Source organism: Pungitius pungitius, chromosome 13 (genome assembly GCF_949316345.1).
Source record: "Pungitius pungitius chromosome 13, fPunPun2.1, whole genome shotgun sequence".
NCBI classification, from domain to species: domain Eukaryota; kingdom Metazoa; phylum Chordata; class Actinopteri; order Perciformes; family Gasterosteidae; genus Pungitius; species Pungitius pungitius.
The window spans coordinates 14,535,841-14,785,789 of NC_084912.1; the positions used below are offsets into that span (position 1 = coordinate 14,535,841).

Sequence of the window (249,949 nt, forward strand, 5' to 3'; positions counted from 1 at the left end):
TGTTTACGCATAAACCCATAGTGATATGCTTTAGTTATAAAAGGAACTGGATCTATTCATTCCAGTAATCATTAATCAATGTCATTCTTTATAATTACTTGCTTGTGTCATTATCTATTGATACCATTTACACCCTTTTCAGTACGAGGAGCTGGTGGAGAGGATATTGATTATTTTTCTACATCTGGTGTAATCCCACAGTAGATCCCCTTAACACAGACTCTCCTTCCATAGATATGTGGGTGAATGATAAAAGACAGACAAAGAAGTTTGTCTTTTTTGAAGTGGGTCACAAGAGGCTCATCCCCTTTTGGCTTTGAGTGTCCACAAATAAAAGCAATCGTACTAAGGCCAGGAGAGGCAATAATGAGACTATAATTATTCATATTTCATCCAAGCATTTTCTTATCTTTTCACAAACTATTTTAGGTAACTTTAAACATTTTTAGTCACTTCGAAAAGCAACTTCAAATGCATGGTGCAAAATCACAGCACGTCCCTCGAGTAATGATACTGCAAGTTGTGAGGTAATGAGTTATTCATCTAAAATGTGATGGTCTAACCTCGTTGATGCTTTGTTCCCATCTGCAACTGTTCTTACAGTATCTTACACATAAATGGGAAAAAAATAAGTGGAACTAATATGAAACACTTGTGTTTGTGTGTGGGTATATTTATATTGTATATATACGTATTTATATATATATATATGTATGCGTGTTTTTATTTTCCTCTGACGCGTGATACGTTTGCATTGACAGCATGCTGACAGAGCCAGTATGACGGATTCTCCCTCGTGGTGCCACTTATGCAAAACGGTGTCCTAATTACAGCTCATAAAAAATGTGGAGCAGACAGTGCCCCAACTCAGGCGAAGCAGACTGCGAAAAGACGTGTTAATAATTCTGGTGTAGCTGCAACAGTCATCCATCATCATCATCATCATCATCATCATCATCAATAATCTGTCAGTCGAAGAAAAACTACACATCCAAAATGCACAGACTGCGTTAACCCCTCCCCAATAGTAATGCATTATTTAATGTTACATGACATGACATGGCATGTTTGTAATTTCTTGATTGGATTGTTTTCTGTTAAGTTTTAAAACTTGGTCATCTTTGCCTTTATTATAATTATTAGACAGACAATTACCCGTTTTCATGAGAATTTTCCTAAGTCACCTAAAGCATAGCAACAAGACTGTTCAATATTCATTCTGTCGCACAGGGAACAAGAATGAGAGAAATTGTAGGTGGCAGCTGCATTGCAAGACCCACCTGACTCCTAATTTATGGGGTGAATCTAAAGTCTTATTCCTAAGTGAGGAGAGGGAGAGTGATACCTGCAGCCAGGCTTCTGGATAGCATTGGGTTGAATAATGCATTCAGTTGTTGAACAGAAGAAAAAAAACACTTTTTCACACTGGTGCGAGGCAATCCATTTCACTCCATGATTTTGGTTGAGAATGATGTTGCTGTAACAGATTATGAAGTTGTTAGCTTGTCAATTTGTTCTATTAGACTGCATCAGACTGCATTGTGCAGTTAAATGCACACATACATAACATAAACATGTACACCGTGTAGTTATTTGCTGACGCAGGTTCTTGTTTTTCTGACCTTAGAGGACCTTTTCCATATCTCTGTCTAGTCATTGTGTGATACGTTACCAGTGTGTGTAAGGCATCTCTCCGAGGACCCTGATTATTCAGCAGCTGCAATCTCATGGAAAACTGAAGCAAACTATGTGCCATATACCCAACAAAAAGTCTTGGCTCTCCCAGGATGTTATTAACGCACAAAACTTTACTCAACTTTCAGTGAAAAAATAACAAATTTTTGTAGGAGTCGTTTGTACCTGTGGATTCAATTCTGCACCAGTCACCCAGAGAGTTATTTACAATTAGGCCCCCGAACAGCCCATGTATCATGTCTAATTCTTGTTGTGTGAGTTGAAATTTTTTCTTTTTCTGCAGTTTTACAGAGACAGTGGCTTGGGTTAAATAAATGTTGTTGCTGGTGGCAGCTTATTATTTGCTGGTAGGGCCTTTGCTTTAAGTTGGACAGAGTGTTTTAGAAATTGGAACCCCCTCTAAATAATGTACGTATCTGCCAGCTCGTGATCGCACTCTTCTGACATTAAACTGCTTTTTTATTGCATTCAATCAAAAAGATAATGAGAGCAAGCAAGATTATTTGAGAGGGAGGAAAGATAATTGACATTAGAGACAGTCTGTGAGGAAGTAAATAAACACCAACCCAAACAGTTCCACTCTGTCCCACAAATGCTGCTGAGCTGGAGGAATTTCCTCAAATGCAAAACGCCATCCTTATCCACAGTCGGTGTATAACCTGCAGTGGATGGTGGTCGGCTCAGTTTTGAAAGGCAGAAACAGACACACAAACTGCTGTGAGAGGGGCGGGAGCAAAACCCATTTTCAACAACTTAAAGAAGTCAATACTTATTTATGGATAGGCCACATTTTGTCACTCTCTTTGTCACTTGTGGCTATGAAAAGAGGAGAGACAATGGCTTCAGTTCCTGTCGGAGGGGGGGTCTTGTCTCACAAGAACTTCAACAGTACAATTGAACTAATCAATTATTATTTAGATGGGCCTTTCATTTAGGTGTCAGAAATAAGTTTTGCTGCTGGCCACAGCCGTACATAGCAGCGCTCCCATGCTGGTACTGGGAATGCGATATTATGGATACTGTAATTACATCATAGTACCCCACAAAGGAAACAATCCCAATTGTTCCTTTAGAGCTGTAAAAAGTTGTTTCAAAGCCTCCTTGAATGCTGTTCATTTATATCGCTGCAGACATCGACACGCAGCATATTCACGATGTTACCATGGAAACTACACATACTCTGCATGATCCAACAGTAAATTGTACATTCCCCTCCATACAATTCGGTGCCTATTTGGTGTATTTGTCAAGCAAAACCAGCACACTAGGAGTGCACTTGCCAATATTGTTATATTAGCTTATATCTACACTATAATAGCTTGGTATAATCATTCTTTTATTTTTATATTTAATGATTCATTTTATATCTGGGATGGATATTTTCTCATGGACGTCTAGACAGAATCCAATCCTAGATATTCAATTATTTTTTTTCAAGATGATCTTTTTACACACCTATCCATTTCCCCCTCCATCTGGCTGAAGCAAACACTGGGGTGTTTGCCAATGTGCTGTTCTTCAAATACACCTGTGCTTCAGTTTGCTATGTAACTATTTGGATTCCAATCATATCCAATATCCCTATGGTTTCTACAAATAACTCTCCTGCCTGCGTGTTAAGCATGCATTTATTCACAGCTATGTTGAATGTCCGATTAATGGAGCAGAAATACTTTTTTCATCTCTTACTTAAGCAATAAAGTACGTATTTGTTTCAGATGTCTTGATACCTTTTGAAAGCATAATGTGCAGGATGATTTAAAATGAGCATATCAGTAATATGAAAGGAAAAATGTGGTTTTCTTGCGGATGACACCACCCTCATTGGTCTGATCTCTGGTGTCCAGGAGGGAGTCTGGCCACCTGGTGACGTGGTGCAGTCAGAACAACCTGGAGCTCATTGCTCTGAAGACAGTGGAGATGGTCGTGGACTTCAGGAAGTACGCACCCCCACCTTCCCCCCTCACCTTGTGTGACTCCCCCGTCACCACTGTGGACTCCTTCCGTTTCCTGGGCTCCATCATCACTCAGGACCTTAAGTGGGAGCTGAACATCAGCGCCATCACCAAGAAGTCCCAGCAGAGGTTGTTCTTCCTGAGGCAGCTGAAGAAATTCAACCTGCCAAAGACGATGATGGTGCACTTCTACACGGCCATCATGGAGTCCATCCTCTGCTCCTCCATCACCGTGTGGTACGCTGCAGCCACAGCCAAGGACAAGGGCAGGCTGCAGCGTGTCATCCACTCTGCAGAGAGGGTGATTGGCTGCAATCTGCCGTCTCTCCAGGACTTGTTCACTTCCAGGAATATGAAGCGGGCCAGTAGGATTGTAGCCGACCCCTCTCACCCCGGACATAAACTGTTTGTGCCCCTTCCATCCGGCAGTAGGCTGAGGTCCATCAGGACTAAGACCTCCCGCCACACTAACAGTTTCTTCCCGTCGGCAGTCGGGCTCATCAACAGAGCCCACGTCCCCCCCCCTGACTGACTCTTCACTCTCTTCATGTACATACACTTTGTCACTTTCACTCGTCACTTTCTGTCAACTGGTGTACTTTATCTTTATTTTTATTTTCAATTTTATTTTTATCTTTATTTCTTAACTTACTAACCCATAGCTTTAGCTTACTAACCCATAGCATATATTATTATATTTTTTTTTTATCTTATTCCTGCACTACGTTGTCTGTTGTCCATTATTGTACTGTCTGCCGTCATGCACCAACCGGCAAGTGAAATTCCATGTATGTCTGACATATGATGGCAATAAACGATTCCTGATTCCTCATTCATGATGATTCATTAATCACCAATTCTTTCCATATTCTCCTTTACCTTATTTTTAACACGTTTTTATTCACTAGCCTTTTTTGGACCATTCATTTTTCAATCTGTTGTCTTGTATATATTTCATGCTTTGTCCCATTTTGGTTATTGTTGACAAATATATTTGTATGTGTTGTACTTTTTAATGCTGTCATTTACGGTAGTCTAATGTGCTTGCGCATATACTGTGGGTTGTACGGTAGTTGATGATCCATTAAACCAGAGCGGCTAACTAAGAAGCCTCTAAGGCATTCATTTACAAATGCCATTTTAAATTAATCTCATAGCATTTGTGGCAGATGTGGTGTATACATTTAATTAACTTGTAGTATAATGATGGAAATAATGAATAAGCTTCAAGTGAACATGGGGGTGTGTATCGGAGTGTGTCTTGAGTGTGTGCGTCTGTGAGTGTAGTATGGAGAACTAGTTTTGGCGTAAAAACAAATCCTGTTAAATTTTCTGATTTGTATTTTTCTTTATTTTTTATACATTATTATTATGTTCATGGAGCCGCCTGTACTTTCTGAAGTATTTTTGCAACGTGAATTTGGATTTGTAAATTAAAGCTCTAAATGCAAATTTTTTGACCGATTAATCAATTATCAAAATAATCTTTAGTTGCAACCTAAACTGCATTATGTCATGGACAGATTAATAAATTGATTGAGTTTGTATCTGTTGCAATTTTGGTGTGATATTAAAATCTGTCAATCCAATTAACAAGCTGACAGACTGACAGGTGATGCAATCAGCAGGTTATCTCGACAGGAAATCGGAAATGGGAGGAAAATTATAGATTTTTCCTTGACCGACATAAATGTGTCTTTAAAACCCAAAAGCTCCATGTTCCCTTCTGGGTATAGTATAAGTATAAATAAATGGCATGCAACAGTATTAAGCCGGAAAGTCATTTTCGTTTATTTTCGCTCCGTAATTATGGCTGATGGTTCCAGTGTTGAGGAACACTTGACACAAAAACAATTTTCACTTATAGACACAGCAAAACAGAATGAAAGGCTGGAAACCCCAGGTGGAATGACAAGCCGGTCTGGCTTCCACTGACAGCTGTTTGTGTGAAAGTAGACGAGAAGAACACCACTAACAGTTTACCCCAGACACCTCGGTCCCCTTTGGTGCCGACATCTGTCTAACGAGGGTGCACAGGGAGTTCCCCTGAAGCCTGACATAACAGCGCTTTGATATCATGAGGTTTTCAACTTTTCAAGAAGACATTGTGCGCAATGAAGATGAAAAGAGGCTGAAGCGTCTGGCACGTCAAATTTCTTTTTTGATTCTGACCACCTCTATCCAGATGTTTCATCTCTTGTTTATTTGGTACAAATGTAAGTGAGGCTTTGCATGGACAAACTTGACCTGGCATGTTTTTAGTTAATATTTATTTGTTCATCTTTTTACAGTAGTTAGCACCAGCCAATGACTTAATCTGGTGTGATTGCAACACCTTTTCAGGGCTCCTTGGACATGTTTTTTTGGATGACGTAAGGCAGGTTTAGCATCTTCAGAACACAAGGATGAAATTTAAAGCCCTGGATCTTGGCAATGTATGCAACTAATTGCTTTACTGTATTAAAAAGTAGATAGCTAGTAACGTAATATCATTAACTCTATTGTACTCAAATTGTCTGAAGCCATGGCAAATTGTGAAACAGTGCATCCCTGCAGATGTGCACACAACATCCAGGCTGTAAGAGACGTCGACTAAAGGTGATTGCTGTAGTCATTTCTAGGTCATTATCTTTCTCTGTGTGTTTCTCTTGTCTCTCCGTGTCGCCATTTGATTCCAACAAGAAGCATCTACAGTACCAAGATTTTCTGTATTAAATCATCAGAATTTTACTTTCTCTATTTTTAATTATATGTGCCCTTTTCAAAGGAGCGTTTCCCGTGTCACATGGTGGCTCAGTAAATTGCGAGCTGGGAATATTACCCAACATTACCAGTTAATCTCAAGTTACTTCTGCCTTATTTTTGATCTCAAGATGTCCTTTAGAGAAGGACATGCATCACTTTGAAGAGCAAAAAGACAGAAAGCATTTCTCTGTGCCATCTGTGCACTCAAGCCATCAGGGCTAAGCTAAAACGGCTCAAACTCCCCACTGCTCTCAAAGAGAAATGGTTGCTGTCCATGGTTCTGAATTAATTGCTAATTTCAAGGTCAAGATACATTTAATAGATAATAATGTTTCAACAGTACACAAATTGTTGCCATATTGATCCCCCTTTGCAAGTTAAGGGCAGCAGATCCCATGGTTAATGGCATGGAACCCACGCTGCAAAGCCCACACTTTTCTGCTCGAGAAATAAATTGTGGATGAGTGATCTCTGAGGGCCTCAAATTGAAATTCTTCACGCACATAGGTCAAGGTAAGGTTACTGTGCAACTAAAAAACCTGAAATGGAAAATGCTTTTGTTGAATAGATAAAAAGTTAAAACCTCAGGTTTGTGGTAATGGCATTATGCACGACCATGTTAATATCCTTAACAAGCTCTACTGGCTCCGTGGTCAAATGTTAAACGGTTGGACAAGACGGAGACACTCAGTGGCAACCAAAATGCTCTAAAGACACAATTCACTGCGCACTTGAAATGATTGTCTTCTACATATGGAGTAGCTTATAACTCCCTGAATATGAATAAAGAATCATGTCTTTGACTCCTTGAGAGCTCAAGAGATCACTGGTAAAATGCATTAATGCTTTGGTTTCAGGCTACACTCTTCATTGCGTTTCCTCAGGTGACCCAGGTCTGAGTGATGGAACTCGGAGAACACATCTCGACATGAATCATGCATAAAACATGCACATGGCCATGTAACCCCGGGTGAAATGCAACAGCAGATGGATGAGAGCTCAAGTCGACGCAGCATATACCGGGATTAAAATGAGAAAGGAAAAGATATAAAGAAGAGATTCATCACCTGTCATTGGACAAAAAGGTTGAGAGCAGAATGGCCTTCAAGGTGGTGGTCTCATCTTTGTCACCTGTCGATTCATCTTTGCATAAAGAAGGACAGAGGCATGGGTCTCCTGGTGGATCTTCAAGGATTTTCAGAAGATATTATGCCTGGAACACATGATGGGGACAGCGGGACATGGACGGTCATCATCTTTGGATGTGAATTTCTATCTCTTTGTGGATTGACAGGATGGATGGATGATTGATTGGATGATTTTAAAAAGCAGTATCAAGATCTCATGGTCAAACGTCCATACTTTACCCTTCCATTTTACACCTGGAGAGAAGTCATCATATTGAAATAGTCTGTAGAAGCCTGAGGAGTTGGAATTGCTGTGTTATTTCCAAGAAAAATAATTCAAACATTGGTACTAGATTCAGAAAGATATGGCATTGTAACCAAAATGTATTATTTATGCTTTTCTCAATTTAATACTTAATCTGTGACCTCTTTGATTATCTTGTGACCCTATTTTTGATGTAGCCCACAATAAAAAAAGCTTTGTTTATCCCTGATTTAACTTAATAAATAGAATTCCTCTTTGGAATGCATTCTGCAGCTCCATGTTCATACCTCAATGATCCCCATCAGGAACTTGTGTTGGTTCTCTTCCACAAGAAGTTCAGGGGTTTGTTAGAGAGCGGTCATGGACGGGGAAGCATACATACATACCTGGAGGGCTCTCTTTGTACTTGTTTCAGCTGAATGACCTGAGCCCCTCACTATGCATCTAAATGGGTACTGAGTGGCAACATTTATGTCACACATGTGAGCTAAGATCGGATCAGCTCCTGCCTGACTGACTGCCCATCTCGCCCCATGGGGGTTTAAATGAGAGTGTTCCCAGCGAGGCCACGTACACCTAAAGAGCTAAGGCCCGGGGAGGGTTGTCAAGCTCCATCTATCAGAGGATTGCACCTTGCCACAAAGGTCCTCCTTTCTGATTCCTAACCCTGAAGCTTACTTTTCGAGCGACCCTTGTTTGGCTCTCTTTGATTAGAAAGTATAATAGCTTCAAGTGGTGCTGTGGTTATAATGTTGTTTTTCCTAAGTGTACCCAAATAGACAATGATAATAAACCTAGTGTGCCAATATGGTTTATATTACTACATATTACTTTAAATGTGTAAGATGTTAAGTGTATTGAATAAATGGGCGCTTGTGTTGTGCGGGCAGCTTCTTAAAAGCTCCTCGGTGGTGACTTGTGGCATAACACCCTCTTACTGTAATGGAAGAGCAGTTGCTCCCGGACAGATATGTCACAGATATGTCATCATCACGACAGACATGTTGGACAGTTTTCTCGGGGAGCTTCGGAGACTCCAAATAAGCTGCGGTCCACAGCGTGCGTCATTGCGCAGCGGCGCGTCCAGCCCACAGTGGTTAACGAGAATCCGCTGACAGAGCACAACCAGTTATTCGCGCGGGCACGTGCATGCGCGTATCAGCAGGTCTCCGACTGGAACTGGATGGAAAGTCTTGGCTGCGACCACATCGATCCGGCGGGAAATTGTCTTACGGTGTTATTCTCAGGATGCACTGACTTCTAGGACATGCTCACGGCGGTAATCAGATCACGGCGATAATCAGTTCCAGGTAAAGTTCGCGTTCTAACTTTGTAAACCCGGCTCTCTTGCTGTTTTTCTTGGTTTGAAACGGTGCGTGGCAACTGCTCGTGGTTCGGGTTGAATTTTTGGAGACGTTTGTTTCGCTCTCGTGCGCCTTTTCTCAGCAACGCGACCGGTCAAAAAGAGTCTGAAGATTGAAACTTTGTAATATGGGATTGTACTTTTTGTATAAAATCTGGAAATATTTTTAAATCAGTAAGAAAAAAACGGTCGTTCGCAGTCATGAGTCGGTGTTACCTCACATGCTAAAATGTTTTGCTGGTAAGTGTGTGTGTGTGTGTGTGTCCTCTCCTAAATTCTGCTTGATTGAATTTTTGAATGAATCGTATGTGTGCGAGCTGCTGTTGGTGCAGCAGCGCATATCGATTCCCTCTCCTGATGTGGACGAGGGTTAGAAGGTTAACAAGTCTTCGCTTAATTGTATTCGGTAATTGAAATTTGCCCTCTCGGTTACTTATTTATACATCTATTTATTGGAGATGGGGAGGGGGCTTTTTGCGAATGATAGTTATTAGAAGCGGCAGCTTCATCGCATTTATCATCTTTAGTTCGATATTCAACCTGTATTGCAACACAAAAAAAGTTAGAAATAAAACTTTGACAATATCATTTGTGTCACCACATATTAGGCATTTTGCTCCTCTGTCCTTCTGAGTGGCAAACCTCTCAATGACCTCACGGAAGTCATTGTCACTGACAAGAGACCCCGCAAGTTGCGGACATGTTTCATATTTTACAAATATTTCAACATAAATATTGTCATTTTTTATAATTTGATATCATCGTTTATTCGTTTTTTTAGCTCAAGGAGTGGCTCTGGAGGTGGGGCGACGCCCTCTATTGGCCAGCCGCCACTGGTTATTAGGTGAAGGTCAGGATGAATTTAATGGAGTCCGTGGTTGATGAAGAGTTATGCGCGAATCAATCCGGGGTTTAAACTACAGCCTGCAGGCATCCACAAGCCAGTCTAACATTTTGAGGTAGTTCTTGTCTATGGTGATCTACTCTGGCCAATCTCCAGCCGAATGCTCTCCATCAGATAAAGCCAGTCACACCAATGCTCCTGGCCGTGTCTCCGTTCAACGGTGATAACAAACTAATCAAAATCACGAGCCGATGCTCTGTGAAGCCTCGAGACGAACCCATCCCCCTCACATCCACCACTATCTTCTCAAACTGCATTTACCTCAGTGACGCGCCTTTAATCAGTGTAATGGGCACAGATTGTAAAAGCACGCTTAATTGGTGCAGAGCTTTTTGTTCACTCGCTGGATATAAACTGGCAGCTGCCCGCGCGGATTTGAGCTCTCGCAGTGCAACGGCCGACTGACGCTGGAGAAGGAAGGGAGAAGAGAGAGGTTTACATGTACAAAGGGAAACGGCTCTCTGTCGATCATCAAAACTCCAGAACTCCAGAATATTCTCTCCTCCTCAGATGGAATTAGTGGCAAGGTGTCATGGGTCTTCTGTAATATGATCTGATGGCCCGTGACCTTTTGGTACTGTCCAGTCTCGAGCTGTCACAGTATCCAGATGTATCTTCAGATCAACTGTTTTCCCCTCAGGCTTTTCTTTATGCATTAATTTTTTCCAGGGATTGCTGCTAATTACGTCTGAAATGTGGCCAAAGCCCATAGGTGGGGAGCAGATGCTCTCCAGCAGTTTTGCATATGATGCAGTGGATTGTGAATGAGATATCTTCGTATGTCATTATTTCTTAGAGGAATAGTCTTGGCGAAGCAGAATCTTTCAAATGAATATTTCCAATGAAAAAACAGGGTTTTCCTGGATTACATCACCGTAATTATTTTTTGGCCGCTTTTGCTATGAAGAAAAAAGTCCAGATTTACAATGTAAATTGAAACAAAAGAAAAGAAAAACACTACACAACTATGTAATACTATGTAGTTAGCTTCAGTAATTTCAACAGTTTGATGTTTGTTGCGTTAAGTCATTTACAGCAGAAAACTAAACTAAGTTGACAAGTGGCTGCCCCCCGGGTTGAAAGTCCTGTGTTTGTTTCACTGTTGTTGGACGTGTCAAAAATTGATTCCGAATCAATTGTATCATTTGTATTGCTATCGTTAATTTAAATGGTCCCTTGCGGTTGATGGCAGGCAGAATTTCTAAGCTAATGGAACCGATTTTTATACCCAAATGCACTGTGGGAGTTAGTTAATCTCTCTCCAAGAGAGTAATGTTGCACGGTGTACCGGTACTAGAAAGGTACCGCAGTACACTTACGTTGAAAGCGATTTGGAATATTTTTAGTACCGGTACTTCATTAAAAAAGCACGCAACCAGAGCGCACTCAGTGTTCGGCTCCCTGTCACTCCCTGGCGTACTTTGGCGTAGCGGTCACCCCCCCCCCCCCCGTCGGCCGTAGCTTTCAAAGAAGCTGACGCGTCAATCTCCAAGCGTGTTACAACAAGCTTGCTAACATCGCTAACAAGATGTCTTGCTAGCGGCTAAATCCGCTTACTTTTCTTGTGACAAACTAGCAAGTCAACGTGCACCGAATAGCGTCACAGATGCGCCATTTGCCGTCGGCGAGGTCAGAGATGAACCAGCGCGGATTGTTTTTTTTAGCGTGGGACATTGGATGTGTGGCGTGAGTCACATGGGGAAACCGTGAGAGATGGCAGCCTGTAGCTGTGTTGGCTTGACAACAACTTTCCTAACAGTCAAACATCAAGCAAGTGCAACACGAGACAAAGCCAGACAGCAAATAAGTTACTGAATAGTCCAGCAGAAATATCTACATGCAAAATGACCTACAAATTCACTCATGTGGGTCTGTATGATCCTGAGGTCAGAATGCACACAAAATTGTACCAAATAATACATACTCAATGCAATTTTAATTGTCGTTTTTCAATAAAGGGGAGAAATTGCCCTTTAATTATGTGTCCATCTTTAATGTACCCAACCCACATAGCTTTAAACCTCACACCTCAAACACACATCTGTAAAATTATGTTATTCATACTTATGGAAATAACTACATAGTCATATAGTCAGATACGCTGTGTATAATCAATTCTATGACTTTACCATGTCGTTTTCATTAATATCTTGCTGTGGACTAATACTAATACAAATTCCATTTTGTATTTGTGTTCAAAAAGCTGTGCAGGAACAAGCTGGTAAAAAGGGAACCTTACAGAGGTTTTATCTATTACTATCATAAATATTCCAGTAATTTATTTGTGGTATCGTATTGAAAGTATCGGGTATCGTAATATTTTGGCAGGTATAGTATCAAAGTCATAATTTTGGTATCGTAACAACCATACAAGAGAGTACACAAGATTGTTTCTGATGGTTAAACCAGGAGGATTTCCTTGTCCATTCAAGCAATGGAAGACTTTCACTTCCTGAAATAAGAGTGCTCAAAATAAAGTTAACAACTCTTTAAGTAAACTATTCATTTAAAGAGAATCCCTACTTTATCATTATAATTTCCATTTTTATTACGATTCCATCCTATTCCTCTTCTCCATTGTCCTCATCACTGCTGTAATTGTAGATCTCCTCCCCATACAGTATAATGGAGCGGAAACACTGCTGGCTCGTCCCATTAATGATGCAGAGTTCTGGACACGAGAGAGATGTCTGAGAAGATGAGAAGAGAAAGTCACTCAGAGCTTGCATCGAGACTTCTATATCCACAAATGAAACAGGGGAGGAGAGGCCTTCGCCTAGATGAAGTCCATAGGGCCCCCATTGTTTCTCTGAGACATTGCCTTGGTGGGTTAGAAAGGGAGAGGAAGGAAGAAAGAGACCTGGAGAGGGTGCCCTATCGGGAGGGCTGAGGAGTACACAGAGTCACCTTTACATAATAAGTGTAGTGTTGGATAGACGTGTGGCCTTAAATAACCTTAAACCTCTCTCTGATGACTGAGACAACGAAAAGGTGAAATATCACTCTCCCATTAGAATGCTTTGATAGCATGTGTATGAAGCATATTGGCTTTAATGTTATCACAATCGTCAATTTATAGGTTCTTCTTTGAGTTGTTAGGGCAAAGATGCAGCTGTCCTGATGCTGGTAGCGGGGACCAGACAGAAATGTCCTCAAAATATATCCAAATCAATCACTTGCTAAGTCAGAGGTGGCTCCTGTACGGGAACATTCTTATCAGATTGATACTCCGTATTATCTCATTTCCTCAGTCCAGCTGTCACAGACAGCATTGTAATCTAATTTTCATATTTCATGCTTTTCAATTATGTATTTCTCTATTGCACCATATTCATAACCACGCACGCCTAACCAAGACAAATTCCTTCTATGTGCTCTTGTTAATGAACAAGTTTCCAGTTCTAATTCAGTTGGATTTGTGGCTCCAAAGGGATTTCTGGAACCCTGGACTGAGGGTAACAAACAAAATGTGTTGCCAGGAACACCATTTCTCAATTAATACGCTACTTGTAGATGATTCAAGATATTTATTTGAATTCTAATTAGCACCTGGGTTTTGCTTAGAAAAATGAAACCAAAGAGTACACTATCTTTAATAAATCTGTTATGATGCATCTCTCACGGCAAAATGTTTGATTTGTCACAGCAAGAATCTAGTACCTATTAACATTAGTGGTGACCCTGTAAAGCGATGGGGGCAGCGTCCGTTCAGAAAGGCCAAACAGGACTGGAATGTGTATGGAAATCGTCTGCGTTGTGCCTTGTGAGACACGCCCCTCTCGGAGGTCCGACGTCAAAACAAAGCCGAGTAGATGGTTCAATTAAAATAAAATCAATGTTTATTCAATGACACAACCTAAAAAAAACCCCAGTATGAATCACATGTATAATATAAATCAAATAGAGATCTAAAGTTCACCACCCATCAAACGGAAACCAGTTAGCAATGTGAATTCCACTAGAATCTACCGGCAACACTGTTTATGAAGTCCTCCTTCTTTTCACATGTCCTACGTCATCCATTCATACATCCATATGTCCTATGTCGTCCATCCATGCATCCATATGTCCTACATCGTCCATCCATGCATCCATATGTCCTATGTCGTCCATCCATGCATCCATTTGTCCTATGTCGTCCATCCATGCATCCATTTGTCCTGCGTCGTCCATCCATGCATCCATTTGTCCTATGTCGTCCATCCATGCATCCATTTGTCCTGCGTCGTCCATCCATAGATCCATATGTCCTATGTCGTCCATCCATGCATCCATATGTCCTATGTCGTCCATCCATGCATCCATTTGTCCTATGTCGTCCATCCATGCATCCATTTGTCCTGCGTCGTCCATCCATAGATCCATATGTCCTATGTCGTCAATACATTCCTTCATATGTCCTTCGTCGTCTAGCAGTCAGCTTCCTGTCTTCTCAACCATTGCCCAACACATGCAATAAAAGGAGTCTGGAATGCTTTTACGATTCCGTTTTTTTCACAAATACATGAATCATTTTTTCAACTCATTACACCTGAACCGCCAAAACATGTCAATATGTCTGTTGTGAAAAAGACCTGGTACACTACTGGTACTCATCCAGAGGAAACTACGTGGTGTATTTTATGCAGGTATTATACAAATCTGTTTGTATATATATATATATTTTTTTAATTAAATAATGGTAAATTAACGTTAGCGGGAATATTTCAGTTAGTTTAATGTGGTTGGCTAACCTTACTAGCTTTTATCTTTACAAAATATTTTTGCATATAGCATACAAGGGTGCCTAGCAAACAATTGTTTTGTAACAGAAAGATTGTAGTGGCTTGAAGGTCGACATGCTGTGGACCTGACTCATCCACCGCACCAAGAAAAAGTACCTTGAAGAGCGACTAAAGGAGAGAAAAGCCAGATAATTAGATTAAGTGACTCAGTTCTTTCTGACACATCTCATATTCCCCTATTGCCCTTTTCAAGTCCGCTTTAAATCAAACGATCAGCGGTCGGAGTCACAGCTGAAAGACGGGCTCCGATTTGGACGGGCGTCACCCGTCCTCTAACGATGGGTCCGTCCTCCTCATGGTCACAGCAGATCAGGGGAAAAACATGAAAGAGTAAAGATATTTGTGTAATATTTACAGCACCACATAACCTTGGGGAGCTAATAATTCAGCGCCTCATCTCCTAAAATAACATGTCGACAAATATTTGGTACTTTGAAGATTAGGGTGAAAACAGCCGTGGTCCAATGTTAACTTTTTTGTGCATATGCTTTCATATATATGTGTTAACAAAAGCTGTTGGTCCAAGGTTGTATTTTTAAAATGTGAACTAAGCCCTGATTTAATGACTTTCTTTACTTCATCATACAATGACGGATGAATTCAATTACGCAAGGTGGTGGCAAAAGCAAAATTGAATTATCATCTTGTTTTTTCTGATTTATGTTCCACTAGATCCTCTCACTGAGTACCTGGGGCACATACATACAACAACAATAACAATGGCAGTCACTAACTCTGCGGCATGAGGGGTTTTGATGGGAAATGTTGTCGTTATTTTTGTCTTCTAATTGAGTTGTACATAGAGTCCACGTCTGTAGCTGGTTACAACTCAATGGATGCTGTTGATCTGAGTATGTTCTCCCTTGCAGTTTTTTCATATTATGCCCTGGAGTTAAAGCCAATTTAGATCAATTTTCAATGGGAACATTATGCCATCTTTGCACTGGAGCATGCAAAATGGTGTTTTACAGTTTGCTTTCCACTGCGAAAAGCAAGCCTCTAGGAGCAGATCAAAATAATCCGCATTGAGTACTGTTCACATTTATCAGCCGGTTTGCATTTTGAATCTTATACCACTGTATTGCACTAGAAATCTTGAACAACGATACATAAGAACTGTCCTCTTTCTTTCTTACAATATAAAATTATACAAGGCAGTCAAAGACTTGCATTGAATTGTTTTGTTTCAAATTACAATGTTCAACACACTATTTATTTAAAACTCTGACCAGTATGCAAGAGAAAATCGTAATTGGGAGTGTAGTTTACTCGTATGGGATCGTCATTTTGCAGAAGTGAGGGTTGCCAGGTTGTGCGCTGTAAGGCCTCTACGCGAGTGGGCGTCATTGAATCCCTTCAATGCTTTACCAGGCTGCATGCATAATCATTATAATGGCCGTCTGAATTTCGGAAGATGAATGCATATAATGAAATATTAACATAGAAATAAGCACCTTTATTGAATATTTGCTGGAGCAGGAACACATATGAATGTATTTTGTTGTTAGGTTGTTGCTGAAAATACTTCCCTATTAATTCTCCTTGTTTGAGTTTATAATGTCTCCAGTGGATTGGTCCAAAAGTGACATATTTATATTGGGGTTTTGACATCCTTCAGTGGGCTTAAATCACTCAGATGTGGAGCATACTCAGTCATTTGCTCAGTGTTTGCTCACACACACACACACACACACACACACACAGTTAATGAATGTTAGATTGCATGCTTTGTATCATGACGTTAGTTGCTAATATTATATTATATATTATATGAAGTGTTATATAATGCACTGCTTACATATAACATTTGAAAACATCCCGCACCTCTTCAGGGACACCCATGTTATTGAGTGCTCAGTACAAGTCTTAATTGTAGCTGTGTGCAAAGCCGTAGCTTTGACAATTAATGTGAGGAAATGCAGTTCTGCTGCAATGCTGAAAAGAACAAAACAACATATTATGTTTTGCTGCTGTGGTTTGCATCTGTCCAAAGCAGCTTAGACTATACCATGATGATTACATAACGTTCTACAGGCATGGGGCATAAGTCCATTGTCAGTGATAAGACCATGTCTTAGAACCACACACTGTGTATTATGTAACTAAAGAGCCACCGTGACCACCAACAGGTCTTACTGTAATCCAGACCTAGACCACTTTAAAGTCACTTTTAACATCACAGCCCCAGAAGTTCGCCTTCAACTGCACATTAAATATTTTTGCAGCCCAGCCTACCGTGCACATTAGTCAGGTCTCATTCTGGTCTCTGAAGGTTTCTTTCCACTTTCATCTGTAAATGGAAAGAGATGGGAGGAGAGAGAGCAGGGAGATATTGGACACACAATGACTCTTTGAAGGAAATGCCAAATGCTTTATTCATTTTGGAGCTCGCAGTGCCAGGCAGGAGAAGTCATTGTGGTGTAGAGGGAAAGGCCCTCGGGCTCGTCAGTCCTCTAGCTCGGACAATCAAACAAGGAGCAGCGATGAAACCGTCACCCGGGTGACAACAGCAACATTTGTGGAACTGTAGAGAAGGAGAAAAAAAAGAAAGAGGGCCACAGGCCATCTGCGATATGTGCCAGCTGATTCAGGTTGAAAAGGGGACGATGTAGGTCGCTGATGCTGAGATGCACCACACCATCTCGTTTTCAGCCAACGGCCCCAAAGTCCCCATTTCCTGTCTTTAAAAATGGTATGTCGTTGTGTGCTTTTTTTCCTTTCATGGCAGATAAACTCCACCGAGCGTCTCCACTCACTCCGTCGGCAGCCATGGCTCTCTCTGTGTCTGGAGGGACCCTGTTCACCGTCCTCCTCATTAGCAGGTGAGAAACACAACGGCTGGGTGCGGCAGACTCACAGCTGTCGCAGCAGACCGTCCGCATAATCAAGTCACGTCACATTCCAATTTGCAGGTGGAGATGGAGAGGCGCTCTCTATTTTCTCCTCCACCATCACTACTCGGTAACAACTCCCCACGCATTCGACCAGCCAACATTGAAATCCCAGGGAGCTGCCGAAATGAGCGGGTTCCTGCACAAATGTCTGTCGCCCTGAAAGAGAACGTCTCTCCCTTTTCTCACAGTTTGCTTTTCAATGCAACAAGCACACTGTGCACATTTGGGATACGGCAAACCCTTGGGGTCTCGCTGGATCCCGCCATAAAATATTCCGTGTGCGGTGCGCTTCTTCTCTGTGGGATTCATCTGCTGGGGCGGGTTGCATGCCACACTGGTAGGTTGCCAAATGCGTGTTTTTAGTGTAGAAAGCCGTACTTTGAACATTCCAGCATGAGGTGAACTTCATGAATCGGTGGCTGTTGAAAGATTCCATGCGGATCACTTTTGTAGCGATCGTTGGTGTGTTTGGGTGAATTGTCTGTTGTATGTAACCTCGTACCCCTGGACATCACAAATACATTCAAGGTTCCATTTAGGCTAAGCAGGTGGACTTTTTTTTCCTTAAAAGCATGTATCAAAACAGAAAAGGGAGACATGAAGTCATTGCGTACAAATTGATTGACTTTGTCATGAGATTTTGGAATCGTGGGGTAAAGAACGTAAAATGAAATGGTTCCTGCGGGTTGGCGAGATGACGGTGAAATATAATCAACCTTTTGTTGAATTCATCTGCATGTCAAATGCCCTTGCCCGGAAAAGACCCTCCCATTCTGCCGCTGATTGAGTAAAACTGGTTCCTTTCTTCTAGGAATTTGTCAAATGCATTGTCATTGACAGGTGGAAAGTTGCAGTTGTAGATTCATAATGTTGGCAGGCGTCTTGTATCAAGCCTTTTTAAAAATGTTGCTATGCGCTTTGTGTATACGGATTGCAGGGTCATAGATCTGTTACACATTTAGTCTCAATGTAGTGGGATTAACAGACCTAATGTCAACATTAGAGCAGAACAACCTCATAACGAGACCCTTGGTATGGAAAAAATCCTGTAATCCACTTTTTCTATTCCAGATCAATACAATATTACCATATATTGTTCTTATCACTGTTGTTGTTTTTTTAATCTGGTCCATTTTATTTAGTCAGTTAATCTTGTTTAATGTAATAATGAAAATTCTAATGATTGCAGATGGTGAGAAAGAACACCGTAGGTAATTGATATGAGTAGTGTGATAGGAAGAACCTGGGAAAGTAGATTCATCTCGGCCTGGAGGCAATCAGCACAAGGTGTTCAGCCCCGGAGCCTTGATAGCTTCTGTGATTTAGTGATTAGGAAGTGCTGCCCTCCCTCTGCCAGTGGAATACAAATGTGCTACAACCATTTGCACTAACATACAGTACATGGCAACCTTATTGACTCGGATGCTTCATGAAGACGGCCCAGGACCCTCATATTGCAGCAGGCGAAAGCGTATAAAAGGTCAAGAAAGTCGCACATTCATTAAGCAGAGAAGGAGTGGCGGGGGCCAGAATGCTCTGCTTGGATTAGATGGAAGGATTGATCGCTTCATGTTGAGGATACAATACAACAATTTAGTAGAATTCAATAATGACACAACGGCAAGTGCTTGAGTGTGAATCCAGCCTCGGGGGGAACCTCCTCTTCCTGTGATCTTGTGTCTTGCAGTCAAAAAAAAAGGGGAACAGTCAAGACGAAGGCAAAGAAAGAAACCCAGAAATACAACTTCAAATGCCACCCGCATTATAGTGCTTAATGCTTGCCATTGTTAAGGTGGCTAAAGTATGATTAACAGTCATGCAATTAACAGGGAGGGGTTAACACAACATGACTGCTGGGTTCTGCCCGTGTTCTGCAAGTCATTTATAAACCCGGGCAGCAGATTGTGATTGTTACATCCTTAAAAAATTGAATACGTTGTGTTTTTAGTTTCCCTTATAATGATGTTTATTTCATGTCTTGGAGGAGTTGTTGAGTAAAGGGAAACCTGGGTTCGGGGGAAGCGTATTATTTTCAGCGATGAAACAGAATGAGAGAGCATCTCTCCACGCAGTTTGAAGCTGTGTCGAACCTCCTGGAGACTGTACAAAAAAGAATGAAATGAGTGGACTCCAGCATGTGCGTTGGCACATCGATTTGGAAGAGTGATGGTGAATTTGACTTCTTCTGACAAGTTAATCCTTGAGGCTGCTTACGCTGATGTCACTTGTCAAGGGTCACCAAACTATGAAACCACTGACACTTTGGAGGCGATGCCAAAGCCCATTTAATGCTTGACTGAAAGCCAAATACACATCAAATCTCATACTAAAGTAGGTTAAAACCGCAGCCATGATTGTTACCGTTATTGCAGCTGTTGCCATAGAAACGCTAGATAACTGAAGTTGCTATACCCGTAAGTTTCTCAGTGATTTAAGTAGTAGCTTCTGGGTTTAAGCTTTATTAGAGGGGCACAGAGTCTGACAGTTAAAGAACTTCCTTGACATGTCAAAGAAAAAACTCTTTAATGAAGAATATTTAAGCTTTTTTACTCATTAGACATTCCTCAGAGTTAAATAAGGAGGTGATGATATTCTTTTTAGTTTCACAAGATTCTCTTCTGTCTTTCCTACAGCGACCTTTCCTCGCCTTTCTTGAAATCCATCATTTATCATTTTGTGCAGCAGAGCGAACTGAAAACCAGCTTTTCATGTTCATTAACTTTAATTGTTGCTCCCCTATTTGGAGCTACATCTCGTCTCTGTTGGGTGTCTCAGCCATTTATATTTTCACAGCGGATTTTCACCATACCATTGTCACTTTAATTTTTTTCCCTCTGCGAGACGTTTTCTCATTAGAGACCTTATTATTCTACACTTTCTGAGCTTCAGGGCAATGCCTGTTCATTAGCCTCTCTATTTCTATGTGAGCATATCATAACAGATTACTAGGAAACAATACAAACACTTAACCACCGCTCAGATTTGGGAAAAAAAAATGAATAATGCATTTTGTCGTTTTTTGGGGTTAAGCATGTTCCTCTTAGCTGAGTCTTCTTTAACAAATTATATAATATGAAATTTGCGTGAGTAGTTGGTTTCACTCCTGTAGATGACAAATGTGACGGATGGTTTTCGGGCAGATTTGATTTGATGTTTAACCTTTTAACCATGAAGCCATTCACATTTTCTGAATGTAATCAGACTGTATAATTTTTCTTTCTGACATTTTTCTGGCCTCTGGTTCCTCAGTACCCCCACAAATCATGTTCTTATTGAACATCTCAAGATGACATGCCCAGGGCCAATAACAGTAGTAGTAATAGTGTGCACATTATGTAGTTGGTTTGACAGTCAGGGCTGGTGTTGGGGGGAGTTTCTAATTTTATTTTTGGAGGCCAGAATTTGCAGCAATATTTGTTTGCATATTTCCAACCTTCCCCTCTCGGTCAAGTGTTCCTCAAGATTTCCTGGAAGTGATTTTGTCAAAACCATGACCTTTCTGTAACCATAACCAGGCTATTGCCCTGTGCAGATACTTTGGGAAGAAGGAACTTAGCCATCATTGGCCTTGAAGATTAAAAAAACATAATCAAATTGGAATCATGCAAAAACATTTCCGTATTGTCAGCCTAAAACTCTAGTAGTCTGTCTTACATTGTTTATTTTTCTCGCTGTGAGGACGCTCACTCGTGTGTGCCGCCAGATTACACCTGTATGCTACCCTGCAACCAACGGCTAGTTGGAGCCAAAAAGTTACTCTCAAGTGTGCTGGGATATTAACACGACGCCAGAGAGAGTGCACACGCCGGCTCCGCCCCCAGCACGTGCACGCTTACACGTCAACTACCCACCCTCCCCCAGAGCAGTGTTGCTAAAGCACCTGGTAAAATGACAAAAAATTAATAGTAGAGCTGCCACGACCACAGCAGCACTGAAACGTTTGATTCTACAAAACGTCTGTTGCACATAAACCCAGGACTTTTCACCCAGGAGACCAGTGTCAGAGTTGAGTTATTTGGAAGTTAAGGTGCTGATACTAAGGTTGTCTTGATGTCAAGGCCTACCACAAAAACCAACTTATTGGTTTAAGAATCACAATATACTGTATACTCTAATATGTTGTATCCTGACTAACGATTATTTTGATAATCGATTAATCGGTCGTTTATTTATTCAATTACTTGATGAATCGGATAAAAAAAGCTTTAATTTCCAACCTTTTATTCTAAAACAGAACAGCAAATTCACATCAGAAAGTACAGATTGCTCCATGAACATAATAATAATTCATGAAAAACACAAATTTGAAAAGAATTTGTTTAGACGTCAGAACTTGTTCTCTATACTACACTCACAGACGCACACACTCAGATCCACTCCGAAACACACCCCCATGTTCACATGAAGCTTATTCAATAAATTATTTCCATCATTGTATGCAAGCTGCTTTACATCTGTTATTAGCGAGCTACCGCTAGCTTTATCAGATGGATGAGGAGTAAACAGGAGGCTCCTTGCGTACAACGTGGTGCTCTCGTGCCATGTTACGTTGACTTTGCACACTTTGCCATTGACACACTTTTTTTATTCAATGTGAAATTGTTGGACGACTTAACTCGAAAAGACGTGTTCGCCTGCGTCATGTGACTCACTCACTCCAAGAAATCATTGAACATGACAACCAAAACCAATAACCCGGCTTTATTAATGTCATGGGATTGTTGTTTTTGTTTTTTTGATATTCTGTTACCGAGTAAGTATTTACTGTCCAAAACAGTTGAGTATGAGATTTTGTGAAAAGATTTGTTTTTTTCCAGTATTTCAAAACATGCCATTGTCCCCACAGTCCGCGTGCTCGCCCAGTAGTTTGTACCCCGCTGTACAGAACCGTTGAACCTTTTACCCTGATGGCATCACAATGTGAGTCTTCCCTCTAGTTTCTAGTGTCTGCAGGTTCATATTTTCCATCGGTACGTCTCCGTGTGCGATTTGACTACTTAGTCTAGACTAGAATTGGGCCTCCATGAATAAAATTCTTATTGTTTAGGTGTTGGTGTGTTGGTAAAGGTTTTGATGTATGTAGTTGCCCTTTATCAAGACAAGAACATCAAGAAAGTCACATCTGATATAAGTGGTACTAATGCTCGTCATTTTCCAGCTCGTTTACCAAAATAAATTGTTGCAGGTGCTTTTAGTGCTGTCAGAGTGAGGAATCACTCTGGCAACATATTTCCCCAGAGGGGATCATCCCTGTGTTCCCAGGGCACAGGTGACTCTAACGTGATAAGTGTTGGCGGCCACCTTGGAGATGGAGGTTTCAAATTAAGTTTAAATGGTGAAAATCCATGGAGCCGTGGAGATATACATATAGACAGCTATGGTGATTGACATTGTGGAAGATAATGGTACCTCTTCCACAATAAGGAATCCATCAAAACCTAAAAACATATTTATATATAGATATATATATTAAACAAAATGATACAGTTCTAAGCCATGCCGAAAACGGATCTAAAAAATGAGGTTGCAGGTTGGTGACTTTTGGAGAATATAATTAGACTCATATTATACTCGCCCTGCAGACATCTTCATTCTCCACACCGTAAAGTTTCAGCTTGGCAAAATACAACTCTATTAACTGCTGCTTAATTAACTGTAATACCCTCTGGACCTGATTTAATATGCTTTGTTAAGGATGTGACGAAACTGCTGCCAACTCTCCTCCACTGTTGTGTTCTTTGATGGACTCACTGTTGACAGGCTTTAATTATAGAGCAGGGGGTAATTGTGGAGGGCTTGTGACATGAAAATAATAACACTTTCTTATCTTAAAAAACTCAAATGTACTAAGGATTTTTTGGGAGGGAAAACCATAATAATCCAACTCCCAGGATGAACAAAACTTCCGTTTCTGGTTGATCTTAAAATGTTCTGCCTCAAAAATTGGCAATTTAGCCGTATAAAATTAAAAAATGCACAGCTGATGACCTGATGAATAACCTTTTGTTCTTTCACAGTTAAGTGAAAGAACAAAAGGTTATTCATCAGGTCATCAGCTGTCAGCGCAGTAATATTGTTGTTCTAAATTCAGCCCACCAGTCCGGGGGAAGCAGCCATTAGCTTGCTTGTTACTCTCTTTCATCTGCCGTCAAGACGAAAACACTGTTAATTGTCCCCGTTGATGGGATTTTTCTGGACGGTTCCATTTTTCCTTAGAACTATTTTTTTCCTCATTAATGACTTAACTCTGCAAGTAATGGGCAGGAGGAAGAGTGAACTTATAGATTACCCAAGGAGGCATTAAATGTGACTCCGCCTTAATGGAGAGCCAACTTGTTGATGGCGGCCTTGGGAGGATGACGTAGCAAAGGACATAACTTCAGCTAATCTCACGCCAAAAGGCCCTGGGTTCAGGACCAGCGATGCGCCTTTCTGTGCTGTACTCTGGCTTCCTTCAAAAGTCCACAGACATGCGCTGAGCGTTCCTAAAGGTAGGAGAGAAGTAACCAATTAACCAGCTCCAGATACTTGCTTAACGCTAATGGATGGAAACACACATTCAATTACATTCAATTTAATTAGGGAAATCTCATTTTGTCTTCTCTAACACACACTCATGATTCCACACACCCATATTTTGTACTGTGGAAGACTGAAATACTTTGTGTCAGTTAAACGCTTTCCAGTTTGAGGAAAACTGCATTGTCTTCCCTTTTGCATAGAGGGGAAGCAGCAAGTGACCCGCTTGTCTGCACGACACCAAGCCACCCCGCCAAAGTCTATCCACTCGGGAGACTGTGCAGCCATGCAGTCAATTGCTCATAGCTGCCTTGCTGTTACTGCACAAAGAGAGGGGGAGCAGGAGGTTGGATCTAGAAACATCAGGCTGAGAGCGGGCCAGCTGCGTTCATCTCGCAGCAGGATCACCAAAGCTGCGTTTAATCACTCGCTGAAGAACATTTTGTCGGCCCACGCGCCGCTTGTTGCTGAGACAGCCATATGTCCCTTTTGACTCAATTTGTGTTCCGTGTTTTTTTGTCGAGATGCAGTTTAAGCAGTACGACGGCGTGTTGCAACCGCTCACACAAACAATACAACTTTATAGCTCCTTGAGCTGCAAACCGCCTCCAGAGAGCACAGACTCTCACATTAAGATGCTGCAGAGCGCACACTGACTTTTGAAGGAGGCGCGAATGTGCTGTTATTGATTTGAATGCCGCGCTGGACACAAGAGGCCATGACAAGTTGATAGTGCGAAGAGAGCACTTCTTCTGCTTAATTGTCTTGGGGTGATGGAGCAGAGCGCTTTATTGACAAATATCGCTCTCAGTAATCAGCAGAGCAGTCCTGCATGTAATATTAATAAAATAATTAGGTCAGAATAACTTAATGGAATGAGCCAAAACACTTCATCCATATCTGTAAAGATTAAGAAATGGTACTTTGACATAAAATAAAACCTATTAAGATTGTAAAACATACGAGGCCTTGTAATCAAAGCTAAATGGAAAATGGTAATGATCCTCTTTTCTTTTTTTTATTACTAACTAAAGATTATTTTGCTGCAGGCGCCTTCTTTTTAACCCTCTGAGCCCCAAAGCTCGCAGTCATGATTGAAAAACATGATCAGCTTTTCCTGAGGCTGTAGAAAAAATATTTTCAGTCACATTTTGGGTCAGAAACGCTTACAATGGTGCCATCTCATTAAATATGTATTTGTTTAAAATCTTCCCCCCGAATAAACCTTCTGCTGCACATCCTGTGAATAACATTCAATTCTGCACTCCTCAACTAAACTAAGGAGCCAGAACTGACTTACCTTAGACCGACACTCGCATTTGTGACAACAATTGCACAAAAGGGCGACTAAACTGCCGGGTGCTGAGCACGGGAGGAGAGGACAGGAGAGGGTGTAGTAGAGGTGAATAGTTCAGTATAGATATCACCTCAAGCCTCTATTTTTTTCCAACAACAGTATCACTTTTTTATTTGCTAAATAAAATATGAAACACATTGAACTTCTCTGTTCTTTTAGTCATTGATGGGCTGTTTCCATAGAGGTGCAGGATTTACATGTGTAAAAACGTGTACAATCAACACTTTGCTTGAAATACATTCTGTACATTTCTGCCGCAGCTCCCATTTCTTTCTTAGATTCCAGCTTCAGTGGGCTTATGGAGACAGTAAATGTTCTGTATTCGGTGGGGGGGGGTTCTTCAATCCTCCTGTGTGTAGGGGCTTAGGGAGGTGCAGAGAGTCGCATGAAAGGAGGAAACAGCTGCTTCTATCCACAAAAGCCCGCAACATGAACCCAGGAGGAGTTTGTGTTTCCTTTGGTTAACTCCACGTGTTGCCTGGTCGCCTGCCGCTGCATCTCCGAGCCCGCAGCGCCAGCCGATGGGTCTGAGGATGTCTCGGAAGTCCCAGATGAGCAAAAGGATAATCAGCGGCAACTCTCCTCAAATCCCATTTCAACAGTGGCAAAACAATTTAAAGTGATATTCTCTAAAAAGGAGTGACAGCCTGTCACTATCGATGGATGCCTCCTTATGGCCTACTGTACCTAGCAACACTAGAAACTTGGAACACAAATGTCATTAGCCGTAACATTGAAAGGATTGAATCTGTATCTTATTCCAGACATGACCTTTATCCTTTAAAACCTAATGATACAACTCACATAAACACCAACACAACTTTACCATTTACTGATATAAGGAAAGAAACACAACTAATATGACCAACAGTTTGTATAACTGATTTGTTTACATGCTGCACTCTGGGGGCACCACGAAAAAAACCCAAATCCCGCCATGCTCAGCTGATTTGCACAATGCTCTTTAATGGGGGAATATTCAATCAAATTGCCCCCTATGCGCATACAGAACACACACACACGTTGTGCTACTGTTGTGGCATGCGAATGACTGCGGGGATTCCAGGTTCCTTCAGCACAAGGAGTGGGGAGTTCATTTGAGGGAGTTTGGGGAACAGGAAACAACATGAATGAGTGAATGTGGAGACAGTGAGGAGCCGGTTGGACTTGAACGTACGGCAGAGGTGGGAATAGTTCCGGGTAAAGGAGCAGGAGAAGGGGCTCCACCAGCTGGCACCCTGGCACGCTGACCCGTTTGAGTCGGGAGCCGCAGTGCTGATCCGCCCATGCGCGTTGCATCATCTAGAAGCTCGCTGTCCAACGTTGGTGGCTCCTGTGTTTTTAGCACGGCCCTTAGTAAGTCATGTGAAAGACTGAAGCCTCCGTCCATCCATTAGACGGATGCCGGCTGCTCATTTCAGAGGTGGAGCACAGGCTGGAGCCCATGTCAGCACGTGATGGCCCAGGTGCTGCTTGGACAAGATGTCCCACTCTCAGGCGCCTGAAGTGTCACCTGCATGTGTTTATTTTGTGGGTCAAAAACCAGCTGATGACATGGTTGCATAATCTCTGTTAACCCTGCTGTTAAGTGTAAATTCAAATGTGCATAATATCCTGTAGAATAAATGGCAGCTAACCCAGAGCTCCTCCCGCGGATTGAAACACAGACACACGCATATATTTATAGTTTTAGTTTTTTCTCTAGCCTGTGACTTAGTATTGTGGGGGCCATCCTCTGCTCAGTTCAGGGCATTCAACGTGTCATCTTGTTATTTGATAGGCAGCCTGGTGGGCAGGTGTGTCAGTTGCTGTCAACGTGCATCTTGGGAAACTGCACTCTCATCTGGGTCGGGAGAGGGAGCCTACCCTACATAAATATGAGAGCTGGTTGTTTGTGCGCGTGCTCGTGTTAGCGCTGTGTGCGTCGTGTGGTTCCCACTGCGTCCTACAGCCTGGATGTCCTCTTGTCTTCACAATCATCTTCACAAGCCGACTCGCACAGACATAGCAAGGAGATGTTGATCATATCAGTGGGATTCTGGGAGGATTTAATACTTTTCCGATGTAAAGGCTCGGTGGATAGCGAATGCTTTGGCAGGTTGGAGAAGCTCAGGTCTCATCCTCCGGCTCCAGGTGAAGGTTTAGACAGCCAAAAGTCTGGGGATTTGATATCGAGATGGATAGCGTGAGAAGAGGCGCAAGGTTTGAGCCCACATTCTGGTGGGAGACGCTGCATTTCATTGTCAGACCGTAAAACCCTGACGAACATCAGATATCGGTAGCACTGCGGCTAACAACACGTGCTACATCAATGCTGTTTTCTGTATTTGCTTCCCTCCGTCATGTTTTGTTTACAACAAAATGTGTACACATTTAGAAAAGATGTAAAACCACGATTTGAATGCAACGAGGGTCACACAGGACGACCTAGATTGATAATGCAGCATGCAGCATGCCGCAGGCGAAGCGCTGCCACCAACGTGGCTCTCTACGATCCGCTGAAACAACAGGTGATTGAGACTTTATGTGGCAATGCAGCGCTGCGCCGGGAGCAGGTCACCCAACAGTCTAACCTGATTTGACAAACTCAGGTGAGACAAGTTCTGAGTTGTGCAAAGGGAACTTAATTTTGCCTTGTTTTCTTTTCTCAATTTGGTAAGCCTGTGCAGAGGTTCGGCCGTTTGACAGATTAACGGCCCGACCTCTCCTGTGGAAGACATGAGAAGGACATGTGATTCATATTCTGGGCTCTCGCTGTGAGGTGATTTAAGTAGGAGTTTCCAATGTATTCTTTAAGTTGTCATAAATCAGAAAAATAGATCATGGGGCCATGATCACATTTTTAGCCATAGGGCTCTAGGTATGTCAGTGTTGTCAGTTTGGTCCAGATTGAAGATGCATACTAATGCGTGCCAACCGCACTCCAGCGTTACTCCAGTAGCAGGTTGATGTTCCTAGTCCATTGTAAAATCGTTAGCATTGAACTCACCTCACAGAGCTTCTAGTGGTAAGTGCAACGTCTGTGTGCCCTGCAGAACATGCATGGAGCATCTTACCATTAATAAGTCATTGCGTTCATCCGGAGACGTTTCAATAATTAACATATACAAACAGGGTCAGCGTTACCATGAGGCAACGGCATGCAACAGTTCAAATAGCAGTTAAGCTGCTGGATTGCAAAAAGAGGTCGCTCCATAACACAAACCAGAAGGCTTAACAACAAGCAACAGGGTCTACATAATTGGCACGAGATTGAAACAACTAATAGTCTGGACTCAAATCCATCGACTCTTTCATGGCAATTTAAGTGTCAAAACTCATTTTCAGGAGCCCCCTGGTGATTTGAAACACATATTGCCTCCACCTTCAGGCAATGAATGACTTTTGGCATTTGATGAGTCTTAAATGAAAAGCATCACCACTCTGTATTCCTGCACTCCTGTCGCACTCATTTGACTACGACAGCACACCTATGGCAAGGGGAGAGGAGGAGAGGGAGGGGGGGCTTTGGGGGACCTCTTAAGTGCCTTCAGCATTCGGAGATGAATGTTTTCTGCCTCTGCACATGGCCCAACCCGTCTTGCCTCTGCTCCTTTTTACATCATGTGACGTGCCCCGGGGCTTTCTCCACAGAGCAGGCATTTCCGTGTTTAGAGCCCAATTTACACAGCAACACACATACACACACCCACCACTGGGGAAGGTGCAGCGAGTGGTTTTTTCCCCGCTGCAATTGCCAGCAATGTAATCATCTTCCCACGTTGCAATGTGCTTTTTAAGGATAGCATTGAGGGACAGGCTAGAAAGAAATATCATGTGAAAGCGAATCATTTTTAAGGCGTAAGTGAATTACAAAACGGACGGGGAGAAGTGTTTTTGTTCGCGAAGAGCTGTCCGACTCGTAAATGCACGAGGGGATGAGTGATGAAACATCATTTTTGTCTCTTTGTTTTTTCCTTCACCTCCTCTCTGTCTCTCTGCGTCTGTCTTTGATCTCAGGTTGTTGGAAAATTCGATGCTCAACGCCGAAGTGAAAGAGGGAGATATTCTGCCTCCCACCATCCATAAGCTGATGAAAGGATACAACAAGTACCTCAGGCCTTTCTTCGACAGTAAGGAAACTGCACACACACGTAGCCACAGAAACAAAGCACCCCAGTCACACAAAGTTTGCTTGGCAGGGAACAAAGTTAATCTATAATATATATATAATATATATCCCATGATTCCTTTGGAAGTAATACAATGGTAATGAGGAAATACATGCAGAGGAAAACAAGCAAACTCTGGTACGACACAGTTAAAAGAGAGCTTCATACTTAAAATATTATTATCCAAATAAATGAGAAAATATAAGTGTATGTGAGCAGCTCCACCGGGATAAGGACCCGCTAATATGCATTGTGAATCGTGTTCCAGTTTTCAGCAGAAGACTTTTCTCTCGATAGAGAAGCAGAGTCTATCGCAGTGCTCCCTGAGGAACAATGTTTTGGCAGTTCATCGTAAAATCCCTCACCGCGTTATTGTTCTGGGCCCCGAGGAATCCTCCACAATGTGATTATGATTTCTTTACTTGCAGTTTGAGCGCGAATAACACCTCAGCCTTTACCAAACCGAAAGCCTTTTCAGCATGACCTAGCGTCCCTTTACCTTGGAACATGAACTGGGGGCAGAAAGATAGGAGCAAACGCACACATTCACACACCCACGCACACGTACTTGCATCGGACTATGAGAACTTCTGTTCTGATTCCATTCGTTCCCTTGAGAGAGAAAAGAAATGCTCCACTGGACGTGGGACATCTGTAACGCTGTCATCACCCGCCTGCTTTTGTGTTTTCACGACATTTTGAGCCATACACACACACAGTGCGAGCTCGAGTATTTTCAACATTTTGGTACACAGGGCAGGTTTCACTGCTCATCACTGTCCTCCTCTGGCCAGACAGCCTCGGGCGCAGCCAGCAGGTCTGCTCAGTGCAGACAGTTCCGCCCCCTTACTCAAAACTCAATCATTATTTCTCATGCTGAAGAAGAAACCTTCACGGAATAGACCGCTAATAAAACGCAGTCAGTGGGCTAAAGCCACGCTTTAGTTCCTCAAAAAATAGTCCTAGAATAAAATTGACCAGGAACCTTTGGGCAGCAACATCTCATTCTGAAAAGTAAAGCCAATGTGGAAGTGCCTGAAGCTTGCATTCTCTCCAATAGCCAGCAAGTCTGATTGTATGTGATTTATTACCTAAACATTGTAAAGATGAGTTTATGGTCTCAGTTGGTAGTTTTTTCAACACAGTATCATTTCCATTTAGTCAAAATGATGGTCCATTGTAGAGTTAAATGCAGCTGATTATGTTTTAGGGCGGGGCTACCTTGTGATTGAAAGGTATCTACATTGTCAGGTTTAAGAATTGTCTGTGTTTTCGTCTTTACTTTAAGAGTTTCACAGGATTTCACTGCATGACTGGTATTTAACGTAAATGGATGCTAACCAAGGCTTCTTATTTTCAGCAGATACTTTTATGTCATCAGAAATTCTAAAATATATTTTCATGTTATTTCATTGATATAATTTTTTTTAATTGTTTGACATAAGGCATAAACTTTCAGTGGTTCCATAAGCGACAGTGCTAATACAGCTGCAGAATTGAAGGACAGCCCTCTCTGATGGCAAATCATTGAGGACTAATTCTTCACTCCACTGAGTGTGTTTAGCATTTTAAATGTGCTGGTCCTAAAAAACTGTATTTCCCTGTTCCTTAACACACTCTCATAAGTTATATAACCCACTCAGTCACAGTTCAGTAGCTATCTGTGTGTATGCATGAACGCTCACAGCCGCATTAACTTAATGGTGAAGATAACGTATCGTAGACAAAGAATAGATGACACAAGCAGCAGTTTATTATCGGTTTGTTCTTTATTTGTAGATGGACCTGTCACGGTGGGTATGAGCCTGGACATTGCCAGTATTGACACCATCTCAGAGATCAACATGGTAAGCTCTTATTTTAGGCTTTTTTTTAAGACACAGACAGTCAATTCATCTTACATTCTGAAATGAATTAATCGCGATCATCTTGGAGGCAGAATTCCAGGGGGGGGAACTAGAGGCTCTTCCTGCTGTCCTTTTTGCTCTCATTGAGGTGTTTGAAGACAACAATCTCCCCACATATAACTAGGACGTTTTCCAAACCACTGTCTTCAAAGATAGCATAGCCACTGAGAAAATGTCATTTTTCAATATTTTACAACACAAGCTGTTCAAGGAGATTTTCTATCTATTATCCTATTTGCACATCCAGTATAGCTTTCATCTGCTTAATGAAACCGAACGTTATATTATTATATTATATCAACGTGTGTTGTTTGCAGAGAGATGCCTCAGCCACTTCCTTAAACAGTGTCCGGATGATGACATTGCTCATGGAATGGATGACACAAAAATATGTTGATAGTCCTGAAAACCATAACAGATTTGCTGATGTGAAGCAAATCTGTGGATTACTGTTGCTTCAGCCTGAGAAGGAGCTTAGAGACCTGACACCGTTAATACCCAACAATGCAAGAAGAAGAAAAGTAAAGCTGACTCAATAAAATGCGTGTTCACAGCAAAGAGATATTTTTTGGCCAAAGGAACATCACTTTTATATCAGCGTATTTTCGACACCCTTGTCAAAGCAGTCCATTAGCTCTGTTGTAACCTCTGATCCCACAGGACTACACTGCCACCATATTCCTCCGCCAGCGCTGGACGGACGAGCGCTTGGTGTTCGAGGGCAACAAGAGCCTGAGCCTGGACGGGCGGCTGGTGGAGCTGCTCTGGGTGCCCGACACCTTCATCGTCGACTCCAAGAAGTCCTTCCTCCACGACATCACCGTGGAGAACAGGCTGATTCGCATCTTCCCCAACGGGACCGTCCTCTACGCGCTGAGGTGGGAGCTTCGATCCCTGCCGCGGATTCTAGAAATTGAGGAGCGTGCGATCCGTACAGAAAAGAGCGGTGGGCCATCGACTCCCGTTAGCGCCTCCCCACAGTTGATTGTTGAGTGCGAGGGCTTAGCGCGGGACTGGGCCTATGGACTATGAAAGCACGGCGGGTTCACCATCTGAATAGATAGATGATCCAACAAAAGAATTTATTTAGCTCTTGTCAGCCTGTGATGGTGGAGCGTACACATCCGGCTGCTCCCATATCACACGCTTTAAGCTCAGCCTGTCTAGGAAGGTTTGAGAGCTGTCCGTGGTGCTGATTTGACCTCCCACCTCCTCCCCAACACTCTGTGGTTGTGCCTGGACCTTAGTGGTACTGAACTGCATTCTAGCCATGTTGTCGTTACACAATGAAAGAGACAAAATGAGCACATGGAAGACATTCCCACTAGTTCTGATGGCATCTCTGTAACCGTCGTGGGAGATGGAAATGCACGTGGGTGGCCTGTTAGTAGATTGGGTTGAGCCTGACAGTTAATCATGTCTCCAGACTCTGTTCACATCCACCGGGCCCCGCATCGCCCTCACGACCTTTGATTCGTGCTTTCATTTCTAACGAGCGGGTGACATTGTTATGTGCAGTTTGAAATGTGTTGATTTATATGGTGTGTGTGTGTGTGGGGGGGCTTTTTAACGCAGAGTCAAGCCCAGTCTAGAGATACCCAATATCAAAGAGATGCTCAGTGAGGGGAATGTACGGGCTGTGAAGGGAGGGACAGAGGCAATGAGAAATGCTGTTGAGGACAAAACATCTGTGCTAAATGTTTTAGTGCTGTGACAAGGAAGGGGGGGGGGCACGAGAAAGCACTGAGGCGACTGGAGCTGAAGGTTGAGCTTTTAGAATTATTTAGAATAATTATTGTTTTTTGGTTTATTAGGGTCCATGACGAAACATATTATAAAGCCAGAAATCCTAAAGGGGACCTCCATTTCTGTCCTTTTATAAATCAATGTGCTGTACTTGAAAGTTTACACAATTATTAATGAGTTATACCTGACATTTATAAGAAATATTTTTAAATTTGTGTTATTCATCCTAAGGGTGGAGTGAGGTTAGACCCAAACTACCCTCCGTAATCTCTGAATCAGAAACCCTCAGAGACGATGTGTCATGGCTGCATCACGTCAACCACCAGAGCTGCTTAACACTGCAAATCAAACACTTCCATGACTCAATACAATGATGCTTACAGCAACAAATCTAATAGAATATACTTTGTTTTTCAACACAGTTCTGTTTGCATTATACAAATATATGCAATATAATGGTGCTATGCAGAAAAGCAATAGAATAGAATGTGGATACAATCCAGGTGTATTGCAGAACTCAACACTAATAAACAACACTAAGCAATTGTGTGTCACAATTGTGACACACTTGAGATCAAAAGGATTTTGTGTGAAGCTTTGTCATACGTGTTGGCCCAGATTTACAGCATGACAGCAAAGTGAAGCCTTACAAATGATATCTGCAGTCACGAGCCAGAGAAGTCTCATTTCATAGATATTTAAAGGGCCGGCTCTCTACAAAAGAACTTCAACCAGCCAGAGCAGGAAAATAATTCACAAACGTGCTGTGTGGTTTCTTTGAACAAAAGGTACACATTGCAACTAATGCTCTAGAGCTAATTTGGAAAAAATAGAATGAAATATATACTTGTATAACTACTTTCTATTTGTTTCTACTAGGATCACCACCACCGTGGCTTGCAACATGGATCTGACCAAGTATCCCATGGACAAGCAGACGTGCACGCTGCAACTGGAAAGCTGTAAGGACACTTCACACTTGATTCAGAGCATCCCAACTGTGCAGCTCCAGGCTGGGGCAGTGACTTGGTGGGCGGGCGCAATGTTCAAATGAATCGGATCAAACCCGAGGATCAAACGGATCACTTTCACTCATCTTCCAAACCGCTGGTGTGTGTGTGTGTGAGAGAGAGAGGGAGAGAGCGCATGCTTTCTGTGGATGAAACAGCAGCGGGCCATTCCGGTCACAACGAAGTAGTGTGAGTTGTGTGCTGTGTGGGTTCATCTGCCTTCTGCAGCCTTCTTACTTTCTTCCCTCCCCCCGTCCATCTTCATCCTTCTTCAGCCTCTGTCCCTCATCTGCCATATTTTCATAGCAGCTTGCTTTTGCTCAGTGCTTAAATGACAGCCAGCCAGGCTAAGCTGGGTCTGATACCCGCCAGAAGCCCACCAGGACCTCAGTGCCAAACATTTACCGGCGGATCCACTCCCACTGAGCAGACAAAAAGACATCTGGAGGTTAAAGTTAGGTAACTGAGAGAATGATGATGGGTCCTTCCTCCTCTGCATCTTTCTCTCTCATCTCTGCTATTGGTCTCTCTCTCTCTCTCTTTCTACATCTACCTCTCTCTTTGCTTTGTCCCTTCATGAAGATGCATTTGAAGGGTTTATTTTCCTTTTGATGCCGTGCCAGAAGTGGATCCTGCGCACAGGGGGGAGTTCGTGGGAAGGGGTGCGGCGCGTTTAGATCGGGATTGTGGTGAAATATTTAGTGCCTTCTGAGTATAGGCGCAGTCCTTTATGATCTTCTCTTCACTAGAATCTTTTTTTCTTTTAGATATCTGACATGTTCTTTTGGTTTCATGGGGCGGAGGGAACATTTGAACTTACCCCCCTCTCTCTGTATCTCATTCACATCTGTAATGTCAGGGCTTCAGGTTAGGAGAATAATAACTGCTTCTAGTAAGTGCTATGAGAATCTGTGGGGCTAATAAGTCACCAGTGCCCTTCATTAGGGCTCTTTGCTCACAGCACCTCGGCTTCCCAAACATGACTCCATGTATCCAGTAGTGTCTGTAGAACACATTGGAGAGGTGAGTTAGGTGAGAGGTTGACTTTTCTTATTCTCTTGCTCCCTCTGCAGATAAATGAGAAAAATACACCTTAGACGTTGTGAATCATACCTTCTCGCCTCTGTCCTCAGAAAATAGAAACCAATGTCAGCATGGAGAAACACTGCAGCATCGAAGCGCTGCGACACTCCGAACGTATCCATTTTGCATGCCGTCTCATTCCAAGATTTATTTGGGTTATCAGGGCTCTCGAGGGCCCAGTGCAATATGCATGATTAGTCTGTTCAAGTGAACATGAACACTGCAAATGCATTTCCATTAGCAAATTCCTGTTTTCAATCTCTGCGTGTCAAGCTGTGTTAAAGCGGAGAGCGGTCTGTTTCCACGGTGACTGTAGCTTCGCGCGAGAAAGATTAACGGTGTGGTCTTTAAAGTGTTGTGTTGCAGTTGTTTTAACGACTAACATGCGGTTCTCTAGCGTGTGTGGAGACCTTAGTCTTCTCAAGGATTACCTGGCACCTTAACAGGGGCGCTACAGGTGAGCAGAGCCAGATGTGGATCATCTAGTGATCTTCCCTCCGCTGGTCTGAAAGACGATATGAAAGGAAAATGCCCCGAAATCTCAATATTGATCAAAGCATAAAAAACAAAGCTTTGCCTGTAGTGTCTCCTGCACTTCACATTCTGCAGTTTCCACATTTTGCCAAATGATTATCTCGTGCTGATAAGAATCACTTGAGGGAATTTACCCCCCAGTATGAGTTACAATCCCAAACAATTTAGCTGTGAGACGACCAGACTTCAGCATAGCTGGAGTTAACATTCACAGCTGTTCCTTCCATTGGTGCTTTGCGGTTTAGCAAAAACTGTTAATGCTGTTTCTACATCATCATCACTATAATTTGTAGCAGCTTTCTAAGCTATTGTGGCCGTCATGTTTCCACCCGCACAAACACTCAAACTGCTGCAGGAGAAGTAGATGTATTTGTTCGACCGAATGTTGGGTGTCTGCACACAGTTTTTATAGTGGATGTGTCAGCGATCAGCTTTCATGGAGCAACATTAGCAATCACTCAGATATTCACTGTCCTTTTAGCCCGCCTGGGGGACTCTGTCTCTTTTGCCCTTTAAATAAAACATTTATTTTTAAATAACCCACTGAATGGGTATGTAAGGGAGGGGAAGTTTCATAGGAGCACAGGTAGAAGATATTCTTGATTTTGAATAGTTAACCCTAACCCTTTCATGTGATCAAGGTATATTTGGGTAAAGAATATATATAAAGAATATATTGATTAACATGGGTACTGGTCCTACTCCTTTTCAGATATTCCCTAATGCAGTTGTTGAGGGGTTGTTGTACAGCGTGGATCTCCTGGATGTTTTCCTTTCTTTTTGTTCTTTCATTTTCTTAAATGTTCAAGATGAAAATCGTAATGACAAAAGTGTAAAAGTGTAAAGTTGCAGGCCATGAAACCAAAACCACTGAATTGAAAGCAAGTTGTCTTTCTGTCACAGAATTAAAGTATTTGGTGATGATGCCTTGTGCGTTCCTTAATACAATCATAATGATACACACTTATTTTACCCACTTTTAATGAAAATAAATATATGTTAATGGATGCGGCTTTTTCTGTTGTGAAAATGTAACTCCCATCTCTTCTCTCTCCCACAGGGGGTTACAACATCAATGACGTCATGTTCTACTGGACCCGAGGGAACGAGTCGGTCAGCGGCTTAGACACTCTACAGCTGGCCCAGTACACGGTGGAGGACCACTACACCTCCGTCTCCGAGGCCGTGTATGAAACTGGTAACAAGCTGCTCTCAGCCTCTAGAAGTGTTTTAACAGCAGTTGTTTTGTTGTGTTATTAAGGACTTCTGCCCCTCTCATCAAAAGGCAATTACCCGAAGCTGGTCTTCCACTTTGAGCTGAGGAGGAGCATTCTGTACTTCATCCTAGAGACCTACGTCCCCTCCAGCCTGTTAGTGGTCCTCTCCTGGGTTTCCTTCTGGATTTCCCTGTCCTCCGTTCCAGCTCGTATCTGTATAGGTACGATCGAACGCAATTTTTGAATTTTGTATCCGGGGAAATGTCATCCATTCTTACAACGCACCAAACCGCATGCAGATGTTGTGTGTCACTGTTGGGGCTGTGTACTGCGAACATTGTAGTATCCAAATTTCTCCTCTTGAGGCAATGGTATGATCGCAAACACACAGATAGTCCTGCCCTCCTTTAGTGAGCACAGATATGGCTTTGGATTTGTTTTTTGAAAGATGCTGCATTGAATTAAATCCACCATTATACTGCAGAAGGGCTTCAGGGGCCACGAAGTTCTAGAAACAAAGAGAACTGCAGTCCATCCTACTTCATGGCACATTGGATATAAAAGGCTTGATCAGTCGAGGCAGACTTATGTATCTCTTGTGTTTTTGCTATTTAATGGTGTTCCTCAGTAAATTTTGAACTTGGCATTACCTCCTTTTTTTTTTAAAGAATCTCATATAAAACATTCCCAACGTTGTGTTTTTTCTTTCATTTAGGGGTGACCACAGTACTGACCATGACCACTCTGATGATGGGAGCCCGGACGTCTCTGCCCAATGCCAACTGCTTCATTAAAGCCATTGACGTTTACTTGGGCATCTGCTTCAGCTTCATCTTCGGAGCGCTCATTGAGTACGCCGTGGCCCACTTCTGCAGCCTCTCTCACCTCGACGCGCACATGCTGATGGTGAGACCCTCCCGGACGTGCCGTGTTATTGTTAAGTGTTGTGGTCACATTGGCTTCGAAAACTCTGCCGGTTGTCCTCCTCATCGTCATGTCATCACGTGCTCCTTGGGATGAATAGCCTTGTTGTCTTGTTCTCTTGCAGTACGGCCACCACATGCACGACCTGGACGACGAAATGAACGGCATCATCACCACCATCTCCAATCACAACAGGGCCAAGAGGCGCAAGGAGGCGGCAGCGACCGCCGCCGCCGTGACCCCGGCGCCCGCCTCCTTGGAGCTCACCGTAAGCCCGTCCAGCCCCTCGGGCAGCGAGCCTAAGCCGGAAGCGTCACCCCCGAAGCGCACCCACTGGTGCCTCACCGCTCTGGGCACCGTCCGCAAAGTGCTGAGCGCCTTATACTGCTGTCGGGTGGAGAACCCCCACCACATAGACAACTACTCCAGAGTCACCTTCCCCCTCTCGTTTGTCATGGTCAACCTGCTGTACTGGACGTATTATCTGTACTTTTAGCGTTTGTGTCTCCGAGAGAGAGGGGGAGATGGAGCGGGTGTGTAGACAAGAAGTGTATTTCACTGTATTTATGTACAGTAAGCGTTATTTTGGTGAGTTTTGAGAAGAGAGTGTAAATTTCCCCATTTGGATTCATGAGAAAAGCATTCCAAATGGGGAAAGTGATGCCTTTAGATTACAGCTCCTTTTTTTAAATGTATTGTGTATTTGAACTCATTGCTCAACGTTTCATACAGCTGGTAAATGGTAGCCCCATTCGACACGGACTGGGTGAAACTGCATCAACGCTGAACATCGCTTAAAGAAACCAATCGTCCAGTTTTGTTGCATCGCCGCTGTAGTGATATCTTTTCCGTGCCAGACGGTACTGTCAGACACGCCGAGGATGGAGCTGTAATTTGAGGCGTGACGAGGGAGGGAGAGCCGACTCCCCCTTTGATTCTTTGTTGTGATGGAAGGATGATTGACACCTGACGCAGATTTGAGAGAAACGTTCCCCACACGGTGAGCAGATGAAAGGTTTGTCTGCTGTGTGAAGTATCATGTGTCTCTTCAGGCCTCCACTTGTATGACTTCATCCTCCATTTCTGCCTGCAGGAACATTTGAGAGATATAGCAAACATTATGGATGGGAGAAGAAGGGTGTAAGAGAGAGACGAGTGAGCTGAAAATGAACTCCATAGGGAGAGTGTGTTAAAAAACTATAAAGCAGGGACGTTCTGCTCCAAGCTGAAATCTCGGATATTTCTGATTCACTGAGCAGTGCTCACATTTATATTTCCATACTCTATTAATGCTGTGGCCTTTGATCCCTTCAGTCGTATTCTGGAAATCTGGCCACCCTGAACAGTATCATGGAGCTTGGTCAGTGGGAAGCAAGTCACAACATAAATAAATTAATTACATGGCATGTGATTCAATTTAGTTAAATATACAGATCACATGGTGTGAACTAATTTCCCAATTCTTATTATAACAATTTGTTATTTCATTAAGTTTGTGTTGTTTTATTTCAGAATGTGAATTTCTGGGAAAAGGGTATTTTCCCCATTTAGACATTATATTTGGGACTTTCTAAACACTAATTACCTCTTAACATGGCTTAATTACAGATATCATTTCCAAGATTTGAGCAGCTAGCTCTAGGTAGCTTGAGAAGCAACTGTTATTTGAAATTGACCAACAATCTACTGCTGCTGAAAACCGTGCAAAAATACAGACGCTAACCTTGTTTTCTATAGTGTTTAACAAGGCTATTATTCTACCCAGTTAACTAGCTAGTGAGAGTAGCTGGTATGCCTTGATTATTTAATCAATTTAACATGTTAGCTAGTGGGCTAAATCAGATTTACCTCGCCAGTGTTATTGTTCTAATAATGTTTCCTTATGGAAAGGGGAAATGTCCGTATTTATTTTGATTTCTTAGTAAGCTAATTGCTGCATAATTCTAATATTTATTTATGTTTTATTTATTCACCTTTATGGATTGCATTATGCTGTATGTATGTATTCAATGTTGAACACTTTGTGTCTCAATAGTGGGCAGGTGAAATACCGCATTGTTGATAGGTTAACAGGTAGCACGTATTAGGAATATACGTATGGAAAGTAAAACGTAAAGCAGCAGTCAGACCGAGATGTGTTGGGCATTGTAGAGTGATTTGAATATGAATGAAATTGCCAGCATATTTCAATAGGATGTCATCATCTGTGCATTACCCAACATGAAAAAAGGCCGTGGATATGATTAGGCTGTCACTTGTCTCCTCAGCCTTTTCTGAACAGTGTGTTTTTTCCCTTAAGATGTCAGCCAAAGAGTCAAAGATCACAATTTCCTCTTTGTTTTCCTTCAGATTTCAATTTTTTAAACGTTAATATATAATTTTTGATGGGATCATTTTGAAACAGCATGCAGTGAAAGGACCAATCAGAATGGCTTCATTGGCGAGGTACGCGAAAGGCCTACCTGGAATTCGACCATTAAGCTGATTCTGAACTGAATATGACACTTTACATTTGAGACAGAAAACAGGATTCAGTTTCAACAACAGAGATGCATGTTTATTTATTGCTGTATTTAATATTACTATGACATACAGGTACATGCATACACTGCATTTCATTTTCAGTAAAACCCATTCCATACAAATTCAACGTAAGCTAAATTGGTAAAATCCATTTATATTCCATTGCCTTTTAAACATCTAACATTTTTTGAAAAATGTCATTGAGTTACAAATAGTTTAGATTGCTCACCTTGCTCAAAAAAAATAGAATAGTAGGATTTACTTTGGTTTCTGTTCTTTCTGCATGGTTATCAAGTGCAACTTTTGTTTACTCTGCTTTGCTCGATTATGTTTAAGATTAATGTGATAAAGGAGAGTAAAATACCAAATTGGCCAGCTTAGGCCATTGAAAGGATTTGCTCTGTAATTGCTAAGGATGCAACTATGAGTTGGGGGTCTCCAGTGATGCAGGATGGTCAAACGTCTGTCCTGTTATTTGAGTTTTAAGGAAAACAACACGCTATCGGTGACCACTACTGTTCACCTTTCAGCTGCACCATGTTTGGTAGAAGTCAGAGGGCACTGACCCTTTGAAAAGTCCATGTGTTAAAACAAAAGACTGTTTGGTTTTACACAACATAGCACCACGCTGTAATGTTGATGGTCTTCCCAGGGGAGCGACTAGTGCCAATATGAAGCCAAAGAACTATGAGTTCAACCACAAAGAACGCCTCGTACCCGGTCGCAACTACAATGCCGTTTTGGATGTGATAATGCATCACAGAACAGAACATTATGTGCAACGTGGCCAGGACATAATGTGGAGAAACTGTGGGCAACAGAAAAGATGGCCTCCGTATAAACTGCCCTTTCTTTCCCATTGTAGTAACTGTCTAATAATGCTTCAAGTTGACCCACCTCACAGATCCTGGAACATGTGAAATGTGAAATGTATTTATATACCATCCTAATATATGCATCGGTTTTGCTTGACCTGTTGTAAATAAATACTAACACTGCATGTTTATTAGGTGTACAAATATGAATGATAGCAATAAAAGAGGTGTAAAGTGTCTACTTATTTCTGCCTTTGTGACATTAGTTTGTATCATATTTTGACAAAGCTGTTACAAAAATATCTGCTGTCCCAACATGTCCTAACATTTGAAGGAGAAGTGCATTGGGTTGTGACGTAGCCACATCCCGGTGACATGCTCAATGTGTTTGTATGGGTTCAATATGATGTCCCAGTGGGGGGGTGAAGAAGATCTGAGATCATCATACCTGCACATAATTCAAAAGAAGCAACGGTTTTGCACGATCTTTAGGTAAGTGATTTAATGAACTAGCTGCATTTGTACTTATTTAAAGCACCTCTGGTTGCATGTAAGCCATGTTGACGTCTCTTTTCATTTCTTTATCGTGCTACAAAGGCAAACAAAGCAATAAGAATACGCCCCTTATTTAATCATGCACCAGAGTGACCCTCGTACACGCACTGCACACAATTATTATACTATTATACTCCCACACTACTCCACTCCTCCGTTCTCTTCATTGGTTACCAGTGGCTGCATCCAGTTCAAAACATTGGTACTGACGTACCATGCTGTGAATGGATCAGGTCCAGTCTACATCCAGGACATGGTGAAACCCTACATCCAAACTTGCATGCTCCGCTCTGCATCTGCCAGGCTGCTTGTTCCTCCCTCACTGAGAGAAAAGCACTCGGGAACGAGCTCTCTGATGACATCAGGACCACAGAGAGCCTCTACATCTTCCATCGAAAACTCAAGACACGCCTCTTTAGACTCTACCTTGACTAAAACACTAGCAAACCGTAGCACTAACAAATCGTAGCACTTAAATTGTGTATTTAACATGTTTTGAAACTGCTTATTTGACGAAATTGTACTTTCTTGTTACTTGTTCTTCTGAGTTTGTATCTCTATGTGGAAATGCACTTATTGTAAGTCGCTTTGGATAAAAGCGTCAGCTAAATGACATGTAATGTAAAGTTATTATAAGCTAAAAATAGGTCAACATCACAATGTCAGAGTCCCACCCCCCTGGACCCAGGTAAAGGCTGGTTTAGGTCTCCCTCTGGTGGGTCTGGGAGAGGTTGGCCTCGCACGCACCTGTCTCAGCTCTGCAATCACGCACCTGCACCGGAGCCACAATCACCAGGGCATAAGAGGGAGAGCCTGACAACCTGCCGACGTGGGATCGGTACTTACGTCACGTATGTCGACCTCAGTCCTCGCCGAGTCTCAGTGACCAGTACCTAGCCAAGCCGAGAGCACGTTGTCTTTCTCTTTTCGTTCCGTGTATATCCCGTTACTTACCTCTTGTCTCACCTCCTCGGTTACAGTGACACCTGTCTGTTCCTGCACGTGGGAGGAGATCATCACCCGGGACCCCCTCCTTCACCCGCACTCCTCACGCCCGCCCCTGCCCCCCCTCCACCGTCGTGTCGATTAATAAACAGACTTTATTCACTCACCTCCTGACGCCTGTGTCAGTCTGTTCTGCGTTTGGGTCCAGCCATGTCCCAGCCTGACACACAAGCAACATAGTTTTCTTTAGATTAACCATAATTGGGAGGACCAGAAAGCTTAACACTGTAACCTTGAGTCATTTTTTTTGTTGGTATAATTGAAAAGAGGAGTAAAAATACTGGTGCTCCACCTGCCTTGAGTCTTCATTATCCTCATGCTGTTAATCCAGATAATCACCAGATTCCATCTTATTCACAAACCCCTTTAAGAAGACATCATCAGTGGGACGCAGCACATATTAAAGGTGTTAGTTTGTCAATCAAGTAGTCTCCACTATAAAAATGTCATGCTCAGCTTAGATCATAAATGGACCATATACCCTTTTGCTGTGTGAAGGATTGTATCCCTGAAGTTGTCTCATTAGATAGCTGAAAAAAGTGTAACCCCTTAAGTAGTATCCACTGCATATGAAAAATACGTACAGTCTCCTGGAATGTTTCTGAACAAAACAGACAAGCGAGTACCAAGTGCATGGGATACTCAGCCAATATATTTCATTAAAGCAGTAACCATCTTTTGACAATGCGTGACAGGCACTATTTCCTCAGCAAACTGATATTTGACTCAAAAAAGCTGAAGCATAAGCGTATCATAATGATTTAGTGAACTTCACAGACCAGAGACGGAGATTAGTGCATTACATTACATTACACGTCATTTAGCTGACGCTTTTATCCAAAGCGACTTACTAACGCCGTCTCTCTAAATGAGTATTTGGAACTTCTTTATTTACTACTATTTTAGGAAATTTGAAAGTAGCCCGGCGAAAAAACCACTGGCTTTGCTGCAGTGCGGGTGGTCTTTGCTCCCCCATCTGCCAGTTGCCTGCACCTCTATCTGCACAGTGAGCTGATTTGTGATGTCATATGCAAAGAGGCGTTTAGCATTGTGTACTAATACCGTTCCGAGGACTGGCCATTTATTTGGTATTTTGCAAATGGATGGTAACAACATTCTTTTGCATTCAAATGGTACAGTTTGGAAACTTGGTTGGAACAAGTTATAAAATACTGTAATATTGATACATGGTCAAACTATTAGGAATAGGACAGCTGGTCTAACTGTGATTTAAAGAGAACACCTGCCTAGAAAGAAAAGTTGCCAAGAATGTGAAAATTTGCAGTTGTTATTTTCTCACAGCCTGTAGAATGTCAATACAGGTCCAATTACAGAGACAGCAGCAGAATGTAAAGGCTAACTGCTCTATTTATGATTAGATGGAGGTCTAAAGTCACTGGGATTATTGACACAGAATTGATGAGACCCTTTGAAAGCATGCAAGGATTTGATCGCACGAGTGGGTTTGTTTGTGGATGGTGGATTCTGATGGAATATTTCTGCACAGCCATCTGGAACCATACCTGTGTGAAATGATGGCGTGATTATAACTAGGTCCAGATTCACAATAAAAAAAATAATATATATAATAATGAACACTAATAAAAAAACAGATGGATTACTAATTATTAATCAGTGCAAATAAAAATACATGTATAATTCTGATATTCGCCTACCGGCAAATTTTCTTTCTGGTATTGTTACTAGAATTCAAATATCTGAATATCGTTGTGTCTCGGTTGTTTTGTTACTTCCTCCGGTTTGTTATTAAGCTCCACGTGGCTGCTTTTAGTTCCAGAGATTCAAAGGTTTGATGTCTAATTTTGTACATTTTTCCACTGCCCACTCAAATCAATGAACCGTTTAAGCCTTCAAATAGCACAACACGCAGAGCCCCCGGCGCTGCCACGCGCCACCACAAGATGACAGTGTGGAATCACAATAAACACCATCACTGCAGTGCCAAGCCGCTGCACCATGCAGCACAGCAGGAGAGGGATATGCTCACATGATGCACCGAGGACATATCAGTTGTCATCAGAATTTACCATCCCCCTTTAAAACGTTAAGTTATTGACGTGTGTGTGTGTGTGTGTGTTTTGAGCTTATTCTCAGTGTCTCAGGGTTGGTTAAGTAAGACTGATAATAAAGCTGCACGGTCAGTAACTGAAGTAATTAAATGAGACAGGACTGGAAAATTGATCAACTGAGTGATGATTGATATTGCTGATTAATGCAAAAATAAAAAATGATCAAATAGTTCCACATATGACTTTAAAGAAGGTCTAGGTATAATTGATTGTACTTTTGAGCAATATCTTCTTCACTGTGTGTAAATCTGATTATATTCTAAACAGTTATTGGGGTCATAGCACTAATTCTTTTGTACATCTCTTTCTTACCAATAACTTCATCATTTTATTATATATACTTAGTATACAGATTTATTCAATATTACGTTTTCTCTGTTGTATTTTACAAGAAATTCCTGAACATAATGTATTAAAGATATTAAAATCACACCTCATCATATGTAATACATTTTCCCAAATATGTGAAATTCCTTTAAACTTTCTTTTGCTGACATCACACAGATCCCTGTTTGACCATAATGACCATAATGTCTCATTTATATTTATTTCCAAAGAAATAAAATATAACAACAATGAACTATTAAAATATAGTTTGCACTTCATTTTCCACATATAGTGCAAATTATTTACTGTGGTTGTTTGCTGCTGTGTCCAATCACCTGCATCTTAAATGTTTGAAAAAAATGTTTGTGACTTACATTAGCATTTAGACATTAGCAAAAGGCGGGATACAATCAGGTTAAAGATTTTACCATAGAAAACGTATCTGTCAGTTGGTGGATTCCAACTGAATGATATTCAAAAAAGATATTCTAAAATAAATTCTAAAAATAGGTAGCTTATTGGCCATAATCAACTCTCCTTGTGTGCACGTAGGGCTACAACAACCGTGAACCTAAGATGACGATTAACTGTCACATAAATAGTTTCAATTCATTGTCTATTTTCATTCACTTCATGCCTCATGTTTGATGTTGTTGTGTTAGCGTTCGGACCTACATTTAAAACCCTGTTGTTGACCCTGCTGCAATTAATCTTCAAAACGTATGCTGAAACATATGTTTCACACCCCGCTGTGCTGCACAGATGTATTTTAAAAGATCTTGCTCAAAACTGTTGAGTAGGCCAACCTAACATAACATTCCAGACGGTTAATGGATATAGAAGGTGGATATCTGCTGAGTTATCATCATCCCTTTCTAAAATTCACCACAATCAACCACCACTGTCTTATCAGATGTGGCTCTACAGCTAATAATCGTATCTAATGCGTGTTCCCCGCTGGTTGGCATGTGCAGCCTTGGATTATTGAGCGATACGAGCGTCTATTGAGAGACCCCCTGGCGTTGGTGGTGCTGTAGTGATCCCCGTGGCCTGAGATCTGCCTTTCTGCACCCAGAGCTCCCCCCCGCGAGGCAGCGGCGCGGCGGGAGTTTGTCACATGGCGTCCATAATGAATTCTTGGCCAGCAGCAACGTTTTTTTGTGGACAGGTAGCTGATTCTGCCAGCTCTAATTCCCCTGTCTCTCCTCCTACTCTCTCGTCTTACTCCTCTTAGTGGCATATTGTGTCCGAGGTGCTTTTAGCTTGGCGGCTACGACCTCAGCATTTCAAGCTCTCACGCCCTCGCTAAGCCCATTCGGCCCGGCGTGCCTCTCACCGCCGCTCCGTCGGGCTCTGTGTTCCTTTGTGTCGGACCTCGGAGATCTCGCTGAGCGCCCCGTGATGAGTCATAGCTCAGTCTGGAGCCTCTGCATCACAGCGGGGAGCTGGGAATACAGAGCAGCTCTGTGGCGTTTTGGGCTACATGCACGTGCACGCACACGCATCAAACAGGAGAGTAGGGAAAGCGAGCGAAGGGTAGATCCAGTACACACAATTAATAGGGAAGTGTGCATGTGTGTGTATTTCAGAGAGAGCTGCAGAGGCATTGAAGTAGAAGGAGTGTTTTCAAAGGTGAACGTATTTGTTAAAGTTCCATGGCCACACACACACACACACACACACTAGACATAGATACTGTGAGATGTATGTTCCTGTATGTGTGTTCTTTTTCTCGGTGAACAAATGTTGTGACAACGCAGGAAATTTCGCAGTAAAAATATCAATACACCTGCAACAAAATGGTTCGTCTAGGATGAACAGGTCCAAACAAGGTTTTAGGGTAATGGAGAAGTGTTTTGTATGACTTTGTAAGGTAAAACAATTGTTACTGTGCTTTTTTTAAAACAATTGCAGGGTGACTGAGGAACTGAAAGTAAGGGGGGGGGGGGGGGGCGAAGAATATAAAAGAGGTCACAGTTTGACAGCAGACAGACTGCTGGGATGGATTCTTAGGGTCTACGGATATATCTGCGCGAATTGTTCTATGTATCTTTTTCTCTTCTAGATAAATGTTAACTTTTTAACTGTAATCAATTTACGTGTCAGATTCTTCTCATCAACCAACTCGGAGGGACCTGAAATCCCAACAATACTTATGACAATAATTGTCCTCGGAACCACATTGTCTCTCCCTGATCCCAGTAAGACGCGCTGCTGTGACTGTCCTGCGTTCTTATACTCTGACAGACAGAAACGTTCAGCGCCCCCCTTTTCCCTGATTGACCTCACTGTGTCGCTGTGATCGACATGTACGCCACCACCCAACACCAGCACTGCACCAGCATGGTTTCCCCTCGCGGTCCCTCGCCGAGGCAGCATTTGAGTTTCCTCCCTCTGTGACTAAAGAGCTTGTTTGCCATTTTCCTACCCCTGCACCTCCCGACACGGCAGTGGGATCTGAAAAAAGAACAGCATGCAGCTTCCCCACTTCCCCTCTTTAAAACCCGCCACTTTCCCCCCACCCGCTCTTTTTTCCTCTATGTAGTTGTGACAGAAAGTGTTTAGTTCAGGTGCCTGCACACCGATGCTCTTTTTTTCCATCTTAAACCAGTTTCCTTCAGTTTCAGCTGTGTGATACTATGCATTCAGAAGTGAATAGAGGAGTGTAGAGATGAGAGCCTGAATGAAACATGGCCTCCAGCGAGTAAAGGTGTGCAGGAGTTGTGATTCCTTCCTGTCCTGCACGATACACAGTGCAGCCCAGGATTAATGCCAGGTCGTCCACTCCCAGTTGCATGTACAAATCGAATTGGGAGCACTTGAGCACTGTAGAAAAAAAGGAAAGAAAAAAGCAATAAGCTTAAAGCTTCTTGGAATTCAGCCTGCACCTGTCTTAACGCCTTAACACACAAACACACACACACACACACACACATACACACACACACACACACACCTGAAGACCAAATTGCAACCTCAGACAAAATGTGGCTTTAGGTAAGGATTTAAAGAGGTGCTTAAGCAATTTGGTTTTGCACTTTTATAAAGTTGACTTGCAGGAGAGAGAGATTTGAAACAGAATAGACTAAATTGAAGCAGCAGAGATAACGTCCTCCTCACCTTTACTTCTAAGAACTACTATGCATTTTGTTTGTGGCTTTGACAAATTTAATCTTTATGGATTGTTTTTTTCTTACTTCATCGCTTCCTCTGGTCCCATAACATAATCGACCTATTATTGCCTATGGTTTATTTTCAATTCCCAAAATATTCAACCAAATCATCTACTAAACAAATGTACAGAGATAATAGACCCTATTTGTCAGAAGTCTGATCAGAACAATTAGTGGACCAACCCAAAATGACTGAAGTACTGAATGTGATGGCACCTCTTCCCCTGAACTGGAGGATCAGTGTTTCAATCAAGTAGGTCAAATTTATTAGAAGTTGGATTGTTTCATTCCTAAAGTAAAATGCAGTTAAATTAATCTGTATGTATTATTTATCATAGTAGGCAAAAAACAATATCTAGATTGTCACCATTATTAGCTAAACCACATCATGGCGCTAGGTATAACATTAAGTCATGACATGGCGGCAATTAATCATTTGGAAAATACATTTTTAGCTGATGACTACTAACAGAACTGACATCATGCTTGGGGGGAACGAGCTGTTTTAACGTTTCTCACTGCTATGGTGAGCTGTTTCCATTATGTTGAGTGAACAGAGCACCACTTGGTTTGGTCTCTGTCTACTAGACTTCCACATTGGAGGAGACGGTTCTCTCTGCTTCCATCAGTGCGATTAACGTATTTTTTCTTATCACGTTGTCTATTTGCACCAGCTGTGATGAGATCATGAGCCTTGTTGGAATAAATGTGATTTCATACCTTTTTTATCTGGATACATTAACATTTTTTGTGCATCAATGTTAGGTGTTCTCCTTGATCTAAAAAGGCACATGGAGTCTATGTAGAGTAAATACATGAAGTACAAAGACATAGATAATTAAAAGCCTTTTCAAAGTGAACCGAAATTAAATTGTAACACAATGCTGGATTAGATCACTTGTGCAAACGGCTATCTCACACATCCACAGCACAAGCACACACAGACCATTACTCATGGACAGTTCCCACAGTGGGAATGTAGTTTTTGAAAGGCTAACTTCCAGCACATATGGATTGAAGAAGAATATATTGTTAGATTAAGAACATGTTCTGAATTTTATAAATAATAGCCAGTGGCGGCTGGTCCATAGAGGGCAAAGGGGCGTGGCCCCATCATGAACAAATTTTGTTGTTTATTAAATAAAAAATATATTTTACTAATAGTCAATATTTGTGTTTTTGTAACGAGGATTATATACCCAGTAATATTTGTAAATTAAGATGTACGCAAAATATATGCTTCCTGCACGTCCTCCTCTCCACTGGTCGGCTTGTCTCAGCTGCTTCCATTACTTCCAGCGAGGCGTAGAGTCACTGGCTTTTATTTTCCGCCTCTAAGTTTTGTTCCCATGTGCTGAAGGCATAGAAACAGTTCTCCAAAGGAGGAGCTTTCAGTCCGAGGACCTGCGTGGTAACTTGACTATTTACCGAACAAATGCTTATCTGTTTGATCCTCCGGCGTAATCTTAAAGTTTGATTATGTACAACTAAATGAATCTTTTTATATACTTGAAATAAAAGGTGCACAACTCAAAAGATGTTGGCTCGCTGTTTTTCAGCCGATTCCTGTGTTTTTTTCTCTGACAAATGTGACCTTTTTTCAGTAGTGACATGGTGCCATGATGAAGATCAAGACAACACATTTTAACAGAGGGTTTTGGGGAAATTATTAATACGAAATAACACATATTCAAGGTTGCAGGAGGTGACGGTATATTTCCGGTCTGCGATCATTTTTTGTAAAAAAAAATTCAAAATTCCCCCTCCATGTGAGACAGAAGGTGAGAAATGTCAAGGGACAAGAAGAAGAAAAAAAAAGTCCAAAACACACTGAAAGCAATTCCACACCTGTGGAATTCATGTGACTGCTTTGTTGCCCCCCAGAGGCTGTTGAAATTGTCATGGAACGCAGCACACCGGGGGGAGTGTGGGGGGGGCAGAAGCAGCAGAATATGTTCAGGAAATATCCAATTTCATCGGCGGTCCGCTCGTGTGTTGAGCTGGAGAGAATGGAGGCAGTGGGTTTTCATGGGACACCCCTGCAGAGTAATCACAGCCGGTGGCTAAGCAGGAGTGACAGCAGCTGTTTTGAGATCAGGGTCAGTAGCTGCTCGCTGCTGAGAGGCGAAGGTGTGTGTGTGTGTGTGTGTGGGGAGGGGGGGGGCTTCATTCCTGCACCTATCAGCAGGACGGGCAGATTGACCACCACCTCGGCCTGAAATGGGGGGGGGGGGGGGGGGGTGTTTTCAACTTGCGGCCAGCGTTGGTTCACAGGTGTCGTGAGACTTTTTTATAATGTGAAGATGATGGCGTGACCCTATTTCAGCCGTGACTCACTGCGTGACCCTGTGCCGCTCGTTATTCGGGTCAATACAATTTTAAAGCTCCTTCGGGCTTTTGGATAATGTTATGCCCATAACTGGGGCGCTCATGCAACACAGCTATAAATGCTTCTATTTGGTTATTAAGTGACACTCGTTTTGGGTCTAAATCCTTCTGCAATCTGTTTATTTTAGGACGGTAATAGCAAATGTTCCAGCAAATGAAAAAGTGTAGACCACTTTGAGACTGAGAGACACACTAGTATGGCGGCTAATAGACTTCTCCTCCCCCACCTCTCCTAACCCAAAATGTCTATTAGTCTTTATTTTTGTTATCTATTTTTTATTGAATTGCGTTAGAGCACAGTGAGTTCCAAAGCAAGTGGAATAACTCGTCTTACTGCAGTGTGACGGGATGAAATGAGGGAGGCAAAGAAGGAAGCATTAACACACGGGCGCTACTGAGGCTGCTTCTAAAGAGTGAACATAACGACAGCTCAACCCAACATCACCTACCATAGGCAAGATTATCAGTCAACAAGATACTGGTTGGCCACCATAATGGTCCTCGCGTGCCATTGTTCAAGTATGCAGTGCATTCTGGGAATTATGTGTAATGTGATGTGTCTCTCTTTTTAGCCCGGCTTCTAAACGCTTCAGCGCATTTTTATATCTTATCAAAATGATATGCGACAACATGCACGCAGTCGTCAGCTTAACGTGGATGGGGTTATATGAATGTAATTCATTTTGCTGTTATGTTGTGGCGAGACTGCCCCAGGAGAGGAGGGGAAAAGGTTTTTCACCACAGTGGGAATGTAGTTTTTGAAAGGCTAACTACCAGCACATATGGATTGAAGAAGAAGATATTGTTAGATTAAGAACATGTTCTGAATTTTATAAATAATAGCCAGTGGCGGCTGGTCCATAGAGGGCAAAGGGGCGTGGCCCCATCATGAACAATTTTTGTTATTTATTATATTTTAAAATATATTTTACAAATAGTCAATATTTGTGTTTTTGTAACATGGATTATACTGTATACCCAGTAATATTTGTAAATTAAGATGTACGCAAAATATATGCTGTTCCTGCACGTCCTCTCCACTGGTCGGCTTGTCTCAGCTGGGCTCGGGCCGTGTCCCAAAAGCGCGGGTCTAAGAAGCAGTTAGCCAATCACTGATGAAGTTAATGACTGACATTAGAATTTCAGCGTCCTAAAATACATTGAGATTTGGGCATAGCCCTCCGCCGCCCCGCGCTGTGCTCTCAGGGCGAGTCTCCGAGGCGCCATTTGACAACATAACAAGAGCGACCACCGGAAGGGTCCTTCCAAAAAGACCCGACCCGAACTCGGCAGGAGAGAAGAAATTTGACGGAGAAACTAGAGGTAAAACAGCTGGACCCAGATAGCCTTTATTTGCATTGAATCATACTAGGATAAACAAAAATCCACCAGCCGCCACCGATAATAGCTTCTGTCTCTATTTCAATAGCTTTCCACTTTTGGATAAAGTACCAAAACACATGTGTTGGAGGGGTTCAACATCATATCACGGATTAAAATGAAAATGTGAGTAACCACTGGCTGACAGACAGTTCAGAGATATTGATTTGTTCTGGCATTTGAAAAATGTGCAACTGTGCACTCAAAGTATACGTTACTGAGTATCAGTCATTTATTATCCTTATTGTTCCATGTATGTTATGCCCACAGAGGTTCAAACGTATTGTCAATTTTAAGTATTTCAGTTGATTTGTTTTGTTGATTAAACTCCAACTGCATTGAGCTCAGTTATGCTACTTGCTTTAGTTTGAGCAAATCAATCGGTACTTAGCACTTACTTAGTGCTGCAGACTCTTCCCCTTCTAGGTTGCAGTTGACTGTACAAAAACACGCTGGCTCAACTAACCTGGACATAAAACAGTATGAACTTCATCTCAAAAAAGAGTAGAACGCACCCGCAGGAGGGTCTGGATCCCATTTGTTGGACTCGAGCTCCATGTCCTCCATCGTTCCCCCATCTCTCTCAGGGAGGAAATCGACATGTAACACTTGAGGAGGAAAGTCTGTCTGTCTCTTGTCTGTTGAGATGCTACGTAGAGGATTTCCCACTGAGCTCCTCACTGATACGCCCGCTGGGTTCTGTTCCTCTGTTCCACTCTGTCACAGAGAAGGCGTTCTGGAATCCAGAATGTTCTGTGATATGGCAAACTGAAACTCATCAGGGGGTTTACAGACAGATCAGCCAGGCACTTAACACCGTTTGGGGGGGGGGCGGAGGGAGTTGAACACTTCACCACTGCCCATCTAGAATGTAATATAATTAAGGCTGTGAGGAAAAGTCAATCCCCAAACGCTTCTTTAGAATACATTTAGACAGCGACCTTCAGCTTCACCTTCCTCAGGTGGGAATGATCACATTTTTCATTGCTTATCCCACGATATATAATGGAGTCACTCTGTATTAGTGTGGCTACATCAATAAATTGTGTGTTTTGTCTTAATATGCTGTGAGACCGATGGGGATGGGATGCCCCCCCTCCCCCGGTTCTAATACGGCCTTCCCGGTGTGTGGTCTGGAGTCATCGCTTCTGCTATCCGTGGTCTCTATGGAATCCCGTGGGCCAGGCCGGGCATGGCCTCCAGGCAGCAGTGCGCCTTTGCTGGATGCTCCATTTAGTAACGTTCCCAACCAAACTGATCCCTGGAGTCAACGAGCAACGTGCGCTTCTGCACAGCGCCACACACTGCACTTCCAACGGGCTTCGGCAGTTCATTGATTTGTTCTGTTGACTTTAAATTCACGGAAACATTTAAAAAAGAAACTTTCCTCTGTGAAACAGAAGGTCGGAAAAACAAAGTAAACTTTCCCATTTCTGTAATGTAAGACACATTAGTATTTTTGAGATACAGCAGAGAAGTTTTCCTTTTTGTGATTGTCCCTCTCTGGGACGAATGGGATGATGTGGAGCCCACGCACAACACAACCCCCCACAATCTTCACTATAGGTTGTTGATTTCACTGCAAGTGGGAGCTATTTGACCCGCCACGGATGTGTTGTGTGTTGTGGTCAAATAGCTCCCACTTGCAGTGAAATCAACAACCTATAGTGAAGATTGTGGGATTGCAGAAGCCGTAAGCCGTAAACTGAATTGATTTTTGCTTCTATAAATACAGCGAGCCTTAAAGCTTGTTACAACATGCACAAATCAAAGTGGCTGTTGTACATTTGGTGGCTTGCCAAAAACAGAAAGAAAATACATCTAAAAACTAAACTACAGCTATGAGAATCTGTGCCAGTGAAAGGGCTGAAATAGTGATGTTTATCCTGATGATAACAATATAAAGAGAAAACAAAGAGGCTGCACGTAGTGAAAACAAAGTCTCCTTTGTTTGCAGTAATGACGTGAACGCGCCATGCTTTGACAGTATGTACGTGTTGATCACATACACTCACCTAAAGGATGATTAGGAACACCATAGCAATACTGCATACCTCGGTTGTAACGAGTGGTTATTTCAGTCAAAGTTGCTCTTCTATCAGCTTGAATCTAACATCAACAAGACATTTTCGCCCACAGGACTGCCGCATACTGGATGTTTTTGCCTTTTCACACCATTCTTTGTAAAACCTAGAAATGGTTGTGCGTGAAAATCCCAGTAACTGAGCAGATTGTGAAATACTCAGACCGACCCGTCTGGCACCAACAACCATGCCACGCATGACATTCTGACATTCAGTTTGGAGTTCAGGAGATTGTCTTGACCAGGACCACACCCCTAAATGCATTGAAGCAACTGCCATGTGAGTAGTTGATTAGATATTCGCATTGATGAGAAATTGAACCGGTGTTCCTAATAATCCTTTAGGTGAGTGTATATTTCCTCAAAGAGTCCAATTGAGATGTTTTTTTACTGGGCAGTTAACTGACAGCCATCGATGTAAGAAAGGAGAACAAACGAGTAACTACGTCTTTCATCTTGAACCCATGTGAGTGTCAGTGCCCAGAGACGCACCTTCACATGGCCTCCACCATCGCCTCCTGGCCCACAGCCAGCGGACCAGACACCGCTTCCCCCCCATCGGTGACTGGGTCACCCTCTGACTGTCACCGTCTCCACGGCGATCGGAGCGAGACCTGGCAACCCTCTCGGGTGTGCTCGCCCTCCACCGCGCTGAACCATGGTGTACGATGTTTACACAGCCATGAAATCCCCTCCGGAGCCACGGCGCTCACCGCTAGCCTTAATTAAGGAAGCAAGTAAGATATAAACACACACAGAGGATATACAATTATAGGAGCTAACAACCACAGACAGATACAGAACAAATACACACTTTCATAACACATTATACTTGGCAGAGTGTCGGCTTCGCAGACCGGATCATATCGAGATGAGACAGATGTTCCCCCTGGTACTCTTTATGCTCAAACATATTCAATTCAACTTATTGATCAATGCAGTTTTAATCATTTAATGTAACAGCTCTAGGGCTGTAATACCACCCACTTCTATCACATGGGACTGCAGTAAACGCAGCGTGTGGAACGTGTAGACGTGGGGGCGGGGAGGTGTTGAGAGAGCTGCGGTTTTATTGTGGAAGCATGTGGGGAAGCGTGGCGTGTGCAGGGCAAACACCTGGTGCAGACCTGTCTTCACAACACAAACACGCGCCTGCACTCAGAGGAATACGCAGGGCCTCTCCTGATTGACTTGTCGCTGAAGCTGAGGGCCACAGATATAATATATAAAATATTGGATATCTGATCCATGACTATTTTGTTTCTTATATACAATAAATGTTCATGTTGAATAGTGACTTTAAGGATTGCGGTTTCTCATTTTTATGTCCGATATACTCTACTTCTCATTATCAATTTCTAGCTATGTAAATCACAAAATGTATCCATCAAGCTGTTAAAACTGTTAATCTATTACTGTTATGGTATTTCCTTTCAGCCTTGTGACGATTCAAAAGGTAAATAACAAGGGTGTCTTAATTCCTGCTTTTCATTCACTCTAAATCACATCACATGGTGCCCATCAAATTGTAGCAATGTGTGGATGTATTTTGTTTAAATTTCTGAAGCTACTCCACAATCCATCAAGTGCAGAAGCACGAGGACCAAGAACCCCTGGTTGGGAATACCCGCTTAAAGGCCTCAATGAAGAGTCACCGAAGTGAAGAACATCTCCGCCCCGGCCGCGAGAGGCCAGAGAGCCAGTAAAAAAAACCTCGACAACAACAAAACTGTCAACTGCAACTTTGCTTGAAACTTTGCCTGGGCTCAGTGTCCAGGTGATACTTAGAGGTGAGGATTTTTGATTTGAATGAGTGAGCTTCTCTGAGGCCCAGCACAAACAAGTTTGTCCATACGAGTCAGAAAAGAGAGTTCATGCTGCTGTAGAGTTGTGGGAACCATAAACTGAATTAGAAGATGTTTGCAAGATGTGTCTACTCGTGATCTCTTGTCACAAGCTTCACGGCAAGGACTTTTTGAAAAGTGAATTCTTTAATAATTTGATCTGGTTTTAAAGGACTGTTGAGAAGGAGCCATGCAGTATTTCACAAGAAAAAAATCAACAATACAATTTTTTTTTTTATTAGGCCAAACAAGAGAATAATATTGAGCACCTCAATTTGGATCCAATGTCCTAGATGGGAACTGCTAAGCTACATTATGCATGTTGTTTACAGCATGAGCAATAATGGATTTTTGAGGCTGATGTCAATATTAATATTCAAGTGTCAGAGTAGCGACTCCAACAAGGCAGACTGTCAACCCGTCATGGTCACAGTGCTTTTTCCTCCATTTCAATTCAGACACTTGTTTGACAGACTCGAATATATAGTAGGCTTGCAAAAGGTGGAGCAGCTGCATTGCAAATCCATGAATAGATCAATTGGATAATTGGGATGTACCATTCTGCAACAGCATGAGGGGTGTTGTTAGGAGCCTCCACGTTGGACCTACACAGGAGAAAGGTCTTTGCACCCCTGCAATTAAGTGTGGACTTGCCAGCATAGCATGTAACATACAGTTGTGAGCTGGACCTTTGGGAGTAGAGCACTCACTATAGTGGTTTAGAGTTTCTGGTAATTAGGTTGAACTTAGACTTTATTTAGTTAGTCTGAGTTGTCAAATTTTATACATTTTGTGAATATTTTGGTTGAATTAAATCCCAATATTTCTCACTTTATGCGTATTCTTGTCCTTATCCATAAATATTTGACTCATATTTGTCCTAATCTTTCTTTTTACAAACTCATGCAATAGGTTTCATTGTAGTTTTCTTAAAACCACAATTACTGATATTTCATTGGCCACTTGGGGGCAGAACACAGCCTACATTTTTTCCATACTTTGCATAGAGATGTAATGGTTTGAATTGTTCCCATTCATTCAAAGAGGAATATGATTGATCACAATATATGCTGTTTGTCTCATATAGTCAAAAAATGATCATTTTTTATTGTTTACCAGCCCAAGACATAAGCAACTGCTGTGTTTCAGCTTTTATCTCTCATGACTCATACGTCTGGCCGATAGTCTGTTGTTTTCCTCTTATTGTAAGTTCTGTTTTTCTTGTCGGTCTGATGGCAGCCAGACACTTGATTGGGATGTTACTGGCCCTGCTCCCTTGTTTGTACGACTCAGCGTTCTCCACACAATGACAGGAAGTGATGTCACACAGCACCAGTCTCCCAGGCTGCCCGCCTGTTTGGTCTGGGGTGCAACCTTGACCAGGCAGTTAACCATGAATGAAGAATCCATAAAGAGCTCAGTCTCATGCAAAAGCATCGGAGTGGAATTAAGGGGTCAGGTGGCTTTCTTCAACCCATTTTTAGAATGGCTGGGTACTTCTCTGTAAAAATGTTTAATGACATTTGCCACGTCCATCCATTTGAATTAAAGGAGGTCAAGTGTGCCCATTTTGCATCTTCAATGCTGAATTATTATTTTTTCCACTGGAGGTTCTGAGAACGACTTGACCTTTTGGTGACGGACCAGCGAGCACATTAGACATGTCGAATCCCTTTGAAGATAAATCCTGTTGGACCGTCTCTTTGGTGGCTCTGGGGACAAATTTGGTGGAACTCATTTTTAAAAAAAAAGTGAATCCTGAAGAAGCATTTTCCAGCCTTACATTCAACGTCTGTCTATTTATGTTTATATTTATTTACAACTGATGCTACTTGTTTGCCCTCCACAGCCAATTGTAGCTGCTTGTAGGCCCAGCCGAGGCCGGCGCTGCTGGGAAGTGACGCCAGGGAATCACGGTCAACATTTTGTTTGGCCCACTTCCAGTGTCATGAACTGAAGGGAGTGAAAGGCACTGGAATGAGAGGTTGGGGAGGGGGGGAGAGAGGAAAAAGAGCTCATATTTTTAACTCTGAGTTTTGGCGAGTGTGCTGAGGATAACAGTGGCCAGAGGGAAGACTGGGCTCTTTCATCACCTTCTTGAAGTCATTCACAACTTACAGTTTTTCCGTGATGTCCATAAGAGGGAGTAAATACCTCCGTGTCTATTTTCCTAGCATGTATTTTTGTATGTGTATAAAAGACACCGGGATGCTGCAGTGTGCGCGTCCGTCTGCTTGAGACGTTTTCTCTCCGCGTCGACTGTTGATTCAGCTGGAGCCTCCCGAGCGCCTGACAGCCAACTGACACCCTCTGTCAATGAGGGGCGGCGAGCAATCACGACTCCATAAGCCCAGGGAATCAGAGAGAGAGAGAGAGAGAGAGAGAGAGAGAACGAGCGAAGAAAGAGAAAACCCCACAGACACATTCACACGAGGCCGGAGCAGAGAAGGGAGCAGAGGTTAGCCGGCCCCAGGGGGCCCGAGGGCTCCGGCACTGAGCTTCGGGTTTCATCCGCCTTGTTCCAAGACCTCCCTGGAGAGTACAGTATTTGTGAACATTACAACCCCTTTGGGGGCACGGGACTTCCACCAGGGTTAATTCCCCCCCTCACAGGAGCGTAGGCAGACTCATCATGTACACAGATTTGAAACAATGTTCTTGTTGTTAGTTGGCATCCTGATAAACAAGACACTCGTATGACTAAAACAATGCTTCCGTTGTTCATGGATGACCTACACATTGACGTAGTTATTAATGAATGATATCTGGGAACTTTCAATAGCAACACTGCAACTATCCGATGGTTTCACTGGGATGACGACATGAAAATGGCTTAAAGTCATGTATGAGGACTTTTTTAATTACTTTAATTACTGTCTTGGTGTAGCTGGCTCTGCTAATGGAGACTACAAAGTGCTGACACTGTAGACACAACTAACTAAATGACTACAAATAAGGCACTACTACAATAAATGTACCTTATATTGGGAATCCAAAGAGTTGCATTCTTCTCCTGACATAAAATGAAAATTTTTAGCTATTTTGTAAGCTTGAAAACTTTTTTTTCCGGCAAGATGGAAGTGACACTAAGGAACGTCATCGCTCTTCTGCTCTAAATCGGATGTAAGATTAAATAATGAGGTCATGCGAAGTGCGTAGTCCAAAAAAATAATGATTCTTTTTGCATGATTGTTTTTCTCAATATTTTAATACAATAGTAAATGACTTAAATCCAGCCCATTCCACCTTTTCATTGACTACATGACAAACCACAATAATTAAATGATCGCTCTGTGTGTCAGCAGCATTGCTGCGTTGCTGCCCAGTCTGAGTAACTTTAAGGCCTTATATTCTTCACAAGATTTTTTTTTTACTTTCTCTCTGCCCAATGACATCAGCCCCAAATTTTAAAGCAACTGGCGCATTCCTTCCTTGGTTAGTGCTCCTTCTCACTGATTACAGGAACGAATTGGGACTCATTTTCCCCGGTGGAGTTAAAAGTTCTATGTGAGCCGTTTAAATTTCAGCAAGGGCAGAGATGCTCAATGATTCCAGCAATCACCATTTGTAGGAAACCTGCTGCTGCTGCTCAGAGGCCGTCTGCTCCCACATCCAAAAACTTGGACATTTTTATTGCCTCATGGCATTTGCTCAATATAGGTAATAAATTCCATTTGTAGTCATGCATTAAACTTATGTAGCTATTTCACCGCTACACTTGTCCATAAAGTCCGGACATGTTGAGAGATGCATTTATCTGGGCCCCTGCCTAGTTCCACGTCTATATTTTTAGGAATAAAGGGAATTAACTGATGTGAAAAATAAAATGCTCGTATTTCAGTCAATAAAATATGTCCATGGTCTGTTAAGTGAAGAATGAGGCCAAGATGAGGGTCAATAGCAACTGCAAATGGGTAAATAGAGACAGACGGGTGGAAATTTCAATTTTTTACGTACATTCTCTGCTGCTCATCAAAACACTTTCTCTGGATTTTTCCACTTACTAAACACATGCTTAGTCGAATAACCTGGGAGAGCCAGAGAAAACTCATCTCTATGCTGCAAGGGGATCTACTCTGTTCTGTCAGTTTGGAGGATACTTGTTAATGCAGTGTTTAGTTTTGTTGACATCTCTCTCAGCATTTGATAAAATGCAGGTCGACTGTTTGCATGTAATTACCTGAAACTGTACGTATCCCCATGAAGACGGAACTTCATTTTGAAAAGAAACTATGGATCCAATTGGCAGAAACGGAATATCCATCCTTGACACATCCACAAAACTGGGCCAATCGTAGGTATTAGACCAGTTGGCTCCGCCTCCAGCATCAGGACCAATCACATATTCATTTAAGTAATGTAAGTTTTATAGTAGATTAGCAATTAGAACCATGTAGATACTCACAAGACATATTTAATCAGATCAGCCTTTCTAGGGCATCAGCAATTTGGGCTTCTGGGAACACTACATACATGACCCTGTATTTTTTGACCAGCCACGCCCCTACTCCTTGTGCCCACAGCCCACTGCATCCTCCCAGTCTTTGCTGTGGCAGAGCAGCAGCAGAACATTCTGTGGGAAGGCCCGGGGCACATGAGCCAATTATAGGCGGTTTAGACCAATTAAAGAGCGCTGTGGGCAAAAGGCTCGGTTTGGTTAATGGACTCAGAGGCTCACAAACGTGCGAAAGAGCCAGGGCAGGCGGGCACGGTCGGCGGGAAAAGGCCACCAGCACACCCTGACCGGGAAATAGCCAATGAGAATGCATCACTGAAAGCCAAGAGTTGCCTCAACGTCTTGGCGACCCGTCTCTTGGTGGGGCAGGGCTTAGCTAAAGGCTCCTGTGGTGAGAGACATGTGTTTTTTTGATTTCCTCCCATCCATCCTCTTTGGTGGCGGTGAAAAGAGACGTTTCTGTGCGAAGGCCACGTCAAGGGTGAGTGAATCCGCAGTGAATTAAGGATGGTTAAAAAAAGGAGCACTTACTCGGCCCATGCTGCATCCGGACAGGGATGAACCGAGGCCTCTGTGCATTGGTCCAGCTACATCCAGCAGCTATGAAACCGACGTCTCCAGAACGAGGCGAAGCATGTCTTTTTAATAGAGAAGGCAGAAAGATGGATAGTGATCCACCGACAGGCGTGAAATTCCTGCGCCCGGAGAGCCTCGGCGATGACCTATCTCACCACCGAGAACAAACGGCACTTATGCTGAAAAAATGGCCATGATAGGGGGACTCTATGGAAGCGCTGCCTGTTCGCCCCTCGCTCTTCTTAAGCCTACAGTCGTCAGGTTCAGAGTTCACATGCAAAGCCTCAGTGGCTGTTTTTAGATTCAACCCATCAGACAAAACGCCTTTGTTTGAAATAAGTCCAAAATAGGTTTTGGATGTTTATGCTTATTTTAAAAACTGACTTTTGGTTCTCCATTTCCTGTTTATTGTTTGTATTATAAACTCTGGAAACCATTGCGTGAAACCCTTTTTACCCCGTTTAGGAGTAGTTGGACAGCAGTATTGGCATTACCATGTCATTATGTTTGGACCACACTGGTGGAACTGTGATCCATGCGTCTCGCTTATGGTATGCTGACATCTATTTTACCCTTTCCCATTACTGTGTAAAGGACAGTACCCCACATAACCCATGAATATCTCCCCTGAAAAGTAAATGTCAAACAAGTAATGTTTTGTTTTACCAAATGTGTCAGTAGAAATAAAACTGTAATTTGAAAATCTTTAAAACGAGGAAAAAGCCTCTGGTCGGAGTCATATTTTTGAACATATTGCTCTTTGTTTTAAAAGAGCACTGAGCTCAAAGGTGCAAGTTAACTATTCACACCCGTTTTCCATGTTGTGTTTTAAAAAAGAAAAACTATTTTTAAGACTTGGAACATGATAAAGAAAATGACTTGTTGAAATGGCATTTCTTTTGCAGTGGCCTTCCATTCTCCTCTGGCAGGAAGCGTCCCCATGGTACTTCATCCCCTCATTGCTCCCCCACTCACGCAGGCTGGATTACGGATGGAGACCAGAATACATAAGCTGGGCTTCACTGCTGCAGCGCATACAGAGCCGGGGAAACCTATGTCAAAACAGCAAAATAAAAGCCACAGTAACAGCTTGTATTTGCGTCAAATGGATCGCCGGGCGGAAGCGGATTGACCCCCATTGCCGCTAACGATGACAAACGAGCGAGCTGATGAAATTTCACGATGATGATCGCACCGAGAGGCGAAGGCAGGCGAGGAGTTTATGTGCCGCGCGTTTACGAGACTTGAGGGGGAAACGGTGATTACAAATGAACACACTCAATTCCATGTCCGCAGCCTCCCTCAAAAACAATTTTGTGGAAAAGCTGCCACGGTTGTAAATGGAGGAGGGGGGGGGGGGGGGGGTGTTGCTCAGACTCAATGCATGCATCTTTGTGATTCACTGCAGATATTCTGGGGCGAGGTGACAAGTGGAATACAGCTGTGGAGGCGAACAACTCTGCTAAAAAGGGGCCTGCTAAATAGTCGCCTCTGTTTAGATCATGCAACGCGTTACCAACCCTTTGCTGGAGTCCTTGGTCCAACGTGACACTGCAGGAGCACTAACAAGCCAGCTCACACTGGTTTACCGAATTCTCCTGGCCGTCTCAGTTTGTTGAGATTGTCCAATGCACAATGTGTTATTACCTTTTAATATCGCATTGTTGTTGCCCTCCAGTTGCAATCAGCGTCATATCAGATGATGGCCGCTCAAAAAGATGCTTTTTAAATTTGTTGTTATTGCTTTATAAATAAACCTGATTGGATTTAACGTGACTTCTCTTGACCAACAACCTCTGGGCTTAAAGCTGGTTTAAAAGCCTCAGGGCCTGTTGGTGTTCAGCACGTCAAACTGATACGTGTCGCAGGTGTCCAGTGCTCGCTCGCATTACATCAAATATCCAGAAGCCCTTGGTCATACGTTGGAAAAGAAGTGACTAAGCTACATGTCTGGACAACTCATGGTCAACTCGAAAAAGAAACCAATGGGTTGTGAGATTTAGAAGTAAACCCCCCTTTGAGCTGCTTTGCATGGACAGTAAACTACACTAACTTCAGTTTGATCTGATGTTCAGGTCAAATACCGACCAGGTGCTTTAGACAGATGGTAAAACAGGAAAAAAAAATCAATTTTAAAATCTGCAAAAAACCTGCAACATTTGCTTTTCTTTCTAGACAATTGTGAGCAGTGCAACAAGATGGAAACACAACATTACATTTATTTAGGAACTAGCATCGATGACATCAACCATAGGTTTCTGAATAAGTGTGATAATTATGCCTTACCTTAAGCCTTATGATGAACTAAATTGGCGAGTGATGTAAAATCTCCTCCCTTGTACAGTTGTCTTGAACAGTAAAAAAAAGCATTAGAGATGAAAATCGCTTTTCTACCAGGCAGTAAACATTTCTGCTCTTATGTTGGGTATTTTAATATTGGGGTCCATGGGGATCAACTTGCTTTTGGAGTCAACCTCAAGCCCCAATTTGAGGAGCTGCAGATTTCTTGAACTTCCACATTGGCTTCATTCCAAAGACAATATGGTGAATATTCCAGTAAATAGTTGCCATTTACACATCAAGAAGTAACAGTACTTCAGCATCCATTTGGATTCCTGTTCCTGCCCAGTTTAGAAATGTTCTGCTCTGGTGGAGCAGGAAGTGGGCAGAGTTTAATTTTCTTATTTTAGTATTTTTTTTCTACAAACAAGTGCCTGGGAAATGCAATATGACCGCTGATGAGAGCTGTGGGACTGAAGCAAAAGAAACTCTCCGATCTGTAAAAACAGAATGGTGAGTTAAAAGAGGTTCGAATGCTCCGTACAGCTGAAATGAGTTACGTTACGTGGTTTAAGCCCAGATTGGAAAGAAGCAGTGTGATTTCAAACTCGACACCCTATTGAAAGTCAGACAGTCGTGTCTTAATGAGTCCGTCATGCCGCCGCAGCCCGGCCTCCTCAAGTAGACCAGGTAAATATTTAGTGAGGATCGACTGCGTCTATTCATCTTAGTCAACGAGAAATAATGAAGAGCCGCGAACGTCGACGTGAGACGGAGGGACGCGCAACATCACGCTCGGCGGAGGAACACTGTTTGCGTTGCTCACAACCACGTGAAGTATTTTAGAGTTCAAATAACGTTGTTTGCTGCGATTAGTGATCTTAATCAAGAGAGCAGACTCTGCCAGAGAGAAAATCCGACTCCCGTCCCGGGGTCTGTTTTCAATTAAGAGTGAGCTTGGCGAAACGTTTTTTTTCCTGCGAGCTCCACTAAAGATGGATCCCTCCGGACGCAAACGCCAGGCCCGCCAGGTGAGTTTCCAAGCGCGGTGGGGGAGGTCAGGTCAGCAGTCTGGAGGACCGTCTCCTCCGCACTTCGCATCCACGTGGTACACAAACATCTGTGCAAACAGGCCAGCGTGAGTGACGGCGGGACGAGGGGCGTGGGGGCACAATGAGGAGGGAGAGAGGGCGGGGGGGGGGCGGTTTGCTCCCGGGAGGGGGGGGATGTTCGCCTGTCAACGCGCGGGGCTGCTCGCAGGGTCAGTGGGAGCGGCTTCAAACCCTCCTTTGTGCTCTCTGGCCTGCGTCGGAGAGACAATGTAGATAATGAGGGAGGAATTTGGCGCTTGGTTGGAGCGCACACACACACACACACACACACACACACACCTAGTGGAAGCAGCTCGCCCCAGGCCTTCGGGGAGTCTGACTAGCCAGCTGTCTCAGCTTCTGTCTCCCCGGGGCAGGACACTTAATACGCAATGTGCACCCGCAACGGAAGTGATTGATGTCCCCCGAATACAGTGCATGGGCTGCTCAAAACGCCCGACGCCCATGTGAGCGAGCGCTAACTTCTGGAACTCTCCCAGTCGCTGCAGGAGCATCGAGACCTTTCTAAGAAAGCACGGTTCAAATACTTTTAGCTGCGGCAATAAAAAAACATAACAAGAGGTTATTCATCTCGTCCAAACCCTGTCTACCTGGTCACCTTCCAACTCATATTCTTTATTTATTGCCTTCATTTGAATGAGCGTCAAGTTTACAAGCGTGTCCCGGCTGTGCTCGTAAAGCGCCTGATGCCTGCAGCCAGTGCAGCACTGTGGCTTTGGCCCAGGTGGGTGCAGGTTATTAGAAGAACACTCAGGGGGGTGACAAAGACATTACTAAAGCTAAAGGGAGCTTTACTTTCTATTCTTTTCTTTCATGGCTTTAATGTTAGAAGGCGTGACGGCAGAGCCCACAGATGTGCTCAGCTGGATTGTTGGGCAACTACTGACAGACAGGGTGGGCTTCCCCTATAACTGCATTTAAGATGTTGGACGTAGTCGTTCTGGTACTCCACTTTACGGACTATTTGAATCAACATTTCATTTGCTGAGAGAATAAATCCAGTCAAAAGTAGGGTGACCTCCATGTTATCAGATCTCTTATCGCAACCTGGAGCAGCCGCCCCTTGCTTGTCACTAAAGATAATTCAAGTTTTGACACACTGTGTTGGCTTCAATTGGCACCGTTGGTTCTTACCTGCAATAAGAGACCAGAACACATATTTGTGTCCAATTTCTTCACTGGGAAACCTTTTTGAAACAGATGATTCTAAACATTCCATCCATGACCACGCCATAATATTATCATGCTGACTCCACATCGTTTTCACCGGTGACGTGTGGTCACTGTAGGCAGGGCAGGGCCTCCCCTATGTCATCATGAAATGTAAAAAATATATATTAAAAAAATATGATTAAAAATATATATATATTTTTGATATGTAATAGAAGGGTAATTATTAGATTCAAATCAGTCAAATGATTATTATGGGCAATATTGCTGAATTTCCTGTCCAAATACGGCGACGAGCGGTGCCTCCACTTGGATTGCGCGGTTGAGTGGCCCCTGTTTTCGCTGAATTTGAGCATGTGTAATTATTGTCTCTATATGTCTCCAATGTAATGTGTGTACAGTTTTATCACATGTCCTGACACCCCATAGCATGGGTCCTGTATTTCACGTATGTTAGTCTTGTTAATCTGTAAGGGAGGCAGCTGGACCGTGCGCCTTCCTTCCTGCTTTTCACTGCTGGAGGCTGAGTCAGTACCTCCGCCCCCCTGAAGGGGGCGTGTGTGATCTCACAGGCTCGTTCTGCTGTTGTTTTTCTTCACGTATTACGGACAGACAGCATAGTTAGCATGTGCTAGCTAAAACAGTCAAGTAACGCTAGCGAACGTCAAGTGCACCGCATCAGTCCTTTAAGACTGGAAACATAGTACAACAGTCTGAATCGCCCGACCAAAAACGAGCAATAATGTCTCATAAGACAAAGAGACGGAACAAAAAGAAGATAAATACTTTTACACCAGTCATAGAGATGTTTGTCTGGAAGGCGAATGGACTTAACATCATTTACAAGGTAAGAGCATGCTAACACTGCTATACACTACACAAATTAATAACCAGCTCTATTTTAAGCTGGCACCACCCCCCCCCCCCCCCCCCGTCAGCCCGCGAAAGTGTCCCTGATTTGGGGTTGGGAGAGTTGGCAACCCTATAGACACTAAACTTTTTCAGCAGCCTACAGAAGTGTTGGTTGATGATTAACAAGGAGATTGACATTGACATTCATTTTTATTTCTTATTTTGATCACCGCACTGAAACAGGTACATTATGGCTCAATTCAGTACACCCCGTGACTCACTCACAACCAATCAGAACGCTTGATTTCATCTACCGGTATTTGAAAAGAATACACGATACGGGATATGAAACATAACCAGTAGTCAATGTGCAAGCAGCCAGTTGAATGGTGAATTTAAGCTACTTTGTTGAATTTGTAAATCTGACTTTGAAAGAGTCAGTGCCTCCCCAGCCACCAACCTCACCGCACGTCACTGGTTTTATCCCCGTGTTCAATCCACAGAACTACAAATATCTTCCTCGCAGCTGTTTCCGGGTAAACGAGGGCAGCAAAACAAACCGCGACACTTAAAAAAAAATTAAATCATTTCAAAAGTTTGCGAAGTGACGCCTGACACGTGTGGCTGCGTGTCCCAAACTGGAAGAAGCGCGAGAGACACGCTGCGGTGTCGGCTGCCTCGCGTGGGGCGGGACTTCCGTGGACACTGCGCAACAAGTCACACGGCGCAAGAAGTGGATGCTGGAGGAGCGATAATAAAATAGTTAAGTCCCGCAGTCACGCGCTTCACGCGCACGGCCGCTCGAGGGACGATGTGTCGCAGTAAAGTTCATCCGGAGTTTTTTATTGTTTCTCACCGAAACGGGAAAACAGTTCGGAAGACTTCTTGTATCGCAGCAAAGATGCAGCTTTCCCAACCCCCCCGGGGGGTTCATTTACCTTTTGGGGTTTAACCGCTGAAAGTTTACAGCTGGGGGGCCGCCGCAGGTGAGATTCGAACCGCAGCTGGCTCGCGTAGCCGCAACGAGACGGAGGATCGCGTGAAATGGTCTTGGAGGAGGAGATAACCTGAAAGGCGCGTGCGTTTATTCCCTTTTAAAGTAACAAAAAGAAAGAAAGAAGAGCATCTCCGTCCAGGATGAGGCTGCTGGCGTTGCTGTGCCTCGTCGTCGGGCTGTGGGAGTCGAGCCTGAGCAACAGGAACTGCCCGGAGCTGATGATGGAGAGCTGTCACTGCTCGGCGGACAGGACCAAGGAGCTGAGCAGGCAGCACGTCCGGGGAGTCAAAGTGGGCTGTGAGGACGTGGACCTGGTGGACACGCTGCAGCCCAGCTTCCTACCCAACAGAACCGTGTCCCTGTGAGTATCGGCTCCGCTGTGGGGCTTCTTTTTCCTTTGTTGTTGTTATGTTGTATTAAATGAGAGTGTTAGATGGGGCCTTGTTTGGAACCCGATTACAATTTTGTCCTGAAGACCGTCTTGAGGATGGGGCCCCTTGAGGGACCTAAAGGGCCCCTAGAGATCCATAAATCCCCACTTAGGGGACCTGGAGGAGCAAATGGATTTAATGGTAAATGGGATTTTAGAGGGGTCTAACACCAATATAATAAATCAATAAACCACAGTTCATATTTCACAAAATATTAATTGACAGATTTAATACAGGTCCATGTGTTGATTTCACTATTTAATCAAATATCACTCCCAACAACAACATTATAGAAGTAATGTGCTCATACCTTTAAGAGAGCAAAACATAGAACAGATAAGAATGCTATTTTCTCAATGATTAACGTAACAACAATATATATTTGACACTTTTTCCAAATAAAAGACCATCACACATCAAAACGTGCCCCATTAGTCATACTGAACCATTATAATAATCATATCCTAACTGTCTATATATGACCTGCAATACTTTCTCATTTAATTGACAGGAAAGAAATTGCCAAAAATCTGATTGGAAAATGATTGGAAGAATAAATCCATTAAGTTCCAATCTAATGCTGGTCCTGCTGCTTCTTTTTGTGTATCATTTCAAAAAGTTTTAGAAAACATAGCTTGAGTTATCTTAATTAACTCCAGGCAGGTGCTTCAAGCTCGGCAAACGCCCGTCTGAGGACCCCACGGCCCCTGTGTGATCCACGCGCCGTCGTTGCGTTGCTACGCTCTCCCCCCGCATCACACATCTTTCCGCTCTCTCCGGGGACGCTCTTTCTATCTTTTCAAAGATATTCAAACGTAGATCTTGCTATTCCACGGGGGACTTTGAGAAGCCCCCCCTTAGTATTCACCTGCACCTCTCTCGTAGATGAAATAGCACTTCAAACACTCAAGGGCTTGATAACTCTCCCTCCTTAGCCCCCCCCCCCCTCACTCTTTCCCTTAGGTTTGCGGATTGACTGCTAGATTAATAAACCCTTTTATTACTGGAAATTTGACATGTGCCTTTCCAAAAGTAAAATGAAAAAACTCTACACGGTACAGATGACCCTAATCCTGAACCGAGAGCCCCGTCCGTTAATGCCAGCACTTTGCTTACTGCAATTTGTGTGGAGTGGTGTTCACTCCTGTGTAGGCAGAGGGCTGCTGAAGAAGGGAAAGTTCTCTCTCTCTGACTCTCTCCCACTTTACCTTGTGTTCACTCGAGAAACGCTGTGCTGGGATCAGTCCCGTTCCTCGGGGGGGGGGGATTGACCATGCGGGGCCCGGCCAGGAAGCAGTTTTCCTGCGTTAGGAAACGTGACCTTTGTCGGCCTGAGGTGGCCTCCCCGCTCGCTCTTTTGTTTGGATGTGCTGTGCAAATAAACACATGCATCAGGGGGAAGCAGCACACACCCCCACCCCGCTTCGACTCTCTCCCCGTGTTCCCCCGGTATCCCCGCCCTCGTTGCCCTTAAACTCCTCCTACAGCCGCTCCCTCGTTGACGGCTCACGGCGTTGAAGCGCGCCAACCCAGATCCAAAATGCCCCCGCCAATTAAAGCTAGCACATTGGGCTTTTTTGCTTTTCTTCTTTTTCATTCTTTTTATCATCCCATCCCTAAAATGTTCATGAGGAACGAAGCCAGCAATATTTTGGCACATTTGATTGTTAGGGTAAAAAATAAGGACGGTCGGTAGCTCTCGATCCAGCCATAGGGGGCCTCCCCCCCCCCCAAAAAAGTCTCAACGGTTGTCTTTAGATTTAGAAGAAGTGCAGGATTGTCAATGTAATTGTACAAACACACGTGTGAGAAATCTGGCTCCAGACTGGAGACATTTTTAATTTGAAAAGGTAAGAAGATTGAGTGCATGCATTGCCTCTGCATGGCTCTCAACATGGCCACCGCTGAGCTAACAGACAGACGATGGAGAGGGAAAAGAGAGCCATCGGTTCGCCACGCGATTAAATGTACACGAGCGGCTGCTTGGTGATTAGTAAACAACTTATTGTCACTTGTCCTTAGTTCTTTAAGACTTTTACTCCTCGTTTTGGATCACTTACCTGGAACAATTCTGTTAAGGCTCTCAGTCACTGCTCTCATAGTTTGTGTTTTTTTAGCGAAGAAGCTACAATGGTTTATTAGAGCTGGTTCGTTGCCACTTCTTCTGTGATGTCTTGTGGGGTTGTGCGTGGAAGTCATTAATCTGCTTCCAGGAACGGGCAACAGCCCAAGCAGCTAAATCAGCTTCTGGGGAAGAGATGTTTCCCTGGCAGCTGAGGATCAGATTTTGGAATAGGGAGATGTAACCCGAAAGCTTTGCATCAAACGGTGAATTTGTCCATTGAAAGTCACATATCACTGATATTATCTTTGAAGATTTAGGTGTTAATCATCCTCAAAAGGGCCCTCCTTAATTAGATTTGTTTTGTTATCCACTTCGATAGAGAAAAAACAACACATGCGTGCTTCTCATATTTGAATTCCACGTTCCAAGAGCCGTGCGATGTTTGTGATTTATTGCTCACTGCTGCTGCTTAACGGCATCCTCTTGTGGACGTGTGCACGTTCTTGTATGGATCTACGTCCAGGCCCCTCCAAAGCCTGCTCACCTTAAAAAAACTGGCACTTTTCTGTTGTTGAGTTGTTTGGCATACATCCTTTTTGAGGGAAGCGATCAAGTCGCCAGCATGACTGTAAAATAGCTGCTGGTTTTGGGTCACATGTTGCAGGCCTGATATTGATCTACGGGCATTTACATCAACAAATGTGAAAAATCAAAACACAATTCTTTTTTTCCCCTCTCCCTATTCTGTCGCTTTAAATATAAATCAGTGTACCCCTCCCTCTCATCCCCCCCCCCCCCTCTTCTATTTTCTCTCTGTGTTATTCCTCGGGGTCTTTTTCCTCTGCCTAGGTGCGTTTTGTGCTCTACCCTCTTCTGAGTAGTTGTGCATGAATATTTCATCGTCACGCCACAGGCGCGAGCACCGGGTGGCATTCGTGCCATACCTGGCCGAGGAACCCCCCCCCGCCGCCACCCCCCACGAGCATTCAGAGTGCAAATCCCCTTAAAAGGTATCTCACACGTAGAGACGGCTGTTAATCTGAAGAGATGTGACAACGGTGACGCCCCCCTCCCTCCTTCTCCCGCTGTCCCTCTGCTGGCTTCGCTCGAGCGGCAATATGGACGAAAGCAAAAAGGTTGATCTTTAGATGAGTGCACTCCCCAACATCAGGCCGTCCCCTAGAGAGTGTAATCATTTTAGATCCACGGCTCTTGCCGCCCTGCAGGAGCTATAAACAAGAACTTTTGTCCTTGATTCATCCGCGCACTCAGTGACCCGTGGGGTCGTGGTCGCTCTGTGACGCTGCTGCACGTTTGGAGCGGGCCGCCCTCCGTAATGAGCAGCCATTGCTTAAAACCCCTCTAACCGACAAAAGGGTGGGCATTTTCTTTAAGGTTTCCCCCTCCTCCTGGGATGTTGTATTGATACGATTGTGCTGCCTGAATACACCTCTGGAACTTACCGTTTACGTGGCGTGATCTTGAGAAACGGCAGAACAGTTTTGCCTCAATCAATGATGACTCGCTGAGGGAGAGTTCATGACCGCTAGAGGAGAGAGAGGAAGGTTGTGTGTGTGTGTGTGTGTGTGAGGAGGGGAGGTGGGGGGCCGGGGGTTGGTGGGATCTGTAAATCGCTCTGCAGCCTTGGAAAACCAAGAATTTGTCAAAAAACCCAGACTAAAAATATTGGGTAAAGATAAATACAGCGTCTGCCAAGGATACTATGCTGTCCCCGCCCCCTCCCCGCGCCGCTGAGTAAATACTGAAGTTACTTCAAGTATATTCAATCATACATTTGAGAGCGGAGGAGGGTAACTCACGACTTGTTGTCTCTCCTCTGATGTCCGACTCATTGTAAAACAAGGTGATTGAAACCCTGGTGTGTGTTGCTTCTGTAGTAAGGAGCACATTAGCTCTCCTGCCCGCCCTGCAGACCTCTTTGTGTGCGTGTGTGTGTGTGTGTGTGTGTGTGTACAGATGCTGTGGTTGAATTTGCAGTTTTTGGTATTTTTGTCACTGAAAATGCCACCTCACCTCTTCCACAGGTTGATCAACTCAAGTCGTGTATGTATGTTGCATGGATGGCTCCAGCCAAGTGGGTACTTGTGGGTACTTGTTCCAACCCTAAATCCTTCAGCAACCTTGACCTAAATTGAGGTTTTCTTAAATTTTAAATTGATTTAGTGTGTTGACAAAAATGTCTCTTAGCTGTAGCCATAATGTAGTCATTAACGTTCAGTGTTGAAATCAGGCATAAGATCTAGATCATGTATGTTAATAGAAACAATATCATAACATATCTATCCAGCTAGCGATGCTGACAGAGACCGGGAACCAGTGGGCGAGCCCCTGCCACATTGAAAAAACATCAAAAGCGTACGAAGCGTATAAGGTGCCGCTCGTAGTGATGAGCCCACATAGAATTGTTGCCAGTTCTTTTCAAATTCCTGTCCCCTTTTTTACCGTGATACAATTTAACAGCACCCACTGTGAAACAGCAAGGAGCAGGTATGTCTTTAGTTTAGCAATGTAGTACGAATTAGTATCAAGTTTAGTGCCAAAATATTACACTTCTAGCCAGGATGGAAAGTGGGGACACTGTGTTGACACTGAAACCTGTGACCTTGTCTCCACGTTGTGTCCCCATTGTGAGACAGACGTGCAGTGATCTATCATGTGTAGCTCTGTTAATATGTACATATGTAGCGATGTCTGTTTCCCCTCCAAAGTCAACGTTAGTAGAAATGAAATGATATCGTGGTTCGCTGCGTCTACTAATTCAACCTTCTAAAATAGCACAGGGTTTGGCTATTTAAAGAGATGGGACTATAAACCTTGAGGCCAGTGGATCCTGAATGTAAGTAATAGTTTAACCTTGTGATCTTAACTCCCCTCGGCCCTCATGGTTGGTATGGCGGATGGAGTCCGTTATATACATGAGCTATTTTTGGTATGCTATTCTCCCTCAGTAACAATAATGCAGATGAATGTCTGGAAGGCAGTTTCTTGAGCGGCGACTTCACCAAAAATATCCCAGCTGCAGCATGGAGGGAGAAGGGAAGCCAGACCTCCTGATTTATGAATCTTTTAAGCTGTGCTAGTGGAATTTTACTGTAGCCTTTTAGCCTAAAGAGGGCTCAAATCTGGCTTTTGAATAATGAGATGTCATTATCAATATCTTTACTTAAATGAAAAGGGGCGTTTCATTAGCCTTGATAATATTATTAAAGAACCTATTGTGTGAGTCTGAAGAAACTCAGTGATGACAAACAAACTCCACTCTTTGAATGATACATCTTAATATATAAAAGTGTGATTAAATCAGATTTCCAGAGAGAGGAACATAATAGTCTCCGGCCCCATCCCTGCTTGTTGTACCTGCTAGATCTTGACTGAAAACTTTTGGAAAATTTGCACATCAAACAGCTTGTGTTGTCCCACCAACAGATAAGTATATTATTTGCTATGATCTAAGACCAAGACATGTGGAATTAACTTGAATGGAGAAATGACATAATGTAATAAAGTAATTCAGCTCCAACAACTTTTCATAGAGTTTGTCTCAAGTTGTCCACCTACATGAACTTAATTTTGAGCTAAAAAAGTGTGAGGACTTGCAAAGTGGTCTTGCATGTACACGTCTTTCTATGGTCGGCTGCTGCCACGCAGCAAGCAAAGGACACAAACCATTTGCTGCTGCCCACAGAGACGATCCCAAACCGAGAGCGGCTTCCTAGCAGAGAACATAATTGATAATGTAAATAGAGAGTTGGACGGACACTCCAGAAGTCTGTCCCGGGCTGTTTACACAATGTTCAATTCTGTTTTTCCTGTGATTTCCTGGACGTTACGCAGAAGCCTGAGATAAGCATGCAGAGGTCAAACAGATGCTCGCACACACACACACACACACACGCACACACACATGCGCGCCAGGGAATAGCTAAGCATAGGACACGCTTGAGTTTGCACAAACAGAGGCCGCCTGTCCCTGAGTGGGATGTCCGTCCACAGAGAGGAGACCCTGGGCAAAACTTGGTGACAGCATTGGTGTCTCATGATCTCTGTGTCGATCACACCATCTTAATAAATGAGTAGCCTTGGAAATAAATTGAGAAATACTCCACCGGGGCTCTGAAACTGGAGCCATCATGAACTGTTTATTATTTTCCAATAAACCGGTGTGCAAAATATTGTTGATATTGACCCCAGTAGTTTCTCACCACGTCCAGTCGAATCCCTGCTGGCTCGTATCTGCTGCAAATCCTCTGCTCTCGGAGACCTCTTTTGTCGAGACAAATCCAAACGGAAAGAAAACCCCAGAAAGATATTGATGTCTGAATCGGCAACAAGGAAAATCCATACGAATTGTTGCTCGCTCCCTAAATGGCTGCCCGTAACTCCTGTGGTCCATTCTCACACAGATCAGGTGATTGAACGGTGGAGAGGAGGAGTTTCACGTGATTCCTGTATGCTGTTCACTACGTACAATGCTAACCTTGCAGAGACAAGAGGTTTTCCTGGTGGAGCTCGCAGTCCATCATCCGTCTACTTTCATCAAACTGTAGTCATTTCAAATTAAGAACCTTAAAGCATCGATTTACAACCATTTTACTCGTCCATGTTAGTCTTTTTCTTTAATAAGGGCAACGGTTGCCCTTAATTCATGTCTCTTGGAAGGATCGTCATCAAGTGAGGCTTTTCACATAGCATATTAGCAAAGTATATTATTCTAATGGCTTATATAATACCATAAAAAAAAAAAAAACACGAGTGATCAGTGCACCTGTACAAACCCCTGCGGTGCAGACCTTTTTAAGGCGACTTAAGGATTGCTGTTTGGGTTGAAATGATTCCGTTTTAAGGACTCGGTCGACTTTAGACAAAGTGGTTTGGGTTAAAATCAGTACTATTTGTTTTATTGCTGTTTGTATCACACATTTCATAGCAGAAGTAGATGTAGAGGTAAGCTACATTACAAACTGCCTGTAGTAACACAAGTAAGTTACAATACAGAAACGGGTCGCTGTGGACCCGGGGGAGGGTCTGTGTTTGTTAGACCCGTCTATACGACACCTTACTTTCCTAAAAGCAGCTGTGCACCTCCTGGCTCACAGTCACGTTAGTCATACGTACGCTTATGCTAATTACAGTGCATTCATTTTTGTAAAGCTATATGTACAAACAGTAAGTGAAAGCAGCCTGATCGAGTAGTTAGTTATCACACATTTTATACAAGTGAAAAAGTTTTTCACTTGTATGAAAAAGATTGAGTTTCTAAATAATTCACTGAGTCTTGAGTTACTCATGCTGTTTTCACTCAATAAAATCCTTTGACGTCGGCTTGAATGAAAAGTTAGAAGAGAAGGATAGAATGTAATGTTTGCAAATTTTGAATTGTAGGTCTGCCTAAATTATCACTGGTAACCCCACGAGTGCCTTGAGCGAGTACCGCATGATTGACAGGCGTAGCAACAGTAACGAAGGGAGGCAGGGCTTAGTGGTCTCCTGTGATGCTGTTACATGGATCTCCTGTGTATTCTCTGCATCTCGTTTGCACGATTCTGTCTTGGACTTTGACCATCACTGTCTTTATCTTTTCTGACAGGCCATTAGTCCTCTGTAAATATTCTTAATCCTGATGTAATAGAGACGTCATTCTCTCATATGTTTTCTTTTAAGAGTAAACCCAAACATAAATACAGTGTTGGATGTTTGTGTCCATCTGGGCCTTTCGCCAAGAGGGGACTTCCTATTTTCAGTCCTGCTCGTGGCAACACAACAGCACTTTAGTAAAAGATGGGCCCTTTCCCAAAATACTATATGCATAAGAAAGCGCCTTAAAGTATGAAAAGTAAGTTGTTCATACAGTCTTATGTTTTTTTCTTCTTCTCTGAGTTCATAGTTTGAGTGTTTTTGCAGCATTTGAGTCTTCCCCATGACATCTTCAGTGTGCATACGCTCTGCACCCTGAGCAGTTTGGCCAGCAATTCTCCCATTTCAGCACAATGCATTGTGGGATCCCGCTACTTAATCCAGGAGGGTTGAAATTGAGTATGCGTTCCCTGCAGCCATAAAAAGCGCCCTCGTCACAGAGGAGAACGGCGACGCATCCCAATGACTCCGTCTCTCCTTCAACCTGACCAGTTTCCCCCCAAAACCTTGCCAAGGAGAAGTTGGAAAGGTGGTGGGATAGGGGCGGGAGGGGGTCATCGGTTTGACCTGGGGATAGGCGCTGTGTGCTAATGGGCTGACGGGAGACACGGGACTGTCACGCATGCAAAGAAGGGCTCCTGCATGCCGACCACGTGGCGGCGCACGGATGCAAAGCGTCACGGAGACGGAGCGGCCCTGCAGCGGAAGAGATGGCCGTGGGGCAAATAATATCTGGGCTGCAGGAATAGGCGCAATCTATGTCGGCTGGTGGAAGTTATTTTTCCATCAAACACCCATCATTACTTTGCAGATAAATATTTACCAGCTATTCCAACACTTTACATAATAAGGACATCATATTCATTCATATATATATATATATATATATAATGTCTCATATGATATAAATATACTTTATATTATATGCATACATAATCCATGTGTGTCCTGGTGTTTTCGTGCCTTACACCCGTATCTGTCTCATGCCGGATCTTTGCCCATTAATTTAAAAAGTAGACATGCAGGAAAAGCATGCATTTTTACGCAGATGTCTTATTTTACAAATATTACTGGGTAAATTATGTTTCATAAACACAATTTCGTGCTTGTCCTGTTATATTGTTGCTGACGCCGTTGTGTTACATTCTACGTGTTTATGTGTGTTTATGAGAGAAAGGTAAGCAGGATGTTACTGCTTTTGAACAACAATTATAGTAAATATAGTTTTAGTCACTACAAGCGACCCCTTTCTTAATACTCAAAATCAACTCATCCATTGGCGATACAACAATATAAAGTGCAGCCTTGAAATTGAGGATTTACTTTCTACCTATCATTTGCTCTTTGATCTTTGGAGAAAAGGCAGAAATGATTTCATAATTTTTTATTGCTATATTTTCTCTTTATAGCCAACCAGCCAAAATAAATGACCACCAATCCTCACGTGGAGTACTTCCCTTCCTGAGGTGTCCTGTCGTATTATTGTGTTCAGGCACACGTGGTGCACGTTATTAGCAGACCTGGCATCTGAAATGTCTCTTGCACTCGAGCAGCTCTAATGAGTCACCGTGGGATCATGACACCGGACTGCACTGCCTGTATGCCAGTGTGTGTTTTTGGATGTTATCTAACTTTCTGCTAAAGATGTTTTATCCTTCTTATAAGCTATGAGTTTACGTTTAATTTAGTTCAAGTGAACCATAGAGAGCAGCAAATTATGGTGCTAAGAGGTTTTAACAGAAAGACCTCACAAGAGTAGTAATATTGGGGCGTGTGTGTGTGTGTGTGTGTTCGCGTTCCTGTGTTTTCACTCTGGTGTGTTTTGTGGGAAAGCTGAAGGCCCAACATGCTGAATAATGGGACACAACTTGTTTGTGTTTTTGCCCGCCAGTAACACGCTCAGCAGGAAGTCCCTCTCAATCCCTTTTCTTTTCTTGCTAGACAAATGCATCACTAAAGAGACTGTACTGTATAGTTTTTTCAATTGAGGAGGAACATACCTTCATTAATTAAAAGAATGAAAAAGGAAACAGTAATGTCACTGAAGCAATCAAAATGGAGGCACCGCATCGCCCCTGAATATTTATTTATTAGTTAATGATCCCTGTGGTGCAATTCAATGATTTGTTTGCTCTTGTAATGTCAGCAAATGGATGATTGAATTGTGCTGAACCAGCGTTATTTTTATTTTTTAAGCTTTTCAATTAGTCCGATATTTTGACATGGAGGAGCAGAGGATGAGGGGTGCATCTTCTGCACAGACGGCCATAAACAAGACACAGACGTGACTTGGATGAGAAACGGCAATTTGCTTCGGACATAAATCCTTAACTTGGGGGAACATTTTGACAGTCAGGATAAGCAATTCAACAGCCATTAAACGTTGTTTTTGCCTCCACACCAACTACAGCTGTGGCCAGCGTCCCATAGACCGTACATAAGAAGTGGACAAAGTCACAGTGACTACATTCATTGATCCGTTGCTGTTTTTGCAACCTGAAGTGACAGGAGAGGGCGGAGCCAAAAACAATCATACGCTGTTTGGTACACAACAGTTTAGTACACAAAATGGTGAAAGGAAAAAGTACACAAGACGGTGATCAGGTGATGGACTTAATCAAAAACTGAACAGCTGGCACGCCGATCGGTAAGTAAGAGCCAACGAACCAACGGACCCAATCGGGAAGGGGACGTCAAAGGAAAACAGGAATCGTAGTAAAAACAGAAGTGAAAAACAAAAGTAACTTGATATTAAGTTTCTTGAATATACTGAAATCTTTTGGCACCCAGTGGAGTCACTCCCTGCTGGGCATTACACAGAATGCAGCTTCAACCCACTTCCGCATTCAATTCACGCTTCAGACCTGAAAGGCTGCACTGAAATGAATTTGAATTAAAAACAATACCTAAAAAAATAACAAAATATTTTGAATTTAGCGCACAAAAATAAATCAAGAAAACATCTGCTGATTATGACTTTCACATCCATGTCTGAGAGGATCAAACAACGACGCGCTGACATTTTGGTCACATGTATGCCTTATTGCGACGGGTTGGCTCCACTGTTGTAACATTTACCAATTTCCAGTTGTTCCACACATAAAATCATCTTTGTCACATCTTCTGCTCCTCCACAGAAACCTGAGTAACAACAAGATCTCCCTGCTGAGGAACGGCTCCTTCTATGGCTTGGCTGCCCTGGAGAAACTGTGAGTGCTTGAATCAAGCTCCCTTTTACTATCGTCCTAATGGCTGTCGTATCGCTCCGCACTAAAGGAAAAGGCAAGAGAGACATGGTGGGAATTAGGAGATCCTTGTCGACGGAAAGCTTGCCACTAGTTTCTCCACCTTTCAGACCTTGCGCTTAACCTCAAGTGCCACAGTAAGTGTCCTAAAAGAGCTAATATATGTTATCAGACAAAAGGCCCAATGCAGTGCGTTCTGACGGGTGGACAGATAAGCCGATAAGACCCCACGTCACATTCAATGTCCCCGAAGGGTTTTTATGTGCGCAGCCTGATGATGAGCTCCATGATGGCTGTCATTTCACCCGCCTGCCCTCCCCCGAAGCCCCCTATTGATTGCCATCACCTCCCGTCTGGCGTTCAGCGCCTCTCCACCTGATGGCGACGCCGTCATTGGCTGATGATGAGGAAATCAGCGAGTGGCTGAAATCACACGGAGAGGACGGCTTAATGACCGTTCCCCTTTCAGTCGATCCCCCTCGGATGTACTCCGAAGCACACACGTTAAGCTCACACACACTCGCAAGCTACGTAAGTGACTGCTATGAATGTTATTACGGTCAACACCCCCGTCTCCGTGACTGCCTGACAGTTAAGTTCACATTGTGAGTCTTTCCGCCACCTCTCCCGCTCTCTTTTTGTGTGTGTGTCGGCAGTCAACATATGTGTCGCGTGACACCCCGAGGCCTCATTAGCACCATCAAAGCGCTCGCCGCCATCCCTCCGGCTCCAGAGGTGATGGAGAGATGATTCCGCCGCTTTTCGAGGAAACACAGCCAAAGGTCTGGTTGAGGCGGACCTTTTTGGGTGCCCCTTACCTGTCTTCACCTGCCTGACCATCAGTACTGGTGAATGCAACCATTTGGAAGCAACCTGTCTGACGCTAGCAGTGGATGCCAAGCCACGCAGCCTCAGAGAGTTGAAAGTGGAAGTCCAGATGTTCCCTCGTCTGGCTCGGCCTGCCGGACTCGAGTGGATCTGAAGGTTGTGGTAAATTTTCAGCTGATTGACAAGCTTAATAGCGAATTTGTATGAAATGCAACGACATTTTGTCTCTGTTGATTTTAAGGCAGGGTTGTAACCCATTACATTAATTATTATATTTTTGTTCAAATCGTCCAAATAGAAATCAAGGAATCAAACAAATGTAAGAATTATGGTACCATCTGTTGCAGTGGGTCTGTAATAAGCCATCATTTCCCATGTGACGGTCTGAATGTAATAATTGGACACACCACCAAGGATGTCTACCTACCTGTGCGTATTCTGCCTGTGCAGTCATTACTCGTCAGAGTCTTCCGGAAACTTCTAGCTTGACAGCTGCTGGCACTAATGGTCATGTTCGTTGTTCGGGCACCTCATTTAATTTGGGGGGGATTTGCTTTGTTAGGAGGTCTGAAGACACGGGCTGTCGGTTTTGCCAACTGGCATCTTTCATTGCCAGATTTAGCGCCTTGTGGAGCTCATGCTGGTAGCTACTTTCATTTGGAAATGATTGGTACCACTGGGATGGGTTTCACCTGCATATACTTGCTAGTGTCTCAAAATTGCTTCTGCTTCCACCCAATACAATGGAGGGCATCGGAATCTCATTGCTAGATCTCTAGCATGTTTTAAATAGCACTCTTGTTAATAAGAGAATTTAGCTGTTGTTTTTCGGGAATTTGGGTTTACCAACACTATACAGAAGGTGTAAAGCTGGAAGCCCTCTATGATGTTGAATAATGAAGCAAAGGGATATAAGTACATTTAGAAAACCTCACTAGGTCTTCCATCCATCCTCCTCTCATCACCACCTTCATGGCATTCAAGTCAAATGCACTTCAGCCAAACGTAATAAATACAGTGTTAACAAGCACAGAAAAAATGCAGGTTGAATGTAGCTTGAATTTATCTTGCTCTCTCAGTTTAATAATGACGCACATTGATTTATTTGTTGCTGTTTTATATTTGCCCTCCGAATGGGCCACATTGGGTTACAATTCTGTGACACTTATTATTGTTGCTGTTAGCCTTCCTCAAACAGGTCCCGATTCCTTGTTGGCTTCAGATGACGCTTGGATCCCCCCATATGGGCCCAGTCCCATTACCGTCAGCCAAGCTGTGCCCAACGGCAGCAAAGCGGGAACAAAGCCTGTCACTGTTCCCTGGGCAGATCCCTGAATGTAGCTTTTGACTCTTCATACGACACAAGTGTGTCTGTGTGAAGAATGTGGGATTTTTCTGCAGCATTATTTTTTGCATCAAATTTGTCACAGCGGAGCAATGGCGTTGCCGTAGATTCGTTGACATTCCTTTGGGCTACAAGAGCTATTTTGATTGTTGTGTCAGTGGATGTGACAGGAGGTTTATTTCAATATACTGTCCATTCTAATTTCTATCAAAGCAAACATGGAGAAATTCAGTGAACAGACTGCGCTTACCTTCGGTCTGTGGTCTCAGAATTCCGAGCGTATCTTTTTATCTCCAGTATCTACTTTGGCTAACTCTGAAAAGCAGTGTTGTGTTTTAGCCATTCGGGTTAGTCCCCTCTTTCGTGGTTGGACATTTAGTCAGTCTTCCTTGGTGAGTGCGTCTCCTTGGGAGGTGATTAATGCCCGTTGACCCGCCGAAGGAGGCCTCCTGTGAATGTGTGACAGAACGGAGTGCAGGTGGGAAAAGGTCACTCATCACGTGATCATGAAATGAAACTCACCCTTTGGTAATCCTCAGCGGGTTGGTCAGAGGTTATTAACAGGGATGGTGTAAAAATGATTTTGTATAAATGAGAATTATTGACCCGGAATCAATAAAACTTGATTAAAGCGGGAGTTCACTCAATGTAAATGTGCGGTGCCACGGATCGTAGAAGTCATTTTGGATTTGAATTTGACATTGAACATTTTTTGTTTAATTATAGAAACTTGTCGACGAGCTCAAGACTTTTTTTCCCTTGTATCTATTCATGTTTATTTATTAAAACTCATCAAAACTAACAAGGTTACATGTGAACACAAAGATGTTATTTACCTTCGCTCTATACCTATTTTCACTACATGGTGTGAAAATGCATCAAATTGTTTTTTGAGCAATTAAAAGCAGTCATTCTTAAGGATTCTCCTGCAATATTTCTGTTTTAGTTTGTTATGAAATAAGACGTCTGGTGGGTTGTGTGCATGTTTTTCATGCCGAGAAGGTTAAGAAAGCAAAAATTATTCAAATACATACACAATTTGAAAACCTGAATATCTACCAGGACAGGAGAGTTGAATTTCCAGGGAAAGTGAGGGTTGCTGTAGCTTTTTTAGTTTCTGAGGATGTTAATATAAGTCACAACAGTCTCTTAAAGCTTGTCGACTGTGTTGTCTCTCGCCGCTATCAGCACATAAGTCTTATTTTGATTTATATTCTTATTGTGCTTCAGCATTAACATACTCCAATTTAGTTTCCGGTGTTGGACAGCAGTATGTGCCATACAAAAGCCCTGCTCATTGTTTTTCTCTGTGTACAGAACATGAAGTAAGAGGAAGCCCTCAATTGATCAAAGCGCACTCTTGAAATATTAATGCTTTTATTGTTATTTCACAGAAGGCCGTAAGCACCATGGCTGTAACCGCTTTTCTGACCAAGTTTGGAGAGACAGAGAGGACAAATTCTTCTTATTCGTGCCCCCTGTGGTTCACTTCTCTGGGCTGTTTCTCACAGATTGTCGCCCACAGTTTAAAAAAAAACTAAAAACAAGAGGCAGATGGATGCTGGAAACCTGGTAATTTCATAGAAAGAGTTATAATATTTATTTCCATCTGGGCTACATTGGGAGTTAAATCTTGTTTTGTTTTGCTACTTAAAAAAAAAATAGCAAGAGAGCAAGAGGCCGTGCATCAAAAGCATCTCTTGGAAGAATTCGCCTGACTCTCTCCTTGAACTCTTTCTTTGTTCTGATAGAAATATCTCACACTGATGAGAACAGTGGTTCCAAAATAGGACACAGTTTCGGGCGCTTATTAACTAAGAATGTATCTTCTTCACAGTTCAGGGTCTCGCTGAGATTTTTTTCTTCTCCATCTGTTGTTCAAATACTGCTCTCGGTTACATGTTTTAATTTTGCGTGTTCGCAGAGGTAAAGTTGGCGGGGTTTTCTTTACTCCCCTTGCTTTAATCTCTGAAAAATTGCTCCATATATCCCATGAGCAGTAGGAAGTTCAGTAGGAATTGTGGAGGCGTTTAAGTGGCAAAGGCCCTTTTTTTCTTCCTTTGTGGTTTTATACAGACTGTAAATATGCAGCCACAAAATGACCAGCTTTACATTGACTTGTGTTCATTGTTTCAAACCGGCTATTTGATTTATTTTGATCTATATGTCTCGCCAAGAAGGTTGAAAAATGAATCTATGCTGTCTGCCTTCATGCCTTACTGTGGGTGCAGATCATGATGATGCAGACACACACAAAGGAAAAACCACCTGATGCTCTGTTCGCGGTAGCCACAAGCTTGTTGCTATGCCGACACATGACGTCTGTATAATTAGACCGAAATGTCCAAATGTCCACCTTTTCTTTCTATTTTTCTCTGCCAGTGAGCTTTCAACACGTATTAATTTCCAATCCAGTCGGTGGTTGTCGGTCTCGCTGAGTGTTTGCTTTAAGCCAGACCTCCCCTCAAAGCATCTGCAAACTGACCCATGAATAATGAATGTGTGAATAAATGGTTTTAATAAACAGATTACACATCAGCATCGAGGTTGGTGCCAATTTATCTTACACTTGGGCTTGTTAGTGACAGAGTCAATTAGAGTCTTTGAACAGAGCGTCAGACTCCGGAAAGGACTTCCTGCATGCAAAACACAAACATTTAGTAGATCCCGTATCTGCCTCTGACTCATGCCGCAAGAATTGTTCTCCTTCAGATCATCTCTGAATTAGTTTATTCCGTTGCTTAATGATTTGAAGTCCACAAAGAGCTACACAAACCGCTCTGGTGCTAGCAGCTCGGTGGAGCCGTCGTCATGGCTAAACGCTAGCACCCTCTTGCTAACACTCAAGTACATTTTAACCTGCTTTAGTTTAGCAAGAACAATGTTCATCACTGGTTAGCCTTCTAATTTTTACAAATTCCTGAAAGGCCGACGGGGATGTTATTATTGCAATTTAGTCAAAACAAAACATTCAGATTTGGACCTGATGATGGCGCTGTTTGAAAAGTTAAAGAATAATGAAAGTTGATGCAATTCATTCTGGGGATCTACTGTATATGTTGGCAACATATGTCAAACACTGATTATTACTTTGCTGCAAACAAGGAGCCTTTACGTGTACGCATCCCGCTGAGAAATATGGTCCAAGCTATACTAAATGGACTTGTGCAGCGCTTTAACAATACATGACATCATTCACCCATTCACACACGGATGACAGAACCCACCATACACAGTGGCACCTGTAACACACACTGTAGTTGCAGCTACAGGAGCAATGCTGGGGTAAAGTGCCTTGCCCAAGGACACATCGACATGCAGGTTAGCCAGGGACCTGGGATCGCACTGCCAACCCTCTGATTGGAAGGCGAGTACTAATACTAATGAAAGCATGTAATTGTGTCATCGCTCACACATCAGTTTCCATTTGGAGGGATGCCCGAGTGGCCGCAACATGAAGCAACAGTCATTTTTTGCTTATGTATTTTGTGTAGAGTTTGCCCTTTTGTGAAATCAGATTCTTATAACTACGTCAACATTGATATGTGTTTAATGAGACTATGCGTGAATACGTAGTGTTTCCCGTCAGAGAAAGGAATGCTCTGTCTCCAAGCAGTGTCTGCAGACGTGTATGTGTGTGTCTGTGTGTGTTGTCCAGTCAGTTTTAGTTTTGGCAAATGTATGTGTGCGTGCACGCACGACATCAGTGCAACTGTGCAATGTGGTAATCATCCAGATTCAGGGAGGATTCTTCCCATTAGTGTCACATAGTGAGCGGGCCGATATCCTCGAGGTCGCGCGGCTCGGGAGAAATTGAGCAGGCTTGAATATACAAAGCAGTTTAGATTAATTGGGGAGCACTTCAGTGGCTTTTCAAACATCCACCGCAAACGTCAGAGTTTTATCCTGTGGGCTGCTCCTGCTCTTCAAACACGCCGGGATGGGGGAGTGGGAAATGGTTATTGTTTGAACATTAGCCTCATTTGAGCTGCTCCAGCTGTATCTACAGTGGTTATGTGGGGCGAGTCGAGTTATCATTTGTTAGCTTGTGTGTGTGTGTGTGTGTTTCTGTTTTCCTCTTGAGTGGGGAGAGAAGCAGATCTCTGTTTGAAACGGACTATTATTAGAGGCAGTACTTCGATTTTACTTCCCCTGTTACATTTTTAATAGTAATCATTTTTAGATTTATTTTGCATTAAAAGCCTCCGGTAGCAGAACCTACTCTCTTCCTCAAAAAGGCATTCACTCATCACCTCCTCCCTACTCAGTAACTAAGGGGTTCCATGTAGAAGATTATTATTTTCCAAAATCCCCTTTTGGACACTACAGCTTTTCAGATAAACAAGGGGTTGTTTACATGTCATTTAGCTGACGTTTTTATCCAAAGCAACGTACATTGCATTATAACCCATGCATGCATTCTGCAATTAGGGGTCAGGTGTCTTGCTCAGGGACACTGCCGGGATTCAAACCGCCAACCTCGTGGTTCCCAGCGCATCACACTACTCCATGCACCACCGTCGCCCCATTTATAATAGTGCTGTCAATCGCTTAAAATATTTAATTAATCGCATGTATGTCATAGTTAACTCAAAATGAATCACAATTAATCTCATATTTTTATCTATTCTAATGGTTCGTTCATTTATATTTTTTCCATAATTTCTTTTTTCATTTTTATCAACATGGAAAAACACTAATTTATAATAAACCATTTTTTGTGATAAATCAGTCCCTTGATTGACACAAGGAGATCGGGTAAACCCTGAAGCTCTGAACGGCCTGTAGGTGATCATCTGAGTGTCGTTATGCGGCTCCTTGCGACCGTTAACAGGATGGATGGGAATATCTGAATGGGGGGATAAAGTAGCCATAAAGAGTCTGAGAGTGAGTTTGCTGGTGCTCCTCCTGAAATACAAAGCGAGTGCTCAACCAAACCCTGTTGAATAGGTAAGTGTTGAATAGGGTAAATGTGTTGCACATCAGTGGCAGGGAGGCCTCCACTCCAATACATATTTCTATAGTATGTAGTGTAAACACATTTTACACTCTTTGAAGTACGAGACGTGTAGAGTTTACAGACAAAATAACAATGCTTAATGGCTTTCGTGGCACTCATTCTGTCATTTTAAGTGGCACACACATCACCCGTCTGCAGCCTCAGCAGTTTATTCCACGCAATCATAATCAATTACATTTATATTCAGATATTTATTGGCTCAGGTCTGGTGGCTAAGAGGTTTACCTCATACAGGAAGCCTGTATTCAAAATTATATTTTAATGAATACTATCAATAAAGCAACTAGAGGCTATTGGAGGTCTTATAAAAGTGTCCCTGCTGATTGTTCCAAGGACATTACTGGATTCCTTGATATTATTTGTATAGGCGTGTATTCCCTGTACATAGCACCCTCTGGGCCTCGATAAAGCAAACAGTCAATAAGGTGAAAAGTTCTGAACATTCAGCAAATTCGGAGAGGATAGAGCAGAGAGCTACAAGACGGTTCAGGATAAAAGGAGAAGCTGAAGGCGGAACGGACGGCCTTCTGACCTGCACCCTCCACCCGATCTATTGTAGCAGTTTGTAACATGATCAAAGACTACTTTGGAGGAGAGCGGAGATGAGAGGCAGCGAGCCGACCGGAGCAGGAGGTCAGTCTGTCAGGAAGGCAACCTACTAAGAGGTGCTCCCCCGTTTCTGCTGGGTGAATGACAACAGGATATATGCATAAAGTCTCATTAGGATTGAGCAGAAATAGAGAGCTGGTGTATGAACGCAAGGCAAATCACTATAAGAAAAAGCGTGACAAAAAAAGGTATTAGTTATGGAAAGACTGTACATACAAAGTGAACCTAGTCACCATGAAGTTTTTATTGGTTTGTGGACTGCAGTTTGGAAGCCTTGAGGTTTGCATTTTGATTGTCTTCAGTATGTGAGAAACATAGGGTTGAAGTTCTAAGTAGCAAACACTTAAAACTACACAAACTGGCAGCAACCTGTCAATCAATAGGCAGCAATACCTAAAGCATGGCCTGTTTTCTGGTCTATTTTCATTGAAATGGCACCATGATTTATAAAATGAGCATCATTCTCTCTTGAAGAAAACATGAAATTAGAGATTGATAAACTCATGTTGACAATGTTATCTTATTTACAATTGTTTTTGCAACCAGAGGATGCACCAATGATTTCCAGTAGCGTGAATCCAGCTTCAAGGCTTCACTTTTCACAGGAGGTTACTTCCTGGCATTCTTTTACCGTTGTTTGCGAGAGAAGAACTCCTGCCACAGCCTGGCTGGAGAGCTGTGGGGGAGTCCTAATGGCGCAGACACAGTGTGTTTTCACCATGGGCCGAACAATTTAGAACCAGATACAGATCATTAACCCCAGATGGGAGTCATTTTTCTGCTGCTAATGATGGCTTGTCTTCTGCACGTGTAGCTAATGCGTTATCTTGACCAGATGAAAAACAGCTACTGTGAAACAAGGGTGGAGGTTTTTCATGCAAAACATCTATTACAGTAGTAGTCCTGTACCGTCCGTCAGAAGTACTGCACGGGTCCTTTCATCTCTATTCTGTACTCCATGCAGAATGGTGAGTCCCTCAGCTCATTACGTAGAGAGAGCTTTTTGCTAACAAACTGCCCCATGTGTCAAATAATACGAGTTTTAACATGACTTTTATTTTCATTATGGGACAATGGCTGCGTCTGTCGTACTCGTACGGGTCTTGTTTTGATTCTTTTGGCTGACCCTGGTCCAGACTTTGAGGATGTTTATTTAATAAAAATACATTTTTGGAGTTGAGCTACATTGTTGCTCCCATTTGTGAAAAAATAAAATAATAAAAAAAGAAAGGCACTACCCTTCTTCTCATTCACATCTCATTCGGCCTACAGTACAAAGGAAACCAGGGACACAATTTCAGGAAGTTTTCTTTGGCCTGCAGAGAGAGTCTGTGAGGAGATTTTTCTGAAATCCATTTTAGTAGCGTCTTAAGGGTTGGCGTGAGCAGGGGGGTTGGACAAAGGAGTACATGGCTGAAACCGCAGCATGTGTGTCTTTTGCCTCTTGGCTGGATGTGGTCTCTGGGTCTCGAGCACACAGAAAATGGTCCGTGCTGTCCGGCTCAGACGTGCAAGTTAACTCTCCAATGAACAGCCCCAGCATTTCCTGATGTATCCCAATATTATAGGAACAAAGTCGTTAATTCAACAATGGAACCCTTTCCCCACAAAGCAAACCCATATTCTGTGAACTACATGTAGACGACATCATCGTCCCCGTGTTTCTATGGAGGTGGCAGGTTTAGACAGAGAGCGGCATGAGCTGTCAAAACAAATGCTTTAGCAGTAGAAAATGTTTGGAGACAGACAGACAGTCAGATATGTAGATGGTTGGTAATCGCTGACTGTCGTCTCTTCTACTCTCCCTCTCTCTCTCTCTCCTCCAGGGACCTGAAGAATAATTTGATAAGTACAGTGGAGCCCGGAGCCTTCCGTGGTCTGCTGGCTCTGAGGACATTGTAAGTATGATGTAGCCCTCTAATAGCCTTCTCCAGGGGACCTGGGGACAAGTCCTCCGGCTTTAAAAACAACTACAAGGAGAGTCCAAGAGTCTCGAAGTACAGAGTGAAGTGAAGACTGACGGGTTTTACTGAGAAAAAAAGTACTAAAAATAGTACTACATCAACCTTTTCTGAGGCAATGCCAAGTGAAGGCACAATGGTGTTTTTCTTGTACTAGAAGAGTATAGCATTTGTGTCATCCACTTTCTCCTCTGGGATTTTAACTACTTATCTTCTGACAGGGAATATGTTTAAGCAGGACTAACCTTTACTAAAGGCACATAGGGTTGTCTTCCGTTAAGTTAGCTGTCATAGGGGGTACATCTATTGCCTCTCAATGGTTGTAAGCATGGCACCAGCTGAGCAGGAGGCTGGCAGCTAAGTCGCAGCTAACGTCGCAGCTAACGACGCAGACTATGCTTAAAGCGATAAAACGGAAAACAGTGTTTGGCTGTAAGGGAAACTGAAGGGTAAGTTAGGTTCTACACTTTTGCAATGACACCGTCTTTTATTAAATACAAACAAACCTGGGCTGTTTAACGACTTGAAATACATTATAAACCTACTTGCAATGCAAATGACCACACGTGCGTTTTTCCTTCTCCTGTAATATATATATATGTATATATGTTATCCCCCTACTCTCGTCGTGGCGTTCTACATATAGCCCCCTAAGTGAGTGACATAATTGCAGCCTGATAGTGATGGGCTGGCAGGGATGCAGGCGGTGAGTTAGCTGCGCTGATTCGGGACGCGTGTACGCCAACCTCGGGGAGCAGCAGAGTGCTAATTTAAGTGCTCCCCAACTGGTGATTACTCGAGTGCTGCGCTTATTTTCCCACAGCTGCTCCGGCAAAGCAGCTCTTTAATTACAGAGTGCGAGGGCACGGAGTCACGGACGCGAACAGCGCTCAGCCTCTCCGCAACGGAAGCCCACTGAATTTGCACGTGGGGTGTGTGTGAATGTCGGGGAGTTTGTGTGTTTGTGTGTTTGTGTGTGTGTGTGTGTGTGTGTGTGTGTGTGTGTGTGTGTGTGTGTGTGTGTGTGTGTGTGTGTGTGTGTGTGTGTGTGTGTGTGTGTGTGTGTGTGTGTGTGTGTGTGTGTGTGTGTGTGTGTGTGTGTGTGTGCGCGCGCGCCACCGATAGTTAAATGAGAAGTGAAAGGTTACAAAAGGTCAGGAGAGCTATTCCAGGAAGCAGAGCCGATGAATGAACATGGCTTTCAAACACCTTTCACAGCTGTTTAAGTTCTGTCCTTTCACAGGGCGAACCTGCAATACAGATCATAACTTGGAAACATGTTGTAAGTTGTGTCTCGGGTTCTGACTATATTATCTGTAGTATGTACAGAACTGACACGTTCTTCCTTCTCCCCTTTTGTTTGTCCTCTAAGAAACCTGTCTAACAACAGGATCGGCTGTCTCTTGCCTGAAATGTTCCTCGATCTGGGCAGCCTCTCAAAACTGTGAGTAAACCCTGAATTGAAAACATGCGGTGCACAGCTTTGTGACTAACGTGCACAGTCTGAACCGCACAGAGCGTTTGAAACGGATTCAGTAATGTCTGCAGTTGTTTGGCTTTGATGCTTGTGTGGAGTGACCTGTTTTTGGATGCATGTCTGTGTCTGTCTGATAGGAATTTATCCGGGAACATCTTCTCCACCCTGAGTGTGGGACTCTTTGCACACCTCGTGGCGCTCAGAGTGCTGTAAGGCAACCCACACGTACATAACATGTACATAATAATTCAGTTATGTTCTGAAAAAATCTTTCCAATTTCCACGTATTATAGCAGGAAAGGCAGGTGTGACTAATGACATTAATGGTGGCTCCATTCTGTGTTAGTGAGTCAGCATTATACTTGTGCCCTGGAGCTGGCAAACATGAATTCAATCAATTACAATTACCGTGTTTTTTTATTCCTGTTGGGACTGTTAAAAAATCCTTCCATTGGTTAAATGAAGGTGCTCAAATCCAGCGGCTTGTGAACGCGTGCTTGTTCTTTCTCCCGCCAGGCACTTGGGCACCGAGACTTTGTTCTGCGACTGTCAGGTGAAGTGGCTGCTCCTCTGGGCCCGAAGCAACTCGGTGAGGATTGGCAACGACACGGTGTGTGTGTTCCCCACACACCTCCACGGGCTGGAGTTCCGCAACCTCCGCGAGCAGCAGCTCGGATGCGGTAAGGAGCCACAGCGCCGTAAAGCAGTGAGGAAAACAAAGCCACTTTGTTTGTTGGCTAGACCCTAAAACATGGGACTGTGGCTAATTTACTTTTAGCAAGCGGCTCAAAATACACGTCACCCATACTTGCACAAAGATAGTAAATGTTTTATACCTCTATTTTTATAAGTGTTGTTATGTATTATAAAAGCTTTAACATTATGGTGATGTACTTTTTTCCCTTCATCAGACTGAATTATTCAGCACATACATATACATTTGGGGTATATTTATTATTAACGAGTGCACAGTGCAAAAAATAGCTGTCAGCAATTACAACTCCAGACGGAATTTACCTCACGAGAGCAACAGGTGTATTTCAGAAACTAATGCCTGGGCTCTGTAATTCTGTATGGTATTCACCTACTTACTAAAAAACATGCGAATATACAACACAATGTTACATGAGATTTTAGGATTTCCCCTAAAGAGAAGCAATTCAGTCACTTGTCTGTTCCTGGACCTCTGCATTCACATTGAATTTAAGACCAAAAATCTATATTTCAAGTTTAATTATTTTGGCTTCTGTTTGCTTGTGAATGCAATGCTTTGTGAGATTCTGTTTCTCTAACTTGATTTTGATCTCAGACTTGTTTTAACTAATATTATTAAAGCAGAATAACAACCAAGTAAAATAAATGTCCAAAGCAAATATGTCAAAATAATTTAACCTTGTCAGGGAAGGAACATATCTTCCATCCAGATTGAATTGTTACTGAAAATGGACATTTTGCTGAGCCAAAGTCACCCATATCTTTACACCTGAGGAATGTCTCGTGAGACTTCTCATTAGCGTTTCACTAACATTGCATTTTCAAGTGGTTAGCACACTGGGAACATGATTAAGGAGATCTCTTCTGATAATAGGTTCCCCTCTTCACTGTTATCTCTCCACTTGCCGTGAACTGTTTGACAAGTCCTAATACGAGGGAATGATTTAGTGAAAGATTGCCAGACAGGGAAAGCCTCAGGCCAAAAAAAGGGTCTCCTGACATGGCTTTTTGTGCAGCATTGGCCCTGTGATGTGCTCTGTAGCACCAGAGTTAAAAGCCAGAGGAACGTAGCTCGCGCTGCAGAAGTCGAATCAGCTGAGGAAATGTGTGCTCTCTCCTTCCTCTCCAATTCTGGTCAAAGCACATTCAGTAAAACGTTTTACACTTTAGCTGCTATATTGAAGTTGCGCAGAGGCCAGTGGTAGCAGGTTATCTTTGAGGTGGCGGGTTGTGGTGATTTCGGAATTTGCAGGTTGGTGAACAAAATACGGTCTGCTCGGTAAAACCATTCCAATAGTTACAGTGTTTGAAGATAAGCTGCTCCGTTTTGTAAAAATGACACGGCGTGGTGAGTATTTGCCCTCACCCACAGCGGACGAAGCTGCTGGTGAAGCTGTGTGTGTTTTATGTTTCAAGAGGCAGAAAACAATTGCAATGCAATATTTGCCAAGTGGGCTGTTTTCCGACTAAATGTTGCAGTATCTTGTCTGTCAGGAGTGGGTGCACCACACTGTGTTCTTAGCGCAAGCAGAGGGGCCCGCAGGAAGGAGGACTCCAAGCCTCTTTACTCCCCTTTCTCTCTCTGACTGAACCTCCCGGTGCCCCCCTCCTCCCTTTTCCCTACATGTGGTTCCACGCTGGGGATATTGCTCCGGAAATGACAAAAGGCAAATCAGTGCATAGAGGAGGGGCCCCCTGCTCATACATACAGGCCGCACCGCCCTGACATGCGCGCCCGCACACACATTTCCAAGTCATTATATGTAAACCTGATTGTATGTTGCTATTATTATTATTGCTATTATTTCATTTACACAAAACAGTCCAAAGCAATTGCAGGGTAACTCTGAGCCGCTGGTGGGACGAGGAGCACTTCTTTTCAGACCCTAAAGCAACCATTATGGGATTACAACAACCGCTTTGTGGGCTCGCTGCTCTCGCCGCCTGCCTCACCACAGCACGACTCCATCGCACAATGCCTCGCTCACACTCTTGGCAACCGACACTTTTCAACTGGGTCTGGCGTGGCGCTCTAACAGTATGTGTATGTTTAAAATGTCCATTGGTGGTTGTTATTTCAAACGCAAAGGAATGTTGTACAGCGGCGCACACTGACCGGGACCTCGTTAAGGCGCGGGTGGACTATTACTCAGAGCCAGATGCGAGGTCCTCGTAATCAAGACAAATGACGGGACAGGATGAAACCACCGTAAATATGAATATTTTCCCTGTTAAGATATCCCCACCATAGTCACAAGCGATGCATCTGTTTCTCCCTACCGGCAGCCGCAGCTTGATGGCTAGCAGATGTCTGCGGCAGGCATTCCAGCAGGGAGCTCTTGTCCCTGCGCCGGTACGGGTCGGGTAGCGCCTGCCAATGAGGGGGAACGGAGGAGCGCGTGCAGCCTCCTATCAGGATCAGGTGCTTCCTGCGCCGAGGTCGGGGCAGGCGTCTGTTCCGCTCATCATGCAACAGCCCCCATCCCCCGGTTCCTCAGTAGCACCGCGCAGACGTAAAGGCCGAGGCTGGAATGTTGTTCGCTGAAAGACAAGCCTGTTCTTTCTAATGCAGAGTATTTATTGCATGACGACACAGCAGCGCAACTGCCCTCCATCGGCATCCTGTCATTAAATGAAAGGTCTCGCGCCGGGCTTGGCTCGTTACACGCCGGCAATGATACCATGATCATTGATGGTAAAACGCCATGAAATAATGCCCACGGTAGCCTGAAATATGAGTCTTTGAACTGCAGTCAATACCTTTTGTAAAACCAGTTGCTTTGAGAAAAGGAAAAAACACACAGCTGAGAATGACTGTTTTAATTTCAAAACTGTTTCTATATGAATCATCAAAATACAACCCTTTTTTGTGTAAATAAACAAGGCAACTCTCTGTTCATACCATGTACAGTACATATATATATATATATATATATATATATTGCTGGGGAACTTCATAATTACCCTAATAATAACTCATTATAGAGCCTGGTGTGTAACAGCATGTGAATAATTATAGGCCGCTAAGACGCAATTAGCAGTACAGCATTTAAAGAAAATATGACGGCGAAATATAACAATTGCTTGGTAAAAAACATTTTTAATGAACAAACGTTGACGATGCTGACCGGGGAAATTAACCCCTTACGTTGTCTGTGGCTGCTTGACAACAAGAGCTTGTTTAAGGCAAAGCAGCAGCAGCAGTGGGATGATTTATTTGCATCAGCAGTAACTTGATGAAGCTCTAATGTGGGTAGAAGGCACCAAACTGTGAGTCTGTTCGTGATTACATTCACATGCAGTTTGAAGCCAGGCTGAATCTTTGAATTTTTCAGCTGATCAAACACAGAATAATAAATAATTATTGTGAATCTCTGTTTCCCCTGACTCCCCCATACACACACACACCGAAACACCCACTCACAAAAAAAACAATAATTGCATTTCGTTCTGTCATTGGCCAGCAGCCGAAAGGCAAGCGGCCACACTCTGTTCCTGGAATCAAAGCGTTGCTTCAACAGTATCAGCATCACCCGAGTCAACAGTCGATGGCCCCCATGCTGCTCCAGCCGCAGGGGGGGGGGTTTCTAGAACCCCCGGCTACTGTCGCCAGGGACTGTCACAGAGCTGCCTGGAACGGCATGAGACGTCATCTTGAAGGAGCCGATGACCTTACTCCACACAAAGTGTGGCACTTTTGATTATGCCCCAATGACTGATGAATTACTTGTGTAGAAAATTGATGTTGCAGCTCTGCATGTGTTAATGGGCGTGATTGCTGAGGGTGCTCGTGTACTAACATAAACGCTCATCAGTGGAAATGTTGAGTTGTGGCGACGGAGACGTTTCGGCTCCTGTCATGGATCTTTGAGTCTTTAAAAAAAAAAAAAAAAAGAGCCGATGCACGATGCAATAAAAAACTTTATGAGCCATGTATCGAATTGCCTGTCAGCAACAACATCCCACAATTGATTGGAAGAGGTGCGAAGGCAAAGCGCCTGCTTACGCTGCGCTTTGGAGCGCGTCCAGCGAAATGTCCTGTATGAACGAAAAGACTCTCGGAAGTTGATTCCCGAGGTGGGACAGCTAGCTGGCCAGGCACCTTTAAAAAAAAATTTTTTTTATAAATGACATGGCCAGACCAGGCAGCATATTCACCTCCATGTTACTTGTGATTAGGGACATCATACTCTTGCGTGTTCTACATCTGCAGTATGACTAGATTGGTTCTGATGGTTTTCCAGCCCATTTCTATATTCTGCCAGTGGACTAAACACTCGCTCCTGTTTCCTAAGCTCAATCCTCATCGCAGCAGAAAAAAAGGTTTAAGGACTTAGCCAGCTGTTCTGTTAGTAATCTTATCACTGGCCTCCATTGTGAACATGCAAGGAGTCAAGGAGAGTCCAGAGGAGGGCTCAAGGCTGTTCGTCTTTATCAGCCTCTGTGCATCTTGCACATCAGCAGCAGCAACATGTGGGAGCGACGGGGGAGGAGTGTGACCTTGACAGAACGTGGGCGTGTATGTGCACGGTGTAACAATGCTTTGCAGGCCAGATACGGATCTGATGGCAATTCATGCTTGTAATTCCGCTTTTTGTAGATCTTAACACCAACTGCGAGATCCCGGCCAATGGCGAACCCGTGTAAACCCGTCCTCCAGCCTCTGTCTATTTCCCCTCTCTAGGATGGAAGGAAGCCCTCTCTCTCCGTTTCTCCTGCTCCACCCATCCCTCTGCTCGCGGTGGTGGACGTTTCACAAGCCGACCATTCCTTCTGTTCTCCTCTCCTCTTCTTCCAGATGGACCTCTGGAGATGCCCCTCTTCCAGCTCATCCCCTCCCAGAGGCAGCTGGTGTTCCAGGGAGACCGCCTGCCCCTGCAGTGCACCGCCTCCCGCCTGGACCCCTCGGTGGAGCTGCGCTGGCGTCACAATGGCCGCGTGGTGACCACGCAGGAGGAGTGGGGCGTCTACGTGGAGGAGACCCTGCTTCACGACTGCTGCCTGCTCACCAGGTACACGGGCTGAGCCGAGGTGGGGTGCATGTGAGCTGAGAGCTGGTGGGCTGTTTTGCTGTAAGTCCACATGTGTCCACCCGGAGGACAAAGACAAACGGGCAGCAACAGGTTGGAGAGGGTGACTGTGATTCATTGTTAGGACACACACACACACACACACACAAAGACGTGCAGACGTCCTTCTGTCCCTCACTCACCCGTAAGGGCTGTGATTTACCTTTTGGTGTGGTCGCCCTTGATAAGGATCTGAAAGGACAGGGCGGAATTGGCTTGGAGGCGTGCCAACACCTCAGAGCAAACTGTGCCGCGTCTCCAGAGGTGAGCGCCCCCGTTCCGCCCCTTAGTCCCCCTCCCCCTTAGTCTCCCCCCCTCCTCTCTCCCCGAGCACTGATCACACGCTAAGAGGAACACAGGCTGAATCCTAATTGCGGTGATAAAGCAGACGGGCCACACTGGTTCGGCACATTTCTTCTTTTGATGAACGACGCATGCCCCCCCCCCCCCCTGTCTTAGTGTTCCTAGTGGTCCGCACAGCGTGTGTGTGTGTGTGTGTGTGTGTGTGTGTGTGTGGCCTCGAGGCTCAGACGCGGCAGCAGCTCGCTGTAGATTAGTTTAACCGCTGCCTGCTCTGACTCAGGCCTCGCTAACATAAATATTGATGGAGCGTTGACAGAAATATGTGTCTCCGTGTCAACAGGGCCACAACTCCTCTCGCTGTGGGCTTTATTCGGCAACAAAGGTGCAAGTTACTTCTCTGCTCCCGGGGAAGGCGGGCCCCTCCCGTGGCTCCCAGTGCCAGAGATATCAATATTTCTTTTCTTCTTTTCATTATGTACCAGCTCACTGTTTGACATTCTCAGTGGTCCCCACGGTTGAAGCACTGCCTTGAATAATTAGACTGCCGGTTAGAGAGAGAACTTTAAGTGAGGTTTCAGTAGGTCAGTGGAGCAAAACTTCAGTATTCAGCACACTTTTATTAACAGCAACAGTGGATACAGAACTACTTTTCTGTACAAAATAAAAAGTAACTTTGACCCCAGTAAATAGTAGCCATATGATAGTAGGCAATACATACAATGATACTATACAACAATGGTGAGATTTAGGTGCAAAGTCACTGGCTTGGTACTTACTTCAGAGAAAGGAGATGATTCCTTACTTTTCGGATACCATTGTAATGTGAATAGAACTCCTTATGCAACCGGCCCTCTTTGTTGGCAATGCACCGACTGTCAGGCCCTGTTCCACCCCTTCACTTCCCTGGGGCCCGCAGCACAAATTGTACCTCGCCCCCCTCTATAAAATCCGTCCCCCATAATGTTGACTCTACTTTTCCAGCCCAGCGTCCCAACGGAACGTGATGAATTTCTCATGTCTCACACTCTGATTAGGGCCCCCGCTTGCAATTACCCACGGCTCTCCTCATGGATACACAAATAATGCCGTCTTCTTCTCCCCTCCCCCCCCCCAAGTGGAACCCACTCAGGTCATGTAGCTCTTGGCATCAAAAACGTCTCCCTCCTGTATCGCGAAAGGAGCTCGGAGCGGACATCGTTTCCATAGCTGATGAGTGTGCAACTGGGCTCGCTCCAACAAAAGCAATGCGCCGTGCCGGGGCTGAACTCCACCCTTCAACCCCCGAGCGCTCTCTTAGATTGCGGCGTTGACAGAGACGTGCAGGGGCACCTAAAGTCCTGTGGTCTCACTGGTCCAACACTCGTTAAAGACAAGGAAAAAAAACAAACCCCGTGGCTAATGTTTTGGCCTTTGACATGCTCGATTTGCCACAGTGGACGTGGCGTGAGCCATCACCTTGAACGGACGTCCTCCGAGTCAGCCGGCCTCGCCCCCTGCATGCCTCATCAGAGGGGAAAGACTGAATACACAGGATTTAGCGCGTGGCTTAGAGCCCTCGTCTGGATTTGTTTTGCGCGGCGTTGCAGCGGCGCGAGCCGAAGGAGCCAAAGCCTGAGCGGAGTGACCTCTGTGAAGGTGAACCCAAACTGCTCTGCGGCCCGCTTCCTCTGCTGAATTCCGCTGATCCCGCTTCAGGCTGCAGACTCTGGTCACGTCAAATGATCTTTGCTTACTGAGGCGGGCACGATGCACCACGTCTTCTCTGTTTGGTCGCAGCACTTTGTGTTGTGCTGTGCTTAGTCCCCACATATCTATTGCGTTTTATTTTTGCCGGGACACAGGTGGGTCGCTAAGCTGATCCGTTTACGCTGCTCGCAGCGAGCTGGAAAGGCCCCAGGAGGCCCGATGGCTCGGCGAGGCTGAGTAACGCTGTCAAGGCAAACTCCCAGCATTAGCCATGCTAGCGGCGGCCGTGGGACAAGCCGGTTATTCATGTTTCATTAATCAAACATGTCAAAGCCCTGTAGCTATAGCTACAGCAGACACTTTGGACGTATCTTACTTAATCCTCTCCATTTTTAATCAGGCTAATCTTGCACAAAACGCTGAAGCTGGTTTGGAGGGAGAAGGGGATAAAGAGAGATTTCTCTCACTCTGCCCCCTTCCTCCGTGTCTCTGCTAGTGCTCCACTCCGCTCCTTTTTTCCTGCTTACAAACATAAACTATAATTTGATTAAATTCTACCCACATCTTTTTCCGCTTTTATTACATTCCACCATGTTTTCGTTAGAACCGTGCCGCCGTTGCACTTATTGTTTATTTTCCATGTTATTCCTGGCATAAATCTTGCTGTCGTTTCCCATGTTTCTGTGCAGCACCAGTTGCCAAGGAGACCAAATTGATTATGTCCACATATATGCAATTCTACCTCCGGGTTCATCCTTTTACACGCGCGCCAGTTTCAGTCAGCAAAGGATAATGTAAGTTCTTAGTTTCCCGGGTTAGAGTTTAAGAAGGCCACAGTGAAATGTCTATGATTTCATCATTGTCTTTTTGACTTTTTTGAATTTGCTGTGGAGGGTATTGAAGACAGAAGGTTAAGAAGGGAAGCTAATTTGATATATCCGAAAGTGAAAAGGCACTGTATCCGGGTGAATTCTACATTCCTTTTACAGGCAGAATGCATTACTCATCTACATGTTCAAGGAGACTCTGGTTGACGCACCGTCCTCCCCAGCTGGGACGGACCACAAATTCACCAACTGTGATCGGCGAGCTTGTGTGAAAATGTCCCGGCTTTGGAGACATTAGCTGGGCGGAGAGGACAGATTGGAAGTTTACCGACCCGTAAGCAACATTATGTAAACAAATTGTTAAATATGCATAAATGTTCCCTAATGAGTCCTCGGGGAACCGGTCCACAATAGTGCAGTGTTGCCAGGGATGTAGGTCAGTGCTTTGTGTACGGCTCACGTGTGTCCCTGCCCTAGTGCTTCTCACATAACAGAGCCTTTTTCTTCATAGGTTTATTCACGAGTGGACAACCTTTTTTCTGTAACCAGGACAAGCTGTTGGAATGCTTTTCCTCCGATTCTCCTCGTTTGGTTTTGGCGCAGCCGTTCACCAGGGGAGTTTGTGATCAGGCTGCACCAGGATTCGCCTTCTTGTAGGGAAGTTTTGCTCCCCGAGGCAGAAGGGGCGAGTCTGTGAGGGAGTAGCAGAGGGAGAGGTGTGTGTGAGTGTGTTTGTTGGGGTGTGGGGGGATTTTCCTGTGTGTTTTCCCAGCATTCAGACAGTTAGCTCATGTTCACCGATGATGTAACCCATCCCTGCAGACCGCTCCTGGGTGAGAAAGGACAAGTGCAGCAGCTCTGTCCAACACGCCTAAAGCTACGGTGGCCGAGAAGGTTCAGACAAATACAAAAGCAACAACACAACCGCAAATGCCACAACGCAACACGAACGCCACAACACAAAATACAAAAGGCACATCACAACTGCAAATGCCACAACGCAACACGAACGCCACAACACAAAATACAAAAGGCACATCACAACTGCAAATGCCACAACACAACACGAACGCCGCAACGCAACACGAAAGCCGCAACGCAACGCGAAAGCGAAAACGGAAGTAGCTGCCCACGGGAGCGAGCGTATTTTGGAGGAACGGAGCTGGAGGATGCCAGATTGTTTAAGAAGTAAGTGAAACATGATTCCTTGCGGCTACAGTTAAAGTAAGGAATCATGTTTCACTTACTTCTTAAACGATCTGGCATCCTCCAGCTCCGGTGTTACGTGCCGACTGGGTTTTTGAACCTACTGGTTTGACTACGCGTGCGTGTTTGTTTTGCCCCGACAGTGGCAGATGTTGTCTGCCTCGGTCACCTGATCCGTCACACATTCGCAAACATATTTCTGAAAATGTTCAAAATGCATCCCATATCCAATGCAGCGATTATGATTGTATAAGTGAGCACTACATCACTGCCACGTATAAAGAAATAAATAAAAGAACATACGTTTATTAAAAGATCGCCACAAGCTGGATTCGAACCCGCAGTCGAGCAAAATAGCAAAACTTTATAAGACAGCGGCGCTACGCCGTCGGCCAACCGAGCTGTCAAATGCCGCTACTGATTTCACTACTTATCATGAAATTGCAAATCGTCAGTGGCAAGAACATCTTTTGGTTCAGGGTGAGCCAAGACAACTGGTTTTTGGTGGCGTAGCGTGAAATACATAGTTCTGTCAGGTTTTCTAGCACATTGCCCAAGTAGGATTACTCTCTTAATAACATCTAAACGCGTAGCCAAACCAGTAGGTTCAAAAACCAGTAGGCACGTAACAACGGAGCTGGAGGATGCCAGATTGTTTAAGAAGTAAGTGAAACATGATTCCTTGCGGCTACAGTTAAAGTAAGGAATCATGTTTCACTTACTTCTTAAACGATCTGGCATCCTCCAGCTCCGTTCCTCCAAAATACGCTCGCTCCCGTGGGCAGCTACTTCCGTTTTCGCTTTCGCGTTGCGTTGCGGCTTTCGTGTTGCGTTGCGGCGTTCGTGTTGTGTTGTGGCATTTGCGGTTGTGATGTGGCTTTTGTATTTTCGTGTTGCGGCGTTCGTGTTGTGTTGTGGCATTTGCAGTTGTGATGTGCCTTTTGTATTTTGTGTTGCGGCGTTCGTGTTGTGTTGTGGCATTTGCAGTTGTGATGTGCCTTTTGTATTTTGTGTTGTGGTGTTCGTGTTGTGTTGTGGCATTTGCAGTTGTGATGTGCCTTTTGTATTTTGTGTTGTGGTGTTCGTGTTGTGTTGTGGCATTTGCAGTTGTGATGTGCCTTTTGTATTTTGTGTTGTGGCGTTCGTGTTGCGTTGTGGCATTTGCGGTTGTGTTGTTGCTTTTGTATTTGTCTGAACCTTCTCGGCCACCGTATAAAGCACACAGTGGCAAGTACACGAGCAAATCACCAACGCACCAACGCAACCCCCATCATCATCATCATCATCGTCATCATCCAAAAAAGTCCAATTACTCTGTTTGGTTTTATTCACCGGCACTATGGCAACAGTCATAATATATCAGGTGTTCAATGGTGCTTCAACCTTTTTTGAAGAGTGAACAGTGTGCTCTGCTCAAACCAAGCCACTTTAATTTGGTAAGTAATTGTGATGAAATACAAAAATGGGGCTCTTTGAAGACTTTTAAGGTAACTTCTTGAACTTTACAGTAACATAAAGCAGGAAATGTAAAAAGAAAGAAAAAAGCAATTATAGATGCTGACAGAGAATAGACACATCAGTCAATTTTGACAAAAAGCAACAAAAAAGTGTCAGCTCATATCTCACCCATATCGAGCACAGATTGCTGTCATTCTTCAGTAATTCCCCACTAAAGTGAGATGAGTTTGAGCCACTGTTCGTTCCTCTACCAGCAGCTCCAGTCCAAGTCTGACGAGCATGACTAATTTGGCCTTCCCAGTTTACCTCCCAATATGCCAGGTTTAGAGTAGCTTTTCAGCTTTTTTTCATTGTGGTTTGTTACAAACTGTTGCACTGCACACATGCAGACCGCTGGACTCAGCCCAGAGGGTTTCAATTTAAAGCCTGTTCACACTTTGGAAGAAGAAGAAGAAGATGGTTGTTTCACAGAACGATGTAGAGAGGAGGACTGTGGGACGATGTGTTCGATGCAGAACAGGCTTGTGAAAGGGAGTTAAGGACATCATTGCAGTTTGAGAGTCCACCCGTGTGCCCCGAATCCATCCCAATGACATCAAAAAGCTCCAAACTATTCAATGAATGGAGCAAATGCTTTTGTTTTGAGGACAACCGACAGTTACACAAAAGCAAAAACGTCACACGTGTTCACACACACACACACACACACACACACACTTGTTCAGTCAGGCGTTTGAATCTGATCTGGGGTCTTTTAGAAAAGCAATCAGAAAACAGAGCTTTGAAGGAACACGGTAGATGAAATCGGGATTTTATTCATTGGAGCGAAGACGCGGGATGTGAGCAGCGCTCTCTGGCTGCTGCTCGTCTTCTCTGACAAAACCGGCTCTCTTCCCCGAGCACAATGTGGATTTAGCTTTTAGCTGCACGGGTTTCCTCTTTATTAGATCCAAAGGTATCGTCTGAGAGCATTTCACTTGTTGACTAATACTTTAATCGGTCAGCCATTAATTGTTGCATTTCTGGGTCTCTCGATGTTTCCGAAGTAATTACTTAAAGCTGTGCTGAGGACCTTTTAACAGGTTATGCAACAGTCTGACTGTTGCAGTGATATGAGAGATTCCCTAAAAGAAATCTGGTGTTCAGCAATATTGTGGCCTGAGTGTAAAGCGGTTGTACTGGTCATAGGCATGTTGAGACGGAGACAGAAGACAAAGTGAAGGCAGTTCATGTTTTTGAATAATATTTCTCTCATGTCCACTGAGGAAGGGTTTCTGGGATTACAGCTTCTCCACATAAGAGCGCCTCAGCCACTTATCATCTTTACTCTGAACCATTGCAGATTCTCATCCTTCCCGTCACTTCATCGTTTTCCAACTGTCCTACATTCCATTCATTTTCCCATATTCTCATCTATATATTTCATACAGAATCGGGTGGGTATAGCGTGGGTTTTTATAACTATCCACAGCAAGTGCACACAAAGTAAGGAGACTATTTTTTGTAAAATAACCAGTCAGCATTTATTAAGGAGGTAGAATTTCCATGAAGATAACACTCGTTGCTTAGCAATCTCCGGCTGCTTTTTTTTTTTTTTTCATAAGGAGTAAAATCCTCAAGATTAGTCGCCTTGGCAAATGGCCTGCATTGGCTCATTGTCACTCTTTCACCATTCTTTGTTTAACCAGGCATTTTCCTTTGGGATAGGAATCGCTGTGACAAAGTAGGATAGATATGCATGAGTAATGATCATCTTGAGTCACAGGAAACCTCTTAAGCCACTGCATGCTCAAATGCACAAGAGGATCTCTATATGAAATTGATTTTGAATGCATACAAACACATTCACACACATTTTCCATTGAGGTCCGATAGTGATGAGGAGCTTACACTGACTGCAGCGCCCTTCAGACCTTTAACCAGTGCACAAATAGCTGTAATTCTTTGTCCATTATAAAACAAATAAATCCAACTCTCCTCCTTCAATTCAAAACCGCTCCTTAAACTCAAGCTCACGTCGTAAACAAGCACCATGTCCAAACCTTTAATGATAATTTAAAACTCACAGGAAGAAGACACACACACGCACCCACACACACACACATACACACGGCCCTTAGTGTAGATACATAATCCGCCCGTCATGCTCACAGTTTCACGCGTCTGCTCTCCTCCAGTGAGGTCATCCTCTCCAACATCGACGTGGGCATCGCTGGCATCTGGGAGTGCCTGGTGACCAGTTCCCGTGGCAACGCTTCTCAGCAAATGGAAATAGTTGTTCTGGAGACGTCAGCACCCTACTGCCCCCCGGAAAGGGTCACCAACAACAAAGGGGACTTCAGGTGAGTGACCTCACAGCGGTGGGTTCCACTTGTACCACCTTCAGCATGTTGAAGTACAGATTGCCCAAAGGAGTAGTTAGACGTTTTAATAAATACACTTATTTACTTTCTTGGGAAGAGTGAGATGAAAAACTCATGTTTGTAAGGAAAATCGAGCACCGCAAGGATAACACAATTTTGCAGGACACCACTAGAAGAAAAGCACAAAAGTTTCATCAACTAATAAGCTTCTACATTTACAAATAAATATCTCCAGAAGTATTTCAAGTTGAGACTTTAAAGTCTCTTATGCATTTGTTAATCACCGATTTTGCATCAAACCAAAAAACTGGATGGAACGGGAGGTGCATCAAGGCTAACCCATTCACGGGTTCTATCATCCATTCCTGTAGCACTCGATAATGTCTAAAAGCTCCCAAGTTGGCACAAACACTGGAAACGGTGTCAATCAGCTAGCGTGACTCAGTCCAAATGTACACAACATCCTCCTACCAGAGCAAACACTCCCATCAAACCACCAGGGGTCCTCTTTACACGCAGGTTTTTGTACAAATTTGTGCAAATTTCATTGAGTGTATCGTTTTTCATGTACCAACTAGTTCTGTGTAATTAGTGTCAACAGACAGTAATCGCTGTTTTTTCAAGTCCAGAAGGTCTCCTACAAAATAAGGCCACCTATGCTGTGACTGTAATTTAGTCACCAGTCCTAATTACAGACCCTACTGTATACAAATTTAGGCTGCAATAAGTGCACTCACCCCCCCTGCCATTATCTACCCATGTAGAGAGCAGTTGGGTCACTTAAGTCGGCCCCTTGCTGCTGTCCTGCTGCTTTTTGTTCCACCTGACAAAAACCGTCCACGCCGCCTCGCAACAGACGCAGCTCATTAACCGTCAAAGGAGCAGAACTGAGTGCGTGCAGCAGCGCCTGAACAGGTCATAGAATTTCGTAGTAATTGGATACATGCTAGGAAAACACGCACTAACATTATGGCGCAATGTGTTTCTGCTTTGTAAAACGCCTGCAAAGAAAGAAGATCCCATGTTCCCATAACTCATGTTTCACATAAAAAAGGAACAAAAACTGCTCACCTCCTTCCTTTTCTCATTTCCTCGGCTCCTTGAAACTCGGTGGTCGTACAGACCTTCCCTCGCCCGCCCGGCCTCTCCTCCCCCCTTGGTGCCGGCGGTTGTCGCGTGCCCTCCTTTGGTCGCCGGGGGCTTTTGTTTCTGCTCGAGCATTGGAGTAATGGCCTGGAAAATGAGCCCCCTGCTTTGTTGGGAGGAAAATTAACGCAATTTATTATTAAGTAGCTTCCGCCGCTGCTGCAACACAGGTGAAGAAAGAGGAGGGGGGATAACAGAGAGAGAGAGGGGTGGGGGGGGGGGCGACGGCAGGTCTCTACCCTCAGAACAGATTACCGGCCTCCTGAGTGCACGGCTCCTTTATTTTCATTTAGATGAAGTCGAAAGAGTTTGCCGCTACGAGCATTGCTTGATATACTTACCTGCAGTAAGAGTTTGACGTTGCCTTAAGGAGAAGAACACCGAGCAAAGGATGCATGTTTCTCCTCTGATTGCGGATACATTGATCAATATGTGTGAGCGCAAACCACTGTTCCCTAAGGCCGCGCAGGCGTCCAGTGCCAGAGAAACGCATAAAACCCTGCGGCTCTTTTTTTACTACCCGGGAATTTGAGGCTAATGTAGTGGAGTGCCAATGTTTGGCTGACTTTTCACACTCAAATGAGATTTATTTTATTGAAACACTAACAGGCATCGCGCGGAAAATGAAAACGTTCCATTTTGCCGTAAAATAATCACCCTCGCTCATCGATCACGGGTTGGTCAGTGGAGCGGATCCAGGATTGGCTCCTGACGACATTATTGACAAAGTCTCATTTCCTGCTTCAGAGGAGACTTCATTGAACTTTGCATGGCCGTACGAACACCACTTGTAATTACTCTTTCAGGGGGAAGTTTCCCCCTTCAGGAAGGAACCGGTACCAGCAGGTTTTTTCTCCTGCGCTCACGCGTCCGTCTCTCTAGTAACCCGCCTTCATGAATTGGTTGGACCCAAGATCGACGTTTCCCACGATTCAATCACATGCCTGGTTGTTGAGTTGCCATGTATTTCCCTTCCGTGCTCAGGGTAAAAAAATGTAGAAAAATCCAACGCTCAGTTTATTTCCACAGTATTACTCCCCGTTTTTAAGTTCTGTTGTGCACCAAGTGGAAACACAAAGTCAATTATTGAAGATAGCTAACTAAGTCAGAAGTTCGAACCAAAACAAAATATTGTATCACAATCAATTATCAGAATCTGCAGTCCTCTGCAAAAAAAAAAGTCATTAGATAGAGCTATAAATCAAATATGCAAATAAATGGTTTCCTTAGTACAGGGAGTATGAAATTGCCCTCTGGCTCGTTCCAACACTCGCGTCATCGACTGATATCCCGTGTGGCAGGTGGCCAAAGACCTTAGCCGGCATCCTTACATTCCTGCCCTGCTCTCCCGCCGCCTTTGGCTCCGCCCCCCGCCCGTCCGGCGCCGCCCACCGCCCCTCCGGCCAGAAGGCGAAGAAGGCGTGGCGGAGCTGCGACCGCGCTGGCCGCTGGACCGAGGAGGACTACACTCAGTGCCCGTACGCCAGCCCGCTGACCCGCGTGCTGCATGAGCTCACACAGGTAGAGGAACACTTTGTCTATGCTTCCGACTGTCAGTGGAATCCATCCTAATGTGTTTTCAGCACGTCGACCCTGATGTATTTGCCAGGGTCACCGGACTGTGGCGTGGAGCACTTCGTATGATCCTAGAACAGGAAAAGCAACACCCGTAGCCCGGGGGTTATTTGATCATCCGTACGCGCCGGCCTCTGCGTACATGATACAAGCCGACAGACACCCAGCACTCCTGGGAGTACAGCGCCACATTAAAGCCTCCAGGTTCAAAAGCACATGCGTGGCGTGAACAGGGAGAGGGATTTATCATTCATTACATGTTGTCAAAGCTGTTTTATGTGTCAGCAGACTGTGATCATCTCATGTTTCTCTAATTTCACTGCCTTATGAGCCTCATTCTCAAAGTGTACCTTTGCTCCTTCTGAAGCTCCACGTATCAGGATGCATTAGATCCAACTCATGATTGAAATGGAAATATGTCCCTTTTTAACTGTATGTTGGGCTTTTCATTGAAACTACATGACGACTGGTTTATTAGTTAATGGGAAATTAATCAAAGCACATAATGCCAAATGACCATGTGCAATAGACCCTTTTCACAAAAAACGGAAATGCGTAATCAATGTGGAAGTGGACTTCCTGTCAAGCGCCAACACATCAGGAGATAATGGAGTCTTCACAACTTCGCTCATAGATTTACCTACAATTTCATTTGCTGATGTTGTAAGACTGGTGGAGGAAAACTAAGTCACAAAAAAGAACAAAAAAAATAAATGGTACACATTTTTCAATGAGGAATTTGTCCATCAGTATCCAGGTTACTTAAGTAAGAGCGATCAGGCTAACAGCTACTGAACTGTTAAGTAGAATGACAAATCATAAGCATGTCCACTTAGACATAATGTATGTAGAGTGTGAATACCTTAATAAAGCATTATAGTCTGCTTTTAATTAGGCATTGTGGTATCAATTTGTTCTGTATGGTTGTCCAAGTGAACGTCTTGTGTGTAGCGACAATAATGTTAAAGCCGAATGCATGTCAGTCAACAGCTGCCGCTTTTGGCACCGCTCAAACACAGGCTCCCTTTTTGGTTTTAGGGGGGAAATTGTTCCAAGGAAAAGAGCTAGGGCTGAATCCATTTTCACAAACATCACCATCAACTGGAAAGGAATGAAACTGAAAGGAATGAAGTTGTGAAAAAGGTCTATTTCTTATTTCTGCAGTGCTCACACGGACAACTTCATCTCCACTTCAACTGTCTCCCCTGCCACTGAATGTGTGTTATGTGTGGGTTGAGAGGCCAAGCCCCCCAATGGTGTGAATGTAACCGTGAATACAGGGTTAGGGGTTGGGGTTAAAACGACCGCTTGCCTTCGTTATTCCAGATCCCAGTGAACACCACCAACGCTCAGCCTCTCGGCCAGCAGTTGGTGGCCTTCACCAGCAGGGCGGCGCACTTCACCGATGTCATGGACGTCATCTTTGTCGTGCACCTGGTGGAGAGGCTGACCAGGCTGGTGGAGCAACGCAGAGACGTAAGTGTGAGTGCACGTGAGGAGAAACTCTGAGACCGCTACGCACGGTGTCAAAGGGAAGGACTGTTGAGCTCACTCAGGGAAAAGACTCCACGTTAGCTCAGACTCATCCAATTACTCATCATTGGTCAGTGGGGAGGAGACTTTACGCCGAGATACTTAAAGTTTTATTATTCCCTGAGACAATATGGATGAGACCACCCTCATTCATCCAATAAAGAACCGTTGAATGAAGCAACAATGAGAAGTACAGTAAGTAAATAGCGAACTGTCGTCCCAGGGAAGCGATTAGGCCCCATCGGAGCTGCTAATCTAAATTAAATCTCCCCATAATGAATGAAGCCACCATTTGTCTCCCTCCCAATTCTGACTGCAGATTATAAATGTGCCTGTTGTTGAGGATGTGATTGATGTGCATGATGAGTCTTTCTCCTCCTGGGTTGTGTGTGTGGGGGGGGGGTTCGCACGCTACCGGTGGTGCGGTTGTCTGCCTGTACTTCACGTGCGGCGTGTGTCCTCCCTCGTCTCCACAGCTGGGGGACTACGTGTCAGACGTAGCCAGCAACATGATGCAGGTGGAGGAGCACATCCTGTGGATGGCGCAGAACAAGGCCAGAGCGTGCACTCGCATCGTGCAGTGCGTGGAGCGCGTTGCGAACCTGGCGCTGAGTGGAGACAATCAGGTCATTTCCAAGGTACACACACACACACACACACTCATGGCCACACTCAGTCAGGGCGAAGGTTGATTATCTGACTAAATGTCTCCTTACCCTTTTTTTCCTCACAGCCTGGAATAATGAGAAGTTAATATGGCTTCAGCAGATAACTCGAATAAGGCGAGGGGAAGATAAATTGCTTCCTTTGTTTCCTCTTGCTCCCCGTCTTATTTTGGCTCTCTCTGCTATCTATCGGGATAAAAGTATCTGCCTAATGACGGATATAGAAATCTCTTCCGTGGCACCCGACCCCCTTATTCTTTGGATTCTCAACCCTCCCTCCCAGGTATCGGCGAACATCGCTCTCGAGGCCTTTCTGATCCGGCCGTCCAACTTCCTCGGCCTGTCCTGCACGGCTCTTCAGCGCCCCCCCCCCTCATCGGCCACCTCGCCCCCCGCCGACAGCCGCAAGGACACCAGACGAGAGCGCGACGCCCCGGAGGAATCGTTGCTCATCTTCAAATGCCACACCGTCAACGGCAGCGGCTCACCCGCCAGCCAGCTCAGCGAGGTAGGGCTCCGGCTAACAAACGCTGTGAAACTCTCTCAGAAATGCCGCTCTGCTCTTTTGCCGGGCGCCGTTGGCAAAAGTCCACCAAATCCAGCCCGAGGTCAGGACACCGTGTTCTCTGTGTCTTACTCCCAGCGGGCATGTTCTTGTGGAAGGCCACTCTCTGTTCGAATGCAGCAGTGGGCGAAGAAGGGGAGGAAGATTGTCTAACAGAGAGAGAAATAAAATATGGGAAAGGGAGGACAGCTCATACAGCAGCTTGTGGGCACGATAGAGGAGTTGGAAGGATTACCAGCCCCCCCGGGAGGTTGTTGTCGCCCATTTGTCGCTGCAAGGTGACACCTTGTTTGGGTCCGTTGGCACGCCGTCGATCAGCTGGCGAGAGGCGGGGTTGTCGCGGGGCCGGGGCCTTGCAAACACGACGGCCATTTAGGAGTCAACGGAGGTGGCCCCCGTGGCCCCCCTTCTCCCAACCCTCCTTGGTGATGAATAAGATGGCCTCGCGTCTGTCATTTTAAATCAGCTGCGGATCCATTGGTGGCCGTTCCGAAAGACAAACACCTCAGAGACAGACTGGGGAAGGAGGTGGTGGGGGGGGCACTCGGCACCCGGCACCTGCAGTCAACTCCCCTGGCACTGAAGTGGCATAGCGCTGCAACATCTGAAAGGTTTGCCCCTTCCAGCTATGCTGCTGATGAATTCATCAGAGCGTGTATCAGGGGGAGAGAGAGTCTCAGCGCTTATTTCATTTCCTCTCGTCTTCGTCTCCTCTGTTGAGACATGGGTTGAGTCTCTGCAGTTTTGTTAGCAATTGCGGCACTTTGTTTGGAGTGTGTGCATGTATATGTAATTATGTATATATGCATTTCTGGAAGCTAAGCTATGTCATTCTCCCAGGGAGGAAACTGCTGCATTTCTGAATGCGTCTGTTAACTTTGTTAAATTGCGAGGCACGGAGAGAGAACACTTTTCTGAAAACGTATCTCCTTAGTGTCACTTCACAGCTCTGACAGGTTTCTCTGACTCTAACGTTGGGAGACACCGGTGTGAAATCATCAAACAGGTTTTTTTAAATTTATTAAATGTTCGCAAGCATGGAGCCGAGTTGTCACACATACAAGACATGCATCGAGGCTACTCAAGGATTCTTCCCCCCTCCCACTGGTCACCTCCACATTAAAGAGAGAGAGAGAGAGTGATAGCATTGTCATTCTTGATTGAAGGAGATGGAAGAGAAACGTTGTTTACCCCTAAGCAATAAAACTTCACAACATGAGTTGCCTGGGAAAATTCCCAGCTCCTGTTTCACAAATCCTCCTTAACATGTGTTTATCTCAGGAACACCATGTATCACAAACCTTGTTTCAACTTACAATGAACCTTGTATTCATATTCCCAACACAGAATCTCTCTTAAAGCAGTGTGTAAGGATTCATTGAGTTGCACTCATTGGTGGTGATCTACAACAGTAGTGAGGCGAGGGGGTGCAAGAGAACAACAACCACTCCCCGACTGACAACGCCTTGGTAGCAACCTGTCCGTCACAGGGCCGCCACCCCCCGAAGCAGGCTGTGCTTTATGCTCTGTTTGACTCTTAATGGGAGTTACTAAATTAACATCACTTTTGATGAGAACCGTGAGGGGAAGAAGTGTAATACTCTTTCCAGCTCATTTAGCACACAGAACGAACACCGCTCGACCTCCCAGGGCGATTCGCACTCTCTCACCCACAAGCTGCCCACTTTCTACTGCTCCTGCTCCTCTGCAACAGTTGTGGGGTGAAGCACTTAATTGTTAAGTAACTCCCAACAGCCTAAACAAGGGTTGTAGTTTGTTTAAGGTACAACAATACCCACCCCATCTCTCTCTCTGCTGATGCTGCGTCTCAAACAATGAACACTTGTGACGCCGAGATGGTGTCAAAACTGTCGCTAAACCGGAGTACCTCTCCATGAGCTCTAATTTACTTCAAATATGACATACTCAGTACACAAAATGTGTTTGTTTCTGCACTTGGAAAGACAAAGGAGACATGCTATAATTGGACTTTGCGTGGATAACAGCAAACGTTAGAGGGACATGTGAGGACTCAGAGGGCTGCTGGTGGGAGTGATGCATGGACCAGATAAATCATCTGGAGCAGGATTCCACATACACTCAGTGGGCTGTTGATTCTGGTCAATGGACTTGTACTTTAACACTATCAGACAGGCACACCCCTGGACTCTAAAACGTCTGCCTCAACACTGCCCACAGGTATGAGGAAGAGTGACATGTTTTCAGCCTTTAGATGATTCAGTTTGGGTGGTCAAAGGAGTCTGACCTCTCCTCTGTCCCATTCCTCTCAAGCCAATATCTCTGGGAACGCATTGACTGAAGTTTCCTTATTCTAGTGATCAAAGGTCGTTTTGACCTCACAAAATACTTTTAACTCAATAATCCTTATGTTAACTAAGACAATTTCAATATTAATAGGTTCCAAATAATGACCTGATGACTGTTTGGACAGAAATGGATTCATGGATCATGTTGACCATGGTAGATCCAAGTGTCAGACTATAATTAGTCTTTGAATGGTACGTACAGTAAAATAAAATGTAAGTGAACTGAAAGATAAACACGTCCTCATAGATCTCCAGTGTGTGGTCATTAACTAGAACCTTTTCAGAAGGGCTTTAAAAGTGATTAATCGTCCTGCTCCTAAAAAAACGGAGGTCCTTTTCCAGGCTGTTCCCTCCGTCCCCGAGTGACTGGCTGAATGACTGAGTGATCTGCTCTCCATCTCACTCTGGCACCAGCTGAGCACCGTTTAGAGCCGCTTGGGTCCAACTGGACTAAGACGCACAGCATATGGCCGAGCTGTGCCAACACCTTGCCAAAGAGTGCCGTGATTAAACGCAGCCTTACAACTTTAGCAGCTCCCTCAATGCACTCTATTGTACAACTATTTGTCTCCTGGTTGACTTCTGTTTTTTTTCTCAGAAACATTTTTCAGACTGTTGCAGAGAAAGGTCAAAAGAAAGAGAGGGCTTTCTTCCAAAGTTTAGAAATGACATAGTACGTGATACAATCCCTGTGTGTGTGTGTGTGTGTGTGTGTGTGTGTGTGTGTGTGTGTGTGTGTGTGTGTGTGTGTGTGTGTGTGTGTGTGTGTGTGTGTGTGTGTGTGTGTGTGTGTGTGTGTGTGTGTGTGTGTGTGTGCGTGCGTGCGTGCGTGCGTGCGCGCGCGCTTTTTTCATCAGAGGTTTTTATGAAATCCATAAATCACACGCGTATCATGAGCAATCCAGGTGGTGTGATGACACAAGTTCAGTCTGGACTGAAGTGTCATCTCCACTTCTTCCTTCAAATGTCTCTTTGTCGTGTTCTGTAAGCCATCAAACTAACACCAAAATACCACAGAAGAAATCCCAGCTTCGATTTTCCTCCCTGGAAACTCTTACTGGAGCAAACTGGTCTTGGAGCAACAGTTGTTGCTCTTCATTCGTGGTGCAGCTCAGATGTCGACTTGTGTGACAGAAGAAGATCCAATGCTGGTTGGTGTTCCCGCCTGTTACAGTGAAAGGCTTCATAGTAAGGGGGGGGGGGAAGGGTAGTGTAGAGGCGACAATCAAAAGATTCAAATTCCCAGCTGTAAATATGTGTAGTATGCGCACAATTCTTGTTCTTTCTTTGCATAACGTGATTGCTTAATGCCTTTGATCCCATTTTGAAAGCAAATTCATACTATTTGTGCATTTCTGAAAATGAAAATAGCTTTTTTGCCACGTTCCGCAAGTAACTATTAGTGACAAATACACTTAAAATACAGTATATTGAAGAAAAAAAACAAATGTCAACCGAAGGGATAACAAGAAGTGTGCTTAAATCAATTAGACCCATTGGTGTAACTACATACTGTATATGGACTGTAAATCACCATAATCATGAGGATTGATTGTTGAAGATGAGCATCAGTACCAGATTTCATTGCAATTGATCGCGTAGTTCTTATATTAGATATTTCCATTTGGATGTTTTTCATTCCAAGAGTCGCTAACGTGCCAAAAACCATAATATCCTGTTTCTCGGTATGAAGAGTTGATATTAATCAAAGAAAAGGAGACTTGTCCATTCTTCTTGTTGATTCTCTTATTGAGAAACAATCAGGCCCTCGTGATGCACATTTGCAAACATAGCTTTATCAGTGCCACAGCAAACTGTGATACTTCCAGTTTACGTCGTATTGACGAAACCTGCAGCTCATCGGGTAATCGGCACATGGCGAGCATTTCACTGCACCCTTGAATGGGCTCCTTCTCTCTTTCTATCGTGGATCAGCCAAAGTCCAAACAGCAGAAGCAAAAATCCAGTGACATCGAAGTTGATGTGTTATTCGGGCATCAGTGGTGAGGAGATGTGTGTATTGACTAGTGCGCTGTGAAGTACTTGTGCTGTAATAAAACAGAAATGGATCCAAGTGAGCTCAAGCAGACAAGTTATGAACCTGAAATATCACTTTCTAAGTCAGTAATGTTACAGAATAAATACAACTTTCCCCTTGACCCTCCCTGGTCAATATGCAGGCAGATGACACGGAAAGCGCAGTTTTCCTTCTTCATGTCCCGCGACAGGCAGTCTGCGCTTTTACCTCCATGCAGCTGGTCTGGCCGTGCCTCGCATTGCTTCTACGCACACGTCGCCAAACAGATACGCCTGAAGTGGGCGCAAAAGTGTCAGTGTGTCAATGTTGAAATCCTGCCGGAATTTTAGCCATTGTATTCAAATATTGTTGCATTTTTCTTTCTACTTAACTGGATTTATTAAACTTAATTACAGAGTCATGCTCGACATTTGCACATTTCACAATCTCTTACACCGGATGAACCATCTTTTAGTTCGCAGACTCCAGCAAGATTTTTATTTTCAAATTGCGGCGCATAGAGTCTCAGCTCTATATTAATAGTACAACGTTGCTCAGATGAAATGAGCACACATTTTCCTGAGCATTTACTCGTTTGCACTCACTGTTTCAAAGGTCTGCTTGAACCTAATTGGTAGTGGGGAATCTGACAGAGCAGATGCTTTGCTTATTGAACGTTCCCAAAAAAGTCCCCATCAGAAACCAAATGCGTTCTCTGACTTCACACACAGTAGAAAACTGATATGAACACTCTCTGCAAGAATTTAAGATCAAATGTTTGTCATGAATGAAATAAAAATAAGCTTTCATGTGTGCTTGAGCTTATGAAGCTCAGGTTAGGGGATGTTATCTAACTAGGTTGGAATAGGGAGGTTAAAATATTCTTCAGCATCGGTTCATCACAGGTGGCAGGGATTTTGAGGTACATGAACTATATTGCATGATATTTAGAACACACACACACACGCATGTACACTCCATACAGCAATATATAAGATGAATGAATGTTAATGTTTTTTAGACTAAAGTGGATCATTGAAATCAATTTTGAGGAAGCTCTCTGGTTTGCATGTTGATCTGTTTCAACCTTTCAAAGTTGTGTGTTTTTCTCTGTCCCGATGCACTCTGGTCTTCAAACCCTTAACGTCTTTGTCTTGACCTGGTCTCAGTCTTGGTCTTGTCTCTGTTGAAACGCTGTAGTCTTGGACTACACGTGGCTCTCGGTTCAGTTGGTCTTGACTACCAGACGGCCAAGTACGGAAGTATATTGGACCACAGGATTGGAGACTTTGCAGGTTGTTGTTTTCTGCAAAGAGAAGGAAAAATGTATCTCATGAGCCTTCAGTGGCTGACTTTTCCGTTAGTTCTCCCCTCCATCTTTTCAGCATCATGCCTGATTACTGCCAGTCTGGTGGCTGACCTTTTAAACCAGTATCACACGGCTTAAAACCACAGTGTCACTTTGTTTGGATCCGATTCGGAACCAATTACGGCTAAATTACACAAACATGTGGCGTCTCTTTCCATTCCCAAGTCCCTTTGAAGTGAATAGCAGAGTGTATGGTTCATTGAGGATGACAGTTTAGGACATATTTACCACTTTAGATCTCTCCCCTCCTTGTCATTGACAGGTAATTAGTGGAAGCCTTTAGGCTGAACTGGTGGAGCGTTCACCACCCCCTTCTCTCCTCAGATAGCCTCTCCCTGCTCCACAGAGCTTTAGAGTTACACTGCGTTGGCGTGTGTCAGCCTGCTTTTTAATTTTAAGGTGGCTATATGTGGCTGTGAGGATGTACTTGGATGTATGTGTGTGTTTGTATGTGTGTTAAAACGGTATATCAGGGGACGCTGTTGCAGCTGAACAGAGCTGCCGGCTGCTGCACAAGCACAGGCGTCTAAGACAACCAAACATGACCCAGTTGGTCCCGATACAGCAAACGCCTTCACCAATGCATGGCCTCTAATTGGAATATGTTAGGGAAGCGCTGTGTACCGCCCCGCTAATAAGCTTCGGAGGCTTTAGAGTACTTAACTCCACCGCAAACAGTGCAAGGACTATCCATTAGCTGGTTGACCCTGCGTCTCCATGTGGAGGGGCCACAGATAGAGGAACTCCTCCCTCCGTATTTTGACATGCAAAGGACCGGAGGTTAATACCATGGATGTTGGACCGCAGTGAGGTGTCAGAAGGAAACGGCAAGGGGCGTTAATGATCGAGGGCTGTTACGCTTTCATTACTTGATGTTATGCTTCATAACGATGAGTGGGTGCATTGTGCAGGTGAGAGGTGGAATCTGGAAGCACACAAGCATGCCCCCCCCCGCTCCCCCCCGCACGCGTCTTTCAATGTTAAAATATGCATGCCTGCATCCCGCTGCGCTCGCGTGCACATGCAAAGATGTGAATATCAAGTGTTGAAGTGGGCAGATCCATGAAGATGCATTACGCTCCACAGCTAGAAGGCATAACGAAATATTACTCCGTCCCAGAGGAATCACTTTTTCTCCCCTTTTGCAGCTCGCTGAAACAAACAGGCCTGTGATGCAGATGCGAGAGGCCTTGAATCCTAAAGACATCATGAGAGAGGAACGCAGTTGAGAGGCGGAGGAGGACGAGGAGGAGGAGGAGGAGGAGGAGGATGAGGAACAGGGCCAGCAGACGAAAGGAGAGCTGAAGTAGAAAGAAAGAATGCGTCACAGCAAAATGTGCCGAATGAAGGACTACGGAGCCGATAGGTGTACCCAGGAAATGGAGAGACTAAGCAGGGGGGCAAGATTGAGAAAAAAAAATTGTCCTATCAATAGCTGTAGATCAGCAGTCCTCTGGACTGTATGTTTCCGCGGAATGAGAGACAGAGATTTGTTTCTCTTTGTGGAGGAGCAGAGAAGTCCCTCCTTTACTTTACTGTGGAGAACGTGCGCTGGACAAGTCGTCCCCACCTCAATCATTCGTCCAATCCAATCTTTTCAGTCAAATCTACCCAGGGAGCTCACTTCAGACATCATAGAGTTTTTTCCTCATAACCCTAGGAGCATCCATATCTTTCCTTTCCGTCTGATTCCTTCATTTATTTCATCAAACCATTTGGTTGAGTCACACCAGCACTTAACAAACCTCTGTTCCTCCTAACTCCGCACCGCTCTGATGAGGACACACATACATTTGAGCAAAGATCTTAGTATTATCAAGCAAGCAGCCCCGCGTTGTCATCCAGCTCCGTCGCCGACATCTGACTGTAGAAAACAGGAAAACGCTTCAGGAAGAATAAGCCTTTGAAAAATAGGTCATTTTCAATTTTACATTGCATCTGCGTCGAATGGAGTCTTCTGCAATCACGTCAAAGAGAGTATGGTAAAGATTCCCTCTGCGTGTAGCCTCACTTCAACCCTGCATCAGTCCAAACAGCATCCCCTCCAACGAGCAGAGAGGTCGTCCTAAAAATAGCTTCTAATACGGTTTGGAAAACTGTCAGTGGAGAGAAATGTAGGTTCTGATTTCCCCGACCAGAGTCGGCTGTGTTCAAAGTCACAAGGCCCTTACGTGGTACACAAAAGGCCGAACATATTCTGCATGTTTTGTTTAGTCCCATTCAAAATAATGTAGGGAGGTGGATACACTGTAACCATGACGGATTTACATGACTATTACAAGTTACCATAACGTTAATAATATTAACATTGTTATAATTGTCAAGGAACCAAGCCATACTGTCGTGTTTCTTGTGTAGTATTTTGATGTAGGACCAAGCCTCCTCCTGGAAGCGGCCTCCACCACCTGCCAGCACACCACCCCTGCATTGCTCCTCCCAAAAAGCCCCCGGAGCTGACGCTGGCCCGTCAGTCACATGATATTCACGCTCCACTCGACTGAACGGTGGCTGGTGATAAGCAGACAATGCAGCCAGGAGCCCGGCTCCCCTGGTCCCGCTGTGACAGCTGGGCCTCTGTTTGACGGGTAAAAAGATTGCTCCCGTGTGGCTCATTAAACGGCTAATGAAGGCAGGAGCGCCGCGCCGCCTTCGCAGTGCCCTCTGAAAACGCCGGCGACGATGGGGATCGATGACGTCTGCTGCATCGCCGCCACACCGTGGGGCCCGGCGCAGAGGCACATCTGTGCGCTTTGACCGAGGGTTCCATTCATAAGGGGCTCTGATGTCGTTCTTTCAACCTCAGCCGCGGGATCACATGGTCATCGGTGGGTTAAAAACACAAGAACTCTTACGGTGCGTTAGGCGGACTGAACAAGGCGGTTTTCCTGGAAAGTGGCCGTTGATTTGACACAAAGTCATTTGTTCTGCCAACAGTAGCAATATGGTTCATGTCCCCGTGCAACTCTGAGAGTGAATGAGCAACATCTTTCCTCCCTAAATAACAAATTACGCCAGCACTAGAAGAGCGGCCAGCATCGGGAGCCTGTTGCACTGGTCCGCTGCCAGCTGTTTTCCACGGTTCACTGTGAATTTGAGCCAAGAATGAAAAAACCCATATGTGCGAAGTAAACTTCACCCGGGTAAATAACATACGTTTCAGTGTCACATTTTCTGGATCTAGCAGTTTAAATGGCTTTGTCACGGCGACATTTAATCTCCGAAGCCAGTTAGCCGTGTCTCCAGTTTGACATGACACCGGGTCATCATGGCCTCGCCGCGAGTTGGACTCCCTGCTCCGGTACAATCAGATGGCATTCATCATCCCCTGCCCTCTTATTGCCACTTACGTGACCCCAGGCTCAAGTAATAAAGAAGCGTGTTTCTGAATTGGAATTTTCTAATCTCGACACCAATAACCCTCCAGCATTTCATTTCCCTCCCACTTGTGTGATCTCCTGTCTCCTTGTCCCTCAGACACACGCATGAAAGATGCTCCTGTGCTCTGACGCATCTCCGGGTGATGCAGAATATTCGAAAGTCACATCCCACCCGTCTGATTGGACGCTAAAGTGGGCCGGCTCAGAGTTTTGAGTTTCTCCACCGTTTTGAGAGCAGGGGGTCGAGGGCGGGATGAAACGGCGCCACTGTGGTTCGGGGTGGTTTTCACGCAGATGAGGGGCCTCTTCGTGCAAACCGGGCAGCGTCCGCGCTGCCGCTTCGCTGAGCCGCAGGCCGACCTCCTCGGCCGCCTCCCATCATCATCACAGCCCACTTACATAACCAAACACATCCCTTCCTATCTCTTTTCATCCTGCTTGCTCCTTGACCAAAACAGGCTTGCTGCTCTCATCCTCATTTAATAGAGGAGACAATTTTTTTTGGGGGGGGGGGGGATTTGCTGAAATACTGACATTCATGGCTTGTTTTTTGCATACAACAAGAAATAAAGGGCAAGAGAGTTTTTATACTTGAACTTTAAAGATCAACAGCTACTACTACTACATGCTGTCTCTAATGTTACCTCAATATTACTCTCTACACTATTCTGCCTTCAATATACTGTATATTAGCGCTATCAATAGATTAGAAAAAAATAAGTAATTAATCTCCCATTTTGAAATTCATTAATCTAGATTAATGATGATTAAAAGTTTGTTTTTCTTCTGAAGACAATCACTTGGAGATGTGTATTTTAGACGCTGCTGTTTAATTGCTTATTTATTTCAATCAGAAAGGCAGATTTCCAGCGGTGGAACATGTTGAACTAGCGACTCTTCCTGCTGCCCTCGTGCACTTTGCTCTGCTCTCAGCTCTCCGTCATGTGACGTGTTTGAAGCCAACATTCCCTCCACATTTAGCCGGGACGTTTTCCAAACCGCTGTCCTTTAGGGACACAGCGGTGGTCCTCTGCAGGGTAGATGATCAGCTGGAAGTAGCCGAGCAGCTACCAGCATGTTCCAGCACGATCCGCCCTGAAGGGTCCGTTTGACACATGGAGGAATGTCCTCTCTTCTGTTGGTTTTACTTCCAATGCAAAAAGCTCTGTGGCCTCAACTACCGCCTCGCTGTCTCCGATCTGACTGACTGTGGCACGCGGTGGTTTTCTGCCAGGGGTCAGTGCACAACGAAAGTAGACAAAGCTGCATTGACTGCATTCATCGGCGCAAAGCTTTCCTCTCCCTCCCCGGTCTCCCTTCTCCTCTCACGTGTCCTCTTTCGGATCTTTTCATGTGGCTTGAAGCAGCAACTGCTGAGCCAACTGGCTGAGTTTTACCTCCTATGTGCCAGTTAATTTGACCTGTCTTGCGTTATCTTCCACCTCTTGCTTCTGGTCTACAAATCCGGGCTCAATTGACTCCCACTCCCACCTTCTTTTCCACCCTTCTGCCCTTCTGCCCTGCATGTCCAGGTCCAAGTCTAGACTCCTCCTCCAAAAAGGTGGGATCAAGCATCGTGGAGTCCTGTTCCCTGTCTCAGCTTCACACAAACCCCCCACCCTCCCGGTCTGCTGCGAAATGCTTTCATCCTCTCACCCTACATCCTCGCACTACATGGGGTAATTAGAGTAAATGAATGCATTTGGATGCTGCAATAACAAGTTGCCCGGGGATGAGTTGAGTTCCAGTTTTCATCCACACGCAGTGTTGCTTGCTCCAAGCCTTTTTTTGAAACGTTTTTTATTATGAGATAAAAACTGGAATCAATACCGGAGTGCGTTGCCTTGATGTCACGTCCCCTGCATACTGCTGTGGACGTGACAGCCTGCAGCCAAAGGCCGTAAAGGTCTGACAGTTGTCATAGTTATTTCCTTCCTTGCTTTTGAGGCTGGGACTTAAAGAAACACATCACAAAAAACACAAAATAATAGATCAATAAGTGATTGAAAGTGATTAAGGACAAATGTTGATGCTGTCATTCAGTTCAATGTGGACACGTTCGGTCAGACAGTGTTCTTTCCACACTGCCTCTGATTATTGTTATTCCTCGGGTGCAAATGCTCATTTTCGCCCCCCTACTGTATCTGTTACTGCACTGTGCAAAGCTGTAAATTTGGCATGGCACGGAGTGTCCATAATTTTGGATTCACCGCAACAGTATGAACGGCTTACTTTTTACAAAACGTGTGTGTGTGTGTGCGTGCATCATTCAGGAAGAGTAGCTACAAGCAAATGCAGCCTCTAACCCACGTTGTGAGGAAGGTATTAAGTGTAACCCCAGGGGGCCCCGTAACAAGTTATTTTTCACATAATCCTTGTCCAGTACCACATGGTTCAAATGAACTCTTCTGTGTGAACAATTTAGGTTTATTTTATCTACACAGGTGTAAATTTAGTTTTGAGTACTAAACCGGTGGGGTTGCAGTCCAAGCCAATTCTAATGATGTTTGTTTTTGCTGTAGAGGAAAACAGCCCTGGATCTTTCCTTCTACATTGTCTTTACTGACTGTTTTCTACTGAGCATGTGGCCATTATACTCTTCATCCATCAAGGTATGAAAGGTCATGCTCAGTTTACAACCTCAAGTTTTAACATGTGAAGCCAATCCGGCCTTAAAGTTGTATTCTTCCTAATGGCCATCAGGGGGCGACTGAAAAGAGAAGTCTGATTGGGTCAAAGATTATGAGGAAATTATCCAAATTCTCACTTGATTTATTCAACATTGTGAAGATGAGTAGTTTTAATTGTTAGTTTCCAATTTTCCTCAAAACAGCGGGATGTTCTTTGAGTAAATTATCACTGCTATTCCAGAGCAGGGCATAGCTTCCTTATGATTGACAGCGACGCTTTGAGTTTCTACATCACTTCACCGCCGCTCACAAGTTCCAAAAAAGATAGCGACGGCCCCAGGTCAACCGTTGGTGACCCAGCGGATACATCCACGGTGCTCATGAGTTTCATAAATATTCTGGACCTTTAAACTGTCTTGGAGTCCAACTGACTGTTCAAAGAGCAGACGGCTTGACCCGGCCATAAACTGCATCTACATTGTTTCTGATTGGGTGGTTAATTCAAAGCTAGTACATCTCTGCTGACAGGCCAACAGCTGGTGAGGTAAAGTTTGCTTGACTCGCTGCCAGTCACCGGCATTTGATATCCATCTTGGCTCCGGTCGCTATGACAACGCAGCACGGCAGGGATCGAAGCCTCACCGAGAACGTTGGACCCCTCCCTTAAGTTTGATTGTTTTGGACGAGAGAAAAATATATTAACATTTCCCATCTTACAGATTTTTTTTTGGAATGTGAATGTAAACGGAACTAATTGAAATCCTGAGATTCTTGGGGATTGAAAAATAAAGGAAGCAGCAGTCAGCAGATGCTCATTCTTGGCAGCCAAAACTTTAGAAAATGAACTGAAGACCAACTACAGCGCACAACCCATTGTGTGTAGATTAAAGTTACAGGGGGCTGGAATCCGATTTGTTTTGATTCACTATCTGGAGAGATGACAAGTCAGCCCAACGCCGTCCAGTTAATGAGCTCATTCCAAGCCTGTGGACTCTTGTTTACATGCACTGCAATGAGTCTAATTATGATCCCAAATGAACAAAACACCTAAAAGCTTTTTCACTTCAGGGCCAACCAACTGTAATTACCGCTTTAGTTTTGGATTACATTAATGCAGAGCATCAGTTGCAATACCCGCTTTTTGAATTACTGAATCGTAGTATTACTTTTATTTGAAATACTATATATATATCATACTTAAATATAGGTTTTCCAAAAGCCTCGTTTTCCTCTCAGCGCCGTGGCGGCAGACGTTATTCAGAGAGCCATGCTGCACCCACCCATGCTGCATTTATTATATTTCTGTGTCATGACCGCAGGACTCTGGAAACTATGCCTTCTTCTCACGCACGCTGCCTCACAAACAACCTAATGACGTCACGTAATCACTTTGAGTTGGACTCGGAGTGATCGTCCGCTTTCACCCCGGTGCTTCCGCTTTAGTTCCATTGTCTGTTTCCGGGCTTTCTCCTGTAGATTCTCTGATTGGTACGCTTTAATAAAACACAACAACACGTCTCCGTCCAGTAGAACATTTCCCACTCAGTCGCGTTCAACCTGCTGTCTGCTCCCCTCATCTCCGTACCAGCACGTGACGTCTTGCTTCTCTTCGGAATGCACTCGAATCCAGATTCCCTCTGATTCCAATGATAGCTGAATTGAAATGGCCAGCCTGCTGACTGAGTGTGATAGCTACCTCCTGCAGCAGATACGGAGCTGGAGTGGGCCGCAGTAATTACCGAGCAGGAGACTGATCCCAGAATGTTAATGCCTTAACAGGCTCGCTGCATACGACTGCAGCTGCAGAGGGGAGACGAAGAAACTGTTCTCTGATCCGTCGGCCTTAAAAGTCGGCCAGAAACCGGAGTGGAAACGTTGTGGTTTACCTTATCAAAGCTGTATTTATTATTAGTATTATTAATGACAGGGCATCTGGTGCTTATCGTGAACTTGTGTTTTCATGAAAGGCCAAAAAAAGAAGCGCCTTCCACTGCTTTCCTTTGAAGTTACCGACGCCCGTTTAAGCCAGCATCGTTGCGTAAGGAAAAAAAACAATCATTGATTTCCATTGATTTATTAAATGTAGCATGTATTTTTACGTCAGCGTGCCGGTGAGATTCAGAGGTGGTTTGTTTTTTTGTGTTCATTTCAGGGGCTTGAAGGTCAATGTTGTATAAGGATAGATAATGACACACGCGGCTTATTCATGGAGTCGTACAACCAGGGGCGTGGTAGTGGGGGGGAAAAGTGGACCTGACTACCCAGGGCCCCGTCTAGGGAGAGGTTCCCTTTGCTAACCCACATTGTACAATGGCATGTGTGAGGGGCCCACTGACATTGAGAATATACAGGGCCCAGAATTGGGTGCTACGCCGCTGCGTACAACATCCAGCATGAATAAGTTAGAACTATATAGTTGATCGTTTCTTAAAACAGCTGCAGTTTTAACCAGATGTACAGGAGTAAATAATTGTCTCTATTTGTCAGCGACCATTTACAGCTGCAGGATGTGGGACTGGCTCGATAATGAACTGGGTATCTGTGTATTCATGGTAATGAAGCAACATGTCACCCAGCGGAGCAGTGTGGCTCTCTGATGTGTTTTTAATAGCTGTTGGACAACAATGGAGCTCAGCAGCACAGGAAGAGGATATGTCAGCCTTGGCTGCACATGCAATACTCGCTGGCTTTAGTCTTCCCATGTGCACGTTGGCCATGAGAAAAATACAAATTCTTTTATTGTATATATATATCTAATCGAGCCCCTGACGCTGGTCGAAGGCTGCACTTTCTTTGCCATATTACACCCATGTGGTCTGGACCAGATCTCTTATATCGGGTTTGATATTACTGCATTATCCGTGTTCATTAAGAGCATAATTGCATCACAGTCTGTACTCCAACACCTGGTAACAGTCCGGATCCCATTCAGTGTAGAGCAACAGGACACTGTGATTAACTTCTTTCTCGCCGCTAATTAAAACCAGAGTCTGACGCACACTGATTACCACATTACAATGAAGGCGCGGCGCGTCTCGGGGACACGAGTGGACCGACGTTGCAAACACACAAAGTGAGCCATCGACTGTCCAGGCAAAGGGAGCTCGGGGCTTCCAACGGTGCTCCCATCCGGTCCGACTCATCCGATCCTCGGTGCTGCCGTGCAGCTCACACGCGCTCAAGTAAGTGTGTAACCTTTTTCCTGCAGCTGTGTAATCCGGTGTGGCGCTGCTCCGTGTTCTCCTGAAGAGCATGAGCAACTCCCCGGCCCCGCTAATCCATACCGGAGCTCTCAACTCTTTCTCTGCGCGGCGCTCCGACTCGAATCCTAAGACGGCGGATCAGCTGTATGCGTTTGCCAGCAGCGCCGCTCATCTCGTTAGCTGGCTCAATTTGCGTTCACGCCGCCTCCAGCCATATTGTTCTGCGGCGGTCTGATGACATAAGGTAGCTGACGGCCCCCTTCGCATTGGCAGGATTAGAATCCTGTTCTTTTCAGCTTTTGCATTGGCATTAAAGTAGTCAAATTAACATTTAGTCACTGAAATAGTGGAATTAGCTTAGAATCTTCACGTTTTTTTTCTTTTTTTCCTAAATCGAACACATGACACGTTGTCTGCAACAGTAGCTGCAGCCATCACAGGCAAAATGGAGGATTTTTTTAAAAGAAGGTGGAATGCACACTGTGTTTTAATGGTATATACAATGTTTGACAACGCAGTGCAAAAACCTATTGGATGAAACTTGCTCCATACTGTGATGTATGTAATCATAACATAATCAACCCATGCAGATGACACAGTCCTCTTTCCCAAGGCCTTTAACGTCTGTATGACACACCGACTCTAATGTCAGTATCAGACGCCAAAGCAATGGACGGAGCGTTAAGAGCCAGACCTGGAGTCAGTCGGCAGGATTCACACACACACACACGTTTGGGTGCAGATAGGAGGTCACAACGCCTTCAATAATTCCGCAGGACAAGGTGTTTCTCGCTGGATTGCAGTAGCTTTGCTCACTGCTCCTACAGCGAGGCAGGTAGTCAGTGAGATGCGTTCCTGTCCAGGTCCGCTGGACAGCGGGCGTTTATAATTCATGAGAGTTTGATAAGGGACTAAAAGCCTTCCCTTACTTAGACAAAAAGCCGGTGACACAGAGGTGGAGGGAAGAGGAGCCAGATGGCGGAGAGAAGGGAGAGTCCATCGGGCGGGAGGGAAAGTAAAGAGCGTAGACGCCGCCAGGCAGAGGAAAAGGTGATGGTAATTGTAAATGTGGAGGACTGAAAGCGATAGATAGAGACAGAGGTAATCATAAATAAAGCATGGATGAAGGAGAGAGAGAGAGAGAGAGTGTCCCTCGAGGAAGCTGTGGTTGCTATTCCCATCATGTAACCCATGACGTTGTTTGTGCCACATGAGGACAACAATGGTCCACCACGGAGTCATCTTTCACAGTAAGCTGGACCAGTAACACCTCAACACAGAGTCCATCCAATAACTATATTCATTTAAATCTGAGGCTTATTGTGGTTGACAGAGAGATGAAACACAGATAATGGGACCCGTCCCCGTAAGCGGCCCGTGTCTTTCTGTGCCCCGTGCGTCCCTGGCTCTAACCATTAGACCCGCTCACTCCTGGCTGCGGCACAGCGGTCCGAGGATCTGCCCACTGACCGGCAGCACGAGGCAGCAGCAGCAGCAGCAGCAGCAGCAGCAGCAGCAGGCAGTCCCGCGGGACTCCGTGAGCAACCATTGGTGCGTCGTTCCAAAGCAACCAGCCGCCTGGCAGGCTGAGGCGGGGGAGGGGGGGGGCACGCTTTGAAAGAGCCCGATGGGGAGGGGAGAAGGTTAGGAGAAGAAATAGAAGACAAAAAAAAGGTGTCTCTTTCAGATAACAGGTTAGTAGGACATGCGATGAGACCCAGGTGAATATGTGAGGTGCACTTCTAACAGGTGTAAGGTCTCTCTCAAGCACAAGGAAAACCAATATAAATGGTCATTCACTTTAGTTTCAGTTTGCTTCGTGCTTTTTGTTTTTTCTCTCCACATCAGCAGAAGTAATTGAGAGGTGACTAAGCCCCTCCCCTGAACAGAGAAGGTCTCCGTGAGGATGTGTGTTGGAGTCCAAATGTCAGTTTGTGTCTTTTCGAAAAGAACACGGCTCCGTGACACACTGATCCCTTTTGTCCTCGTTCCTCAGGACATAAGAGACTGTCTCGTCCATTACGGGGGCCGCAGCATGGGCAACAGAACGGGCCCTGAGAGACTGAGATGTGTTTGGATGTAGCGATCTTGTCTGGGATAAGCTTTAATAGATTACATTTTATGGTGATGCCGCCTGTCCCTTGTCACTCAACGGGCACTTATCCTCTGAGCCTTACACCAGCACACAATCCCCAAACAAACATGCACCCGCCCACTCAAATCAAGACTCTCATCCGTCTCGGTGTCGCTCCCCCGCTGTCCGTCACTGTGACTCTCACTCGGCGCTCCGTCCTAATGCAGCGCCGTAGCGTGGGGCTTGCGCTCTCTAGCTATCCCCCATGAGACGATGAGATTTGGAAGCTCCCCCTGAATGATCTGTTCGCCTGGCATTACGGAATCAGATGGGCCAATGTCAGCGGCGCCATCGCGGCGCGTGCGGCGAGTGCGGCGTTGTTCCCGACCCGCGCTTTTCCCGCTCTATTTTTTATCAGGACAGGCCTCGGAGCAGCGTCGGTGTGAGCAGCTAATGGCGGCAAAGCCACGGAATGGGGACCAAATGGTATATAATGAAAATCCGTTCTGCCCTCCTGCCCACCCGTCCTACAGGCCACTAGCTCTCCCGGTCCACATCTGTGCATTCCAGCAGCACCCTGCATGCAGATCACCTTTTTTCTTCTTTTTTTTTTTTTTTACAACCGCCAGCCACAGTCAAAGATAGTTTTTAAATTAGGTCTATTGGCTCCAGATGGTGCATCTTGAAATTGTTGGAGCACTGATTTTCAGCTCTACCCGTCCATCCTTTCCCTCGCTGCACGCTAAAGATCTTTTGATATTGGTGAGCAGCACTTCGTCTTCATCTCAGTCCGTCTTCTCCTAAGATGCGGCCTCAGTCGATATTGTTGCGATGGTTTTATTGTAGCTGTGTGCGAGCGACTTCAAACTTGTTCTTTGACTTAAGTGAACTTGATTGAAATGGCCGAGCCTCTCTCGACAGACCGATGCACTTTACTGCATGTGCATGTGTGAGGCAGCATGAATAAGATTCCCCAATAAGCAAAAAAGGTTTGTACAGGTTTGGAAGACGAATATACTCCGACTGGCTCTAATTCACACAATTACACATTCGGCACATTGTTTTAAGGAACACTATCGCAACAACTGAATACAAAGTGTTTTAAGAAGCATCCTTTTTATTTGCCTCCCGGGGGAAGAACTTGGCAGCTCCCAGTGCAGCCGCTTATAATTTATTCATCAGAAGCCGTTATCTGATTATCTCCGTTAATCAGTGATGCGTGTTCCTGTAAACAGAGCGCGAGGACAAAGTCGGGATCCACCTGACGTTGCAACCCGCTCCTCTCGGGCGCTGCTCGGCGTGATTTGGGTTTGCGAGCGCAGTGTGGACGCTGGAATTGGAATTTCTAATGCGGTGAGCGGGTTAGGGCTCGTGCAACGGGGGGGGCGCTGAACAAAACAAGCCAGCGCCAAAACATGGAGCCTCACTTTCTCCTCGAGCTCATGAATAATGTAGCAGAGAAGGAAAAAAAAAAGACAAACGCCACGATCTGTCGCCGCACCACGCCGGTAAATAGACAATTAACATAATGGCATACACAAAGACATCCATCCGAGAGGCACACAGGTGAGCTGCTGGTGTGCAGGGTCAGGGCTAATTGTGACAAAGCACTGCGAATGAACTGTGCTGCATTCAGGGGAATCCGGGCCTCAGAACACAGCATGACATGGAACTTTTTTTGTTCTCCTTTTGAGTCCTTTTCGCAGAGGTTCAGTTTACCCGGCTTTGAAAATATGTCCTCCAAAAAGTATCTTTGTTTTTGATTTATCTTAATGCCCTCATTCGTATTCAGTCCGGGGCTTCTCATAGATTTCCTTATTCAGTACTCATTTGAATGGGATTTTCAAGGCTCCCCTCCTCCCACTGCAAGTGCAGTACTTTGGTTAGCATCACTGGGGGGAGGATAAGTAGCGCTGGTGTTGTCCTTGTTTTTTTGGGGGGGGAGGTCAATAAAGGCATTAGACTATTTAGCGAGGTCAAATTAAGGGCACTGCAGTGAATTGGTTCTGTAGTTTTTTTTAAACTTCTCACCTAAATGTACATATGTTTGTCTGTTCGGTTTGTTTTTCTAATATGGTCTACAGTTTTTTAAACTTTTCATTTCTAAATAGACTGATTACAACAATCCAGGGTTTTTTTGGATGCATTTTAGATGAATATTGAGGGCGGGTGTTAACCACACCGACAAATGCATTGGTTCCCTCTGGATCTTTCACAATAAAAGCCGCCCCTTTTTGTTTCCAGTTGAAAACTTTTAATGGGAACTAACGGGGGGGTGGCAGACAGGAAACAGTGGGGCTGATGCAGAACCACAATCTGTCATGCTGGAGGACATGAATGCATCATTTCCTGTGAACGCCTCCTGCGCGTGAATTTTAAATCATTTTAATCCAGATCATTCAGATCACGGTACGAGCTTTCTCAGGAGCGCCTGGGTAGTGAATATGCCCCCACCAAAAGACACTACATGGATACAATATTGTAATCACGTTTCAACACTGACAAGAAACCCGTCCCCTCCAGGAACATTGATTGACAGCGCCTGTTTACACACCTTGGGCTGTATCTGGATCCTGCTGCCCCAGGAGGGTACTTTAGCTCGGATAAGGAGCTTTAGTTGTTAATGAGAAGGTAGATGTGATACATTGTGGCCTCCAGGAAAGAAGATAGATGGCAGAGTGTGTTAGGTGAAGTCTTGTGGATATAGACCTAGACTGGAGTTCCCACGGGGAGCCAACAAAGGTCGATTTGGTTTGGGATCACATGAGGAGTCAGTGATGTGTTATCCAGTGCACCTCTCTCTCTCTCTCCCCTCCTCCTGCCTCTCCCTCTCTCTCTCTCTCTCGCTCTCCCCACCCCTGTTCTGGGGTTGGGGACTGAGGGCTGTCTGATGAAGGTCATGGAGATAAGGTAGAATGTTGTTCTACTGTGGAGATAGGGAACTGCAGCAATTACTGCCGCGTCAATCGAAAGGCCTCTAAATGTCTGCTGCTTTTCTGAGGAAAGGAGGTGGGGAAACCTCCTGTCAATTGCTCCCTTGGTGCGTTGTAAAATCTCAAAGTTTTGTTTAATTTATTTTGTATCAGATCTGTTTCAGTGCACTTACACAATCATGACATTTAATTGTATGTATCATACATCATTTATCAAACCCTATCAGTGAGATGTCAAACACTTTTATACAATGATATACAATACTGTGTCAAACAGCCACTCACTGTGTAAATCTATTATAACAAGCAATATGAAATATGTTATTGAAAAAAGTAACATTGCATTAAATGAGACTAAATGTGCTTTTCAAATCTGTAGCTCAATGCTGTAGATGGGAGAACCAATGTCTCTTTACTCAACAAAAGATTTTAGCTTTTAATAACGGCATGCAAACATAAAACAGTTTACACCGGTCTCTCCACTTTTACAAGCCAGGGGAATCTTTCAACATTTCTCCACTAGACTAAACTGAAATGACCAAACAGTGGAAGTGTAGCTTATGTCAGTTTAATTCACAGATCACAAATTTACCCCAAGGGTTTTACTATGTGTACAGCATATAACACCCTCTGTCCTCAGAGCCTAGATTTGGATGAGGTAAAACTCTTTATATGTCAAAACCTGGAAGGACAAGTACACCAATGGGGTGTATTTGTCGTTTTTGATTCACTCTGGACTTTGACCCACGGGGCTGATGTTTCTGTTTAGTCAAAAACTCAAAGAACTGTAATTATTGTTTCCCAAAACTTGTTTTCAAAGCCAAAACTTTGCCGATGACTTTTGTTGCCCAATTTTAAATTAATACGTAACATATTTTTGTTTGTGAAATGTCAAGATCTGTTGTTTGCAACGTTTTTACTCTATGGACTGGGTGTTGTCCCTGACGTTTACATTGTACACTCTCTCAGTGGTGTCTGATAACTGGTTATGTTGTGTCATCAGGAGTCCCACTGCTTATCTCTGCAAATCTCTCCACCACTTTGTAGCAACAATTAGGTTATTTAGGATAGCCCATTGGGTATGTAGTGTCAGGATAGGCCATTGGGTATGTAGTGTCAGGATAGGCCATTGGGTATGTAGTGTCAGGATAGGGCATTGGGTATGTAGTGTCAGGATAGGGCATTGGGTATGTAGTGTCAGGATAGGCCATTGGGTATGTAGTGTCAGGATAGGGCATTGGGTATGTAGTGTCAGGATAGGGCATTGGGTATGTAGTGTCAGGATAGGCCATTGGGTATGTAGTGTCAGGATAGGCCATTGGGTATTTACTGTCAGGCCATTGGTCAGGACATGGGACATGGACAAACTAGCTCCCAGGAAACATTAAGCGCAATAAGCGGTAATCATTTTTAGAACATTTTCATCATCCTCTATAGGTTGTTAATTATTATATTTTATTTATATCATTATACCCTGATATTATAGCACAGCAAGAATACAAACCTTCTTGGTGTTACTATTATCAGACGGAAACTTTCATAATAGTGCTGTGCTCAGAGGTTTTGAGATCAGAAGGTGAACATATTGGTTGTGTGAAGTTTAGTATGTATTGTGTGGATGGAGGGCAACATTAAATGTTCTGTGCATTCATCAAAGGGCTTCTACATTCTGAATTCGGCCTTTCCTCACATCGCCTCACACTAATTTACTTTCTTGCGTCGTGTCCGTGTTGCCTATAACTCTCACACCTTAATCCGGGATCTGAAGGCCAGCGGGTACCCGAGTTGCTTTAGTTGAGTGAAAATTACATTTTCACTGACATGGAAGGGCAGGTCCATCCCTGGAGTGGAACTGAAGTCTGGCTGGTACCTGCCGCTGTCAAGCATCCATTCTCCAACAAATCTCCCTGGAGGCCGTGGAGTAGCTTGTTTGAGGGAGACAGGTCACAATCGCCACCATGGTCCCATTGAGCTGGTTCCATAAAATGCACCCACATGCATTTTGTTTATATTAGACCCTAAGTATAAAAATGTTTATACACATCAAAGAGAGAAGGGCATTTGTCTCATTCAACTACAAAGTAAGGGATCTCAAGAACTGTTTACTTTAATTTGGGGCCTGTTTCGATATTGCGAACCTTTTTGAATAAACCATCCACGCATTGCAATAGTACTAAAGCACCCCTAGTCTTTGGAAACCCAGAGTCTCCAAAGCAAAATGAAAGACTTTATAGGCCGATCATTGATCATTGCACCGTGAAGTCACATTAGTTTGGACACTTTCTGAGTTTGAAGTTGCTAGCCGTGGTTTAAAGCTGCACTAATCAATGTTATTTAGAACAACAGTGAATCAGATAACCTTGTGTAAATGTGCCTCTGGAACGACAACACAGAAAATGAAAATCATTCCGCCTGCTGCCAAATGACATTGTTTCTATGCTAAATCTTTCTGGGTCTACCTGACGAACAACTCCTTCATCATCGGCCTGATTTCCAGCTGCAGCTGAGGGCTGTTCCCTGTAATAAAGTTCGGGTTTATATTTTTTGCACAGTGGGCATTCTTTAAACTGAACATCTCGTATCCCAGTGTTTGAGGTGAGACTGTGTAATTAAAATGAGCTTTAAACTGTATGTTTGTCATTCTCTCATGGGCCTTGTGATCCATTGCAGTGCCCCTTGAACTGAAAATGCAGATGGACTGAAAGCACTTTTCCTGAGGGGGGGGGGGGGGGGGGGGGGGGATAACGCAATCCCCTCTTGCTGCTGCTGCACCTCTTGCCGATATCCAGTTGTTCTTGTGATCACAAATTGTTTTGGGAGGTGAGGTCAAGTCATCTAGAGTCTAGAGAAAAATAGGGAGTTTTAATTCCGCGTGGGCGTATTAATTTGCCCTTACTATCACTATTACCTTGCTTGGTATCCAGCGAGATATTAGCAAACAAAACAAAAATATAACGTTAACAGACACTTCCAGAACAAGCTCACAGCGTTCGTTCAAAAGAATCCAGCAGGAGATGAGCGAAAAAAGAGCAATTTGTGAACCATTGCAGCAAACTGAGGAAGTGGATAAAATCTCCCAACTCAGCTACCGCTGCTCTGTGGAAGCTTCTGTGGCAGCTCGTGAACTAGTTAGGCATGGAAAGCCACTCGCAGATGCAGAATACATGAAATAACCTTTCATTTGAAATATCCATGCCTCTGTTCTGCAACCAAAGAGCCTCGTGGCCAGCATCACCGGTCAGCAAATTGAGGTCATCAATCAAGCTCCAGCATTCTCAATCGCCTGTGATGAGTCGAGAGATGTAAACGACACTGAGCCGACAGCACTGTTACATGAACTCTGATGGGCCACAGGAAGAAATCGTTGAGCTAATACCGCTAAAAGGGCAAACTGAGGGGGGGGGGAGGACATTTATGATGCTTGTTATAAATTGTTTAGAAGCTAAAGAGATAAAGATACGTGTGGTGTCCCAGTGTGAGAGGAGCGCAGAAGGGATCTGTAACTTGGATGCAAAAGCTGCTGTTGTTTCATTGGCTCTTACATCAGGAAGCACTCTGCGCTCCTCCTGTTTGTGAGTAAGTGATGAACCTGACTGTTCAACTAGTGAACAAAATAAATGGGGTTAAACCACAGACACTTTAAAGTTATTTTATTTGTTTTCAGCAAATATGGGGAGGTCTATATTTAAAACCTTATAAGCTGTGCTATCAAATAGATTTTGCTGCTGCAGGCAAATCTTATTTGGTGTAAAATGGGGCAAAAGGGTCCTTTGGACAGTAAAGGTGAAGGAAGTGGAGCGTTAAGCTGCTACACAACCTGATATTTCCCTCGGGAACTGGTGGAGATCCAAACCGAGCTAATAGGAATGAATTATTCTCGCACTGGTCAAGTCACCAGAAGCAACACCAAACAAATGGAAATGTTTCTCTCTGTCTGTGAAGCTGTCTCCTTTGTACGTGTGCTGTCTTCATCGTACGCCGCCTTGTTCTAACAGCCTTTCAACCAGCGGTCTAAACCGCTACGGTATTTAGCTTTCTCCATGAAAGAGAATATCATTTCATATGAGAAGCCTGAAATCAAAATGATTTTCTGTTCTCTATCAATCATCCATTTGTTTGACATATTTTATATTTTAGAAGCCAAAGAGGTTTGATTAATTAGTAACTCAATGGTTACTCAACCGTCATCAACAGACGATTGAAGGAAAGACCTCAGTTGCTTGGCAACTCATTTATTGAAAAAGCAGTTGAATAACCAGCAGTGAACTTAGCTAATTCTTTTATAATGGGGATCATGAGTAGACAACCTCTTTAAAGGCTCGCAAACCTAAACTAATGTTACTTGAACAAAGGAGCATTAAGTAGCTGGATCTCCTTTTAAAATGAAGCGAAGGCCGTGGCAAGGTTCGAGCCTTTGTAACGGCTGCTTCGATCCAATCCCTTGCCCCAACTACGCCTTGATGGTGAATGGATAGCGCTTTCCCGGTCTTCATACCACTTTAATGCGCTCTAACGCTGAGCCACAGTCGCCCCCCCCCCCCCCCCCTCTTCTGACCTCTTCTGAAGAGAGGGGCAGAGTGAGACTCGGTGCCCTAAAGTGACCAATTAGGCGGGGATGCACGGGACACAGTGGCCAGCCAGCGCTGGGGGGCATGCGGCGAGGCTCTTTAGTCCGATGGAGCTGGAGATAACCGGCAGCTGTAGCCCGGGGTCATACGGACCACAGTCAAACATCTAGATGGTGTGTCTCTCTCTCTCTCTCTCTCAGACAGGACAGGGGACAGCAGTAATGAGCTTGTTGGTACAAATCCCCACACCCTGCAGCCATTACCATGGCTGCATCACCCCTCCAGTCTGACACTGGGGAGGAGAGTCAAGGTGGGGTATGTTCTGTGCCTCGCCACGGAAATCGCCGCACTGTATGTGCATGCATACATTAACGTGTTTAGTTAGCTGTCACGTTGGGTTGAAAGTTCTCTCGGGACGCTGCTTTGTCAAGTCTTTAAATAAACATTTCTTTCTGGATTTGCTGTGAAATACAATCTCTCTAAAGTAAAATAGAAGTGCCGGGCTGGTCCAAAGAGGCAGAGTTCTTGCAAAGAATCAGCAGTTCGCCCTTTTGTTTGCGAAGCTACAACGGCTTAAGTTGTTCAATTCTGAAGCATATTTTCAACCTGGGGGGATAAAACAAAGGTCAGTGGTTTGTTAACATAATTGCTTTGCTTGTTTCCTGATGGCGGTGAAAACAAATCTCTGATCAATGACTCCTCACCCTTTGCCCCAGTCTGTCTCCGTCACTGTGGTCATGTGAACACTAAGTGGGATGGCTGATAGGTCCCTGTTGGGTAACATGGCTGCATCCCAGCTAATCATTTTTTGAGACAGATTTTCAAAGTGTGACCTCTTGTTTTATGCTAATCCGGGCCAAGTGGGGGCTGGGTGTGTGGATGAGTGTGTGCTGGGGGCAGATTTGCTCCAGTTATCTCCGAGACATCCAAATCGTCTGTCTGTTTATTTCAGTGACGTGGCATGGCTGACTGTGTGAAAGGCTTATACATTTACAACAACAAGATTTGATTAAGTGCGGCCATTAATCCTAGTTTTTGACCTTGGATCATTTTGCTTGGTTCCAGAAAAGCAAAATATGTTATGTGTAAATAGAGAGTACACAAGGAGGAGTGTGTCGGATTACTGAGAGGTTGGTTAAAGGGACATTCTGCAGATTCTGGCAGCATCTAGTTGTGTGGCTGAACGCGTGTCTGCTCAATGCTCCCCATCCAAGGTAACGTGGTAACGGGAGCCAATGAACAGAGAGAAGTGGCGAGGTACTCACACGATGGCGTTGTGGTTTGTTGCATGTGATCCATTGACTCGGCTGGAGGATCACAGACCTGTAGACCTCAGATCATTGGGGTTTTCTAGTGGATCAGGAACCTTGACACCTTGTGATTGTCAATATGAAGGCTGTAAGTGGGCCTGGGGAATATGAGATGATGGTTTTTGTGCTAATTTTAATCACATGGCCATGTTTACAGCACAATAAATAAATATTGACATTTTGATTTGAGAACACTGCGCCGCAGACTATTACAAGGAATGTTTATGTGAGTTGTTAACAATAATAATTTGAATGTCAATGCAATGATTGAAGCTTTGAACTATTTGGCAAAGCCCTGATAAAATAATGTTTTCCACTGTCCTTGAGGAAGTTTAAAAAGTTGATGCTTGCATGCGAGTCTGTAACCATGTGTTTCCTACAGCAAGTTCGAAATCATCATTTCATGTATGGAAAAACTGAGTTGCTGCCAAATTCACAACAGGGCCATGCGTTTCCATGTATTTAGAATTTAGTCCTTTGTTTTAATATCTTCTCAGTCACATGAGCGTGTCACTAGTTTGAACCACCTTTATTACTACATGGCTCAAGCCAGCATTGTATTACCATTGTGCTAAACAGGCTCTAGAGTGACATCAATTTATTTCCCCTGTTTAACAGCTAAATGGCTGACGTATTGAGTGCAGATGCCAGGGGATTTCATTTGCTCCCAGTAAGCTCAGATCATCATCTTTTTTTTTTCTTCATCTTATTAAGAGAATTGCCATTCCAATCATGGCCACCACCATCATGGCGCCGGAGAAATTGCTGCCTGAGTAATGGTGCTGATTGAGAGATACAAGCCTTCTTCTCGTCTTTTCACCACAAATATGAGTCAATCGGCTCTGATCTCGCTGCAGCGGGATGGCGGGGGGGGGGGGTTGACTATGGATGGCACCTGTATTGATCCACACATGGAGGGGGGGGGGCTGGGGGAAAGCTGAACCGTCAGAGTGAGCTGACTATGGTAATGCTTCAACGGATCGATCAAAGGGATGTGCGTTTGAGGCACAAGAGTTCTCCAATAAATCCTCCGTCCTCCCCTTGCTCACGTGGGTTGGATTGCTCAGCCGGAGCAAGGCGGTGAGACGGGTACAGAATCCCAAGCAGCGCAGGCACATCAAGAGGGCATTCATACGACAAAAACATGCTTGATGCATAAACATGTGACAAACCAGCTAGCTTGATCCCATGTGCATTTCAATCTGTCTCATGCAAAAACAGAGAATTTACGTTTCAATTAGCAGAAATCTTTCTTTATCTCATGACGAGCAGGCTTCGAAAGAACCGTTGGACATAATTCAAGTAATTATGAAAGAAAAGACATATATATTTATTCAAATATCTGCTTCAATTAAAAAAATGTCTTGACATTAGTAGTGTTAATCATGTATTTCATAATGCTTTGAAGACTTCAAATAACTTGATTTCGTCAAGGTTCTCGCCAAAAACAACAGGATTCTTTTTCATTAGTCGGAGCGATAGGTTTCTTTTTAAATCAACGCGGCAGTCCGCACAAAACACATCATATATTCTTACCTTTCAAGTCTATTTTCCGCCATTTAACCACAGTGACTGGGTGCTCCAGCTGTTGCTAAATCACAAGTGTCCTACAGCCAACGCTGTGCCTGAACACATCCCAGACACCGAGGAATGAGGCTATTTCCACTGCTCTGCTGCTCCTTCACACGAGGAGAAGAGGAAAGTCACACCTGGTCCAACACCCAAGAATGGTTCAATCTAATTCTAATCTGGATCTAAACCCGGTCAGAAACACCTGCAGCAGAACGAAGCAGTCAGAGCCATGGTGTTGTACGTCCAGCCTTAGCTCCTTGTTTTTCACCCCGCCTTCCTGATCACAGCTTGCTCCTAGTTCCATCTTCAATCCAAACCCACGTTGCCATTACATATCAACCACTCGGGGTTTAAGGCTTTGAACAGGTGCAAAACAGAAGTTAGTGTATTGAACTATATTACGGAAAAACTTGAAAATGAGTTTCAAACCATGAAAAAGTATTTTCTGGATTTCACTTTTCAACATTTCAGAGCCTAAACGGTTTCAGTGAATTGGACTCTTAATAATGATTTAATTAATAATAAGTAAATATGTGTCCAGCTGGCATTGTGTGAAGAAATATTACCCTTTATTGCATTTTAAGACGCAAGAATTTAGATTACGCCAATGTTATGTGACTAAGAACAGGGGGGTGGAAACTTCATCCTGCGTGTGTTTGGTTTGGTGAATACACTTATTAACACCTTTCCCCTTCTTGCTCTGTATTTCATTTACACAGACGCACAAATACATGTACAGGTACTGCCCAGCACAACATTCAACTACACCCAGTGACCTCCATCTTTCATGGGTTTGCTCTGAAAAACTGCAGATGCTTCGAGCTCAAAGGTATCATAACTGTACCTTCACAGACCACTTGAAATAACATCACACATGCAGGCAAAAGTATAATGTGGTGAGTGTAATTAAAATGCCACAGCCCGGGGAATGAGGTTTCCTTTGGAGGCAGGGAGTTCATCATCAGCCCTTTGAGATAAAGATGACCACTAAAGCCATTACGGTTTTATTTTGTGCTTCTGCAGGATTAGCAGGAAGGGATTAATATGGTAAAAGAGGCCATACATATACAGCCCTCTTCCTCTCCTCCTTGTCTGTCCCCTGTCCCCAGATCTGCTTGATTTGCACAAGTGACCTTTCGAGGCCAAAAAGTTAAATCTAAAATGAGACTATTGCATCTTGGTATTTTGAATACATTTAAGCAAAAAAATGGAATTTCACAAATTCAAATATTAAATGGCTTTGCTTTTTGATCAAAATGGCTCCAGATTTTCCAATTACTAACTTTAAAATGAATGGAGCACTATCTGCGTCGCCGTGGTGAATTTGACACGCTTGCGTTTGTCCTGGCTTCCGGGCCATGTGCGTTTCGGCGTGATTGGTTCACTGGCTCCACGCAGTGAGCTCGGATGCATCATGGACGCGTGTCCGTGAAGGTGATTCATCTCGAAAGCTCCGCTCTTCCTCCTCCGACGCCATTCGTCCAAGCTGTTGGGACGCCAGACGGTCTCCTGAGGGACCCGCGGGCGTCTCGTTTATCCACACAACAGCAAGTGTGTGAGTAGGTGTGGCTCCCCATGGTCATGAATATTCATCTTGATGTAAACGCCCCGCTCAGCCGCTGTGGAGGAAAAGTATCAAGTCAGTGGCATGGCAGGTTACCATGGAGACACTTAGACGGCTCCTCCTCTACCTGCCTGCCACTGAGTTACACAGGGTAGGAGGCGATACGGGTCCAACAGATCCCAGCTACTACACACCAGACCTCAAGGAAAGGACACAAGATGGAGATGTGTTGCGACACAAGCAACACAAACAGTGGAATAATTATTTCATTCCAGCTAATTTATCAAGTTCATCTCTAACTGCAAACGGTCTGACAGCATACGTTTATGTGATCAATACCCCTGGCTTGCCAAAAAATTGAGGGATCGTCATAAACGGTACACACGGGTAAAATCGCAGCGAATGAAAAGTAATTGAATGATTCAATCTACGGAACCCACACACACACACACTCACACTCACACCAGTTCACATTCATCTCACCTCCGAGCCAAATCTCAAATTACAATCTGAAAAGGGCCAAACGAGGCCGCAATTGTTCTACCTCCACCCCCCCACCCTCGCCTTCGCTCTCTGTTTTTTTGAATGGAGATCTGCTTTAATCGTGCTGTTTGAGTGGAATGCACAGTGTGGTTAAACCTACAGTGCCCACTGCAGTGCGAGTTGTGACATTTGATATGAGTGCGCTATGCAGGGGTCCAAAAGGACACCATTGCACAGTCTCCGAATCCAGCGGGGACGCCTCAGTGCAATCTTTCACGGCGCTGTGCGTAGTGCTGAAATGGAACGGATATAGACCTGTAGTCTGCTTGCTTTTTCACGGTTGTGAAGGTGCACTGCTCTGGTAGTGCTACGCACGTTTATCTGATTACTCAGATTAGAGAATGTATCATTTGATTTTTGCTCCCTGAATTTTAAACAGCACCATTCTCCTGGTGCCCTTGTCTCGGGGAGGGCCTAATAATGTGGTCTAGTGTTACTTAATTGTTACATATCAACTCCCCCCCCCCCCCCCCCCCCTCTCCACCAAGCAACTGAAAGAACCAGAGCTCTCAGATGTACCGAATCAAGGGGAGCTCATAAGTTCGTCCCCTGCGGCCCGATTCAAAGTTACGGCGTGCGTTCCAGCTCTCGGGCGGAGCTCGGACTCCCACTTTGTGTGACAGCCAACTGTTATTGCTGCACCAAAGGACCGACCATTAATCCTGTCTCCCTGCCCTGAGGCTGAATCAAACTTCAGAAGCGTGAGCGCAGGAGAGACAACGTGGGGATAGTTAAACACCACCTGGACCGACTCCAAGGGCCACTGTGTGTGTGTGTGTGTGTGTGTGTGTGTGTGTGTGTGTGTGTGTGTGTGTGTGTGTGGGAAAGCCTCTCTCAGCCTCCAGGTAAACGGTAGGATGCTATCTCTTCTCTCTAGGGAGGAGGGGTTTCCCATCACTCAAATTCAGCCCTTTTTACAATCGGGCCAATTACAGTTTAGCTGCTTCAGCAGTATTCATCATGTTAGTGGATAAGCAGGTAATGAATGGTTGAGGGAGCAAAAGAATACATGAATAGATAAAAGGCTGGGGGGTTTGTCATTGGCTCTCTCTGTAGGCGCTCGCCGGAGAGACGTGTCTTCACCCCGAATGGACAACGACAAGGATTTAATTGAATTAATGAGGCGTCCCAACCTTTCTTCTGTCTGCTCATTAGCGCTCAGAGAAAGGAGACACAGGTGTCAGGTTTTCACCGAGGATTCCTCACAAACACAGTCCGCTACCTAAATAAGAACCGCTTTTGGAGCATTATGAGGTGCTTGTATCGGCTGAGCCAAAGCTTCTGATGCTAAAACCGTCAGCCAGTCCCTCACCTTCACTGAAACGTGAATATGAACCCCCCAGTACTGCAGAAAGAAGCAACGAGGGTAGTTGTTATGAGCTATGAAGGTGTATTTATGATGTTTCATCACATCAGTTTAAAACAACAGGGGGGGGGGGGGGGGGGGGTGTTGTATAGATGATTTGTCCAACTGGTTTGTTGCTGTCTTCAGTCAGTAAAAAGAAGCTGCATTTGGTTGTTTTTCCTAGAAGCCTGACCCCCTTCCAAACCCGCATGGCCTGAGGACAACATTGATATTGGACAATTTGTTACCTTGCAATGTACATCTTACTCTAAAGGTTTAGTGCCACTGCAGAAAGAAATGTGCCATTGGGTAACCATCACCCTCCCGATGAGACTATCTCAGGAGCTTCTACGTTACCTTTAAAACAGTTGTGGTTGAACCTGAAAAATATCATCTGAATGGCTACAAGGATACTTCTCAGAAACCATTGCGGGGCTTGATACCACCTCGTTAGAATGTAATTCTGCTAAACGTTGACCTGGCCCTTTATAAATCCATGGCTGATGACTCAGAGAGATGAAATCACGTGTGTTGTTTTTTCTTCTTCTTCTTGTGTGCCCAAATTGTTTCTTATCACTACGGCCCTAAAAATATGTGCTTTCAGGCGACATTCCGCACACTGAGTCACAGTCGTCTCTGCCTTTACTAATAATGGGCACGTAGGCTACACTGACGTGGCATCTGCAGGCCGATGAGACATTTGTGGATGCGGCGGAAACTGCCAGTGGAGGCTCTGTGTATTTGTGTTAATGAATACTGGGAATTTCCCCTTTTTAAGATCTGTTTTGTATCCAAGAGTTGGCTCATTATCAATCCCCCCGCAGCTAATATGGTAGTTAAATGAAATCCATTCATTTGTGCCGTTTTAACCAGACAATGTTGTCCATCTGTTGCAGCGTCTGTTCATGTTTCTGTTTCGGACGCTGTGTGATGTGGCAGCGTGAAGCGGAGCTGACGGAGGGGAGCGTAGCACACAGCCAGAGCACCTCTCTGCCTCTCCAAAGAGCCTGATTTCCCCCCCCCCCCCCCCTCCCCCTGTACACCAAACCACACCACCACTGGAGGAGGTGGACTCCGGTTGGCATGGCAACCGCATAGGGCGCTGTTTTATTTCTCTTCATAACCAGTGCTTACAACACAGCAGCGCAACAGTGCTCAAGAGGAGCCGGCCTTCCGAGCCACAGGCGTGGCAGTCACTTTTGTAGAGTTTGGTTTCCTTTGTGTGTTTTCGAATCGAATAGAATGCAAACCTTGGAAAGTCGCTCCAGCTGAGGAGCGCACGCAGCGTCTTGCTAAATGTTTGCTAGAGAGCAAACTGTTGTTTATTGTCAGGCTCCGGACCGCTATGGCTCCCCTGAAGTTTCCTGATGTTGACCTATTTGTCATGGTCACCGTGTCTTTGAGCCGCGTCCGCTCTGACGGGAGCGCCGATGATTACAAAGAAAAAATTATGCAAATCTCCCATCATGCTCGTCAGCAGTTCCTCCGGATCGAGCTCAGCGGGCCGGCCTTTGAGCCGAATATATTTCATTTAGATTTCCTTTCCAAGTTTCCGCCTGTGCAAATAAATACGTCTATCTCTCTGCCAGATATATCTACAAAGACACAGAGCTGTGGCTTTTTCAAATTTTGGATTACGCAACAAAGACACACTCACTGGCTCTTAATTTCCCCGTCTTTGTTTTAGACACACACCGGCAGTAATCCCCCCTCTGAAGTTGAGCAGCCTTGTTTTAAGCGTGATGTTTATGCTGTGATTTGGCTCCAGCCCCGGGTCAAACAGCACTGTTGTGCCCTCCAGCCAGTTTTTTTTTTTTGTAGCTCCGTGGCTCTGTCAAGCAGGGCCGTGTATCAAGGAGCAGGTGGGGGGAAGGACGGAGATCGAGGAAAGGAAACAGCTCAGAAAATAGGAGCTGACATTCACCTGAATGTCCTCTGTAAGGAAAGGAAGAAAAAAAGAAAAAAAAACAGTTGGGGGAGGGGGGGTGGTAAGGATTTCACGAGACCTGACCAAGAGACTGAGGGGAGCGTGTGATTGTGGTTACTAAGGCTACGCCACGCGGCCCTGTTAGGAAGAGAGGGGCACGGAGGAAGGTCAAACGGCTGAGGTACAACCAGCTAAATCAGCTGTGAAGTGCTCGGGTTCCGGTGGCGTTTGGTTGAGGAGGAACATAGAGTGTCAACCAGGAACGCACACCCTTTGGGTCGTAAATCCCTTTAATACGCCACATGAAAGAGGATGAGAGAGACGTCGAAACAGATGAGGAGAGAAGTGTACCAAGATTTCTTTCTTGCGAGTTGTACGTAGGGTTGGGTACCAAAAACCGCTGGCAGTATGCACCGGTACATGCAGGAACCAAACGCAGCTTTCAGAGCTGCCGTTTTGCTGCCCGAGCCGATTGAAATAACGATAGCCTACCGTTTGTGTAGCTGCAGTAGCTAGCTAGCCACCGACCTTCTGTTCTCGTTTATTTAAGTGAGTGTGTCCCCTAAATTAAAGGTATTATTTTTTACTATTTAAAAAAGCCTTTCTTTAATGTCGTCAATTGTCGTTTTTTGCAAAAAACTTTTAAGTATGGGTTCAGGTACTGTTGAAGGTATTCTTTTAAAAGCCTGGTTTCAGCACCAGCATTGCACCAGACAATACCCATCCTCAGTTACGCCGCCCGCACCTCCGAATCCTCACTCCACCCTGTGACTGGGGAGGTCGCCTGGCTCCTGGGACAGTGGGCCTCTGGGGCAGCGCGGTGGCCCCACGTTCGACCCCCCCCCCCCCCCTTCCTCTCGATGGTCACCGAGGATCAAATCCTCCCCGCCTCTGACTGTTGATGTCTGTGTCCCACGACGTCTCGGAAAACAGGCTGCTGAGCTCACGCTGTTTGGAGAAAGGAAATGATGCAATATAAGTTTCAAGGAAAGAATTCTGTCAAGAATCTTCTCCTCCCCTTACACACACACACACACACACAGACACACACACACACACACACACACACAGTGCGGAAAGGAAATCAATAGCCTTTCAAGAGCGAGTCAATGCAGCAAGTAATAGCGAACCAACCCAATGCTGTAAAATCACCAGTAGCTCGCAATCCACAGTGGAAGTAATGTAAAGCAATTGTGCTTAAGCACGCCGTTGCTCTTTCAGCGAAACAGAATTTTTTGCCTGGGTGAAAACAATCCAGAGCCTGGAGGGGGGAGGGGCACCAAGCAGGTCATCGCCAGGGCACACCGCATTTAGGAAACACCGCGACACCAGACGGCACTATAGGAGCTCTTGTTTAACTTGATTCTTTCTGCTCGACATTGATTGGGATGAACGTCTGACTAAGCAGCTTCCCGTTAAGGGCACTTTATGGGCATCCAGATCCCTCTTGGTCAGGAAGCTTCCCTCCCATTGAGGCTCAAAGTGCTGATCCCTTCACACTGTGTGGTGACGTGATTGAAAGCATAAACAGACTTTGATTTTTAGAGTGTCCCTGTTACACAATGGATACATCCTCAGCCCCCCATCATTAACATTATTTTCCATTCATTGGATGAAAAATAATTATTCCTTCTTCTAAAAATCTGTAATGTCTTAATGACCACAGTTGTTGAATTAAAAAGTTGGCATTTGACGTTTCTGCATCCCACAGAGATGTTGAATGTGGATGGGTTTCCTTTTTTGTCAGAGAAAAATACTTTTACTTTTTTAAATTTTTTATATAGTTAAATGATGTTGTTATTTTAATTACATTAAGTAAAAAAGTACACGAATATGTTTTTAAATTTAAAATGCTGCAATGTTTTTGTATGTGGCTACGATGTCGTGCTACGTTGTTGTGCGATAAGGGCTAAGTTACATCATTAAGTTATGTCTATAAGTTTTGTTGTGTACAGTTGTTACGTTCTGTTGTCATGCAATATTGTTATGTTTTTTCTAACTTCAGCCAAAAAAGTTCAGCTGTCTAAAAATGTCCCCACATTAACCATCAGGCCTTTTCTGGTGTCATCAGAGTGATGGGGGTTATATGTAATGTAAAAAAAAAAACTGTCGGTCAGACAACGTTGACATTGAACGTATCCTGTAGTTTGTAGAAATACACACTGCCAACATTTCTTGCTGCAGCATGAGTTGTGTTTAAACACCGATGAAGGTCACCGCTCAGAAGATAAGCTCTCTTTTAAATAAATTATAACCGAGATCATGTGGGTATGGTCATGGCAGGCACACTGTAGTCACCTTTGTCTATGTATTTGACATATTGATAAAATGCATGCAGTGGAGGGGAAGCCGTACATGCTGACAGTGGCACTTTGGAGGCTTTTTTTATTATTAAACCCCGATCTTTCGGCAGGGTTAAGTGCTGCCTGTCACCGATCCACACACCCTTGAACAACGTTTCTGTCCACCAGAGGCGTTAGTTCACTGAAAAATCGAGGCAAAGTTCCTGCAGCTGTTATCTTGCATTTCCAAAGGGCAGGTTTCTGATTTTCGAACTGATTTGCTTGGGACTGGAAGGGCACAGACCCGGACCGTTGATATGTCATTTGTTCAATATGCTAAATATAAAGCTGCAGGTTAAGGATGTTGAATGAGACTTTTGGTATTCTTGTAGACTTTGCGTCAAAAAAGGCAGGTGTCTATACCTTGAAATACCCCAGCCATGCTTTTCTCTTGGAAACCTTTTTCCCCACCAAATGTTGCCAGGGATGGGGCTTTTTTGTGGGGGCTAAGGACTGGAGGGGGGGGGGGGTATAGTTGGAGAAAAGAAGACAAAGTTAGACCGGTTGTCTCTTTAAATCAAGCTGCAGTGTTGATGTGCCCTCAAGCTGAAATGGTAAGAACCATTTCCACCTCTGCGGCAGGGAGCCCGACCAAATAGGCGCGCTACGGCGCTTCAAACGTGATTCTCATTCCCTTGGTCACTTGCGGTCTGTGGTCGCCCGCACTCCTGTAGAGGGAAAGCTTTTGTAAGTCTCATTCAACGGGAGTTAGTGCTTTTTTTTGTTCTTTCTCCCTACGCATCTAAGAGACATTATTTAATTTTTATTTTCCTCTCTCTCCTCTTTTCTTTTTTTTTGGTCCATCCGCAGAACTCCGTGGCAGTCGCCTCAATCCATTTACCGCTGGCTGGTACGCCTGTTTCCTCCTCTGCGTTGCAATCCGTTGATAACTCCACTTGCAGGCTGCAGTTTATCGTGTTTCGCAATGGGAAACTCTTCCCTTGCACGGGGAATTCGTCCAATCTCGCCGACGATGGGAAGCGCAGGAGCGTTTCGACACCAGTTGCTTTCACCAAATTAGGTAAGAGGACATCCATTTGATTTCCACAATTCCATAATGAAATGTCAACACTGCACTATATTGCCAAACACTATCGTATCAGTTTGCTCTGCGCAACATGTTGACTCACGCGCTCCGCAGCCGTGGCGCGCATCTTGCCAAAATAAATCAATGACTTAGTGTTATTTGCTTTCGTCGCACGTGCGTTCACGTCACTCTCCGCTTCACCGATGCACTCAGGAGAAGAAAGAAAGACTTTCTATTTTGAGTCCACTTGCAACACTTAAACGAAACAGTCCGTCTGACACTTGAGCGACGTCTACGTGTGGCGCGCTGGTGCCATGTCGGACGCGCGCACTCGTCTCCAAGCTCATCTTTTTGGCCACATAGCACTTACAGACTTTACACTTGGATTCCCTAATTGAATATCTTGCCCCCCCCCCCCAACCCCCTCCCGCCTCTCCTCTGTGCAGATGGGTGCAGCCTCGGGAGCGCCGTGCACTCCGTTACCATCGCTCTCAGGCACTTCGCACTGGGTGTAGACCCCACCGCCGCCTACTGGGATTTTGACCTGCTGGATGGACACGGTGGCTGGAGGGCAGAGGGCTGCCACATAACGGGCTCCGGGGGCAACACGACCACCATTCATTGCACCCACCACAATAACTTTGCCGTGCTAATGGTGAGTAGTCGACCGTGTGGTATACGGTGCCCTTCGTTCGTAGCACCACCATGCCCCCTCCCCACCCCACCCTTCCCACCCACATAAAGTGTCTCCCACTGCCTAGGGCCTTTTTCATGGATCAGATGAATATTTTCTTTCGTTTCTTTTCTCCACCACCACCACCACCACCACGGAATTGATGGAGTCACGTGTTTTAAGAGGCGCTTCGTGCAGGGGACATTTAGCGGCTTCCTCTATTGTTGCTCCTCGGCAGAGGGGAAGGATTTGTCAAATGCGCTACGGGGATTTATTGGCTTTGGAGTAATGCGCTACGCTAAATTCTCCCTCCCCGCCACCCCCCCCCCCCCCCCCCCCCCTCCCCCTACCCTCACCCCACCCTCTTTCTATATCCTGGAAATGAGAAGTTGCGTGTGTTGTATAGTCTGCCACGTTTTTTCCTCTTTCTTTTTTTTTTTTTCTTCAAAAAAAGCAGAGCAGCAGCAGCTAAAATAATAGCGAGGCGCGAGAGAAGGAGCGCCTCGACGGGAGCTACTCGCCTGCGAGCGCAAGTGGTGCACTAATTGGTCGCTGCCACCGAAAAAGAAAAAAATAAAACAGACTAAAAAAATACCCCAAAACACGTCGGACTGTAAAGCATAGCTTCGCTCATCATGTGTCTTCACGCCGGGACGAGGTGGTTTCTCCTGACGACGTCCCGCCGCTCGCATTGATTTCATGAGGATAATACACCAAAAGCGCAATGGCATCGCATCGCCCAGTCGCTCCGTAGAGCCGCTGCGCCTGGTCCGCTCTTTTTTGGATGAAAAGAAATCCTCCGGATGTTTACCGAAGAGTGGGATTCGTTAGATTGGGAGGTCAGTTCTCAGCAGAGCATGAATTAAAAAAAAGAAAGAAAAGAAAAGTGTTGTGCTTGAGATGTCGCTGCTTTCCGAGTTGCCTTTTTTTCTTTTCATACCTGCATATTTCATGAAGCCGCTGGTCAATTCGGTTGTTGTTCATGTGTGGAAATAAGCTGCCTTAGGAGGAGAGGGATGGGGAGGGAGGCGGGGGGCGCATAGGAATGAGAAAGAGTGGGGCATAGAGGTAAAGCGGCGGGGGGAACGACACGGGTTACTGTGTGTGTGTGTGTGTGTGTGCGCGCGTGTGTGTCGAGGGTGTGGGGGGGCTCTGTAGAGAATACCAAGCTGTTTTCCGATTGCCATTGTACATGTATTCGTGTATGAGGGACTAATGGCAACAGCGCGCCGTCGGTGAGCATCTTGTGGCTGTCGGCATTAAAGCGGCAAGGCGAAAAAAACCCATTTAAAGTCAATTCATGTGGCAGCTGATGAGTGATTTGAACTTCAACACACGTCCCGACAAGTAGGGGGTAGTCATAGCGATGGCAGACCACCGTCACGGGGAATGTCCACATTCACGGTTTCATGCGGAGCGTTTGCGCGCCTAGTAATGCAGTCACCACACCCGCCTGGTCTCTGCAGTGCCCGGGAAAAAGGACCCTTATTTACGGACTCGTGACATCATATTCCCCCCCCCCCCCCTCCCTCTTTTGGCCTCATCGAAAATGCTTTTCATTGCAACAAGGGCTTTTATGGCCAATAAGGGGTTTCATCATCAAGTACTACACCTGTTGCATAACCGTTTGGTGTCAAAACTGAGATCGATCCAATGACACTGCCTGGATTACACGTGAATGTAAATTATTCACACGTAAGGAGCCTCCGTTTAGTGGAGTTCTCCTTTTGTTACGGGTTTCAAGCAGAGGCGTTGAAAGAGCAACAACCCTGCTGTGATGTTCTGGGGGGAAATCGGATGGGACGAGTCACCAGTCCCACACGTGATGGCACCGGCGAAGTTGACAGCCATGTTTGTCTGAGCATGCTCTGTGCCCCCCCCCCCCCCTGTACCAGCAGTCACATGATAGAGCAGCCATTATAGCTGCAACACCTTCTTTGCTTCTGAATCATGCAGCTGAATTCCCCCTCAGATCAGCTGGCTGCAACATGCAGTGGGACATTTCCTCTCTCTGGTGCGTCTGTGATGTGGAGCACGCTGGCAAAGGGGTCAGCCTCGAGGGATGACACCGTTGAAAAAGGAATAATGCAAATCATTTCAAGGAATATGAATGGAGGGGGGTCGATTGTGTGTGTTTGTGTGTGTGGAGATGATTAGTCCACTAAAAAGCGTGACAACCCAATACAATCGTCCGGGGTTTTGGGCTATAAGCAGTAGGCCTACTTTAATGGGAATCTTTTTAACTTGACTCAGGAAGAATTACACGGTAGAGAGACTCCCGCTGCCGGCTTTGTGATCAGAATGGCAAACAGCCCAACTTAGGGACAGGATCTGTATGGAAGAACGCGACAGCAAAGCTTCTGTTTTTTTGGCATATATTAGACAGATGAATAAAAAGCAGTTTGTGTTTCTGGCTGTAAATAGCACCACTGGAAACCCGTCATACTAAAACTGTAGTTGTTGTTTTAATATGTGGGTCAGGCGGGTATTGAGAGCTTCTGTTCAAGGATTTCTGTTTTTTTTCTTCACTCCCGCACTGAGCTGAACTTGAACCGGATAGAAAACAGCCGTTCCAGATTTCAGCACCGTGGACAGTTCCCATGCCTTCCTCCCCATTGCATCTCCCTGCTTTCTCACCCTGCCTTCTGCGGGCGGCCCTGTGTCTGTCGGAAGGGAGGGCTGACTCACTCGTTTACAGCAATGCAGCCTCATCATCTGTCTTTATCCCAGGGACAAGTCTCAACATCCCCCCTCAACCCCCTTTTTAATGCCCCTCCCAAAGACACGCTTCTCCTCAGTGCGACCACACCATCTTCTGCACCTTCTGACCGCCTCGTTTTATTCATTCTTTCATTGAAGCCATAACATGGATAAAAGAGCTCTCGCATTTGATCGCTGCAACGCTCCAGACTGTTTAATATGCAGGAGCAGACCTTTAGAACGAGAGAGATACACGGAGGGGTGGCTGGCTCCCTCTGAGTATCCAATCATAACAAAGGCCCTAAGGCCATGGGCCAATAAGGGAAGAGCTGCTCCGAGATGCATTCCCATACACTGGACAGGATTTAATAAATGTGTGAAGCGAAGTGGATTTTCATGGGAACAGGAGGCTCCATCAGTGACGCCTCTGCATCAGAGTTAGAGTGGAACAGGTGACGCGTTGGTTAAACAGTCTCATACAGCGGGGATGCGAATGTGGAGGAAGGCGTCTTTGGCAGCGGGAAGGGATGGTTGTTGTTGGGGATGGTTTATGAAGGGAAGAGACATAGAGATAAAGAGACAGTACAACAAATGAAAAGGGATGCAGATGCTTTGCTTCTGTTTAGGTAGCAGTTGATTATTGTGGAATCAGTACAAGAGGATTAAAGAAAAAAATAGTAATTTGTTCTTGCAGACCTGAGGATTCTAAGCATTTGATATGCATTAATAATAGTAATTTGCTAATCAGAATCAGTTTAGACTTGCTGAAATCAGCTGTAAATGCAACCTTTTCAATGTGGCGTGCCAAAATGCACTTGCTTTTTAGTTACTGTACACACCCGCCAGCAGCTGTTCCACGGTCTTAAGGTGTGTTTTCAGGGGACTTCACTTGTGGTCTGACATCTCTTTACTAGACTCAGGATTGCAACAGATGGTTATTTTCACCATCATTAGAGCTAGCAATTATTTTCTCAATTTGTGGTTTTAGGTATCAAATGAAATGACAAGGAAGTAAATAGCCTTCAACGTTTCATCAAATGCTTGACCAACAATATAAAATCCAAACATTCATGTAAAACAGAAAAGCAGTAAATACTTACATTTTAGAGACGATTGGCAGTTTTGGCCGATAAATTACTGAAACAAATGGTTGCAGACTCAGTTTAGTGACAAACCGATAATCAAGCCACTATTGTAGCTGTGCACAGCTTTAGCATTCATTGTTTAATTTGATTTTGTTGGTATTTGTTGCTGTCCAACGGAAGGACATTAAGAAATCTTTTCCACAAATAGAGCAGAACCGTATAGTATAGATTATGAACACATGAAATGGGCCCATTCTGAGACTTGGTCGTCTCAGTCGTTGAACCTCTGGCCTGGAACTGGCCAAACAGACCTCCATCTTGAACCAAACCAACCAGGACAGGATCCCATCTTGTTGCATTAGTTCTCATTGGCTGAGCTTGCCACAAGCTCGATACCAGTGTGACATTCCCGCTGAGTGCGGGAGCCGACCACAAGGGTCTCGTCTCCCACAGGGAGAGATGGAACCAAACCCATCCGCTTGCTGTCTTCTCACCGGGAAGACTGTGCAAACAAAGAAATGTGAACAATATATCGGCTCCCATTTTAGTTTATTGCCTAGTCGATTGTTATTATTGGCACTCGAAAGTTAGTAAGTTGGAGGAAATGAGGGATGAATATATGGCAGGAGAATGGAGGAGATAGAATTAGAAAGCTTTCTGCGCATCAGCGGAGAGGGAACACCAACTGTTTGTGATTGCATTCCCTGCAAAAAGCATCCTTTACAGGTTGTTTACTCAAATTCAATCCACATTTGGTGCTTTCTTGTTGGGCAATTACCGCCAGTACACACACATATACTGTACATTGTGCATGGCACGCTGTCGCTAATTGAAAATCACCTCCCGGCTTCTTTCCCATCTCCTGCAGCTCTGAAGCAGTTTTCTTGTTTGCGTGTGTTTTTCTCTGTCTTGTTTTTCAGCGTGTAGCCGTCTCTGAGCTGTCCTCATTAGTCCTTTGTCCACACCCGGCTCAAGGCGGACATAACGAGACAACAAGCTGTTCTTTGTCGCTCCCCCGAAGGCTCCATCGGGGTTAACTTTATCCTTACGCTTTGGACTTGTATGTCTCTGAGAGGATTTTATACTGAAGGAGCTTTGGTGTGTGTGGGTGTGTGTTTGTGTTTAAGGAGATGAAGGGATTTTGAGTGATAATGTCAATGACCTGTCTTGATACCTTCTTTTTTGCTGATCTTGATTGTAGTGGGTGTGGTGGGTGTGTGAGATAATCACCTATAACATCACAGCTTTGTAAGCTTTAGAGGTGCTGGTTCACGTAACCTTTGGCAATATATCCTCATTCAACAATTTATAAAAAGTCCCCTCGTTTTGTGCTTTTTCAATATCCAGTAGTTTCATGAAAAAAAGTATACTAATGTACTTAATTAAATTAAGGAAAACTTTATGAAATACTTAATTAGGTACAGGAAGAGTTTGGGGTTTGGTTTCCAATAACAATTGAAGTGGCATTTGTTAAGTGTAGAATATACTTGACCTCAGTGAGTTTCTCACGTTTTTTGTTACAATGATCAAAGCATATCAATTTTGAAAATGACCGTAGGTCTTGTTTAACTCCATGCACAACAACAAATGAGTCTTTTTCCCAAAGCTTTGAAAAACGCCTTTGACCTGATTTTGGCTCAAAGTTGATATAAATATAAGAGGCTTCTATTGCGTTCTTGAAAATTTGAAGAAAAAAAAAAAATCTGTTGATGTTGATAAAGCCATTTAATTTCACAGGATCTGAGTAATTAGCGATCCATAACGTGAGTTTGTGTCAAAGCTTTGTCATAATGATGAAGCTTAAGCTAAGAGGAAATGCTAATCACATGCAAGCCCACTCACCGTTCACCCGTTACCTCGCTGGCACTCGTTCCAAGCGTGGCAACGGACAGGCGAGCACTTATCCACCTCCTGGGCGAGGGCCGGGCAGCCTCCCCGCTCTTTGCCCCGCTCCGGTCAGGTTTAGCCCCCCCGTGCTGCGCCGTGTGAACTTCCTCCTCGCGCCAGTTGAGGTTCGGCTCAGGTTAATAATATTCAATGCATATACTCATGTTCCATTTGTAAGCATCGACTTAAATGTGATGTCAGGCATGATTACTTCAGCGCGGGGGGGGGATTGCTTTGTTGCTTGCTGAAACCAATTCCCCACTGCAGACTTTCTTCGGGGGGGGGGCCGCTGTTCCACAACCATCCCTTCCCCTTTGCACAAACGGAAGGGAACAGATTGCTGCTGGCCAATGACCTTACGTGCCATGCAGAAGGTTTTCTTTCAGGCCAATGAGTTCAGAGCTCACACATCAATAGAGCAAGACAACAATTTTACCACTGCCCCTTATCCTAGGATACTCTTTTTTTTTTTGGATGCTCTATTTTTTTAATGCGCTGCGTATCGCTTTTTTTTCACCCCAGATTCAAATTGCATTGCTCTAACCTATTGTTATTCAAATTATGTCCGCTCCTCAGCTAAGTCTATGACAGACCATAACAGTGTTGCTTGCAGCAGAAGGGATTGTTGCGCTTAATAATGTGCGCGTGATTGTGCGTGGGTTTGTCTAAAAAAAAAAAGTTAATAGGCTATTGGATGGTCCCGTGGTTTTGATGTTGTTTATATACGGCGGCTGGTTATTTGGCAGCAAAAAACTGTTCCACCTTTATTTTTAATTTTTAATTTAAATGTTTTTATATTTTAATAGAGAAGCAAACCGCTGCCTTGAAATGCGAAAACCGTGCTTGCTGACAAGCAGCCTTTATGGAAGCTTAATGATGTAGTCGCATTTAAATTTGATATCCACCGTGATGGTTTTGGCACACGTCTTCCCAAGCAACCGGCGAGAGAAATAAACACTCGTGCAAGGTGAAAAGGAGTTGTGTGCCGCACGGACTCGCCTGCACGGGCTATGCGACGTCTATATATCCCAACAAAACGGCTCCCTCTTCTCCATCCGGCTTTGGGTACACACAGTCTTGAACAAACAGTAAGAGAAATAGAGAAAAACAACTGATCTGAAGCTGGCAATGTTCTAATATCCCCACACACCAGCAGCTGCTCCCTTGTGGACTGCGCAACCCTCTCGGTACCCCAGAGACAGCTTGGGAAAAATGAGGGCATGCCGCGTAAACAGCCTCTCTGCCTCTTTCTCTCTCTTTGCTTTAGTTTGAGCTTCTGTCAGTGGCTCGCAAATAGGTTGCTGTATTAATGCGCCGCATTTCACCGAGTCGCACGGCACCTCGTTCGCACAGTGCTGGGCAGTCTAGACAAACACATTGAGTGGCTTTTTTTGTTCTTCTTTAAGGTTGTGTAAAAAGTGATCCGGCCCTGTGGCTGTCCCCGTCTGTGGTGGACCGGCTCAATGCCCGCTCCCGCCCCTCCATCTCACTGCTGCTGCTGCCAGACACTGATTAGCACAAGTATATCTCCACAAAAGCAGACAAAGCCTGAGGTGAAAGGCGACAGTCATTTTCATAAGGGCCTCGGAAAAAATTAACCTGTGGCAAGTGGTTTATTATACATCATAGCTTTTTTTTTCTGCTATGACCATTCGCAATCAAGTGACCTTTGGCTTTCAACCGCATTGCTTTGTAAGACCTTGTTTTTCTCCTCAGCACATGAGGCCAGTACATCCATGCCCTGCGTCTCTTTTGGATCTATTGTAAGGGCGTGGAGCCGCTGCTGGTTGCTTGGCTCATAATTAGGGAGCAGCTATTGACACGTCTTGGCTCCAGTCCACTCCCAGTGGGAAGATAAGGACAACAGAAAGACTGGAGTGATATGAAGAGGGAGTGATAACAGGACAACGGCTATTTGTTTAGGCAAAGTCTATTAGGAGCCCGTCAGATTTCTGGCCAAAGGTCTCAAAGTGGAGATTTTATTACTAGAATGTCATGGAAATATTTGAGTGTTTTCATGGAGGAAAGTAGCCATTCTTTGGCTACACAGGGGCTGTCCAGGATTTGTGAGATTAAACCCACTCTTGCAGATTGTTCACGATTCATTTATGTTCACGTCAAATCATGGATCACCTGATGACATCTGGGACAGACCATTCGACACACACACAGTAGTTCCACCATGCATCTGTGCAGATAGGCAGAGCCATGCTAGGGCTGTACGGTATACCGGTATAAGATCTCCCTACGCCGCATTACGGCGCCATAATAACTGAAGTTTCTTAATACCGTGATATGGATTTTTGGCCATATCGTGCAGCCCTAAGCCATGCATGTAATGAGTAGGGGTAAGCCCCAGATGTTAACACTGCAGCGCTAAAGAGTCCTTGTGAATAGGCGGTCTACTCCCCTTAATAAGCTCCAAACTACGGTTCTCAGCGTTTTTTTTCGGAAATTACGGCGCTGTTCTTATTAAAAGATTCATGTCTTCATTGGAAATACATGGGCGGGGATAAATTGGAGGATTAGATGAGTTGTGGTCTTTGCGATACACATAGTGCCGCTGTGACACGTGTTTAATGGTGTGAAATGTTATGCCGCAATATAACTGGCGAGCATCACAGTTTGGGCTTTTGGTTTCACACGGCACGTAAGCGCTGGTGACTTCCGTAAAATTCCCAGTGTTGGTTTTACTCAACACGACCCCTTTCAAGGACTATCTTGAGGAGTCATTCACGCGGTATTAAGAGGCCCGTTGGGTTTACGTCAGAGTCAGTTGCTGCATCTATACGATCCCTCGGCCCAGCTATCCAAACCCAGAGGGTCTCTGTCTCGGTTTCTGTCTACCTGTGAGTGTGAGCAGGACGGCCGTCATGCTTGAACTGTTCATTCTTGGCTACCTTCTTTTCAAGGGGACCATGCATGAGCTGTAACCAATCATTTTAAACCATAAATTGGCCCATCGTAAGGCATCAACCTGTGTTTGCAGAGCTACCGCACATACACAGGACTTTACAGGCCCAAGACAGCAACCATGTAAAGCTCTTTCAAACAAGCTCTGCACATAAAGAACAAAGGGAGAGACCTCAGTAGAGTCTATTCAAAGAGACCTATCTTCCTTGGACGGAGGGTGTTCAAAGGTGTGTAGCATGCAGGTATGGGATTATGGTTCAATGGCATGATCCTATTATCTGTAAACTAAATCCAATTAAGTAATTCCGAGAGACAGGTTGAGTGAAATTAGTCCACGGCGGATTCAAGATCAGCTGGGTGGAGTTAGTGTGCAGTTTAGTTAGTAGCAGCAAATATTTTGAAATAATCCTCCTTGATTCCACAGAACATTACAACCAGAGCTTGATGGATGGCAGTGGAGATATTCTAAAGAATATTTCATCCGTTGCGTTTCATCTTCCGTATAAAGTGGCATTGCAGGTTTTCTCCGTGTATCCAGCTTGGTTTGAGCTCCAGGGTACTGTTGACATGCATCACTCTGGTGTCAAAGGTGAAAAACGAATCTGGCCTTCGAAGCTTTCCCCATTTCCACTGTCCTGGCACTTGGGCTTACAAACGGAGCTGACGAGATGCAAACACGTCAATTGCGGGCGGTAGAGAGAGGGCGTCCACTTAGGCCTAAATGGCACGAATTGCACAACTGTCAGATGGTAAAATGAAAATGAGGCTGAGATCACGGCGAACAATCTTAAATCAAAAATGGAGGGAAATTGCATCGTGGTTGGGGGATGGCAACAGAAGAGAGGAGAGAGATCCGAGTCAGACATACAGTTGCTTCCTGGACTGAATGCGTAATGATTCACCTTTGTTTCCCTCTGCATCCGTCCAATCCCGTGCCTCTATAATCCCTCATCTCCCCATCAATGCCGTCCCTGCTACAAGCTGTTTTACTTCAGACGTGTTAGACGTGTTCTTCATGCATTTATTCTTTGCACGGTTGACTGCATTCACACCCCCCCCTCCCCCACTCCTTCTCTGTCAGGGTGCTGAGTTACAGAACACGGCAGCAGTGGTTTCACCAGCCTGGCAAAGGGGTTTATTTTGGCTTTTCAGGGTGTTTCTATGGCGACGAATATAAAGCCATGAATCATGCAGTTGTGGTCTCTTAGGGCTGCGAGAGGTTCGCACGAGGGCCAGAGAGATGGACGGCGTTCACTTACCAGAGAGCGACGTGGCTGAGGCTGTCTGCATCGGGTTGCAAGCCGAGCGGCCCGGTTTGCTTTAAGTGTTAACAGAGCAGAACCTGGGGAGCGCTGCCCTGCTCTCGGCCATGGCGGTGTGGTGCGGGGGGGGGGTTTGTACAACATATTGACCGGCGAGGGAACAATGTGCCGACCGGCGTAATGCATGCTCGCACTCGGTGCGCCAAACAGCATGCGGTCTCAGGGGCTCAGAGCAGAACGTGAGCGGTGTGTGCAACGCGGCCCAAGTGCATGTGAGCGCGCACACAGCCCCATCCATTGAGCATTCTGAGGCGTGTAGCAATCGGTAGAGATGAGTCACCCTACTCAGACAAACACCTACTAACCGTCCCTCTCTTCCCCTCGCTCACGATGCACAGGCGTAAAGCAGCTGAGACGTTGGCAGGCAGTTTCATGCGCGCTCATACGGTGACATTAAAACAAAACCCTGTTGGAGACGTCTCATTTAAGCTGCTTTGCTCTACATTTGAAAAACAATCTCCTCTCTTGTTTTTTTTATTGATTCACGTTCTCAGAGCGATGAAATGTTGGAGGGGCAGGGTGGTTGCTCTAGTCCAAGTTTGGGGATGAGAGATCTCAACACTAAATTAGGCTTGGGTGCCCTTTGGATTAACTTCCAGGTTCACTAGATACACCGAAGTCATCAAAGTCTGCTGCGATAATCTGACATGCCAGGTGGTTTGTTGCACAGAACCATCTCATCAGAACAGGTTCGGGCAGGCACTTTGAAAAAGAACTACTTGACAGGGGATTGGATGGACCATCTGTCAATCCAACTCTTTGTCGAAGCCAGTGAGGAGAACTGCAAAGAACATCTTTCAGATGCTCCAGTGGGGTTGTTTGCTTTTCCTAAAGAGATACCCCCTGTTCCGATAGAACCGATGCTACTGCAGTATCTATGCTAACCTCTGGAGCAGCTTTAAATGTTAGTCGCCTCCAGCTGCGGTACAAGGTGAATGCTGTGCAGCCTCAAAGAGCCCCAATCGCTGGTCTATTTTAATTACCTGACGCCAAATAAACTCCACACAGAGAAAGCGGTGATTTTAAAAAGACTTGATGAAGCAAAGCAAACTCTATCCTCCAACATGATCTTACAGCTGATGAAACATCTCACCAACAATGTCCCCGTGATGAAGGCATTAGTCACTGTAGAGCTGTTGCATTAGTTTTTATTAGGTGCACCGTACCTAATGATCAGGAAACTGATTATTGAAGGATCTGAGTTTAATAATGGCTTCACATCTGATAAAACTCTTTTGAAGCCCAGCCCCATGTCAGCGTGTCAGTGAGCCGTAACCACCAGTCGGCCTGTGGTGTGATTGGCTATCTCCAAGTAGCCATGTGTTTTCTACTGTGTGAGCGTAAAAGGAAAGAAAGAACGAGATTAGTTATTCCACTGTACTATTTAAAAAGCTATCTTCTCCCTGCTTTCACATTTGTTCCTATTGATTCAGCTGAAGCGTGCGTTCGCGTCACTTATTTTCCCGGACGGTGGGGGGGTTGTCTACGGTGAATTACGAGCTTGTACTCTGTTTTCAACGTTGAGCCCATTTATTTGATAGTCACGCTTTAAACATCCTCACAGAACAGTGATTACAGTATCTTTTGTATAGGAAGTGGAATGGCCTGAAGCCGAAACTATACCCCCTTGATGTTTGAACAGATATAGGCGCCCCCACCGATACGTCTCAGCCTCATTCGTCGCCGGCGCTCATCCAGAGAGGCTTCATCTATCACGCCGAGGTTCCTCATCAGCTCATAATGTTTGTTGATTTGATGGATGTGCGCTTGATTCCTCGAGTGATTGCATCACCCGCTCAACGGTTGGGCCCCGCTTTCCTCCGCTGTTGAGCGGGGGAAAGCGGGGCGCTGATTGCGAGCACCGGCGCGTCTCTGCTGAGTGACGTCCGCGAGGGCGAATCCCTGATGACTTGCACCAGTGGTGCGTGGCCATTTCCTCCAACCTTTGTCAATTCAGGAGTTTATTCCCCCCCCCCCCCCCCCCCCTCTCTCTCTCCAACGCAAGGTGCACGGGCGAGCCGGAGGGGGTTTGATTTGTACACTCACCCTGGTTGTGTAGCGGCGCCCGCGCGACCACTCAAGGATGATAAAATACAGTGCTGGATGGGAGCCGAGAGCCCGCAGGCTGCTCACTAGAGGATTTAAATTTTGTTTTCCTCTCGCTTCCACCCTCTCTCTCGTCCCCACCACAATGTTGGTGCGTCCTTGCATGCACCAATGCGATAACAACAGGGTGAAGGAGCACATTTGTTACGGACATATGTCAGAGCGTTACGTTTGGCTCCTTAAGGACACCGTGTAAGTCCTCTCGGATCATCAGCGCATTCGCCCCAATTTTATTTGCAGCACCGACTGTGCGTCGAGATTATCGATCAAGTTTAATTGGCTGTGGTAATCTGATTTTGGCATGTGGGGGGAGGACCCTGGATGAAAGTTGTAACTACAACCCAATCTGCGGATCTGGGGGCCTGTTTGGTTGGAGACACTAGCTGACAATGGAGACGTGTTGGGCTAATTCAGAATAGGCTAAGCTGCCCTGAGTGGTAATGCATTGAGACTAGGCTTGCGATGTAGTGCGAAAGCAATAGCGATGATAACAACAGAGCCGAGGAATCACAATTTGAGGCTGTGCTCAACCAAAGAGTACAACCGGGGAGAGTTGTGCAGAGCGTGGCGCGAGCTACGCGACAGCCCATCGGTCTTCATGACAGCTGGGCCCACAAGGAGAACTGCAACTTTGGAGTCCGTATCTGTTGCGCGGCACTGAGAGATGTACGCATGACTTAAATGTACAGGACTCGACGTACAACTGCATCATTCAGGAGACGCAAGCTCGGCCCATGTTCTTTAAGAAAGTCATTTGGTTACAATCAGGTGCAAACTAGATCAGTGTCATCTAAAGGTGCTGCAGCAGTTTGCCTCCCGTCGCCCCGGAAGCACACGGACGGATTCTCTGAGCCATGTGCACACTTTGTTCTGGGCACCATGTTGTTCGCCTCACCATTTCTTTTCTTTGGTCTAAAAGGGTCAGTGTACCCTCATCCTTCTTCCATGTTCTCTGTATTCTCTCCACATAGCTCTGCTCTGCTGTAAGGTCTTTTTTGGGACCTTTATTTGTCCAGGGAAAGGTTTTGCTGAGCATGCACGCTCTATACCTGCTTTGCCCTTCTTCGCTTTCAGACTCCTCTGCTGCATCGACTGCCCCCATAAAATGAAAGTTGCTCTATTGTTGGCCTATGAGCAGCTGTTCAGCACCTTGCACAACGGTACCTCTGAAGTAGTCGTTGAGGAGGGTTTACTCACAGCCTTGAGCTGTCCTCCTTTGGCCTCGTCTGAAAGCTGACTGGTTTGTCTGTCATTCTCGTAGAATTAATCTATATGATTTTTAATACATTTTCAATAACAACAAGTGTACAAGAAAACAGACCCATCCCATTATTTTCTAGGCAAAGATAAAGATTTTACTAAAAGACTAGAAAACAATGAAATTAAGAATCTGTAAACAAAAGAAAGTTGTATTGACTGTTTTATTGCGTCATTGACTGCTGACTCCTTACTCCTCTGAACCAGGTAGGTAGGCCTCACATTTTGTCTACACCCAATTTTACATCACAATAAAAACAGAACAATAAGACCCATGGACTTCAGCAAACAATCCATTATTACTATTTTCTTGCAGATATTTCAATATTTTCATCATTTTAACCTTTGCACCAATGCTCCTTTTAACAGAATGGAGCTTTAACACATTATGAAGTAACATTATAAGGTAAGAAAGTATCAGTTCTTACAAAGCGTTGTATTTCGGGCCTTATTGGTTGACTGAATAAAACAAAGGGATGTGTTTCTGTGTATTTATACATTTCTAAATGATTCTTTTTTGTTTATTGTCCAAACTTGCAGTAGTTTCAGCACAGTGGATTGATTTCTAGGAAACTGAAAGTCCATCTATAACTTTTCAGCAACCAGGCACTGGGGCATGCGCGTGGTGTTGTGAGTAACCACTTCTAAGACGCATGACGTCTTATGGATGTTGAGGGAAGCAGCTCCGCATGGCTGTAGGCTGGTGAGCTTTATTTGTTGGGATGAGAAATGTTAAAAGACTCTGGAGGCGAGAGGTTGACATTCTCAGCCATCGTTGTAAGCCCAGTGGTGGTGGTGATGAGGAGGAGGAGGATGATGATGATGATGATGATGATGGCGATGTGTCCCCGTGACACCTAAAGCCGTTTAACGATGGCCGCCGTCACTCACCACGTGACACTTTAGCGTCATGGTGAACCGCTCAAAGCACAATTTAGTTTTACGGATGCAGTTAGAGATTCACTTAAAAACAATCTATCTCTGACCTTCGGTTGGGTTGCTGCTATTTCACAATCTGAACCACTATGAAGTGGTATTTGCTCTTCAAGTATATAAATCAGCTTACTGACTTAAAAGCTCCATTTCAGCAGGATTTCTTAACGACACTTCAGGCTCTTTTTTTTTTTTTTTTACGACATCAATTCATTGAGCTGTAATTAACACCAGCTCTCATTGTCCTTGCGTGACATCGCTCCCGGGACAAATAAAAAACGTAATCATTCCCTGTAAATCCACAGCTACCAAATTATGTGAAGCTGTTTACAATTTCGGAATATGTTTTGCATGCTTTCTCCCCCAAAAGGGTCTCCTCCCTCACTGGCCTTTCCTCCTGTCTGTTTTTACCGTGCTGCTAAGCGATGGTACATTTTATTGCTGAGCTCCCATTACAGTCCTCCATCGCTCCCTCTTGTCCTTTTTGATTTTTATGGCCGAACTACAAGCCGCAAACTCATGTCAATGTTTTTATAGATCGATCAATTTTTTTTTTCTTCCCCCACCTTTCAAAGAACTTCTTCAGATATATTATGGTTAGTATAAAACTGCTCCAATCAATATGTTTTTATATGAGCAATGTATCAAATGACTAAATGGATCTGGCAACTGCCGTTCCTGTCAGCTCTCTGGTATTTCCACATATTTTAACTTAAGCTTGACAACCTCAACTGGTGACTGTTTCCATCTCACACTTCTAAAAAACCCAGTGTACGCTACCTGTTTTTTGACATTAAACAACACTGTTCACAGCACTGGTAAAGAAAGCAAAGCACTAACCAGGTAAGCAAGACCAAAATAACAAGAAAGAGAGGCAATATTCTACTTACATTCATCAGGTTGACACCGGCACGTCTCCACATCAATGCCAATGTTTCTCTTTGTCTACGAGGTTGTTGTTTTTTTTTTCCATCTCAAATACATAGCAGTTTCCTCTCTGGTGGATATCTCACAGTAATGATTTGACCTCACTGGTAAGAGCAACTCTAACTGCCTGGCTGGGGCCTTTGCAGGGCTTATTGCTGCCCTTCTGTCTGTTTTACTGCCATGTTTTTTCCCCCGAAATCTTTGCAGTTTACAATTGTAACGCTGGCTTATTGCTGAAAACTCAAACTCGTATTTGAAAATGTATTTGAGCATGTGTTACCGCTCCCCAAAGCTCCGTCTTTGAGTCTTACAGTAGTCGTGAATGTGAGATTAAAGGCTGTCTCTTTATATGTATGTGTGAGCTCTTGCAGAGACCGGCGCCCTGCTGACCTGTCCAAGCTGCAGCCTGCCTCTGCCCATTGTAAGCTGTGCATGGACTTGAGTCCACAATGACCAATGCACAGCGTAATTGGGGATGAATGGTGGCTGGATGGATGAATGGATGGACGGGAAAGGTGTGAAAGTGCATCTGGCGTGATCGTTCTATGCAGTTTAAAATAAAGTGATCTCTTGAATGTAGCTGAACGCCATCAGAGCAGTGACTGCTTATAAAGGGTCTCCAAAGCGCTTTTACTCTGTCTCTTTAACCAGCGGAGACCAGCCGGATCACCACTGTCTCTGAGAGGCTGTAGCTCACCTAGGTGTCAAAGAGAGGACTTGGTATTATTTCTGCAATTGGCCATATTCACAGGAGTTTTTTAGAACCTCAAGCTATTTAAATCAAAATAGTTTTTTTATTGATGGCTCTCTTCCTTACAAAGATTCTCACTTTGTGCAAATCCAATTAAATTTTTTGGGGAAAAGCAAGCAGTTATTTTGCAGGGTACTAGTGTTATTTTTGCCTTTTCTAAAATTGGAATATTTCTGCATACTGGGGTCCCTAAATAGGAAGTTGAAATTGCATAAATTTAGTGCGGCAGGAAGGCTACGGCTGTAGATCCAATAAGCCCAATTGCATTAATGTGTGATGATGTTGGACCCCAGAGTAGCCATTTCACTGTGGTGACACGTTTTATTGAAACGCAACCACGCCATGAAATCTTGTGACCTCTAAGATAGTCACAGCCTCATTAAACTTTACAACCACAGGCTATAGACCTCGGTGTAAAGGATGTAAAGCTGTCTGCTTTCCGAGGTGTATAATGTCAATTAGTCAGTGAATTCTAATCAGTTTCAGGAGCAGTCATCAAATCGCAAAAGAAATCAACTTGTGCATAATTCTCCAGCTGTGTTAAATGTGACGTACCAAATCACAGCATAAGTTTCTCTTTGATGTTCCTAAAAGTCTTAGTGTTTAAATGCAGAATTTCGGAGGGATTTTTAATACATTCTCAAGAGCAATTATGGTAGCATGAAATCTGTGTAACAAATGGTATTAGGCAAAAGAATTCTGCAAAGATTTATATAATATTTTTGCGGATTTATGGGATTGCTTCTCATATACGTCCATAACAATGTGGAAGTCAACACGCATGTTTTGATTCACTAATAAGCCATTCGATGATGAATGCCACCTATGTGTAGCTATCTCCCCTCGCCGGGGCTCTATGTGAGCCTCCCAGTGTTAAAGTGCAAAGAGAAGAAGAATGTGACACAAACTGTGCTTCTCCACATTTCGTCTTACTTCCTCCCACCTCTTCCACCCCCCAACGTTTTTTCAAATTTCATCTCGAGTCACTGCTTTACAACCGTGCTTATAAATGCTCAGCTGAAGGTCACGACGCCTCCCAGGGCCCCGACGGGCTCATCAGCCGCCAGACCAACACGGAGAGAGAGAGAGGGAACATCCCACTTTGGCAACTTCACCAATACAATGATGGAGTCAGACAGCGTGTGTGTGTGTGTGTGTGTGTGTGTGTGTGTGTGTGTGTGTGTGTGTGTGTGGCTCACTCTCGCAGACACACACTCGCACTGAGCTGGCGGGGTTATGTAGATAGGTTGTGCTTTATTTAGCGACGTCAACGCGATGGGTTCTAACTCGTGACATCACTGCCGGCTCCGCACAGAGATGCCAAACGGGTGGACTGATTTTACAACGCCGTGTTTTTGTCTTTTAATACAACAGAGGCAACGCTTAGAGGTGCAGCTTTAACTGAAAGAGCTAAAAGAATGTCCCTACCTTGAGAGGTGAAGGCTGGAGCTGTCAGAACGCAGGCTGAATCTGTTGCATGAAGAATAAAATACAAAGTAAATGTACTCTGATATTAATACGGTTTATTATGGTTCCATTAACAATGAGTCTTAACTTTTTTTCTTTGTCTTTTGGCTGCTTCCCATTTTTGTTTGGCTTTTCTTCTCAGCAGATTAAGGGAGATTATGCTATTGTTGTAAAAGACAGTCGCCTAAATGCCTGAAACGCAAAATGTCAATGCAGGGGGGAAATAATTCTTCCACTCAACAGGACTGTTGATCTTTTAGGCTCATTTGGACAGGGCTCCAACACGAGACACCCCCCCCCCCCCCCCCCTCCCCCTGGACACCCACTCATGTTTTACTGTTTACTCTGTCACTGCTCAGGCCAAGTTCTTGCTCACTGATCAATCATTATGAGTGTATTTTATAATCTATCTTTTTCTTGCCTCAGGATCTGAAGAAGGTGCTGTCTTTCCCCCCGTACCCTGGGGAGTTTCTGCACCCGGTCGTGTATGCCTGCACGGCGGTCATGTTACTCTGCCTCTTCGCCTCCATCATCACGTACATAGTGCACCACAGGTAAGACACTCTACAAACTTCATGCGGCAGCCATTCACTTGGTGTGTGCATGCGCGTTCCTAATCTCCTCCCTTCAAGGTCTGCGGTTTATTTTTGAGTTCCCGGGTGGGAGTGGGATGCTTTAGGGCTGGCATAAAAGCACTGCAGCCTGTCTGACTAAGCGGATGCAAAACGCAAGCGCAGATGTGTGCGTCTGTTTCCGACAGTCTGAGCATGCTGTTAACGGACCTCTACGGGGCATTCAGGCCACCTTTTACTGTTCCATATGGGGCCCGGGGCAGAGGATGCGCCCTGCGGCTCCTGCGGCGTTGCACTGTTGCATCGCCGGCCGTTGTTAAAGCAGCGGGAGCCTGGCGTATTACTTCAGCACAACAATTTGTCATCTAATTTTCTCCCTTTATCGTGCCTGTGGCATTATGGCGTACAATTGTGTTGTATTTGCTCTGCATTCATTGCGTCTCGTATGTTGTATTGTTTTGGGGGGGAGAAGAATATAGATTGTTAGAAGAAAGAGAGGCAACTCCGAGAGATGCATCTGCTTTTTTGGATGTTTTGTGAATCCGTGCTACATCCAACACCTTGTGAAGCCGCGTGAACGCGCAGCAGCACTTGCGGTTTGCATCCGTTTACGACCCCGGGGACAGAGACTGGGTGCGTCCTCCTGCAGTCAGACAGCGATGACAGCATCTGGGGCTCCAAACAGCAGCATCGCTTACTGTCGTCTGCCACTGCAGTATCGACTAGAGAAAAAAGGCAACACAGGCAGGAGCAATTTCAAAATGGAAGAAGATAGAGAATGAAAACAGCTTCCCAACACCACTGGATAGGTTTTGTGCAGAAATTGTGTTATCAAAAGAAATCTTAATACACAACCATCATCCGAAGGGTTCAAAGACATTTGGATGGGAATGAAGTTGGATACAAAAAAAATGTCATTGGTCATTAATTAGGAGTGCACCACTGCATTTTTGAAGGAAATAACACAAATACTGAAAAAGAAAAGCCTTTAAAATGAACTTTTCAATGAACATAGACAATAAACCAGAGTGTTGACACATAATACTGAAGAGGCATGATTAGACTTAACATGTATTTTACTTGTCTTGGAGCAATATTTTACAAATGAGAAACACGGTCCAAATGCTCCAAAATACGATACATGTTCATTCATCACAAAACGCTTCTCAGAATGAAATTGCATTTATTTCCGTCCCAAACTGGAGAGAGAAGAGGCCGTTATTTGAGGCATGAGGCAAGCATTTAATGGTGACTCTCACACTCGAGGGGTTCCCTCTCAGCGACGTTCACCTCCTCGTCCTCCACACCTCCCTATAGGCACCCCCCACCGCCCCCCGCCCCAACACGTCTCTGTTTAGCAACACCCTGGTTATGTAGCATCACTCCAGCTGACTGACGGTAGCGGCGAAGCAACAGGGCTGCGTTTAATATGGGCAGAATGTGGGAGTTTATCAGTGTTTTTTCTCAGCAGTTTGTTCATGTCTTGTGTGTCTTTAAAAAACGGAGAGTGGTGCTTACGAAGAACTTTTGGTTTCTTGAACCCCGTCCGGACGAGATTTGAAATTAAAAGAAACGACGCCCCTCCTGGCTGTGAGCCATGGTGTGTCTGTTCAGGGCCAGAGAGCAACGTACTTATATGTACGTAATAATAATGAGAATGAGGATTTTCTTTAAACTGCGGCAGCGCAATATATTAATTTTCTTATTATAAGTGTCAAAAAACATATCAGGTTCCTCCCATTTTGGACTTTCAAGGAATTGTTTAAAGCCGAACCGTAATGTGCATTTTGATGTCGAAAAATGTCTTGAAGAATAAGATATGGTGAAAAGAAGTTGTATCAGTTTCGTGTGCTGGTAGTTAAAGGAGGTTAAAACGCACAATAAAACCCCACAAATAATTAATAATAATTTTAAAGCTAGATGCAGTAGTTCAGTTATTTCATTTATCAGCATCTAGTGGAATCACACTGACAACAGTGACAATATGAACATGTTTGTTTGAATTTTTTTCCTTCCACATTAATGATTTAAAGGAAACAAAATAAAGGTACTTGGAGCCGCTCTAATCAACAGCAGCAGGCAGCTGTTTCCTGGGAAACACACAGTGTGCACCACCTGCTCTGCACCAAACCCCAGAAAGACACTCGCCAGCAAACGCTTAGCAGCTAAAGAGTTGCTGATATTTCCACCAGCAGTTGGTGGAGGCCAAAACAGACCAAGTTGTTGGAGTTGAAGTCTTAAAGTAAAGTATCCAACAGTTCACAACACGTTATGAGGTCATTATCATGTCATTGCTGCGTTTTTTGGCTTGTTGCAGTTCTCAAGCAGCTATTTAAAATATTATTTTATTTAACTGGCCACCGATTTTAACCACGTTGCTGCCATGATGTTCCTTTTTCTCCATAGCTGTTGGCGTGAAACTTCCATTTCTCCATTTAACAGCCCTTTAACCTATATTTTATGGGACCAAATCGCCAGTGGTGTTCCACCAGTGGAAAAAGTGGCCAAAACCCCCCTTTGTACATTGTCATATCATACTGTCCACAGCTTAGAGTCGGCTCAGCAGTGGGTGCAGGGTGGGAGAACAGACGCAGAGAGGACAGTTTTAACCCTCCCCCTGTTGCTTTCTGGGAGATGAGGGAAGTGGAGGGTTGCTAGGTTAATGTACTTGACCCAATGAAAGCCCAGAGCAGAGCCCGTGAACACCCCCCTCCATGCAGGCCAGGAGCCGGCCTGATTTATGCCCTCCCTGATGGATGCAGTTCAGCACATGGACCGGCTCGGCGGCATCGGCGGCCGAAGCTTCCCCCCCCCCCCTGACACAGAGCAGCGAGCGGCCCGGCCCCAGACACGCCTCGGAGCTCACAGCCGAGCCGCCGCCTCATCTGCAGTTGCCTCACGTGCGAGCGGGGGCTCCTCCATTTTGGGGAGCGGAGATTTCTAGCACGAGGTTGTGTAATTTCAAATGGTGACGGACTGCGGCTGTGCGGATGAAGAGGAGGGAGCCGACGCGATGAAGTCATTAAAAGAATGGACGGCCTGTTAGGTCACGGAGTGCGACAAATATGGTGGTGTGCTCCGACCTGTTCAGCCCCATTTCTAACGGTCACGTGTGTTAAGTGCCCTGCTCGAGGCTCTGTAACACCCCCCTCCACGCCCCCCTCCCCCTCCCCCCCCCCCCCCCCCTTCCCTCCCCTGGTTAGTAACACAATTCACAAAGTGGATATCGGTGCATAGTTTTGCATAGTAAAAACTTCATTTGGCCCAGCCAACTGGAAGCAATCTGTTTTTATTTGATCATCAAACCAGCTGAGTGATTCCTATTAGTGTGCGTATAGCGCTGCATGGTCTCTGTGTGTGTGTGTGTGTGTGTGTGTGTGTGTGTGTGTGTGTGTGTTAGTGACAGCGCTGTGTAGGAAGATTGTACACTGACTAACACACTGAGCTGTGTGTGAATAGTCCTGTACCCGAGGTTCTTAGTCTGTAATACACTATGTTCATTGTATCTCACTGTATGTATACACATATACTGAGGATTTCCATCTAAAAAAATCCATTTTATTAATTCTTTATTTTTTGACTGAGCTGATCTTCATTGGGTTTGACCTCTTGAACAAAATTAAAAAATGTCCACTGAAATTTCAACCAAAATGAACTTAAATGCGGTGCTTCTCTGTCGATTAATAACAGCATGTGTGTGTAATTCTAGCTCTTGCATGAAGAAAATTATGAACAAAGAAACAGGAATATGGTTTGTTGAGCCTATTTCTGGTCAAATAATAAATTGTAAAACTGTCTTCTTCTGCACTGTTCCTACGTTGTGTTTGTTCTACAATGCCAATGCTGTAATATGATGAGTCATCAAGAGTGAATGCGGTTAGACTGCAAGTAATCAATGACAAGGTACACCATTAAGCTTTATAGCTTTTATAGTTACAGAAGCAAACATTCTGTCTCTCTTTGCTGTGTGTCAGACATAAAACCCTATTCTGCCCAAAATAAACCAAATTGAGTTTTGTTGACCCAACTTTAAAATACTGCTTTTCAAAGTCAAGCCAAGGTTGTAATGTTTTCAGAAAGTATTCCATTATTCAACGCATGCATCGGCAGCGGAGTATGTGATGGCTTGTTTGCACGAGCAGCATTCCCCGGGCTCCTGTGGTTTTTAATCTGGTTTTTAATCTATATGGCACCAGCAAGGCAAAAGAAAAGGGCAATTTATGCAGACCCTGCAAAAGTCTGGTTCAAATCCCACTTGAAGTAGCTATACCTTGAAGAACGAACCTCGGTGAGATGATGAACATTGGGGCTTATGATATTTACCTGCTAATTCTTCTGATTCTTGGTCTCTTTTGGCAGCGCAATCCGCATCAGTCGGAAGGGATGGCATATGCTTCTCAACTTCTGTTTCCACACGGCTCTGACCTTTGCTGTGTTTGCCGGCGGCATCAATCGAATCAAATACCCCATCATCTGTCAAGCAGTAAGTGCATTCCCTTTTCATTCACCCCACTCTCAAAGCTTGTCTAACGATTAGTAATGAAGGTCCGTTCAGGTGTCGGCGACCAGAGTGCACCATGTGGACGTACAGGGGCTCGGCTTCATGTCTTCATCATGCTCAGCTGCACGTGTGCTCCAGTCTGTCATATGGAGGAGTATTGACACAACGAGGCCTGATGAATCAGGCCTTCACATCATGGATGCACTCACTCTCTGCCTCGCTATTGTCTGTGTCCTCCCTTGTTGCCAGGGGGTTAGCTGTGGGTGTCATTGCCCGAATATTTTGGAACATTTTCCCGACATTTTTAAAAAAAGTGATGTATTTAAAACCTCTGCCGGTCGTTCCAATTGCACACAAATATGTTTTTTTTTTCCACTGAGGTTTAGTCACCACTTCAATGTTTGTTCAATGACTGTTTCACAGGTGTTATGGTATTTTTATTTTCATGCACAGTTTGGGGTGTCACACTCATGGGCAGGTGTAGTTTGCATGAAAAGAGACAGTGGGGCTCCCGTTTCTCAACAAATGACTGATAACCACAAGAGTCATGCTCCCCAGAGGATGAACCCCACAGACTTTTCATCTTTCAGTGTACTCGGCAATCCTGTGAAATATCTTAACATCTAATACAATTTGTCAGACGTTCATGGTTTCCAGAGGCTGTATCCTATTGACCTTTATGCCACACTAATCCCTTCGGTTTCCTGGCTTAATAGCATTTGCTAGCATGCTAACACACCCAGCTAAGATGGCGAAGATGTTAGTGGTGGCGTTACGAGCCTGTCCTCACACCCGTGTTTAGCTGAAGGGCCACTGTGTACGGAGCCTTTAACGTGGCTGCTAGCTTCTCCTCTTGGTTGCAGATGATCTTATCGCTGTGTTTACTCGGTTGCCTTTCATTCGGTAGCATATTAGAAAGAGGGGGAACTTGTCTGAAGTCTTTGTGGCTTATCATCATACATATAACATCATCTACTGTTGCATGAGATGCTCGATAAAGTAAAGCCAACTCCATCTGGTGAGGCAGCAGTTAGTCCCGGCAGTCTGTCTTTCTGACCCTTTGAAAATTCTGTGTGTGTGTGTGTGTGTGTGTCTGGGATGTCAGGATAGATTTGGAGAAAAAAAAAAAACAATGCTTTCCTGCCTGCTGGCCCCTCACTATTTTTAAGATGTTGTACTTCAAGAATGCAGGTGGGACAAGCAGGCAACAGTCATAGCATACACAGAATATTTAGAACGTTGTAAAGGAGGAAAGACGTCTCGTCTTACACAGCGTATCTTGTACTGTGGAGGTGAAATCCTTCTGAAGTGACAGATAAGAGATCATACGGTAGTTTGAGGTTGTCAGAGATGAGAGTCAGTGTCAAGGAGGCAGAGAGTGGGAATGAAAAAGTAAAATGTAACTTTTTGCTCTTGCGTGGTGTTTAAAGGCTTTTGGTCCCGGTGGATGTCCTATCCGACTGATTGATAGCTGGACCTGTTGAGGTTATGAGCATGGAACATCACCTGGAGCAGAGCATCCTCCACTGTCAGCTCACCACAGCGGGGGGGGAGGGTGCGTTTACTGTATGTAGATGCAAAGAGATTGATGCACACTTACTTTCCACCTTTAGTTCTCCTGTTTCCACACTGCATCCATCAATGGGCCCCGTGCGCATCCTTAATCACGAGGCGAAGCGGCGTTCGGGGACCCGGGCGCCTCGCCCGCTGTCACGACCACTTTGGGTTGGCCCTTTATTCCGCAGCGTAAAGACTTCAGCTGCACATGCTGGAATGCAGAGCGTCGTATTTCATGCCTGAGCTGCAGGAGCACCGGGCTCGATGACAGCGATGTCCTCACGAGGTCTCCGCTCGCGCCGTGGCCGGCCTCCGCCCACAGCTGGTGTTTCTCCTGAAAGGCGGCAACCGTCACTCGCCGTGTAAATAGCTTCTATCATATCTAGTCACTGTGTGACGCTTTACCCTGCTGACGGTCACATGTCACCGGTGTTCATACGCAACCTTCTGTCACCTAATCCCTGATCTGATTGTTCAAAAAAGGAAATGAAGGGGAAGAAAAGAGTAAAGATAATCAGCCGGGCTGTAAATGTGTGTCAGCTGTAATGACCAAAACATGTTCAGCCTACCGTCACCATCACTGCCCGCTGTTATGAATGCAGATTTAATGTAGTCAGGGTCATATATCCTGACCACACACTCAAAGTAGCTCAAAAAACTGTTACTGCATACGGTCTATACAGTATATATATTTGTATGTATAAACATACTTTGTACATCCATTCAGCACATATATCATTTGCATACGGTTTACAACTTACAGAAACACTTTTATTCAGCACAAACATCAAGGCTTTGCACTATTAGGTGTTGCCACATTGACAGCCACTGAGAGGCTATAGAAAATCCTAGTTTATAGATCTTGGACAAAGCGCATATTATATACAGAGGAATAAATGAATTAAACCGCAACCACATGAGGAAATGTAGACACCTTAGATCAAGTACTCATTCTGACCAACAGCGATTGTTCCTCTAGCAGATGTGCTGTTTTTCCTCAAATCCCATTGGATTGGAGCCATCACAAATATTTTAATTATTTTTAAGATAACAATTCACACTGGGACACAGATTAATGTCTAACAGATTAGTGTCGCTTAGCTAAGTCGCTTTCTGATGCTGAGCAGGGTTGGGCAATAACTTTTAGAGATCTTTTGCTCATAACAGCTGGCTGCTATAAAATAAAAAGGGTGAGAGCGAACCAGTTGCCTGAAGAGGTGAACTTCATAAACTCAAGCTGCCAAATATTGGTTATTGCTGCTTCACTATGATATTGACTAGTAGTGAGACATTATTAAGAACAACATACATCTGGCCATTATGTCCCTTTGGCAGGTTCGTATCACTCACACTTTTAAATGAGGCTCATTCTTGTGATTAGAAATGGATGAATCCATCATCTCACAATTATAAATGCGGTTCAGGTCTCATTAGAAAGTGAGCATGTAGTTAATAATGGGTGTTAAGTTTTTGCCTTACAATAACCCCCACCGCTGATAGAAAGATTAGCAAGTCCCTGATAAATGATCCCTTCACTGCAATAATCCATCACGCCATGTCGCAAATCTCAATCTTACTATTGCTTAAGACATTCTTTTCTTCAGAAGATGACTGGTCGGATGATCCACCCAAAAGTTGTTCCTTTTTAAATGCTCATAACTATTATGATGTATAAAACATGAATGAGCCTCGTCCTGCAGTGTGAAAGCAGCAGCTGTTGACAAAGCCGTGCGACTCCTCGACGCTGCTGCTGCTGCTCTTTAACTTTTTTAGCACTCAGTCATTTATCTAATTTTATCCCAGGGGCCTTTGAATGTTGCTCGCTGCTCCTCCTCTTCCCAATCACTGCTAACAGGACAACTCTCCACAGATTTGGGCTGGAGCCCAGATTGTGTGCCGCTCCGCTGGGAGGGAGGCGGGCCCCACCAGGCACAATTTGGGATAATTACAGGACTGCATGAAGAGCTGCATGAAGAGCTGCGTGATGGCACCGGGCGCGCCGACACATAGCGCGCATTCAGGCGGCGCACGTACGCGCGCCGCCTGAATGCGGTTCCCCTCCCCGATCACCCCTCCTCCCTCCCCACTCGCACACATTGCGCCCCCCCTTCCCTCCTCCCAGGGGGACATATAAGTACACGCTCTCCCTCTGACAGAGGCAGCTTCAAGGAGCTCTGAAACTAGCTCTGGCAGACCCCCCCCCCCCCCCCCCCGGGCCCTCCTCCCCCGCCCCTCAGCCCTCCTCCCGCACCATCCCCACCTGCATACCACCCTCATCCTCCCGCTCTCCGTCAGTTTACGCCGTGCCACTGCCGCTATGCAGCATCCGATGTCTGTACGGCCTCAAAGTCGTCTCTCATCTCTATTTCCATCTCTTCCTGCAGCTGGGCTCGTGTTGTCGTCGCTTCGATCGACACCTCGGCTGTCGCGCTAAATCCACGGTTTTCTCGCACCGGGCAGCAGTATATCCCCCCCCCCGTCCTCTCGCCTCACCTCATCTCACCTCGGACAGTCGAATTTGGATTAGACGTCTCAGTTAATTGTTCAGGGAGTGTGTGACCAGCGTCAAATAAGCTATTAATTTAGCAAGGAACTTGGCGTAGGATGTGACCTAGATCTGAGGTTACATCCAACTGTCAGCTTAAAGATACTTTACTGAGGATTTCCTCATTAGTCTGCCACTGTGAAATTAGTTGTGACGGCAAAGGCTGGCAGAAAAAAAAACTTTTTAGTATCTGCAGTGATTTGCTTTGTACTTCCATTGGACCCAATTTAAGTGTTCCTGAGCTTGTTTCCCCACATGTGAAATGCTTCTGGCAGACTGGTTACTTATGCATCCAAAACAGTCGGGAGCCAATATAATGAATATGCCCCATAGAAGACTGCATGGAGCAACCTTTAAATTTAAATTAAATTGTTAACACAAGGCTTCCGATAGTGTCTTTAGAGGAAATGCTGAAAAAGTGCCGTTCTTAACTAGAAAAGTGCACTCTGTTGAGATCAGATCTCCGCCCTCCCTTCCCCAAAAACAAAGAAGATTTGAATCTCACTCAAGGCACTCCTACGGTTGAGATGTTGTCCAAGATAACAAAATTGGATCTATTCCTCTTGTATCATGCGTGTCTTAAGTGGAGCCTTTTGGGTGGAATTATGCTGCAGTTCAAAATAAGACTGATTATCAACGCGGCCTGCCATGAGCTAGGGAAGGCTTCTATGTATTCAAGCCTCTGAGGCAATACAACCCTTTTTTTGTCACCGCAGAGAGGTTCCTAATCATAAAGTTACAAAGAAGTATAAAGAATATTAGGCAGAGTTGGATGGACGGACAGAAAGACACGACCATGCACACACACACCATTGAACACACATCAATGAGTGAATTACTCACTGTTTAAATAACAGCTCAATTATACTGTAAAACTCTGTTTTACACAAAGCTCACTATTTCTTCGGTTTTGTACTATAACTGTCAGCTATCTTCCACTGCTGGTAGCTAATAGTAGTGGTTTTGTTCTCTTGGCGGCGTGCTGACCTTTTGTCTTTAAATAATAAGTTGTAATGCAACGTCTCATATTTCAAATTTTCCAGTCTAGAATAGTAGATGTACACACATTGCAAGACTTCTCAGTAGATCATTGCAAACTCCCATTTTCTCCTCTATATTAAGTCATACGTGGCAGTCGACAAATATCACAAATTACTGCATGAATATACAGATGAACCAAAACATCAACAATGATTTCCCATTTGGACAATAGAATTATTTCCTGATGATGTCCCTTTGTGAACAAGAAATTTGGGTCAAATTCGGCGGCAAGAGAGCAACTAAAGCTAGTTAGCTGTTAGCATCTGTGGGCTGCCCAGTCCTGCTGGGTGAATGGCAAACAGGTTTTCATTGAGATGCATTCAAGCGCTATTCAGTAAAAATGAGCATCAAGAGGAGGTAAATTATAACGTTGTAAGAATGTGTTGAAATAAAGTCTTGTAAAATTGTTGTTTCTTTGGACCAACTTGTTAAAGATCCTAATGGATTAATGAGAAATAATCAAACTCCCGAATGACATCAAGACAGCAGAAAGCACTAAAAGCACACCTCTACCGACTATGTCGGCTCTAGGTAGCACTTACTATGGCACTTATTTATAGCACTTTGTAGTTTGGCTTTCTCAAAGAAATTGTACTTTGTTGATTCTTTTATTTGTGTTTCTGTACCCTCTTGGTTGAATGCACTTATTGTAAGTCGCTTTGGATAAAAGCTTCAGCTAAATAAAAAATGTAAATTTAAAATACAAAACTCTACATGCAAATGGCAATGAAGGTTTACTGTTACGGTTAGAAGTACCTGACATTTATTATTTTATGTCGGTGGCATTCACTTTGGTATCGTGAATAAGGGAATTTCACTGGCATTGTTAATGCATGTTTCTTACTTTACTCCACTGGCTGGATTGATTTCTTATTTCTAACCATCATCAAAGTACGGTGGGTGTGTTTGTAGTGCACTTACAGCATAAAGTTGCACTCAGGCCTGCTGTGGTGACCACTCAATAACTTTCACCTTAACATTGAACCACATTATCTGTGACTTGTATCAGATATGACACCTCTTCTCTTCATCTGGTCACATCTGTTGCCCTTTTACTCCAATGAGCATGAAGGAGCACGAACTTGAAAGCACTTATTATTACGGCTAATTAGTTGACTGTATAATGTGATATAGTTGATTTTAGGCAATGTGTGTGGACACTGCAGAGACAGAGAGACTCTTTGGAGTGCCCTTTAACTTTAACTTGATCATATTTCAGCAAAATGCAAATTCATTTGAACTTTCACAATTCAATGAGTCTAAATCAAACCACATAATTATATTGCAATTAAAGTTTAATGCTTATGATTACGCTCTCAGGCACACAACGTGTTATGGATGCTCTTGATTACTTACATACTAGAGGTTGACTTATGGCGCTTAAAATTCACAATTACATCCGTTTTCCCAGATATTATTACAACCTGAACAATAAACTGTAGTAAGTAAGGATGCTCCAATGGCCCATACAGTATACGGCCCACACACATATATATCTATGTATATATCTATATATACACTCACCGGCCACTTTATTAGGTACACCTGTCCAACTGCTCGTTAACACTTAATTTCTAAGCAGCCAATCACATGGCGGCAACTCAGTGCATTTAGGCATGTAGACATTGTCAAGACAATCTCCTGCAGTTCAAACCGAGCATCAGTTTGGGGAAGAAAGGTGATTTGATTGACTTTGAACGTGGCATGATTGTTGGTGCCAGAAGGGCTGGTCTGAGTATTTCAGAAACTGCTAATCTACTGGGATTTTCACGCACAACCATCTCTAGGGTTTACAGAGAATGGTCCGAAAAAGAAAAAACATCCAGTGAGCGGCAGTTCTGTGGGCGGAAATGCCTTGTTGATGCCAGAGGTCAGAGGAGAATGGCCAGACTGGTTCGAGCTGATAGAAGGGCAACAGTGACTCAAATAACCATCCGTTACAACCAAGGTGGGCATAAGAGCATCTCTGAACGCACAGTACGTCGAACTTTGAGGCAGATGGGCTACAGCAGCAGAAGACCACACCGGGTGCCACTCCTTTCAGCTAAGAACAGGAAACTGAGGCTACAATTTGCACAAGCTCATCGAAATTGGACAATAGAAGATTGGAAAAACGTTGCCTGGTCTGATGAGTCTCGATTTCTGCTGCGACATTCGGATGGTAGGGTCAGAATTTGGCGTCTACAACATGAAAGCATGGATCCATCCTGCCTTGTATCAACGGTTCAGGCTGGTGGTGGTGGTGTCATGGTGTGGGGAATATTTTCTTGGCACTCTTTGGGCCCCTTGGTACCAATTGAGCATCGTTGCAACGCCACAGCCTACCTGAGTATTGTTGCTGACCATGTCCATCCCTTTATGACCACAATGTACCCAACTTCTGATGGCTACTTTCAGCAGGATAATGCGCCATGTCATAAAGCTGGAATCATCTCAGACTGGTTTCTTGAACATGACAATGAGTTCGCTGTACTCAAATGGCCTCCACAATCACCAGATCTCAATCCAATAGAGCATCTTTGGGATGTGGTGGAACGGGAGATTCGCATCATGGATGTGCAGCCGACAAATCTGCGGCAACTGTGTGATGCCATCATGTCAATATGGACCAAACTCCCTGAGGAATGCTTCCAGCACCTTGTTGAATCTATGCCACGAAGAATTGAGGCAGTTCTGAAGGCAAAAGGGGGTCCAACCCGTTACTAGCATGGGGTACCTAATAAAGTGGCCGGTGAGTGTATATAGATAGATAAATATATCATAATGCATAATGACAAGGATTATTATAATGCATTATGAAAAGATTATAGTGTTTTCAAAACTATGGCATTTATATTATATAAATTATTCATTTTAATTAATTATTATTATAATGTGAATTGTTTTATCGTTACTGTGCTTAGAACTATAATAACGCATATTTATTTGCAAATTGAAATGCATGTTTATAATTAACTATGGACGTGATAAAAATTATTAACAAAATGATTATGAGATGCAAGACCAATCAATACCATCATTGAGACACTTGAACTCATGATTTATATAAATGTCACATCGATAATGTTTTACAACTGTTGACAAAGTGCATCAGACAACATTATGTATGTTAATGAGTGTAGTCATAAGCGTTATGAATGCTTTCTTATTCTCCATCATTGCCCCCGTAATGCTTCTGTTTGGGTGTGCCGTTCGATTAATTGAAGCCATCATTGTGATTCCAGAGGGAGTCTGAGGTCACAGAAGCTGCAGCTTCCTCCCGGCCTCCAGCTCCCAGCTCCCGTTTTGCTAACTGCACGGTCATTGTGCTGCTCACTGATCCCATCGCTGGCTGAAATCATGTATTCACCCACATTTCCTAGCGACAAAGGGAACTCAGGAGAGAGCACACGGCAACTATGAATAGAACAATACTTCAAACGGGACTGTGCCGAGCAGACTTTTCCTTATCCACATGTCCATGTGCGGATATATAATATATCTTATATAAACATACTTGCTGTACCCTGGAAATGCTTTTGAATATTCACTATGGTTTGGAGAAACCCACATTGGTTGTAGGTAGGAGTGTCAAATAAAGTCAGATGCTTCAGATGCTTCAAATCCAAGTCATCCTTCACTCGCCACACGAGGATGTACACAAAGATTGTTGTACAGCACGTGAACAAAGGACCAATATGTTGGTTTCTCTGGTGACAGCCCAATGTGCGTCTTTCCACCACAGCTCTCGTATCTCTACGTTGCTAAGTGGAGGGTAAACAATGAGTCTCTACTTAGATATCTGCCTTCCACAGAGGGACCGCAGCCCCTCGCCCTCAGACGCTTTTACATAGTCAGACCAACAGCCCATGGGTTCAGAGATGACTCCAGACTGGCTTCAGCATGAGTTTGATTGACAGATGGTAAATGCAATCAACTGCCAAGTATTTTTTGAAAGGGCCTGCCCTCTTCCAAACTGTATCCGATGAAAGCTTCTCAGATGGTTCTGCAGAACAAACCATCTGGCACCTATTTATAGGACTCATAAGGGTCCTTATCAAAGTTCTATAAGCCGTCGGTGCGTCTATAGCCTGAATAATGGGATTAAATGGGTTAATTACATGCTAGTACTGTAAGGGCCTGATGACTAGTGTGAAGCGGTGTAGTCTGTGTTAGCTGGATTAACATTATGATTTCATAATCCCGTTTGACATCCTGCATTATGGGATAAGTCAATGTTTCTTTATCTGTAAATGGAGACTCAGGCGGTTGGGACCATGTTTGACCCCCCCCCTCCCCCCAGCTTCCACCCACTGTCCCTTCACCATCTCTGATCGTTTTAGAACTCCTCTCCCCCTTATTTCCACATTGCAAATACGCATCCTCCCCCTCTGTTCTTGGCACTAAGAGAAGCTCTCTCAGAAGCAGGCGGACTCGGCAGCAGGGATTGGCTTCCCATCCGCTCTTTGCTCTCCATCACCAGTTCAAGGACATTTCCAATTAGCATCTGGACCCTGGTGCACTAGCTTCAGTCCCTAGGCCGCCCCAGGCTGGCGAGAAGCCATTTGATGGGGTGTCTCAGGTTGTCACCTCATGAACAGACTGACTAGGGGGAGAAAAGGCTCAGCGCATTTTAATTTTCTCCCTCCGTCTCTCTCTCTCTCTCTCTCTCTCTCTCTCTCTCTGCTCTTTGTATGAGCGAGTAAAGCCTTTAAACAAAGTTAGACCACTTTCCCAATCCAACCGCATTTCATGAATATTAAAGTGATCAAGAGCGCAGATCCGTACGCCGTGCATGTCACAACACAATCACGCCCTGGTAGTTGTCAACGTGACTCATTTATATTCAGATTTGTTATTCGCAGTGCACCCCCACGTGTCCTCTAACTCCACTGATAAGGAGCTGCTCAGTTTCCAACAGTACGACCTCACCATATAATGCTCTTATCCCAACAACCTTGATGATTCAGAAGCGCTTTTTAAACCAAAGTGCCAACCAGACAGGTCTCTCCATAGCAACGCCCTTGGGGTGACATTGACGATGTGTGTGTGTGCTTTTTTTTTTTCAGAGAACATCTTCTCTTTTCAGAGTCACAGGAGTATAATCAAGTGTGACATTTTCCTGAGAGACATCTACTGAACAGCTTATGGAAGAAGTTCAGAGACGTCAAATGAATAACTCGATGCGTCCCCTTTCGCCCTGCGTCAGGTCGGGGTGGTGCTGCACTACTCGTCCCTGTCGACCATGCTGTGGCTCGGGGTGACGGCCAGGAACATTTACAAACAGGTGACCAAGAAGCCTCCGCAGAGCCAAGATGGTGACCCGCCTGCGCCCCCTAAACAGCTCCTGTTGCGGTAAGCACAAATGTCCCCTCTGTAACCCTGACGACAGAAGACAAACTGCCACGACGTGTGATCTTTCTGCCTCTGTATTCGCTTGGGGATGTGTGTGTATTTTGTATCTTGAGACCCAGTACAGGCCAGCTGTGCAATTGTTTGCCTTTCCTTTTATTTCGTTTTGTTTCGGTCATTACATTACCTGAATGACACAGTGAGATGTGGGTGGAAGTCTTCCACAATCAATGGCTTTATCCAGCCCAGCTTGAACTAATGATTTTATGCTGTGGAGGAAGTAGTCAGATCATTTACCGGAATAAAAATGCCAATACAACAATTCTTGCTCAAACAGACAATGTGGCTATTATTATAAAATTGTTGATGCATAAATGCATAAATGCTTTATGTGTATTCAAGTGGTTCATCCAAAGGGTCCGGCCTCCTCTAATAATAGAAAGAAAAAACAACTATTCTATGTTATTTAAATGAAACAGAAGCGGTTCCCATGATGCCAATGTGACAGATGTACAGGCTCATTTTCATCTGACCCGGTCGATGACATTATAACAGCGCATACCACAGACCGTAGGATAAAAGCCATTAGTAGAACACTGGCATACTGCAGCATGTTTGTCCAGAAACCATCCGTCTTTAAATATGCGGAGAAAAGTGGAAGTTGTGGTATTTATTAATTTATTGAGCCGATGATGTGCCAGAAGATAAAAATGTTACATACAAAAAAGACATCTACAAGTCTGATTGTTTCTCCAGTTTGAAACAGCTCATTTTGTGTTTCTATGGATTGGATTGGACGTTTGTGTCCATCTGGTAACGCAGTTCACGTGTGGAAGAATCTTGACGTTGATTTACAACTTTATGGCCTTTGAGTTTTTTTTTTTTTTTTCAAAGTGCAAACGTTGATTTTAATGTGGCTTTACTGGACTGAATATTTAGTGAAATATAGTATTTTGTGTTAGTAAGGTCAATTTGTCCTTCTCTTGTCCACATGTGCAGAAGTACGTACATTGATTCATGCTACATAATATATTTTTTTCAGGTGTCTTTCTCCTCTGCAGCAATGGCCACACACAGACGAGTTATTGCATTGTTTGTCTGCAGAGACGTTCCAGTTTGCATTCTTTCAAGCCTTTGGCTTTGTTCACTCTGCAGTCAAGTCGCTGTCACGTCTCCCTATTTATACTGCTGTGGCTCTCCTTTTAAATTTGTTCATGTTAAGAAATTGCATTTTTAACCTGAGTCACTGTCAGCAACAAAGACTTTTTTAACTTTGATCGAGCCTTTATGGTGAAAAGATTAGAGGAGCCAAGTGAATTTCTTTGAATCAGTCAAACCGTCCGGAGACTTATTCAACTCAGACTGACTAAAACAGGTTATATGAGCTGTTAATTGCTGCCATAAATCAATAACTATGGTAAAGGATGTTGTAGGACCAACAAGCAGCAGTCAGTTCACCATAAGAATGAAGGGATTTAAGTATGTTCCTCTCTAGAGCAATAGTTAGGTCAGAGGGAAGTATTGAGGATTGACTTGTGTTGCTGCTTCCTTAATCTCACTCCTTGACGCATCAGCTTTTTATGCTCCTTCACAGTCCCAACCAGGTGTACCGGTACCTAGTATACACATTATGATATCATTTATTATCCACATATTTGCGTTTCAAAGGAAAATGTTTGTATTCTAATTAAAGACACATTTTGTACCATAAATGTATCGTTATAGGAAGAAAGCGTTTTACAAATCAGCTGAAACTCCGTGAGGCCGTACTATTGCATGAGAACTAGCAAGCAAGCCAAGTAGTCAAGAAATAACCCAACAGTCATGGAGAAACAGGCTTAAAGTTATAGATGCATAAATCAGCAATTTTGGAACAAATGGACACAGTTAGCTTTAATTATGCATTATTTTATTATTATTATAATTTATTTTATTTCCAACGTTAAAGACGGGTTTAAATCTGCTATCACATGTCCACATGCTACGTGTTGGGATTACAATGATATCAAAGTTATAGGAACTGGGCTTTAAATGACGTACAAAAAGCTTTGAAATGACAAGCTTCAGACAAAATGTTTTAGGAGCCACTGCCTTAGCCTCAGTGTGTGTTTTTTTTTTTGTATTAACATTTTGGAGCCTCAGATTGTGCAGTTTTCCCGTAGGTGTAGATACACATTCTGGCAGGCATTTGTGAAAGGAAAATATCTGGAGCTGCTGAGATGGATGTTCAGTAAATGTTTTGGCTCAGTTATTCTGTTTGAGGCTTCCTACTACCCTGTAAGGCAAAAAGAATGGACGGCAGATGAATATCAGGAGGAGGAGGAAGGACCAATAACGACTTAAAACAAGCTGTTAGTACCCCCCCCCCCCTCGCTATATAACTAATTACCTCAATCACCCAGGAGGTTTCTGAGCCAGGAGCCTTATCACAAATATAAATGCATTTAGCCCTGTGACCTTTAGAGACGCACACTCGACGTCGAATTTCTGCATTTTGTGATGATTATTATTTATTTTTCAAACTCTGTCTCCACTTCAACCCCTTCCTGCTTACTTTTGCCGCGTTTAAGAGGATCAGCCTGTGGACCCTCGCCGTGCTCTGCCTCGTCGGTGGGAAGGTGCTGCGTGAGCTCTCCTGTGCCGCAGAGCTCAGCTCCAAGACGCTTTGAAGAGAAATCCTTTTAAGGGAGGGTTTGAGCGCGTAGCTACGGAGGCATGGGGAGGGCGCAGCCCCCAACGCATGCCTGTTTGTCTTCTAATCGTATTTGGTTTTTAGAGTATTGTTTCCTTAAAGCTGTCGGAACGCATCAAGTCAACTGAATATTTTGCAGACGATACAGCGAATGACCCCAGACAGCAAAATGATTCAAACATGGGAACCCTTATGGAATAACTTACTATTTCCTTTGTGTTTTGCATCCTCTGATTGACATTATTACATCTACATATAAGAATATCTTCTTTAACACTCGCTGAAAGTCACTTGGGACAAGAACCCCCCCCCCTCAGATAAGGATCACACACAACGCAGCCCTTTGCTCCGACACCTGCGTGATTAGTTTTAGTGGCGGAACGTTCTCGAGGCTCTCTCCCATCTCCCATCATGCACCGCTTGTGAAAGAGATAATTTGTCTGGAGGGGGGGGGGGGGTGGTCGTGAGGCGCGGCAGTCAAGTTGAGCCACTGTGATTGACTGTAATGCTCCCCGTCAGACAGCCTCATGCAATGAGACTTAGCAGCTGGAGACGAATCAATTTCTCCTCTGAGCATTTCCCCCCCCCCCCCCCCTCCCTCATCATCTACCTCTTGCTGTCCCTGCGCTCCTCACAGCGTCTGACAGCACACCGTCGCAATGACCTTTGTCAGGAAAGCCTGCTCCGGCGTGTTGGGCCTCACACATTAAACGTCTCTGTTGATGCCATTAACTGGCCTGATGGTGCCGATCTGAAGCGACGCTTGGATTCTACTACACAATCTGCACAGCAGGATTTAGCCCCAGCTGTCAATATTATATGAATATATATTGAGAACAGGCAGATGCACCTCTTAAAAGGCATCGAGTAGGGTTATGCTCCACAGATCTGCTCTTCCCTGGTGGGGGGGACGCTGTAGAAAAGCTACTTTTAGCTTTTGAGAGGGAAGTGGCTGGCATCAGTGAGTGGTCATGCATTAACTATGTGATGTGTGTATTGGAAAATGAAAAGGTCTACTGAGGTATATCTCTCTAAAATAACAAAGTGACTTCACAACAGTAGAAAAAAGAATAGGAAATGGAAATCCTAGATGTTGTTTTACTGCATTTTCAGTAAATCTGTGTTGCTTTCCAAGTCTGATGAGATGACACCACTCTCATATCTTTGTAAAGCTTCCTGAAGCAAAGCTGTGATTTTGGACTTAAATTGAATAGAATATCTGTGCGTTGATGGGGATCTGGGCCGTTTTCCAAATTCATTCATGTTTGCATACTGTGGTCCGAGATCAAAGTGTCCTCAAACTCCAGTTTACGGTGTCAAAGTACATTCTGCAGATAATGAATTTGGGGAAATGTCGCAGATCAGTTTCTGGAGACCCACTTTTTAATAATGAAAAACCATTGCGAACCACTTTGCAATATTTCTTATTCATAAATCATTTTAGCTCATTATAGTTTGTGCCCTAATGAAGGAACATTTGACAGCCATTTTCTCATCACCTTGTATTACCTCAAATAGCTAATTTTGCCATTTTGAAAGGATTATGTTTAATACATTTGTGATTGAAAATATTTAGACATAAATACAATATAAATGAAGCCAAATAAATGCTTTTAGTTTGAATGTAGGCTGGCCTTTCATGTAAGATTCAATGCTATTAGTAGACAGGGACCCTCAGAACAATGCAAACGTTCAGAAACCTTTAAGTGGCTCAAAGAGGTTTGATGCTTTTAAAAAACAAATGTGTTGTAGATGCCACTGTGAACACCTATGGGAATGTTCAGAGCATCAAGGTGCCTCTTCTGTTTCACAAGTGAGAGCATCACAATGGAATAATCCCCATTAAGGCCTAAAAAAAGAAAAAGAAAACCGACATTGATACTTTCATTCATTTCGAATGGCGCATTAGACCCCATGACTTCACCAGGGAGAGTTTACAAATATGAAATTATCTTTCCTCGCCAATGGAAGTAATATATTGGGTTTTATGCATTTAGGTGTTGCTCCCTTTTAATACAGGGCTGCAGCTAATATCCAGTCAGTTAACTTGGCTCCGTTACTGGAAACAAGAAGAAACAGCTGGCTTGGCTCTGTAAACACCATAACAAGAACTGCCTTACAAAGAAATACTTCTCATTAATCCCAAATCTTGTGTGTGCATTGGTTCTATTATAATGTGTTCATTTGGGAGCTTTAGAAGTGCAGTGACCACTTGTTTCACCTGTTTCCAGTCCGCATGCTAATCTACACTCACCCACTGCTGGTTCTAAATATCAATCTTCTCATTTTAATGTTGATGTTGATCTTCAACTTTGCTCTGTGCATCCCGGACCAGGTCCAGAGAGAGGACATTTCAGAATCCCAGGAGGCTGATGCATGAGTAAAAGGAGCGTGGACGGCTGGCGAGTCACGGTGTAGCTGCTGGCTAAAAGGCACTTCAGGGTCTATTTATATCAAATGATTGCTGCTCCTAACCTCACTCAAAAGCACAACTCTGCATACACAGTCATTTCTTGAGGTCCTTTTCTTTTTAGTAGAATGGCCGACAAAAAAAAATGCATGCATCAAAGTGAAATATAGGAAAGGTGCACCCATTTGCATCAAAGAAGAGCAACATTTCAACAATAATTTGACCGCACATGCATGTATGTACTTTTTGCATGTTTCCTTCATGTTTTCCTGTGGATCAAAGGCCTGCAGGAAACAGAAGCCGGCTCTATAGCAGCAGGATACAAGAGAATGAGGCTTTTAAAACACAGCTCTAACATCCGACTTCTTTTCATTTATGCTTTTCTGGCTGACGGCTGTGTAAATGGCTTTCCGTTGGAGAAGAGAGTCCCCCGGGGGAACCGTTCCACTCAGGGAGGGTGACAGGCCCGTAATGCCCCCACACCTCCCATTCTTCATCCATCTACCCAAACAGCCCTCGCCAAACCACCTCAGACAAACATCTTGATTGTAATTGAATTTTTTTGGGAAGGGTGCTCTGTGGCGGAAGACAGATTGGGGGAGAGAGAGAGAGAGAGACTGAGCGAGTGAAGGGACGCAAACCGAGGGGCGGAGATGGAGGAAGACGGAGTAGGGGAAAGGTGACAGAGGTTGGGATTGAACTGGAAGGAAGAGGAAATAGCATACTGTTGTATAGGAAAGGGGACGACAGGGCAGAGAGACGGGACAAAGCCCGTGCTGAGGAACGCGCTGCTGGGGATAACATTCGTAAAGCTCCTGGCATTGTGACGCGAGTGCATTATTCACAAACATGAGTAGTATATTCACCAGGAGGCATACGAGGCGCTGATCAAACCATCGGAATACCTTCTGCTTTTTCACTGTGTTTCACTTACTAATCACGGCGACTCCCAAGGGGGTTACAGTACAATAGTCAACTGTAAGAGCATGGCAGGAAAATAACAAACATATATATATATATATATATTTTATTCTTCTTGTGTTCTCAGGGACACTATGGTTAAGTTTCAGAATAATATGCTTTGTTCAACCCCCAAGAAATTATATTTAGGTCCTATAAGGGTGAAAGTAACTATTAATAATGTAACAATAATACCGTCTAGTCTGAAGCTCATTGTACCGTAAAGAAATCTCAAGCAATTGAAACCCTGCGGAGCAACAGTGATCCAAGAAGTTAAAAGCGTGTACCACGTGGCCACTTGTTTGCGCCACAGAACAGATAAGCTTCCAATTTATTTAATGCGACAATCCACATTGAATCCCAGAGATTTGGTAACTGATTAAATAACACCTGCTCAGTGGAATTCAGACTCTCAGTGGTGAGTTTTAGTATCCTGTAAAAAAAGGTTTTCTTTTTTACACTTTAGCCAATAAAGGCCTCTGAATGTAATCCTAAAAGCAGCCAGCATAAAACTACAAAAACCAACATCATGCTTTATCGATTAAGAGTTGAAACTATTGAGAGCATAAACTCATGTTTGCAGAGTTAAGTGCGAAGTGGAGTCATTCCCTCCTAGACTTCCATACAATCTGACTTCCTCTTGTTATCACAGTCGGCCGCCGAGAGAAGACGAGAACATTTCTATTCAAACCACACCTGCTCACGGGAAAATGTTTGTCACTGACGATAACTGTGAAAACCTAACTTGAAGGTTTATCCTTTTAATATGAACGTTTCCACCAGCGTTAGTTAATCATACCGACTGATTCAAATGCAGTGTCTCCTTCTGCTCCGATCCAGGTTTCTCTTCACGCCTGCTGAGCTGTTACAAGCAGCAGATGCCATAAATTGCTGCTCGACGAGTCAATCATGCCTACATTGATAGGAAACAGATTTGTTTCACACTCTGGTTTGCAGCAAGAAAGAAAACAAACAGTGGCTGTGATCACAAAGTCTTATTAGGAGAAGGTGGGGGAAGGACAGCTGGCAAAGACGTTCTTGTGCCTGTTCCTTTGTGTCACTGTTTGTCCGTTGTGAGCTTCACAAATCTCACATCGTTTTTGTCTCTTTGGATCTTTTATTATCCGTCTTCGGTGCCAAAATAATTCCCCAGACGCATTTTGCGTGTTGTCATAATCCAGATGTGAGATGGGGGGTTTGTAAATGTCTTCATCCAGGCGTCATCATTCTTTAACTTTCTTATTGTCTCCGCCTGTGTTTGTCTCTCTATCACCTCACAGATTTTATTTAGTCAGCGGTGGCGTGCCCCTCATCATCTGCGGGGTCACGGCGGCCGTCAATATCGACAACTACGGCAGCGGGGAGCAAGCGCCGTAGTAAGTCCCCCATCAGCTTTGTGCTCTTAAGGTTAAATGACCCACTGTGTCTCTCTCGGGGCTCTACTGTTATCCATAAATCAGAGGAATGAGTCGTGTGTTTGTGTGTGTGTGTGTGTGTGTGTCCCAGCTGCTGGATGGCGTGGGAGCCCAGCCTCGGAGCCTTCTTTGGCCCCGGGGCCTTCATCGTCCTGGTGACGTGCGTCTACTTCGTCTGCGCGTCCGTCCAGCTGCGCCGCCACCCCGAAAAGAAGTACGAGCTCAAGCGCCTGTCGGAGGAGCAGCAGAGGCTGGCCGCCGTCGACGCGCCGACGCACTGCCACCAAGGGGCCGAGCCCGGTGCCCCGGCGGCCCCGGCGGGCGGGGGCCACTGCCCCGCCGGCTGCCCCGGCGTCCCCATCAACCCTGCGCTTCTGGCCAATGAGCACTCCTTCAAGGCTCAGCTGCGGTCGGCGGCCTTCACCCTCTTCCTGTTCCTGGCCACCTGGACCTTCGGGGCGCTGGCCGTGTCGCAGGGCCACTTCCTGGACATGATCTTCAGCTGCCTTTACGGTGCCTTCTCCGTCACCCTCGGCCTCTTCATCCTCATCCACCACTGCGCCAAGCGCGACGACGTCTGGCACTACTGGTGTTCCTGTTGTCCCGGGCGGCACGCCGACGCCTGCTCCGGCGCGCACGGGCCCGCCCAAGCCCGGCCGAAGGTCAACGCGAACGGGGACACCAGCGGGCACGGCCACGCCCGCGGCCACTGCCACCACGACTCCCCGTGTCAGGGCAAAGCGGCGATGAGCTGCGGTCACGGCGGTTTAAGTCACTGCAAGCGCGCCGCCCTGCCGTCCTCGCAAAACCACGCGGCGTGTCTGGCGCCGGCGGCGCCGTGCTGCGCCGCCCTGCACAGCCAGCAGCTGATGGAGGAGGAGCCGGCGGCCACGCACGTACTGCTGCACGCCGACCCGGAGGGGTACCGGCCGGGCATACAGCTGCACCCGTGCCTGAAGGGCAGCACCAGGACTAAAGGCCGCCACTTCAGCCGGCGGGCCGGCGCCTGCGGGGCGGCGAGCGAGAGGGAGTACGCCTATCACATCCCCTCCAGCGTGGACGGAGGCAGCGTGCACAGCTCACACACTGACAGCCCCCACAGCACGCATGAGCGCCACGCCCACATCTGTCCACATCTGGTCCACGAGGGGCACCACGACGGGCATCACACATGCAACGCCGCAGCCTCCAGCGCGCACGAGGCCCTGGCGTGCCACAACCCGTGCCACCGGCACGTCTGCTGCGCCAAACCGGACCTTTTCCCCTCGCTGTGCCCGGCCGAGGCCGGAGACACGGGCATCTTCCTGTGTGGCTGCGGCAAGGTGGCCGAGCAGGAGCCGCTGGCGACGCATCACCACCTGGAGATGCACGCCCCGCGTAGACAATCCTGCCCCCAGAACCCGCCCAATCAGAACGGGATTCTTAAGGGGGGCCTGCATGAAGGACTGCTGTACACTTCGGACAGCACGGGGAATATACGCACTGGACCCTGGAAGAATGAAACTACTGTGTAGTGTTGGAGACCGGGGAGATGGGCAGACCCCTGTTTTAAACCCACCCCCACCCCCACCCCCCCAAAAAAATGAAACCCTCGCCTCCCTTTCTAGAATTAAAAAAAAAAGGAAAAAATTGAACAACATTTTAAACATAATCAGCGTGGGATGTTTTCATTTTAATGTCCTCATGTTTTTATGTGTGCTGTTTTACTGTACAGAAATACAATCTCAAGTAAATGCTCCTTCAGGGGCAACCATACAGAGAATCTATGAAATGTATGTCACACCAAACCATCATAATTGAGGGTATTTCCAGTGTTCCATATTACTACAGATCTCTCTCTCTCTCTACCTATATATATAAATATATATATATATATATATACACACTAAAACGAATGGATGTATGTATGAATATGTGTGTTAGTGCTCAAAGGAAACACGCTGCAAGATATTTTCTACTCTTTGAATCAAACCCATCAAATAGCCCACATCAAACCTCCAGTACTTTAAAGAACTCTTGACATCCATGTATTAGACAACTCAACCAGCAATTGTAGACTTTGTGGATATTTCTGCCATCCAGTCGAGCAACTCTCTATTAGATTGTCTAAACACTATTTAGAAAGATACTGTGGCTTTCCTGAGCTGTGTGGATGCCCGATAAGTAAACAGCAACAGAAGAAGAAGAAAAAAAGTGAAATTAAGCATCCTTCGTTCAGGTTGGTATCGATCGTGCTGTCTGTATGATGTCTTTACTGTTGTGTTTCTTTTTTTCTGGAGAGGAGTAAATAACAGCAGCTTCAACAGCAACAGCTTTGGCCATCGTGAACACAGAGTCGATGTCTTTGAGGCTTTGGATCCAGTACATTTTTATTAACGCTGTGTCACTAGCAGACGCTAGTGTGCGGGTTTTTATTTTTTTTATTTCTTTCAGCTCAGCTCAGCTCGCACATACTATCAGCCACCAGCATACGGTTCTTTGTAAAATCAACACTCAAAATGTTTTAGGGAGAAAAAAAAAAAAAGAGTGAATGTGATGGAAGATACTACGAGGCGCTTTGGTAACGCTGCCTGTGACCAGCGAAGGTCTGGGTATTAATAAAAATAACCCTCTGATGCTGCATCTTGCCGTATTTAGTTTTTTTGTCACGCTCTGACGGATTGAGCCGAGTTCCTAACAGACGTTGCAGTTACGTTTCCCACAAAAAGGACGGCTCCACATCTTAGCATCAGTGCCTGAATCAAACCAATGCCATTATTTTACATGGTTTCAGTTGTCTGCGTGGCTCCGTTTGCTCAGCCAACAGGAAACTCCAATGGTCCAGAAATTGTAAACGAAGTGACGTGGTGGACGTGTTTGCTTATTATTGTTGGTCCTCCACAGTGGCCTCTACGCTTGAATTGTATCGGGACACGAATCCTGGGTCTAGTTTTCAAACGACAGATATGAAGGCAAATTTATTATTATTCAATTTAAGGTTTGGTAAAAACCAAATGAATCAAGTTCACTAGTTCACCAGTTCATCAGTTCATCAGTTCACTGAAACGGTACAAAGCAAACGTTCTCCAACCAATAAAACATAAACAACTCTGTTGTCCTAAAGAAGATCATTTGTGTTTGAAGCAGCCAATTTCTGCTTTTTTTTAACCAAGAACGTCACATCTTCGTGGAAGAATTGCCACTTAAAAGACAATGTAAGCTTTGTATTGTTTTGGAAGCACTGTTTGTTTATGAATGATGATATTGAGTATGATTCTCCAGACAAAACCATTCATTCATCTCATCAGAAAAACAATCTGAAAAAAACAGCCCCTATAATCTCACAGCAAACCCTGCTCTGGCGAAACCACTTTAGCATGCTTCATCCTTCATGTGCACTCTTATCTGTGTATATAGAATCAGTTTTTGATGAATTATTTTATATGAGATTTAAGATATTTAAGAATTAAATAAGTCTATATGTAAAGAAAGTTGTATGGGGAATAAAAAAAACTGACCTCTTGATGTTATTACTCAGTATCTGAGTTTAGAAATGTCTTTTTTTTTGTTTTCTAATGCTTTTTTTCTGTTGCAATTTTAGTTGATAAAGTATGCAGACTTGCCATGTGTTGTGAGTTTATCCTGTCATATCAGAACTAGAAAATGCACTACCTATAACAATGTTTGACCTGCCAGGATAGAATGTGTCAATCGCAGTATGTTCATTATGGAAACGTTTCGCCACAAAGAAATGTTTCAATTAAAAAAAGTGACAGGAGACAAGAGAAATAATAATGTGATACCTTTATTTGGATGGCAGGCTTTGAATAGTGAATGGGGGCCCTCCATCAGAGATGATGCATGACTCATAGCTTTGCACAGTTTTCTCCGGGGTCTGGGACAAAATGGGGTGATATGCAGCCAACTTTTAGTTATTAAACCGTGGCCTGCAGTAGATCACAGGATACGGGTCCTTTGGGCCGCCGTAGATGCTAGCATTGTAGTCACTGGACAGGGATTTGTAACCGTATTACAAGAAAAGATTTTCAAATTAGCCTCCCCCGCTCCACCCACATTGGACTGAGAGAACAGTGTGCTGGGGCCTATCACTGTACAACATGTGTATTCGTGGGTGGTTGGTGGTGGTGTCTCAGTAGCAGCCTGCGCCGATGTGTTTGGTATCGTGGGCCACCGTAGGCCCGACTCCTGTGTTGTCATCAGTAGCAGATGTACTGCCCTAAAGAAGCTTGCTGACTCACTAGACGGCTGCTGGAATATTCTCCTGTGGTACTGTGACAGAAACCGAAAGCCAGTTTTCACTATTTTCTACATTGACACAGATTCCAATAAATGTATTTTTTCACCATGCACCGGATGAGAGCATCTTTGGCCTTGTGTGTGTGAGACTGCATTTAACGTACATGACAATCATTGTGTTGTTGTTTTTTACTCGGTTCTCGCTGTTACAAGTTTATTTGTTCTTACAGCGTGATGGAGATTGAGATGCCTGCCAGAGCCCCAGGAGAGGATTTAAAATGATAGGCTTGACTGACGCTGTGTGTGTGTGTGTGTGGGGGTGTTGGTGCACGCATGCCTGCCCTGACCTTATACACATACACAGGTGCTCACATGTACGCACATCGAACAGAAAATGGGACAGTGTTTTTCCAGCGTATCTCAAATAAAGGCCAGGTTTGACGGGCCATGAAAGGCTTGAGCACATTTCAAATGCAGCTGGAGGCCAGGCGCCTCAGATCATTCGTCAGACGGAAAGCCACGTCTCTCCTTCTGCCTCTGCTGAATACGAGTACTGCAGGGCGTCCATTGCACGTGAGTCATGGACGTCTGAAGCCACTACTCCCCCTCCCCTCCAAAAGGAAAATCATAAAATGAATGTGCTGAAACACCAAATGAGCTGCAGTGGTGGTTTAATCGATGACGAGTCAAATGCTTTAATTGCCACGGGTATCTTTGAACCAATGAGTGTAGGTTTACGGAAGTGCTGAAGAGACGGTGAAACCTAAAAAAAGAATGAATCCATCCATGTGACTGAGATCGCAGGCCGTGGCAGGTTAGTGAAGGGAGAAATTGGCCCAGAATGGCATCTGCTTCATTAAAAGGACAAAACAGATGTGTCTTTATGATACAATTTTCATTTTCTTTTGTAATAAATAGGTTTGTAAATAGAGCGCAGAGGGGGTGGGGGGGAATGCATGTGTGCACCATGAGGAAACAACGAGTCGCATGCTTTTCTTTTACCTGTGAGGCAAATCATGAATAATAAGCAGTGATCCCTCCATACAATGTGATCTGATTCATGTGCCCCGACGTAGGAGCTGTGCATGTGATCTGGCCCTTTATGATTTCAGTCTCCTGGCAGGCCCATCACTTGACAGTTAAGAGAAACTGCTTTAGGGGAGAGGGGCTTCTTAATGTGTGCCCCTTACGGCTTGTGTTTTTCTTTACCCCAGACACGTGCATGCTTCGTCTTGCGTAACCGGAAATGAATTGAATTCCATAAAGGCTGCTCTGTATATGTCTCTATATGCCTTTTGGCTCCCTCTCTTTCCCTTACATTGGGTGTAGTTAGTGCTTCTCTTACCACCACGATAACGAAGCCTTGGCAGACAAGACTTTAGATAGAAGGCTGTGATCGTCATGCTAATGCCGTCCTTGACTCAAATAACATGCTGCCGGTGGACTCGCAGAGGCTGGGAAGAGAGAGAGCGAGGCCGGGCTGCCGGGTGAACAGAGAGGGGGGGATTTGGGTGGATAGTTTGAGGCTTACGGGAAGAAGGGGAACAGAAGGAGTGAAGTGGGGAGATCAAAGAGGAAGAGGAGCGAGAAAGAGGTGGGCAAAACTTCCTATTAGATATCATCACTTGGCTTCGTGGAAGCTACGTTTCTAACAGTGTGTGTGTGTGTGTGTGTGTGTGTGTGTGTGTGTGTGTGTGTGTGTGTGTGACAAACAGGCTTCTGAGGGGTAACTCAGTACATAAAACACATATTTTATCCTCTCAAGTTCGGGATTCCTCAGCCTGTGAAATGTCTTGTGTGTCTCGGCGAGGACGTCATGGTGATGTCAACAGGCCACAGACTTTGGAGACCCGCGTATTTTCGACGTCAAACGCTGCTGGCTTTGTGAACGAAACGTGGAGACGCTCGGATCGCAACACTCGGAGAGCGAGAGCGACTAAATTGTCCGCTCAGCTAGACGTCACAAAAAATTCCAACTCCGGGACAATTGTTAGATACTCATTTATATGCTAATTTATACCAGCATTCCCCTACATTTGGGATGTGAGATCAGCGGCGATGCAGTCACAGTGACGCAGTATTACTCGCCTACGAGGCCTGCTGTTCCTTTGCAGGACACAGCCTGCTCTTCCCTAAACAGCCTCGTGCTGTAGTAGGATGGGCCGGATGCCAATGCGGTACACAGAGCTCCACACATGGGGGAAACCAAACATCTCCATGGTGTTGGTGGGCCTGTCGGCGTGGTGTTCTGCCTTGGTGCCTTCAGGCCGGTTCGCCGATTCTCGGCTCCCCTCAAGAAGAACGTTGAAGACGTGCATCTCCTGTCAAAGCACAAGAAAGTACTCAACAAAACCCCCGACCTATTTTACCAAGCTCAACCCCATTCTGCTATTTCAAAGTGGCTTACTGTCAACACAGCCACGCCTGGTTTTCAGTCTAGGATGTTATACCTTCTCATTCTGCCAGAGAAATGTGAGTGACAGGTCTGAGTATTCCCGTTAACTTGTTTTCTCGTCGCAGCCGGTGGCCCCCGCTGCGCTGCCGGGTTTCTGAATGCATCAAATCCTTTTTGAGAGAGCATTGTCATGCAAACCAAAGACCGAGTCAGGTAAGTGTGATTATCAGAGTGCTCTCTTAACCACTGTGTTGGTTGCAGAGGCAGCCAGTAGCTGCCAATCTGTGTGCGGCGGTCTTGTGCCTCCCTCCTTGGGAGGAGCGAGGAGGAGAACGCATTGAGGGCCAAAGACCAGTAGCAAGGAGGAGAGTTGAGGGGGAGGATGTAGGCTATGGGAGCTGTTTGTTACGAGTGCATTGAATCCTACACAGCTGCTAACAGCTGGTGTTTATCTCAAGTTAAAATAAGTAGGAAATGAGTTTGCATCTTTACACTTCTGGTTCCTTTTGAGCTCCGTTTTGCAAAAATATTAAGACTCCTATTTTGTGAAATCAGATTGATAGTTTGTATACATTACTGAACGCTGAAGGGGTTAAGGCACTGGCCATGAACTGCAACCTCCAGCTGTGGCCTTGGTAGCGCAACTTTCTCCAAATCGCTCTCATCTCGTTCCATCTACTGTTACAGTGGAGTAAAGGAACTGAAGGGAAAAAAAAACATTTATAATCTTCATTTTGTTTAAGTGGTCCAGAGCATTTCTAATATCCTGACTGCGACCCCGGGTGAAATTTTTCATTTTAGACTCCACGTTCCCTCATTAAGGATTCATGGCACGAATGTAAGCTCCAGAAAGGCAATAAGTCTTCAGTTTCATTCGTTTTTATGAGCTGTGGGGACCTCGGATTGCAGATGTGCACTGGACTCTGAGAGGCTTGAAGCATGCGGCCGCTCCGACGGCCTCATGTGGCTTCGTTGGTCAACAAGGCCAACAACCAACAAACCACATTGATGCCTCAGACTGCCAGGCCTGTGGCTCGGCTCTGTGCGTGTTACCGGACTGCCATCTAGTGGTCTGAGCCGGGGACACCAGCTGTGTCAGTTAGTAGGGAACTTAATGCATGAGCTGAGTTCCTTTTTTTTCCTCAGAGGAGGATATTCAACAGTAAAATGCAACTCGTATGAAACCAGATTAAATATTATAGCCGATGAGCCGCAATACAAAAAGAACAAAAAAAAGGATTACGCCGTTGAACAAGGCCAAACCATAAGTCATTTTGGTATTTCCAAATGTACTGAAGTGAGATTGCCATCTGCTTGGCACAAAATATTGTGTAGCAGCTGAAGCACTGGGTACATCTGTAAGTCACGTCCTGCTTTCATCCAGACAGGCCTTTTAATAGACTTTTAATAAGTGAAAGATTAACCGGCTGAAGTAATTAAGTGTTCCGATGGAGGTGAGAAATGGAGGGCCATGCAGAACCCCCCTCGCCCCCCTTCAACTAAATGCTAATTTGTGCAGGGATACATACAAACCCTGTGAATCGTTATCAGGTGGCAAGTCCACAGGCTAAATGTCTTAATGTAACATATCAAGTCCTACTGCAGCTATTTAAGACTAAGTCTGTACGTTATTTTGTCTATAAAGCCTACTTAATATGCTTTTTTTTCCCTCAGGCCTGTAAATGATGAAAATATTGTAGCTATTATTGCAATATTGAATAGGCTACTCTGGAACCAACTTAAACATAAGGCTCAAGACTGCAAGCGTTTTAAGTTAAACAAGCCAAGAAAGTCAAGCAAAGGGAGGTACATCATAGAAATAAAGGAACTGCAGTACGTTGTCCTCGCCTTGTGCAAACGGAAATCAGCGTCACACTGCATCCAAAAATATTTCTAAGGTCATTCTTATTGTCCATAATATATATATAGAGAGATTATATTTAAGGTGTAAGTAAGTTCTGAAAATGCATCTTTTGCAAATATATTAATAAAATATAATAATATTGCAAAGATATTGCTTGTATATGTTTAACAGTCACAGCCTTACACTATGTTACTAGTCTAAAGGGCAGGTGTGTGTCTGGCGAAACTCACGAGCATTTAAGAATTGGCTAAAACTAACCTTATTTGTTGTGATCTTAAATACTGGGTGGTGGATAGGTCATTTAAGATATTGCTTGAAAGTGAACAGATTGTACTGCCCTCAGCTCCACCTAAGGTCACCAATAGACCTAAAGCATCTCCCAGGCAGGTCTTAGTTCTGATCCATGGGAACATACAGCTTTCAACCTCATGCAGTAACTACAGAAATCAACACTGTTTCCATTACTTTCTGTGTCTGATTATGTAATCTCCAAGTTAACACTGTAGGTCCACCCACTGAAAGCCTGTTACGCTACATGAAGTTGGAATAATTGCCTTGTAGCTAGTGTTTACTGTGTGTGTGTGTGTGTGTGTGTTTCGTGTTCACATGGTTTATATTGTTTCCCCTCTGGTCGATGGGGCAAAAAAAGGAGATGGCCGGCCATTAAAAACCAATGACGTCGGGTCACCACGCAGGCGCAGTGGACCGCGGGAGCCAACAGGAAACTTGGTAGTGCTAATTAGCGATCCTTGCTTATTAACGGACACGTTTAGTTTCATGCAAACGCAACCCTAGCCAATCAGTGCAAGTCATCCGAGGAAGGTGCTGACCGAGAATGTGTGGAATGGTTATGGCGGTTCCCTCACTTCTGACAGATAAGAGGCTTGTTGTTTTTATATAATATCAACTTGTTTAGCGCTTGCTGGATGCAGCGTTGTGGTTCCGTTTGGTAACCGCTGTGGACGAAAGTGCATCATTGCTCGAATACTTGGACTCAAAAAGCCAATCGACTATTTGTCATTCAGTGTTTCCTCACAGAATCAAAATGAAATAAAAAGATCAAATGAAAAAATAAGTGTATTTTTGTCAAACATATATGACAACAAACAAATATGAGCCGTCATAATAGAATAAAATACTTTTCAAAGCTAATGTCGCCGCCAAGTGCTTCCTCACATTAATGATTCAGCCGTTACCAGCAGCGATAAGCTGCACAATATTTTCCCATTAGGATGTAAACCTTTTGAAGATGAAATGCTTTCTTCAGTTGGTTACTGTACACTGCCAACAAGAATCAAATAGAAGTCCTTGTTCTCGAGTAATAACTCATTGAGGGGACATGATAGAATATGCACAACCCATTAATTGCCTGGCTCCTGAAGTGAAATTATTTTCGTCTTTTATCTCAATATGACAGAAGGCTGAGATGTCAACAAATCTAATTCTTGTTCCCATGTGCCTGGCCGGAGAGAGGCCACTCTATCACAGCTCGGCAGCCAAAGGTCTAATAGCAATCTCATCCCCTCCCTTACCGGGCTCAGCTGGCACCCAACCGGCTTTCCATCATCACTGGCGAAGATAATATTAAAAATCAAGTAGGCAAAGAGCGTACAAATAGCACAGATCCAGCACAAGAGTGGACATGGTCACCAGTGGCTGCCTGCATCCGTTTAAAAACAATGGTACTTATGGGGCGCCGTTTGTAAAATGTTGCACATTCTAAAATCCTGCACAGTTTTGGTACATTTAGCATTATCATATTTTTTTAAAAGCAGGACAATATTCAAATGTGACTTTTTCAATCATTTAGAGACAAAATCATGTAAATACATGCAACAACTTTTCCAAGTACTGTCACGTCTGGACCCTGGAAGGAGACTCGGACTCAGGATCAGAGCTTCCAATCTTTCTTTATTTTAAAGGACAGATAGTAACTATGTTCCGGGACAAATCTAAGTGGGAATTCCAAAGACAGGTAGTAGGTCGGCAACGCGGGAGGCAACAGATGGTTCTGGTCCAGGGGAATAGGCAGGTTCGTGGTCAGAGGCAGGCGGAAGGTCGAGTCACAGGTTCTAAGGGGTTTAGGGGTAGATAATCAAAAAGCGGTTCAGCAGAGAAGTGTACATTCAATACCTCACAACCTGCCCGCTGCGTCGGGCTGCTTTTATAGGTATCTCTCTCTCGCAGGTGTTTAGAATTCCGGTGATTGACTCCGGAGGACGCGTTCTTTGGCTCCCCCTAGTGGCCTCCTGCCGTCACGCTGGGGTTGAGACCTCACAGAGCCCCCTCCTCCACGGCCGGCTCCTGACGGTCGAGCCACTGTAGACGGCGGGCGACCCCGCGGGCGAGGTGCAGGGCGATCCGGGCGCATCCGATGAAACTCCTCTATTAGTTCTTGGGAGAGGACATCCCGGGCCGGGATCCATGATCGTTTTTCAGGGCCGTATCCTTCCCAGTCCACCAGGTAATGGAGGCCGTCCCGCAGACGTTTGGAATCCAGCACCGCCGTGATAGCGTATGCCGGACCCCCATCTATCTCCAGTGGGGCAGGTGGCGTTGGTGTCGGTAGAGATGGATGGAGAGGGCTAGCATGGACAGGCTTCAGAAGAGACACGTGAAATGCTGACGAGATTCGATAATGTTTAGGTAGAAGCAGTCGGTAGGTTACCGGGTTTATGCGATGGGTGATTTTGAATGGTCCGATGTATCGTGGCCACAGCTTCCGGCAGGGCAGACGCAGCTTCAAGTTTCTCGTGGATAGCCACACCCTCTGACCCGTTTGGTAGCTGGGAGCGGGCCGGCGTCGTCGGTCTGCGAACTTCTTTTGCGTGCTGGCGGCTTGGCGGAGGTGACGATGGGCGGTCTCCCAGACTTCGCCACTGCGTTGGAACCAGTCCTCTACGGCCGGTACGGGACCGGGCCTAGTGTCCCAGGGAAACAATGGGGGCTGGTATCCCAGCACACACTGAAACGGGGTTAATCGTAATGACGAGTGGAATGTAGAGTTCTGTGCGTATTCTGCCCAGGCCACGTACCGGGACCAATCATGTGGATGTTGTAAGCAATAACCACGAAGGTACTTCCCCAGTTCCTGGTTGAGTCTTTCGGTTTGGCCGTTGGTCTCTGGATGGTATCCGGACGTCAGCTTCACCTTTATTCCCAGCCGGTTGCAGAACGCCCTCCAGACCTGAGACGTGAACTGAGGACCTCTGTCTGAGATGATTTCTTCTGGAAGGCCGAACGGGCGAAACACCTGGAGGAACAGACACTCTGCCATCTCTATGGCTGAAGGAAGGTTACACAGGGGTATAAAGCGACACATTTTAGAGAACCTGTCGACTAATACTAAAATAGTAGTAAACCCCTCTGACGCCGGTAGGTCGGTGAGGAAGTCCACTGCCACATGGGACCACGGTCTCTGGGGAGTGGGCAGCGGTACTAACTCCCCGGCGGGGAGTTGACGGGGGGTTTTAGTTTGTGCACAGACCGGACAGGATAGCACGTAGTCCCGCACGTCGGAGGCCAACGAATTCCACCAGTATTTCTGGGACAAGAGCTGAGTGGTTCGGGTAATGCCTGGATGTCCTGATCCCAACGAGGTGTGACTCCACTGGACGAGTTGAGGTCGCACTGATGCGGGGACATAGACCCGGTTGGCAGGGGTGTCAGGTGGTGCTGGGTCTGTGCGGAGCGCGTCCTGGATGACGGACTCGAGCTCCCAGTGGATGGGGCCGACGAAATATGAGTCCGGTAGGATGGGTTCGGGATCGCCCATAGACGCCGGAGACCCGTATAGTCGTGAGAGTGCGTCCGCCTTTGCGTTCTTCTCTCCGGGCTGGTACGACACGGTAAACTGGAAGCGCGTGAAGAACAAGGCCCACCGGGCCTGACGCGGGTTTAGCCGTCTTGCCCCTTTCAGATACTCCAGGTTGCGGTGATCAGTCAGGACCATGAAGGGGTGCCGAGCTCCCTCTAGCCAATGCCTCCATTCTTCCAGGGCGAGTTTGATGGCTAGCAGTTCCCGGTTGCCCACGTCGTAGTTTCTTTCCGCCGGGGACAGTTTCTTTGAAAAGAACGCACATGGGTGCACCTTGGGGGGACTCCCGCTGACCAGAGGGCCGTTGCCCAATCGAGGGCTCTTCCTGTTAACAGGGAGATGACGAAGTCGACTCTGTCCTTCTCCGCTTGGTAGTTTGCAGAGTGGTGGGCGATATACATCCCGCACTGCATGAGGAATCCCAGGCATTTGCCAGGAGAGCCATCATACTTTCCCGGCATAGCCATCGGGGCGGGTCCGGTGGATGCCGAAGGAATGGCGGGTTGAACCGCCGGTGTGGCGGACTGGCGTAGGAGCTGGCATAGCTTCTCAACTCGTTCCTCCTGCTGGGCGAGCCGAAGTTGGAGCTCCGATGGTTCCATTTGAATACTGGTGAGGTATTCTGTCACGTCTGGACCCTGGAAGGAGACTCGGACTCAGGATCAGAGCTTCCAATCTTTCTTTATTTTAAAGGACAGATAGTAACTATGTTCCGGGACAAATCTAAGTGGGAATTCCAAAGACAGGTAGTAGGTCGGCAACGCGGGAGGCAACAGATGGTTCTGGTCCAGGGGAATAGGCAGGTTCGTGGTCAGAGGCAGGCGGAAGGTCGAGTCACAGGTTCTAAGGGGTTTAGGGGTAGATAATCAAAAAGCGGTTCAGCAGAGAAGTGTACATTCAATACCTCACAACCTGCCCGCTGCGTCGGGCTGCTTTTATAGGTATCTCTCTCTCGCAGGTGTTTAGAATTCCGGTGATTGACTCCGGAGGACGCGTTCTTTGGCTCCCCCTAGTGGCCTCCTGCCGTCACGCTGGGGTTGAGACCTCACAAGTACAATGTTTGGCAGTAACACAAAGTTGTAAAATAGTATAAATATTGAATCTAAATGTTAAATGTAAATGTAAATGTTAAATGTTAAATGTTATATATAATTTAGAGCCGGGACTTTAGCGCGTTAATTAAGATAAATTAATTACAATGTGAATTAAGATTAATTAATTACACAAAAAATAACACAAAAAACAACATTTTTAATGCATTTTTACACTTATTTTTTGCACCGCGGAACGTTTCTCACTGGGTGAGTTTCGGAGGACCGATTATACTGGAGCACCAACTAGCGTTCATGACTTCAGACAACAACAAACCACAGTGAACATGAACGAAGAAGCTGAAGAGACCGTGTCGGGTGGCCCCGTGAATGGGAAATCTTATTATAATAAACACACGGATGGAAGCGTCGATAAGAGCGTGGTTGTGTGCAAGCTACGCAACAAGGAATTCACATCGAGCCTCAAGTATCACCTCAACGCAAAACAATTAGCAGCTAGCGTGGACGTTAGCCCGACTCAGAGTACAAGGACCCACACCCAACCCACACTCCAAACTCAAACTAATTTTAGGTACAGGGCCACATACAGTCCACTTTGATGTCACGCAGGCCGGACCAGTGAAACCATCGGGCATCAGGGGGCACGATAGCGGATTGTCCTGTAGACGAGGGTTCTAGTCCCGACCAGGAGGACCTAGAGTCCACACACATTAAAGAACAGCGGCACTCAGAGCCCCACACATTAAGGAGGACATAGAGCCCAAACACATTAAAGAGGAGTAGTGGGACCCAGAGCCCCCACACATTAAGGATTACCCAGAACCCCAACAAATTGAGGAGGACATAGAGGCCACCCACCTGGAGGAGACTGATATCAAAGTCTCATACACTCAAGTCAAGAGGATGCTCTGTCCTCACAGCTTTATCTTGAGCAGATGGAACTAGAAGCTGATGGAGGCTCAGAACCAGACAGGAACCCATATCTGGATGGACATTTACAATTATCTAGTAATGACAAAGCCGCACAAGGTTACAAAGATGAAACTAAAGTTTGTGATGATTGGAATGAGACCAGTGAACCTCAGTCAGGTTTAATATTCATTGGTGATGCAGTTTCCGTCAGTAATTCTAAATGTAGTACAGATGAGAAAACTCTCGGCTGCTCAGAGTGTGGTAAATGTTTCACTCTAAGGAGAAGTCTGAAGAGACACATGACATGTCACACAGACGAGAAACCCTTTAGCTGCTCATAGTGTGGCCGAGGTTTCACTGATAAAGGAACATATGAGCACATATGAGCAACATATGAGCTCTCACACAGAAAAGAAACCTTTCAGCTGTCCAGAGTGTGGTAAATGTTTCGCCCGCAATGGAAATCTGAAGACACATGATGTTTCACACAGGTGAGAAACCTTTCATTTGCAGTGTGGGCAGCGTTTCATTGAAAGTGGAAAGCTGAAGCAACCATTCAGCTGCTCAGAGTGGTAAATCTTTCATTCTAAGTGGAGGGCTGAAGAAACATGAGACCTCGCACAGGAGAGAAACCATTCAGCTGTTCAGTGTGTGGTAAACGTTTCACTGAAAGTGGAACTATGAAGAAACATGAAACTTCACACAGGAGAGAAACCATTCACCTACTCAGTGTGGTCAATGTTTAAAAAGTCACATGAGATGTTATACAGGTGACAAACCTTGCAGAGTGTGGTAAATGTTTCACTCTTAGATGTCTGAAAAGACACAATATGTCATAAAGGTGAGAAACCCTCTAGCTGCTCACAGTGTGGGCGATGTTTCACTAATAATGGAAATATGACAAAACATATGAGCATTCATGCAGGAAAGAAACCTTTCAGCTGCTCAGTATGGTTAAGGTTTCACTGAAAATGGAACTGAAGAAGCATAATAGACTTCATACAAGAGAGAGACCATTCAGCTGCTCAGAGTGTAGTCAACATTTAACTGAAAGTGGAAATCTAAAGAAACATTTGAGACTTCGCACAGGTGAAAAAAACATTCAGCTGCTCACTGTGGTAAATGTTTCACTGGAAGTGTATGAAGAAACATATGAGACTTCACACAGGAGGGAAACCATTCGGCTGCTCACTGTGGTCAATGTTTCAATCAAACTGGATGTTTAAAAAGCCACATGAGATGTTATACAGGTGAGAAACCTTCCGCTGCTCAGAGTGTGGTAAATGATTCACTGGAAGTAGAAATCTAAGGAGACATGTTATATGTCACACAGGTGAGAACTGTTTCAGCTGTTTTGTGAAAGACTAAACCAGGGGTGTCAAACTCATTTCAGGTTGGGGCCAGATACTGCCCAGTTCGACCGATCACGGGCTAACGGGGATCCAAACATCTGAGGGGGGTCCGACTGGCTGAGGGGGGAGAGTGCTGACGGTCTGACAGGAAAAATTTACATTGTTTACCAAACAATTCTTCCTCAGATTGCATATTTGAGGGTCAAAGAGGCATCCTTTCTAAGTTTGTTCCTGTTCATCAACTGCTCTTGTTAATTCTTCTACTGTCTTTTAGTTTTATGGTACTTACCATGTAATGTGAATGGTGTAGCGGGTGGGGCGTAAGCCGCCTTAAAACAACCATTAACTTGAATGCTTGCATAAAAAAAGGCAGAAAATATGTCACATGGTTTACTTTTTTATGTATTTTGTTTTTAAGTGTAAAATCGTAAAGAAAAAACCCATCTTGTGTACTCCTTTTGCCAATAAAGATAATACCTTTATTCATCACTTCTTCACTTCCTGCGATTTCTGATTAATATAAGCTCCTTACACCTCAGATCATGTCAGACTCAGGCAGCTTCTGAGTAGCAAAAACATTAAACAGAAAAGGTAATTTCTTTCCCTTTAACATTTCAATCCTATACTCAATATACACATATATGTTTTCTCATATTTTTTTCTTTTTGTTGAACAAATGGTTTAAGCTTGGTAAGATAATTCGTTCTACTGGCTAATAGTTAGCTAATAGTGAGAGCCCTCTAATGCTAGTCTTAGGTCCTGCTGACATTTCCTCTGGTATCTCAAACCTCATTGTAATTTCTTCTGTTGAGGTTTTTGCGTTGGTTAAAACATCCCGTGCTTTTGTTGAAATCATTTGAATCTATTTGGAAAACATCTGTATGATTGTGAGACATTTCCATCCTAACGTTTTACATGAATATTCCCGTAATTTAAAACTTAGGATTGTTTTTCACAAGCAATTTATGCAAAAAACATTGTATTAGTAATTAGATAAATACTGTAGACCTTTCCATCTCTTCTGTTGAGCATGTTAATTTAACACATAGCTCCAAATATCTGAATTGACAATCTTTATACCGTGATATTTAACTAAAGGCCATAATCTAATTATATCCCAGATAAATGGATATGAGCCATAGAGTTTGCGTGCAGAAACACACACACAGACTTCAGAGTTTCTCTTCCTCCCTTTGAGGATTTGTCAGCCTATGTCTCTCTTTTACTGTCCGCTTCATGCACTGTGATTTACGGTGAAAAACTGTCAAATCCCGACAGTAACAGACTGAAATTTACAACTGCCAAAAAATATCCCGTAATGTTGATTACGTTGACGCTGTCATTTTTACGGTGGAGTTCTGGCAACCACTGCTGCCAGTATTTCACCGTATTTTCAACAGATTCTTTTTACAGCGTGATCATATCTTGAGTCTCTTGGTGTGAATCTCTTTGAGTGACATTCTGTGGGTAAAGGCCCTGACGGGGTCGGTCTCTTCAGTCACCCATTGTCCAAACTAGATGTGGTCTACATCGACAAAGGTGGTCGTGGGGAAGGGGCTGTCGATATTTGAGAGATTTTAAAGAAACATCATCAACATCCAATTTTCAACATATCAACTCTTTGAAGTGGCTGGAAATGATCTACATTCTAGAACGAATTTGTTTATTTAACTTTTATGTGACTATCACTCCTCCTGAAACACAATTTTAATGTATTTTAGGGCTTCACTGCGGGGACCACAAACCAGACTCCACATAGCTCGGAGTTGAGTTCATAACAATCATAATCCAATGAACTGCACACTACATATACATCTATTAACGGAACAACATCCAGAGCCGCATCCCACCGAGAAAGGGATCAGGAATCCTCCTGTGTTGGACGTGAGTCACTGCGCGCGCGGAGGCGTGCAGCCAACTGTAGCACGCGGGCAGCAGCACTGTCCACCCTGCGCGCACCGAGAGGGGTGCACGAAGCTGTCGGTGTGTCTCCTCTTCCTCTTCCTCCTCCTCCTCCTCCCCCCCCCCCTCCCTTCCAGCTGGCCGTATGGACGCTCGACTGAGGCGCATTGCCGTGCTTCCACCGTTTTCTCCACCGCGGGTGTCCCGCCTTGATCGATGGCCTGACAGCCGGTACTGCAGCAAGTAGTCGAACCCGCGGGCGCTGTGCTCGGTGCACCCAGAGAGCTCGGGCATGCTATCGGGGGCTACCGGACGGAACTGTGTGTGTGTGGGCCGACGTTCGAGTTGCTACCAGCGGGAAACCAAAGTTGCTGCAATGGAGACTTCGGAGAGTGAAGCGGCGGTCACATCCTCGAGAGACCGGTATTTTGACCTGGAACATCTGCCCCCACTGCTGGAGGATGAGGTGAGACATTTAGTGGTGTATTACATGTTTGCTCCAGATGACAACAATACTGATGCTGCGTTCTTCTTATATCTGGGGTGTCACTGCCATGTCTTCCTATGTGGCTGAAAAAGTATTCGCATTCTTTAACAGTGAAGGAACTCAAAGTGCAGAAGTACTTCAAAACATGTATTTAGAAAAGGGACTTCAGTCAATACTGTGCTTCTAATCTGCCTTTTACCCCTAGGGATCGGGCCTCACAGAGGGCCCCCAGATTTATATAGGGGCCCCTTGAGGAGAAAAACTAGCTGCGAACCACTGCATTGATGTTTGGGCTTAGAAATAAATCTTTATTTTCGGTGAAACGTAGCTTTTCGCACAATGTAAAAAAAAAACAGCCACCCAAACCCAAGAGCTCATCTTTTGTAAAGTGCCGCAAGCTTAAAATCAGCCGTCCTGTGGAGTCGAGGTATTGAGTGGACTGGAAATACTCAAAGGAAATGTACCTCAGTAAATGTACCTCTGAAAGCGTAAGGTACTTCAGTAAAACCGTCCAGCTCTTCAGAACCTGTGAACCCATGCAAAACTTATATAGGACAGCATATTTAACGTGTGAGTGGAGTGTGTGTGTGTGTGTGGGGGGGGGGGGGGGGGGGATCTAGCTTTCCTCTGCACTGCTCTCAAGGGACACTGTCTATTTACGGGGCTGCTGCTTCTCGGGGCATTTTCTGGCCTGTAATCGCGCTTCGACCCAGATCACCTCAACGCGCTTCGTTCCCGATCCGCTGCAACTTTCCTGCAGCCGCGAAAAACAGCTCAGAGAGCAAAGTGGAGAGAGGCCCCGTTCCCACTGAGGGATACACACGAATAGCGTCATGGAAGAGGAGAGACGTTCATGCTGATAATTATAGAGCTTGACACTTGCAGCTTTGTGGAGAGCCCACACTTCTCTCTCCCAGCCGTCTGTCTGCGTCAAGGCCGCCTTTTGTGTTCACTCGCGACCCCAACAGAGGAGCCTGTAGTGATCGGACGGCGCGGCGCTATGCCGGACGCCGCGTGGAATCGGTGAGGTCACCGCGTCGCCCAAGATAATGCGGCCACTTGGTCGTGGTGCATCACAGACGATGCAGTGTGTTCATGGCACGTGTTTCCCCCCTTTGTGTGACCGAGGTATTTACAGTTTCTCAAACGGAACACGACTGACAAAGAACTTTGCTGTCAGGGTTTCACGCTGTCATCTTCTGAGATTTGATGTCTACCAGTGACCCCGTGCTGTTGGATTTTATTATGTGACGTTTTACAACGGGTCAATGTTTTAGCTTTAATTCTTTGAAAGCAGGTCATAGTTGGTAAAAGTTTCAAAATGGGCTTCTACCTTTTTAGCTCCTTGTCTCCTTATGGAAATGATTCTGCTGCGATATGAATTTATTTAGAATTCTGATAGTGGAAAGCATGACAGTAAAAAATGCTGAATTTTGAAATACTTACCTCAGACCTCAGGGATACACACACAATGCTTTTGTGGTGTGTAATACTGAACGTAAACACCATTTTGGTTTGATCATAAGAAACTACCTCAGGGCACCTTTTAATTGACTAGATTACACCAGACATTCTCATCCGGCTTCCTTCTGTAAAAAATAATTCGCCGCTACATATAAGCCGTTACGTTGCTGCGGCTGATAGGATTGCGTTATAACTGTAGTAGTATCTCTGACCCATCACACACATGTAGTCTCTCCAGGGTCAGTACTCTGTTATCCTTCTACACAGACGCCGGGGCCTTGACGGCAAACTTCTACTCTGCACACATCGCATTTACATCTGAGTTGGCTGACTGAAGCCCGGCAGAAAGCAGGGACTGGTTTGAAAACTCCAGTTTGGTGGTGCACGAGTGGAGGAACATGTGAACCACCTGTCCTCTGGTGCTGAGGATTTAAATGTATGAAATGCTTGGAAGACAGAGCTCGTCACAAGTCCTTTTTAAAGTAGTACAATCATTTAATGGATTGACTTGGAACTTTCTAGTTTTTATGGCTTTGTAGGTAAAGCCTTGTCGCCACCTGACTCTTTCGGTGCTCTTTCGTTGAGAAGAATGCAGTTGGCCAACGCAGCAAAATAGCTACAAGCTAATAAAAAATAAATCCTCATTAAATCCTCATGAGACAAGAATTCCGGGTTCGACCGGGAAATTCAATGTGGAAGTGTCTCCTCTGGTTGTGAAAAAGAAGTATAATTATATAGAAGTCACTTCTCATTTTTTTTAAACATGGGTTTATGGTCTCAATTTCTACAGAATAATGTTAAATGCAGTGCTCTGCCAAGGCATCCATTCACAAACTAAAGGCCGACGTCTCTGCGTTCACTTCTATACAGTCTACGATTGAACCCTTTGTTTGCGTGAGCTTACCTGGACCTTCTTGTTGCATGTATTTTGTCCCCAGGAGAACGTGTCTCTGGCGGACATCCTGTCCCTACGGGACAGCTGCCTGTCCGAGGAGGAGGTGTGGGCTGTGTGTGCAGAGTGCGTCCTGGCGCTGCAGAGCATCCGACCCTCCCACCTCTTCCACACCCTGTGCATCACGCCAGACACGCTGGCCTTCAACGCCCACGGCAACGCGTGCTTCATGGAGCAGCTCAGCGGTGAGTCCACAGCGCGGACTGACAGCCGCTCGCGTGTTCGTGCAGCGATCCAGACCCTCGCTTTCTTCCACACGATGTTAGCTTCTTATCTTCTGAATCTGGGGAGGGCTGCCATGACCGTTTAGAACGTTTTTAACTGGAGGACGGTGCAGGTTAGGACAGAACTGCGCTGCAGAGATTTATTGCGAAGACGTCCGATGGCTGCAGCGTGAGCTGTGTTCAGCCCAGAGAGGAGGCTCTTTTCAGCTTCTCATCATCTGATGGCCTGATCTGTATCACTTTCAAGTAGCACATTCCTGTTTGGAAATACATCAGTGTCTCACTGGATCTCTGGGGGGTTTTGCCAAGGTTCACTCCGATCTGAGAAGACGCTGTTGTTCTCAAGATATCCAATAAAATATTATCCCTCTCCTCCTCTTCGCTCTTCTCCTCTCCTGTCCTCTTTTTATGTTCTTTACTTTCTGCCGTGTGTCCATTTATAGCACACAAAGTGTGGCACACACTTATTTCACGTCCCAATGGTGGACTTCCAAAACGACTGAGGACCATTCACCAAATCAACAGTGCTAGCGTTGCCAAGGGGATGGTTGTTGTGGTAACCACTTGGTTAGCCGATCGGCAGTAAACCTGCTCTCATGCAGACTTATGTGCACAGCATGGCATCCACTTGCAATCATGCATCTATTTTCTTCCACAGAAAATCTCTATTAGTGATACAGAGACTTTGAAGAGGTACTTAAATGATTCTGTTGGCCAAACTCCGGCGGTTCATTTCCTTTATCTAATCGAGTTATGATTGATCTTGTGAAGAGAAAGAGAAACCTAATACAGTGGCCTCGTTACACAGTGCATCTCTATATCATTAATCAAAACACCGTGTTCTCCGCCTTCGTGTGTCTCAAAGTTTTTAATTGCGCATCATCGTCATGAAACCTGCCGCTGGGGCACGAGCGCGCCCCCGCCCAGCAACAACAACACGGTGACCTTGAAGGACTGTGGTGATGAATCTCAGGTAGAGCGGCACAACGACCAATCAGTGGGGTTTGTTTCGGCGAATCACAACTGCAGTCACACCGCAACAATGGCCGAGAAAGACTGCAGAGCCACTCCACATTTCAATAAAACGGTGTCTGCACCGCATGGGAGGTATGATTAGCATCTTAGGGGTAGTGTTTAGAACCAGATATATCGCTAACTGTTGGGCTAAAGTGCTGCAGGCAAACACGACTCCGAGCTTTTACCTTTTACCCCGAAGGCAACTCACTTCACTGCACATTTCTCCTCCTCGCTTACTTGAACTGTACACCTTTTGGAGAGGAGATGGAAAGGCCTCAGTGGAGAGGTTGAGGTTAAGATTAAGATTAAAGAAAAGAAAGTGAAAGAGAAAGTGAAGAGAAACAAGCATACATTGTTGAAAGAGAAGGAAAGATGGAAGATGACAAGTGGAAAGAGGACACACAGAGAGAGCACAGGAAATAAAAAAGAATGAATAGAAGGGAGATGATATTTATTGGAAGGAGAGGAAAGAAAAAAAGGGGTGAAAGTAAACGTCAGGTTTTTTAAAGAGGACAGGAGAGTCAAGGAAAGAAGGAAAACGGGGATACGTTGGGATGAGAAAAAATGAGATGAAAGAGGAAGAAAGGAAAGAAGAGATGAAATAAAGCAAGAAAGTAAGGAAATGAGGACTGTAGACGCGAGAAGGGAAATTGGAATGGAGAGAAAAAAACGGCTTCAGAGAAATCAATGTCACAAAACCTTGAAGGACCTATTGTAAGTCGAGCAGACAAACCCAGATCGGTCCTGACCCACTTTACTCCTCCTTCTCCTTCTCTCCCCCTCTGTCTCCAGTCGAGGGGCTGCATGTTTGTGTGGTTTTTGCGCCTCTCTGTGTGTCCTTCCTGAGGCTGGCCTCATCGATGGCCTATTTGAGGAGGAGGAAGACGCTGCTGCTGAGGCCTCTCCGTCTTGTGATGGGCGGTTCTTGTTTGTCAGGGATTATCACTCACCGGACTGTTGTGGTTTAGCACATGCCTCCGACTCGCATCTGATTACGGTAGCGAACCGACGTGACACATCAAAAGGCCAACGTGGTCTGATCCGTAGACATGTAGTCGGTCTTTCGATGACGCGCTGCATGCACACATTTTCACCCATGCTTAATGGTGCATCTTTTGGTCTCCTTGCAGATGACCCAGAGGGCTCCTTCGTTCCTCCTGAATTTGACAACACGGGCAGCACGTTTGAGGTAAGAGGTCAGGTATACTCTAAGGTTACGACCTGATTCTCAGCCGCACGCTGTCTCCCCTGGAACTGAATCCTCCACCCACTCACAGGCACCTTCACCATGTCAAGGTGTCCAGGTGCACACGTTTACAAGCTCACCTCGATGTAATGTGGAACAAGGAGGAGGCAGCACTCTACATACTTGTTTGATTCTTTCTGCATTGTTGTACTGCCACTTAGAATCCTTCTTCTTTGTCCTCTGATTTGGATCACTTCTAGATATGACTCTCTCTCTCTCTCTCTCTCTCTCTCTCGCTCTCTGTCTCTCTTTAATCAATGCTTGTCTGACTTTTTTTAATGGGTGAATTTTAATTACAAAAGAATGAATCCTACTTTTTCAACCTGAGCAAATCTGAAATCAGAAATGGTAATATATATTTTAAATTTTGTTGTATAGGCCAATAATGGATCCTTTGAAGTCCACCCTATCTGAACTTAATGGCCACAGAACAATAACAGATCATCTGTTAAAATGAACAGTATTTTGGTCATTGACATTCATTTCTGTCTTGAGAGAAACTAATAGGATCTGGTTGTAACTTTTGAGGGAATTTGTCTAGTAGATCTGTGTATTAACAATCCATCCACAGGGAGAATATACCTGCAGCTCCAGCTGTCTGTGAAGTATACTGTATAGAAATCTTCTCACCTGCTGAAACTTTCTTGCCAGGTCCTTTATAGGTCACCGTGCCAGTGACAGCCGTGTATCCACGTATATGTTTTTAGGTTGCCCATCCTTCCATCAGTCTGTCCTATTCAGCGTATATCTTAGTGACAACCTGAGGTAGTCATTCAATTTGGAACAAACATCCAAAACATCTTTCTGGCCATGTCTCAAGAATGTTCATTTTGACAGTTTTGCTCAAATGTCTCAGAGGAAGCGATTTTGGACAGACACGGATGTAAACTTGGGGGCATGCAACAGCGGAGCAGTAATTGTACGCATTTGTCATCGATATTTATAATGGGTTCAAAAAATGTTCAGCTCTTTCAGCATTTTGAGGGGACTTTTGTAACCTTTTTATTTGTCTTTAGATACGTTGTACAGCTTTGTCTGCTGGACCAAAAGAGCAGTCTTGAAATGAGCCCTTTTGCAGCCTGAGATGCAACTGCGTTAGTCAGTGGTGTCCCTGTTCCCCCGCTAACATGAATAAATTCACAGTGGACTTATGTAACCAAATCTCAAAACAAACCCTGCATTCTAATTTTGCGCTGTGTCAGAAAACATAAAAAGTCTACTTTTACATGTTTTTCACAAATGTGTTTTTCTGAAGGGAGATACCTCTTATTCCCAAAGTAGCCGTGTAAGCAAAACACCAGTCCTGGCCCTCGGCTGCGTATTTACGCTTCTATTTTTGGAGACCCACACTGGGATCCGCCTCGCACATGTTTACCACATAAGTACGGGTGCCGTCCGCTTGTTAGGAGTGACGGCTACGTTTGAGACGTGAACTCAGAAGCTCCTGGTCAGAACCCGCTGCTGACCATGATATTCACTCAGTCTAGCAGAGCAAAACCAGAGCTCTGTCATTAGTACGGCCAACACATGACCATTACTGCCCAACGTGGCAACAACATCCTGCCTCCTCCCAGGCTGTTCTTTAGTGCTTGCTGTCAGATCGCGGCTGCAGCTGGCTCCTGATAATGATGAGCATGATGACGATAATGATGATGACGATGTGTCTGCGTCTCCTTTTATTCCCGGCTGCAGGGCCATGTTTACTCTCTGGGCTCCACGCTCACTGCAGCACTGAACTTTGTCGTCGAGCCAGAGCTGGAGGCAGAGGTGGGGGAAGAATTGGAGAAGATGCTGCAGCAGATGATGGAGGAGAAGCCTGAGGACAGGCCGCTCCTGGAGGTATTTTAGAACCATGCCGACTATCCTTCGATGCCAGAATGATTCATAGAAAGTTGTGAAAAGATTTGAGTAATGTCGCGTTGTCATGGTAGCCAGACTAAAAAAGCGCTAGTGTCTGAAATTGAGTCACTGCGAGATTGTAGGAAAGCTTGAAAAAAGATGAATGTCTAGTTGGATTGCATGTTAGGGATAAAAAACAACACCGGAGAAAGTAAGACCTAATGAATTAAGCACGTATGAAATTCACTCTCGGATTCTTTCAGCAATCAGATAGAACATCTGAAATACCTAAAAACATAACTAATATATGCAAAACACTGATAAAAAACTAGAAGTGCACTGAGTAGAGAGCGGATCTCCACTAGGTGTCTCCCTCTCCTTTGCAGAACAAAGAACAGCTGAATCATACTCATCTTCATACCCTTCTGGCTCCCTTCCAAACAACATGACAGCTAAGATAAAAACAAACAGGGATTTATTCATCTTGTATCGTGCCTGAGTTTAATGGCTCGTATTGGATATTGGGTTTGGGATTGATCTGCAAGAATGAAATCAATTGATGAGCCACGACAAAGGTCTAAAGCGGTTGTCAATGAATGGTATGAAAGTTTTAAAAAACTGTCTGAATCCACGCAACCACATGACCTAAAGCATGAACTGCCCACATGCTTACATTCGGCACAGATAATAATTCATCAGGACCCAAAGAGATGGTTGGTAATGCCGTTACACCATAAGAATATGTCCCAGTAGACCACGTCAATCCCATTCCCATGCAGTCACCAGAAGAATCACATGTGTATTTACTGCAATAATGTTTATCTTACAACCATTTTATTATTATTCACATTTATTTACCACCTATCATCAAACAAATGCCAAAGAATTGAGCACTATGTTGTTATGCGAATTGAAATGATTGTTGTAGCCATAAAGTCATTTTTCCTGTACACAGAAAAGTCATTCAGAGCAGCTCTTGCACATTGTTTGCACTTCTTTCCATCAATTTATTCATTTGCCAAATTTTCGTCATATGACCTTCCTCCTGCATTTCATATGAGAAAATACCGTCCTTGTCATGGAACATTCATATGTCCAAGCATAATCAACCAAAGACACGTAGCACACGTTTAAAGGGTTTAATCGCAATAAGCATTATAAATAACAAAATAAAAACTGCGAGGCTGTCTGTCTGCGAGGCTGTCTCATTCCTCCCCGGCAGCTGTGTGCCGGAGGCTGTCTTCTGTTGGTCGGCGGGTGCTCTCCATAGAATCAGTGTCAACTTTTCAAGGTTTTTGTTTTCTTTTATCATATCAATGAACGCGTTGCCCTTGTATCTCCGCCGTGATCCACCCCCCCCCCCCCCCCACGCCCCCCCCGTTACCAATTGCTGTCTTTGCATCATCCCCAGATGGACGAGAAGGCTCCTGGGAGGCGAGGTGGCAGCATCCCAAACCCAGGTGTCTGCTTAAAAGGTCCTGCTGGGAGGACAACACCAAAGACCCGTGTGCCGGCAGTGCGGTTAGAGAAAATGGTCTGTCCAGGCAGCAGGTGTGTTACAGTCTGTGGCTTTTTTAGGAAACTGCTGCAGAAGGCAGAGGGAAATATGGTTTAATCACTACAGGAGCAAACCGTAGAGGCTCAGAGTGCTGAAGCTCCCCCCTCCGAACCTTTGTACGCTTATCGTTATCTCTGTGTAATCAGGATTCTCTCCACTTTGGGCTGAACCCGATGAATGTCAATCTGCAGGTGTGCGGCGGCTGGGACTCCTCCCTCTGGGCGGACGACATGGACGGCGCTGAAGGTGACGGCGTGATATTTGCCGGCGAGTTGGACTGCAGGTCCCACAACAGCTCCCCGGTGAGGCGTAGAGCCCAGCAGAGGCCAAACAGGGTGAGGGGGGCCCTGAACCGCTCCTGCTCGGTCCCGGACTCCAACAACCCCCCTTGTCCGTCCCCGTCCACCCACGGGGACATCAGCATACCTGTGTCCGACCTCACGGAGATCGGTGCGCGCTCGTCTGTGTGGGGTAGCACGCTTCAAAGACTGAACCGGGGCCGCTCCCGTGAGCCTGATCGTGGGAACCAAATGTCAGCGGCAAGTGGAGTGGCTGCAGAGACGTTGTGCAGCAGGGATACCGAGGTCACAGGGTACCATGAACCTAAGGACTGCACACATGATTCAGCATCTTTGTGCGCTCAGATGGAAATGGAGTCCGACCCGCCTGAGGACCAGAGCCTCTATATTCCCAACAACTACATGACCAAAAGCATGCTGTGCCTCAATGAAGAATCTCAGGACGAGGTCAGACAGCCATGGTTTCTCTCAGTGGTATCTGGTGCGGCCATTAGGGCCCGCTAAAGAGGCGGTTTCGTAAGAAAAGCTAGAATCAAAAAGGGTTCTAGTTGGGTGGGTGTCAGTCTGTTCAACCAATAGATGGTTGATTTTCTAACATGGCATCTGCTCTTAAGTGAAACTATGAGAAGTAGCGGGGGAAGAAGTTGCCTTATTTGCACTCTTCAAAGGAATTGTGTGTTGTGTTCAGAGGAATCATGCAGGTACAAAATGGGATGAATGTTTAAACCCTCAAAAAACTATTTGACAGAAATGGAGTTAAGGATAACTTGAGTTTGAGTTACTTGGGCGACCCGCTGAAGGTTGTAAAATGTCTTCCTCTTTTAATTTGTTCTTAATTTTCCATCCAGTGGATCTCGCTGAGAGAGTTACTGACTCGGTGGGGACGAAGGCTGACAGTGGATGAGCTCTGGGCTCTGTGTTACACCTGCCTCTCCTCCCTGCAGACCTACACTGACTTCCCAGGTGATTTGAACCACCTTGCTCATTAAACCATGGGCTTGCCGAAAGGGAATCAAAGATTATGCAAATGATGTGTGGCGTGGCTTGAATTTGATGCCTGCAGTTGTACTATGCAGCTGATTTCTCTCTGTATTATTAGCCTATCTATGCCTGGACACGCTGCATGTGGGCTGTGATGGAGAAGTACTTTTCCTGAAACCTAAAAACATCGGTAGGTTCACTTTTTGAACTGTGGTGTGCTTTGCCGTTGCAGAACATTGAAGGCTGGCAGCTTAATATTCATCCATCTTTTCTATTTGGTTGTGTACTATCAAAACAGTAGTTGAAAGAAACCCAAGCGTGTACATACTGAGGCAACAGTGTTTTGGTTCACTTCAAGTACTGACTTTCTGTATCCTCTGCAGGATCCCGAGACGCATTTTATCTTGCTCCAGAATATCAAGAACACGGAATTGTAACTGAGAAGGTTCTTGTGCCTCCATTTATCTTTTTAAAAAGATCACTGTCACCAATCGTATGCTTTGCCTTTATGTTTTCCTCTCCTCTTTGATCCCCTTGGCTCAGGTTTGTGTCTACGCGGTTGCTGCTATTCTTTGGGCTGCAGCCAAGTTCACTTTATCACCCAATCAAAAACTGGCGGTGCCTCGTGAACTGAAGAGACTGCTGCTGGAGATGGCAAAGAGGACGCCCATCGAGAGGCCGACCATCGTCACGGCTAAAAAAGTGAGGCTCTCAGCCTGATACTGGCAGACGAGGAGCTGCTGCTGCACATGTTGCTCCCTGTTACCCGCTTGTCGTCTTTTACAGGCACAAGCAACTACAACTTGCAGATTACAGATATAACAGTTTTTGATCAGAGATCTGAAATACAATACAATTTAAACATATAATTAAAAAAACAAGGCAATTGGTTTGGCTTTAAGAAGGGCTTTGATTGTCATTGTGACCCTTTATTTAGATGAAAAATGTCTGGAAATGTTGATTCTGTTGATTCATCAATTTCTGTGATTGGGCTCTAGTGCCCTGTAAAAGTACATTTTAAAACAAACTGATTTGGATTCTTAATCATTTTTACTTTTAATTTCTATTTGATTTATTTTCTACTTTTACATTTAGGTAAGGTAGGTTTAATGCTGCCCTATGTTATTTTGCCCTTCTGTCTTTCATGTCTTGTTGTGAAAAGCACTTTAAACTGCATTTCATTGAATGAAAAGTTTTCTATAAATAAATCCTGATTGGATTTCTGCATATCAAAGTGTGCAACTTCAGAGAGAAGCACCTTTCTAAATAGACACATCCTGCTTGAAAGAAACGCATTGATTTAAATATAGAGAATCCAATTTGTGAAAGTGCTCTGCCATTTAGCCAACAAAGGACTCCTTAAAAAACCCACATCATTAACTTTTATTTATATGCTGTCAGTCATTGTGTAGAAGTAACTGTTCAGCCTTCAAATGCTCGCTGTTGAATTCAATCAAACACTACAAACTGATTCTGACATTATTAGTGTGTGTGTGTGTGTGTGTGTGTGTGTCTGTATGTGTGTGTTAGAGGTTGTGAGCAAGAGCAAAGTGTCTTGTACTGACATCACATTTGCTCTCCTGCGGTTTCAGAGCTGTCGTGACTACTTATCACGTCGAGGGACCAATGCTGAAGCCGTGTGGAATAACCTCATCAGCAGAGTTCACCCGGTAAACGGTCCTTTTCTCCACGGATGAATTCACAACTTTTGTCTCTATTTATTGTATTCAAATCTCAACGCCTGGCTCATTCTGATTCCATTCAAACCTCCTCTTCATGTCTGTCCCCATTATTCTCATGGTAAAAGAGCTCTTCATTGTAACAAAGTCTATTTTCCTTCAGCCAGCCTCCAAATCGACTGATGCAGATGATTGGAGGGCAACTGACACTCCAAGCTCTTCGGAAGAGTCTGCACGAGACAGCGGTAGGACATCTTCCCTTTAGTGTGGACAACCCTCATGCATTGTAGTTTACCTTGAAATGTGAGGTATATCATACGCTATATGTGCCAAAGGGAGAACCTTTGAATCTTGTTGTCGAGAGGCACTGTCCATTAGTTTATGTCTTTGATTATGCTGAAGAAGAGAATGCAGGAAAAAGCATCGGTTTAACCAAAATCATGGCAAATTAGCATTCTGCGTAACACTCACTGCATGAGACAATATCACTGATGTTGTATCTGGCATTGTAACTGTGTGTAGGCTTTGTGCCAATGGCCACTGAGAGCCGACTGGCTCCTGTGCATGGCCCTGTTCCCCACAGCTTTACAGTCAGCAGGGAACTTCACCTCCCAGAGGCCTTCACTTCCACCGCCACACACTTCACCCCCATCATCCTGACGAATGAGTGGAACTCAGAGGAGGGGAGCCGGCACATTGGAGCTGGCATTGAAGGGTAGGGTGTTAAAAGAATCCCTTAAAATAGTGGTGCATGTGATTTGATAATTTCATGAAATGTAATGAAACAGTTTTAAAATGTGGGTTGTATGCCTTTGCTTTCTTGTTAAGAGTTAAATTAACACCTAGCCTGGCTCTGTACAAGGACACTACTACTAAATGTTTGCTTTACGTAACCATTAGACACACGAAAAGGTTGTGGCTTTCGAGGACATACGCGCTGGACTATATCTGAGCCATCTGACCTGCTGACTGGCTAGTTAGGAATATTATGAAAGTTATTGTAAAGCTGCTCGTTACTCAAAGTATTTTTGGTGATCCTGCGATACCATTCATGGCCACTACTTCAAACTCTGTCTTGGGAGCTTTGTTTTTGTCTTTATGCTAAGCTAAACTATTTGGCGTAAGAGTCTCTTCATTAACCTCAGAAAAGAAAGGTGATAAACCTGAATCTATAGGAAAGAAAATTGAAGAGATTAAAAAAGCACAACATTAACACTTGACATTGTTCATTTTACAGGACAGAAAGCAGTGAACACATGCAGGCGAAGGGCCTTGATTTCCCACCACACTCCTGCTCTGACTTCCCTGAACCTGATCTACATGCACAGGAGTTGCCTGTTCATCATGCAGTCGTAAACACAACCTCTGTCGACAATTTGCCGGTCAACTCTACTTCCGCGTTCCCCAATATGTGTTTTCTTGAAGTCTCTCTTCCTCCACCATCACCCGCTGAACTCGGGGCTTGTGGCGTTTTCAACAATTACCTTTTCCGTCAGGATCCCACAACGGGACGCCTTTGCTTAGTGCCTGTGCAGGTCAGATCTCAAGAGTCTCTGCTCGGGTTGGATTTAAATCTGTCCCACGTGCCGCGGGCTTTGCAGGGACTAATCACAGGTCCGGAGAGCGTTGACGGCCCATTCATTAAACATTTGCATGCGCCCATGAGGCCTGGACCCCATGAGTGTGGCCTGCCATCACCCCATTTCGAAGACAGTTCCATCAATCCGGACAGCGCCTTAGATCGCGGTGTACCGAGAGCTTGCAATGGACAAAGTCCAGGGACACAAGACTCCAGGCAGCACCGACCTCCTTCAGAGTCCATCTCCCCCAAAGTCCACCCTGCCCTACAGGAGGTCATTAAGCTACTCAGCGGAGAGTGCTCACTTGATGTGCATTTGGCCAATGAACACGAGGACATTGGCCTGGGTACGTATCTTTTAATGGGCAGCATTTCAAAGTCTGCATGCTTCTTCACTCGAGCCTTCTTCACTCTTTAATGAAACAACAAAATAACCACCCACTCTGTCATTTAGATAAGAAGACGTCTTCTTCCAAATAGAAGATCTGCTTTTTTTCTCTTTTTTTTAGGGGACTGCATCTTCTCTCTGAAGGACTTCCAGTACCCAGCGTTTGCAAGTGTTGTGAAGGAGAAATTCAGCGATCTGTACTGGGAAGACGATTTGCTTGGTGTGCTGCACTCCCTGGTTAGCTACAGCCCATCCCCGCTGTAAGTGGGACTTGAGACATTTAGGCATTTTAAAGAGGAGAACATTACTCTTTTAATTGTAAAATAATCTACTGAACACTGTGTTGATCATCTGTCTACAGGACCATTAACAGCACCTCATAATTAGACGGTTGCTTACTAGACATAAATCACTGCCTACATCATTGAATTAATTATTTTACAGGCTATCTGTGTACCTGATAATACCGAAGGAGTCTTTTTAGTGTTGTTGTACTGCAAATTACAGATGTGGATCTATTTTTAAAACCAGCACAGTGTCAGTTTACAGTTTCACACACAAACACACACACACACACACACACACAGTCATTCCATAATATGTTCTGTTTATTTATACAATCATGTTATCAGTTTTTAATCCTTAAAATCGAAGAGTGCAGTTACCTTTGGTGTCAGAATAATCAGTCTAAATTGAAAATGGAAATATTGTTAACACTAAATAGGCCAGTGCTTCCCTCTAAACAGTGAAATGACCAAATGTATCAGATAGCATGATTTGTCCTCCTCCTTTGCACAGCCATATAGTGCATTCAGTTAACCATTTATAAAATATCCAATTGATACACAGCCTATACAGTCCCTATGGTAACCGATACGAACTGTGTTTGATAGTACTAGGGAGGGATGTAATGCCTCTGCTGCGTTGTTACTGATACACTTGCTGATACACTTGCTGGGGGGCACTGTGGCTTCATGAATGAAAGCTACAGACTCTGTGCCGCACACTTCACTCTGCATTTAAATGTGAGCACGGGACGAGCTTGTCTGTTACCTCACACGTCTTTTCAACCAGCCCTCGTCGTGCTTTTACGCTCGGGGCGATGCGTGGACAGAGCCTTTAATCTGCAGCGTTATGGAGCCATCACCAATCGGCATGGAAATAGACCATCCTGTTCAGACCCTCACAGTTCAGAACCAATCTTTGTTTACGGTGATTTACTTTAAAAACAACATACGGGGAAATACTGGAAGCCGTATTTTCAACAGATTTTTTACAGTGCAGTGCGGTCCGTATATTTAACACTAACAAAATATAAAAAAGTAAAAGTAATTAATGTAAATATCACAATATTGAATAATATTATGGATATATGGATATATATATCCATATTATCCATATCGTAAAATTTATATAAATTTAATTATAAGAGCTAGAAAGCTGAAAAGTCATAGCACCCCTCTCCTGAATGTGCTGAACATTTGAATATTTCATTAATATTTAATATTCGAACGGTTTAAATAGCTGAAATTGTGAAGGAGTTAAAAGGTGCGGCGCGGGAGAAATAGAATAAGTTGAATAAAGATTCGAAGAACAATACTTGGAATGCATCAATGCAATCCAACAATTAACAGTGATTAAACGTATTTATTACAATATATGAATGCCCACTTTCTGTGCTGACATATATATTTACGGTGTTTCACTGTCAAATAAACTGAATTTTACCGATTTCAACTTAACAGTCTGTAACTGTCTTGATTTGACAGTTTTTCACCGTAAATATTACTGACTTTTTTTTACAGTGTAGCCTTTTTGAGTGACAGAGGGCACAGTGTGCAGTTACATTTTATTGATCTGTTGGTAGTTTATTGATTTTGCTAGTGCATGGGATCTGCGAGATGTTTTCAAGAGAGACTTCATATGGGATCACAAACCCCTGCTTGTATGCAGTCTTCTATATTGATCTGTGAACTTTGACGTGTACTGTTCCTGTTTCTTTTTTATTTACATTTTTTATCACAAACTCTATTGCATAGGATCTCCGCGGTTCTTCGCAGGAGGGCTCATAGTGGCTCGCTTTGAACTCGCCGTGTGTGCTTTCTCTCTCCTGGTGCGTCTCCGGCAGCGGCTCTAATGAGCAGGCTCCATCAAAGGCTGTGAACCGGACGGCGCTCCCTCCACCCTTGGTAGCCTCAGCATGTAGAGCGGAGAGAGAAGTTATCCTTTGTGGTCGTCTCCACCTGGATGGGAACGTTCACGCGTCCGGTCCTGCTTCTGTGAGTTGTTGCACCGAGGGAACCGAGGCCCTGCCCTGTCATGGGAGAGAGGAGGATACACTCAAACACATCCATTTAAGAGCAAGGGAGAGTCAACGCTGCATCTTTCAAGGTATAGATATAGACTTATGTACGTTTTGTTTTATAGACTCAAGTCTAGTTACAGTTTATTATTGTGATTTGCATGTGCTGAGTTGAGTTCTGATAACTGTTCTTCCAGTTTAAAGTTTACATAATACAAGCCTATCTAATGATGTATAGCAGGTCGTCTGGGATCTGGCAAGACTTGAGTTTAGGACTCAATGAGGATTTTTTATTTGTAAAGAATTTAATCCATACCAATACATCATATTTAAAAAGTCAAATCTGTCAGATTATTTAGTATTGTATTGGAGTATTTCTATTCTTCTTGATCAAGTTAAACACAAGTGCCTTACAGTATAGACTATGGTTAACATCGGTTGATTTGGATACTTTTGTATTTCCGAAGAGAACTAACATATTGTTAGAAAGATTTTACTCAACACTGGCGTAAAACATTAATAGGCTATACGGTTATTATGAGTTTGCACATTCAACACTGGTTTCACGTTTGAATAAATCCAAATGAACATCAACCCATCTGTATTCTGATATATTCCACTTTGGCTGCGGACTGAATGGGAGCTCTGACTGGCTGCTGTATACTCTTCTTAAGGCTGAAGCACATTCGTGAGAGTCCAAGGCATACCGGCTGGGCTCTTGAGATTCATTTTTCTCCTCAAAGACTCATTCCTGGCCAGCAACATTCAGCAAACACACCCTTGCATCTGTTTTTACTGAACTATCCCAAACATGTGGTCTTGATTACAATCGGGCTCTTACAACACTCAAGATCAAGCGATGGTGATGGATAGAACAGACGGTGCATTGTGCACCCATGACGTGGTTATTAAGAAATACCCCCAGCACCACCTCTGGATCCCCAAAAAACTATTTTTTCACACATTATTTGTAATTTTGATTCGTCTATCTCCATGTGATTTAGTCTCTCTCTCCTTCTGGTCTTGTCCCAAATCCCCCCCACGCCCCCCCCCCCCCTCTCTCTCTCTCTCTCTCTCTCCCCACTGTCCTTGTTCACGGGTTGAGGCATGAGTACCGGCAGTTCGGAAGCGGTGGCCATGGAGGGAGGAGAACGTGAATCCGCAGGGGGCAGCGATGAAAGCCCCTCTGAAGTGGAGTTTCCATCGGAGAAAGGGGAGGGGCGGCCGGGGGATGAACGGATGAGCCTCAGCTGCTCTGAGGAAATGGAGGACAGCGAGTCTCTGGTGTCGGAGCGACTCGTCTCTCCCGGATCCAGAGCGGAGGGGCTGGCCTTCAGCTCCGGCCCAACTTGGGCCTTGGCCTTCTTTGGGGAAGAGTGCTTCAGTCCTGAGGTGATCCAGTACGCTGTGAATCTGGGGCAGCACACGGGATCTCCGGGCCTGGATGTGAAAACACAGGTGGGTGGAGCTCACTGCCACTTGTTTGACCTTAACCCCATTTGTTTGAACAAACAGCAGCCAGGCATTATTTATTCATCGGATTATATTAAATGAAATATATGTAAATGAGCCTGTTTTTTTTAGGTAAAACATGATGCAGCAAAAGGTGCAAGACATGTTTATACTAATTCAAAACTCAACCATGTAGTGGAGGCTTTTTAAGTTAGAGAGTCAACAACAACAACCACAAAAAAATAGAAATTTTGCAATGCTTTCATTTCCATCCCTTGTGCATTTGATCCGTTATGTTTAACCCAAGTGCTTATTGCACGCATGGTCTCCTTCTGCCCTTCACATGGTCAGCTTTCATGAATAAGTGCAGGTATTATTTTCCTATTCTTAATGAGGCAGGGCATGATCAAGGCTTTGGGCTAAATGGGATTAGATAGTGTGGGGGCGCTAAAGATAATTGGCGTATTGGCATCTCTCCAACCTGGATCTGAATCTGAAAGTGATGAACTCAGTCTTTGACAGAGTAACTTAGTGTAATACAATAATATTAATGTTGTGAAAGCTTTGATGGGGGTTTGTGAATTGGAGTACTGCTGCTTTGACTTTGACTCATTTCACTTGAAAAGAGCAGTTGCATTCTTTTGTGCCACAGTTGAGAGGCAAGACGGAAAAAAAGGAGAATGCTGCACTGGAAACAGCTGAAAGGCTTTTCTAGTGAAAGGCTCGTGGGGGCACTTTACAGCCTTTTTGTGTGATTTTGCGTGATTTCTTTTTTGAACAGGAACTGCAGCAGCAGCTGATGATTGAAACAAGGAATCTGAAGAAAACACGAAACTTCTTCCAGAAGCTGATTCAACAAGAGAGGAAAAACAAAGGTTCGGTACCCAGTTAACAACACTGCTAGTGTGCGAAAAAGGCATGTGTCGCTTCCAGGGATCTCTAAAACGGTGTATGTGTCACCCGAAGGTGAAAACAAACAGATGCTGTCCAAACTCAAGTCCCAGCTTGAAGAACTCCGATCCAAAGTAGTCTTCCTAGACTGCGTGAAAAAATACCTTGAGGTACTTCTTCAAGTACCAAGTACTACCATTCCCAACAATACATCCATTCCCTCCAACAACACCTTGGCTTTTCTATTCTTTGATTTGATATCTTGCATTGCTACAGGTTCTCAGTGTGGACGAGTGGGGTTTGGAGGTTTCATTACTGCCTGCTTTGGCTGTCAGTGGACCTGGGTCTTTGGACCTCCAGTCCTCTGAGGACTCCTCTGTCCTGAGCTTTGGTACCAGCAAAGGCAAGAGGGCTCTGTACGCTGGTTCTCCTCTGGGCCTCATGGCTTACCTCTATGCCAGGTATCATTGAGGAGCTCTTTCATTTGCATGAGTGAGGAGTGAGTGGGTTGTGATCAAAAGATTGTGCATTGTTGCTTCATACCCTTCCATGCAACAAGGCCAAGACAGACTTCATGTTCTAAAGTTCAGCACAATGTAGAATATCGCAATAATTATAATATTTCCTTATGTGCACCGTAGTGCAGTAAAATCTTTTCTAGTCATGCTCTCTCTGCTCAGGCTTGTTGCATACACTTTGTTCCAACCCTTATGCTGATCTGTAAACGATCCACCTATCACTGCTTCTCCTGAGCATCATGGGAAACCACATCAACACTCAAATAGGCGCGGACATTTCCCATGATTATCTTTTACAAACTGGCTAAATTTGTTTCCACAATCTTACTTTTGTCCTTTTTATGTCATTGTTGATGGTGGCGCATGGAGCAGTGCGGTGTGCTGGGGACCACAAGGTTGGTGGTTTCAATCCTGGCTGCTCCATGTGCCATGTCTTGCCAAGTCTTCCTGAGCGAGATTCCTAACCCCCCCCAAATTCCTCGCCAGGCATCATGTAGACCTCGAGTTAAAATGCAATGTAAGTCGCTTAGGATAAAAGTGTCAGCTAAATAACAAGTAATGTAATTTTAAAGCTCTCATTATTGTTATTATGTTATTCACCGACTTTGCCTCTCAGCCAAGTACAAGCTTCACCGTGTAACGCTGGTGGGGAATACTTTAGATACTATTCATGGCTGAAAATTCCAGATAACAGATAATTCCCCTAAAAAGACGGCAGAACTCATCAATCAGAGATAATGTGGATAAGGATCTTTGTGGTAAAAAGAGAAATACAAATAGTTAATATAGTTTCAGATTCACATTGGACATGAAGTGACAGTCCCCTACATATTTGATCATAAAAGTGTTGGTGTATTATAATAAGCTGGGTGATATAGTAGAAGAGAATAATAATAATTGATATTGTGTGAATACTTAGTTTTATCTTTTAGGGGCCTTTGACTTTTGTTTGATGTCGATGAATACCCATTTGTCTGGCAGCTCACATGACACCCATTGCAACACTAATATGGAGAGTTTTGGTGGTTTGGGTTTGACGCAACTGAACACTTGGTTTGGATGCCCCAAGGAGGTACAACATCTCCAAGAGTACAGGAGCGCAGAAAGGAGTTGAAGGAGAATGCTATGAATATTTAGGTCGAGGTAAAGAACTCAAAATGATGTTTAAATTATTTTGTTAACCTTTCAAACAGTGTTGCTCTCTGCTCCTTGTCATCCCAGAAACGCTGCAGTGGACGGCTTCATCCAGCAGTTTCTGTACACCTATCGTTTCCTCTGCACTCCCAAGCAGTTACTGCAGTTCATAATGGATAAATTCATCTGTGCCGCCAGGTACTGCATAACAAGTAAACGCTTGAATAGATAGAAACAACCATGCAAAGCACCGCATGCAAAGAGAGAGAACAAGCAGTGTGTACACTGAAAACTGCACTGCCCAACAACAATGCTCGTGTTTCCCGGCAGACAAGGTCCGGACATGTCGGGGGACACTGTGAAGATCTTCCATCGCAGTTTGGACTTGCTCCAGCTCTGGATAGCCGACTGTAAACAGGTGGACTTCACACCGAGGTCCGACCTGGTGGACACGCTGGAGCGCTTCCTGAATACCGAGGTAAACACCTCAGCGATGCGTGCTGCACTCTACAGAGACGACCCGTCAGTTCCTAGCTGCGTTTACAGTGACTGCCAACGTCTTTCCCCTTGTGAAACACAAGATGTCTTCATTGTGTAGTTGCTTGATATATTAATATGTTTTGGCCCCCCCCAGGTGATTCCTTTAGACAGCCGAGGGGAGGACCTTCTTTCTGCTCTCCACAGCCCCACTTATAGGACTTTGATCCGAGGAAACCAAGTCAGCTTTGAGGAAGATAATTATTCGATGTGTTTGCATACCGACGACCTCGGGAGAAAGGTCAGTTTTATACTTTTTGTGAGGATTGTGTTAATAATCACCTGTCATCATCTAAAAACAGTCACTCTATTCTTCCCACTCTTGATTGAGTGTTTTTCTTCTGTTGGGAATAACTTTCCTACAAAAAGTAAAAGACAGACATTGAGGTGTATTTAACGCTCCATCGATTCAACTGGTGAGAGTCATGAACCCTGTGTTGACGTAGTGCCATCGTTTACATGATTCAGAGCGTGTGTCCTGTCTTGTCAAATCTCCTCCTCGCCTTCTGCAGTGGAGATTCTCCAGAGCGGTGGAGCCCTCTGCGTCCCTGCCTAAAGACAAGGCCTTCTCCCTCGCCGCGGCTCTGCCGGTGCCTTGCCCCGTCTCCCTGGGGGAGGACCCCCCCAGCGCCTTCCTGCCCAGTGAGGAGAGACTCCCCTTCAGCCACAATGAAAAGGGAGCGCAGCACGTGACCCAGCAGCTCACCTTGCTGCAGCAGGTAAGTGGACAGGTCTAATCCCCACACCTGGCACTCAGGTGGTCGTTGTCTCTCGTGACCACTAGAGGGAGACGAGCTTTTATAAATCCACAAGGAGACCCTGAACAAATGCAGCCACCTCCATGCAAGACTAGAGCGATACATGTTGTCCTGCAGGAGATGTTCCACGGATGTCATCCCGTTCATTTTCTCAACTCCAGGATCCAAGGGGTGGGGGGCCAGGTCTCGCCCCCGAACAAGTGAGTGCAATGATCAAGCTTCAAAGACTTGAATAACATTCTATTAACATCCCTCGTGTCATGTAGGCACACATTTGCGTTCCTCGTGTTTCTCGGATCTTTTCTCTTCTCATTAGGCTGAGAGTTTCCTTCTCGTACTCCTTTTTTTCCCCAACGTGTGTGTCAGTGTGTGAAAGTGAACCAAACAACCCTCTTTTTTCAATCAAAATGCAATTTTAATTAATTTACTGTTTAATGTAAATACACGGCTTTTAATGAATATTCCTTTTTTTTACATCTAACAAGATGCGTTACGTGACGCAAAGGGAAATTCAAACTGAGGCTACTTTGTTCTGTTGCCAGGAGCTGAAAAATCTTCTTAAAATAAGCAGGTTAAATAGTTAAATCCATAAAAGACCTTAAAAGATTTGGTGAAGGGTGTTTCATTTTGTAATTATCATGGATAAATATGTTGTTGTTTTTATTTTCCCACCATTTATTTATCCTCTTTAACACACTAATAGACTTAAGCCTCTGAAATACAGGACTGTATGTGACCTAAGGGAGTTTAAGAGGTTAAGACAAGGAATAATGGAAAAACTTTTAGCAAACCTCAGTGTAAAACCCAAAGACTTAAAAAACAGAGGCACATCTGAACATTTTTATCAAAGTAATATTTGACACTCATGCTTGACTACAACAACTGATCATAATTAACATTCTTGGTACAACAAATAAATGTATTATCATTTCAGTGGTTTTTTCTGCCCTCCCCACCAGGAATGTGTCTCTTCATGTCCCGCCAGCAGAGGGCAGCAGTGTACTTGTCTGTGAGGAGGCACCGTCGGACAGCCACCTCCAGCAGCTGCTCACATATGCTGACGGTGTGGCCAACTGGATCTCCGCTGAGATAGTCAGCTGCGACTCCGTCAAGGTGAGAGGGCCCCCAACCCCCGTGAGAGCGATCGGGCCCGGCTACAGACGCTGCTTCTCCAGTCTCATGGGTGAATGGTTCATAGACGTTTAGGAACACAAACACATCAAAGCTGAACGTTGTCTCTCAAATCTGCCCCTGAGCTGCTCCATCAAACTTTCACCAAACACTGCTCACTACAACTATGCCGCACAATTTGGACATCTCTGCATGAAATTCAATTGGTGATATCTTTGGTACTGATGTGACAGCTCAAATACTCCAGATGACAGTTCAAATATTTACATTGGACTTTCAACAGCTTTCATCTTCAATTGAAATTGAAACAGTTTAACTACTTTAAGCACTGACACACAAGCTGATAATTCAACTGCTTCCATAACCAAACACGCTTGCATTGAACATTGTCCAGTAGACATGCTTCATCATGCAGCCTCCTCTGAAAAAGCATACTGTTGTGGATACCTTCTTTGATTTTGGGCATTATTCATTGCACCTCTCTCCTCCCTTGCAGACACAAGTTGCTTTGCTGACCAAGTATCTGTGGATAGGAAAACACTGCTACGAGTCCAGGAACTTTGCCACGGCCATGCAGGTCCTCGGAGGTCTGGATAACGTGATTGTCAGGCAATTACCAGTAAGGCTGCATCTCATGAATACTCCTCACACAAACCCGGGAGATTCTGTAAGAAGTCACAGGCCCTACAGCTAAATGTTTTGTACGGCTGTGATCAAATTGAGTGCTATTTAATTTGCTTCACAAATTAGAAAGTACCATTTATGCATTCAAATAAAATGTAGAAAGTGCAATGGCCGTCAAAATGAGTAATACAAAATAGTAAGACACCAGTTTAAAATAAATACGAACATTTCTTCCTTTTGAAGCTACAGTACTGAATAAAACGTTCTCCCTTTTTGCAGGCTTGGAAACATCTGCCTTCCAAGGTGTGCGAGATCCTGGAGGAGCTGCGAGCTGTGCAGGTGTGTGTGTGTGTGTGTGTGTGTTGATGTGTTTGAGCAAGCACACTGGTATGTTGTTTGTAACTGAAAGCCAGGCTGGTCACATATTGTGAAACTGGGCTGCAGGGCGAACAAATCAATAGAAAAACAGCTTGGAGCTACTCGCCTGTGTGCTGAGAGCTGACAGCTGCCTCTGCCTCTGAAAGTTACCCCCAAAAAGAACCGTGTGCATCGAAGGCATCCAACAACACGCATCGCTCTGCTGGAAACTTTCCCCGCGAAAACCGCAATAAAGAGAACCACGTACGCTCATAATTAGTGGGTCTGGCACCGGAGACTTTGGCTTAGCTGAAACGTTGCATCCCGGTGGTGGGAAATCATTCCTTTCCTGTGCGGATGAATATCCGTCTCCTCAGGTGTTCCTGAAGAGCGACGACCTGTGCCTGATGGGGGGAGAACACGCGAGGAGGAGGCCCACCCTGCCGGCGGCCCGCATCCTGGCCATGCACGTCCAGCAGCTGGAGATCGGAGCCTTCACGCTCACCACTGGAGCTTACAAGTGGACCAAGCTCAGGTGAGGGGGGGGGGGGGGTCCGCTTTTAGATCTGTCAAAAGTCTTTAAAACAACTCCCTTATACGAAGAAGCTTTATGAATACCGCTCCACGAGTGAGAGATCTGATTCATTTTCAACTCCAACAGCTGTGCCATTCGGGTCAGAATTGTGCCTGAACAGTTATGGACTCCCTTAAAATCATAGATCTCCTTTGCTTTTCAACATTTTGAGAGAGGTTGCTGTCTTGAAGTCACGTGCCCGCGTTTTCTTCCTCCCTGCGATTTTAACGCCGCAATCCCTGTGGTGTCATCAGAGAATTCCCCCATGCTCTTGTTATATTTGGAAACACAGTTGCCTGTGAACAGACTGTAGAGGAGGAGAATAAAGGCAATCAAATAACAAGCTTTAGACCTGTTGCCACTGCTTTTACCAATCGCTATTTTTTCACTTAACCATAATTTAACAAATGCAGTCATTTGCACTCGTTTGTTTTCCTTTGAGGTGTAAAATTGGTGGAATGGACACACAGCCAGTGGAATTAGTCTGCTACATGTCCTTGTCAGGGCTTCAGTGTATTAACAGTTGGTTTTATTACCTGAAAATCCGCTCTCCCCACATCCCGAGAATCCATCTATGACAAAGTCGGCCAACTAGCTACGAGGACACATTTTCCTGTGTCCTTCTCCTTCACTCCAATATGGCCGACCAGATGCTGAGGTCACAACAAGTGGCGGTTTGATGGTAATGGCACAGCTGTTGGATTCGCGTTGCTGGTTGGGGTTCCTGTGCTGCGCCAGATGGCACACGTGGGATGCGGTTTGATTGGAAAAAGAGGTTTTGGGCCAGATGCTGAGAGGCGACTGGCTGCATCCAGATGCTGGGGCCAGGAGATCTAACAGGGAGAGGCAGAGACGCAGCTGGTTGCTATGGACCCGGGGTCATCCCTGCTGTCTCCAAATGAGCTCGCTGACAAAACCGATGTTGCTGCCAGGAAGGAAAAAAGCAGGATGGACACTTTCATGTTTTCACTTTTCCTTAATTTATTCCCATTTCGTGCTCTCGTCCATCCATCCTTGGCTCAAGGAGCATAGCAAAGGTTGTGAGTCAGGTCCACGCCTTCCAGGAGGCTGTGTACCCCTACAGCCCCGACCCGGAGCTGCAGGCCTACCTCCGGCGCCGCATCGCCCGACTCGCCACGTCTGACATCCACCTCTTGGCCGCCGAGAACGACGGCAACTTCCATCAGACCAGCGAGCGCCAAACACGGAGGATCCAGGACAAGCTGAGGAGGGTCAAGGCCACTTTCCAATGAGGCCTGACCCAGTGGCATCTCAGAGTCCCCACCACCGGGTCAACGCCTCGTGTCCAAGGCCACACTGAGGCGCCGACCCACTGTTGTTGTCCTGGCAACAGAGTCTTGTGAACTGGAAAACTTGTTCAAATGTTCAGGGTCGGTCAAGGGCCCCTTAGCTAATGTCAGTAAATCTAAGCCCAACTTTATTTAAAACCTCCTAGAGATTACACAGATAGTTTGCCACGGTTAATATTAGCAATTTATTTCCAAAAAGAGCATCAATAGGGGATGATTCTCGATTTATATACTGACATTTATTAATCATTATTTGTGATTGATGTGACACAGAGAACCCATTCAATCAGGTGAATATTGGGGACATTTCAGTGATTTGGGGGTAAGGAGCCATGCTAAGACCCCCCCCCCTCCCTCGCCCCACAGTAGGTGGATCCAGGCCTGTCAGACTTCATATATTTTAATAACATACAAAGTGTAGTTTCTCTTCATTTAACAAATGAGATTTATACGACTATGTGTACATTTTATCTGAATTTAAATCCCGTTCAAACAGCAAATGGTGATGTGATAGCATTTATCATCAACACGATACAATGTCTCTCTCTCTCCTAACGGTCTTCTGCCACTAAGCACAACGTAGGGATGGAATGTGACGTGCCATGAAGATTTGCTTAATTCAGCCAAACAAATGAGATTTTATAAGCCACCGTTTGCCAAAGTGCATTAATGTCAGACCATATCCGTGATGGCGTGGTATACAGAAGAGTACAAGCACCGTTGTACACAACAACAACAACAACAACAACAAGGGCGCTCTCGTGTAGGGAGATGAAGTCCAGCATTGTGAACTTTTAACGTGCTTTTTGGCATTTGCTCGCCTTAATCTTCAGTGGAGGATTTGTGTGTAATGGTTACATTTTATTTTAAGCCAGTCTAAAACCTGACCATTAAGACAATTGAATTATTGTGCTTATCCTCAGCTTAACCATCTTAATGTTTCATTTCATTAATGTGTATGTTTTGGCCAAATAGTCTGTTATAGTTGTTATACTGTCATAGTTAAAAAACTTAAATAGGTTACATTTTGTTTTGTTTATTGTTTCCTGCATAAAGATGACTGCTGAAACACTATCAACTCAATATCCAATTCATATACACTTCTCATAGCGTTATAATGAAGTATCACTGGTGGAATGTGTGCTTATTTACTTGTCCTGAACCATTTGGAGCTGCTTGCACTTTACTTGCATATATCCATTTCGTACAAATATCTATTTTGCATCATTAAGAGGGCAACGTTTTACCTGACAGCTCCCGAAAAGACCTGTTGTCATGAATGAAGCACTGCAACAGAGTACAGTGCTCAATATGAAAATACTGTTTATACACGCAATGCCACTGTTGATGCAATATTACACCAAGCTGACAGGAACCAGCAGAGTCTGGTCCACATTTCAATGTGTTAAAGTTAGCAATTCAAACATTTTGAATGCAATTGTACTTATTATGGCTACATGAATGGGGGGTATTTCTAGTTGTACTTTAAATAAAGGTCTGACTAAACCACTCGGTTCTTACATGTTCATGAATAACCTGAATGACTCACATAAAAAAAATACATCTCTCGTTTCTTTATTTTTATATGTATTTATTTAAATCCAGCCTTTGGTGAATCTGTGGAGATTAGAATACAGTCTCTTCTCCCGGCCTTTTCCCTCCAGGGACAGAAACGGGCAGGAGTTGAGGAAATCGGCGCAGTGTGAAAGCGACGTCCCGGGCGGCTTCATTCTTTTCTATTGTCATCTAAAGGCATCAGGGTTCGTCTTCAAAGCGTCGGAGATAAGGAGGGGGCTGACGGGCCTCCTGCCTCCGCCGCGACAGATCACCGATACGGGGGAGACGACCAGGCCCCGGCCTCTTATCTGCTTCTGTCGCACAACTAAACGATCAATTTAGCGGCATTGTCCCCAGAGTTGCCGCACGCGGTGATCGCACAAAAAAAGAAGGGACTGGCCGGCCCCTCGGTGTATGTGCCCCCCCCCCCCCAACAGAAACGATGCGATCCCGCCGGTCAACGTGGTGAGACTTTACAGATCTCACCCGATGATGATATATCCTGAAGAATCCATAGTTAACATCCTTCAATGTGTGCAGCCTTTGGTTTGTGGGCCAATCGGAGGAGGATTATCGCGTCCGTCTGCTGCTGCCCCCCCCCCCCCCCTCAGACTTCCTCGCAGCTTGTTTTGGCACATTACCATGTGAACGGCCCGACAATCAGCCGTAATTGTGTCGCTACTGTAATGCCTTTGATCCGTAATGTTTGAAGCGCCTGTGCCAAACGCCGGCTCGCGGGTAGCCGGCGCCAGGGCTCACCGGGGAATCCGAAGGCATGGCGATACCAAACCCATCCAGGGGGATCGGACCCCCACCCGTTCCAAGAGAACAGCTGAGATGCGTCATTTAACACAGATCAAGTCCCCCCGTATCACTGTTATGGGATTAAGTGCTCAAATGTGGAGCCTCTCATTAATCTATGAGTCTGGAGTAAATATGAACTCAAGTTAAATAATAACCAGGCTATAGAATACTGCATCTAATCATGCATTACAAATTGTACTAAAATAAACGTATCTATTGGCAACAAGATCTGCCACTCACGGTATCAGGCAGAATAACCTATTGATGCCTGTTAGCTGAGGCCATGTTTCGGGTTGCGCGTAACATTTTAGGTAATTTATAACTCGGTTACGGTTATGAAATAAAGTGCAAAAAATAATATAGATGCATGTCCTCACGTCGAGCACAAGTTCCTCAAAATGAAACCACTTGGGCTGGAGATACTTCCCATAAGACTTCCCATTCACTCACATGGAGATCAAGAGAGACAAGGATGAGTCATGGAAAAGTTCAGTTTGATTGTATGAAGTGAGATCACCAAGAAGACTGGTTATTCTGACACCTCTGCTCCGGTGTGTTACTGTATGCAGCATGAAAGCGCCCGCTCCACCTCTGCAGCAGACACAGCTGTTTCTGCACTACCCCTCACCCCCCCCTGGTTTCAGTCGGGGCGGACAAATGTATGAGCTCAGGAGGGTTCTCACAGACTCGGCGGCGCCAGGTCTTCACACACTCACGGGATATGTAAAGACTTCAATAACGAGCCATTAACCCCTAATCATTGGGATCGATCGGGCGTTAACAAGGGCCTCTACATATGCAAATAGGGGGCCGAGGAGCCGGGGCTCTATAAAAGCTGGCCCCTGAGGAGTGGGGGGCCACAACCCCACACACGCCCTCTGACTATTTGGTGACTGCACAGGTCTCACAGCACCACTTACCACAGACAACATGGTGAAATACTTCTCCGTGGACTGGCTGGCCCAGAGCCATTGCCACGGCGCACCGACCGACGAGCACGGAGCTGTCACGGAGAGCGCGCTCACCTGCAGGCCCCACGTGCCCTGCATGGTGCAGCCGCGGCCGCCAACGTTTGGCAAGGGCTACCTGCAGCCGAAACCCAAGGCGTCAAAGCCCGCGGAGCCCGCGGAGCGAGTGGAGAGCAAAGGACAGGACGCGAGTCTGTGCTCCCCTTTCCATCCAACGAGCTGCGCCTCTCCGAGTCCAGTTTCAGAAATCAGCGGCTATTCATCCGGGTACGAGAGCGAGGCGGCTTCCTCCGAGTGCCTTTCCGTGGACGAGGGAAGCGACGCGGAGAAAGACGCGCCGCTGCGCCGAGTGCGCACAAAGTTTAGTACCGAGCAGATCAGCAAACTGGAAAAGATCTTCAACAAGCACAAATACCTGGATGCCGGGGAGAGAGTGAAGACCGCCCAGAAGCTGAAACTCACAGAAACTCAGGTAAGAATGGACTCTCGGTGCGAACAACCCGCTCACACAGTACAGCGACACATTCCCCTGATTCTGCCTTCTGCTGGATACTAACTTGATATTATTTTTGTCTCAGGTGAGGACCTGGTTCCAGAACAGGAGGATGAAGCTCAAACGGGAATTTCAGGACTATCTCGCTCCCCAAATGCCACCTCTGTTGTTCCAGCAGCTACCTCCGGTTCATCACTACCACAACGCAGCCGGACAGGGGCCCCATTACCCCGCGGCCGGCCCGGCCTTCTACCCGGCCCCCGTCCCGCAGCTGCTCCTCCAGCGGCAGATTCACCCTCACCACCAACCCCACCCTCATCTAATCATCCGGAACCCAAATTACTACTGAAATACTGCCAAGTAGAGACTTTTCTGACAGAAACACTTAGAATCTAACCAAGTGCAATCCAGAGTTTTTTTTTTCATTTGATGTGTGATTCGTTTTTATTTTTATTGGATATATATAAAAAAATATATATATATATAAGATGTATATATGATTTACAAAAAAAGTATATTTATAATTGAATAAAGTGTAACTTCTTTAACTGCAGCACTGGACTTTGCCTTTTATCTGCATCGCTTACACAGGACATTAATGCAGGCCTCCAGCCGCGGCGCTGTAAGATAATGGTGATGACATTATCTCTATTGCAGGATCACTTCAACAAGAATGGATCATCCCTTCTTTCATCTTACGGCGAGAGGTTGAAAGAGAGAACTGTTAGAGATTGCATTTGACCATTATCACAACTCATTGTATGGATCTTTCATAAGGTCAAGATAAGAGGCCAAAGCTCAGCCAAACAAATCCATAAAGAGAAATCGTGATAAACCAAGTCACCGAGCACTGTGGATACTGTCGAAAGAAAAAAATACACAGACTTCACAACGTTTTTGTGCCTCTCATACAGACCTTTTTTTAACCTCTCAACAAATAACAGCTAAATGCCCCCCCAGGTCCCCCAATCTCTGCTCTTCAAACGCCACCTAAGATCACAGTTAACAATTATTCCTTACTAAGCTGCTTGTTGATGGCTTCACACCTTCCACAGGAGCCTCCGGTCCGGCTCCAGAGATTCTGCGTGTTTGAAGTCCTGCGGTTTAACATCTGATTTTGTCATGAGACTTTGAGATGGACATACTTTAAACTAACCAAAGGTTGTATTTTTCCAAGTTGCACGTCTGCATGTACCATTTCCTTCTACAATATTACGATACTTTAAAAAAATGTATATTTAAAGTCAAAGGTCAACTTGCTTTGAACTAATTTGTTGTGCAGTTAACCAAATCTTGATGCAGCCTAAATGATGTCTTGAAAACCTACAGATTCATCATTTGGCTTTGAGGTGTTACAGGTTTCTCTGGCTGCTTGGGAGGGTGGGGGGGGGGGGGGGGGGGGGGTGTTCAAAGAGCTCAACGGCCTCCAAGCAAATGTCTCAATCAAATGGAGTCTACAGATCAAACAGAAGTGTTTCACTTTCTCACATGCGGACACACCCACAACGTCCAGAGGCTTCATCCCCGGGTTCCTTGGAGCAGACAGCCAGGCTCTCTGAAAGTGAAAGATAAATAAAGTGAAGAATAAGCCAATCACATATTTGGCAGCGAGGTATTTGACATATTGATTTGAGTAACGATCATATATTTTTTCTCTCAGCAGAACAAGATCAGTTGCAGTTGGGTTGGTCATAAAATACATTTTTGGCAAAGTAATAAGTCCCTTTGACAAATACAACAAAGCAATTAAGAAGTATTTTGGGAGGTCTGTGATTGTCCAAATCTTTACAGAGTCCTGGCTCCATTGTGACAAGCCAGAACTGAACATAAGACCTCCACAGAACAAGAGGTGGTGTGTGTCAATGATGCTTGTGTATCAAACACAATGTCGATGGACGACGTTCACCTGCATGTTAAGATGACGGCCATAAATGGTGTTGCTGCTGCTGTTTATCTTCCTTCTTAAAAAAGCAGAAAAGGAATAACAAAAAGTTGGGGTTTGTTGGTGATCATGTTTATGTTTAATCAATGATTAATTTTAAAAAGAGCCGATATTGGACACCTCTAGTCTGGAATAGAAAGTGTTGATGTTCAGGCCACTGCTGACATTAGTCATCGTTATATCTACACATTGTATGCAGAGCACTGATGTGTTTAAGCCATTGCTGGCTAAGATCAGAAAAGTAGATTTCATAGATACTCAGGTCAGTGCTGATATAGTCATTCCAGTTCTTCTGTTCAGGGTAAATTGCTGATTTTAATCACTGATCCTCAAGTTTTTGTCTTGCTCTTTGTTTAATCTGAGCTCCTCGCAACTTTAGCCATCATCTATGGGACCAGTCTCATTTGCACCTGGTAAGTAAACAGTGTTTAGGGGGATCAAGGCAGACAGCCCTCGGTTACATGTTCCTTTACAAGTGAGACCATTATCATAACGCTTTATCACCCCATATCATCTGTATATAATAATTAATAAGCCTCACATCTGACTGATCTCTCCTTATTGAGCTTGTGCCGCTCCAGAAATGTCTAGCAATGATTGAGATTATTCGGTAAATGTGTGCTTTTTTTGCATTTATTAATGCTGTTTATTGTTGCAAAAGATCACATATGTTTGGAAAGTAATTACTATGTTACAAAAGGGATTAATGCATGACATCTCAGAAGCAGACAAAAATTCCAGGCAACTGTCATCATCCATTGTCCTCAATACAATTATTACAGGGAATTCCTCAACGACGTTTTTGACAAAGAAAATATTCGGTTTACGTTCATAAAACTGATGCAACTTAATTCACAATATATAGTTTATAGGGAACACTCAAACATCAAATACAGTAGCATTGCTATTTCAGTCCACGCTCCTTTTCAGTGGGTGGCGGTAATGCGCACCGGAACGTTTATTTCCAAACAACCGATAATAAATAAAAGAAGACGAAAGAAGAAGAAACGACATCGATCGGTTGGAGACAGTTGGGTGTCTCCAAAAGACACAAGAAGCTCCTGACTGCTTGTCCGCTATCGCGTTCTGCTACAGCTTCAACTAACTCAACTCACATCGCACGGATGTCCCCTGGAGTAGAAGAAAAATCACAATGGTAGAGCGAAGCAGACTTATATTGTTTCCTGTGTGTCAGAATGAGGTGACATGAAATAAACAATGACAATGAAATAGCCGGAAACTGCTGTGATACTGTAGATATCGACCAGTCTCCGTTTATATGTTGATGCGCCTCTATTCCTGCAGTTACGTTTCCGCTGTCTCGAAAAGCCACAAAGGACCAAGAAAGCCTCATATTAAAGCAATACTTTTCACATTTTTATTGCCATATAAATCCACATTATATTAAACACACATGGGACCTGTTAAATATGTGACAGCACCACCAGATTTACCACCATACTAACCCATAGCATATATTATTATATTGTATCTTATTCCTGCACTACGTTGTCTGTTGTCATATTTGTACTGTCTATCTAAGTCAAATTCCATGTATGTCTGACATATGATGGCAATAAACGATTTCTGATTCCTGATTATGAAACTGTTTACTGAGAAAATGATTTTTTTTTGTTATCTATTTATCAGCAAAATTATTTTCACTGCCAGTGTTTATTGTTCAATTACACATTTCATTTCAAATGCCAAAAATCACAGCTCCAGCTCCTTCTTAAAATATCAACAGGGCTAAAGGAGGTTTGTTACAAAGTAACATTTTATCAAACTTCAAACTTTGAAATATGTATTTATTATTTATTTAATAATTTAATTTATTCAGGCAGTGGCACAGTAGCACTCAAAGTCAACCACAAAAAGATGTTCTATAACTGGCCTTTAAATCGGATATTTGAATTAACCGCTATGTATTTATAGGGGATATGGTGTTGGATCACTTTATGCAGGGGTCATTTAAGTCTGATGAGGTGCCATTTGACACTCAGACTTACTGGAGCCAGAGCATCTCAGCCAGGTGAGAAAAGCCACAACCGAGCCTGTATTAACCTCAATCACAACGGCCATCAAGTTTTTATCGTTCCGTCGAGACCACTTTGCATATTCAAATATAGAAGTGTGCCCCTCCTCCGTGTAGCGGTCGAGAGGCGCTCAAGGGACAACAAACACTCACACACAAACACCTTGAGACTACTTGGATTCATCATGGCAAACTTCTCTGTGGAGTGGCTTTCCAAAAGTTATTATGAAGATGACATTCTTCATTCAAAAGTCCATAGCGAAATGGAGGAATTTACAAAGGGACCAAGGAGTACAAACTTCCCGACTTCACCGAACGGTAACTTCACCAGTCCGCCATAAGGGGCAGAGATCAGAAAGGTCCTTATGCGGGATTTGATTTTTAACTGATTGAGCGCTATTTTCTTTCTTTCAGATAGTTGCGGTTACACTTCGGGGTCTGAGAGCGAAGTGGGGTACGAAAGCGATTGGGAAGTCAACCAGCAACGAAGGATGAGGGCCAAGTTCAGTTCTGAGCAAGTCAGAATACTGGAGAATGCTTTTGGTAGGCACAACTACTTGGGTACTATGCAGAGGAGGAAAATCGCCGAGAAGCTGCTCATATCCGAAACTCAGGTGGGTTTAGGTTCCGCCGGTTAAATGGGGACAGTGTCTGCCTGTCAGATCAAAGTGAGTGACAGTTGATGTTCACTATTCGGGTTGAATAGTCTTGATGTGTGTATTGTGTAAACTTCAAAGTGCAGGCATATATGAATCCTTTTTTTGTTTTTCTTCCCAGTAAGTAAGCAAGTAAGGGCATACATCATTCGTTAATCGCTTTCTTGGGTTTCCTAGGTGAAGACGTGGTTTCAAAACAGGAGGATGAAGCTGAAACGAGAGAACCTGTACCTACGTCCTGAGTTACCCTTTCCGGTCGTCCTGCTGGCGCCTCCGCGGCTTCAGCACCCCGCACTGAGTGGACAGCTCCCCATCGGCGGAAGCGGCTTCTACCCGCAGCTGGAGCCGCTCCACACGGCCGCCGTGCCCGCTGCTGCTCCCCCCCAGCACTGCTCCCACCCAGTCACCATCGGTCGATTCTTCTATTAACCCCTCTCCCCCCCCCCCCCTCAACCCACACACCTTGTTGTATATATAAAACATGCATGTAAACAATTTAAAGCTATTTCCTGCAAATATTAATATGTTATATTTCACAAAATAAAAGCATATTTACAAAGCATATTTTAAAATGGGTCTGGTATTATTTATATTTTTCTCTGAAAAATCCATGACTACATGCAGATATTAATGAACCAGCCAGGTAGGGTTTAGCCGTTTGTTGCAACGTTACTGTGAACCTTCACACAAAGGAACAAACAGCATGATTTACACCGTTTTGTAAATTACTCTCGATGTCTCCCTCTCACTCACGTCATTTTGTATGTTTTTGTATTTTTTCATCACACAGCCACAAGTGTATTTAAAAAAGGCCCGGGTGGATTTATGGTGTTACATTTCTTGGCCAACCTGCCGTGGAGCGGCTAAAAAGATGCCGTCTCAAGCTGCTGGAGACTAAATGTTTTCCTTTGGCGTCTAGTGGAAGGGCTGCGAGCTGTGATCGCTCTCAGTTTATTGTAGGCGAGTATCTTCAAAAGGACATCAAAGCGTAAGTAACTGGCAGATCATTGAGATCCATCGAGCTCTATTGTCTCCCGATTGAACACTTCGCACCTACTTGGGAGACGCGGGGTGGGAGGGACGGCGCCCGGGAGTCTGTCCGAGGTGTATATTGCTTCACGTTAAAGTCATTAGTGTGGCACCAGCTAACCCTTTAGTGAATTCAGTCATTCCGTCATGTCTTTTTCGCTTGAGATTGGCATATATTCAGAAGAGGAAAGATGTTCTGGATAATTAGATTTAAATGGAAAAATAAATACTAACACCTCCCACCAGGAGGCACAACTATCAAAGAAGAAAATTACGATCCCATCCATCAGTTAACTACTATATGGAGACGGTAATTATTAATCTAAAGGCTAACTGGACCATCTATCCATTTATGTATCGCCTCTATGCCGAGTACCAGACAGTGCAAGGCCTCAGTCTACAGCATTAACTGAGATACTTCCCGGGCACTAACAGCAACATGAGCATCAATAAATGATCCATTGTGAGTGAGGAGCATGTGACGACTTGAATGACAATGAGGGTCTCAGACCCTTCTGAACCAGGTGAGTGGCTTGGTGGAGAGGTGCCAACAGCCGGAGCGGAGTCAAAGGTGGATGATGAGGCCAAAAGTCGTTCACCAGTTTAACAGAGGGATAATGAGATCTGCAATATTAACTGATGAAAGTGTTCTATAAGTACAAATAGATAGTCATAGTAATGTGTGGTCTGTTTTTATAATTAAACCTTGAAAACCTGCAGTCACTTGCAGTAAATTCATCAATGATCATTTGTCAGTGGTGGAAAGTAATCTGCAATTCGACATATTTTGATCATGCACATTTTGACATATTTGTATTTCCATTTGATATGAAATCAGATATAGTTACTTTTCAAGACATTTTCACATCAAACTGACCCATATATGTAACACAATGCATTGCTGAATATTTAACCAGTGGTCTCAAGTCTACCGACTTGTCACCCTCAAAAGCAGTGTCAACTTCAACTCCTTTTCACATTTCACTCAGTTTATGAGTTCCACTTTTTCCACCAAGCACACATTAGCCCTCGTAACTCATCAAGTTGTTGCATAATAACTTTAAAAGGTTATTAAAAGGGTCCAATTTTATTAAATGTTACAATGAGTCAGTATAAAGTCCACAAAGTGTGTTAAACGTTGCTGAGCAGAATTCTCTTTTGGTTTCCAAGCCCATTCCTCATTTCAATGCCGCTGAGATGTGTCTGGTGACTCTAAAACAAGACTTGACCCCCAGGTTTTTTTAACGACTGTGATAAACTCCCTGAGTGTAAGCAGTAACTTAGTTCAGCTCTAACCCCCCGAGCAGCTACACCAGTCAAATATTACTTATACATTCAATCTATTTTAATATACATGCAAGTCCACTTTGCTGCTGATCCCCGTTGCTGACACTTTCACTGGAGCGTTCCTTTTGATTTAAAGTTTTGTATAACTTTGACTTACAATGCAATATGCAACGTGTTGATATTTTTCATGAAAGGAGCACTTATTCCACTACGGCCTTTTGCTTGGATCATTTCATTAAGAGTGATTGTGTGCCTTATAGAAAAAACAATTTGGGCTTTAATAGATCATAAGCTATTGGATGGATACACAATTCATAGACAACACCTTTAGCAGCATACAAATAAATGTTTTCAAAAGTTAACGTTTTATAAGGGGTACTGTTGCCCATGAGAGCTTCCCAAAAAACTGGTCCACCACCCTACGTGTGAGTAAAAATATAAATGTAAAAAAGTTTTATATTTCTGTATTGTTGCAAACAAAAACCCTGTTGTACATAAATGTTGAATCCAGAATGTATTGCCAAGACTTCTTTATTCATTAAAAACAGCAAACAAGAAGAAAACATGTGTTTTAACAATGAACAACAATGCTGCAAAGAAAGACAAAGACAAAATACTGTGAGCATGTACACTGTGCAAACTTTTTTTTGTAGTTAGACCTCCGAATCATCTGCGGGAAAAAAGCTCAATCCATTCAGCTGAAATCACTACTTGCATCTGTATAATGAAATGCTTTTGAATCATTGTTATTTCACACAGGGAGGTTTAAAATATTTTTCCACCACAAATATCACAGAATGAGTGTGGAAACCACAGAAAAAACAAACACAGAAACACCAAAATCACCGGTCAGTGCTTTTAGAATACACGCTACGCACTCCTCCTCCAACCGGTAAGTCCATGGAGCACGGTGCGAGTGTGTGAGAGTGTGTGCGAGTGTGCGCCTTTGTGTTGGCTTTGAGGTCAGCTGTCATGCGAGGAGGATGATGAAACGGTGGAAAACCTCTGCAGCCCCATTTTCCCATGCCCTATACCTCTTTAAAGTTACATCTGAAAAAGGTATATGCATAGGAAAAAGGAACAGCGAGTGTAAAGAGCCCCATTGCCCTGTCGCTGCACGCTGGAAGCTGGAGGGGAGGCATGGAAGAAAATGGTCAGCAATCGCATGTAACCACAGATTAAATATTCTCTCTTTGTCTCACTGTGCCAGATTGCAGAAAATAAAAAATAAAATGCACTATTCTTTCTTTCAAAAGGGACAAATCACAACGAAATCCATAATAGATAATGGGTCCTCCTGTAGTGCTGTTTATCCAAATAGTTTTGGTGATAATTGTTGATTATTGTAGATATCGTTTTTGGATATATCTTCATTCTCCAGTAAACAAAGGCATATCGCAGATTTGGAAAACCTTAAAGGCAATGCCCCCTCCAGCAATCATTATCCCGGTTACTCAAGAGAATCCACGACCTCGCAGTGAGCAGTTTCATGTAGGACATGAAAGAAAATGTTTCTTACTCGAGGCTGCTCTCAGTGAGGTCTGTTGGCTCCCTTGAGTAAGTCAATCATGATTTCTATGAAAGTGATCACTACCTTTGAGCACCAAAAGCCTATATTGTCCTATTCTATTGAAGGGAAGGCAGACATCACTATGGAGAATATCGCCAAAACCAGGCAATAGACAAATATAACTATGAGTAGAAACGTGTACTTTTGATTTTGAGGTGAACTCACCCATTAAGTTTAGAGGATTTTTCTTCAGTTTCCAACCGTTAAAGAAAATAAATAAATCACATGGATACATAAAATGAATGAGGCATGAAGAGGACTTACCCTGTAACGCTCCAGACGCGTCTCTCCCAGAAAGGCACCTCCTCTTGGCCATTTATCCCTCCACAGGGACCTTGAAGATGTTTGAGGAAGACAGTGTAGCTATTGTCTGTGCTCACTCAACACTTATCCTCCCTCCTTGGTTTTGAGCCACTGCGACACACCTGTGGCCACCACAGATGCCTCTTGACGGGGGGGAAAAAAAAGGGAAAACATTTAACCGCCTGTGCAAAGTTCATTGTCTGGTTACTGTGGTCGACTGTTGTAGTTATTATCTACGCATGCCGTAGACGTCAGAGGCAGCGCAGGGGAGAAGGGAAACATTTGGGACGGCTCCTTTCTGCTGGTGGAGAAGTTTCTTATCTACTCAGGGTTTTTGTTTAGTTTTTGCTGCTTCTCTCTCTCTCTCTCTCTCCCTCCCAGAAGAGTGGCCCCATGCCTTTTGGCACTCAAGGTCTCCAGACAAGGACTCTCAGGGTGTGCTGAAGTGAGGCGCTGACACACACACACACACACACACACAGGCACACACACGTACGTGTGTAGTGGAGGGAGTGTTGTGGCATGTCAAGGCCATGTGCAGCCAGGCGGAGATGAAACTATGTGTTCTTCGCTCCGGGCCCATGAGTTTGCACCTGTAAAAGCAGGGGACATACATCACAGAGTTTAGCAGAGGGAGATCTATCTCCGATGATCATGTTGGACCAGCTGAGGTCACCCAGCACCACACCAAACCGGTAACACATCTCGTTGGGCCACTGGGTCAAAGAAGCTGATGAAGAGCACCGCGCAGAGAGCAGCTCTGTGTGCCTGGGTGTTGAGTGAGATCGCTTTGTGTTTCGCTCCAACTCAATCGTGGCGGAGGCTGATGTAATGCATGAACAAGGAAGAAGTACTACTGCAAAAAAAAACAGCTTCTTTTCAAAAATCAAACTCAAAGGCATATTCACATGAAACAAAAGCATGGCCCTGAATCACAGCTCACGACACACTGAAATAAAAGCCAAAGATACTTACTTCTGGCACAGTTTAGATTCAGATTCAGGAAGAATAATGTCAGATTTGGGAAGAATTGTGTTCAATTGTCTTTTCTTTTATAAATACTTTTTTGATTCGTCACTGTCAACTTTCTTTGAAATGTTGTGACACGACCCTGAAAAAATGCCAATGAAGGATTAAAACAAAAATAATTTTGATGTGTTTAACTAATTGAGGGATGTATCTATTCTAATTTTCCCAGTTGTGTTTCTATGAATTTCACAAGTTGTCCAGGATTCATGCATTGTGCTGTAAAGGCTATATGTGACTTTGGGTTTTATCTTTAATCATTCCTTAGGTCTTCTCTGCTGGACAGAGCATGTGATAATAAACATGTTATTCATTTAACGCTGTATAGTGATATTTTTGAGGCGCATTAGAACAGTGGCTTTATTATAATAATATTATTCAACATAACACAAATCCCCCAAACTACCACTTGGTGGTAGCAGTTTCCAGTCTTGAGTGGCAGCTGGCTGAGGTCAACCCTATTTGTATACAGTATAATGTAATTGTAATGTTAGTGGACTCTGTGCAACGCGTCGGTACGGTTTACAGAGTGCGGCTGTGTGATGAGTGGCACAAACAGAGCCTGCAGTGAAGTGCAAGACCCGTGCTGACAGTATCACAGCGGTGCTGCGAGCCGTGCCCTTCTGGGGAGATAAACACAAACTATTTGATCAAGGTCCGATGAGCAAGGGCATATTTGTGCTCTGAAGGCAGGAGTGTGCAGCAGTCATGGTGAAGCCTGCAATATGTTATGTACTTATACATTAAAGCCAAGGTACAGTATCCCCCTGTGCTCTGAGAAACAAACCGCAAAAAAAAGGAAACGAAAGAGTGTAGAAGAGCATTTCCGCCCCGCATCAAAACGTCACATGGTTTCCTCCGTGTCTCACGGGGAGGAGGGGGATGCTTTTAATTAGGGAGACTTTAACATGCAGCTTTTGAAAGTCTAATCTTCTTTTTTTTTCACAGTGTTTCATTTGAGTGGAGCACATTTTGCAGAGTTAAGCAGAAAAAGAGCATCAAAAGCATCTTGTGCCTCTGTGGGCATCTGCCACGGAGCAGGAGTGAGTTTTCTCAGGACGACTACACAGACGACACTCCTCGAGGATTGAATGGTGTTTATTTTGGACAGGTTGACAGTGTGAGGTTTCCTGAAATGCCACATACCAAACACCTGTAGTTGTCATTTTGGCTCGATTTGGCAGATGGAGGATCTGTTGAGCTCATTAGCTCCAAACGGAGTTTGTTTTTTAAATGCTAGCTGTTTGTTTATTTGTACAAATGAATAATGTGCAAATAACTTGCTAGATATATAATATCAGTCCTTGTGTCAGGGTGGTTTCATGAGCATTTTAGCTTGAGGCAGTTGGTCCAACGCTTTGGTCAAATATCTCTAGCTATAGTTGAAGTCTGCAATTGTCGTTACTAGTTGTCACGGTCCCCAGAGCAGAAAGCCTAGTGCCCATGCTGGCCCCTTGTTTTTATTCTATTGTGACGAGGAGATTGACATTTTGTCAATATCTTAACATCTACTAGATGGATTAGCTCAGTTCTTCGTATATCCATCCATGTGTCCCCAGATGATGAACCCAAGGACCTTTCTTTCTAGTCACAAACAGACAGACAGATGTTGAGTATGCCTTAGATCATATGTTCATATGTTCTAGCTCATTGCTTGCTCAGCTCTCTCCAATGTCGTTCCATTCTTATTGAACGCTCTAAAATATCATTGAGTGTTACGATGCAAAGGCACTGTTAGGAGAAACTGTCTTATATCAAAGCAACAGAAGAGGCGAAAAAAGATGAATGAAGAATAAACACTGTCTGAGATGTGAGGTTTGTGTCTAAGGCCACATACCTGCAGATATGTTGTTCTGTCTCCCTCTGCAAATTTTGGCGTAGTATTTTAAGGTTTCATTGACGAGAAGAACTGAATAAGCTGAATTATTTATATTGGCCACAAAGCATTTACCATCATTTGCAAATTATTTTGAAATTGTCTGGGACACTTTATTTCCTGATAGAACAGGACACTTAACTGCTAAAGATCTCAAATTGATTTTGCACATGAAATTGTATCCAGCAGTTTCCTAACATTGAGCTTTAGAGCCTCACGGAGCTGCTGGTGTGACTGTTGATTTTTCTTTTAGTTAAAAGTGCCCTGAGACAATAGGAAATCGATTGCTCAACATATATTCACTTTAGGGAAACAAAGCATTCCATTAATTAAAGTGAACAATGACTGATAACTGACATGATCTCCCATGCACACAACACTGGGCCAAAGTCATTTAGATACAAAGAATGCATTCAGTAGCTGAGAAAGTGCTCGTTGTTATTCCAACATTCCTTTCAACGTGAAAATACTACTTTGTTTCCTCCATGAGGCCTGTGTCTCCCTCTTCCTTTACTTCTCTCAGCAGTTAGTCAATTTGAACTTCACCTCCTTCCATCTACCTCGTTGCATTGTGCTTTGGTGCAGGATGCTGGGGATGTTAAAACAGATGGCTTCGCTGGGCCCCTCATGTAGGGGCCAATCTCTATCAGACAAGAGGGGGGGGGGGGGGGGGGCTGACAGAATAAGGCCACGGGGAAGTGAGACAAGCATATCTACCAGGTCCTCAGGGGAGTCGGTGCACTACGCTGCCACCTGGCTCGTGAGTTTGGGCAATTCAAGGCCAAAAGTTCTCCTCACTCCTGAGCGAGGGACGCTGTTTTCACGTGTTCTGCATGTTTGAGAGGTAAAGCATGAAGGAAGAGCTCGGAGCACAAAGAGCAGCTGAATAAAGCAGCGATGACAGGAGCCACTGCTTCTAAAAACGAGCAGCGTTAAACTGAGAAGATCTAAGCCAACTGGAAGTATTTCTCTACCACATTTGTGTGGTTTGACCATCTGCACAGCCTCAATGTACATTGAGATGATTGTTTCCTACTTCATTCATACTTCCTTTAATGTTTGTGGGCTCTGTGCATTGTGCAGCGATCTATTTGTGGTTCACAAACAGCTGTAATGGAAACCAGGCGGGGTTTGACCTCAAGCTTTTTCAAGATTTCATGTGCTCATATCGTTCATGGCTGTGGAGCAGGCACTTGCATCAGTGCAGACCCGACTATGAAAGACACAAACCATTTCCATTTCGACATTTATCCCTTTTATTTAACTTACAAACTACCCAAAATGGACGCATGCACACGTTATATGTTCAGAAATGATTTTTAGAAGCAACTGCAGTTTGGGGAAGCTACATGGTGAAAACCGTCATTTAAAAGCTTACCCAATTCACCTGCTTGACTCTTTCTGTTTCATTACGCACAGTCTCTCTCTCCCTGTGTCTCAATCTCGTTCCCCCTGTCTCCCCCCTCTCTCTCTCTGAAGGTTGCTCAATCAGACAACAACGTGACGTTGTCAAAAGACATTTCAATTTGGCGACCCTCCCTCGGGTTTGGGCAAATTACCACTTCAAAAGGCTGCCAGTCCCCAGGTCGCTCCCAGTGGGGTCGGCCCAGTACGCTCTCTCCCTCTCTCTTTCTCAACCGGCTGCTCAGCAATGCTGATGAGGGCCCGGACCCCCTCGAGCATGCTTGTTCCTCCATACTAAACAAAACTCTCGCCACAAGCAACGGGATCACACTTCATTATTCTGCATGAAGAGCATAATGTCTTTTTTTCAAGTGAGGTGGAAAGACTGACTAGTGTTTTAACTGGATAAAGGAGAATGGGGAAATTTGTTGTTGTGATTTCTTATAAGAAGTTGTGATCGAACGTTCAGACTAAATTCGGGTTAAGTTTCGGTCGAAAAGATATATTATTTTGATTATTAATTACATTGTACAGCCACTATAACTGGGTGACTAAATATCCTTACAAAAGGTAGCTACAAGTCGCAGGCTAAAACAAGTTTCAGCTAACGTCTCACCAATCTTGACTCAGCCCATGATTTTTTAAATAAAGTGTTAGTTTGATTTCCTCAGATATTCTCCCTGTGGCCATAATTTCTTTAACAGGATTGATGCAACCCTCATGTCCGTATGTTAAACATGAAGGAGGAAGAAGCAAAAGGGTTAGCTTAGCTTAGTTTAGCCTAAAGACCGGACCTTTATGTTGATTAATAAACAAGGTATATATTTTAGCTTGACTGGTATTTACTTTTATTTAACTTTAACTTATACCGCATGTTAGCTTTGTAATTGAGTGCTGCATTGAGGAGTTCAGAGAAAGCATTTGGGTTTAGATACCTGAAATAAAGTCAGCAATACACCAGTAAACTCCTCCGTATTCACACCTGTGGAAAAGGGCGCTTGCTAACAGGTGGCTAAGTGAGACCACTGCCTTCAGCTTAGTGGTAGTTTATGAAAAGTCCAGCGACTTCACGGCGGTTTGTCCGGCAAAGCGAGACAATTGTATTTGCATAGCTTTGCTATTGATCTCTTTGTCTGTGCAAGTTCTCATTTCCCAGACTAATCATCATGTCACACCTTAAAGTGTAGCAACATCTTTCACCTCAGAAATGCTCAGAAACGATCGTTTTTTGCGGTTGACGACTTTTCTCTCGCGCTGCTCTGAAAACTCACGAAACAAACTGTCGATCATCAAACCTCGTTCATAGCTGACAAAGGCCATCGACTGGCACTCAATCTGACAGGCGTAGAAGTTCACTTTGGCAGGTGTTATTCATTATACACAGCTATTCACTCACAATGCAGAGAGAAAGTGTTTACTTTGTAGGACATAGCTTGTGGCCAAGAGACATTTGACACCCTTCAAACAGTGTCAGTTATGTAATTCTCCTGTTGTTTTTGAGAGGGCAATAGATGTCTATTCCACTGTGTTTCTGTTTCATGCCGTTACACCGTCCTCTATCATGAATATGGAAGGTTCAAATAACACTGCCGTGTGATATTTTTGTTTATGAGGCACCCCGGGGCCATTCTACTCTCAGGTTGCATGTGTGAAAGCACCATGCACAGAACCCCGAGCTGCTCTTTTATTGTTAGTCACTGTGAATAAAGACATCACCTCAGACCCTTTAATGTGAGATAAAATATAAATGTCTCGAGCTGTTAACCGCAGAACAAAGACATGAATGGTAGAACCAGCTTCTTTAATGCTGCCGGTGGATCGGCTCGTGTTAACAGAGATTTGAATGAGGCTTCGGTCGTGCTTGGTAAGTTTTCGTTTTGTTGGTTAAGTGAATGAAGACGACGCACTCTCTCTGCACACGTGCACTTCTCTTCTATCACCCGGGGGAGTTGTAAAAAGCCTCGCAGCGAGTAAAGCTGGCAATACGGCGCTGGGAGCAGAGAGCTGACACTGAGTGAAGGCCCGTTATTGTGTTGAGTGGACTGACCCGCCCACAGAGTGACCGTGCATCACCGGCGCTTTAATGTGTGAGTGAAGGGCTCTGTTTGGTTTTAATCCCGGCTGATGGTGCACTAATGTGGCAATTCAAGATCAAATACTGTTTCATGAAATATTTGGCCCCCGCACATTGCACAGCCTCCCTGGGCTGCGTCTCTGTCCCTTGGACTCGGCTGCTGCACAGAGGTTTTCCTTGGCCCCCGTGAGTCCCCCCTCGGCAGGTGCCCACTTGGCCCAATTGGTATTCCCTGAGTGTACCTTGTGACTCAACAGCTGTTATTAGAAATTGAATTAAAGTAGACGGACCCACATGCTCAGAGACAGCTTCAGTCAAATTTTGGTAATCTATGTTGACATCGTAACAGGACGGCTGTGATAGTTAATATTTTATTAGTTCACTTTTGTGTTTGTCACACAGACAACTGTTTGATCGGCAGCTGTCTTTGTCAATTATGATATTATTTCAGATGCTCTGCATGTTTTATTTGCTTTGGAATTTAAATCCCCACCGTTATTCAAAAACGTTTTCACGAGTTTCAATATTGAGATTTGTTTCTGACTAGAGGAAAGAAACATCCATCATACACATTTAGGTATTTTTTTCCACGTGTTACCTCATACCTCATAAGATAAAACAGAAGAAGAAGTGGATCTCTCACACACACACACACACACACACACACACACACACACACACACACACACACACACACACACACAGTTCAGAGGCATTAACACCTGGCTTCTTTTCCAACACATTTAAAATCCTGCTGTTGATTTATAAAACACTGAATAGTTTAGGGCCAAGTACATGTCTGACGTGCTGCTACCTTACAAACCATCCCGATCTTGTGAGTCAGTTTTTCTGCTTCACGTATGTTGAACTAACTCCCAGAAATCTGCAGGTGTCCTGAGACTCTCAGCAGCGTCAAATTAAGACTGAAGACTCGAGGATGAACTGGATGCTTTTTACTGTTTATTTCATAAAATGAACTGCAACTTTGATTGTTGTTTATTATTTTAATGTCTGTTTTGCACTATAATTAAATTGGCCTTACCCACTTGGGTTTAGCGATGTCTAAGGCTAAAACTCAGACACTCACGGAGTATCATCGCCACTTTAATGGGTTGGTCTGTTTTTAGTTTTTTTATAAATCATGCAGCATGCGCTCGCATAAAGCCCCGGTTGTACTTTATTTGATTCCATTGACCGAGGCTTTATGCTAACATGCTACATGCACTCTTATAGCATTTCTACTACTGCTTTTAAGTGAACAGCACCAACGCGCTCTTGATATGAGTCCAGGTATAAGCGCCCAGCCACAGAGGTGACTAGTGGCACATCAGAGCTGCGGACAGTATTGAAATGCGGAGCCTTTCGACAT

At 44.5% G+C, this 249,949-nt stretch overlaps 5 protein-coding genes across 5 annotated transcripts; all 5 read left to right on the forward strand.

Annotated features, from left to right (window-relative positions):
• Nucleotides 1–8,784: 8,784 nt before the first annotated feature.
• On the forward strand, nucleotides 8,785–41,763 carry LOC119214387 (gamma-aminobutyric acid receptor subunit pi). The gene is made up of 10 exons (XM_037466137.2): nucleotides 8,785–9,097; nucleotides 17,567–17,660; nucleotides 29,608–29,720; nucleotides 31,539–31,606; nucleotides 32,327–32,544; nucleotides 34,292–34,374; nucleotides 37,100–37,237; nucleotides 37,325–37,477; nucleotides 37,972–38,162; nucleotides 38,305–41,763. The coding sequence occupies exons 2-10, from the start codon at nucleotides 17,608–17,610 to the stop codon at nucleotides 38,674–38,676; spliced, it is 1,389 nt and encodes a 462-aa protein (XP_037322034.1). The 5' UTR covers nucleotides 8,785–9,097; nucleotides 17,567–17,607; the 3' UTR covers nucleotides 38,677–41,763.
• Nucleotides 41,764–66,601: 24,838 nt separating this feature from the next.
• Nucleotides 66,602–191,072, forward strand: LOC119214118 (adhesion G protein-coupled receptor A3). The gene is made up of 20 exons (XM_037465591.2): nucleotides 66,602–66,804; nucleotides 67,910–68,167; nucleotides 79,095–79,166; nucleotides 88,831–88,902; nucleotides 90,338–90,409; nucleotides 90,580–90,651; nucleotides 90,959–91,122; nucleotides 95,955–96,168; nucleotides 103,883–104,047; nucleotides 106,516–106,735; nucleotides 108,116–108,265; nucleotides 108,799–108,960; nucleotides 109,271–109,495; nucleotides 145,464–145,674; nucleotides 146,127–146,335; nucleotides 164,128–164,255; nucleotides 168,633–168,756; nucleotides 179,106–179,251; nucleotides 186,591–186,686; nucleotides 186,817–191,072. Exons 1-20 carry the CDS (start codon nucleotides 66,782–66,784, stop codon nucleotides 188,237–188,239), a joined length of 4,206 nt encoding a protein of 1,401 aa, XP_037321488.2. The 5' UTR covers nucleotides 66,602–66,781; the 3' UTR covers nucleotides 188,240–191,072.
• Nucleotides 191,073–204,208: 13,136 nt separating this feature from the next.
• LOC134135327 (kinase non-catalytic C-lobe domain-containing protein 1-like) lies at nucleotides 204,209–211,493 on the forward strand. The gene is made up of 4 exons (XM_062566718.1): nucleotides 204,209–204,721; nucleotides 207,145–207,343; nucleotides 209,530–209,588; nucleotides 211,338–211,493. Exons 1-4 carry the CDS (start codon nucleotides 204,548–204,550, stop codon nucleotides 211,491–211,493), a joined length of 588 nt encoding a protein of 195 aa, XP_062422702.1. The 5' UTR covers nucleotides 204,209–204,547.
• Nucleotides 211,494–212,225: 732 nt separating this feature from the next.
• On the forward strand, nucleotides 212,226–231,492 carry LOC119214184 (kinase non-catalytic C-lobe domain-containing protein 1). The gene is made up of 28 exons (XM_062566719.1): nucleotides 212,226–212,233; nucleotides 212,684–212,775; nucleotides 212,896–213,035; nucleotides 213,234–213,788; nucleotides 214,190–214,304; nucleotides 214,441–214,512; nucleotides 214,706–214,767; nucleotides 214,866–215,024; nucleotides 215,915–215,992; nucleotides 216,165–216,246; nucleotides 216,524–216,716; nucleotides 217,239–217,927; nucleotides 218,090–218,228; nucleotides 220,097–220,359; nucleotides 221,376–221,728; nucleotides 222,504–222,597; nucleotides 222,689–222,783; nucleotides 222,890–223,074; nucleotides 224,353–224,463; nucleotides 224,596–224,743; nucleotides 224,900–225,043; nucleotides 225,315–225,521; nucleotides 225,678–225,760; nucleotides 226,520–226,673; nucleotides 227,188–227,310; nucleotides 227,595–227,654; nucleotides 228,050–228,207; nucleotides 231,221–231,492. The coding sequence occupies exons 1-28, from the start codon at nucleotides 212,226–212,228 to the stop codon at nucleotides 231,453–231,455; spliced, it is 4,797 nt and encodes a 1,598-aa protein (XP_062422703.1). The 3' UTR covers nucleotides 231,456–231,492.
• Nucleotides 231,493–231,771: 279 nt separating this feature from the next.
• Nucleotides 231,772–233,815, forward strand: LOC119214277 (homeobox protein vent1B-like). The gene is made up of 2 exons (XM_037465947.2): nucleotides 231,772–233,357; nucleotides 233,464–233,815. The coding sequence occupies exons 1-2, from the start codon at nucleotides 232,848–232,850 to the stop codon at nucleotides 233,725–233,727; spliced, it is 774 nt and encodes a 257-aa protein (XP_037321844.1). The 5' UTR covers nucleotides 231,772–232,847; the 3' UTR covers nucleotides 233,728–233,815.
• The last annotated feature ends 16,134 nt before the right edge of the window (nucleotides 233,816–249,949 follow it).

Bases quoted from the DNA above. Each gene is read 5' to 3' on its own strand.
- LOC119214184 (XM_062566719.1), top strand. The intron at 218,229-220,096 runs GTAAGTGGGACT...CGTCTCCGGCAG, and splicing joins AGCTACAGCCCATCCCCGCT to CGGCTCTAATGAGCAGGCTC. The intron at 221,729-222,503 runs GTGGGTGGAGCT...TTTTTTGAACAG, and splicing joins GCCTGGATGTGAAAACACAG to GAACTGCAGCAGCAGCTGAT.
- LOC119214118 (XM_037465591.2), top strand. From the start codon at position 66,782: ATGGACTTAACATCATTTACAAG. The intron at 88,903-90,337 runs GTAAGTATGATG...TTGTCCTCTAAG, and splicing joins CTGCTGGCTCTGAGGACATT to AAACCTGTCTAACAACAGGA. The intron at 145,675-146,126 runs GTAAGAGGACAT...TCCTCTGTGCAG, and splicing joins AGTTGCTTTCACCAAATTAG to ATGGGTGCAGCCTCGGGAGC.
- LOC119214277 (XM_037465947.2), top strand. From the start codon at position 232,848: ATGGTGAAATACTTCTCCGTGGACTGGCTGGCCCAGAGCCATTGCCAC. The intron at 233,358-233,463 runs GTAAGAATGGAC...TTTTTGTCTCAG, and splicing joins TGAAACTCACAGAAACTCAG to GTGAGGACCTGGTTCCAGAA.
- LOC119214387 (XM_037466137.2), top strand. From the start codon at position 17,608: ATGGCTCTCTCTGTGTCTGGAGGGACCCTGTTCACCGTCCTCCTCATT. The intron at 29,721-31,538 runs GTAAGGAAACTG...CTTTATTTGTAG, and splicing joins CCTCAGGCCTTTCTTCGACA to ATGGACCTGTCACGGTGGGT. The intron at 37,478-37,971 runs GTACGATCGAAC...TCTTTCATTTAG, and splicing joins TCCAGCTCGTATCTGTATAG to GGGTGACCACAGTACTGACC.
- LOC134135327 (XM_062566718.1), top strand. From the start codon at position 204,548: ATGCTATCGGGGGCTACCGGACGGAACTGTGTGTGTGTGGGCCGACGT. The intron at 204,722-207,144 runs GTGAGACATTTA...TTTTGTCCCCAG, and splicing joins CCCCACTGCTGGAGGATGAG to GAGAACGTGTCTCTGGCGGA. The intron at 207,344-209,529 runs GTGAGTCCACAG...GTCTCCTTGCAG, and splicing joins CTTCATGGAGCAGCTCAGCG to ATGACCCAGAGGGCTCCTTC.